Source organism: Drosophila takahashii, chromosome 3L (assembly GCF_030179915.1).
Source record: "Drosophila takahashii strain IR98-3 E-12201 chromosome 3L, DtakHiC1v2, whole genome shotgun sequence".
Classification (NCBI taxonomy): domain Eukaryota; kingdom Metazoa; phylum Arthropoda; class Insecta; order Diptera; family Drosophilidae; genus Drosophila; species Drosophila takahashii.
In genome coordinates this window covers 2,510,957-2,792,752 of record NC_091680.1, presented here as the reverse complement: position 1 = coordinate 2,792,752, position 281,796 = coordinate 2,510,957, and the positions used below count along the sequence as shown (strand labels likewise).

The window sequence follows — 281,796 nt, the reverse complement described above, 5'->3', positions numbered from 1 at the left end:
GAATTATTAAAAAAAAGTTAAAGCTGCTCATTTTGTTTACATCTTAAGGAACGTGAAAAATTACTCATTACATTTCTTGGAAATTATTCAATCTTATAGATTAATACTTGCTAAAAGAAAATATGTTAATAAAAATAAATGTTGAGTACTTCTGTAATATTATAAGTACCAAAAATAAATCAAATTTAAAATCCGAAGTGCCTAAACGGTCATCAAAAAATGATTCATCTCAGCAACTTCATAAGACATGGCCGAAACTTCTGGACAAAGAGATTACTCTGCAGACAGTTCAGTGCAAAAGTTTCGCATCTCAAATGAATGGCAAAAGTCGCTCGAGTTTAATCCAAATTTTTTCTCTTGATCAGCAAAACCACTTAGTGCGGCGGATGTTCGAGCACTTAAAGAGTGCACCTTGAAATGGCGTTTTGGCATGGCTGACCCGCTGCCATTTCGAATTGGGCGCCGCCATTTTGTCGGCCATTTTTTTTTTGTGTCGCGAAATGTGTGTAGGCGCCATGTCTATATGTGTCTGCAATTTTCTTTTGGCACTTTTGAAAGTCTGCCAAAAAGTGGACAATGCCAGAGAGGCGGAAAAAGTTTACTTTAGCTGCAGTTGGGCGAAATAACGATATAATTCGATATATTCCGATATAGTAATAAAATGACACGTGTGTTTGCGCTTGGCATCCGCGGAAATTATTGATTATGTGTTTTTGGGGGCGGGACAGGACGGCACACGGTTGATTGTCTGCGGTGACAGCTGTCAGCTGAGCATTTCGGCCGCCTTGACTTCTGGCATGCATAATTAATGCACATCGGTTGGGAAATGGGGACTACAAAAGTCAAAGGGTCGCCCTGGGATGGATGGATGGATGGATGTCCTGGCGAAGTGTGGCTAATGAAATTTTAATTAGTGCAAGACAAGCGATAAAAAGACGCAGCAACGAAATTACCATAAATGGCAAAGCCTGAGGAAAATCAATGATAAACAGGGCCGCCTGCTCACACACATATGGCCTGGGTTTCCGGGGCAATTACATGCATCAAAGATTCATATCTCCTAAATGCCGCACGGCGTCCTCATCGTCGTTTCGTCGTCGTCTTTCCCTTTTCATAATGCCATCATAATGACTTTATCTCTCAAGCAGGCAATAAATCTTGTGGGCCCCAAAGGAGAGAGCCCTAGATGTATAAAATCCGAAAAGAGGGAGGCTGAGGTTGCCATGGCCGGTATAATGAAATATTACGCATACGCACAGTAGGGCACTCATCTAACCCACTTTCTTTGGCCCACTTTGCTGTTCGCTGCTGCTGGCCTATCATAAAAGTTAATTAATACGGCTTGGTTAGCTGCTAAATACAGCGCAAAATATGCCCTATAACCCCCAACCCCCCGCTACTGACGTCATTTATCATTCTGCCCAGCCAGTGGCACATGGGGCGTATGCGTAATATGCGCTGACAGTTAGTTGACCACTGATTTTAAGCCTGCAGCATCTCATCCTCATCCGCTGGCGTTCGCCCCGGGTTGCTTTTGGTATCAGCCATCAGCTATCAGCGAATGGGAAATCATTGGAAATTGCACAAAACAAATTTGCATGTAAATTCCAATGGGCACATTGTCGACTCGGCGAGATTAAAATGGGGAATTGATAGAACACCAGATGACCAGTGCTGGACTTAAGGGAAATATTTCAAAAAATTAATAGAGTATTTAGATGTTTTAGTTTCTAGATTTATTATAGAAATTTTATTTTAATACAAGTGCATTCGTACACGAAGAATACTATTCTTTACTTACTGCATACTTTTAAGGATTCAAAAAATAAATAAATTTTATTTTTTTATTTTAACATTTCCTAAGTATCATCGGTACTTCCCATCATCTAATGATACTAAATGGTTTTATTTAAATGTAATAAAAATCCAAAAAACAATTGCTATATTTTCTGTGAAAATTTGTAGTCGCAGTTTATCTTCAATCGTTTTATTCATCCCTTCGATTGACTCGACATTCCCGCGATTACCCCTCAATAAGGTGGCTAAAAAATATGCAAACGAAGTGTAGTATCTATGTAAATGTTTGTTGGTCTACAGTCTGGCGCGGGTTTTACCTGCCATTTGGCATTGTGCGGAGCGGATCCTTTTTCCCCAGCCTTCCCAATTTGCATCTGCCCCTCACTTATTCGCCATACGTAAACGTATACTATATTATTTGAATCTCCGGGGGCCGGGCAAGAAAATATGTTTCGTTTTTAAACAAATCCAAATGAAATCTGTGCATAACAACAAAGTTGCTACCCGAAAAAAGTTTTCATCTGACGAAAACGGGGAAAAAAATAAAAAGAGACTTTTGGACTAAAGAAAGAAAAACTTTGGCTGTGCATTTTGTTTTCTGATAAATTTATCCAGATATTGAAATCTATTTGTAATATTTCTTTCTTTTCCTTTTTTGTTTTTTCTGCACTTTGATATGGAGCGGAATGCCTGATGAAATTCTGTACTGTATACACTTTTGATTGAATTTTCAGTTTGCCATTTTGCCTTTTCCATTTTTGTGCCTTCAGCCGGAGGCAAATTAGAGATTGTAATGGAAACTGGGGGGTTGAGTGGGAAAAATAGGTTCTGTAAGCATTTTCCGAGCAACAATCTTCAATTACAGACGGTAAATTGCTTGGGGCGAAGTTTTCGGTAAGGGAAAAAGTGGAGATGTCGAGATTTAATCACAATTAACGTCATTCGGGCAATCGGATAAAACCACAAAAGCCAATTAGTCGGCAACAAACTTCTGGGCTGAATGTATCACAAAATCACAAAATATGGGGGAAAATCTCTACTGAAAAGTATTAAATATCGCGATAATTGCGTCATAATGGCAAACAAGTGCATAAACAAAGATAAGGCTAAAATCATAAATAATGCTGAAATTATGCATGAAATCCCGGGGAACAAAAAAGTGCAGCTGTCAATTGAATTTATTATATAATTAAGTGCAATTTGTGTGCCGCTAATTGCAGGCGCTGTTTTTCGGGGTTCATTCGCGGCTAATTATTTAATGCCAAGTAAAAAATAATGCAAATTGGGCAACGTTAATTCACCGAGCATGATTTAAGGCTCATTAAAGTACGAAATTCACACAAGTCAATTAAATTTTAAATACACGAAATGGCCTTATCTGTGATTAAGCTTAATAGTTGCCAATTTCACGCTGATCAGTTAAAGGTTTTAAAATGCAAATCAATAAAGTAAAATTCTGATGAGCTTTGTTTGGTACATAAAAGCATATGTGACACCACAGGCATATAATTATATTTTAAGTACGGAAAAAAATGCAATCATTTTAAGAATGTTTTTGGTTAATATCTGACAAATAACAAACAATCCTCTTTTGAACTTTTACAAAAGCCTTTACACAATTTGAAGCATTTGTGTGATATTTCAGGATATTTCACATATATTTAATATCCTCAACCGCAACAATAGTTTTAATCCATGAATAATCATTTTGTTAAATATTCCCATTGAACATTTTCCCACACTTTCCCCTCACTTAGTTGCAACTGTTAGGTGCCACAGATTTTTAATTAATCAATGACAAATTGTGCAAAATACACGTGCGACCGCACTGTGTGTGCTCAATGGCTGATTAATTAAACAACAATAAATGCAGACAGCATGCAATGGCCGCGCCCCACTGATTTTTATATTAATTATCAAAATGTTGGCCGGCATTTTAATGTTATGTGCAAATTTGTATCGCTCTTTTGCTCGGCTCGGCTATTTGCAGGCTCATTAAAAACGGACAATGCCTGGCTGCATTTGCCGCCGTCCCGCTGTTTTCGTTACTCATTAAATGGCATTTTCATTAAAAAAAGCAAGAGCTGCGGAGAAATTAAATTGTTAACTTTGAAAGTTGGCTCTTGATTTTGAAACAGAAAAAAAGGAAAACTTTTTATGACATTTATTAAGCTGTCCTGGTGAGACAGGCAGAAGCAGCAGTGCAGCTTGTTATGAAATGCAAGTACGGCGTACAAAATGCGCTGCACACTTCCTGAATTATGAGTAGAACTGACGCAAGGACTTGCAGGAGTTGGAGGATCTCGGGGTGGAGGCAAGGCAACTCCACAAGACGCTGCGAAAAGTCGGGCTTTGTGCAGGCAGCGCTGATTCCAAAGGCAGTCAGCTCCTGTTACTCGGTTTGCCTTTGAAGCTTCTACACTTGAAGAAAATTAATGTGAATAAACGAAAAAATAATAAAAATAATAATAAATGAAAATCATCTTTTGGATCGAGCTCCTTATTAACAATATATTGGTGTCTACTTGTTAACACTTTTATGATTTAATTAAGCAGTCAAGTTATATCATTTGTTCCCTATATTTTTTCCATTTTATATTTTTAAAAATCTTAACGAAGGTGTCCGAAAGTATACAATACAAAATTTGCATCGACTTTTTCAATACATTTTAATATTTTGTTGCCTACTTTGAAGCACCTTTATAATTGTGTAAGGCAGTAATGTTATTTGTTTTCTACCGTTATTATTGCCTTATTATAATAATTCCCAGTGTATTACAACTGCACTTGTGCGGCATGCGGAAATGTTTTTGGTGTCCTTCGCATTGTGGCAAATGTTTATTTCATGTTTCTCAAGTCCGGGCACGTTGTTTGTTGTGTGGGTTGCGATTCGGGAAGTCTGAAGTTCGGGGGCTCTGAAGCTATCCCCCCACCCGCGTTGCCCCATCTCACTCATTTCGCACAGACACTGGACTCGAGTGGCCCCGCTTAATCTTATTTATTTATGGCTGCCCTCGCCGCTCCAACGGCTACCTGGCAACCCTGTTGTGCTTATGCTTACACAAGTACTTACAGTACTTTTCAGAGCTCTGTTTGCACATGAAATGCAACGCATATCGAATGCTACTTTAAGGCTTTATAGCTTTTCTTCCCTGCCCCTTCTGCCCATCGAGTGTAATTGAGGGCAGTCGATTGTTAAATGCACTTACCCTCTGTTTATCTAAGCAGCGAAGCGGATCAAGGTGTTAGACCCTCGTCATTCAAGTGAAAAGTTCAAGGACTTCACTTTATTTCTGGCTCCAGTAATAAAAAAAAATATATATGTAGCTTAAATGGATGGTGTTTAAAGTATTTTAGTCCATTTAGTATTCTTTGCAGACTTGATAAATAAAATAAAATATACATATATATTAATATTTTATATTTATTTATAGAACATAGATTACGGATGAAATAGTTTGCTTGATAAGTTGCCATTTTCATTCAATTAAATATGTTTATTTAAGAAAGTAAAATTGAATAGACATGCTGTATGATTTCAATGTTTTTGTAAAATATATATATTTCTTTGTTTCAGATTGTTTTTTTTTTGTTTGCATCCAAATATTTCCAAATGAGTACCGGATTTCAGCCTATAATTTATCATCATAACTCTTAGCACTTAGGAACTCGAATTTATTTTGTCTATCATGGCCGCTTTAGCCTTTTCCCCACCCCCACTATCGTATAGATTTCCCGATAGCCAAAATAAATTGGCGTTACAGTTGAGTAAACTTTTGGCCAGCATTTGCCATGTGCACTCGAGAGCATTTGCATACGTATTGGTGGCGGGTTCACCGTTTTTGGACGGGTTAAAGTTTTCGGGGGAGAGGTCGTCGGTCGGTGGGTCTGTCGACAGTTTTAAAACTTCCCAGGCAATCAAAGTGTTAACAGCTGGGCTATAAAACTTTGGCCAAAAGAAACTTTCGCACTCCATGGAAATTTAGAAATGTCTGGGTGTGTATAGGGTATAGATGTATGTATCTATGTGAAGTGTCTGTGTGTGATTAGGGATTCGTGATGCATGCACGTAGATGACCCACATTGGACAACTATTGAGAGAGCTCCCCTAATGAGTTCGGCATCTGGTGAATTGCTGCATGGCATTAACACCTTGAAAGCCAATAGCAGCAGCTGAATCAACGTCATTGGGACATCTGGTGGGGATCTTATCAACTTGCACCTGTTGAGTGGACGCATTGGCAGGTTTGTGAGCCACTAGACTGGAAATTGGGGTCACCAAATCCTCTCTGTGTTTAATTAGGTAAGATATCAGCTAAGCGGGTACTAAATGTGCCATGGAAATTGTGCAATAACTAGTTTTGGTCGGTTTATGGGTCACCAGACTGGAGATTGGGGTCACCAAATGCTATCTGTGATGAAGCTGGCAATACTATAGATAAGAGAGTACTAAAAATGAGAGGGGAATTTATCTTTGACTGCTTTTGTTTTGTCTCTGGGCTACAAGTCCGAAGATTGGGGTCACCAATTATGAAATAATGTGGTATAATTTGGTCTTCCCCGTTAAGGTGTCTAAAAGTATGCCACGAAAAGTACTTTAAGTCAGAAAGACGACATTTTCTTTTATTGCATACTTTTAGACACCTGCAAAAATTATTTTTGATTTTCGTGGCGCAGTCGAGTTTGTGCACTTGTATCGTACGGTCGTGTTAAGCTCCTAATTAGCAATCAGAGAGTGATCCTCAACTTCTTCTGTTGTGCTTATCAGCGCGTTATCTATTTTTAGACTCCGTTACGCCGGGGTCTTTACCGAGTCCGACTTATTTACCACCCGAGCATAGTGTAAGCGTTGTGTACGACTTTGCCCATTGGGCTCGGTCTTGTCTCTCGCTTGCGCTTGCACTGCCCAGCGAGAGATAAGAAGTAAAGACTTTTGAAGATTTTGAATTTGATTTCTATTATTTTCGTAATCGAAAATTATAGTAAATTAATAAATGGATGAGAACACACCTTCTTATCCGCCGCTCCCGAAAGAGCCACCCGGATTTGAGAAGATGAGGGAAATCGCTGGCCAATCACCAGCGGAACTTCGAACCAAGCTTGTAAAAGACTTGGCTCAACGGCAATTGGATGCCCTTCGACAACGAAATGCAGATGCTGTTAAGACCAGCTCAGCAACACCTGTAACTAACACCGTTACAGCTACGAGTGCCAGTTCTGGCACCACCACGTACACCGTTGCAGCTTCCTCATATACCAGCCCAGTTTCTACAGCAGGAACGTCTCTGTCTTTGGGAGCTAACAATCTCCCGATATTACCCGCTACCGGGTGCTCGTTTCAAGCACCTAGTACTACTCGTAGCAGGAAACGAAACCCTCCAAGCTGCGGTAATGAAAGAGACGACATAAAGAAGACAAAGGCAAATGTAAACAATGCCAAAATTGTCAATTTAAATCAGGCTTCGACCTCCAATGGACTTCGCAACAACCGCTTCGCACCTTTGGCTGAGGAATCGAACCCAATTGAGGAGATGGAGACAAATGAGGAGACGAATGATCCCATTGACCAAGCGCAAATTCCAAGCCAGAAACCTCCACCCATATGTGTTCCAAAGGTCACTGATATCCTCACTCTGGAACGAACCCTTGATGAAATCATTGCAGCAAGTAGTTATGAGATTCGTACATCTAAATTCGGAATTACTCGCATATACACTGACAGTGCAGAGTCATTCCGCAAAGTGGTTCGTAGCCTGACTGCTTTAAATTGCGAGTTTTGGCATCATCAACTCCGTGAGGACAAGCCATTTAAACTGGTGCTAAGGAACATACATTCCACAGTTCCAAAGGAGGAAATAGAACGTTGCTTCACGGACAAAGGTTTCAACGTAGTGAATATTTACTGTCCAAGAAAGCCTGGCACGCGCGGCACTACGGCCGACGTTAATGTTGACGATAGACAAAATCTGTTCTATGTCAATCTGAAGATGACTACGAATGTCGCCGAGTCGCTTAAAATCAAACAAATAGGAAGGCACCGAGTTACAGTGGAAAAGGCTACCCGAAATAAGGACCTCGTTCAATGTTACAAATGTCAAAATTTTGGCCACACTCAAAATTGTTGCTTCATAAAGCCTGTGTGTGGGAATTGTGCCGGAGATCATCCTACCAACTCAAAATCGTGCGAGTCAATCCTTAACAATCAATGTATGTGTGCAAACTGCGGAGAAAATCACCCTGCAGGTTTTAAAGGCTGCAAAGTCAGGATGGAACTAAGCAGGAAACACAAATCTGCAATAAGGCTAAGCAACTCAACGAACAGCAGGACCAACGAAAGCCGACACGGTCAACTATTCTCCATGTCAGCCACCAGAGATGGCGTCTCTTATGCAGACATGGCAAGGAATAACCTTCCGAGCACCAGCGCTACAGCTACACAGTCTTCTGCACATATACCTGGAGGCGACCGCAACCCCAACAAAAATTTGTCTACCTTGGAGAAGGCAATATTCGATATTAACACTAGGCTGGATCAACTCTTCAAACTAGTCATGGAAACGATTGAGTCGAACAAGGCTTTTCGCGATCTAGTTCAGGTTCTAATTTCTAGAAAATGACAGTCTCAACAATAAAAATCGGATTATGGAATGCAAGAGGTATAGTTCAGAAAAGTGAAGAACTTCGTCTTTTCCTTATTGATAACTCAATAGACATAATGCTCATTACCGAGACACACATGCGTCCCGGTCTTAATTTGTACCTTCCTGGTTATGATCAATACTTTGCCAATCACCCTAGCAACACCGCTAAAGGCGGCTCTGCTATCCTTATCAAGACCAGCATTATCCACACGCAGAGTGAGCCCACAACGCGAACAGACTTACAGCTAGCTTGCATTGAAATTCTAACAAATGGGGGTGTTGTTAAAATAGCTTCTCTGTATCTTCCTCCCAGCGAGCCTTGGACAAAAAACAATTTTGACCAGCTACTAGTCTCTCTAGGCCCAAAATTTTTGGCTGGAGGCGACTTTAATGCCAAGCATCAATGGTGGGGAAATTTAAGATCCTGCTGCCGGGGAAAGCGTCTTCAAGAGGCCATAGTTTCTAGCTCAAGCCAAGTTCTAGCTACTGGGGAACCTACCTTTTATTCCTCAAATACCAGGCTCACACCAACAGCTCTTGACTTCTTCATCGTAAATGGGGTACCACTCAACAAACTTTCGATCGAAACCAAATACGAACTATCCTCGGACCATCTGGCAATTGTCGCAACGCTAAGCCAAATACCGCAATGCAAGGCCAAAAGAAAATCTCTTCTACCGCCCGGCTCCTCTGTTGAAAAGTTTAAGGAATCCCTGGACAGAAGCATTAACCTCAACGCTGTCATCAACCATCCAGATGATCTTGAAGCTGCGGTAGCAGCCTTCATGGAAAATATATACACAGCTGCGACAGCTGCTAGCCCGAACCAAAGGCACCCTCCGAACCAAAGCAGAAGCAATCTGCTCCCACAAAATGCTCTAGTTCTCATACAGCTTAAAAGAAGAGTCCGCCGAGAATACACAAGAACAGGAGATATTCGCGTCTACAAGGTTTATAAAAGATTGTCAAATCGGCTAAGCAAAGTCTTGTCCATGAACAAGCAAGACCACATAGACCAGATGTTGGAGAATGCGAGCCCAGATGCATCGACCAACTACTCCTTGTGGAAACTCACAAGCCGATTCAAGAGACAGGTCACCCCAAAGGCTCCTCTCAGAAATCCCACTGGTGGTTGGTGTGGGTCAAGTCAGCAGAAGGCGGATATCTTTGCTGATAATCTAGAGAACAGATTTAAGCCGCTAGATCTTACTCCGATGGAAAATCGAATGCTTGTGGAAATGCAACTGGACAGACCTTTCCAAATGGCTCTTCCCTGTAAGCCTGTAACCCTGGAAGAAGTCAAGGCACAGATCGGAAAGCTCAAAAACAAAAAAGCACCAGGAGAGGACCTTCTAGACAATAAAACACTAAAAATTCTTCCCATCAAGGCACTACTATTTATAGTCCTGTTGTTTAACAGCGTCCTAAGGATGAGTCATTTCCCAAGTGCATGGAAGAATGCTATCATCACGATGATACCCAAGCCTGGAAAGCAACCCACTGAAGTAGATGCATACAGACCAATTAGCCTCTTACCTGCACTGGGCAAAATGATGGAAAGAGTCATACTGAATCGGATCCTTGGACAAGAAAGAGTAAGCAGAGCTATTCCAAAGTGGCAGTTTGGATTTCGAAAAAGTCATGGCACACCTGAACAGCTACATCGCGTGGTCAATTTCGCTCTGGAAGCCATGGAAAACAAAATGTACTCAGTTGCAGTGTTCATGGACATTCAACAAGCCTTTGATAGAGTATGGCACGACGGTCTTCTAAGCAAGCTGAAGAGCCTCCTTACGCCTCAGCTTTTTCTCCTCATTCAGAGCTTCTTAGCTGAAAGAAAATTCAGTGTGGTTGTCGATGGAGAAAAGTCGTCAAAACGCCCAATCTCAGCTGGTGTACCCCAAGGCAGTGTACTAGGTCCAACACTATACTCTCTATACACATCAGATATGCCAGATTCCTGGGTCTGTACCGAAGTCGACGATGATAATATGCTGATCGCAACTTACGCCGACGACACTGCTGTTATGGTCAGAAGTCCAAGCATGGAAATCGCAACCTTGGGCCTGCAAGAGTATGTGACACGTTTTGAAAAGTGGACAACAGAATGGAACATAGGCATCAACTGCAGCAAATGTGCTTGTGTCACATTCTCCACAAGGCCAAAAGACTGCCCAGGAATCTCCATGCTTGGTTCTGTACTACGTCACGAGGCCTATTACAAGTACCTTGGTGTGATTTTGGATAGAGGACTCACTTTTCAGAGACACACAACCATGATCAAGCAGGCTGTGCTTTCAAAGGCAGCAAGTATGTCCTGGCTTTTATCACCAAGAAATAAGCTCTCACTGTCCAATAAAGTGAGAATCTATAAATCTATTCTCAGCCCAATCTGGAAATATGCATTACAAATCTACGGCATAGCGTCAAAGTCAAATCTGAACAAAATAAGAGTAGCGCAAAGTAAGATTGTTAGATCGATTTGTAATGCCCCCTGGTTCATGAGAACTAGAGATATAGAAAGAGATCTCAAAATTCCAAAGATAGGCGATGTCATACGAATGCACGCAGAAAAGCACTATAATCGCCTTGGCTCTCATCCAAACTCCCTAGCGAGGAGACTAATATGGAGACCTACAAGAAGAAGATTGAAAAGATACCACCCACATGACCTTCCTTTAAGATCCATTTAACCGTTTAAAGCTTAAAATTTAAAATATAAATAATATAAAGTTAATGTATAAACATCTATACCCACATTTTGTTATTCCCTGTAATTTACAACCTGCTCAAGCTGCCACATAGGTAGCAGTATACCTGTTATTGTTGAATAAATATAAACCTTTTATAAAAAAAGATTTTCGTGGCTAAAGAAATGTCGTTTTTAATCTAAAGTTTTAAAAGTTTACTGAACTATATTGCTAAACTTTAAAGATAGCCCTTTAATGTAGGCACTACCCATAAATATTTCGATAAAATCCCATTTGTCTCTGGCTAAATCCCAATTGACTCCCGTGGTCGCATTCAATCTGTTTAAGTCGGGGCATTAATTTTGCGAAAACCAGGGCAAGGACACACCCACGCACAAGTCAAACAAAAAGCGACTTGTTAAGCTGATTTCTACGTGTTTAAGTTTTGTCTTTCGTTTGTGTTTACATGTGTTTGCCGAGAGATAGGGGAACTCCTCTCTACATACGCACAATGACCCCGAAGAACATTTATTTGGTTAACCCAAAGCCAGGAGTCCCTCCCTTCCATTCAAGACTTGTGAAACCCAACGCAGATTTATTTGGCCAGGTCCGAAATGGGCGTTCAGCCTTTGGGCCAAATCATGTCTAGACAAAAGAGCACATATTTAGTGGCCAGAAAAGGTGCCCGAAGGATTCCATCAGCAGCGGGATAATGGCCGCCAATTAGCGTTGTTAACGCAATGAGTTGGACAGCTTTAATTCAATTTACCGGATATCAAGTTACGCAGAAATGCCTGAAATATATATTTATTTAGTAGCTGGCAGCTGTCCAAACTATCAGAGTCGCCTGGGGATTATTCGTATATATTTTTCCAGCAATTATCGCACAATTTGCATTCCCAATTGGGTTTCGTTCACATTGCAAACAGAAATAGGAGCAGGATTTTATCAAATTCCCAGCAAACTACACACAAGTAAAATAAAATATGACTCGACAGAGATTTTTCTTATGGTCAATAAATCCAAACAAAAACTAATAAATTTCCTGGCATATCAAATAAATAAAAGCAATTTTAGTTGCAAATAATTTTGCAATCTAAGATATTGTTTGGCCATAAAGAATGTGCCACATTCAATCAAGAAATTGATATTCTGGTTTGGGCGAAATACATATATTTTGGGGAAATGGCTTTGAAAAATTGTGGGCTTTTTGGCTTAGACAGTGGCCACTTGGCTAACTGATTTACTCTGCTTCGAGAGTTAAGTTAACTTTTCAGCGAGGTAAGCGAGCGACGAAAGCAAAATGTAAACTTCATTAAAAACTTGCACAAGGAAAAATAAGGAGGAAAACGCGGGGAAAAGCGGGAAAAGCGGCGAACAGACACAAAATTATTAATGAAAGGCTGCTCGCAATTAAGCTCGTTACGACTCTTAACTGCTGCTCATTAAAAGCACTCGTAATTAGCAGACGTCGCTCATAAATAAACTCGGCACATAAATTAAATGCAACGCGGCCAAAAATCACAAACACACACTCACAAAATCACAGAATATAGGAGACAAATTTCGGAAATTTGTTTTTCGGCTTAAATAAATATGCGGAAAAATCGTTATTCGCTATTCGTTATTAAAAAAGTTATTCTCTTCACTTCTGAGCACCAAGGTCGTCCGTTTCACTCTGCTGATCCAGCAAACAAATAAAGGAAATAGGCAAATGGCCAGCAAGAAGTAAGAAAAAACCATACGATGGCCCATCGGCATGTGTGAGTACATTTATTAAACAACTTTCAGGGTCAACGACAGCTGGAGTGCTCCGAGATCAGCATGGAAATGGACGATGGGATGTTCCGTATGCTAATTCCCCATTGTTTTTCGGGGGGCGGAATGATAAAATCCAGGAAACATCCACAGGAAGTAGCCGTTTCTTGGGTTATTTATCAAGTTCAGGGTCACAAATCGACGGAGTGGTAGGAAGAAACTTATAAAACACATACTATATTACCAGGGATATACACAGAGAAAGTTAAGTATGCAGTATGAAAAGGATGTTGTCTTTCGGAATATTTAATTGCATACATTTAGACACGTTCAGGAGTGTTTTTAAAATGTTAGTTACTCTTTTGATAATATCAGGAACTTCAAGAGTACATTTAGCACAAAAAAATAAAAATATATAATTTTTAATATTATATGAAATAATTTATAATTTTAAAAAACTCCAAATATTATTTTTCCCTTCCTAGGCATATTAAATTCTCAATACCTAATTTCTCTGCAAGTGGATAAGCTATTCAAAGGCCATTTTTCTTCATTGTCCTACAGCCGAGTGATAAATGCCAGGAAGCAGCTGAAGGAAACACAAATTTCACCGGTTTTTATCTGGTTTAATCCAGTCGAAATAAATTCCCAGAACACATTTGGCAGGCATCTGTTGGCCAATTTCACACAACCATGTCGTCCTTCGCCTTTCGCCAACCAAATACCAAATACAACACTGTGTTAAGTGGCCCGGCCTAAAAGCATGCTAAACTTTTTTGCCGGAAATGACACTAGTTCCGATTCGAAGCATGGAAAACGCGCTAGACCGACCAAAGGCCGTGGAAAAGTCCAGTTCGGTCAGGGCTATATAATCATAGACCATAGAACCATAGACCAGTTGCAATAAAATCCAAAACACGGACAATAAGCAAAAGTGCTGAAAACACGGACAAACAGTGAGTTTCCTACTTCCTTTGCAGCTGGCAAATCGATCCGGATTTGTGCCATATGATTTGACTTCAATAACCGGCTGCATATTTAAACCAACATCACATCACAAGCTGCACAAATACATAACATAACATTCTTTTTTAATTAAAGCCATTCAAAATGCTTTTCAACGCAAATAAATTACATTTAAATCGGGCAAATACAAAGAGACTCTTGCAGATGACGTTCCATTTGATTCATTTAAATATATAATGCCTCCTTTTGTCTTCTCATTGCAGCTGCACAGTTTAGAAAGACAAATGCCAAATGCGGATGCACACTGGGCCAGAAAGTTAATTTTTTGGCCAAAAATCTGTAATTTCTTTCCTAGGACAGTTAGAAGGATGCTGTTTTTAGCGTTTTTTTCTTAAAAGATTGAACTTTCCAACGAACTAAAGTAAAATTTCTTGGAATTTTATATGATATAGATAATCCAGACCAAAGTCGGAAAATTTTACGTACTTTTCGGTTTTTTATTTTTAAAAAAATAACTAGAAGACGCACTTCTTCCATTTTCGAAAACAATAAAGTATGAGATAAAACAAACTAAAAAAAATTAACATCACTAAAAAATATTATGTCATTTAAGATTTATGAACCGTTAAAAAGTGCAACTTTCGGAGGCTCCCACATCAACGTTTATCAAACAATCGATTTAAAAAAAATTTCTATTTTTTTGTTCTTGTTACCTTTTAAGTTTTATATAATAAAATTATGTAAAAAAAATTGTTTAAAAATATTGTTTTTTGATTTGTTTAATGTTAATTTGACATATTCTGAAGTCATCACAAAAGTAAGCTACATTTTTATTTGCATAGTCCTGATTAAATAGATAGATATAGGTTTGGAAAATACCATAATCGATTAGTGTACGTAAAAAGTAGATTTTAGATTTTAGTCACACTAAAATCAAATTTTTGAGCGCAAAATGTTCACCAAAACCTGAAGAAATAAAGTATGGCATACTCTTGGGCTCTCTTAGCTAAGCTCTTCAAAATAGCTCGACTTCGAGTTAAGCCTTCAATTAAAACTTAAATTACCGAAAACTAAGGCAAAACCGCATCGAGTCGGTGGGCTACGCTTTTAGTAAATTGATCAACGAATTTTTTTTTGAAGGAATGAACTAATTTGGGGATGGCACTCGAAGGCACTCGAAAAGCAAAGTACTCATTTGCTGAAAAAAAGCGTAAAAATTAACAATTACATTTATTTTAGCAAACAAGTAAGACATACGAGCTATATTATATTTTTTACTTGTTGAAAATAATCCCTTCTGCAAGTTTCGGAAAGAAGTCGAACAGCAACATCAGCATCTTTGACTTCTAAATTTTTTTTCATTTCCATCAATATTTTATGAATTTTTCACTTTGAAAATATGGTAAAAGAAAACTACTTGCCCGAATTCTTTGAAACTTTGGCATAAATTAGTTTAATGTATTATAAAAAGGATCCCAAACTCAATTTGGTCATTTTCTTAAAAAAGAAAAACGTATTTTTGGCCAAAAATCTGATCGGCTGGCCCAGTGTGGGATGGCCAAAAGGAGAAAATTGCGTCAGGGCAATGACAAGCCAAACAAATGTCTTGTTAAATTTGTCTGTTTATATGGTGTGGACAAAGTTATGCAATCAATAAATAAAAGTGACAAAAGATGTGAAACGATTAAGGACAATGGGATTTTCTGGAGATTAAAATAAAAGCTATGATGCTTCTTTTTTGAGAGATATATAAATATTAATTTTTCTTATTGTCTGACAAGAGGTTTTTCCTAATTTTTCTTCCTTTGTTTGCAATTCTTAGCTGGAATATCTTTGGGTTCTCACCCACATAGTATTGTACTCAAAACCCCTTGACACAAAATCGCACACCCTTGTTTTTCTTTTGACTTTTTCCAATCTGTTTCCGCTGCTGTTGTTTCCATTATGCTCGACATTCCGACAATTCCGTTGACAAGAAAACAAAGAAAACGGATTTCATACAGTATTTCTGCTGCAATTAAATGCACATCAAAAAGTATGTGAAAAGTGTCAAAATGAGTCGTGTACTACATGGCGTATGACAGATACAGTTACAAGAGTCACACACAAATGTGTGGCTTAAACTTCATCTTAGCCTGTAAAAAAAACACAGAAAGTCTGCATGTGTGTGTTTGTGTAATTAAAAAAGTTTTATAATTTCGCACTGTGTCACACGGATTAAACAAAAACAGACAGACACACATTTTACACCTGAGCTGAGAGTTTTATGCAAATTATAATTGTTGCAAAGTTACGGCCACGTTTCAAATTATGTTTGCCCAACGTCGTGGCAATAATCAACTGAAATTACATCAACGCAGAAATTTTGTGAAGCGACACAAAAGCTTTAATTATGGCTAGAACAGAGATAAAACGTTTTTGTTAGAGGTGACAGCTAATGGCAGAATGGTTTCTGAATTATTGGATTTACAAAGAGTCAGGGGAATATTAAAAAAATATTTTAAGTTTAATGAAATATAATGAAATAATTAAAATGTAAGTATAAAAGTATTAAATTACAAATCGTGTTTTATTTCCCAGGAAAAACCTAGAACACCAGGAGTTCCCTTGGCACAAAGTTCCATTCCATCTAGGTGCGATCTTATTCCGTTTAAATGACACCAGCAGCGCAGCGTCTTAATCCTTTTGCCAGGACATGGCAGCCAAGTCCGGAGGACAATGCCCGGCCACGCGTTTTAATTAAATTCTTTTGTCGCATACAGGCGGCGAACATGCAAAAATCCAACACTCGAACGGGGAAAGCGGAAAAAGCACAAAGAGGGCGAGAAGAAAAGCGGCAGAGTCAGTAGCAGCTGTTCGGGGAAAGCGGAAAATTAATAAAAAGCGAGAGATATCCAGCTATGCTGCCAAAATGGGCAGCCAATCATATGTGGGCGTGGCATTTGCGAGGCGCCGGAATGTAATAAATGCTATGCGCTGTGCATTGTTAGATGAATTCCCTGTGACCCCCGTGGCATTGATTGCAATCCATTCAAAAGCCAGACAGAATCCCTCTTATTGAATCCATAACCACGCCACTCGGCTGTTCAATTTGCCATAGTCTAATTGAAGGCGTCTCTGCAAATACACAAACACAAGACCACAAGTCACACACAGCATTCAGCTATTGACGTTGCGGAGGCCGCAGCATTTGATGATGTGGCGACAATATTTGATTGCTTAATATTGAATTAATTTACCATATTTTGCGGCCATATGTGGCGACGACATGTGCGTGCTGAGGTTTATCCCCAAACCAGCGTTATTACAGAAACACTCTGCCAAATGCAGCCATTTAAAATGCAATTACAATATGTCGGAGGCAAAAGTTTTCCCTCTTCAGTATTGTAGTAGTACAAACATATCTTACTTTTCCTCTCGTTCCACTTGATGGCTTTCTTGTGCCAAGGGCAAGCAAATTTTATGGGTAATAACAAGTGAGTTTTCGAAACGCATTGACCTGTCCCAAAAGATGAAGAAGTGGGGCGGAAAGAGTCGGAAAATAAGGTAAAAGTTCAAAGAGAAAAGGAACAAGTTTTCAAATGCCCTAAAATCAAAGGGGTCTTTAGTTATGGAAATTGATCTGGAAATGATAGTAATTTAAAATTGAATATTATATGTTTAATACGAGAAAAAAAATATTTTTTAAAGAATAATTTAATAAATAAATAATATTGTTGAATATTACTTAGGAAGGTGTCTAAAAGTATGCAGCACAATTTTTTTCATTGAATACTTTTAGGCACTTTTTAATTTTATTGCTGAACTCTTTTTTTCAAAAGTATGCAGCAAAATATTTTATCACTGCATACTTTTAAACACCTTTTCTAAATTATATTTCCAATTTTATTGTTTAGGGTAATTTTTCCACAGCTATTTCTTAAAATCCTAGACAATAGTTGGCCTAAAAAGAATGATTTACAAAATTTGTTCTCAACAACATTCAGCCAAAGAAGTGAAGCGTGCCACAAAATTCCAATGGACAATGGAGAATGGACATCTTACAGCTTTCGCATTAGGCGCACACAGAGCCAAATTGAAGTCAGTAAAATGGCATTAAAGAAGGCAGAAAAACCCCGAGATTCCGACTTCCTCCAAAAGGGCCAACAATAATAACTTCGGGCTGTGTACATATTTTGCTTTTCGGGGAAGTCCCCGAAAGTCCAGACCCAAATTGTTTGACTATGCGTCCAAAGTGAAGCGCTCGGTAAATATTTTAGGCCAGTGACTGGACAGAACGTGTGCCGTGTTGAAGTTCCAGCTTTTTGTGAGCTGGGAAAATAGCAGCACATAACTGCAAATGAAATTTCGTAGATTTCGCTTCAAAGTAAATGAAGAAAAATGTGCAGAAGCAAAGGCAAAAGCAAATTGCCGAGCGAGCGGGAAAAGTGTAAGAAGAAAATTCCGAAACACTTTGGCTGGTAAGTAGAAAATATTTTCATTGTTGCTGACACCTCGGCAAACGCGAAGGATGCAAGATGAAGGCAGTACTGCTCTTACGGAGATGGAGCAACTTTTTAATTAAGAAATCTTGCGGAAATTGCTTAAATATTTCAACTGCACTTGCAACTGTTTGTGTCCTAATTGAGACGAGATGGAAGATGCAAACATTTTAAATGTCTGCCGCCCCCGAAAACCAAGTGAAAACTTTTATTTATGGCAATAAAATGCAATTACACAATAATATGCCATCGTTTCAACTCAATTTGGCAGCCGTTGAAGGGGAAGCAAACGAAGAAAATGGAGAAGAAAACCGAGGCTAAACTGTTGCCACTATTTATGGGTATTTTATTGGGCTTTATGGTCCATACAGGGGGGCGAAATCTACTAAACGGCAGATCGGTTGAGCGGTTTGATTGCGAATTATTGGGGCCAAGGACAAATCGAACTGCGAGCTTAGATTAATCAGCAAAAATATTCAAAATATTCTCGCTTGCTTGGTCTTTGGTTCACTCTCCTCCGCAATTGCTCCGTGTAAATATCATAAAGTGTCGCTGCGGGAATTGACGCCCCAAACACATTTGCATAGAGTTATATTCACACGAAGTCGTGTTTCCTAAGAGACTCACAGATGTGGTCAAGACAATAGAAATCAGTGAATGTTCTTTTCTAAGTATTAAATGGGAAAATCACATATCAAGACCTCGAACACTATTCTATTTAATGATTATTAAAAACTTATAAATTATTATTTCCTTCAGCAATCAATGAATTTAAAATATGAAGGCAACCAAAGTCATTAAGATTTGAAAAACATTTAAAAAGGTGCCAAAAAGTATGCAGAGAAAAGGTTTAATATGTTATTGCATACTTTTAGACACCTTATAACCAAGCTATGAAATTTTAATCATAAAAATATTATACATCATGCAACTACTGCTATCATTTTGACCACATCTGTATTTAAGCATATTTATCTGTGCGCCAGTGGGCAAGTTTCATTCTTGATGGTGGCAGTAGTTTCCTGCGGCGCACTCAAGTCGTAAAGCGTCTTGAACAGTATTTATGTTGGTTATTAAATGGATTCAGCACCAAAACGATTTCAATTGGATTTGTTCGCTGTGGAGCAAGTGAGCTTTATACCATCGAACAAGTAGCCGCATAAATGTTGATGGTCTGCCGGATGGCCATTCTAGGACCGAACACCTTTTAAATGGTTATGACCGCTTTTAGTTAAATTGCCGACAGTTGTTTTCTATGTAGGCCTAAAACACTAAAAACTTTTCCTCACCACAATAACTTGATATGCTCTGTAACACTTCAGCTTGGCCAACATTTGGAGTTGGAACTTTTGAAAGCTTTCGTAATCCTGGGCAAAAGGCCAGAAAACCAGGAAGACCTTCAACTTATTCAATTTGTCGTTGCTGCGGGAGAAGGGGGCACTAAAATGTGGTCGCTCATAATTGAATTATTGTGGTTAGGCTTTAGGGTTTTATCATTAGTTTGGGTTCGTAAAAGGTTTCCCCAGAAGTTCTAAGCCAGTAAACCTAAACCACTTATGATTACTTAGGTAGAAGCCTTTGACTATTGGAATTTAAGCGATAAAAAGCAGAAACATTATATGAATTTAACGGATACAAATCTGAAATATAATAGTAATCTAATGGATAAAAATCTGAAATACTTTAGGAATTTAATGTTTACAAAACTGATATCTTAAATAACTATTTTATTTCATATTCAAATAATGGCAGATAAAATTGCTGAAATATTAAAATTTCAATGGTGCTACCAGTACAAATTCGTACCATTTTTTAACAACCCCCTCATGGAATTTTTATACCCTTGTAGAGGGTATTATAATTTCAGTCAGATGTTTGCAACGCAGTGAAGGAGACGTTTCCGACCACATAAAGTATATATATTCTTGATCAGCACCAATAGCCGAGTCTATCTAGCCATGTCCGTCTGTCCGTCTGTCCGTCTGTCCGTCTGTCCGTCTGTCCGTTTCTATGCGAACTAGTCTCTCAGTTTTAAAGCTATCGCGATGAAACTTTCCCGAAGGTCTTCTTTCTATTGCAGGTAGTACATATGTCGTAGCGAGCCGGATCGGACCACTATATCTTAAGGCTCCCAAACAAATATAAGAAAATTCATTGTAACTTTGTAGGAAGTAGGCGTTTTGATTCTTGACTACTTAAAAACAAAATTGAAATAAATCGAAACGCTGAATCTGGAATCCCTGGAACTGCACCGAGTGAGTATTCTTTTATCTACAAGGGTATATAAGCTTCGGCTGGCCGAAGGTAGCTTCCTTTCTTGTTTCATTTCCATTTGTTAACCTCTTTTTTCATAGGCTCTATTTGCCTTTCTTTTTCACCCAGGAAATAAAAATTTCGCTGTTAATTTCTCTTTTAAGCAATGTCAGCACATGCACAACAAACATTTTAATTGGCCCATAAAAAATGGGTAAAAATGGGATTTTCCGTTCACTTCGCAAGCGAACAAATTTGGCCCCAATCAATCTCAATACAATTGCGATTAATTTGGCAAGCATTAAATAAGGCCAACGTCGGTTTGGCTTGATTGATGTCGAATTACGAAGTCGGCGGAAATATATTAATAACTTAAGCCGTCTGTCATTTACCTTTGCGGAAATCACCGACAACGTCTCTGACTTTTGGGGTATCTTTTCCGGCATTTTCCGGGAATTTCCCCGGTATTTCCCACCCTCTGGCAAAATTGAGGGGTCAGGAGGGGCATCTCCAATGATGCGTAATAATTAAGAACGCTTTTGCACCACTGCCCATTTATATTTACACATTGTATTGGCACTTTTGACCCAACATTTTCTCGGACTCGCAGTCCGAGACTCGAAAAGTTTCCTTTGTTTGCAGCGCTAATTAAGGCAGCCCCCAAAGGGTCCGAGTTCTTGCTCTTTTGTTTGGTTTTAGCCATCTCACAGAAAATTTCTCAACTGATTAGCCCCGGCTTGCATTGTCAAGGGGGCAGAACGACAGGGACATGGACGGGGTTTAGAGGGGGATGGGAATGGGGATCTCCCATTTTCCAAACAAACAAAAGGAAACTAACTCGTCTCACTCCCTCGTATTTACTTGGCTGCCCCTTTTGGTCCGATGATGCTTGGCCATTTAATTAAGCGTAACCCGCAGTCAAAGTTGCAGTTAAAGTTGCCTTTTTCAGCTCACTGCGGAATACTGAAATCCATTCAATCGCCAGCGGACATACTTTGTAATGAGTTCCTTACCACTGATGACTACCGATTGTCTGGGCAGGAAGAAGAAAATTGCGTTCTTTTGCTGGTTTATATTGCCAGTTTATCGTCTATTTGTAATGTACTTTTTTTGAAAGGATCAGGAAAATTAATTAGTTAAATAATGAATATTGTAAATATTATCTAAAAATTAAAGTAAAGTATTTTTCAAGTAACCAAATATTTAATATTTCTTTAAAAACTTTACTTATAAAAGTGAAACAAAACGAGCACTGCACCTTCCTCTTAAACACTTATTATTGCATTCTTTTATACACCATTATATGTAAAATAACCTTCATAGGTAAATAACCATACTAAAAACTATTGTATAAAGATTTTTTCTATAAATTTTTATGTACAGAACCATAAATAAATAAATAATCCGCTTTACGGCACTGTTAAAATATTAAAAAGTCATTCCCGAGCTTACTTTGATAGATGCGAAGTACTCGTAGGATAAAGGCACACATCCACCCGCCATGTTTTTATATGCCCCATGTTTTACAACTTAAAACTTAATGCGAGCACTGTGAGCAAATGATCCTGAAACGTGCTTAAAAGTGCTACCTTGGATTTCGTGGAACATTCGGTGGGGATGGGGATGGGGATGGTGATGAGGATGAGCTGCACTTTAAATGCACAACATGGCGGCACAGCTGGGCTAAAGCAACAACAACAAAAACAGAAACAGAAACAAAAACACCAAACAAGAGCAAATTCCGGACCGCAGGAGCAACAGCAACGCGATTGAAGCGGATACTGCAACAACAGCGCAGTCAAAATAAACAAAACAGGTGCGCATTTTTCAGGATTGAGATGGGGGATTGGGTTTCGGAACAGGAAGGATGGGGCGGAGTTCGGGGCGGAAAGCGGGTGAGATGGGTTATTGCTGCTACCGGCCTACATCGTTGGACAGAGTCTATACAAAAAGGGAAAAAATAAAAGACTAGCAGGTAGACCAGGCTCAGTCGGTGGCTAACGAGACGCAGTAATTCTGAATGTACATATTCCGAAACAGTCGACGACACACAGAAAAGTTCAATTTAATGCCAGGAATAATATATTTTGTTATTTACTTTACATAAAATATTTTACAATGTTTTGAAAGAAACAATTTTTTCTAACTGATTTCTTGGGACTATAGATTTTCTTATTAAACAATTCGGATGGTTCACCTTACTCACTTTTAATAATAAATAAATGCAAGCACAAAATAACGCGAATTCTTCAGAATTTTATATTTCCTTTTTTTTTTACAATCATTTTTATCTCAGCATTCCTTTTATCTAAAATCACCACATCTAGTTTTTAGACGACTTCAGACACATTCCAGCTGTCTGCTTCACTCGTCTCCAAAATTTACTATCCAAATTTTACAAAAAATAACAAAAAACAGCCACTCAAAAATTTAACAAAAAAAAGATTAGCAATTCCAATTCGCATCTAAAATGGCCAATTTATTTTCCAGTATGCTGCCCACGAATGTTTACCCCGAGTCGAGTGATATTCGCGATTCGAGCAGCAGCAATGGAGATTTGTTAATGCCGGACGTCGATCTGATCGCCTCGATGATGCCACATCTGTATCCTCTACCGAACATCCAAACTCATCGAAGACAGGATTCGACCCTATCAAATTTCGAAAGTTCTCCCCTCTCGGATGATGAAAAACGCGAGCGCATTCGTCTTCACGAAATGTTAAGTCAATATGGTGATCCCAACGACTTTTAAAATCTGGTTAACCGTAGAAATGACTATGAGCCACCGAGAGAATGATTGATTGAATCCGTAGCAGATAATGAATGGCTTCTTTCCATGATGTGAACTTTGAAATCAATGTTTCGATTTATTTTATTCAATAAATGTATAAGGTCAGGATATTTTAATGGATGAAAAATAATTAAATGTTTTACTTAAAATCTCTGTTCATTGGAACATACCTCAACCCGAATTCTTTAAAATTTTAATTTTTAAGTAAAAACAACGCGAATTCTTTAGCATTTTAATTCCTAAGAAATAACCCTAATGTTAATAGCTTTGAATACCTTTTAAAGTCTATTTATAAAGCCGTTCTTTTATGTATTCTATTTATGTGATCACTATTGTCCAAAAAACACATATTCAGTCTGAGTGTTGGTGTGTGTGTGCTTATGCTGCTTTGTTAGTACATTTTTCATAATTTACATGTTGTTTGTTTGTTTGTCTGTTGACTTTTTTATGTACAACCAGAGACTTGACTAAAAGCTGCAGCTTTTCCCCCCCTTTTCCCTCCTTCTCTCTGAGTGTGTGTGTGTCTTTTGAAACTGGTTCAATGCTTCGGCAGACATTCCACACACTCACTTATTCACAGTGTACCATGTACACACATATACCATTTTCAAGCGCCATTTTTTTTCCACGTTCGTTATTTAAATTTCTTTGGCGCTGGGCTTCATAAAAAAAATAAGCCTATTTATTTAATTGAAATGCCAAACAACAACAAAAACCACAAAAAGGAAGAGAGAAAGGGAGACTGAGGAAAAGCTTCCACTTTTTTCACACGCTGTGCGATAATTTTTCCACCAGCGGGAAAACTCACTTCCATTCCACACAAACACACCCATTGATGAGCGTCAATATTTGCCAGGGGCGCTCAACGAAATTCGCTGTAAAACGCAAACAATTAAGCATTTTGTGCAAATAATTACGAGAAAATTTTATAGCCCTGGTGTTGTTTGTTACATTCTGCGTGTAATTGAAAAAGATTTTGTAAATGATTGAGAGCAGCCGTGATACCTCGTGGATTTGAAATTTTGGATGTTTTTGTTAAATTTGTGGGAAATATTAATTTACTTAAAATATAAAAGCTAAAAAGCATAATAAATAGAGTAACCGCGCATTCTTTAGGTTTCGAAACTACCATTCTATCATTAAATTTGAAGATTGATTGGATAAACTAAAATAATAATAAACTAAATTCTAAAATGAATAAAACAGCATATAAAATTGGAAAATGTTATATAATCTTCAAAACGCGAATTCTTTACGTTTCAAAAATACGATTTTATCGAAAGATTAGATTGAGATAGGTTTTTGGGATGAAGTAAAATCTTTTAAATTGTAAAATCCCTAAAGAATGATTTACTATTAAAATCGCTTGGCAAATAGTCCTTCTGCTACCCTCTATCTGTGGAAAATGTGCTGCATAGCGACAGGCGCAGCCATTCAGAATTAACTTTTGTGTGGCCATAACTTTGCGGTGGACTTTGGCGAAACTTTGTTACATTTCTGTTGCAGTTCCTAAGCAGCTTACCAAGAAAAGTTGGTCGGAACGAGGGGGAGGCAGCACTGGCAAACAGACTGCTAATTTAATGCCTTCTAAAAAGAGAGTTGGAGGAATGAGAAAGAGAGGGGCTAGAAAGCCTCAACTTTGACCCCTGGAATATTATTTGCGTGTTCCGGCCGCCACACAATGGAGAGCCCGCATTTATGAAATCAAATTATAATTTACAATTTGAGTTTTCCCCAATTTGAAAATTGTTTTCCTCTCCAAGACTAATTTTTCTTTTTTTTCTTAGCATTTTATTGCTATTTATAACGACGTGCGAAATCTCACACATTGTTCGCATTGTGTTCTGTGCTGGTGTCTTTCATGTTTGGCAGTCATAAAAACGAAATGTTTCTGTTTCTGGCCAATTTTTTGTTGTATTTTTTTTGTCATGTTTTAGCCTGTTGGGGATTTGTGGCACGTCTAAAAATACAACAATAAAAGAGGCGAAGAAGAGCAGCAACCAAAAGGAGAATTGTTGCCAGCTGCTGCAAGGGCAATTAAAACATGCTACAAAACAAGACCAAAAATAAAAGCCAAAAAACCAAAAAGAAAAAATACATACAATACAGGCAAAAACAAGATAGCAAACACAAAGTTATTAAAGTGACATTTTTACAAGTGTGTGGAGGTGGAAGGAAAATCTCTAAAAAGAAGGAGACTAAGCAACAAAAAGCGATGTCAAAGCGAAACGCAAATCCAATTTTAAGCCGCCCCAAAGCCGCAGGCCAAACCAGAAAATAAACCAAAAAATAACAAACAAACAGAAAAAACTCAACGCAATAACAACACTAAAAACAATGGCTACTTAAGCCACAGGGATAAGGAGGGGATTTTTTAGGGGGCATCGCATCCACTGGCCATGAAGCGTTTGATATGCATGACAAAAAACCATAACGTAAATAAAGAAAAAACGCTAAACAACAACTTTGAATTGTGGCTTGAAATTAAACGTTTACAGGAAAATCATCAACAAAAAAAATGCAGAGCTGAAATATATAACGAATTCAAAATTCTCTTTTTAAATATTTATTTTTTTAAAAATTACAAACAAGTTTATTTTGATTTAAAAATATTTCAAAATTATTTTCAATTGATTTATAAAATTGTATTTAATTTCTTTAACCAGCAATTAAAAAATATTTTACTCATTAACATGTAATTGCATTAATAAATCATTTAAATTTAAATAAAATCAGATTTCAAAATTCTAAAAAAAAACCTTTCTGCTTCCAAAATTTAACTTTTTATAAAGTTCTAATTAGTTTACGTATCAAAAAGCCACCTAAGTTTTTTCTAATCCAATGAAACCCTTTTATCACAAAGCTAAATCAATTTAAAAGGCCATTTGAAAACACTTTGGCCAACAATATGAACTGTGCAAAATATTTTTCGGCCAACGCCCAAAACTTTCCAGTTAATCAAAGTGTTTTGAGCCCTGGCTAGTTCGTCTAACTAACCTCCGAACCAATTCAAACGCAAATTCGGGGCAAAAAAGTTATCCTCCCTGAACGCTCGTTTCACCATTTCACCATTCACAACTTTAAGGACAAAGTTATCATGCCCAAAACGCTCGTTTCCCCTGTTGTTCCTCTTGTTGTTGTTGTTTCTGTGAGCCGATGTGGCCGCCAGGCAGCTGCCAAACAACGTGCTCCTATTATGGCCAAGAGTCCAGGTAATTACGCCATGGACCAGGCCAGAACCCAGAACCCAGAGCCCCCCAGAAGCCAGAAGCCAAACGCATAGACAAACTATACGGCGGAAGGCAGCCACACGCGGAGACAAAAACCCAACTTGTCCGCCGGCGAATTTGTCAACATGAAAATGGCAGCAGAAACAGAAACGCAAACGCCAGCACCAACAACAATAAGCCATAAACTGCGCTCTCATTTGCACCAGTTAGTTAGTTGTTGGTGTTAGTTGCACTAAGAACAATTTATAAAAAATGAAGAACAATTCGAGCTTTTGGTTTATACATAAATCAAAAAATTTACTTGTTTCTTTCATTTTTAGGATTTAAATGGAGTTAAAAATTTGAATGAGAATTCAGGTTTTTAATTTAGGAATATTTTAAATCTCTTTTAAAGAAGCCTAAAAGTATATTTTGAATCAGATAGTCCGATAGATATTGGATCTTGGGTTTTTTATTGCATACTTTTAGACACCTTTATAAGTAGCTTTTTCAAATTTATTTATCCAATATGTTTGCATTCTGGAAAGTTTCAACTTATTTTTTAGTATATTTAGGGATATTTAATTTATTGATCTTTTTTAATTATTTTAAACTTTCAGTGCAAATTTAATTATGTGCTAATTTCTTCAAAATTTGATGAAGTTTTTTTGAAGTTTCCGTATGGTTCAAGAATTTAAGGCAAATAATATTTTTAGTTAAGGAAAATTTACAAAATATCCAAACTTAATATTGATGTTTTTCCGAGTGTTTATTTGTGGTTATGCAAAAAAGTTTGGTTTTAGGTAAAAACTGGTGAGCGGTGGGTGGTTTATGGGAAAGGGGACAGGGCGACTGGGGGAGCTAAGGTTAGACATGCCGCGACATTGCCGTTTGGGGAACGCTTTTGACGCTTTCCGCTAATTTTCCGGCTTGCCTGCTACACCTGTCTGCCTGGCAAAGAAAAAAATAAAACAGGGGAGGTGGAGGGGCACTTGCTTTTTTACGCCGCGCCACAGACGACGCCTTTGCCACGCCCCGTTTGACGGTGTTTTTGTGTGTCCTTAATCCCAAACGCTTTCATTGTGCATAAATTACGCCGCCTAAAAAGTTCGCCTCTCAACGCGGCCACGCCCACTCGACGACTGCCGCCCCCAAACGCATATATATGTACCTGTATATATAGAGAAAGCGGGAGCACTCAGCACTCCTGTACCTTTGCCGCGCCTTTTTAGACAAATTAAAAAACTCTTATCGAGCCTTGAAAAACTTTTCCGTTTTTCACTGCGGTTTCCCCCCTCCGATATGGAGAAACTCTCTGCCATATAAATTGTTGTGGCTCCGGTGGTTCTTGTCGCCTGTAATAGGACTTTAAAAACGTTTTTTGAGCGCACAATTTCTTCCAAAGGTTAAACGCGGCGAATGCGTGATATTCTCTGCGAAATTATTGCTCATACGCACAGATGTCCCAGCATTTAAAATGTCAGACGACAAATTGCAGTCAGACAGCAGACGAGTCATAAAATTCCAAGCTTTAGACGATGTGTTAAGAGATTAAAAAGGGCGAAAGGCTGAGAATGATTGAGAGTGATTGGAATTGGGAAATATTTCTTTAAATTGTTAGATACACAATCTTTGCAATACAAATAAATAAAAAAATAATGTAATTAAATTATTAAAACAACTATCGACAATTTCTATAATTGAAATAAATATTAGCACTCATTATATTTATGTTTTGATCTTGCAAAGTAAAAGCCTTAGGAGTTTTAAATCCTAAAAGTGAACTGTAAATAACCTCTGACCTTTAACTGATTGATTTTACAATTTGTTTGTTTGATTTTCCCCAAAACAAAAAGAGGTATCGGTAATCTCCACTCAAAATGCAGTTTGCCAAAGCCCCCGAACACAAAATGGATTATAGCCAGCTGTCTACCGGGTCTGTGGTTTCGGCTTTCCATTTCAGCTGGATTTTCAGGTGCCTGGCGCTTACCTGCAAGTCTGGTCTTATTTTTGGCATTTGCGGTAAGCCATTTTACGGCACTGCAGTTGAGAGTTGTGTGCTAGAATCTTTGATTGAATTTGCTGGCTGACATTCCCCCGGGCACAGAACACCCACAGCAAATGCTGTTTGGATCATTATGTTAAATGAGACGTGGCATGGCATGACAGCCATGAAACCTCATGATTTGCGGCGCAGGACTTAAATGTAATTATTAACTACACTATGCTAATTACTCCGAACGCAAACGGGAGGTGAGAAGAAGGTGGGCCCAAAACAAAGGCCTTTGGCTGCTGGCCAATTTGGTTACCTTGGCTACAATCTGCGCCTACTTGTCTTGGCTTCGGCTGCCTGTTGCTGGATTTCTTGATTACACTGAGGGGAAAAATATATTAATGAGGGAACATTGTTTTAAAAATAAACAATTTAAATGTAGCAATTAAAAATATAACACGTTGTCGGTTTTAAGTTTCTTACATTCAGAAACAGTAATACACCAATCCATTTTGAAACCTTAAAATATTTCGTTATAGAAGTAAAATAACACACAGAATATTTTTTAAGTAATAAATATTAATATAATATTGTATTTTAATATTATTTGTCCCACTACTTTGGTAGTATAACAATTGAGTAGGTACTTTAATTTAAAATATTAAAATATTAAATAAAAACCAAATATAAAAAATTATTAAAATTAATTAATATTAATATGATATTGTATTTTAAAATTATTTTTCTATAAATACCATAAATTCTACTGAATATCTATTTATTTCTTTGCTTTTACTTGTTTCTTTGTTATTTTCCAATATATATATAAAAAATCACATACCAAATTTCGTGTTACTTTCAGTGCAAGGAAGAGGGTTCCTCTTACATCTGCTGCTCCATTACGGTCACCCAGGACATTCAGGAGACGTGCTGGCGCCTTTTCGAGAGCCTTACCCCCTGCCAAGCCATTTCCTTTGGTAAGTCACTCATTCAGTTCAGTTAGTTGGCTGGCTGGTTGGATGGGCGAAGTGCTCAGTGCTCAGATGCTCAGATGCTCAGCTGCTCAGAGCTCAGCAACTCAGCAGCGTGTAAACATTTTCATTCGCTGCTCAGATCCTTGTTGTTGTCGCTGTCAAGTTCTGTTCCGTGTACATTCGAGTGTAAAATATTGAATTATGATGGCAGCTGTTTCTCAATAAAGGGAGCAACAAAAAAAAACAATAAAATAAAATAAGGGACAGGGAGCGAGAGCAAGAAGCATTAAATCTTTGCCACTGACAGCAACTTGAACTCATTCTTGTCATGCATGAGTGTCGAAATGCAGGACAACCAAAGAAATGTTCCACTTTGGTTTGTCCTTAAAAGGTTAGGAATACATAAGGAAATTTTAGTATTAATAGTTATGATTTCCTTTTCTCAATATTTTTTTTAGTATTTAAAATGCAAAGATAAATATTTTGTTTTTTCAATTCGTTTTAAAAAGGTGTCAAAAAGTATGCAGCAAAAAATTCAACGAACTTATGAAATTAAAATTTATTGCTGTATACTTTAAGGGCACTATATAAATGAATTAATTTCTAATTTTAAATATCCTTTAAACTTTTAAATAAAACAAATCAAAATGAGATTATTTTAATCAATCAAGTTTTTAATTTACCATAAAGACACAATCGATTACTTTGTTACTTTTTTTACAATCGTTTTCCCTTTGCTATCTCTACGTCAAAGTACCTTCTCTTTGAGCAGCGCAAAGAATGCTCCATTCATTTTAGCCAGAGGCATCGCATAAAGAAACGAACTCAAAGTGAGTGCAGGTCAAATCTTTGTATAAATTACACAATCAAAGGTAAAAGTTCGCCCCTCCGACAGCTAATGCAATTTGCCATGCACACGGCACCGGGACAGGATGCAGTTTGTCTGTCAATTTGGGGCAGCTGATATGGGATACATATACAGCTGGATGCTACAGAGCATAGAAGCTGCATCTGCTGGCGAATTGAATTATAAGCTGACAAGCGCGCGCTGAATGCACCACACGGCGTATGTGTAATCCATGCCGAAAACTACAAATTGAGCGCCGGCAAATGCTACCTGACTGAAACTACCAGAGAGAAACGAGGGATCGACGTAGTATTGGGGTATCATCATGCCGAAATCCCGATTCCGATTCCTCATCCTTCTACTGCCAAAAACTCTTGCCTCCTGCCGTGTTTGCTCTCTGCAGCTGGTTCGCTGGTTTGCTGGTTGGAAATCTAGGTTGAGTGGGCGGCAAAGTGATTGCGATTGTCATCAGTCAACGCTCTAAAAGCAATTGTCTACATTGTTTGGCTTGTTTGGATGGCCAAGATGCACACAAACATTCGTGGCAACACACACACACAGAGTCAGTCCGCCGAAATGCCTCCAATGCTTCCACTTCCACCTCCACATCCACATGCCACACGGATGATGCCGATGCCATGAGCATTGTCTTGGCAAGTCGCAAGTCCACGCCTTTGTTTGCATGCTCAGTGGGTCAGTTTCTGGTTGCGGCCCCAAATGGGTTACTCGATATGTTCTCCACGTGCCCCCCCCAAAAACCCACTCGCCATTTGTGCGATTGAGTGCCGCACTCAGTGACGGCAGCAAATTAAAGCTGATTAAGGAGCAGCTTTTTACTGAACTTCTCTACTACTTGGTACTTGGTACTGCATGCCTGGAAAAGTATGCTATAAAATGCAAGTTTCTCAATGGAATATATTCTTTTTACTTTAGACTTGTAAATATTTTTAAAAATTAGTTATTTTATGTAATGCTTTTGTAATTGTAATTTGTAGGCATTTTTAAAAGAACTTTTTAACTTCTTATTGAAAAATTCACAAATTTAAAAAGCAGCATTTAGATACAAATTATTGTTTTACAATAAATCACTACGATTTTTAAAGCACTTTTAAAGGTGTCTAAAAGTATGAAACAATATATTTTTTTCTTAAGTTGGGGAATCTGAATAAGACGTTGTTCTTTCACACCATACTTTTAGACGCTCTTATAAATGATTTCAAATGTTTATGTTATAAAATATTTACATACTTAGTGAAAAATACTATTAAATTTAAGCCATGAATTTTCTATTGATTAAATCCAATAAAACCCTTCTATTTCCTAAGCTTCACTAATGAGCATTCGAAACCCCAGTAGCAACCCTCGCCCCTCAGTACCTCCCGACATTTAAAGCATTTGCTCATTTAATGATTGGACTTTAACCACCACAGCAGCAGCAGCAGCACTTAAGTCTAATTAAAATGTTGCCCCCTAATTAATTAAACAATTTTGGGCCAAAAGGCAAATGACAACCGAGAAACAATATAAAGCCAAAAAAAGAAAAAAGGAAATCAGGCCTGCGTGTCATTATCAAAATTCTCGGCTCGATTTATGTTCCGCCCAAATAGAGATAGATAGACTGAAAGCGAGAGAGATGGGAAGAGAGAAGAATCCGGCCACTGCCAACATTTGCTAAGCGCATTAAAGCAAATTTATGTGCAAGAAAACAAGACCAAAAAAATGGAGCTCACAATTTTATCGCAAATATTGCAAGCGGCCCAGAAAAATGCCACGCCCACTCAGACTACTTTTCCATTTTTTTTATGAGCCCCCATTGCCTTTCACTCATTTTACTTTCACTGGGAGTACAAACATTTGTGGACTATTTTGATGCATAATTTAAAGCGGCCTCCGGAAAAGAGCAAGACAGAAAATTTAAATGCAAATTTAAAGTTTGCCACGAGGAATAAAAGTATGGAACTTAAAGTCAAAGCCTCAAGGTCCTTTGGTTTTTTTTCTCCTCTTTTTTTGGGTATGACAGGGGGTTGTGGGCGTGTCTCGATGTCAGAAATGCTGACCCTCATTAGTTTGTTCGACTTGTAGGATGAAACAGATAAATGTTATGTTATATCTGGCCAACATGTGCCAGTTAGCTAATCATATATGAAATTTGGCCAGGACGAAGGACAAGGGACCCTTTGACCATTTTTGTGCAGGCATTATGTGAGATTTACAAAAAGGCAAAAAGTAACGAAGTAAAGTTTGAAACGTTAAAAAAGGGGAAATCAGGGGAATCCCCTTTGGGTAGAAATAACCCACCACACTTTCGTCCAGTTTCCCCTGTGTGGTGGAGTTGAGTTTTCTTCAATTGCAAGCGCGGCAGCCTTAATTTATGCAAGTTATTATAAATTTACACGAAAAAACAACATTAAGAGAGGAGGCTTTTTGTTGGGGGAAATGGGGAGGCTATGCTCATAAAGGAAGCATTGCTTAAAATTTGTTTCGTACATTTTTGTGTGCTGCGGTCTTGATTTTACGATGCGCAACGGAAGGAAAAATAAAATTATAATAACTGCTGAAATTGAAATAAAAGGAAGGCATAAAATCATTAGCAGACTGAAACTGCATAAAGTCAGGGTTGGGTAAGTCAAGTCAGGGAGATCTTAACTCAATTGCACTAATGGAAGTGCCTGAAATGCTTGGAAAATCTCTAACTTAAATATATCCACACCAATTAAGGCAATTATTGCAATCAATCGAGATGAATTAATTTCATCGGCAATTAGGGATAAGAAAATATATTGAACAGTAAACAGTGAAATTCGAGACGAAAATTATTCAATTTGGAAGCCGAAGCCGAAGCCCTGGCTATCTGTAAATTAGCTTGCCTATGCTCGATTTCGTGCGGGTGCCGAGCGATTAAACTTTGATGTGCCCTCAACATTTAAAGCGCCAATCAAAGGCAGCGAGTGCAAACAATTAAAAAGCGTGATTCTTCATTGGCTTTTAATTGCGCCAGGACACGCCAGCACATGCCGCATGCAATAAGGACACAGGAAGAAAATGTACGGAATAAAATCTAGAAAATTGTATCTTCAAATTTTATCCTTAAAGATTTTTTTAATAATTGTTTCCTAGTTTAAATTATATTTAAATTTAAATTTGGCAATTTCTATAGTTTATAATAAGTGTCTAAAAGTATGTAACATATTTGTAACGTTATATTTTAGTTAATTTCAAAAGTCCACATAATTGTTTCACTGCCTACTTTTAGACACCTTTAAAAGTGATTCTAAAATATTATTTAAAACGAAACTAAAATGTATTTTTCATGAATATTTTCTATCTTAATTTAATTTAATATACATTATAATATTATTATTTTCTCTACCCAATTTTTCCTTCTGTGCAAAGTCATATAACCAAAGTTCAACTTCTGCTGAAGCGGTTGGCAATCATCCTTTAACCCCGGAATCCCTTCCAAAGAAAAGCCATTGCAAAACTGCACTCGACTCGAACCCAAACTCAACTCTCAACTCAAGCTCAGCTCGAAACTCGGAACTCGTCATTCGAAACTCGGAACTGTACGGAACAGAACAGAACTCGACGCGCCTCGGCTCAATCAGGCAGTCAATCAATCAAACAAATTGCACAACTTGCTTAACTATGCATATTGAATGCTGTCACAGACGTCTCAGTGCGGCTCCCAAACCGTTATAAACTGCATAATTTATGACGTTGTCTGTCAGGCAATTGCCTAAACCATCTATTGATACTATTTTTTCGCTTGCACACCATTTGCAATGGTAGTGTGTGCATTTTTCAGCAGAGTAAAGAAATAAAAGGGAAATTGCTAGAGATGATGAAAAAGCAGAATGGGGCAGACAAAGTTCGTTGCGTTGCGTTTCGGGGCAATCAATTTAAGTCTTTGACTCTTTTCTAAACGAAGTCTTGCGGTTAAGAGGGAAAAACCAATTTAAAATTTAACACAAGAATCGATGAAGCTAACCGCAAAACGGGTCGATGGAGTGCGGAGCCAAAGACAAAGAGATTTTTATGCAGGCTCACAGCAGAGGGCAAGTACCTATTATAAAAATTAATAGGTAATATCCTCTTAATTTCCTTTTTGTGTGAGTATAATGCACATTACTGGTGGATGAACTATCCATAAAAAGCGGTAAGACCCATTTTACGGGAAGTAAATTTTTAATAATTTAGAATTTATGCAATCAATTAAATCAATAATGAGATGCTTTAAACTTTAAACAATCGACTATACTGGCTCTACAATTTTTTTAAATAAAGAGTAGATTAGAAAGATAATTGTACTTAATTTTATATTTATTTATCTCTCAAAATATTCCTTATTCAAATTAAGAAGGTTTTTAAAATGTCTTTATTAAATAAATATAAATATATATATCACAAATAAAATTAATGAGCGAATAATTAAATTTAAAATGATAAATATAAAAATATTTCAATCTCCATTAAACCGTCAAACAAAGGAATTCCGTTTTTGTGTACTTTTAAGGACTTTAAATTCTTTAAGTTCCCGACTCGGGGTGTCAATTGCTCCGCCGAGTGCCAAGGAAACACGTAGTCGACCCTTAAATTGACATCCCTTTCCACTTTCGCACTCACACTCTTCCCCAAACCAAACCAGAAAAAAAGAACAAAAAGCGCCTTTTGGTTCCCTTCTTCCCTTTTGTGTGTGTCATTAAGGAGAACTTTCATCATATGTTGTCGCCGTCTTCGTTTTTGTCGTCGATTCCTGTGGGCAAGTTTTTGCGGTTAAGGATCCGAGGGTTGAGGAAAAAAGGAATTTGCACAATTAGCTTTTATGCGGTATTGTGGTGATTAAATGAGCTGCAAACTGTGTCAAGTGTATGACGATGATGCTGATGATGGCCAGGCTCAAAACGGCAGGAAAACGGCATGAAAGGCAGCCAAATGAAAGCGGCGAAAAACAGCACGACTGGGAGAGATAGATGGCTCAATAACAAATTGATGTATTAATCAATCAGACAGACTGAAGGCGAAGGCGAAGTTCGATCCAGATTCCAGATTCGGGGACATGCAGAGACACTCCAGCAGACAGCTACAATTTTTCAAAATAGGCGAGCGCGACTAACGAGATGAATCTTACAGCAAAAAGGAGCCACTCTACGTGCGCACTGAAAGAAATTAGTTACGAGTGTGAAATATACATGATAATTGTTTAAATCTCCCACTCAAATATTCAAGGAGTGGCACAAGAATCTATAGGGTTTTTAAATCGCTTCTTAAGATGTCTAAAAGTTTGAAGCAAAACATAAAACATCGGATTTCCAAACTGAAAATATTGCATTGCACACTTTTAGACGCTTTTACAAATGATTTTATAACTTTTTCTGTTTTTATGATTTATAAACCTATATGTAATATCAAAATCATTATTAAAATATTATTTTAAGATACCAAAAATATAAAATTACTTGTACGTAAACCAATATCTTCAATCTTTTTCTCTCCGTATGAGAATATGTGGCGAAAAGGTGGGGTAATGTGTAACGCCTTCAAGCTGCTTTTATGACGTGGCATAAAAACAGGCGCGTCCAAAGACAAAAAGCCATCATCAGCATTGGTCGCTAACAAGCGGCGTCTCTTCATATGCCCCACAAAATCCAACAACACATACCACACACTCACAAAAATGCCCACGACAGAACACAAACAAATGACCATGGTCAGATTCCCACTGCCAAAGAACGAAAAAAATGAGAGCAGGCATTAAATTTTATGACATTTTGAGGCCCACTAAACTTTAACAAGTTCCCCAAACCGAACAAAACGAAACGAACGCATTCAAAAGGCTCAATGGCAATTCTTCACATCAAAATTAAAGCCATTTCACGGCGCAATCGCATTTTTTGCGCCCACAGGCAACGCGGCGTATACGTGTTAATACCGCAACGTTCGGGACGTGCCAAGGATTTCGAATTTGTCGCAGGACAACAAGCAGCGGCGACAAGCAGCATTTAAGGTATTTTTATGTGAGATTTTATTAAAAAAAAATTAGCATATTTTATGGCATTTCGACCAGATATCAGATAAATTTCCCCTAATGCTTGCCCATCATTCGAAATGAAAGCTGGGGATAAACGGAGCTAGGAGAGTATTTTCATATATTTGTAGGTGTTTTTTCTTGGTATTTAACACTTTAATTGGATTTAATATTTTATTGCATATTTATAATTTTTTTGCGTAAATTTAACAATTTATTTAAATAACATTTTTAAATTCAAAATATTCCACTAAAATCTTAAAAATATGAAAAATATGAAATAACTTTGAAAATGTAGCTTTAATTTAAATTTAAAGTTTTTTTGTTCATTTAAGTATTTATTTAAAATATTTTTAAATATTTATATTCATCTAAAATCTATCTACAATGTTTAAGAAATTAAATTGGATAACTATAAATACTTTAACTACAATTTATAATTATGTAATATTTATTTATCAAAACCCTTTGATGTTTTCCATGTCATTTCTAATATTTTATAAAAGTACACTTTCTGTAGAAAGTGCAACAAACCCAATCGATGGCGACATTGACCTGTGGTAGAGATTTATGCTTGCAATGTCACCACCTGAGCACTTTTCCGGTGTCCGCATCCGCATCTCTATTCCAATCAGGCAGATTGCTATCCGAGTATCCGAGTACAAGTGACAAATCCATGTTTTCCCCGCTCAGTTTCAGATGCTATCCTTGGTAATCGGTTGCAGTAGCAGTACCTCCCCCAAAGACCCTTAGAGCTATCAGCATTCAAGAGGGATGCATTTAATATTTAATTTCAGCTGCAGCGGGAGAAAGAGTGCGCTACTTTTATTACCTTTGCACCGTTGACACAACGTTTAAATCCCACGCCATGTTCACTGACAATGCCGGCAGCAAAGGGATTCGGATCGGATCGGAGTAAACTATATATACAATATATATAGGGAGGGGTGAGGTGGTACCAGGGGGTCACAAGAGAGCAACTGCATGGCTACAGTTACACAGGGAACGCGGGATTGCCTCACAATGGAGTGCACTCCGTTTGCAATTTCGCATTTATTGTCAAGTGGTTTCAAAATACATTACACAAAAAGTTTTGTCCCGATTTTTTCTACTTTTTCTTCTACTTTTTTAACTGAACAACTGAAGCGGACAACGAACTTTAAGTTCATCAATCAAGGGAAAAGTCTGGTTTTGGGGTTTCCTTTTCGGTTTTTTTTTGTTAACTGCATTAAAACTGTGGGGCTGCTCAATCACTGACAAGATTGCTGATTTGATGGTTAAAATTCTATTCAATCATTTATGTTAAATTTGATTAGGAACGGAGAAGAATGGAGACTGGAACCCGGCTCATCAATATTTTCTTGGGATATATATAGCTTCCTGCTTGAACCTCACTCATCCTCATCCCCAAAATGTGTGTAATAAATTCGCTTATGGCTAACGCTGGCAGATTAAATGGCAGCTGATTTATTTGAGCCACCCTAACTTGACCACCCCAATCCCCCATCTTCACCACCTTGGAGGCCCGAAAGCACCGCAATACTTCGCTAAGCTCAAACAATTTTGTCAAATTGACCAAACTTAAGCTTATTTATTATGTTTGCGGCTTACACATTACACATTAAGTCCCAAAGTCCTGTCGACTAACTAAATTGGTTTCCCCCACAAATACACAACGAAATTTGAATTTATGGCCTACAAAATTCCCATCTCTCTGATATCTCCGCTGATAATGTTTTTTGGGCCAAGTCTGAAGTTATCGCAATGAAAAATTATCAGACACGGCCACATAATCTGAAAAGCATAACTTTGGCTACTTACTGGAAAACTATTTATCCACTGACAAATGATGCTGCTTGCGAAAGTTTCGAAAGCGCCACGCAAAAGGCAAAACAGTTTGTGCAACTTTTGAAATGATGGCGAGCACAAACGGCAAAAACGCAAAAAGTAACTAGCCAAAATATGGAGCGGAGTTGGTCAAAAAGGGAGATTGGCAACTAAAATGTTGTAAAATATATAGAAATATTTTTAAGAAATTTTAAATTTTCCTTTTTTTAGGTAGAGAGAAGTTTAAATTACTAGTTGGTTTTTTAACTATTTTTAAAGATGTTTTAAGTAACTATATTTGTATTTAATGATTAACTATTAAAGTGTTGTACAAAATATTAAAACATTTTTAAATAATTGTAAATTAAAATTTGTTGTATATTAAACTTATTTAAATGAATTTTTGATTTATAAACTATTTATAAAGAATTTTAAAATTACAAAACTTTAGTTACTTTTTGAATTGTTAGAATTTTGTAAACAGCTTTAAACTCTCAAAACAAATTTTTTAAGGTTTTAGTAACAGCAAAAAATTCCTTTTATTCACCAAAACTTTTATAGGCCCCTTTTATTCACTAAAACGCCCCTGACCTGGTCCAATTCTGAACGCTTCATGATAACTATTCAGCAACCAACAGTTTTTCTTTCCATTTCCCCCCTTCTTTTTTTTGCAGTCTTGAGCTTGGGTTTCAACTTTCGCTGCAATTACGCGTTCTGCAAGACAAAATCACTCAAACAAAATGGCGCGCGTGCGTTTCATTGAAATCCTGATGGTGGGGCGGAAGGCCAAGGGCGTTGGCATCGTTGCTGGTGGGTTCAAAGGGGGTGGCGGAAATAAATACAAAAAAGAAAAAATATAGAGCTGACTGCTGCCGGACCAAAAAGCAGAGCGAAGTGTGCACGAGTATTTTCCGCAAACTGATTTAATTTTTTATGGAGCCCCCGCCTTGTGAATTTTATATACACTTTTTCTCTGCTTCTTATTTTTCACTCGACGTTACAGCTTCTGAAGTCGTGTTGTTCTGCTTTTATGTTTGTTATTTTTGTTATTTTTACTACCGCATCTGCAGTCGAGCTGAACTTTAGTCCGTCTGTCTGTGCAAATATTTTCATTGCCTGTTCGGATATATATGTCATTTTGTTGCAGCGACAATTGAAACATTTTTTATGCTCTTTTATGGCTTATTTGCCCAACAACTTTCATCCTTCAGGCGGCAGGAGGCAATCGTCACTTGAGTAAAAATAAACAAAGCAAAATTGTTGAGCGGCATTCGGTGGTTCGATTCCGATGGTCACTTCCGGCTCGCCATTGTCTGGTTTTTGAGGCAAGTACACTGTGCAAAACAAAAGTATACCGGTTAAATAAATTATAAATTGAAAGAAATAATTATAAATTGGGAAATAAGAGAAATTAATTTTGAAAAGCAGCTATCTTTTTCATTGCATACTTTTAGACACCCCTTTAAAGTTTTTTAATACATAGGACTTTCTAAAAATTTCCCAAAACTAAAATAAGGCACATCACAATACAAACCAAAATTTCTGATATTAAATTTAAACTATGGTTTTAATTAATTTAAAATGATTTTATATAAAGACTTTAATTACAGGTTTAAAATAAATCCATATTTTTGAATATTTCTTTTGTTCCCTGTAGCTTTACAATTATCCATTACTCACCACGCAACCCCAACCGCAAATGTCCCAAACAGATATCACGCCGATAAATGGTTGACATTAAAGGTCGCAATTTAAATACAATTTCTCAGCGGCATAACTTGGTCATTGGCTTAGCGGGCAGTCGAGTGTTAAGGCTTCGATGCCGCTGACGATGCCACCTGCTGCCATTTGCCACCTTTTGCTCTTGCGGTTGACAATTCACGGGGCTGGGAGCTGCCAAAGTTTTGCCAAATGCATCTTGACTTGGCTCGAAACTTTTTTGGCCTGCTGCAGGCGGCAGGTAACAGCAGCAGCAGTAGCGAGTCGAGCGGAAAAGTTAATTCACCTGTGAGACTCGACAAACTTTGCCACATTTCCAACTCTGCGACTACAGTGAGCACTCACTAGCAGGGCCGAGAGCAGGCGAAATCAGCAAAGCGTTTAAAAACTGCAATAAAAGCCATTTATTTACTTGTTACAATGTCCTTCACCTGACACAGCAGCTGCAACTGCAACTCATCTCGCCCATGAGGAAACCCCTGAAAAACTATAAAGCCCAGCTGGAAAAACTTGCCTATGCGGAGTACTTACATATGTATGTATGTGAGGAAAATGTTGTCGACAGCAAATTGTGACATTGCAATCGTTAAGGGAATTGTGAGGAGCTAAGTGTGTCGAATGTGTGATGAAATCATTTTCATGGCCGGTAGCTATGCTTAAACAAGATGTCTAGGAATACTTAAGGTCCAAAGCAACTCGGGTAATTAATTGCATTTAATAATTGATTGACATTAATACTTTAAATTGCAATCAATTAAATTGGGATTGCAAAGTCGCTATAACATGGGGAATTATAAATTATTTACATATATTAGAAGAAGTTACAAATTTTTAATTAATAAGTAGAAATAACTAACCAATAATAATGTAAAACAAAAAATGTTCATTTAATAAAGTCAAATTCCACTTTAAAGGATAAAAAAGAAAAATTAAGAATGTAATTTATTACATTTATTTATTTAAATAAATCACTAGAGTTTTTAAATCACTTTTAAATTTCGAAATAGGTGTCTAAAAGTACGCAGCGAATAAAGGATTGCCGTCTTCCTGAATAAATTCATAACATTTTTAAGCTTAAAATATATTGTTGCATACTTTTAGACAAAAATTGTTACATGTAAAAGGTATAAAGCATAGATTTCTGTAGCACCCCTAATATTATTTCAGGAGCTAAACTAAATCATTAACATCTTAAAAAGCATACTTAAATTTGAAAATGAACAAGTTTAAATATTTCCTAGATGTATATCTCTTTATAACTTTCTTTAAATGGTTACCAGGTTTCTCAATTTAATAATTTTTTTAGGAAAGAGGAGAGTGAAATCATGGCTTCCTTCCTTTTTACCCATCGGCTAATTTGCAGTTTTCTGCGGTCTCAGCTCTCAGATGGTCGCACGTAATCGAAGTCCCAGTCAGCTGCCAGGAGCACCAATCAATCACTGGACTAGGAACTTGGCGAGGGTCCGGAAAATAGGACTGAAAGTTGAGAGACGAGGGAAGGTTTTCTTCTTCTCAGCAAGTGTGATAAGTATGCTAAACAAAATGTTATGTGAGCCAGGCCAAAAACTGAGCTAAACTGAGCCTCTGGCCGTGCCTGGCATGATAAATCGATGGCTGCGATGGATGCGACTTTAAATGCTAGTTGGATTTGCCACGCCAGATAAAGATCTGGACATGGATACATAGATATATAGATATATATCTATATAGATACCAGAAGTGCGACACGTGCGTATGAGTAATTTATATTTGATTGTAGCATTTCCCATCGTCTGTCTGTGCGTCATAAACAAATCCAAAAGGACACGACACGCGTATGTGCACACAGAACCTAAGATATACAGGATATATGTATGAGATAACCGGGGGGAATGTCGTCTCAACTGGTGTAATATTTTTACGCATGTTGACATTCAATTTGCCAATTTGTCAGCTCGGCTGGCAAAGTTTCCCTAGCTTCGATGGCCTTTGAACTTGCCGCTGAGTTTTGTGCCGAGTTTCATGAATTAGGTACTGATTTGCCGAACGCTTTGACAATTCCCATTCAATGTTGTGTTAATTTTTCCGCACATCCAAACCCCCTCCCACATTTGCTTATGTTTGTTTGATTAGTTAAATCAATTTTATGATTATGATTATGCGCATTTCCAGCGATAACAAGCCGTGACATTCATTCCCAGTCATGCACACGGCTGATAAAAAAGGAAAACTTTTATTTGCCCAGCGAGAAAAAAGTAGCTAAAAGAAAAACAAGCTCAAGTGAAACAGGGAAACTTTTCGCATGAATTCGAAAATGTGTTCAACGCACACAAAAGCACAGGCGACATTTTCCATGGGTTTTTTGGGCCAACTTACTGGGTGTGTGTGTGTTAGCTGGTTTGAGCACACATACTCACACACAGCGAAACTTAAACGGAGGGCAAACAAAAAGGGTTTCAAGTGTTGGCACAATTTGCTCAATAATAGAATTTCCTAGTAGCACAATAAATGACAGTCGAGGATGAAATTGAAGATGAAATGCTCAAATAATGTCTGAAGTTATTAGCCAATTTTGTCATCGATGACGGAAACATTCTTGAACATTTGGGGAGAGTGGAAAATAAAATTAATTCCTTCACTACACTTGATTAAATATTTAACAATCAGTCAATTCTCTCAATAGCTCTTAGCCAGTTTAACATTGATAAATGAGTAACATTTAAAGACGATTAAGAAATTTAAAACAAATTGATTAATTATGGGATAAGGTAGAAGGATTAAATCAATTAAAATATAATAATATTATTTTTTAAAACTCAAAAGTGCAATAAATATTTTTTCTGCACACTTTTGGACACCTTAGAATTTAAAAATCCATTTCACTTTAATTCTCAAATCCAATAAACATTTTTCCCTATTAAGAAACCCCATATAAATGCTTTCGTATAAAGCAGCTTCAATCTGCAGGAAATTTCCCTAATGCAAATGCCTTGCGAGTTGCATAATTCTATTGCCTGTTACATGCAATTACACAAAGTAAAACGACTCAAAGCGAGTGCTCTGCCTAGCCACGATTTGCATTTTGCATTTTCGAATTACAAGTATACTTGGGGGTTTTTCCACTTTTTCCTTTCCCTTTTACCAACTCCCCTTCCCTCTGGCAGTTGGCCAAAGATCATAAAGATTGCCATCTCTCAAGAACCTTTGCTTCGTCGCCAAGGCGCCAAATACGAAGAGGGGAGGTGGGATTGGGGTTGGAAAAATCGGGGAAAAAGGGGGTCTATGCATAGTCGATGCATGTCAAACGCAAGTGCAAAACAAAACCCAAACAAAACCGAAACAAAGCCCAAACACTCAACCTGACCACAAACGTTAGAGAACTAACCCTTGACCCCCCTTACCCGTCGTCCTTTTCCCTTTTAGCCTGCATCCAGAAGTGCGTGCCAAAAAAATATACACGAGCGTAGTTTCTTTCCGCCGTCTGTTGTTGCCCCTCGTTTAGTTTAGTTGGCTCGAAGGCGTGTCTTCAGCAGCCCGAATAGCTTCAAGAACTACTCTTTTTGCGCCACAGAAGGGGTTTGGATGCACTGCGAAAAATAAAGATGAAATCGATCAAATCTTTGGATATTTTTAGGATATTTGCTGAATGAAGAATAATTCGTATTTTATAATTAGGCTTTATTTCATTGGTTGGTCACTATTATTTATTAGTCATAAATTTTATTATATCTAAAAAATGTTAAATTTGAATTAATTTATATACGAAAAGAGTGCTAAGAAAATTTCTACATTTTTAAAATCTTTTATAAAGGTAACTAAAAGTATGCAACAATATATTTCGATTTAGGATCTTCAATAAAATCATCCTAAAAGACTGCATATTTTTGTATTGCATACTTTTGGACACCTTTATAACTATTTTGTGAAACCCTCAAACTTTTTTTAGTAGAAAAATTAAAATAAAAATATGAAATTCCAAATATTAAATGAAAAATATCCCAAATAATTTTTAACAGCACAAGATTTACCTATAGCACACAGACCCACAAGCAAACATTTAAATGCAGTTCGAGCAAACTTCCTTGGATAACCCCTCACCTTCGCCCTGCCACCTCCCAGCTGGCCACAAGGTCACACAATTTGTGTGTGTCTGATTACCGAAAAAACGAAGAGGAGCAGGCTTTTTGGAGTGAAAAGGAAGGGAAGGGCAGCGGCAGTCAGGACACCGGGAACGATGCAGTTCAAAATTGTGTTTCAGGAGTGCATCCTGTAATGGCCGAGTGCTGAGTGCTCTTAGTGGTGGAAAAAGGGCAATCGGTTGGGAGGGGAATGGGAAAACGCACTGCATGGAAAGTAACCAAAAAATTATGGCTCTTGTGGCCAAAAACTGTTTCAGAAGGGCAGGTCCTCCAGGTGTCCGTGTTTGTGTGTGCACCTGTTTACTGGAGTGTAAATGCCCAAAAGTGTGCTCCGAGTTTATTTATAATTCTATATCCATTCGGCTGTTGTGGTCGAAAGACCATTCAAACATTCAAACATGGCCCAGGCCACAAACATTTATGGCTAACAAATGCCAGCTTTCATGTTAACCGAAAAGTGCGCCACAAGTCCCAAAAAAATCATGCTTTACACGCCAATGGAGACCTAAAAGTATCCTGCTGCTGGGATGGGTCTACTACAATTGGCAAAAACTTTGCCAACAAATTGGAACTAGTTTTTATGGGTATTTTTTGGGAATTTGCGTTATTAAAAATTTTAAGTTAGTGAGACAATCTTAAATATATTTTTAATTTTTCCAAAGATCCATTTCTATCTAAAAGTAATATAAAAATAAAATAAATCCCACTTTATTAAAAAGTTTCTATAAAATATTTTAAAAAACCAGAATCAATTTTTTAATTTAAAAATCTTAGAGCATCTATAATTCGGTAATTAATTCCACAATTTCCCACTTTTCAATCGCTCTCTGCATACTGAAATTTTTATTTGGTCCCGCATAGTTTCGCTTGCCAGTTTTTGAATGCCAACTCTCAATCTCTTCGCTCGTTCGCAAACCGTGAAAAAAAACGTGCCAAAAAATAGCTGAATACGGGATGCGGTAGTTACGTTTGTACGTTCCGAACCGAAAAAAATCAATAGACCACGTTAGAAAGTCGAAAGTAGGCAAGCCGAGCGAATGATGAAAGTGAAGCCGATGCCGCAGGCGCAGCAAAACCAAAAGGAATCGCAAACTTTCTCATGCACAACAAACACGAACGAGATAGAAACGGAGAAGTGGCTACTAGACCGAAAAGCACCTACTTCCCTACTCGTACTCCCCGACCACGAATTGAAATTATGACTAAAGTTTTGCATGCAAATATTTTGCGAATTTCCACGTAGATGGCAGGAGACAGGCGACCCAGGCAGGAAAAGCGCCAGGTGAGCGAAAAGTTCGCAACTGCTCAACTGTGTGTGAGTGTCGGTGATGCGAAGGATATGGGATAACGTAATATAACGGGATCCTTAAGTTCTTTAAGACCTTTTACTTAAGATATACACAGTAGTACCCCATGGGTTACTATCTATTCTCTGCCGCTGCGCTGCCAGCACACGCAGTAAACTTTTTTGTATAATTCAGATTTAAATATAAAGATCTTGTAATTTCTAAAAATTTAAGGAAAACGTTTTAATGATATCCATATATTTTATTATTTTTATATTCTTTCAAATAAATTACTCACCTTAGGTTATACTTTATAGTACCTTTCTCATCTCTACCGAGTATATTGCAAGTGCTGAGTTTTATTTATTTTGCAAGTTACTTTGCCAGTGTGTCCATGTCGCAGCTGGGTCACTCGCAGATTTCAGATTCCACTGTTTGTTTGTATGCCAGTTCAGTTACGGATATTGAGCGTGGGTGCTTTTGAAGCTTTTGATTTTATTAGAAATTGTCAGAGAAGCCAGAAAGGAGCGACGTGACCTCAAATGCCTAGCACAGGCACCCGACAACAGCAGGTGGTATGGTACCCCCTGAACTACCTGTACTACCTGTGTATACTAAACACATATTTCGTAATAGAACAAAAGAAAGTTTCAAATAATGTGCAGGCAAACTTGACGGCAACGTGAAAGGCAATGAACCAGTTGAAGGCAGAATGGGGAGGTTAAACTGAAGGTTAAACTGAACTGAATACAAGTAGTGAAGAGCAAGCACGAATTTTCTCATTAATTTAATTACTATATTTTGCAGGCTTTAAGTTTTTAATTAGACAACCTTTTTTTAGTAATTCTACAAGCTAGATTTATTGTATTTCATTTTTCAAGAATTAAATATTTATAGTATTTTTATTACCTGTTAATTTATCCATAAATGTAACCCTCTCATAAATGCCTACAGTTTCAATTTACTATAATTTTCTTAATTGTGCAAAGAGCCTTCAAGTCCTTGATAAATTCTACAACATTGTTTCCATTTAATCCAATCACATGCTGTTTTGACTTGTTTCTGCTAATTAGATTACTTTTGTTCAGCACTGGGATCTTGGTTTCATTGACAATGCGACATATTCCATAGACAGTAATTGCGGACAATAACTAAAGCCCCATCTCGACTGCAAAACCATATCAGCATATCAGGCGGCCACACACACAATGGGCTAGACAATAATCTTTGGGCCAAATTATGCCTTTCCCTGGGACAATCTTGGCAAATTATCAACTGGACAAGATAAACCGACGTCAGGTGCGAAATGCTTACATCTGCATTAAGATGCACATTTACATTTTGCCCATTTGCCCAGGAGTTTGGCATCAGGAGCATCGTCATCAGGAAGGAGCATAAGGAGCCAATGCAGCCGGAGGCTAATGGGTTTGGTTACCACCGAACGCCCACCACTCGGAAACCCAATCCCTGGGGCGACATTTGCACAATTTGCATACACCAATATTAAAAAGAGAGCACTTAAATTGCTCTGTTTATGGTAAGTTTGATAATAAAATATTGTGAATTAAATATAATAATACCATAAGGTAGATATGATTAGGTACTATATGATCTTAAATATTTTCTAAGAAAATCTTGTCTACAAAATATGATCATTAATAAACCCTTATTGTTGTATTTCTTTTGACTTGGATGGCTTATATTTAATAAAATAAAATTATATTTATTATTTGGCTTTCACTCGAAAAGATCTCTTATCAAAAGATCTAGATAAAAAATAATGGGTTAAATAAATGTATTAAATAAAATTAAATAAGGTAGATAAAAATGTATTTTGCTTATCCTTAAAATATTTCGTTTTATTAATACTTAATTTTATTTAAAAGAAAAATAAATTAACAAAACCAAAAAATATATACTTTTAAAATTTAAAATTTAATATATGCAATTTGCACTTTAATTTTTTTCAGTGTTTTTTTCTAGGTAACTTACAGCCATCGATTGGCCTGCCAACACTCGCCGCCAGGAAAATAGAGATATCGGGGGGCGTAGAGCTGTGGAGCTTTGGAACTGTGGATCCTGGCAAGGCTCTGTCATGCAATATTCACATGAATGAATTACCTTTAATTGATGCAGCATATCCAGAACAGAGACAAACACAAAGGAGTCTCCTCTGGGCAGTTAGATAGAAATACCTGAACACATATTGGTATGTAAAACAAGAGAGTACACAACATAAATTGGCATTAAATATTGAGGGCTATTACCTAACTGAAAAGCCAGACAAACTGACCGTGTTAACTGGGACATGAAAGGGATTTCCCATCGCCCATTTCCCCTTTCGAATTGTTTGCTCACAGTTTGTTCTGCAATTCATTAGTTGTACAAAATATTTCAATAACAAATTGCCAAATGAAATTTGCATGGGCACGTTCATATTGGGTGCAAGAGAGGGATGGATGAGTAGAAGTGGGGATCCATGTTGCCATCTCTCTTTGTTTAAATAAAAACAAAAACCTTTTAAATAAAAAAACTTCATATTTCTAATAAAGTCTTAGGTTTTTTATTTCAATGTAAAAAATTCCATTTGATGAGTTAGACGGAACAATTTTTATAACCTCATCTGTACAAGTGCTCGTGTGTGAATTTGCATAGTTTCTGTGTGTGTGCCCCCATAATTAAGTTGTATTTGCCGTGTAAAAACATTGTCCAATGACAATATTGGAATAATATTGAATTGCACATAACTGCACCTGAGCAAACTGACTTTTCGGTGGAAAATCATATTGCCTTGCCGTCATAAAAACAAATGAAAGTCGAAAGCAAAGAAATATCACAAGAAAAACACTACCTTTTGTTTCCAGCGAACAAGAAAAGCCACTTAACCGCAAAAACCGTTGAAATTTAAACATAAACTTAAATTCAGACTCTTCACTTATGTATACACTACGATTGTGTTTTAATTATGTTTCATTTTCAATAGTATTTTATTCTTCTAGATCTTATAGTGAGCTGTATCTCTTAAAATGAAATGTTAACTTTTAAGAGTCGTATTAATTGTCAATTAAAGAAACAAAATATAATTCGTATTTCTAGCAAAAAATTTTAGCATGATTTTCTTTTTTCATAAGTGCTTTACTTGAATCTTAAAGTCGTTGGTTTAAAAATAATTTTCGGACAAGTGGATAATAAAATTCCTTGAGCACGTTCTATCGTTTATTGCCAGCAAGTGCATTTAATGCGAGATTTAATGAGCAAAAGAGTGCAAGGAGAAGGCAGGGTCACAGATTTTTCAAGGATGTGAAATGGAATTAAGTTTTCAGCTTATTTCAGCAATAATTCATAAGGTATGTTCCAGTTTTCACTTTCCAACAGATCGCTTAAATTAATTTTCATTTAATTTTTTATTTTTATTTGGAACTTAATCGTTAATCCACTAAACATTAATAGAATTCAAGGAATAATTTAAAGAACCAGAACCAATCTTATAAAATAATTACTCACCATATGTCAAGTTAATTTCCTAGGGCAAGAACAGGTAGAATAGCTCATACTTGGGTAAACTAGCATCTGTCGCTAATTTGCCAGATTTGAAGAGCTCCTACGCAGGCTTAAAAATATGCCGTTTAGGTAAAAATATTTCAGATCAGGCAACAAGCGAAAATCTACCTGCGGCACAGCTATGGAAACTCTAAGACATAGCCATTTAAATCAGCACAATAACGTCGCTTTTCCCTTTGCACATTTTCACAGATATATCAAACATTTTCAATATTGGGATTCATTTCTAGAAAAGTATTTAACATTTATATATATCATGCGGAACTTTTTCTTGATCTAAATGAAAATAAATTCCAAATAAATATTTAAAGTCCTATCAAACAAGTCGTAGTAAAGTCAGCCCATAAATGTATCCATCTCATACAAACAATTTTTAATTTTTAAACACTTTAATAAAGTAGCATAATTTGAAAATGTCTTAAGTTTAAAGTATTAAAGAATGCCAACGAAATAACAGTTTGGTTTTATTCCTTACAAAAAAGTACATTAAATTTCAAATTTAAAGACCATTTCATTATATTGGATTTTCGATATCCGAAGCTAACATTCAAATACAAGAACGCCAAAAGTCAAATTAATGAAATTCCATGGAAAATTCTCTCGTTTATATCTGGGCAAGTGCATTGAACGTTCGTTGCCATAAGGAATTGATTTTATTCGCCAGTGTTTCGCCTCCATCTTCTTGGCTCCCCACAATTCGACAGCTGCGACTTTCAGGAAGAAATCGAAAACGACAAGGATAGGGAGGTGGTCAGGGTGGCCAGTGGGCCATCCTGTGGCATGTTGGCTATTGGACTATTGGACTATTGGACACAGACGCGGACATGGCCTGTCCATTGCTCTCGGCCACTTATCAGCGCTCTGGCTGCAATTGTTTTCTTGTAAAAGTCAATTTTTGAAGTGCGCCAGCGGAAATCGGAAACGGCAGCCGAGAAACAGAGACTTGCTGTTGACCTCGTTCCCCTCCGCCTTCCACCTCCTGAGTCCTGAGTCCTGTGGATGTGGGATGCAGGACCTCGCCCAGCTGGCCAGCAACTGGTTGATAAGTGGTAGCATGCACTGCTAAAAATACTTGTTGAAAAAAATATAATAATAGTAAAAAATAGTGTTATAAATTTTCCTAGCAACTACTTACTTAATTTAAATTGTACCTATTAGATGTGTAAAGAAATGTATTATGTATTAAAATATTAATATTTATTAAACTATGTTTCTAAGCTTTAAACCATTTTCTTATTTTTTTAACTTAACTGTAATAACTTATTTGGAAAGTGTAAAAATAAAACAAGTTTTCTAATCAAAAGAAATTTTTTATTTTTTTATTTATTTAATTTTTTTATATTTTATAATCCTATTTAAGGAGTTCCAGGCCTTTCTCCTTGTGTCCTTTCTCCGGCATCCTTTCTCCATGCTAAGCAGCTATTGATAAATGAGTCGCATTTAAGCATGGTCAGCAGCTGGCCGGGAAAACATCAGGCTGTAGGAGTGGGCACGGGTTCGGGTCCCAGGGACCAACGCTAAATGAAATTCAAAGTCAATCCGTTCAAGTGGAAGTAAATTATGTTTTCTTTGCTCGCTTGCCATCGAATTCTGGGCATTAAGGGGGCGGAAAGGGGGCGGGGCGAAAGTGCAGGGTGCAAAGTGCATGAAACTGAAACGAATTGCAATCGGAAACGGAAACGGTCAATCGATATTGTCCATTTGGTGGCCGCCAGTTGGTAATGGCTGCCAAAGGTTAAATGCGAATAGAATTCTCCCATACACACACACATACACCCATTTGTACCATTTGTTTGTTTTTCAACATTGTTCCAGCATTTTTCGAGTCATTTTCACAGCTGAGCAAACACTCGAGAGCAAGCTGTTTGAATATGCGAATCCCTATTCTCCATTAACAATTGACCAGGCGTGCGATAACCAAGTGTCACATTGTGAAAAACCATGATTAATTTCGGTTTTATTTTGCAATTATGTGCAGATTTTAATGCATTTTACGGAGCTTTAAGTAATAACCATTTACAAAATTACAAGAAACTATCAACCCTTTTATCATATTTCAAAAATTTATTCGCAATAATTTGACTTCATATTTAGAACTTATTTATTTATTGTAAATATTTTTGTTTTTAAAAATGTGATATTAAATATCAATATAAAATATACAAATATTTGATCTGTATATAAAATACATTTTTATGAATTTTAATTAAATATTTACATTATATTAATTAAAATCTCCCAAATGAATAGGTAATTTAAAAGTTTAAAACAAAGCCTCAAAACTTTGCACTTAATGGGAGGAAATGCCTCGGAATAAAGCCGCAGGCAATGGGAAATCAACGGAAATCGCAATTTGAGTAATTCCCATACATATTTGCCAGCAGCCGAACGGAAGTCGCAACAAATTAAACCCTAAGGTTAATGCCGCTCAACAAAAGGCGAAAGCAACAAAAGCCCCCAACAAAATGTTCAAGATAAATGCTGTTTATAAATGGTGTGAGCGAAAGAGATGGGGGCTTTGCGTTGGAAAGAGATAGAGAGAGAGAGAAATCTTCTTCTCCGTTCAAAGGAGCAATGAACAGTAAGCGGAAGTGACGCCCTCTGCATACTTTATGGGGTGTCTCCCCGTCTCTTTCGCTCCGCTCGCTTCCCGTCTCTTTCTGCCGTCCTGCTCGTGCATGCGTGTGCCTGTAATTTCGATTTAGATGCAAAGTGCCAAACGAATCGTGTTAGCTGAGATGTCACCGGGATAATAATCCTTTTCTGTTAACGCCTCCACGAGTTATAAAATGTGCCACCGAATAAAGTATATATTTAAATAATGGAAATGATAATAAAATCGTAGAATATAAAAGACATGTCGTAGGCAAAATTCTCGAGACAAAAGAGCCTAGCAGGGATTTTATTGGGAAATGCAAATATGAGCATCTCAAGACCTTGTTCTAATCAAAAATATTTAAATGAAGGATTTAAGCAAACAAAAATCCTGGTTAGCGACAATGTCAAAATGATGCTTGAATTTGTATTAATAAATTCGGAAATTTTTGCTAAATTTCAATTTATCTTTTCTAGGATGTTGTATAATAATAAGTTCCTTTTGTGGATGACTAAAAAGTCTTCATAGTAGTAGGAGTAGGAGTAAAAAGCAATTTAATTGCACTTCCTTGCCCTATCAGACTGATTTCCTTTGTTGCATGTCCTGTTCGTCCTTTTCTGCCCCTCGTCCTGAATTTTTCACCCCACACTCTCCGCCTTTTCCCCTCGTTGTTCGTTGTGTGTTCCATGCAAAACTGTGTCAAATTTAACGCCTTCGGTAATGAATTTGTAACAACATTTTATTGTTGTGCTTTTGCAACATGGAGACATTGCAGCAGCTGCAGTACCCAACCCCCTTTTCCCTCACCCCACTCCATTTTTTCGCCATTTCCCCCCTTTGCTTGGCCGTGTTTTTGTTATGCCACAATAAGAAGAAAATAAAAACAACAAACCTTCACAGAGACACACACACACACACGTGCAAACAAAAGCACAAAACTGTGTTAACAAGGCAACAAAAGAAAGAAAATAAAAATAAGGAGCAGGCTGAAGGAGCAGAAAGCGCAGAGAATAAGGACATTGAGAAGGAGCTGGTAATGGAATGCCCTGAATGGGTTGAGATGTCTCCTGGCGCACAATGCGTTTTGCATTTTAGCAACAATTTGACACAAATTAAAATGTGCAAAAAAAAAGCACAAGGGTTTTGAGATTGTGGTGTGTGTGTGCGGGGAGGAAGTTGGGGATCTGGAGGTGGAAGGACATGTGGGAGCCATAGATCTCCAACCACAACACGCACATCCTGGTACGCGTGTCCTGGCACATGTCTGGCATATTTTAGCCTACTCCTTCGCGTTGCGACACTGCCTTATACACTGGGAAAAATCATTTACAAAAAGTATAAAAAAGAAGTCTAATATATATTTATTTATTCTATTAATAAACGATTTTCAACAAGTCTTTAAAAAATATTATATATTTTTTTATTTACTATATTTTTATATAGAACGGTTTGTGCTTACTGTAAGAATATTTGTTAAAAGTTTAGACGTTGTAGTTTTAAAAGTTTGGGCTCAGTTTAAAACCCCTCCATTTTAAAGGGCAGTTTTATATACATTCAGATTATAAGATAAAAACCCTTTTAGTTTTTAATCAAATATAATTTTAAATTAAATTTCATATTTAATACGATTTTTCCCAGTGTATCTGCTTCTTGTTTCATCGCACCTTCGCACATGTGTCAAATATTTGTCGTTAGTGCGAGCGCTGAGCCGTGTATCCAATGCTTCCGTCCGTCTTCATTGCCGGCCTTCTATTCCTCCCATTTTTCAACCTACCTGCTGTTCACCTGAATGAGTCCCCAGGTGTTGTTTTTTTGGATCAGAAACCCCGGCTACGGCTAGAACTCGGCCCATCTCGCCTCGCGGCTGTCTCTTCATTTGACTCTGTTAGTTCCAATGAAGTGGAAATATGTCAACAGGCAACGGAAGTTGGCTCGGGCTATGAAAACGAGTAAGAGAGAAAAAAAGGAGGCGAGAACAACAGCGAAAATGTTCGCAAATTTTTCTTCCATTTTTTTTTCGAGCGGCACCTCACATATCAGGTAATGCCGTTAGTAGGGGGTGGGTATTTCCAGGGCTTGGGTTCGGATGAAACTGGTGCCGCCGCTCAAGGCGAAATAAAACAAGAGAGAACGCTATAGTCGGGTGCCCCGACTATCAGATACCCGTTACTCAGCTAAAGGGAGTGCGAAGTGGATGAAGATAAAAACTTTGATCCGCCGTAACTTTTTAACGAATGGACCGATTTAAAAAATTTCTTCTACATTTCGTTAGGTATTGATAAACACAATAAAACTGCATTTTTACTTTTCCGAAATATTGAAATTTTTAAAATCGTATATAAGCGATTGTGGGCGTTAGAGGGGGCGTGGCACCCTTTTGAAACAAACTTGCGCTGCGTAGGAACTCCTAGAATCTGCATGCAAAATGTCAATCTTATAGCTTTTATAACCTCCGAGATCTCAGCGTTCATACAGACAGACAGACGGACAGACAGACGGACAGACGGACAGACGGACAGACGGACATGGCTAGATCGACTCGGCTAGTGATCCTGATCAAGAATATATATAGTTTATAGGGTCGGAAACGCTTCCTTCTACCTGTTACATACTTTTGCACGAATCTAATATACCCTTTTACTCTACGAGTAACGGGTATAACTAGTTGACACACTTTACGGCGGATTGAGGGTATGCGGGGTTATTCGGATTACGCCATTACGAATCTGTCTGGCATTTTATTTGGATATAAGCGAAAAGGAAGTGGAGAACTGAAATAGCCTCGGGTCATAATTATTTATTCATTTGCGCTTTTTCATTTGCAATTTTAAGTGGGATATTACCCGGGGTGTATTTGTGTTGAAAACATAGTTTTATGACCTATATTAAAATGTATGAAAACTTATATTTATTACTTGTTAATTGGAAAAATCTGAAAAAAATGTTGCTTACAGCAAAGCATTGATTAAATATTGGTATAGATCTTTAAAGATTTATTTAAAATTTCTTTGCGATTAACTAATTTTTTAATAACTAATGAATTCTTTTTTAAACTATTGATTTTAGACTTAAATAAATATTTAAATATTTTATTATACTAACTTATCTATTTTTAAAACCAATTAATTCTAGTTTTATTTTAGGGTAACCAGTTTAATGCTATTTTTCTAAACCTATTTCCACCCTCGTCGTATTTGTTTTTCTTCTTTTAGTTTTTCCTCTTTGATATACTTATGTTTGTCGTATTTAGTTTGGAGATTCACGATAATGAGAGCACGTCGAGGACGCGGGGATTTTAGCAGCTAGCAGCAATTGCAGTGCCTGGCTTGTTTCCGGATTGTCCAGATTCTGCTCCGGCTTCCGGGTGGCCCTCCTCACCCGAATCCTATCCCCATCCCAATTCCGATCCTTGTTTCCATATCTCCGGCTGCTGCGTCTGTTGTCGTTGTCGCACTTCCGTTGCGCGCTGTTTAACTTTTTGTGTGCAGTGACATGAGCGCACATAAATCCGGGCCCTCTAACTGAAGGGGGGCTAAAGGGGGATAGAAGGGGATTCGGAATCCTGGCTAGATTTGTTATGGTTCCTGTGTGTGTGAACCCACATCCCATTCCCTTGGCCGGTTGACCTTCCTGCTTGGTTATACTTGTGTTGGCATTTGGAATTCGCCATTTATCTTTGGCTTTATGCCAAATAAAACTACAAAAAATAACTACAGTCGGGCTCTTTCGAGGCTGGTCATAAGGAAATGCTTATTTGTTAAGGCGAGTGGAGACAAATAGGGGGCGAAATGCTGGAGATTCCTCATAGATATAGGCGAGGATTTGACCTGCAATAAAATACCCGAGTTTATCATGGGCCATTTGGACAATTTGCCCCACCAAATAACTCACTACACTTCATTGAGTGTCGTAACGAATTTTCCATTTTCCCCTGGCGCCCCTGCCGCTAAAATGAAAACCACGTTTTCCCCACCAAAACAGAATTTAAATTTTTCAGTCCATTGCTAACCGCAAAATGGAAAAACAATTACACATTATTCAATTAATGTGCACATTTATAGGCAAATCAAACCAATAGATATTTCACATTTTATTTCTATTTGTTTAAACCAATTTTGGTACTTTAGCACGTACGCGGAAAATATCTTTAAAGAATCTAAATAAAAGTCTACCCGTTACCCGTTAGTTTAAATATATGTAGGCGGTTTAAAAAAACACGTTCGAGCCCATAAATATTAAATAAAACAAAGTATCATGCAGTTGTTAAATTTGTATTTAATTTTGTGCTGCTGCGGATCTATAATTTTGTTGTGGGGGAGAAATTCGAAAAAAAAATTTTGTTTCAAACTTTGTAATGCGCGGTGATCTAACACCTATATCGCCCCCCGTAATAATTTGGCTCTGGCCTTGGGTTTGGCTTTATCATCATTTTACAAGACTTCAGACAATTCTGACGTCCCCACCAAATACCATCATTTAAATTATTCTTCTCATTTTTATATACTCCAGTCAAGCAACAGTTACTAAAAGAAAACAATAAAAAATGCAAATTTGGTACAAATAAATAAAAATATAAAAATCAAGTAAGAGAAGCTATCCTCGGGCAGCCGAAGCTTATATACCTTGCAGATCATTACAAATTACAAACTACAAAATGTTACATTTGTTTGACATTAATTTTTGTATCTTTCCTATGGCAGCTTTATAATTTGTTTCCTGCTGTTTTCCCATTAAAATTCCGATCGTAGTAGTCCGATTTGTATAAAATTAAATTTGAAATTCCGAAGAAAGAAAAAAATGTTATTTCCAAGCATAGGAGATTATATGCTAGGAATCACCCAAGATATAAGTTTTTAAAAATTTTGTTCCGGATTATTCCTTTTGAAGATATAAGATATAGTTATCCGATTCGACTGGTTCCGACTTATATACTACCCGCAAAAGAAAGAAGACTTTTGGGAAAGTTTCAGCCCCATAACTTTAAAACTGAGAGACTAGTTTGCGTAGAAACGGACAGACAGACATGGCTAGATCGACTCGTCTAGTGATGCTGATCAAGGTCGGAAACGTCTCCCTAACTTCTAACTGAAATCATTAAACCGTTTGCAAGGGTATAAAAATATAAAAAAAAATAGCTAGCTTTAAAATTTTAAAATTTGCTCACCTGTGATTTATGTCGTCAGGCCACCACCAGACTCCATTTGGGTTTCTTTTCGCTCCTGGTTCCCCCTTTTCATTGCGGTCAAAGTAGATGAACGAAACTCTACAGTTCTCGTGATTGCGTAAAGCATCGCCAGCGTTTCCGGAATAACTTCCTAGATATTTTATAGCGTATCCCTCCGTTTCGCTTCCAACAACAAAGCCATTATATTCTGCGTACGTTTTCTTACTATTAAAATCCTCAAGTTCAATGCGTAATGTATAACTGCGAATTTTTGTTAAGCGATGCAATACTTGAAACCCAATAAAAAACTCGTTGTTCAAAGTGCCAATACCAAACTCATTACCCGCGTAATTTGTAAACTCGTTGTCCATTGTGCCAATACCAAACTCATTAAGCGTGTAAGCTGTATTAAAGGTAAGACTCCCATCAAAACGATAAAGAATGACCATCCAACTATTTCTTGGGTAAGGATCATTCTCATACTCAGCCAATATGGAGATGAAACTGCCTTTGTTTTCAGTTCCTCTAATCTTTGAGGTGGTATTCGATAGTCTGTGAAATTTTCCTTGAACATTAGTAGCATGAATTTTAGCATGTGATTCTAGTTCTAGAATTCGACATCTTAGTTCGTCTTCGTCAGGCTTGGTTTGGGATTTTAAAATTTGCAGTTCATTTTTATTTTCTACCAACTTTGATTTTAAATCAGTTATTTCCGAATTTAATTTCGATATTTTTTCATCAGTTCCTTTAACATTATTAGCATATATTTTAGCATTTGATTCTAGTTCAAGAATTCGAGATCTTAGTTGGTCTTCGTCAGCCCTGTAATGGATTTTTGACATTTCCAGTTTGTTTTCCATTTCCACCTGCTTTGATTTTAAATCAATTATTTCCAAGTCCAATTTCGATACTGTTTCAGTATTTCGCGATTGACTTTCCTCAAATTTTTTCTGCAGAGTCAGAAAATCTTCATATTTAATCATCATATTGTTGGAGTCAGCAGACTTTGAAGGATTGGAATTTAATCCTGCCGGACTTGGGTTTTCATTAAATATCATGGTACCTTTCTTTAGCTCATCGCCATTTTGCAGGGCTAGATTCTGAATCTGCAAAATGCTCAATTCCTTTGTTTCTTTCATTAAATCGATTGTCGTATTTAGCGATTTTATTAAGTCGTTCTTATCTTTTAATGAATCCTCATAGTGTTTGATCGTTTGACTTGTTTGATTTTTCTCAAAATCTGCTAATTTTTTCTCCAGGTCGTTGACTGTGTTTCTCAAACTTTGGACCAATTTCATATCAGTTGTTTTATCTAAGTCTTTATCATCGCTACTGACCTGTAGCATGCACTTTAATTTATTAGAAATATCTTTGAGAACGCAAAATTGCCTTGTACTTACCGAGGATTCCTCCGATGATGAAGATTCACCCAGATCTTCCGATTTCTTGTATAAGTTTTCCTTTCTCATTTTCAAATGCACTCTATTTTTAACAAGATTGCTCTGTGAAGATGTGCAAGCGTATAGCGTCGTAATTTTACTGATTTAAATGGGGTATGTCTCACACTTTATATAGCTGTGATGTAGGTAGATATTCGCAGATCTGAAATTAAACATATTTTTACCTAAACGGCATATTTTTAAGCCTATGCAGATGTTCTTCAGGCCTTGAATCATTAAAATCTGGAAAATGAGAGGCAGATGCAGAGTAACCCAAATATTTACTATTCTACCTGAGAAATGGTAATGTAAGAATATTTATTTTCCCTTAAACTATCGAATTAATATGTCAAGCAATTAATGAATTTAACATAACCTGCTATGGTTTTCAGGCAATCAGCGAAGAAACTATTCCTCTGAACAACCATTTTGTAAATTCAATTTAATTTGAATTTGAAATTATTAATAGATAGTTTCCATTAGCCGGAATATGAGCTTGTTTAACCCACTGACACACAAACGGGGGCTAATGAATTACACATGTAGTAGGCGGACAATTAAATATATATAATGCGAATGTAAATAAGTTATCGGCGATGGCCGGATTAAAGTTTATGAGCCAAGTGCTCTTTATTCAAAGTATAAAACAGCATTGTCTTAAAATCTAAGCTATGCTTAGAAGGACCGCCCCTATAAGCGAGGCCAAACTTACAATAAAGTTTTTTAAGATGATGCCTATTTTATTAGGCTTGTTGTAAGTGTTTTAATATTATTTATTATAATAATTATAATTATTGTTGTTATTTTTTGGACCTGTCTTCTGTTGTTAATTTATCCTATACAAATGCTAATATGTTACATTTTTTGTACTGAATGTTCCATTTAAATGCTAAACTATTAAGTTAAAAGCAAAACAGCCAGCTATTAAGGGCTAGGAGTAAAGAATTCCGCTTGTCAAAATGGTGAGAAAAAATGTGCCGAGCGAGATGTCCCAAGTGAATGAGTTTGAAAATGCATAACAAAAAAATGAAAAAAATAAAACCAAAACCATCACAGCGACAAGATTGGACAACATTCTAAAAAAAATCGCATTAAAATATTCCATCAGAATTCGCTACGATCTGGGGTTGAATGAACTTACGAAAAAACCACTATTTTTGTCCCGAGCGAATTCGGTAGTTTTTTAACGATATATTGAAAACTTAAAGTGGTACCAAATCAAGATTTTTACACAAAATAGTGCTTAAAATGTGTAAATGTCCCGAGCGACAATATGGAAGTACTTTGGCACGTACGCGGAAAATATCTTTAAAGAACCTAAATAAAAGTCTGCCCCTTACCCGTTAGCTTAAATAATTGTTTTTAATTTTGTGTTTCTATTAAACTTATTATTTTGCCCTTATCATCATTTTACAGGCCTGAAAATTATAATCGAACCACCAAATGCCATCTTCGGTATTTTTCTTTCCGTTTTTATATACACCAGTCAAGCAACAGGTACTAAAATGAAATAATAAAATAAAATAAAGAAAATTTTATATAAAAAAATTACAAAATATAAAAACCAAAAAAAATTTCAGCACTAAAATGTAAATATTTTCTCACCTTTCCTTTATGTTGTCAGTCCACCACCAGACTCCGTTTGGGTTTCTTTCCGCTCTTTGTTCCCTCTTTTTAATGGGGTTAAAGTTCTTAAAGCTGGCTCTACATTTTTCGTGATTGCGTAAAGCATCGCCAGCGCTTCCGGAATAGGATCCCAGAGATTTTAAAGCGAATCCTTCCGATCGACTTCCAACAACAAAGTTATCATATCGTACGAAAGTTTTTGCATTATTAAAACCCACAAGTTCAATGTATAATTCATGCCTGCAACTGCTTGTTATGAGATGCAATGTTTCAAACCCAATAAAATACTCGTTGTCTATTGTGCCAATACCAAACTCATTAAATATGTTAGCTGAATTAAATGTAAGACTCCCATCGAAACGCCGAAGAATGACCAACCAATCAGCTTCTTCGAAAGTAATACTCTCAGGTTCGGCCAATGAATTTTGAGTTACTCTAATAGTTGACGGGGTAATCGATAGTCTGTTATCTTTTCCTTTAACATTATTAGCATTTGATTCCATTTCTGTAATTCGAGATTGAATTTTTGTCTGCTTATTTTTCATTTCCTCCATCTTTGATTTTAAATCCATTATTTCCGAATCCAATTTAGATATTTTATCAGCGAGCGTAGCATTTAGTGACTGACTTTCTTTTAATACTTTCAGCAGAGTATGAAAATCTTCACATTTAATTATCCTATCACTGGAGTTAGCAGACTCTGAAAACGTGGTATCCATAAATATGCTATTTTGCTGGGCTGATTGCTTAAGCTTAAGCTTCATTAAATCGATGGTGGACTTTATTAGGTCGTTGTTTTGCTTCAATACATTCTCCAGATTTTGGATTAAAATCATTTCAGTTGTATTATTTGTGTTTTTGACATCGCTAGTGGGCTAAAATATTAATTTGTATTTATTAAAAATATCTTTGAGGACAAACAATTGATTTTTATACATACCTTTAGTTTATTCTCTCTCATCCTAATTATGATATATATTATAATAATAATAGAAATTATAATTAACATTTTCGCTATATTTTCACTTGGATTGGTCCGTAAAGAAGCCGCAACGTAGAGTGAAGTGATTGTACTGATTTAGATGGCCATGTTTCAGAGATTTTATAGCAATCACAGGTATACAATTTCCTTGTCCCCTTTACAGTCCTAAAATTAAGGGTACTTTACCCTAAGAGTTATATGTATAATCCTAAACAGATGTGCTTCAGATCTTAAATCGGTAATAAACGGAAAATGAGCAACTGATTCAGAACTACCCAAATTAACTATTCTACCTGGCTATTGGCATCGCCCCAAAAAATAATGGTTTTTATGATTAATATATTAAGCGTGCATTAAAGAATACTTATTTTCTCTTAATTAGCTTTACCTGCTGCTCTGACCAACCATTTTGTAAATTCAATTTAATTTGAATTGGAATTATTTACAGATAGTTTCCATTAGCCGGAATATGAGCTTGTTTAACCCACTGACACACAAACGGGAGGAACTAATGAATTACACATGTAGTAGGCGGATTTAGCAGAGTTTTTGGGTTAAAGGCAATAAAATATAAATATGCGCACATATGGAGAGTAATATGCGCTTTTGCCCATTCCGGCCGATGCCAAATGGTATGACAATGTTTTTTGGCTAATTAGTGGCCAGTGGTTGATCCCACATATGCGAGTGTGTTTTGCAATTTACAAGCGAAAAGATTGCGAAATGGAAAATGGGGAGAAAATCGATTTGAACCAGGCACAGAAAGGCCATTAACATTTGCACTAACCATAATTATTAATGGCCTTGTATTGGGGGTAGAGTGTATGAGCATTATGTGTGCCATTTGTCTGATGCCATTGTCAACTGCCTTGGCCCTCGATTCTCTGTAACTGAAACTGAAAACGAAAAACTGGGTCTCTAAGCCGGGCTCTACAGTCGCCATCTCCTTGCCGTTCTTGTTGGCTAACAAATGGTGAGCAATGCGCACAATTGCAGGCAATTCATCTTGGCCGCCATCTAGCAATTGTTCGCTCAATCGGCGACAAAAACGCAGCCCACAATGGCGAGGGGTCGGTGTCGGTGGAAAACTCAAGCCCGGGAATCGCATTTATCGATTGAGCTTCATCAGCCGCGCAAATACACAGTTGAAGGTCCCGAAGCACTAAAAACAAATACAAAATTAAACTCAAATTTTATTAAAATCATATTTACAAATATTTAATTAGGAAACATTAGAAAAAATATTTCAAGAACATTTTAAATGCCTTTTTAAACAAAAAAAAATTAAAAAGAATAAATTGTTGTAAGGTAAAATAGTTTCTTAATTTTTCCTCAATTGAAAAATTTAATCAATCTATAAATAGTTTTTAAATAAAGTACGTTTTATATAAAATATGTTGTAAAATGCAGGGTTTTCTATTTTTGGAAATTAATCTCTAGATTTTCTTTTAATAATGAAAATAACGAATAAGTTAGAACAATTTTTAAATATGGTTTCTCATTTTATAAGATTTTTAATTTTCATTTTGAATTAGGTAATCTTCTAGGGAATACATCTATAAGATTTATTAAAAATAATTCATGAAACTACCATACCCTTTAATTGCTTTGATTTCGGTAAAACTAATAAAAAGTATGAACTAAAATTAGAATTATTGGTAATATTATATTTTTAAGCACACAAATTTGGAAATGCTATTTATCATTACCTATTAAAAGTTAAAGTATAATTAAAATCTAATAAAAAGGGTATACATTTTATTTATATGATTAGATTAATTATAATAATATTTGTCATAAAATCCGTCAATTTAAAAAGCTCACTTGCAATTTCTTTGAGTGCGAGCCCGCTGCTTCTTTCTTTTTTCTTCCCTTCTGTGAAATTCTCAGCTCGCCGCAGTCGCGCAGCCATTGAGTTATGGCAAACATGCGGCATAAATTATGGCTCCAAGAGGGGAGGAGTGAATCGAGAACGTCTGGTTGAAGGTTGGCTGCTGCGGGCCGAGGGTTTGGCCAGGAAGCAGAGCATTGACATGCCAAGTGCGAGCTCAGCAAGCTCATGACAGTTGCTCATCGTCAGCGGGGAATCTCTCTATACATATATATATATAAATTTAGATACGGAAGGGGGCATGTTCCTCGCCATGATGATGTTTGTTTGCCGGCTGATGAAGACGATAACTGTCAGTGGCTGTCAGTTGAGCACTTGACGGTGCAGGGACCAAAAACTAATTCACCCCAACGCACACAAATTAGTTGCAGGAAATGTGAAGGCACACACCCAATTAGGGTGGAATATAGAAATTATTTCACTACGACCTCCCAAGCGACGAACCCAAGGTCATTTTGCCTTGTCTCCTTCTAATCAATGATTGATTTCATCCATCCTTTAAAAACCCCGCCCTTGGGCATTTGGCAGCAGAACAGCAAAACTCAAGTGCCCAATAAAGCCAACCGTGTGCGGACCACATGGCGTATGATTATTGCGTATACGCAATGGGGTCACTTAAACATTATGAATTATGCATAACATGGGGCATTCATAATCATTTCTGCGGTGCGGCTACCCTTATCATTCCCGTTATTCATCCCTTCTCCACCTTCTATCCCTATTAAAATCTGCGCTTTGGCTGCTCATAAATGTTTAACGCACCTGCAACGGCTGAGGTCCCAAAAACAAAAAAAAATCTGACGGGACAGCTGGTCGTCCGTGTTAAGGACACACATAAAAATAATTTTCTTAGCATTTAAAAAATTAAATAGGTTTTAATTTAATAAAATAATGAATAATTTTACAATAATAAACAAATGAATAATGAATATTATTTTGTTTCAAAATGTTTAAAAATTATTAATACATATTCCTTTATTTAATTCTTATTTAAATGTATTTTTCCAAGTGCTTTTCAGCAGTGGGTGGAGAATTCCAGGGAACATGTGGCATACATAAGAGTGATCCCTTTTTTGCCAGACAGCTTTTCATGCCTGTTATTTGCGGCCAATGTGTGAAAGTGGCCCAAGTTTGGGAAGGAGGTCCGGGCCTCTCAGGTACACGAGTTCGTATTAGCCAACAATCAATGAACAGGGTCCCTGGAGAAAGGCCAACGAAAGGCTCACCCCTTTGCCCCCATATGATTATTATAGTTCCATGCATTGAGAACATAAATCACATGCCCACAGTTGAGACACGTCGCTAGCTGTGTCGTCACCCATCCATCCATCCATCCAAACAACCAACCAACCAACCATTCATTCATTCATCCATTCCTTCATTCATTCGTTCGTTATTTATTCATAGCAAATGCTGTTACCACCCCCTTCGGTTACTACCCTGCTCCCGCGTCCTTGCTGTCTGGCTGCATGAAATGTACAAAATGTTTGGGCTTAAATAAATACAGAAAACCTCAGTGCGAAAACCGAACCGAAAAGCCCCGGCCGCAGTAACAATGCGTCGCTTGTCGCTATTGTTGCCAATGCTCTGCAGCTTCCCCCGAATCCACAGAGAACGGGGTCTGCTCTCGAAACGTATGCACTTAGAAAAACTGCTTATACTAAATTTAAAATAAATACCTTTCAGAACCGGAAAGAAGGTTGAAGTCCCTAAAAAGGGTGTTTAGAAGAATGCAACAAAATCTTTTGAATGTTTTACTGCATATTTTTATGCACCTTTAAAGATATTTCAAAACGTTATTGATTTCCATGGTTTAAAATATCAAAAATAGAACAAAAATCGAATTATTCAATAAATTATATAAATATTAATTAATTAATTAATATATAATTTTAAAGACATTAATTCAAAGTCATAATTTCTAATTTAAGGGGATGAAAAAAATATATCTAAAAATCTTTTTTTGCATTTTCCGATTTTTTTATTTAATGGCAGTTACCTTAATTTTTTTTGAGTGCATCGCGCAGCATCCTGCCATCCTCCCATCTCATCTTGTTGTTCTAGGTACGTGTGTGTTTAGCGTAGCGTAAAATAAATCATTTTGCTGCGGTAAACACACACAGACGCGGTAAGAGAGCAAAGCTGAAGATGCTTGGGTGCATAGAGATAGAGATGTTGCGATAGCTGGTACAAATTGCCAGAAGCCAGATGATGACTCCTCTGTAAGCCCTAAAAAAATTAGTCGAATGAATAAAAATGAGTCATTTGTTTTGGGGGCAGGGGAGCTAGGAGAGAATTCTTGGCAATTTAAGCAGTTAAAATCGCTAGAAAACTTCCGTGGGCGTGGGTTTGTTTTTCGTTTTTTGGGGGCGTATGCGGGGATATGTGTGATAAGCCGACTTAGCTGCTCTCAAAATCTGGCTAATAAACGTGGCTGACAACGCACAAGATTGTGCGGAAAATTAACTGGGGATAAGAGCAACACGAGCTCCCCGAAATGCTGAAGAGTAAGTTGAGCTCAAAGATGGCAGCTAAAAAAATATATAAAAAATAGTTGAAGGCTCTGCATTAGGGCGGGTCGATTTGTATGGGGCCGAAAAAAGTGATGAATCGTATAGGGGGAACGTAATCTTTAAATGATTCTAAGCGATATTGGGGAACATACTTATGGTCTAAAATGACGTTTGACCCCCCCCCAAACGCGAATGAAAAATACTGATTTTTTGAGGAAAATATCATAGTAGTCAGCTCAGATGTATTTCTAAATTTGAAATAAAAATTTGAAATTGATATTCAGTAATATATCTGTGCTGACTACTATGATATTTTTCTCAAAAAATCAGTATTTTTCATTCGCGTTTGGGGGGGGGTCAAACGTCATTTTAGACCATAAGTATGTTCGCCAATATGGCTTAGAATCCTTAAAAGATTACGTTCCCCCTATACGATTTTTGGGGTCCCAAATCGACCCACCCTACTCTGCATAATGTATGCTAAGTGTAAGGGCAAAAGTTATCCAACTCAAGCCCAAAAACTTTTTTATAATTTCCATGTAGGTAAGCCAACAGAGTTTTCAGGGTAATTTTAGCTTCCCAAAGTAAATACATGGATAGAAAAAATGGTTAATAACTCGTTACAACTTTGTGTGCACAAATCAATTTATAATGGACACAAATCAATAACCTAATCAAATATTTAGGCTAAGCTTTTTACGATTATGAGCGTTTTATTGGACGTTTTTATGCGACTCGATTAATGAAAAATAAACGTCAAAATAGCCCTCGGCATATTGAACTGAAATAATCGAGTGCATTTTGGTTTTTCCTTTTCCATAATATTATTTTAAACCGAAATGAATGCCAAACCTGCGGTTCTCTGTCAAGCGGAAAACGGAAACAAACCAAAAGCTTAGCCGCACATAAATACATTCCGACTGACAAACTGCAAACAATTAAAATGTATTTAAATCAAATAGATGAAACAAAGTAAAGTAATGTCCAAAAAATGTGTCTGAGTTTATAAGCTTTTAGTAAATCCGTTTAAACGTTTTACAAATTAACAAGAGAATGTTACGAATATTAAACAAAGAAATTTAGAAAATAATAGAGTCATTAATGAAATTGTTAAATAAATATGTACAAACCTTCAAAAAGATAAGAGGAGAACTAAATCCAACATCAAAAAAAATTGAGGGGCTGCAAAATTAAGTTTTTCATTGCCAATTTATTCATGGCTTTCTCTAATTAACTTTTACGCATTTGGACTAGACTGAAAAGCGATATAAAGTCCCAGGCTGGGGGCATGTGTACCGACTTCTACCTGGGAATTGTGCGTAATTCAATTGCGCCGAACCCCCGGATTCAACTGACCGGAAGCACTAAAAGCTGACTGCCTGCCTGCACAAATATAATTAAAATGCTCTACAACTAGAAGAGGGGGAAATGTATAAAAACAGAGAAATAAATAAGAGTAAAACTTGTCATTTAATGTGCTCCGCTTCGTCAAAGGAAAAAAGGATCTAAGTAGAATTGATGAGGGGACCCTCTAAGAGAAAAAATAAATTGAAGTTCTAAGTCGAGGGGAGGGTTCTCATTTTGACTTAAGTCCCCCGATTCGTTGGCCAAATTTAAGAGCCAGTCATTTTTTGGCTTACTTGCAACTTGTTCAATTTCTCGCACTCCAAGATCTTTGGGTTTCTTCCGAATTTTTCCAGCCATTTCCTGCTGCATTTCTGCACCCTTTTCTCCCGGCTGCAGTTTGTTGTTTTGTTGTTGCCAATTTCAAATACACGAATGTTGTGTTATTTCCGTCAAAAGAGTAATTAAACGTACAAAGCAAACGACATTTCAACACATTTCAGGGACGCAAGTAGAAGGCACCAGACAGAAGCGAGGGTCGCTAAAAATATATAAAAAATTAATAATTGAGTAAAAAATAAATAAATTTAAAATAAAAAAAAAAATAATTTTGAGAAATTAATATTTTTTTATATTTATTATACAATTTTAAAATTTATAACAAAAGACAAAATAAAATATTGGAATCAGTAGTTTGCCATTTTTACAATAATGTTTAGAAAATAACTTATTGTTAAAAAATAATATTTCTTAAAGTGTTTCTAAAGAAATCATTTAATTTTTAATGAAAAGTGAAAGTGATATCAATCAAAGGAAAAACATACAAAATTAATTAAAATAGCAAGATTGGTTGATAATGACAGTTTTATAAATATAGAACAACAATTAAAAGGTAACCCTAGTTAACTAATATTTACAATCACTAAACTGTAGTTTAAAATATTTTTTAATCATATCTCTTTGAGCACCCCTCGCCCTGGCATCCAGGCGTTTGTCCATTTGGCTTCTCTCTGGCTTCTTAGGGCCGGCGGTCATTGCGGCTCAGTCCGGCTCTCTGTGGCCTTCATACGAGCCAAAGACAGCCAAAGAGGTCCTGTGAAAGGGAGGAGTGGGGTGTTGAGGTCGAGGAAGGATGCAGGATGCAGGAAGCAGGACAGGGTTGTCAGTAACCTGTGAGCAAAACATTGTAAATAAAATGCAGCTGAATTCCGGAAGGGGGAGGTAGTTGAGTTCTGTGTCTGGCTTGCTGACCTGCGGCGCTTTTGTGTTAATTGCGGTTGCATTTAATTACAGTTCGTTGCAACTGGCCAGCTTTTCTCGGCTGCATTGCATTTTCCCCATTCCCCATTTTTCCCCACTTTCCCGCACATTTTCCTCGAAACCAAGCCAAGAACTGTGTTGCTAAGCTTTTAATTAAAATTAAAAATATTTGGTCTACTTTGGCAGCTTGACTTTGGCCAGAGTTTTGCCATGCAGGCCATAAACCAACATTGTTTATTTGCCAGCCAATCGCTATAAATCACAATTGCACATTATCAAAGGTAAATTAGACCAAGTTTATTGAACCAACTGAAATTCGAAGTTTATTTGTAAACCGCAATGATATCCACAATGCTCACATAGGTGCCCACAACTCCGCCAAAAACTCCAAAGCTCAAGAGCAACAGATTGATGATTAACTTTATCCGGAACGGTCCATAGCCCTCGGTATATTGGACACAGATCTGAAGTAAGGCGGGAAAGATTAGGCCCAGGATCGACAGGCAAAAGGATCCCACCAAGGAGAGGAAGACCGATAGATCAGGAATGGCAACAGCACAGCCAACTAAAAAAAGGAAGAGATATACATTTATTCATTAGAAATCACAAGACTTTTGGAATCTTTTATAAATGTGTCTAAAAGTAGGGACAAAAATATTTTGGTGCATACTTTTTGACACCTTTATAAATATTTAGAATGGCTTTAAAATAACTATAATAATACTAAATAAATATAGGTATCACTTACAAGTGAGCAGCACAATAATAGCCCTGAAGATCAGTTCATATATCGACTGTCTGCTTTCCTTAAAGCGCTTGGCCAAGTATTTATCCCACAGAATATGGGCAGTTACATAGCCTTGCAGGGCATAAGAAATCCAGGTGGTGATTGCAAAGAATACCTTTACCACCTGAGCGGGTCTGAAAAGAAATATTACACAATAATACCAAACCGAAAGGTAAAAACTTAAATAACATTAAGCAACTCACATTTCAGACTGTGGAATATTAAGTGTAATACTGCCCTGACTCTCGTCGCCATATTTCCAGTAACCAAAAAATCCAAGAAGTACATATAAACCCAGAACTATGGACATGCCACCATTCAAAATGCCACAGGGGCCTACGAAGGACCTGGGCGTGGCCATATTTTCCTCTATGGCTAAAATCTTAAGTGGGGAAAAGAACATTTTTAATTAGGTTTTTCAAAATTAAAATAATACATGTAACCTACCACACCAACAGCTTCCAATGCAAATAGGACCGTGCCAAAGAAAGTAGGCAACTTTGAGGCGGCCACAAAGGGTTCTCTTTCACTTAAAGGAGGCAGCTCCTCAAATATATAATACAAAATAATGCCAAAACCTGTGAAAAAATGATTTAAATCAATTTCAAACTTTGCTAAATAAAATAAATAATTTTTTGTAAAATAAAACTCACCCACTAGCAGCAGAAGATTTGCTGCACTGGAAAAAGGTGCCAGTAATTTTAAATTCTTGATGCTGTAAATCAGCAAAAGTGGCACTATTATTATGCACATGTGTATTCGGACATCCCACACCACAAGATACTCATCCACCAACTGCTTTATGCTCTCAGCTATGAAAACCACATAGACGCAGCAGATACCAAAGTGATAAAAGGCCAGGAAGCCATCAACAAAGGGTCTGTAGGGAAAATATTTTTTAAAATTAGTTCTTTAAATCTTTTTAAAAATATAGCAGATCCTAAAAAGAATATAAATAAATGTACAAATCATATTTGTGGCTGACAACATTTTGAAATCATTATCATAATAATAAACTTAGTTCAATAAGATTGTTGTATTGTGTACCTCAAATGAATGGGTAAATTAATAACAAGTTATGTGACCTCTTCAAATAATATTGATAAGGTATACTCTATCAAAACACAATTTAAATCGATACAAAACATTCCTATAATAAATAAAGCTATTTCTTTTTTTTGTTACAAGGTATGCTACTCGTAATTGAAATCTACTGATTAAAAATAAGATAAGATTGGAATCACCCACAAAGTTAGTCATTAAAAAGCACTTAGAAAGATAATCAATGCAGCGTGCAGATTGCAAAATATTAGGAATTTTTATATATAACACCGAAGATTGTTTTGCTAAATAACTTTACTTACACGGAAATGGGGGCTAAGCAACGCAGCCAGGGTGGACCTTGTTTGAGGCCCAGATTCATGGCCTGTGAGAAGCTGACATAGGGAACTCGTTGTCGTTTGCACAAAATGTACATGCATTTGATCTAAAAAATTAGAATTAAAAATTATATGTTAAAAATAAAATAAATTAAGAACCCACCAAAATATGCAGGCAATAGAGGGCCAGGGATCCAATGATCAGTGTGAGAATGGTGCCATTTATATAACCCGCATGGGCAAAAGCACTGGGCATGGCCAAAACCCCAGTGCCCACAGAGGCCTTCAGGAAATGGGCAAAAGTCTGCCAGTTACTGGGGAAAACAAAGAAATAAACTAGAAAAATATTCCATAAATCCTTCATCGTGGAAAATCTCTGCTTACGTCGTGGGATTCTTCACCTCGCGGTGCTGATGAGGATCATAATCATCGTTACTGCCATTCGCCGGTTTTGTTGGGGTCGTTAATTCCAATGTTGTTGGGTAAACCGTCACAGTTTTTATATCGTCGCTGTTAAGCAATTAAGATTTGTTTTTTTGAGGTGAATTGATTGATTGATAAATGGTATTATGGGTAGTAAAAACAATAAAACCCCAAGGAGGTTATATTTTTCAACAAAAATTAAAAGTCATAAAAAATACCATTTTTTAACCGGGATTTAGTTAGGACAAATGTGGTGTCATTTATTGTATTTGCTCATCAGTTAGCTAATTTCTTTACAATCTTAAAACGAAACGAAACCAGAATAACACGAAGACGACTCACTTCATGACGATAAAGTAGCGACCGAGTATTTGATAAAGCTACTTGGGCTCTCGGCTCTATAAATCTTTTATCACACGCAATTAAGCAGCCCGAGGAGACAAGATCCGTGTTTTTTTGCGATTGCGAATTCCTGATTTAAACAGATTTTTAGGGGCAATGGGAATTCAACCGAATGCCTGGCCCAACGGACGGATACTAAATTTGAGATCCCGGTCGAAGCCGCTCAACACCTCTCGTTCGTAAACCGTGCTGATAATCTCAAAAAAGATAATTGTACGATTATAACCAGCGGTATCAAAATTTCTCGCAGGGGTTGCGGGTAAACAAAACGCAGCAAAACCAAAAATATATTGTGTGCACTTTTATTGTAAACAAAGACGGGGTAAAAAAAAAGAATTAAACGCGAATAAAGGCCTTAACCAGTTTGGTGATCATTTTTGAACCTCTCGAGAAGTTCAACAATTAATAAATATCAAACTCTTTACCTAATATATTTAAGCTTAGACTGGACTGAAACCAACCTTTTTAAGTTAGTCAATACTCCAACAATATTTCGTTGGAAGCTTTTTCTGGTTTTCCGTTTTACTTTCTACATCATCTTGCACAGTGGGTCGTTTTGGTTAATTTCTAAGAAAAGCTTTAAGGATCTTAATCTATAGACACCACAGTTTTTATTAACATCCCACAAAGTAACCTTTGATAATACCTTAACCTGTTATAATCAATCAATAAATACTTTCAAAAATACAAATATTAGGAAAAAATGCTCTCGAAAATGTCAAAAACACCATTTCGACCATTATTCCAAGCCGTAGTTCTTCGTCATCTTTGCGATAAAGCAAAGCTGAGCAGCAAACCCTCGAACACCCCACACCCACCAAAGGATCCGCCAGATGAGGGCTACCAACCGACCAGTGTGGATCATAATGCCATGGATGTGCCCGGATTCGTGAGTCCCTCCTCATTTCGCCAGTTCAGTGGACCCGATGAAAAGTTGGGACCCGGGGCTGGAAAAGCTCTGGCCTACAAGAATCCCCATTATTTCGGTTATCATCGGTTCTCGTTTATGGAACTGCTAAACACGGCTACGGAACTACGCGACGAACGACGTTTGGATGGAGGTCTTCAGGCATCCATAGAAGTCGATGAAGAAACCATTAGTGACGAGTCCCAACTGGAGACCATGAAAAAACTGGAAGGAGAGTGCGATGAAATTTTGGCAAATCAGGCCAAGCAAATTGAGAAAGAGAAATCTTCGCCCAAGGAGAAGAATCTGCAGGATATGAGCGATGAGGAGTTGAAAGATTGGTGCAAGAAGAAAGAAGAGGACATCAAAAAGAAGGAGCAGCTGAAGAAAGATGGCGGAAAGCCCCCAAAAAAGCTCGAGGATATGAGTGAAGAAGAGTTGAATGCCTGGTGCCAGAAGAAAGAAGCTGATATTAAAGCAAAAGAAAAGAAGAGACTGGCTGAGGAGAAAGCTAAATGTGAGGCAGAAGAGAAAAAGAAGAGCAATGAGGCCAAAAAGAAGTACGAAGAGGACGCAAAAATGAAGAAAGCAGCGGAAACTAAGAAGAAGAGCGAGGAAGTAGAGAAGAAAAAGAATGAAGAAGCTAATAGGAAGTGCGAGGAAGAGAAGCTCAAGAAAGAAGCAGAGGCTAAGAAAAAGTGTGAGGAGGAAGAGAAGAAGAAAAAGTGTGAGGAAGCGGAAATGAAGAAAAAGTGTGAGGAGGAAAAGAAGAAAAAGTGCGAGGAAGCGGTTATGAAGAAAAAGTGTGAGGAGGAAGAAAAGAAGAAAAAATGTGAGGAGGAAGCAAAGAAAAAACCATCTGAAAAGGAGCAGAAAAAGGACGAAAAATGCGCAGCAGGAGAGATGAAAGCTAAAACCGATGAAGAGAATTCGATCCTTCGTACATTTTCAGACTTTAAGAAAAAGTGCATGGATGCTTTGGAAAAAAAGGAATGTGAAGAGAAACAAAAGAAAGAAGCAGAAGAGAAGGCAAAATGTGATGCTGATAAGAACAAAAATGATGACAAATAAATCATTACCTTAATAAATAAATAAATAAGGCATATAATAAAATAAATAAATCAAAAAAAATCATATACTTTTGAACATAATTCTTAATGGATATTTTTTTAAGATTATTATTTATAATAATTATAAAATCAATATAAAAATCTAACTAAACCGTTCTTTAGTTCTACATTTAAGCTATATTTCGGTGCAGTATTTTTAAAACGATAAACTTTAGCAAAGCTTTTATTTGAAAAACTGGTATATCATGGCGGCTCCACCAGTGGTCACACTTTCCGAACCGCTCTCCCAACCGAAATAGAATCAGTTGTTCGGTGTGCGTGTGTGGAAAAAGTTCGAATCGACCGAGAGAAACGAGACATTCCGAAATCGGAAATACGTATTTTGAGTCATTCTACCGAGTGTCTATGCAAATTAAAGTGCGGCTCTCCCAAATCATCCAAAAGCCAACAGGTCGCCATCCGACTGAAAATAAAATAAAAACACACACGATAATCGGCAAATGAAACGGGCACAATAAAAACAAAAGCAGCTGGGGAACGCTTAACCGGTTTCAAATTTTCCATCATCGCACCGTTTTCTTGCCCATATATTTAAATTGCAGTGGATCAAAATATTTACACTCACAGGCGCATATATACGAATTCGCTAGAAATATATATGTCGATTGTGTGAGTTTTTGTTTGTGGTTGGCGGGTAAAAAAAAATTGTAGTTTCGGCCAAGGAAATTAAACAAATAAAAACAAAGCCAGACAGGCAGACATAACTGTGAAAATAAACCAACCAGACAGCCATGGGTTATTCCATTAAGGTAAGTGCCAAAATCGACCAAATCAAAGAGAAGAGAGAGCCCACGGGGCGTATGTGTGTTGCGATCTGTAAACCAGTTTTCGGACTTTTACCCATCTTGGTGCGTTTCGGGAATTCGACATATCTACATATATAAAAACAAAAAAAGAGACGGGATCAGTGAGATTTTTCGGTTCTTTTCGGGGCTTGTAATTAAGGTGCTATAAAACGCCGGGCCAAATTGAAATAAAACGCAATCTCAGTTAATTACACTATGGCACTAAGCCATCTGTGACTATACTAAGCCGGAAAACAGAACGCAATAGGCGAATTCATAAACCCAAAATATAGTGTAGATTATCTAGTCACATTGATTAACTGGCCTTGCGTTTTTTTTCGTTCATAATGCTTATCTGTCATTACAGTCTTTTGTCGGGTGGCTAAAAGGCTTACATACACATTTCGTTGACATTAGGCAACTTGGTCAATAATAGACGTCATCAAAAATATGGGTCCTCAAAATACAGACATTTACCTAAATTAACACTGAGAAAATTAAGAACTTAAAAGTCAAAAAAGGATTATAAAAATGTTTAAGTAAATTGTCACACATTTAAGGTTTTTATCAGGTGCATTTACAAATATTATATTTATATATTATATTATATTTATTATATCAAATAACGATTTACTTATCTTTTTTGCTGTGTATAGGAAATTTATTTTAATTAGTATATTTGATTACATCTTGAAATACCTCCCTACCGAAACCAAACCCTTGAGAACCACATTCTTAATAATATTTTTCATGTGTTTATATGTCCAAATAACCCTCAACTGACCACCCAGTGGGTGTGTAAATATATATTTGTATGTTCCTATATTTAATCAGTCTGAAAGTGAACCGGCAATCTTAACTCAAGTGGGAGTAGCCAACTTATCATGCTACCTTGTACACTTCATACTCATCAAAAGCTTTCTATCTATACTTCAATTTAATATTCTCACCGTAGTCATAAAATATTTTTTTTTGGCCTGCACGTCATTTTGGTAGTATTTTTCCCAGAATTTCCTGTAAACAAAGTGGGCAGATCTCTATCTAATTTCGAAGACTTAAATTTGCATTTAAATATAAGGTAATTAAGCCTCATCAAAAGTAATGGGGAGGAGCTCACTCGTTGTGCTTTTGTATATATTTGTACTTTTTATAATGGGTTTTAGAACTGGCTTTAGAAATGGTGTAATATATTTTTAATACACTTCTGTTTCAAATATTTTTTTTATTTTAATTGTTCTATTAAATTTTATATATTAAATTGCCTTCGTAATCTCGGAAATTTATTACCAACAAGTTGTCAATCTTTAAAATGCCATTGAAATCTCTCTACAAAATAGTTTCGATTTTCTCCAATAACTCAATTTATTCGATCACTAACAGAGAGATCATCAATTCAGCCTCATCAGTTTGTATTATATTTATTCTGATCAAATCACATTTGACACGCAAACCGGTCAAAGCTTATGCAACTCAGTAGTTATTAATGCCAAAAGGCTAAAAAATTCAGTGAAAAACAGTCTGTAATTGCATGTGCAATTTACAATTTTCTGCTGTCCATAAGCCTTAATTGTACATTAATAGACGTAGCGGCTGTCGGAGATAAGTAACCTCCAGATTCCCCGCCGCTATTACTTTATTTCTATATTCCTATATAGTAACGATAAGGCGGAGGCGGCGTCTGTCGATTAGTCCGACTTCCAACCGAAAGTGATAACTAATCATTGTTGACTTTTTCGCTGTTCTGCTGGCTTTCGTTAATATTTTTTTGGAGTGCCTAGAGTTAGTAGAAAAGAAACCATGCTGGTGGTAAGAAGTCGGGTGCATAGTGCAGATAATCTCTCAGGTGTCGCAGGTGATTCATTACTCATACGCCCCATACGGCTGTCCGATCTCGCGATCTTATCAGAAGAGCTGTACGTGCTTCTATTTTCGGGATATATACAAAAACATTTCCACGGGCGCTTTGTTTTTGCGCTCGTAAAATAAACCGCCGATAACATTTCATAAACAATACAAAAAAATAGCGGGGGAATTAAAAATTAAGAGAGAAGTTCTCTTAAAAACTATATTTATAGAGATATTTGTACCATCTATAGGGAAAATTGTTAGTTCTTCACTGCTTATAAATCATTTTCGGGATTTTAGCCATAGATCTGTAAAATATAGTTCCAAAACAGTTAATCAGCTTTCGTCTATTTAGGCTCCATAAATCTGACTTGCAAATGTTGAGGCCCATAAATAAACACCAAAATCGCGATCACGCCACCGTAGAATGTCGCCCGGCTCTCTTCCGTTCTCTTTCACAATTCTCTTATCACCCTACATTATCTGTTTTCGATCCAATCTCCTCCAGAACTGCGAAACGGGTGAGTTGGAGTACTTCTACACAGACACCGTGCGAGTGAAGAAACCCGCCTACGATGAGGAAACCGGTGAGCCGATTCACGATCAGATCATGAAGGTGCACTTCCGAAAACACACCAATTTCCATGTACCCAAGCACTTCCTCCGGGGCACAATGTGCGACGAGATGGACGATGTGATGGCCAATACGGTGAGACATGGATTAGCCACTGCACATCATCAAAAGGCTCCCAAGAAGGCGACGCCAGGTTATGAACGGGAGGATTACTGTAAAATGGATGGCGTGAGCAGCGTAAGTATTATACAAATATTTTCTTATAGCTAGGTATATATATTATTTCCTTCCTTTCTTGTATTTAATTGTATGTAGGGATCCCTTCTAGAATTTTTAATAGTTTTAAGTAATTGAAATTTAAATTAAAAAGGAATACTTTGATACTTGATCTTTAATCTTATTAAGATCTATATCAGAAACATTTGTAATATATTTTATATCTTTAAAATTACTTTTAAGAGATCTCCATTAACCTTAAATCCTCTTGAGTTCTTAAGCAGATTCTCTGAAAATTATATATTTTAGTATAAATAAGAAGACTATTTCCTAAACTATTATATTATTTTAAAAAGGTATTAGAAAATAGTTTTATCTTAAATACAGTACTTTCATTAATATATTGATTTTAAATATATTAAATAGCTTTAAAATAACTTTGAAAATATCTCCTTAAATCTTAAATCCTTTTGATTTCTTAAGCAGATCCTCTGAAATTGATATATTTTAATAGAAATAAGAAGATTATTTCAAAAAATTTTAGATTTTAAATTGTATAAGGAAATATTTTAACCCTAACCTTATATTTATAAATAAATATATAGAAAATTTCTAATAGGTTTTGTTATTGTCATAAATCCTGTGATATTAAATTTAAAATCGTTATGCCTTTACAGAACATCATATTGGGCTACACCCGCAACCAGTACCTGCTGTTCCTGGTGCCCACGCTCTTCTGCTACAACTTCTTCATCGGTGCCGCGCTGGCCGTCATCGAGATCTTCCTGCACATGATGTCGCACCACAAGAACAGCCTCACCATGCAGAAGGGTCTGTACTTCCGGAGTCCCCTCCACGTGCTCTCCTCGCAATTCTGCGCCATTTGTCGCACGGAATGCGACAGCAAGTACAATCGCATCTTCGACATCCTCAACAAGCAGATGCGCAATGCACATCGCTCGGAGGCTCTCAAGGATATGGCCAAGGCCATTGGTTAAGCTAGGAGACATTATCTTCGACATGGTCAACGTATATTTTAACAACAGAAATGTTTTGTGTCACTCGATCAACAACAAAAATAAATGCACTCGTTTATCACTCAAGTTAAGGTATTGCAGCTTCTCTGGGCATCATTTAAGTTCCTCAAACTGGAATCTGTCCCATCGTCTTGACATTCGGGGACACTGTGAACTTGGCTCCCGTGCTGGCGATGATGTCGTCCACGGTGTAACCCTCGGCCACCTCGATTAGTGTGAGTCCCACGCCCTTTTCCACCTCGAAAACGGCCTTCTCGGAGATGATCAGATCGATCACACCCTTGCCCGTCAGCGGCAGGGAGCAGGTCTCCAGGATTTTCGGGGAACCATCGCGGGCATTGTGCTCCATTGTGATGATCACCTTGGTGCCGGGAGCAGCCACCAAATCCATGGCGCCACCCATGCCCTTAACTAGTTTTCCCTTTAATTAAAAGGAATTTTAATATGAAATCAAAGAAGAATCGGCGTGTGCCCAATGTAAAATGTACTTACAGGAATCATCCAGTTGGCCAGATCGCCGGTGGCCGATACCTCCATGGCGCCCAGAATGGTGATATCCACATGGCCACCGCGAATCATGGCGAAGCTGTCATCAGAGCCAAAGTAGGAGGCTCCGGGAACCACAGTAACGCTCTCCTTGCCGGCATTTATCAAATCCGGATCCACTTGGTCCTTGGTGGGGAAGGGTCCCAGACCCAGGATGCCGTTCTCCGACTGCAGCATCACGCTCATGCCCTGCGGGATGTAGTTGGAGGAGAGGACGGGGATGCCGATGCCCAAATTGGCGTACATCCCATCCTGGAACTCCAGGGCCACTCGGCGGGCTATCCGCTCACGCAGAGCCTGGGCGGGATTGGGAGGAGGAGCGGGTTTACTAGGATCCTTGGGCTCGGTGATCCTCAGACGCTCCACGCGCTTATTGTAGTCGCTGCCCTTGAAAATACGATTGATGTAGATGCCGGGCACGTGGATCTCATCGGGGGAAAGAGCTCCAATGGGCACTATTTCCTCCACCTCGGCCACGGTGATCTTGGCGGCCCGGCACATGGGTGCATTGAAGTTCCTGGCCGCCTTGTTGAACACCAGATTGCCTAGGGGATCGGCCTTTTGGGCCTTGACGAAGGCAAAATCCGCAAAGATGGACTCCTCCATCACGTAGTTCTGGCCGTTGAACTCCTTCACCGGCTTCTTTTCGCTGGAAATCTCCACTTTGCCATCCTTCGAGTATTTAATGGGTGCTCCGCCTTCCTGGACGAGAGTGGCGTAGCCAGTGGGCGTGTAGAAGGCGGGAATGCCGGCTCCTCCGGCGCGAATCTTCTCGGCCAGCGTTCCCTGGGGAGTCAGCTCCACGGCCAGTTCTCCTTCCAGATATTGACGCACCAGCTCCGTGTTCTCGCCCACATAGGAGCCAATCACCTTGGACACCTGCTTCTGCTTGATCAGGACGCCCAGACCAGTGTCGTCCACTCCTGGAAAAGATTAGGATTTTAAAAGGAAAATTTCGTAAAAGGAATTGAAAACTTAAAGTGTAAAGGTAACTCAAGAACTTTCCATTATTTTGGGATTTTAAGTACTTGATAGATCTTAAAAATTCAATGAGTGTACAATTTTCAGAAATGTTTTTCCATTATTTTAAAGGTGTTTAATTTGTTACATGATTGTATAAGAATCCAAATCGCTTTTATTTTTTTATCAATACTATTTCTTTAAAACTTTTTGATAAACTTTTCATCCACTTTTAAATCAAATGGAAATCTTTAATTTAAATATTTTTATACAACTTTTTAAGAAGAAACTTGTTATTCATACATTTTTAGAGATCCTTACTGTCTTATATCTTCAAAACTTTTTTTTAATCCCAGAAACCATTTGTTTTCCCAAATTTAGGTTGAAATACTATTTTAAAAACCTTTTATACGATATTATTTTCATTATTGGAAACCCTGGCGATATTCTTGAAAAATTTCCAAAAAAAACGTTATTGTTTTAAATAAAGATACATCTTTAGAGATCCTAACTATCTTATTTCTTCACAACTTTTTTTAATTCCAAAAACCAGTTGTAATCCCAGATTTAGATTCAAATACCATTTTAAAGATCTTTTATACGATCTTACCTCCATTATTGGAAACCCCGGTGATATTCTTGACTCCCTTCTGCTTCAAAGCGTTGATCATCTTCTCCGGAATGCCGCAGATGCCGAATCCTCCGAAGAGGATCTTGGACCCATCCTTAACATCGGCCACTGCATCTATGGCCGACTCGTAGATCTTTCCCTTTCGCTGTTTTCCCGACGTGGAGTAGCACGCAATAGCCTGAAAAATATCAGATTATTAGCATAAAAAGCGGTTTGTCCATGATAATATGATAGAGGTTCTCGCTCTCTGTATAAGTGAGCGTTCGTGAGGGGCTTGTTTGTGCAAAATCGTTACGTAAGTTTGCCTATTTTTAAGTCCAATGGACTGTTCCAGGGGGGTAAAATGGTAATCAGTGGGGTGATCTTTAAGTGGATTGCTCGCGTGGTTCCATCAAAATAATGCCTTATCTCAATTGGTAACAGAACGCCAAATCAAAACAATACATTTACACAAAATTACTCTATTTCTGGAACTATTTTTTATAACACCTGTTGATATGTTTTGGCTGGAGAACCTGTTTGTCACCTTTTGGATCACATGCTTAATTAATTATTTGCTCTGGCCAGAGATAGCCGAGATAAATAAGTCAATAAATCTTTTTCTGGAATATATTTCCAGTAAAATCTTTGGAAAATGTAGGCGTAGTCCAGGTTTACCTTGATAGAGGCCGAATATCGGGCGCTCAGATTGCCATTTCCCACTAGTCTGCAGAGCATTTTAACTTAAGTTTATTTAAAATATAAAAACGGATTAAAACTAAGGCAAACTGTTCGCGAAATCAACAGAAACCAGAATGAAAACAGCTGAGGAGCGCAACAGGTATCCGCGAGCTAGTTCATTTTTAAATATCGTTAAATTAGCATGGTCACACTGCATTTAGGGAGGCCATACTTTGGATTATCGATAGTGCCATCGCGTTTTGTCATCAGCTGATTGCAAAAACAACAACAATTCTGTTTATTTCGCAGAAAACAATAGAATCACCCACACACACACATTCGCATCGAATATCAACAAAAACAAAATTGCTAAAATTATTAAAAATAATAATAAACAAAATAGGATAGCAAAACAAGCCGTGAAAACAAAATGTCGTGCTAAAATAACTTATTGGCTGCCCCACGAAATTGGCAATTTTCTTCGGTGAGTTTTTGTACGGTTAATAAATTATACATTTTACACTTGGTAAATCCCAAATACTAGATGCGGCGAATAGGCGATGAATAATGAAAATCGGTGCTGCGCAGTTGATAAATAGAAGTTGGTTGGAAGTCGGTTCAAGTGTTAAATACTCTATATGTAAGGTAATTGCATTTTCCGCTACTGATAAGATGCCAAAGAAGATGGTCTCCTCCTCCTGATTTATATAGTTTCGAGCTTATCTCGGATCCACTGGCCGTTACAGACACGCTCCATCGCCAGCTGTTTACTCGGATGGAGCTCCACTGGACAGCCGAACCCACCGAACCACTTAACCCATCCCATCGTAACCCCCTCCACCATCATTTTACCGGCTTGGCAACCCACCGAATGCAATGCCACCGATCCGATCCGAACCGATCCGCTATAAATAGCAATCTTAATAGTTTTCCCGCAACAACAACCAAAGTTTCCACTCCACTCTGCACCGAATTATCAACATCACCGGCCGACTGCCTCTGGGCAAATAAGTAATCATCGTGGCCTCTTCCTCTTCCTCTGCCTCCCACTCCCCACCCCACTCCACCTCCTCATTCTCCTCCTCCTGATCACTCCACGTAATCTCACGCACAAAAGAGTTGCAGTCAGGCCTCCATAAGAGGAACTTACATATATATTACTATCCAAGTTTTGGTCTTAACCGAAAGTCTGGTCTTAAATATTCAGAGGTTCCATCTTTTAAGCATGCTATCATATCATATTTAAAACTTAATATAGAATATAATATTTCTAATCTTTTTCGGGCCTTTATATTCTTAAACTCTTATTGAAATTTTAAACTGTACCTTGTATTTATTTATTATCATAAAATAATATTATAGCAACTAATTATTTTATTTTCTTACTCCCATGTTTTAAATATTATTTTTATAATTTACAATTAAATTTTAGCAAAATAATAATTTACCATAATAATTTGTATTCCTGATGATTACGTACATATATCCAAATTTATATTTATTTTCAATCTGTATTTATTTATTATTATTTTTATAATTTACAATTAAAATAATAATTTACCATAATAATTTGTATTCCTGATGATACGTATATCCCAATTTATATAGGTATATCTTCAATCTGTATTTATTTATTATTATTTTTATAATTTACAATTAAATTATTTAAATATTATTTTTATAATTAACAATTAAATTATTTCAATAATATTTTTATAATTTACAATTAAATTTTAACAAATTTAGAAATCAAAATTTTTTGAATTCTCCTCCACATGAAACTATTTGTAAGAAAGACAACCTGTTCAATTACAAAAGTACCACTGTATTTACTGACTTTGGATTGTAATTACAGCTGGCGTTCTCCTTCGATCGCCGCGTTCAGTTTGGTCTCATCGCTCCAAGCGTCCACAGCGTTACGTTGCCCGATGCCCGAGGATTTGCTGGCCAGCCGGAGATCAGACTCTTCGACGTGCCCGCTGGGAGGCGACTGTGACTGTGATTATCTGTGATTCTCCATGGCCGGAATGGAGGTGAAGAAGGCGGAGAAGGAGCAGCAGCTGCTACTGGATACCCTGATCGGACTGTGGAGCCAATATCTCCAGGCCTCGGAGCTCGAAGATGCGAGTGTCAAGGTTTGATATTCGCCAGGTCTTATCGCTGTTTGCACTTCTCATTTGCCCATTCACAGGACCACTGGCTCTGGCTGTTGCTATATAACTTTCAGTTTCTGGACGATAAGACCTTGGAAGATGCCTGGCTAAATAGGTAAAGTTGTCTAAAAATAATTATGAAATATTATTATTAAATGATCTATCTTTTCTAGCCACTTCAACCTGATGCCCGAGGAGCTTTGCTCCTATTTGTTGGAACAGGTCTACCAAATCATCAGCGAGGCAAAGAGATCTCAAAACAGCAGTTTGGAGGAGGAACCGGAGCAGCAGGACAAGTGCATCAAGCAGCTGCGCAAGCAGCACAATCTAGCCCAGGTTTGGTCTAGTGAATACCCAGTATTTCCAGTTTGGTATACCAAGTTTATTCCTATTCCCACAGCTAATACTCAGCACTCCCAGTGATTGCAACAAGATTCTTGCCCTGCGAACATTTCTCACCGATAAGTTGGGCCATCACTTGTTGGCCTTTCTGCTGCGCGTGGATATCAAGGCAAGTTGAAGAAGATTTATTTGAGTACCTAATATGGGTTCGATTAATGTAGAAAGTTATCATATACCCATTACTCATAGTAGAAGAAGGAGTTTCCAATCCTTAAGAAGATCATATAGTAGATCCTATCTTAGGGGCTGTCCATATATTACGTAATCACCTAGGGGGGGGAGGGGGTCATTGAAATGATTATGTTTGATTACATGGGGAGGGGGGGGGTCTTGCACAATGATTACGTAATCATTTTATATACATTTTTAGATTTAAAGAATTTATTTAAAAACTTTTTTCCTTTAATTATATCTATAAACTTAGATAGGAAAGCAGAAAAAAAATTTTTAGTGGCTGGACGGCGAAAAAGAGAATGTTCAATCACACGAAGGACGCGAAGACCTGGAATGGCTTGACGAAGATAATTTTAGCGTAGACGAACCGAATGTGTCATACCAAACTTCATTTATAAACAATATTAAAGATTGGGTTGCATCTCCGTTTGAATCCACAGATTAAAACAAAAAAAAATTTATTCTTGGGATTACGTAATCATTGGGGGGGGGGGGGGTTTTTTTGAATGATTACGTTTGATCACCAGGGGGGGGAGGGGGTCAAAAATCACCAAAAACGTGATTACGTAATATATGGACAGCCCCTTATATAATCTTGATCGGAATCACTTGAAAACTCTAAAAGCTAAAAAGTTGGGATTAAGGATGCACATTTCCCACTGATACAACTAGTAAATGAATAAACTCACATTTATATAATCGATCAAAAGGTATAATCACTGTAAATTTAAAAAAATTTAAATAATCCTCATAAGATAACAGGATCTTATGTACAAATTTGCTAAACCACATTCCATCATATTTGCATCACAAGATAAGAGCCAAGAATAAGAATATTTAGCGAGCTGAAGCACAGATTTTCTGACCCCGATCCTTTTTTGGGTCGATCGTCTTTGGGAATTCTGCATGGACAACCAATAGATTCATTCTCACGACACCTTATACATAAATACTTTTCAGTGTAGCGATTGGGAAGAATGATTTGACAACCGACTTCGGGTGACCAAACGCATATATATTCATAGGATCCATCTTTAGCTGTTAGAAAAGATTTGAATAAAAACAATAGTAAATAAAAACAGGAATAAATCTGAGTACCATCAATAGTCATGTTGGTGGGAATGCAAACGCCAAAGTCACTGGTTAGCTTAGGTATTCCACGATCCCCATCCGAAAAATCTGTCACCTCGACATGATCTGCATATGGGAACATATCTCTGGTTACAGCAATATATCCGCTGCGATTATCAATTATGCACTTCTCCTTGTTAATAATACTGCAGTCTCCGCACTTGTGAAGCTCCTCTTTAAATGTGGCACACATGGTAAAAAGTCCTGAAGCTAAAATTATAAAACCAAATGTGATGTTAATATACATTTTTTGAAGAAATCTTTGAGTGACAGAATCACTGAGATACGATTAATTCAAGGAGTGCTGTGTTTCAAAAATTTTTTCATGTGAAAACATGCCCATGAAATAACTGAGATCTCGGAAATTTAAAAGCTAAAAGTTACTTACATTTTCGACTGATAATTATAATAAATATAATTAAATATTATAATTATTGTAATTTTAAATAAATGATTCTGATATGATAACGGGGTCCATTACATTTGCATCACCATATAAGTGCCAAAAATAAGAATGTTCAGCGATCTGAAACTGAGTTTTTCTGACCCATTTCCTTTGAGTCTACATGGACAACCAATTTTTTTGACACGACAATCATAACAGTGAGTGGAGTGATTCCTGTGATTAATAATTTGACAACCAAGATTGCGCGACCAAACGCATACATGATGAAAGTCTTCAACATTAGCTGTTAGGAAAAATGAATTGATTAAATCAATAGGTATTACCGGGCATTCGCACTTTGAGTACCATCAAAATTCATGCTCTGTGGAACGCATACGCCAAAGTCATTGGTTAATTCAGGCTCTGCTTGATAATATTCTTGACCAAGCCCAATTTTTTGATCCCGAGTCAAGCCATGTTCTTTGTACATTTCATGTGTTACAGCAATATATCCTGGTTCATCATCAATTAAGCATTTTTTCTTTGCTTTCGAGCAGTCTGCACAACGGAAATTTTTCTTTTCAATCGTGGCACATATGCCAAAAAGTCCTGATGCGATAATTATTAAACCAAGGATGAAGTTAGTGCACATGTTTCAAAGAATAAAATTTAGATGTCAATATCAATGAGATAAATATTGGATACTATTTCAAGGTGTGCTGTGTTTCCAAAACTCTCGCATTCATGCCAGAAAAATCCTTCCCAAAAGTAAACTGAGATCTCGGAAGCTATAGAAGCTAGAATGTTGTGATTAAGGATACACATTTCCCACTGATACAAACCGTAAACCAATAAACGCACATATATATTTTCGGTTCGTTATTTATTTAACATTAAAATTACTTTCAATTTAAAAAAATAAATAAATAATATTTATTTAAAATAAATAAATAATATTTTTAAAATAAATAAACAATATTTATTTATAATTTTAAATGCTTTAAATTTTGAATAAATAATTCTCATGGGGTCCATTAAATTTGCATCACAAGATAAGTGCCAAGAATAAGAATACTCAGCGATCTGAAGCATAGTCTTTCTGACCCCGATTTAGTGGTTTTAGGTTGTTTGGTACCGGTACTGGTAGTCTTGCATGGACAACCGTAAGTTTTATCTACTTGACAAGTAAAACAGGAGACTTCAGTCGATTCCTTTGGAACAATAATTTGACAACCAAGTTTGCGCGACCAAACGCATATGCCATCAAAGGGGCCATCTTTAGCTGTAAGGAAAAAGGATTTGATTAAATCAATAGGTATTACTCCCACTCCGCGTACCATCAATAGTCAAGTTCTTGGGAGCGCATACGCCAAAATCATCGGTAAAGTCAGGAGTTCCTTTTAAATACTCATCACCAAGCTCCGCTGCTTGGGCAAAGGCAACAGCCTCCAATGACTCATCGCCTTCCATACCGGTATATAGAACAACATATCCTGGTTCACTATCAATTTGGCATTTATCCCTAACCTTACGGCAGTCTCCACACTTGTTAAGTTTATTTTTAACCGGTTCGCTCATGGTAAAAAGTCCTGAAGTGAGAATTATTAAACCAAGAATGAAGTAAGTGCACATTTTTCAAAGAAAAACTTTAAATGTCAGTATCAATGAGGAAAATATTGGGAACTATTTCAAGGTGTGCTGTATTTCGAAAATTCTTGTATTCACGCTAACAAAATCCTTCTCAAAATAAAACCATTTCATTTAAAAACTTGGACCGAAAAAAATATAAAATAATATTTGTTTGAAGTCCTTTTCTATAAATGAGGAATAATAAAAATTATATTATCCAAAGAATATTGACTGTAAAACCCTATTTCATAATTATCAAAATTTAAAAACTTTACACACCCAGATTTATTTTAAAAATTTCTTGAAATTTAGGTACATTAAAAAATAAATGATATCACTATTTCCAATATTTTTTTACATACTTAACTAAAATTGTATTTCTAATTTCAATTTCTAAAAAGAATACTTAGATTTTCCTACTTATCTGACTTCTTATTTTCCATAACTCTTTTATGGGTTATATTTACATAGCCAGTCTTTTTATAAATTTCTTGCAAAGTACTTCTAAAAAATAAATGAGATCAAAATTTCCAATACAAATTTCCAGTACAGTAACTGAGATTGTATTTTAATTTTTAAAAATAATATTTAGATTTTCCTACTAATTTTCCATAACCTTATCCCAAAAAATTGAGCCACCTAAAACATATTATTTAATTTAATTAAATGAATTACCTTTTCCTCTATCTTCGCAGCACATTGCTTCCCAGAAGAGCCTCTGCCAGCTGTGCATCAACCTGTTCCCCAACTGCAAGTGGAGCCCGTCCAACGAGCCCCTGGCTGCCCTGACCAGCATTTCCCAGTTCATCGGCAGTTTCTACCTCAATTCGCAGAGCAAGAAGCTGCGGCGTCAGCTGCCAAAGAGTCAATTACCCAATCGCATATCATCCAAGGCAATCGCATCGAGATTCGAGGAGTTCCAGGGGACAAAGAGGAGCAGCGATGAGCTGGCCCTGCTGCTCATCCAGCTGCTCACCAGGTGCGTGGATGCCGAGCAGGAATCCCAGTTGAGTGTGACGGTTCACAACTTTGCCCTGGGACACTTGTGCGCCAGCTTGGAGGAGCAGGATGAATCCTCATCCAGTGACAACGATGAGATCATCAAGTTCGAGCTCCTTCAGCTGATAGCCCGCTGTGTGAATAACTTCTACATGCTGGAGCAACAGCAGCCGAATGTCCATGATTTCAACAGCAACTTTGGTCAGCTCCTCTACGCTTTGACCGCCAATCGCAGGAGTCCTCTGCTGGCCCATGGAGTGCTGTACATCATGTTTGGAACCCTCCACAATCTGGTGGATAATGGGGTAAGGGAACTGAATCAAATTGATGTGCGGAACTTTGATGCCTGCTTTGAGGTTCTCCACGAGGCCTCGAAATCCACGAACTTCTCCACCGCCATTTTCCTGCACATCTACAAGATGCTCCTGCGACTCACCGATAATCTCTCGCGGCAGGAACAGCATTTGCAAAGTCTCATGGAGAGCAGTGCATCCACTGCGTTGCCGAAGCATCAGCAGCTGCAACATCCGCGACACAAAAGACAGCGGAGCAGTCAACTTCACTGCTCGGGATCGAGTTCTTTGAGCTGCTATTTCCAGGGAAAACTCTACCATCTGCTGCCCAGTTTGGAGGCGGAGCTCCAGGAGCACAGCGTGAGGAGCTTACTCCGAACTGGAAGCTGTTGCTGCCACTACAATGCCAGGAACTACTCAACTTGCCTGCAATTAGCTACCCAACTATCGAGTGGCTATCAAAAGTGCGCCTACAAGTTTCTGCATTATAATGTTTTACATACCATCTTTGTAAAGAGGAATCCACAGGGTTGTCCAGGCTGCGAGGATAAGCTAAAGTCGGCTGTATTCCACATGGATCTGCTGAATATCTATAGGGAAAACTATAAACCCTTGCTGAAAACACCCGCCATGTTGCTGTTCCTTAAGCACTTGAAACATATCGCCTATTTGCTACCCTACGATTTGGCTTCTGGTATTCTAGCAGAGGTAGCCTTGCCCATTTTTAGGCAGTATAAAGAATTAATAGAAACTAAGGATAACCTCAGGAGTAATAGCAAGGTGACTCCTTTACAGCTGCCAAGCAAATTGGAGAACTACCGAGCTCTTCACGAATGTCTGAGCATATTTGTGATGTACTTGAGTGATATCCGCCTGGTAAAAGCCTTCTACAACGAGGAGAACATACGTTATATGCAGGATTTACTCAGCATACCCGAACTCCAGCGGGGAGTATGTGATCTTATTAAGGTTGGAATAGATAACATAGCCTTTCTGGGCGAGAATAGCCAGGAGCAGATTACTTTAAGCCGACGACTCATCCAATTACAACTCAATAGCAGCGATCGGGCATCCCAGCTCTTTCAGGCCCTCCTCCACAAATGTTCCAAGAACTCACGCAGCAAATTCTGGCTGGATGAGACCACTAATCCTGTGAAGCTCGAGGGACACAAGCCAGCGGATATACTCTACATCACAGCCCTGCAATGGACCCTCAACTTTGAGCTGCTCAAAACAAGTCAGTTGTTCTACAATGAATTTGCCAAAATCTACTCGATACCCGTGGAAATGCTGGACAACGAGGATGACGATGAGGTGGAGTCGCCAATGGGTGAGGGGATTCCAGAGGAGAAGAAGCTGCGGCATGGGGACAAGAACATAGTTGACATCTTGAAGCTGAACTACAATGCTCTGGGTTGTTTCCTCATGCTACCCAAGACCACAATGGGAGCAACCACAACCACACCTACAACACCTGGAATTTGCGGCTCAAGTTCATTGGAAACTTTGGTATCCCAGCTGCCAATCGGTGATCCAATCGCTGGTGGATCAGTCTCGGTCACAACGGCCGGCAGTTCGGACTACGCGGATTCTCATATGGATTACGCCTCGGTGATTGATAACTACGATAGCTACACACCTTCATTCCTCCAGCAACTCCAGTTTAGTGAACCAGATGAGAGCATAGTGCTCTTCGACATTCGTGGAAATGATTGTCCTGCTCCTGGCACCTCCCTAATCCTTTCAAGCGAAGAGGAAGTGGCAGCTGCCAATGGCATAATCAACAAACTATTCAACATTGTGGGCTCCCTTTTTGGAGGCGGAAGTCCCGGAGGCGGCGGCGGAGGTGTTGACACTCCCACAAGTGCTAATATTGATGCGGATTTGTTCTGCCTCTACGAACCCAACGGCGATTGCAAGAAACTCTTGCTCAAACTCTTCGAGGCGACCATGGCCATCTGCATCAAGGGTTTCCAAAACGAAGAAGGTAAGTGTCAGAGATTGTTCAGTTGAGTGGCTTTTATGAAAGCGAATGGGGTATATTAATAATGGGAATTGATGTGTATGATTTTGGTTTGAGCAAAGAATATTCTTGAAAACCAACTAAATATACGATATTTGTAATGAGTAATTATTTATTCAAATATATATATTTATCCTGTTTTAATATTATGAGAAATGATTTTTTAAATCATAACTATATTATTTTAATTGTCAATAAATACTATTTATTTTCTATTAACACGAACACCTTTTAGGAAACAAATATAAAATCATTAAACATTTTCATAAGAAATAATATGATTTAGATATATTTTATTTTTATTAGAGGGGTTTTTAACTTCATTCTCTAAACCTTAGTAAATTAATTTTTCTATTTCAATTAATTTTTCAAAAACCTTTAAAAAGTCCATTATGAAATCAGTTTTCATTCATAGGAAATAATATTATATTTCATAATTTAAAAAAAAAATCATAGATAGTTTTCTTTTTAATAGGAGGGTTATTTTCTTCATTCTTAAAATCTTAATTTGGTTAATTAATTTTTCTAATTTTCTAATTTTTCATTAAACATTTTCATAAGATAATATCATTTACATAATTTTCTTTTTAATAGAGTGGTTCTTTTCTTCATTCTTAAAACCTTAATTTATTTAACTAAAACATTTGAATAGATTATATTAAAGAAGGGTATAGAAAGGGTCATAATGACCCATCTGGTGGGTTCCTCTGCATTCCGTTTTTAATGCGTTGCCAATAGGCAATAGTCAATAGACAACAAACAACAGTCGACCACTGAACACTGGGCTCTCAAAGAGGAAGCCCTAGAAGTGGGACAAGAACAAGGCACCCACATTCACCTCCAATCCAGCGCTAGATTCTATATTCTACATGCTAGATTCTAGACTCTGGCTAATAACGGGGCGTTGTGGTTGTGATTGTGGCGAGCGGACTAGGAGAGTTAATTATAAGCCAGCTAGGCAGACAGTTAGTGAGTATAATACGCGGCATTTACAAGGCATTCTGCCTGCTGCCTGGCGGGATTGAATTTCTGGATACACAAGTTACAACATCGCAGATACAGATACAGAAAACAGATAGAGATAGAAAAAACACAGAGATAGAGAAACGAGATACATTCCAGTCTAGAAAAGACGACACTTTTGCTTTGGCGCTCGTCCAGCGCTGACGGCTTGCTCCAGTTTTACGGAAGATATAGCAGGGGTTATCAGTCAGTCATCTTCCCTCTAATCTTGCTAATCTCCGGCTTATCTACCTTTCTTCACAGTGGAGAAGATGCAGAAGCATCTGCGCAAGCTGCGTGCGATTATTCTGAACCATGCCACGGATAATTGGTCGGATCATGGGGAACAGCATGCCAGGGATAATGCGGTGATTCAGACCCTGCAAACCTTGCTAAAGATTGCAGAGTTATCCAGTGGCAGCCATCAGGAACCGGCGGGCGTGGTCAGCAGTCCATCGGGGGATTCCCAGCAGCCAAGACCACGTGCTAGATCTTTTAACAGCGGCAGCGTGGAGCTCCCCCGATTGCAGCCCGTCAAGTTGCCCGCAAAGAACTCTTTAGCTACTCCTCCCACTCCCAGGAGAAGACCCAATTCCAGTGAGGTAAATGGAGGAGTGGATGCGGATTACTTCTCCACCCGCGCCTCCTTGAGCTGTGCCGCCGACAGCGAACTGGAGCTCAGCGAGAACGAGCACGAGTTTTACCTGACCGCCGACGAGGGTTACGAGGCGGATGGCGAGATTGCGGATCTCAGCGAATCCGAGTGTGAGCTGAATGGTGGTGTCATGGCAGCCAATGAATCCTGGACTCCGTTTCAACCATCCTCAAGATATAGAACACATATCATGCACCAAGGTCTCAGCCAGTTGGTGGTCCAAATGCTGGCGGAATTGTCGCTGCTCTGCATTAAGCAGCCAAATGGTTGGACCGAGAGTCTAACCCAATTGGCCAATCGGCTGTTTGTCATCCGGGATTATCTGGGCGGACCTCTGTGCCTGCTCAAGGGATTTGCGCCGATCCTAAGCTGCAGCGATCCGAGATTGAGGGGTGAGTTGAGAAAGTTTTACACAAAAAAAGAAAAATGAGTCAAGATCGATTTAATCTAAAGTTCTTAAAATCAAGGCGAAGTGTTCTCTAATCAAGAAGAAATTATCATCTGTATTTGAAGATATCTTCATGTACTATCACCTAGTCAAGAAAAAACCCATTAATCTCTATTAAAAGATCGCTATGTGCTGAAAAAAATAATTGAGAGAAATTTCGCCTTGATTTCAAGAAATAATTTGCGATTTAAGAACAATTGGATGAAAATAATAATTGAGAGAAATTTCTTCTTGATTTCAAGAAAGAATGCTCTATTTAAGAACAATTGATTGAAAATAATAATTGAGAGAAATTTCGTCTTGATTTCGAGAAAGAATTCTCAAAAGCTGTATTAATAATATTCATAACCTAATGATGATCTCTTCCAGAACTCCAACAATCCATCCTGGAGTTGGTTACCCACCTTAACACACCAGAGGTCCTGCAATGCTACTACTCCATCTTGGCCTCCAGACAGCCTCCCGTGGACCTGCTAATGCGCCACATGCACCACATCTGCTCGGGTTCCCTTCGCAAGGCTCAGCCCTGCATGGAGCTGGACTTTCCCATTACCACGGATGGCAAGATAGTGATCACCTCGGAGCCGCTGGTCAGTGAGCAGATCGAAAGGGTGCGACTGCATCACCAGCAGTGCCAGACGAGTACGCTCTTCACCCGGGCTGCCTGCATTTTTCCGGTGACCCAAACGCGTCTCTGGCAGCCAGATGGATTGACCTTGTCTCTCTGGTTGGAGCTCAGGGGTCAGCAGATGCATCGCAGCTCCATGCAGTTCAACGATGATGAGACGCGCTATTCAGGAGAGGATCTAACTGTAGGTTATACACTAAACCACTAAGATATCTTTAACTTAATTCCTTTCTTCTCTAGAAACTCCACCTGCTCTCTTTGGGAACCAACCAAGCCATGATCTCCATTTACATCAGTCACAACATGCAGCTCATCTTCGAGTTGGTCAAACCCAATGAGCAACTGGCTCCGTTGCGAGTGGAGGAGCACATGGAGGCCAACGCAGATACGGCTTCGGTGATTTCGGCCAACACACAGGCTGCTGCCAATGGAGGAACCATTCGACAGGCCCTCAAACAGACCAAGCTGGCACTACTCAACAGCTTCGGGCAGATGCACTTGCTCAATGGCCACCAAACGTCGCCGGATTCCTCAGGTGGTTACTACGAAGGATCCGCCGTGCAGCTGCAGCATTTGCGGCTACCCCGGCACAAGTGGATGCACTTGGTCTTTGGACTGCAGCAGCAAGGAGACCACGTAGAGATTAGCATTTATCTGGATGGCCTGGAGCAGCACACCATGCGTTTGCCCTTCCACAATCTTCGCCAGCTTACCAGAGTTCATAGCTTCCAGTTGCTTGCTTTGGGCGAAGGACAACCTACTAGGAGTCCTGGAGGTAGCAGCTCCTCCTCGAGATCCACTCTAGATGGCTCTGCTCCTCGATATGCCCTCTCGAATGTGATTCTCTTCCGGCGTCGTCTGGTGGATCCCCAGCTGATGATGAATCTCACGGCCATGGGACCGGATTTCACCGAGTTTACCCAGTGCCAGGTGGCCAACTGGAAGCCCAATTATGGTTTTGTTAGCCTGTGCAAGCTGGCATCCTCGAATTTCGGCAACCATTTGGACTGCATGCGGCAATTAAGACAGGCTAGAGTCCTGGTCTACACGGCACAGCAGCCGGATCTGGTGATGAGCTACGATGCCAGCCAGGAACTGGACATGGCCTGCTATGGACAGCCATTTGGGCATATGTTGTATGGAGAATTGCAGCAGCATCAACCGCAGACCCTGCAATCCGCCACTTGCCTGAGCGGAGGACTCTCCACGCTGCTTTATCTCTTTGCCAGGGTGGGTTTTATGAATTATTTTGAATTTTTTGTTTTATATGATTGAATTAATTAGAATTTTGAGTTTAATAGAATTGAATGAATTTGAATTTTGAGTTTAATAGAATTGAATGAATGAATGGCATGAATTCCAAAATAATTCAAACGACAATTTCTTTTGAAGAAGGCCGCTAATTTTGTGATTAAATCTGCCTGCATTTTATTTACTAAGCAGTTAACATTGATTTGTAAAAAATTTTTCACTTTTTGTTCTTAAAAGATTTTTTTTTTTAACTCATATAATTTTACATTGATCAGCCAAATTAATGGCTATAAAGTTCTCAAAAAAAAGCAAAAAAAAAAACTGGCAAATTCAAAAAATTTATAAAAATGTTTCATTCATTCGTTCAATTCGAAACAGATTAGAAAACATTCAATTTATTTCACATAGAATGGCATACTATTATAAAACAAAAATTGAATGATTCAGGCAGGGCTCTAGTGGGTTTACCTTAAATTCTCTTGAGTATTCTTTTTCTAATCTCTTTTTCATTATAGATTGTAGAACTCACTGGGAATGCCAATACCCAGGCTTTATCCCTGGATCTCCTCCTCCAAGTGGCCCATTCGGATGCCCAGCTGTACACGGAATTCCAGCGACAGGATTATTTGGCCCTGATAGGCTATGTGATTAAATCGGAAAAGTGCTGCAAGGATGTCCAGCTACTCCGGAGCATTGTGAACAATGCCTGCTCCCAGCCGTTGATTAGCAGGAAGGGGGATTCCCTGAATGTGAATGATAACACGATGGCCACCCTCGTCTATCCCCATCTCCTCTTAGCCGTTCTGCAACGCTACTCCGATTGGCATCGTTCCGGAGCAACCCACTCGGATGTGCTGGACATGCTCTTCCGCTGCATCCTCGCGCTCACCCGGGACAAGCATCCGCAGAGGGATTTCAACATGGAACAGCTGCAGAAATCCGGTTTACTGGGAGCCCTACTCAATCTCTGCAAGGTCTATGTGATCGAATCACCCAGTCCGGTGCAGATTTCACCCTATGCCGCCGAGTGCTTCGTCCAGATACTCGCAGTCTTTGCGGGATCCCCTCCCGATTCCTCGATGCTGGACGAGATCATGAAGCTTCTCCTGCTGCTCCACAAGCCCAGCGACTGTTATGTGACCCACGATCGGTTGCACTTCTACTTTCTCCTCACCGCTCAGCAACCGGCGAAGGAGAGATCCCTGGTGGCAGCGAATCTCAGTAGGGTGACCACTTCGCTGCGCAGGCAATTACATCCTGCTCAGAATCCCCAGCAGGAATTGGATCCCGAGAGGGCGGAGCGAATCAAGAAATTGAGAAGACTTCATGCCAGCTCTTCTGGCTATCGAAAGGCAGTCAACGAATTCGAGGAGCAACTGGAGCAGATGGCCGACTGCTCGAATCTCAACAAGACCGCTTTGAGGTTGCTCAGTCCCGTGGAGGCCACTCGTTGGCGCCTGAAGTTCAAGCGGCGTCATCCTAGCAGTCCAAAGAGGAGTAGTCCCTTGAAAATTGCCCGCAGGCGCATCCATCCGCACTTGCATCTGGGAAAGATCTGGCAGCCTTCGGGTCATAGCACTCCCAGTTCGGGTCAATCATCGCTGCCGAACAGGAAGACGGACTTTTACGATCAGCAGGGAATCATTCGACTGCAGCAACGTTTGCTCATCCTCCTCAAGGACTTCCTTTGCCTCCTTCCCGACTCCTCGGTGGATGTGGTCACGCGACACTATGTTAAGCTGGAACTCCTCCTGGTTCTGGCCAACCAACGCAGCTGCGCCGTTCGCCAGGCCATCATCCAGCTGCTCGATGTGCTCACCAAGCGTCTGGCCAGTGGTGAACTTAATGTTGCTACCAAGTTGATGTATCCTTTGCACCTGGCCAACCAGTTGACCATCCATGCGTGTGATACGGGCATGTTTGAGGCCTGCCTGGCTTGGATTAGTGGCATCCATGGCAGTCTGATGGATGTCTTGGGTTCAGAGGCTCCTCTGAGGATTCGCCAGCGCTTTGGTCTGCAATCTTTGCTGGCCATTGCCGAGGGAGCAGAGCCCCAGAGGGTCTTTAAGGCTCTATTACGTCTGTATCTTCAGGTGAAAAGATAAATATATTATTCTATATATTTTTGTAATATTTATATAATCTTTTCCAACCAGAATCCCGATGATCAGACCTCTTTGATTGAGGCGGGACTGCTGCAGTGCTCGGTGAAGGCGCTCTACAAGATCTACTCCTTGCGCCTGGGTCAATCCAATGCGGATGAGTCCATTCTGGAACTGCTGGCGAATATTGGAGAGAGGGCTCTACGTTCAGTGGGGCAGATAAATGTGGGTAGTTGAGGAATTAATTAAAAGGGAATTTATTTTAATCTATGTACCTCCTTTTCCAGCTCGTTTGGGACATCCTCAACCTGCTATCCTTCTACCAGGACAAGCAACCCCAGCTAATTATGCGCAGCTTCCGCACCGCCCAAGCTCAACTCCAGCTGGAGTGGCTGACCAAGTTCTTTGAGCCCAATAGTTTCCGCATTGCAGTGACCAATGATTCCCCACTCAGTCCCACGGAACTTCGCACGCGGATGGAGCTGCTCATCGATCGCTGCACCCAGTTCTTCACCGTGCAAGTGGGTCAGACCAACGGAGCCACCTATGTGGCCAGTTCCCAGGAGCTGGCTCTCTTCCAGCTGCTGGTCTCCTATGGAATCTCCAGCAATCAGCGATGCAACAACTTTATCGCCTGGGGATTACAACCTTCGAGGCCAAGGGATCTGCGTTCCTATATTGTGGATGCCTTGTGGCGATCTCAACAGGATGAATTCCAAAGGGCCATCATCTGCGATGCCAAGATGATCAAGGCGTTACTATGGTTGTCTTTGCTAGAGGATATGGTGGAGCCCATTGAGAATCTCCAGCGACTTTGTGAGGCTCTGGGCATCAAGGAGAATGACTCCTCTTGGAATCTGGTTCATGAGCTCGATCGCCTCGATCAGAATCGAAATAATATGGCAGCCAAACAGAAGACTCTGCTGGAGAAGACTGTCTACCGTTTTGAACCTCTAGTGCAGCATTGCGTGGAGTCCTCCATGGTGACCACGAGGAAGGTGGCGGAACTGCAGGTTAGTAAGGAATACTGGAGATTTATGATAATTCAATTCTAGGTGAAACAATATGAGTGTTTTTCTAAATCATTTAGATTTTTTATGAATTTTTTAAATTTGACAGAATTTTGTTGTTTCTTTCATTTCTTTCGAGAACAAAAAGAGGACAATTTTTAACAAATCAATATTAACTGCATAGTAAATAAAATTCAGGCAGATTTAAACACAAAATTATGGCCCTTTCTTCTTAAAAAAAAAAGGGTTTGGATTATTTCAGAATTCATTCGTTAGATTAAACTCAAAAGACAAATTCATTCAATTCTATTAAATTTAAAATTATAACTAATTCATTCATATAAAACAAAAAAATTGGAAATAATTCAGTGAATCCATTCATGCAGGGCTCTATTATGGATATGGTCCTTTAATAGTTGTTCTTCTTTTAAAGAATTCGCGCCTATTGTTCTAAAGAATTCGCGGTCTCATATTGTTAAAGAGTTAATCTATGGTCTTAGGTGGATAAGACTTACAATTGTGATATCTTGATCTATATTGGTTCCTTTTGTTCGGACAAAAATTTTGATTAATACAAAAACACGAGTCCTAATAGGTACTAATATTACCCTTTTTAATACCCCCCAGAATGCCGAACGCAAGGCTCTGATGTGCCACATGAAGGTGTACGATGATACCTATACCTACACCAAGTGGCTGGAGATCATACGTCGCATGACCCACGAAGGAGCTCCCTGGCACTCGGCGGAAAGAGCTGAATGGTAAGGGAACCTAAAGGAATCTCTTAAAGACCCTAGCTAACCCATAACCTTTTTAATAGCTCCTGGGAACTGGACGACACCGAAGGACCCTCCCGAGTTCACACTCGTCTACGTCGCTGCCATTTAGACATTGATCGCCGCTTCTTTATGAACGAATATAGACCAGGACAGGGACAACGCGAGGATCTGGAGCCCTATGTGCGACCTCTCGACTACCTGATAGCCAGCTACGATCAGCAGTTGAACATATCGCTAAACTCCCAAATCCTCTACAACTTTGCGGCCAAATTCCTGCCCGTGGATGGGGAAATCGAGGGCGAGATCATCATCACCGATCACAAACTCTATTTCCTGGCCACCTACCGCTGTCGTTACTTCAACGTGAACTGTGATATCGCCAACATAACCGAGATCTGGCTGAAGCGCTACCAGCACCAGGAGACGGCCTTCGAGATTCTGCTGGACACGAACAAGTCGCTGTTCTTCTCGCTGCCAAATGCCGACGACTGGAAGATCATGCGCGAGGTATTCTGTGATAAAATCGTGGCCACGCCGGATCAGGCCAAGGTCCTGGCCATCACGCAGCAGTGGCGCGAGGGTCTCCTGACCAACTGGGAGTACCTGATGACCCTGAATCAAATAGCCGGAAGGACGTACAACGATCTCATGCAGTATCCAGTGTTTCCCTGGGTGCTGGCCAACTACAACTCAGAGATTTTGGATCTCCGGGAGGAGCAAAACTTCAGGCGACTATGCAAACCCATTGCCGTGCAGCTGGAGGAGAACGAGAAGCACTACATTAGTAACTATACGGTAATAGATTATCACTCAGAAAAAAAACCGATATGAAATAGGGTTATTTCTACCTCATTTCATATCAATAATATATGACTAATGTCAAATTTAAGATTCAAACATATCAACATGACATTTTATCATATCATAAAAAACACCAAAATAATCTTTATTTATATCAAAATGATATGAATAACTTAATCTTAAAAAAATATCAAATTGACCATTAACATTTGTTTTTCTAAACCTTTGAAAACCTTCTTACATTTTCTTATCCTTTGCAGTACATTGATAGTACGAACACCACGATGGGCTCTTTGATCTTGAAACCATATCACTATAGCTCCCATTACTCGAACTCCGGCACAGTACTCCACTTCCTGGTGAGGGTTCCTCCGTTTACCAGCTACTTTCTGCGCTACCAGGACAACGATTTCGATCTACCGGATCGCACATTCCATGCCTTGAACACCACCTGGTTGCTGGCCAGTCGGGATAGTCCCACGGATGTCAAGGAGCTGATACCCGAGTTCTTCTGCCTGCCGGAAATGTTCGAGAATTTCGAGAGGTTCAAGTTCGGTTGTCGACAGAATGGCGAACGGGTGGAGGATGTCTCACTGCCGCCCTGGTGTCAGCGGGACTCTCGGCTCTTTGTGCTCATCCATCGACAGGCTTTGGAATCGGAACTGGTGCGGAATCAGATACACAACTGGATAGATTTGATATATGGGTATAAACAGAGCGGGGAGAGCGCCGTGGAGGCCATCAATGTGTTCCATCCAGCGGTAAGATATCAGGGTATACATATAAAACTGGCCTTAAGTTTTTTGAAGGTTTAAAGCAGAGCCCAAACTACTAAGGCTACCGAGTTCATACTTGTTCCCAATGTCCTAACTATACACAGCAAAAAAATTAACAAAATATCATATTGATATGATATGATATGACATTATATGATATGATGATATTTAAAGCAGAGCCCAAACTACTAAAGATACAAAGTTCATATTTTTCCCAATGTTTTACCAGAAAAAATAATAACAAAAGATCATATTGATATGAGCTGGTCAATTTTATAAATTTAAAGATCAAGTTTTTCATATCATTTTGATATGAATAAAGATTATTTTTGCTATTTTACATTTTTTTTTTTAAATCCTACATTTGGTATTTTATATGACATGATAAAATATCATGTTGATAAGTTTAAATCATAGATTTGATATGAAATAATGTAGAATTGTCCCTATTTCAAATAGAATTTTGTGTAAAATAGGTTATAGTAAATATCATATTTTTATCCCCAGACGTACGCCGTCTTCCTGGACTCCGAGATCAGCGATCCCATAGAAAGGGAGGCGGTAAAGACCATGGTCAAGACTTATGGTCAGATGCCCAGGCAGCTCTTCAAGTCACCACATCCGGCGACCAAGGCGCTGGACTACTCCCTTGTGGACAAACCCATAGTGTCCACGGTGAGAGGTCTCCGTTGGGGTGTCTACGTAGGATCACCGCAGCTGAAGCCTCCCTCCTGGGCGAACATCCACAAGATACCCGGCACCGAGCACCTGGTGAGCTTCAGCAACACCAATGTGGTTTATGCTTTGCCCGGAAAAGCGAGTGTGATGCAGGGAGCCGAACCGGATACGTACAACGTGATCTCCTGGGGCTACGACGATCGCATCGTGAGGATCCAACCGCTGAATAAGCCACAGGCGAAGCCCAAGAACCTGCTCCACAATGGAACCTTCGACGACATCACCGCCTGTGGCTGCGATGTCAACTCGAATCAGCTTTGGTTTGGCCACAAATCCGGGAGGGTGAGTGTGTACAAGTGCACGGGAGGATTGGACTCCCAGCAGCGAGCTTCGGCGAAGAGCAGGCAGAGCTATGCGCGTGGGTTTAGTCTGTCCTACAACTCGGCCTTCCGGAAGATGACCAGCAGCAGCAAGGGAATGGGCGGGGGAGCTTCCGAAAGGAACGACGAAGCGGGCAATCTTACAAATTCCGCCACCTCGGTAAACTCCTCCATCAATTCTTCAAGTAGTGATGCCTTCCAGCGGGACGGAGCCGATCTTAGCTGGCTGGGACCCACGTTGCTGGTGCGGCACACCGACGAGATCACCTGCATCACGCTCTCCGTGGAGTTTAAGATTGCGGTGACGGCGGGACGCGATGGAATAGCTGTTATCTGGGATCTAAATGAGTAAGTAATGGTTGGAATATTTTTTAAAATATTTACTTAGTTTATTTTATTTATATTACCCTTAGTTGGAGCTACGTTAGAACAATTGCCCGACCGGCGGAGATCCACCAGTCGCCCATCACCCATGTGGCCATCAGTCCCACGCTGGGCGACATAGTCACCGTGCACACCTTGCCCCAATCCTCGCCAGATGTCAAGAATTCCACAGCAACTGCAACCAGACCGAATTCCCTCAACATTGCCGATGAATGTTTCGAGGTGACCGAAGAGAACCTCGATGACTTTGTCAATGTGAATGTGAATCCCAATGGCAAGTCCATTTTGAGACTCCACTCAGTAAACGCGCGATATGTGCAGCATTTGGTGCACGAGGATCGCATCCTGGCCATTTGTTATTCATATATAAAGGAAGGCGTGGGAGTAAATGTAATAGCCACCGCAGTGGAGGGAGGATTCGTGCGCTTCTGGTCCAGCTGGAACCTGAGCTTTGTCAGCGAACTGACCACGGGCACTTCGCCTATTAGGAGGTGAGTTAAAAGTAGCTTAAGATCTATATAAAATAATATAAAATTCTTTTTAAACCTTATCCTTAGCATCTGCTACTCCACACATCAGCATTTGGTGGTGCTAACGCGAGAGTCCCACATTCAAGTTTGGGAATCCGATGGTCTCTACGGGAATGCCCCCAAGTTCCCGCAAATCGTCTACAAATGATGACATACTCAATAAACTCAACTCAAAGCATATCAATGACAGATCACTTAAAAAGCAGCTGAATCAAAGAATAAATTGTGCGTCTGGTCAACTAGTTAATGTTTCCTTCTAAAAGATGACAAACATTTGCTAACGACCGGCACAAAATCGATATATATATCAGAAAGACTATAAGATTCCTAGGCTTAGGTCTCATAGAGCTGTAAACTACACACCTTTTGTACCAAAACTTTTTACTATTATTTAACTTTCGTATTTTGTTTTGCCCCGCGCTGCCTTCAATTGTTGATATTATCAAATAAACAATCGTATTTTGCAAAATAACTAGAGTATTTACTTTTAGAAAATTACAATATAGATTGTAGTTAATGCTTATTGAACTATGGTTATTATTAATTACAATACTACTTATTGGGAGCTTCTCTGCGTGTCAGCACTTCCAAGGAGGAGGTTTACTTCCACTCTTTGGTTTCGCCTGCTTGCTGGCTGCTCCCTGCTTGGATGTCATGGCCAGGATCTCGTCCAGCTTGTCGAAATCACCGGGCGACTTGCTCAGGAGCAGCTCAATGTAGGCCTGCAGCTTGTCCATGGGCGAAGGTGGATCCCGTTTGCCCACCACATCCAGGTTGTTCTTCTCCGTGCTGTTGCTGCGCTGCGATTTGCTCGTCTTGGGAGTTTCTGGATACATGCGGGCATTGTTTAGCTCCGGGGACTCGCCCTCAGTGTCGCTGGCCTGCAGCAGGGAGTTCTGATTGGGCGTGGTGAGAATGGCCAAAGCCTGCTGCCACTGGGCCTCCATTACGCCATGCAGCTTCTCCGCAATATCGGCACTATGAATACAAATATCTATTTAAAATACTGGAATACTAAATTATTCTAATAACTCACCGCTTGGTCTTGTAACAACTAAGCTTCAGATCCATTTCATCTATCTTTTTAGAGGCATTTGCCAGTTGGAGACGATACAGCTCCACCTCTTCGTGGTGCTTCTCCTGAATGAGATTCAGTTCCTGGTTGTTTTTCTCGTTGATCATCTCCAGCTGTTTGACGGCTCGCTCGGCAATCAGTCTTTCCCGCTCACGGGCTTCATTCTTTAGATGCTCCTCATTTTTATCCAGCTGATCCTGGAATTCCTGCATCTTTTTGGCCACCACATTTTCCATTTGCTGTTGGTAATACTGCTTCAGGGATTTATGCTGTACATCCAGCTTTTTCTTGAGGTTTGTTTCAGTCTCGGTCAGATTGGCCAGCGTTTCTTGAAGGGATTTGCGCTGGGCCTCCAGGGAATCCGCTCTGGCCTTCTGCTTTTGATGATACTCCTGCAGCATTTCCTTTTGGTGGTTCAGGGTGTTTTTGTCCTTTTCCAGCTCCTCAATGCGGGCTTTTAGCTTAGGGAATAAAGTAGAGAAATTAAAAAGCTGGGTTTGGAAATTGACACACATGTTAAAAACATGGAAAATTGTATTTTACAGTGTGAAAAAAATTGTTTGCATTGTTTTTACACAATGTGTTATTAACACGACGTATTTTTTACACACTGTGCTTTTAATACTAATGAAAATTACATTTTTTTGACACTAACGAGTCGAAGGGAAAATGAAAAACCAATATGGACCATGATATCTTATATATATATTAGTTTTAGCCATTTCAAAGCATATATGATTTCTTATACTCTAGAAAACTGTGCATTTTCCAGTTCAACATATAATTCTGACACTTTAGTAGAGTTTTTCACTCTTTTGCGTTAAACACACGCTGTGTAAAAAACACGTAGTGTAAATAACACAAATGACATGTGTGTGTTATTTATGTTTCTAACATATGTAAGATAAAATTTTTTACACACAAGTCAATAACTTTTTTTGTACCTATCACTTTGACATTTAACATGTTTTTACAGTGTTTGTTATTTTCCGAACCCTGTTAAAAAGGATAAACTTTCGAAGGTATAAAGCCAACTTACCTTCTCCTGCTGGTAATCTGACTTGGCAAACTTATCCCTCAGCTTGTTGAGCTCGCCATGGGACAGTTCCTCCGCTCTTTTGCTGCTATTCAGCTGCATTTCCAGCTGCTCAAGTCTTTCCTCCCAATCCTTGGCCTCCTGCCTGCGCTGTTCGAGTTCCCCCTCCAGTTTGTCGTTCTTCTCCTGGAACTTGGTGGCCAGGCTGACCGCCTGCGACAATTCGTGCTGCAGCGCGTCCACTTTCCCCTGAGATTCGCTCCTGTCCGCCTCCAGCCGGTGGAGGGCGTCCCGCAGTTGCTGAACCTCGTAGTTGAGACTCTGGGCCGTCTGCTCCGCCTCGTTGAGAGCGGCATCCTTAGAGCGATCCACCTCGATGGCCACGGAGATGCGCTGCTGATACTCCAGCATTTGGGATTGCAGGTTCTGGACTGTTTTCTCCAGATGCTGTCGCCGCAGTTGCTCCTCTTTGAGGGAGGGACTGCAGGTGGCCAGTCGATTGGGGGAGTTCTGATCCAGAACAGTGCGCGCCAAGCTGCTCTTGCCCCACAAATCGCTCAGGCTGATCAACTTATTCTCGTTTAGGCTGCTCCGGGCGTTTCTGGTTGGTTCTACCGAAGCAGAGGAGCTGGTGGACGCCAGTCGCAGGCTGGGCAGCGAGTTGGTTGCCGGATGAGGCTCCTGCATCCTTAGATGATCCTCGCTGTGGTGCCGCTGCTGCCAACGGGGAGCACTATTCTCGTCTAGGTAGTGATCAATCTCGGAGAGAATGTTGTCCTGGCGCAGCGGCTCCATGGAGCCGCCGCTCTTGGGCGTGGAGTGCACCATGCCACGCAGCTCCCTGTTGATATTCCTCACTGTATTCGTGGATATGGTGGATATATCCGAGGGAAGCTCCTCATCTCCAACCAATCCTATGTTCTGCAGCCGGGCATTTATGTGATTCAGCTCCGATTTCTTGTGGGGATGCAGAAACTGATAGGCGGCACTTGTGGGCGCCGGGGGCGGGGGCATGGCCAGTGCATCCTGGCCAGAGCTCATCTTGCCCCTCTCCTCCTCCGCACAGAAATGTGGTGGTATGAGCAGCAAGAGATCGGTGTCGTCGGTGTCGGTATCGCTCATTCCTCGCACATGGTAGGGAATCCGCTCCAGGAACTCTGAATTTAAACCTAATTGTTTGGAAAAACCGCAAAACAGATGCCAACAACAAAAATCCTTAGTTGCTATAGAGATGACACGACGCGTAAACATTGCAGCAGGGTTGTCGAGTCTCTCGAGTATCGCCTAGAAAAACTATCGAATAAATGCACTGATATTGCAATCGTTATCGATATTTCTCCTGTAGACCTTTTCCCGCAATTTAGAATGCTTTGTTTTCAATTTCTATAATTCGCCTGTTCAAAACATACCCCCATTTCCGCTTGGCGCGCTCCGCGATGGCAGATGTAAGCTTGATTGTGGAGGGACTGCCGGCGGTGCTCCTGAAACCGGATACAATCTACCGCATTGGAAGAAAGAAGGGCCTGGAAATCAGCATTGCCGATGAGGTTGGTTTTTCTCTTTCTGGTTTAAATAACTATAATTAAGTATAAATTTACAGTCCATGGAGCTGGCCCATGCCACCGCCTGCATCCTGCGAAGGGGAGTGGTGCGTCTGGCCGCCCTGGTGGGCAGGATGTTCGTCAACGAGCAGGAGAAGACCATTGTGGACGTGGGAAAAGAGGATGCACTGGGCGGCCAGGTGATGTTGAGATTCGGGAATGTGCAGGCCAGGTTGGAGATCAAGGAGGACAGCGATGAGGTAAACCTATCTCCTTAAAAGCTATGATATATAATACATATAATATAATATTCCTAGGCCCACGATAGCAGTGGTTTTGGGGAGTGCCTGAAGAACAGGTCCATTAATTCCACCCTGGACAGCTTGGATATCCCGGAAACACAGCCTCCTTCGGCCAACACAACAGCTAACACCACGGCAGATAGCTTCTTTATACCCGAAACCCAGGCATTTTTAGCCCCGCAAAGACCTTCGATTTCCAGCGGTGCAAGAGTGTCGCTGGGCGATGACTTTATGATACCCGAAACGCAGGATCTGCTGGCGGAACTTCCGCCACCTGCGGAGCAACCAAAATCTGTAATAAATCTCCAAGATTTCACGCTTGCCAGCGATGGCGAGTCCTCGCAGGGCAGCATGATACGCATGTGCACCCAGGATTACAACGAAGATGCCATCGATGATTTTGATTCGTCTCAAGTCCTCTGCGATGCTTTGTTACCTCTGCCGCCGCCTGCGAAACCCAGGGAAACGCTGGAGAGGAAGGAAACTAAGCAGGGTAAGGGGAGAATCTGTAGAACCATATATTTTATAATAATATATTAATCATACCTAGATCATTTGGACGCCACCGACTTGGAAATGAGTGCTTTAAATTGGTCTGCCAGCAATTCCAAGTGCTGTGCCCTGAGTAGCACCAAAGCGGAGGAAGTGCTGCCGCCTGGAGATGCCTGCATTACTCCCGAATTATCTGCTCCCTCTGGGGATCGTAATATTTGCACTCCCGATCTATTCGATTTGATTTTGGGCCGGGAGAACCGAGCTGATTCTGCTAGTCCAGATCCTTTTGTTCGGCCTGCAAATAGAGAGAAAACCACCACACCGCAGTTTGGCGGAATCAAACAGCTGGTTGTGGCCACCATTGAGACCCCCACTGCCACTCCTGACCAAGAAAAAGCATCGAACAGCCAGGACATGATCGCCACTCAACGATTTCCAGGCAACAAATTGTTTGAAAGTGACGGCGAGGATAATGAGCCAACTAATCAAGATTTCGTGGCCACTCAGGCGTTTAATTTGGCTCCAAAATCACCAAAAGATAAGGAAACCAATCAGGATTTCATAGCAACTCAGGCATTTAACCTAAGGCGACCTCAAGCACAGACAGCTAATGAGACTTCCAATCAAGATTTTATTGCAACTCAGGTGTTTAACTTGGAACAAAAGAACAATGAGACTTTGAACCAAGATTTAATAGCCACCCAAGCCTTTCCCGGCAGGATTAATAGCTCTCGTTGCCAGGACTTTATAGCCACACAACCCTTTCATGTGGTTAAACAGCATTCCTTGAATTTGGGCAACAAAGAAAATATTCAACAGAATGTCAGTGGCAAAAAGAAACCTATTAAAGGTTCAAAAACTTCTAAAAAGCCTTGTAATGAGATAGATTCTGTGCTAGATGAAATGCTCTCAGGAACTGTGGTTACTTCGCCTGTAAATCCCAACGAAGAGGCCATCAAGTTCTTTAAACCATGCGTGATTAAGGATAAGAATCACTACCAAAAGGTATTTTTAAGATCAAGATCCAAAATATGTATTTATATTTATTTTTACCTTGCAGATTTGCCAAATCGAAGGTGTTTTCAGTGACGTGAGCAACAAAAGTCGTTGGCGAACTGAGGAAGGCAGTCGCAAACGTTGCGCCAAATCGGAATCACCTCCAACTACGCGTAAGTTAAGAAATAATTAAATCATAATTCAAATTATATAAATAGAATGAACTTCACAGCCAGCCGAAAGAATCGACGAATTTCGGAGGGATCTCAGCGTTTTGAAAGTAATTTCAGAAAACGACGAGCAAACTCAGAGGATAAAAACTCAGAACGTAAGTTTTTTGCAAAGAATCCAAGAAATCTTTATTAATATTTTAATTTTTGTAGCATTTAGCAAATCTATTTGCCAGGAACAGGAAATCCCAACAATTTCAGAAGAGAAAACAAAAGAGGATAAAGGAAACACTGCGTTTAAAAAGGAGGAAAGCTCTTTAAAAAATAATAAAGTAATCACCGAGTTGGAGGAAAAATCTAACGAAGAGCCACCGGCGAAGAAAAAGCGCGGCAGAAAAGCCAAGAATGCAGAGACAAGCCAGGCAGAAACATCGAAGGATATTCTCAAGCCAACTATCCGAACCAGGCGCAAAACCGGCGATGAAGATGCTGTTACGTCTGGTAAAGAAAAACCAACAAAAGCCAAGATTGCAGAGAAAAACAAGGCCGATATATCTAAGGACATTCCCAAACCAATGGCTAGAACCACACGGCAAACCAGCATTGAAGAGGTGGAGCTGCCTGTAAAGAAAGAAAGTGGAAGGAAGGCCAAGAAGGCAGACACATCCAAGGATATTCCAAAGCCAACTATACGAACCAGGCGACAAACTAGCGAGGAAGATGCAGCGACTACTGGAGCAGAAAAGGATGGAAAGGATATTCCCAAACTAATGCCTAGAACCAGGCGCAAAGCTAGCGAAGATGATTCTGTAATGCCTAAGGTAGAAAACCCTGTTAAAGCGAAAAGGGGAAGGAAGCCCAAGGTGGAGGCATTGGAGGATAAAGCACCACTAAAAACCAGTAAGGCGGAGGCACCCGAGGATAAAGCTCCATTAAGAACCAGGCGTAAAACTGTCGTCGAAGATCGCGACACTCTCCCTGAAGAAAAACCCATTAACACATCAATTAAACGTGCAGTTGTTCGTTTATCCAGGACAACCATTGATCAAAAAGAGACTTCATCTAGCTCTGTCACGCCTTCCATCGAAGAGCCATCATCTAGCTCCACTGCTGTAGCTTCGCGAGCTCCAAGAGCAACTCGACTAGCTAAGTCGCGTTCCACAACACCAGTTATCAATGATACCAAAGGTCCTAAGAAGCTTCCCTCGCGTGAAGAGCCATCATCCAGTTCTGTTGATTCTAAGAAAATAAAAACTGCAGCTGAAGAGGAAGCTATAAAGAATAGATCAGGAGCCAGTAAGTTGGATCTACATTTAATTAAATATTTGATATTATATTTATTTATCTTCAATAGCCACCACTCGATTTAGTCAGCCGGTTGCAGATCCCCTAAAAGGTAAGTTTCCTCTCTTCAAAAAGTAATTTATTATTTACTTGAAATGCCTTCCTTTTTTTAGTCTTCAATCAATATGTGAGGAAGGCCAAAACGAGTGGAAAAATAAAGATAGCCTTCACCATGTGCAATCGTGTGGCTTTAGAATCCGTCTTAAAAGCATTGAAGCGTAAGAAAATGCAGGCTTATAAACGAAACAACTTCTAATTTGATTTCTTCCATTTCTAGATGTGGTGGAGACCACAGAGGATCCCCTACAGTGCGACCTGCTCATCATGGACAAGGGCGAGCGCACCTTCAAGTTCCTCGCGGTGATTGCCTCCAACAAACCTGTACTCTCCAGCAATTGGCTGCATTCCGTAAAGAAAACCAGAAGCATCGACATAAAGGCAGATCATCTGTTTAGCGATGCCAAGTTCGAGGAGTCCTTTAAATTTAAACCGCTGTCTGTAATGGAACATCCCCGTTTGCTGTACGGCTTGCACTTTATGCTCGGCGAAGACATCATACCCAAGGCCAGCGAAATGAAAGTCATTATCCAAAGTGCCGGCGGCAAGGTCCACGCTCAACCGCCTTCGCTGGCCATCAGTGTGGAGCTGTATGTGGTGACCACCAGCAAAGACACGAAATCCAAGAGGCGCCTGAGCAACCACGAGAATGTGCACTACATCAAAACCGAGGCCATTATGCAGGCGCTCGTTCAACACAACAGGGAGCTGCTAGACGAGTTCAAGCTGAAACTTTAAGGATATACTTATTACATTTCTTGTTTAGTGTTTTTTCGAATTTCCATTGATATTGTTAACTTCTTTCTATAAAGCTTTAAATTTAGGTTTCTTTGTATTATATATTAATTTTTGTTTAATGTTTTCTGGGGCCATATTCATATTCGTATTCCAACGACCTGTCAAATACATCACACTGCTTACAACTACTCCATCTTCTTGCGCTTCGAACCCGTGGGCTTGTCAAACTGCTGCCTCATGCCGCCGGCGCGTTCGTTGTGGAACTTGATGTTGCTCGAGGATTCGGCGTACCAGGGCGAATCGAACTTGGTGGTGTCCTGATCGACTAAATGCGTGTACTTGGTGCGGCCGCAGCGGCCGAAATTCTTCACCTGCATCACCTTGGGCAGGATGGTCTTGTCGAAGTGATCCTCCAGCGTGGCCTGGGCAAAGTCTCGCTTCAGCACATCGTTCTCCTCGTCCAGGTAGAAGGCGCCGCGATGGTAGTACTTCTGCAGGAACTTGTACTTGCCCTTGGTGGCCTTGTTGGTCACCGTTTTGGGGTTCTGGCGCAGCTCCTGGCGCCGCTCCTCCTCGGTCATGTTGCGCATGCGATCGATGTCCAGCTTTTCGCGTTCAGTGCTGGAAAATAAGGAACATTTAAACCAGGGTTCGGAAAATATCATATTGTTAAGTTCAAAAAAAGTTATTGACTTGTGTGTAAAAAAATTGTATCCTACATGTGTTAGAAACATAAAAAACACACACATGTCATTTGTGTTACTTACACGACGTGTTTCTTACACAATGAGTTTTTGACATTAAAGTGTCAGAAAAATGCACGGTTTTCTAGATATATATATTTCATATATCCTTTGAAATGGTTAAAACTAACATATAAGATATCATGGCCCAAATTGGTTTTTCATTTTCCCTTCGACTCGTTAATATCAGTGCAATGTAATATTCATTTGTGATAAAAACACAGTGTGTAAAAAACACGACGTGTTAATAACACATTGTGTAAATAACACAAGTGATTTTAACACTTTTGTATTTGACACACATGTCAAAAATTTTGCTCACACTGTAAAATACAATTTTTCATGTTTTTAACATGTGTGTCAATTTTTGAACCCTGATTTCGAACAGAATTTATTAGAAGTATATTGATTTCGACTCACTTATCTCGCTCCTCGCGATCCCGCTTCATCCGCTTGAGCTCGCGCAGCTTCCAGGCCTCGTACTCCACCTCGTCGTTCTCGTCATCCGTGCACACATCCTCGATGCACGCCTCGTTGCTCTCCGGCTTGGTCTTCTCCAGATCCTTCTTCACGCTCTCCTCGACCATTCGCAGCGTGGCCCTGCGCCGCTCCTTGGCCGCCCGCTTGGCCTCCGCCTCCAGCTGCTTCTGCTTCTGGGCCTCGCGCTCCTTCTCCTGGATGGTGGCCCTATCTCGTTTGCGCACAAAGAGCGGTTTCAGGCGCGGCTCGTTGTCCTCCTCGCTCTCCGTCTCCTCCTCGTACTCGGAGCTCTCGGATTCGGAGGACTCTGACTGCTTCTCGTCCTCCTTCTGCAGCACCTCCTCCTCGCGCTGCTGCTGCAGCATCCGGGAACGTAGCTTGGTGCGCCGGCTCTCCAGCTCCGCGTCGCTGAGCTCCGCATCCGTGTCCGATTCGGAGGCCAGTGTGATCTTGTTGGTGCCGCGCTCAATGGCTCGCTGCGGCGGCTCCTCCTCCTCCTCGTCCTCGCTGTCGCTCTCCATGATCTCCGGCTCGTGGATGTGTCGGTGGCGTTCGCGTCGCTCGCGTTCCATGTCCTCCATGTCCACGGGTCGCTGGCGCAATCTGCGCAGCCGGGGATCGTCCACCTCGGCCTCGTCCTCCTCGGCATTATCGCCCGCCGCCCGCTCCTCCCCCTCGGCGCTGCCCGCGCGGCGGGAGAGCTCCAGTTTGTGCCGCTCCGCCTTGTGGCGCTCCAGCCGCTTCCTGGTGTCAATGAAGTCATCCTCGTCGCTCTCCTCCGAACTGGAGTCCGCCTGGGCGTAGTCGGGCCGCTTGCCGGATATGTAGCGCTGCACCTTCACCTTCTGCATGGACAATTCACCTGAGGAAAGGGGTTTAACAACCATATATAAACAATTTCTGGCCGAGATTGGGGTCTCTTTGTTTACCCTTCTCATTGCGCATGGGAATGGCGCCCGCTGTGCTCTGAATCCCAGACGCGGCGGCGGCGGCACTCATCTTGATTTCAGCCTAGTTTTCAACGCTTTAAATTACAAATTCCTAATTTTCTAATACAAAATAATAATGTAAATATTTGTGGTCCAAACTGAGAAGTTAATCGATAGAGATGGATAGTTGGCTATAGCTATTGATTGTCCGCAATTACTGGCGATCGGCGGGATTTTATCGATTCAATTTAATATTTTTTATGCTTTCAGTATATACCGCCACTGTCCTACCTGCATAACAAATATCAGGGGTATTCCCCAAACTGTTGAAAATTCAACAGAAAATTTCAGCAATTGAAGGAACAACCCAAAATGGTTCTTGTTGAATTTTCAAACAGCTGTTATTTGTTGAAAAGTTTCACGGAAATCAAACATGTAAAATTTGATTTATTATTGCTAGTTACTGTCTAAAATTGTTACCAAGGTACCACAAATATTCTTTCTAAGTTGGTTTTGAAATAAATAATGCTTACTGGTGATACTAAAATGTTACAAAGTTGCATTGACTTTTAATAAAATTTTCAACAGTCCCGAGGCTGTTGAATTGCTAAAATTTTTGAAAGTTGACTATGTATGGAACAGCTGTTCAAAATTCAACAATTCAGCAAGTCAACAGTTTAGGGAATACCATAAACATTTTTAGCAAGGAATACCCTGAATATTTTTTATACTTTCAGTATATACCGAAAATCCCTGCAAAACTGCGAGACAAAATTGTCTAAAACCCGATAACTTGTTCGATGCATCACTTTTGAGGTCGTTATCGCTTCATATTTATTTTTTTTGAAAGAAGCAAGACGTCTACAGGAGCTATTCTATTTTAATTGCTCCAAGTTTCGCACCCGATCCTCAAACGACCGCAGGCCCTCGCACCACTCTTTTGCTTTTGATCTTGAGATCAAAGCCTTTTCACAAAATAGTGGTTATGATGTTATGTAAACTATATAGATAGGACTTTTGTAATGGTCCCGCTTATTGTTTTCCCAATGATAACAAGCATACGCCACTCGTTGTTATTAAAATTTTCATTACGTAGGCACTAAATGAACATTTCATCGGTTATTAATAATAACTTATTATACTAAAAGGATATTAAAAACTTTCCAGGTTCTTGTAAAACTGTACGCGCCCGTTGTTAAGTAAGAACAAGTGATCATGCTGATGTAGTCAGGATAAGAAATTTTTTTTTAAATTTAAATATATATCGGCCAGCAATTTGCTGCCCACATAGGCTAGACTGCAAGCCTGCTTGAAGGAGTCCAGAGTTAGACGATCTGTGTAAATGTAATTGAGCAATGCTTCAAAAGTCTATTGCTCAACTTCAGGTACATGAACTGGGTCAGGCTGGTCCCTATCGCCGTAAAGCATGTCTCCGAATTCCGGAGAGGCCATTGCTAGGATGAGCTTGTGGCCTAGGATGACCCGCTGGCTCGGCGACGAGTAATGTACAAAATTCCGTAATGTTCTGTTGTGAGTCTCCACCTCTTCCTGTGTTTCGTCAAGAACAAAAATGGGTGTAAAAATTGAAAATTACTCATATGATACGTAAAACAGATCGTCCTTGGTCGAAAGAAACTCTTCTCCGATTGTAAGAAGTGCTTGAAAATGCATTTTTAAATTGTTATCCGATTGGGGACCACCCTAGCGTAGAAGCTTTTGATCTAAAATGGAATAGAATTTTGTTATTTTTTAACTACCTGGACCGATAAGCAATGAGCAAAATTGAAGTTTATATAAACTTGCAGTTAAAATAAATACCTACCGCATAATTAACCTTCTTTGAGAGCTTCAAAGGCTCTATCTCGATGGGTCCCGTTTCGGGTACATCAGATGTATTATTGCTTCAAGTACTCTGTCTTTCGTGACCGAGATTCTGGTGCTCCCTCGATCGGTGCCGTTCCAGGGATATCCGAGATATTATTGCCTTCACTTCAACCATCTCTGAGAGAGTGCCGAGTCCTACCTGCTAAGACTACGGGTCAGGATATTTGCACATTCAAGTGCGTGCTCTTCGGCAATAGCGACACCGGAATGAAAGCCTTTACGGGTCCTTATTTGCGACGCATTTCAAGAGTATTAGGTAGCAAAGGCTACCACGACTGACCGCAATTTACTAAAATTGGCAATGCCCGCGTAATGATTTTTTTAATTACTCCATATTTTGCACCCGATCCTCAAACGACCTCAGGCCCTCGCACCGCTCTCTTGCTTTTGATCTCGAGATCAAAGCCTCTTTACAAATTAGTGGTTATGTCCAGCTCCTCACTGACTAGTGTCTGGGTGCTGGTCGTCCATGATGTCTGTTATTATCGCGATCATAGGGTTTATAGCGTCGGCCGCGTTGCTCTCGATCCCCCGCCACGTCCAGATCTCTTAAATTCCTTGCAGCGGGACGCAAGGCATGTTAAAATAAGTTTGCTGCCCACATAAGTTAAACTGCAAGCCTGGTTGAAGGAGTCCAAAGTTAACTGATCCGTGTATATGTAAGTTGGCATAGCTTCAAAAGCCTCTGGCTCAACTTCAGGGACAAGAACTGGGTCCGGCTGGTCCCTATCGCCGTATAACATGTCACCGAATACCGGCGAGGCCATTGCTAGGATGAGCTTGTGGCCTAGGATGACCCGCTGGCTCGGCGACGAGTAATGTACAAAATTCCGTAATGTTCTGTTGTGAGTCTCAACCTCTTCCTGTGTTTCGTCAAGGACAAAAATGTGTGTGAAAATTAATCATATGATACGTAAAACAGATCGTCCTTGGTCGAAAGAAACTCTTCTCCGATTGTAAGAAGTACTTGAAAATGCATTTTTAAATTGTTATCCGATTGGGGACCACCCTAGCTTAAAAGCTTTTGATCTAAAATGGAATAGAATTTGGTTATTTGTAAACCCTTAACCATGATATAAAAGAGAAGACCTACAACATTTGGTTGGTAATTCTAAAAAAAAAAATTGTTCTGATAAAAACATATATTTGAGGCGAAAAGAATATAACAAGCAAAAAAAAATTATAGTAACGCAATTTCACATAATATACGTGGTATGGAAAACCCAAATAACGCTTGTTATGCGAACTCTGCTTTTATAAATATAAAATTTATAAAGGAATCAGTATTAAACCGAGCTCGTAAAAAAAGGTCTCGTTGTGCTTGTTGTCAGAAAAAAAACCCCACATACTGACCCCATACGAAGCTGTCAGAGACCCTAAAATTTCGATTGCCTTATAGTCTAGTCACACTATGTGGGTAACCTATCGAGTAAGCCAATAACCCGATTACTCCAAAAAAGTGTTTCCACTGGGTTAACTCCAAATAATAGTAATGACATCTAGTGTTTGTTGTTTGTTGTTTGTTTCTGCCACTCTTTGTTCTCAATTCTGTAATGACTTCTGACTGCAAGGGAATAAAAATATCACTTATTTTGAGCAACCATTGACATAGTTGCGGTTTTTCGTATTTTATTGCTCATATAAATAGTTTACTGTATAATTTTTCTAGCCTCAAGATTAAATGCGGATAAGGGAAATTTTGGCGTATGCGGGATATCAGCTGGATTATGTTGGGTCCCAAGGGAGTTTTTGATAAATTCTATAAGATTTACTTGTTATCAAAGCCCTTGAAAGCCAATGGTTGAGATTAATTTTTGGGGACTTAGAATAAAGGGGCTTAGTTTTACAGGCAAAGACTCAGTTGACTAAAAGTGTTTCGTGCTGAAAGTTTCTACATAAAAATGTATATGTGCGCTATAATTTTAATTCCAACTATTATTGGGATTTCAACGGCTGATATTCCCAAATGTGACTACTTCGATACCGTTGATATTTCGTATTTAAAAAGACTCAACGATACTTACATATATCAGGGCCTCGAGATTCCTTCTAACCTTATTGCGGAGTATAATTATAGGGAGTTAAGAGATGGAACCAAAGAGCCTGTGAAAACTCACCTCAGAGCCTGTGTCTGTGAAGTGAAGCCGTGTGTCCGAATCTGCTGCCCCCGAAAAAATATGTTAGCAAACGGAACATGTAACGGTGGATTTAATAAAGAGATTACTCTGCAAATGGCAGACGTTACGTTAGGGGACATAGAGTCACACAATATCCAGAACTTAGGATGGATTACCAATTATTTTAGGTTAACGAGTGAGTTTGAAGCGTGCGATGATATACTCAGACTTAATGCGGATGATTACGTAATGTTAAAGGTTTGCCATGCGATCTGAAAACAGGTTAGAAGTTTCTAATATATGTTATTTAGAACGGATCGATAAAAATATTCAACACTAATGAAATCTGGGCAAAAGAAGATTACTGTCTGTATCCGCAGTTTAGTTCGGATTTTTCCAATTCCATTTGGGCTTTTAAACACAATTGTGTGGAATATTTGCTGCCAGCGACCATGGAGAGTAATAAAATACATTAATTTATGACTTTCGCTGTAACCATAATTTCTCTATTTCTGTACTTGCAGTCAGGGTGATATCCGCAATTTTCTACATCCTCACATTGTTTGTGTATCTTTACGTTAGGAAGCTTCGAAATGTCCTCGGCAAGTGTATTATTTCTTCCATATTCAGCTTGCTCATTTCGGATCTTTTTGACATACTGAACACATTTAATGTATTAAGCCGCATTTGCCTATTAGCAGGTTAGTTGTTAATATTGAATTCAGATTGGATTTTAATAACACCAGTTTACAAAATATTGTGTAATAGGACAAACTACTAACATTCGTGGTTTTTCGTCAGCTTACAGTGAATACTTGTTCGAGTTAGCCATCAATTTTTGGTATTCTTTGATCAGCTTCCATTTGTGGAAATTATTGACGAATAGAAGTGAGCATTCATCGTTTCTTAAATACAGTGTCTTCGCTTGGGGCATGGCTGCAATTCCAACAGGAGTTATTTATTTAGTGAATATATTTTGGGAGGAGGATCTCCATAAATGGAAGTGGTTGCCCTTAGTTGGCTATTCTAAATGCTGGCTGCAAGGTTTGAATTAAAGAAAAATGTATCTAAGGGTTTACAATATATTTCATTTCGTCTACAGTTCGGGGGCCCTCCTTTTGGATATTCTATCATGGACCAGTACTGACTCTAACCCTTTTTAATGTGATTATGTTTATTCTTACGGTCACTCACATTTGGAAAGTTAAGAGCGAACTGAGAAAGTTTAAACGAGATGAAGAGAGGACTATACAATGCTTCACTTTTGACACTGAGGCGTAAGAACTAATCATTTTTCAGAGTTTGGTAAGCAGTCTAATATATGTACATTTTAAATTTCCTTCTTAGATATCTAGTGTTTTTGAGGCTCTCTGTTATCACGGGCGCGTGTTGGATCATAGATTTGTTGTATTTGTTACATGACTACAGATATATTCAGCAGGTCTTGAATTTTGTCATCTATATAGATAGAAGTTTGGGAATTATCTATTTTATTCTGCTTATCTTTAAGCGCAGCACCCTAAAACTGCTCATGGAGAGGTAAGTTCGCTATGCATTCAGATATATTTTCGAATAACCAGCTCCCTGTTCCAGCAGAATTCGGGAAAGATGAATGAAATGGTATCCAGACGGTGTTATTTTTAGCTCTTAAAAAACAAATAGAAATTGTTCCATTCATAAACGTTTCAACAACTTTGTAAATTATTTGATTAAAACCCATTAGCATGGTCATTTTTAACGTCGCATATCACTCATTCAGGCACCGGACCGACGGTTGCCATTTTTTTCGAATTATTCTTAAAAATTAACATGGTCGCAATAAAATAAACACAGGGCCAGCCGAGGCACGAACCATACCCTGTGTGAATTTTAGTGGGACCATATGCCCATGGGTTGTGTCTCTTCAAAAACTTAATGGCAACTCTAGCGTAGTAAGCGGGAAATTTGAAAATTATTAACCAAACGGTTTTTTATAATTATTTTTTTTGGCTAACGTAAAATGTTTATTGTTGATTTTAAGGAAAAATGACGGAAGTGTTATGACTTTGCAGCTTCCAAATTAAAACCACCAACTAATTGAGACAATTAACGATATGAATACACCAAGTACTCTTATGTGCCACTGAGAAACCATTTTCCAAATAATTTAAAATGGTTTTATATACAGATTGAGAATAAGAGGTGTTTATAATCAAAAATAAACCTAATACTAAATATAAAATAGGATTTTAAATTATCAAAAAATATTTAGTGCCAGTTTTTACATATATAATAAACTTTTATGGATTTTAAAATTTATTATCTTAATTTCCCAGATATTTGCACACATTTTTCACTCAGTGCCAGTACTATTGATAAGTATTTTAGCAATGTCAACGCCCACTCTCATTAGTGCATTAATTGACTACTACGCTTTCTCCTATTCCGAATCCAATTTCATAAATATGAATGGGCGGTCGTCTCCAGACGATGATCTTGTGTAATGCCGGAATCGACAGAATCCGACAAATTCTTTTATTGATATTGCGTATATTTCAAGATTCCATTACGACAGCACGCACCCAGCACGTGTGTAGATCATGTAAATGTTTGGAGAACGTTCTGATTATGATATGAAATGGGGGGTTCGAGATACCGACCGACCCAACCGGACCAAAGTCCGAAAGAACAACTTGCCGGTCGAGAGGCTCGACCAGTTTTGTGACGTGTTGGGCTCACTTGCATCCGAGAAATAGAGTTTCAGGTGGATGGGGATTGGGGATGGGGATCGTTTCGGGCCTAAACACACCGAGTCGCATTTGCCGAACTGCTTTTAACTGCTTTTCGTCGGCTAAAGTAGTTGAATGGCCAAGATTTACATGAGACTGTTAGTTAACGACATGGCGGGCATATTTAATTAATGCAACACGCTTCATGCTTAAATGCATATCTGCCCAGTTAACTCACTGACCTTTACTAAGGTGTTGATTTGGAGACTTTCCGCTTATGGGGAAGTACCTCTTCAGAAATTTTAAATTTTAGATTAGTATTTGGGATGCATAAGATCGAAACACGTGCATCTCCCATTTCTTTGGCCCCAATGCAAATTTATTGTGATTGAAACTCTCTTTGAACCGGGCCGGCGCCGTTTCAATTCTCATTTAAATTCAAATTCCAAATACATTTCAATTAAAATTAAACACTTAAGCACTCACAATTGTAAACAAATAATTTTCTATTAGCTGGAGAAAGAGTGTCATGCCTGATCAAAATCGTACCAGATCGAACTCGTTATCGTTATCCAAGTAAGACATAACATAACCACCCAGGCAATTGAGGCGAGGCGATGAATACAATATTGTACAAAATACAAATAAAAAATAACAGAAAAAAAAGAAAGATAAAATCGTTTTCATTATTAATTGGCGCACTTTTTTCCTTTGTGACTCGGGGCTCGAGTTACTTAAAAAGTAATAAAGGGTGAGGAGCCAAATGGAAACATTTACACATCACGCAAACCGAAACTGGCTAAGAACCAGCAGTTAAATTTTTCTGTTTTGTTTACAACGCATTTCATTTGGATCCCTACTCGTCGCCACCCAGACAATTAACGATCTCGAGATCGAGAGATCTGCAAAGGAGTTGGAAAATACCGGATATTTTCCGACTTTCGACGAGGAGGAGACTTCTCCAGAATTGGAATGATTCTTCGCACATGAATCAGAACGTTGCAATTCTCAAATTAATTGGCAGCAATTCACTTGAACCTTTTCTTTTTTAGGTGGTTTGGCAAACATTTTTCATCGAATTTAGCTCCCTGCATCGAATCCGGAATTTATTGTGTGCGGATTACTTAACCCCATCAGATTGTTTCAATTAAATATTGAAAGCTTCCTTTTTGCAAAATAATTGGGGATGGCAAATTATTGATTTAATTCCAAATCAATTTATGGGATTATTTTTTAGAATTAATTTATTACTGACATTTAATAATAACTTGCTAAAGAAAATCTACCTATAATTCTAGTGATTATTATGTAGGAATTTCTTTTTTGCCTAACTTATTAGTTTTAATTTGGAATGAATCTTTAGCATTCCATTAATTTAATTATAAGTACATTTTATTTAAATTTATGTTCAAAAAGAGTTAATCTTTTTTTTAATAATTATAAGGTCAACGATAAAATAATTTTTTTTGTATTAAAAAAGTAGTTTTGAAAAAGGTTATAATATCTTCGAAAATATCTTCTATCTAATACTTAAAGTATTTTATTTTATAATTTTTATATAATTGACAATAGCCTATAAAAATGTTGCAAATGGTATCTTAGAAATTATGTAAGTTAAATTAAATAATGTCTTATGAAAGAACGGTCAACATATCAAAGAATTTATATATTTTTATAATAATCGTAGGAAATTTGTTTATTTGTTTAGTTATCTTAGGAAATGATTATCTTTAATTCCAGATTAAGCGTTTAAAATAAGTTGCCTATATCTTAGCACCGCCACACGACTATTGGCTACCAATTTAGTTTTCTCTCCACGAAGATCGGCGATCGCATATCCGGCGTCGATTTGCCTGCTCTTCGTTCGATTTTCGCTCTTTCTTCGCTTTTCAAGAGATCTCGATTTGTGGGGTTCCCGAAGCTGGGAGCCCGAGATTTTGCCGCCTTGGATGTCGTATAAAATAGCGTAACGGCCGCTTGCAAAACTCATTCATTTCAAAATTGTCAATCCGTTCGAACAGCGATAACAGCGAGCAGGAAATCGAAGAAAATAAAAATAGTGCTCAAAGTGAAGGATAAAGTTCACAAAGGACACAAAGCTTTAAAAGGACCCTCCAAAGGATTATAATTTAAAGTGATAAATTAGTTTTGTGTATAGAATAAAAAAAAACCGTTAATGAAATACAGAAATAATCGTGGCACAATTTTGCAAATACAGTTCAGAACATTTCTAAAAAACGGTTTTCCATGTTTAATTCCATTTGAGAGCTAAACGAAAAAGCGACAGTCGAAGGATTTTGAACTTAACGAATTGGAAAATAATCAACCAAGGTGAGGAAGTTAATATGTGAAAGCAACTCAAGTGTTTAATTGTGAACATATGCAAATTAGATATTTTGATTTTTTTTACACTAGTTGTCATTGATAAACTGCCGACTAGTGTAAACAGCCAAGACAGTTTAATTTATAGGTGCAAAATATACTAGCCCAGAAAAATTAATTAAGAGAAATTGCTTAAATTATTTATGACTAAGTAAAAAAAGTAAGTAAAAAAGTAACGAGGGGAAAAAAACAGTTTGTGGAAATGCATTTGTCGAACAAGCTAATAAAGCTCAACTCTCATTCTGAAAGTATTTAAAGTTAAAATATTCTCGTGAATAGCTTAACTTTGGTATTAGGTAATATTTGCAGCTGTCAGGGGGAAAAAATGTGGAAAATTGCTTTGATTGTTGTGAGGCACCCACTTTGCGATCGGTATCTTTGGCCAACAGTCTGTGCCACAAATCATATTGTTTAAATTAATAATAATAAAATAAAAGAGATGGGGTGTTCGCCAGACAAGATTAAAACCAGCCAGGAAAAGCAACACAAAGCACGCATATCAATTGGCTGCGAAGATGATGATGATGCCATTTAATGGGAACGAAGGGCTTTTTGTAATGGAATGGAATGGGTTGAGGGAAAAGTCCGCCAATTAAGCTACAAGCGTGCCTCCGACCAGAACTCAAAACTCATACGACCTGTGGGTTCTTACTATACCATGAAAAACGAGTTTCACCCACCGACCCTTAAGAAAACAAACAAAAGAACGTAATATCAGTTGTAGAATATTTAAATTAATTTATGTAATTTATTTAAAAGCTTAAGATGCAAATTTTTAGTTAAGTAACTATCATATATTAGAGAAATATTTGAATAGTTTAGGTAAGGTTACATTATAACACATTGATAGTAATTTAAAACTATTTTACAAAACTTTTTTAAAATTTATAGAAAAAATAGAAAAATATAAAACGGAAAAATATAATAAAACTAGTCATGGTAAAATAACAAATATATTTAAATTTTGAAAATATTTAATTTATACAAATATTTAAAATTTGAAAATCTTAAGGTCCAAAAAAGGTTAAACTACGCATTTAAAATGTAAAAAAAATATAAGAAACCTAACTGATATTTTCTCTCTGTGTATCTGGCCAATTTGACCATCGCTCTCTTCTCACTGGGCCTTTTGCTCTTAGTTTCTGGCCTTGTCTTTGGAGACTGGGATGCTGTTGCTCTTCGAAGATTCCCCTAGCGATGGCGAATTTCTGGCCCAAACCGGCGCAATCCGGCTCAGTCCAATGGCCACCGATCTAAACCAGTTGAATTCGCTTAAATCTCGATTGGCCCGCTCAAACTTTGTATTTTGTAGCCCTATTTGTTAGCTATATGTGTGATATATCTGTGTACAGGAGCAGCTTTTCTTTAATGGTTTGATTGGCCCGGAAAAGTGGGATGGGGAAGGAGGAGGAGGAGGCGGGAGAAGGAGGCGCCAGGGGTTCTAGTTTCATCAAAAATAATTGTCGAGTGTTTGGGATCAATTGAATGGGAAGTGATTGCCATCGTTTATCAGTTGCAAACTGTGTATTTTATGATTTAACAATTAAGAAAAGACACAAGGAATGTGTAATAAATTTAAGTTACTCAAAGACAAGTCTTGTGTAATGAATAAAAAAACTGAAAATTAAAAGAAAATTTACTCAAAATAATGTAGATTACAAAAAAGTTATGAAACTAGTCATCATATTTAAAAAAGATTTATTACATAATTTTTAATAAAAATAAAAAAAGCTATATATATTTTATTTAATAAGGTTAGTATAACTAAAGTTAATTAATCTATAACTATAATTAATCTATAATAACTTTAGTTATAAAATAGGAAATCCTAGAGTTTTCCATAATCCTTAAAGCTTAAACATATTGCGTCTTAAAATTTCCTTTAGATTAGCCGAAACATAATGCTAGATTACCCTACCAAATTCCTAACCTTCAACATCATCCATGCGATTTCTTTTGGCCAGAAATAACCAGTTTGAGCGCCTAACAACCAGTTAAAAGCAGCTTTCTGCTTGGGCCCAAATCTTTTGCAGCCCATCTACTTGTAACTCTTACAGAGCCAATAACTCTGGAAGAAGAAATATATTTCCCAAAAAAAGAAAAGAACGTTGCCTTGACTGCGGCCCCAGCGAAGAAAACATATTAATCATAAAGCAATTACGCTCAAATGGAATTGTTTGTATAAGGAAATAATATATTTGTACTTGAGCTGGGGGCGCTGGTCCAATGGCCTCCCCCTACTCGAGATTCCGATACAGATACTTTTACAGATCGAGATCTTTCGGTTAATTAATTAATAGCACCCAAAGTGACACCCACGGTGTTTGAATTTCTTTGTCTTTGCCGCCTCGTTGCAATTTCTCTTTTTTGCGAACCTTGATCTTGCAATGATCTAAGTCTAAATCGTTTCCGAACTTTTCTCGTTTCAGTTTGCACTCAAGTCGCCGGGCGGAAAGTCGTCGACTGGAGAAGGTAACTTCTCCCGGAAATCGTAGTAACATACCTCATCCTTGATAAGGAGGACTTAACCAGGACTCAGGATGTTCGCCACTCAGGATACCATTCTAAAGTTGCTGACACTGTGCGCCCTGGCACATTCTATAAACGGATTGGCACTTTCGGAAAAATCCCCATCAGGATCTGGACCTTTAGATCCCAGTCACAAGTACTTGATTGTGCGGGGTGAAGCCCCCAGTTCCAGTTCCCAGGAGCATGTGGAGTTCGATAATGCGGCCACCCTTCTACTGAGAGCCTTTAAGAACCAGCAGATACCGGGAACTCCGAATGATCTGGAGGAATGCAGTGCTCCCAGTCACAAGGCCACCTTTTCGGGTTACGATTATGTGATTCTTTTGGGCATGCTGATCATCTCGCTGGGGATTGGCATCTTTTATGGGTTCTTCCAGAAGGGCGGCAGCTCCTCCAATGAGTTTCTCCTCGGTTCTGAAATGAGCATTTTCCCCGTGACCCTCAGTTTAACGACCAGTTTTATTACGGCCATTGAGCTGCTGGGCAATCCCTCTGAGATGTACTTCCAAGGCACTCAATTTGTGCTTATAGTAATCCCCATGGTCTTGGTTATACCGGTGGCAGTAAAAATATTCTATCCCATTTACTTTAAAATGGAACTCACCAGCTGCTATGAATATCTGGGGATACGTTTTGGCAAGGAAATCAGGATACTGGGTGCAGTGCTCTATGTCATTCAGGTGAGGTTTAGGGACTTTTATTTTAAGATTTATTAATTTATTTTATAATTTTTTATTTATTTTTCAGATGTGCTTCTATACAGCTGTGGCTGTTTTGGCCCCGGCAATTGCTCTTTCGAAGGCCACTGGCTTGGACACCAAAATAGCCGTGGTTTTGATCTATGTGGTCTGTGTTTTTTACTCTTCCCAAGGAGGAATGAAGGCTGTGGTCATTGCGGATTCCTTTCAGGTGGGTTTCTTAAAAAAACTGGTTTTAAAACTCTTACGATTTTTTTTTTTTAATGTATTATAATCCTTAGGCTGCTGTCTTGGCTGTATCCTTGGTTTTGATAGTGGGTTTGGGCAGCTTCTACAGTGGCAATCCCATTCAGGTCTTTCAAAAGGCTGCCGAACACAATCGCCTGGAGTTCTTCAAGTGAGCTAAAAATATAAATATTTCCAGATCCTTACTAATCCTTGATCCTTTAGCTTGGATCCCAGTCCCACCACTCGTCATACAGTTTGGTCTGTGGTCATTGGAGGCTTCTTCTACTGGACCTCGCTTTTCTGCACCAATCAGGCCTCCGTTCAGAAGTGCATGTCCTTAAAGTCCTTGAGGCTGGCCAAGATTGCCCTCGGCTTTGCCATCATAGGCTTGATTGCTGTGTTTCTTCTGAACTTTTACACTGGCCTGATGGTTTTCACCCACTATGCGGACTGTGATCCTTTGACTGCAGGAAGGATTTCGGCCACAGATCAATTGTTGCCCTATTATGTGATCAATACCTATGAGCATATTTACTCTGTGGCAGGAATCTTTGTGGCTGGCATTTTTGCAGCCAGTTTGGGGTACGTTTTAACACTCTAGAAAATTATAAAAAATATATTTAATAATTTATTTCCATTACCAAAACAGAACTGTAGCCTCTGCCTTGAACTCTTTATCCGCTGTGACCTGCGAGGATCTTTTGGTCAACGGAATGAACATTAAAATCTCCCCCGAAAAGGGAGCCACCTATGCCAAGTGGATGTCCTTGGGCTTTGGCATCGCCTCCTTTGGCTTGGTTTTCATCGTCGAGCATTTGGGTGGGGTCCTGCAGGCCACCTTGACCCTAAATGGACTGATTGGCGGTGTCACCTTGGGTCTCTTCGTCCTGGGAATCGCCTGCAAACAGGCTAACACTAAAGGAGCTTTCTACGGAGGACTTTTATCCCTGGCCCTGGTTATTTTCGTGGGTGTGGTGGCCCAGATAGTCAGTGTGGAGCAGCCCGCGTTGCCCACTTCCATCGAAAACTGCGATTGTCATGTGAATTTGACGAATATCATTGGAAATCTGCTGACAGAACCTGTGCAAATCGTTGAGGAGGGAGGATTCACGTAAGTTTTAATTTTAAGTAGATAAAAAGAAAATTAATCTTAAAAATATATTATTTTGGTCAAACAAATTCTACAAAATTATTTTAAGATTAAAATATATATTTTTAAGCTAGAAAATTTCCCCATTTACTCATATTTAAGTGGAAAGCTCAATTAATACCCGTTTATAATTTTCTATATTTTTTTTTGCAGATCTTGGCCAATTTTCCGGCTGAGCTATATGTGGTACAGCATGATCGGCTGTCTGCTCACAGTTTTCCTGGGCTGGCTAATTTCCCTAATCATCGACTTTGTCCAGCGACGAAATGTACTGAAGATCACCGGCAAGGGCATCGATAATCCTGCCGTTTCCGAGGAGATCTTCAAGAGCGACTCCCAGGTGCAGTACACCACCACAACGGTGATTCCCACCGATCCCCGAGAGACTACAAGTGCCGAGGGCCATGTGAACCATGCCATTCGCATCGACGACGAATAGAACTCGAATCCAAAAAAAGTATCGAATTCTGGAGGGGATCGTCGATTCCCACCGGTTTATTCCTTGTGTAACCTGTAACCTCCATGTACAAAGACCAGTCGCAAATCTGTTAACTGTCCTAGTTTAGTCGAAAGAGTGATTTCTAGTTCTTAAGTCCAAAAGCCGAGGTTGTTGGCTCAGTATTCTGTATACACACACACTTACTAATGTTACTACGAAATGAATTTACCTATAGTTTGTTTTAAGTTTTAAGGCATCAAATAAAACCTATATATTCCTGATCAGCTTTTGAGGCTGAAATGTCAAGCAAAGTATTTTAATACTACGGATTCATTTCAGGGATTTTTCAAGGCTTAAAAGGGTTATTTTGGTTTAATTTCCAATTGAAACTGTTTTCCCAGAAAATCAATAAATTTTTTTAATCATTTTTATGTCTCGTTTGTGGTTTTTTTTAGTTTAACAAATATTTTCTCAAAAAGTTTATTAAATTAATAAATGCAATATTTAAACATAAATATTCGAATTAAAAACTCATTATATTTTTCTAAAAGATAATTTTTATTAGAAATTTTAATTCGAAAAATGTTTTAACCGATTATAAATTTAAATAATTTTTTCCTTAAAAACCTTATAAAATATTTTTAATTAAAGAAAGCTTTTTCGTTCAGAAATATAAATTTCAGAAAAGTAAATAAATAAATAAAAATTCCAATTAACAAGCTCTTTAGATTTTTCAAAGAAGTTTATTTCGTTTGGGAATTTAAATTCGAAAAAATATTATACACATATTAAATACAGTAATTAGAATGCATCAATAAATTTACAATTAAAACATATATGTACAAGGTGCCTTTTCCATTTTCACTTCTACTCCCAGTCACTGTTGCAGTCACAGTTGCAGTCACGAATCACGTCACGCTGATCTCCTCGTCACTATCCGAATTGGAGTCATCGTAGTCATCATAGTAGAGCTTCATGAACTCGGCGCTCTGTGGATGTTGCTGCTGTTGCTGATGTTGCTGCTGCGCATGTTGCTGTTGCTGCTGCTGTTGTTGCTGCTGATGATGATGATGCAGTTGCGCAGCTGCAGCAGCGGCGGCCAGTTCCACCTCCCTCATGGCACTGAAATGCGGCGAGTGATGCAATTGCTGCTGCAGTTGCTCGAACCGCCGCTGTTTGGCCTCCTGAATGCTGTTTTCCAGCTTGAATTTCAAATCGGCAGCCACCAGTTGCTTCTGCATTTCGGCATTGATCTTGGCCTGAAATTCAGAGGCACTTACTCCCGGCGGCGAGGAGGCGGCGGATGAAACTGTCGCTCCCGACTGACCAGGAGTGGGCGTGGCTCCTCCTCCCGATTGATCGCCCATTTTGAGGCTGGTGAGGAGTGGAGGAGGTGAGCTCATCTGGAGGCCATAACCCACCGAAGGGGAACTCCTGCTGCTGGCGGATTGACTGGGTGACTTGGGGGTAACCGCCGCCGCTGGTGACTCATCCTTGGCCACCGCCCCTTGAGGAGGCGGGGGCGTGGCACTGCCATTGGGTGAGAGCAAAGAAGGCGAAAGGGGCGTCAGTGGACGATCGCACTTGGCATCACTTAAATCCGGATTGGGATTATTTTTATTGGGCAGCGTTTGGTCGCGGGATCCTCCACTGGCTAGAAGTTCCCTTTCCTTGGAGTTGCGCCACTTCATCCGCCTGTTTTGAAACCAAATTTTCACCTGAAAATGAAAGGGATAAATGGGTTTAGAAAAAATTCGAGCTTTTGCATTGAAATGGGTAAAATGAGACTGTCCAGCAGATGGAAAGCTGTCGGGAACAGGAAAATGGAAAATGAGGATGGCATTGGGGGTATAGTATAGTTTCAAAACTTTTCATGGCCAACGGGGCGTATGAGTGGTGTGGGTATCAAATTCCGCTTTTGGGAAAAAACAAACTTCTGGCTATCCGGCTATCCGACAACAAACTTTTCTGTGGCAAATTGAATCTCGCGTAAAATCCATTCAGAAATCCACCCACAATCCAAAGCAACCCTATTGAGGGGGCGGGTCGTGTGTGTGGGCGTGGCCATGGACCGGGCAGAAGTTTGAACTGCACTGACATCGCCAGACGACGGGCATATCCATAATAAATGCAAATTAGAGACATTTACCCAAAGCGGCTACAAATTGATTAGAGGCCGCACAGTGGGAAAAACTTAGAAGAAGTGGAGAAATTATGCGAGCTTTAGGAGGAACTTAATTTTTAAAAACAGTTTACATTAAGACAAAACCAGTTTTTAAATATTTTAAGCGAAAGATGTATAGCTAAAGTCATAACAAAATGTTGTTGCCTTATTTTTATCGTATCCATTTTATTTTTAAACAATTATCTGAGAATAAAAATTTTGTTTTTCAAAACACATAAATGTTTTTAAAATACTATAATGTAAGTTATGAAAAATTCTCTCAAAACATAATAGTTTAGAAAGATTTTTTTGAACTTCTTATATGATTTAAAAGAAATTATTATGGTGGAAAAAAGTCCTTCGAACTTCAGTATTAGACAAATTTATTTGGGACCTAACAAATATTCTTCTTTAAGTGCTATTAAAAAAGTATTTTTTTTTGAGATTCCTATTAAAAAAGCTGTATATATATTTAATAAATTTATTTTAAATGTATATTTAATTTTAAATTCTTACTCCTAAATGATCCCAAAATTTGTTGTCCTCTTCCATAATCTACTTGCTATATTTATTTATGTATTCTCCTCTCACGGTGCAGGCTGCAAAGTTGGTCCAGCAAAAATGCTGTAAGTCCTGTATCTCACTTCCTGGTATCCTTTTCGCAGAGGGCTTAGAGCTCCCTGCATTTGACAGGCTAGCTGAGACACTTGAAGCAGATTGCAGGACTCGCCGGGTCATGGATCCAGGATCCTTGGCCCACCTCTCCATGAGCTGTTTTTGAGTTATTGTGCAGGCTGCTGCTCCTCCTGCTCCTTCTGCGCCCTGCATGATGTCAGTGACACAGCAGGACATTCGCACTTTGTAGCCAAGCCCAACAATTTGCAACAAATTTATGGGAGACCCACACCCCGTCGGTAATTAGATTGTGACTTGATGTGAAATTTAAAGCAAAGTGATGCGTGAAATTGGGGTGGAGTTACACCCCCTCAATTAAATTTAAGCTCTGGCATTTATAAATAAGTAAGTGAATGAGTAAACAACGACCACAAAAAGCCGCTGACATGTTGAACATCCGATTAACCGCAGAGATTCCAGCTCCCAATGGCACGTGCCTGATTTTCGGGCTTTTCTTCTTTATTCGGTTTGCTGTTTCGCTTACTTCCGGTCATTGAGTTTTCCAGCCAGATTTTCCCATTTTCCACCCCAACCCAACTTCCCAAGCAATTGAAATAATAAGCTCAGGCGGCGATAAGATTAATGATTATGGGTCCAGCCCGAAAGTCAGTCGAATAATAAGGAATCAGGGGGAAGAATGGTACGGAGAACTTTGGTACCCAAAAACCCACCGTCGTCAGCTCGTCATCGTCTGTTTCTGATGGAAATTAATTATAAAGCGTGCAATTTAGTGTGCCAAGGAAAGAGGCGTCGTCTGGACATTTTCCTGTTTTCTATTCCAAGAGCATTGTTTAATGAACTAACTGCTTATTTTATATAGAAAAACCTGTTCTAGTTTAAAACAAACAACTAACGGACATTTCTCGATAAACAACCAGACGCTTTGGAAATTATAGAATTATGAACTGCACTCGATAGACCCCGAAAACGAGTCGAGTCGAGTTTAGTTGTGTTAGTCCGGCTTGTTAACAAATATTGGCCATGTAACGAGTGTTCTATCCCTCTCCACACGAGGTAAACCTATAATTATTGTCTAACAGAAAAATATTCGTTTTATTTTTCGCCTCTCATATAATAATTTAATTTATGCAAATATTTGCGGGCATCGGCGACAAAAACTAAAATTCAATTGTTGTGAATAGTAATTAGCGGATTCGCGTAAATTGCTTTGTTCGGCGGAAAAGAGGGTGTGAATTTAATGGAGTATTAAATTGTTATGGAATAATCAGGGATAATATTGGCATGTCAACATTTTAGTGGGTCTAATCAAATTGATAACAAATTAATTTCAAATTAGGCAGACAAATTTTGAGTAAAATAATAGCGTTTTAAAATAAATTAAAAATGTGCCTAAAAATATGCATTGAAAATAGGAAAGAACTGCTTTTAAAATGATTTTATCAGGCACTCGGAGTCGAAATTTTGTTTTGCATACTTTAGGCAAAGGACAAACTATGCAGCTAGTTTAAAAAAATTCTGATTTGAAATCATTTAAATCAGTGACAAAATTATGCAATGAAAATAAGAAATTCGCTGAAAGAAGATTGCACCCTTTGATTATTTTTGTTGCATAGTTTTCGACACCTTAATAAATTATTTTTAATCCCTTGTGATTTAGCAATTTTTTTCCCTTACTTGATAGATTTTTTTATATTATTTTCTCAGCTTTAACCCCCTTCCAAACCTCCTTTGGTCAAAACTTTATCCCATCTTCTCGAAATGAAGTTCTTAAGCACTCTCATCTTGAATTCCGGCTAAACGTTTTGCCACTTTGTTAAAGACCCAATCCAACCGCTCTGAATAACTCTCCTCCCCAAAGAAGTAGATCCCATTCCAATGACAGTAAGCCAAAACGATAAGTAACATATTTTTCTGACACGCTGCCAGCATAACGCGCATAGAATTTGTTTGAAGTTTTTATAAACCACCCAGAAGAGTCGGGTGGAAAGTGGGCTACAAATTGCTCCCCTCTTCAGAATGCTTCTCCCTGCCCTTTCTCTATTTTTTTTTTGCCGAAAATTGACTTTGGGCAATGAGCACAAGCTGTTGTTTTTGTGGGGGAGAATGGGAAAAACGGGAGATGGAGTCCCGAATCCTGACTTTGGCAACATATGTTAACTAATGAGGCTGGATGTCGGGGGTGGACTATATACATATATATATCCTTCCCATGGGCAGCCTGTCAACCCATTTCGAGACCCTGGGATGTCATTCGATATGCTGCGTAATAGCGTATTAAATAGTCTGCTACTATTTGTGAAAGTCATTCCGACCGGCAGTTGGCAGTGCGTTTTGGGTTACTGACCATGGTCCATTCGGAGTCCTCCCCCTGTTTTTCTGTGGTTATTGTTCGAGGAGCAGGAGGCCAAGTGCTTGCAAAATACTTTGGCTTGTGGCCGGCGACCGTTTATTTAGCAATTTGTCAACAATTTATATTGTAACCAAAGCTGCAAATGATGGTTTTTAATGTTCGAGGGGGGTTGCAAATTGGCAAATTGATATGAAATTTGAGCTATGAAAATTTTCGGTTGAACTTAAGTGTTCTTTGATTTAAGGGAAGTACGAGTTATTGATTGAGTTGGGTATATAAAGTTATTAAACAGAAAATATTGGATCAACTATTGAAATCGCTTAAAAAGGTGCCTAAAGGTGCAGTGAAAATAAGTTTATATATTATTGCATACTTTTAGAAACCTTTGGAATTTATTTTAAAATTCTTTATGATCTTTATCATTATATAAATATAAAAAAAATCTTAATTTTTATAATATGTTAACTGAATATGGCCTAAATAGAATACTAAACATTTTATCTTAAATCTAATCCAGTTCCCTTTGATATTCCACCACAAAACGGTCCTTAAGGGATAACAAGACAAACATAAAAAGCAATGCAAACAACGTAAAAGACCAACCCATATCGAGGGTTAAATACTCTCGATTCCCATTCAGGGATTATTTATCGTACAATTTGATTTAAAGCCCCTGGCTTCTGTCGCCACCGCGAAAAAGAAATCGAAATTGCAAACCAAATAAAACAGCAAAATCCTGCACGCGTCTGCTGTGGGAATCCCCCCCAAAATAAATCCCTGAAAAAAACACACACACAAAAGACAATCCAGACGAAATGGAAAATAAAAATATTTATAACGTGAAAATGCCAAAAGGAGAGTGAGAGATATATGGGGAAATGGGTGGAAATTCCACAGTTGATTGCCAAGCGTTGGCGGGAATTTCCTTTATTCGAGCTGCCGCTTTTCTCCCCCATTTTTCGACAAATCAAAAACAGACGAATTTGTTTTGGACACGACACTTAAAAAGTTGCTCTGTGCGAAAGAGAGGGTCGCAAGCCAGACACGTGTGTGCGGGGGTTGAAAATACTCGTATTATATATATATCACCGATTCCTTGAGCCTTTGTGTATTGATTTAAAAATGCAAATCACTTTTGGCCTCAAGATGTTTTCATTTCCGCTGCGTGATTTTGGCAGCCGCCTGCGGATAACTTTGAGCTTATTTCCCCCTTTTCCTCGCTTTTCCTCGTCTTTCCCACCGCCTTTGTCTTCGAGTGTCATTAATGGCAATTAAATTTATAGCTAGCGGATTATGAGGCTGGTAACTGTCACTTGCAGTTTTCTTTGAAGAGGGCGTGACTGATTGAAGGAGTGTGCCTGATGGGCTTTATTTTTAGGAATTATACAGAGTTCGTTAGACAGTCATAGAACTTGCATTTATATGGTTGAAACGAATTTTATACGACTTTTTTGCAATGCAAATAATTGTCTATCGTTAAATGCAGTGCTTAAAAATAATATAATCAGTTCTCTGATATATATTTTCTTTTTTTTAGAAATTCACTGAGTCATTTCTGTTCTCTGTTTGATTTGGAATGTATTTATCTATTATGTAGACAAAAAAAATTATTTTATATGATTTAAATAATATTTAATAATAATAGTTATTTTATATTAATAAATATAATAATAAAATAATTATTATATTTCCCAATACCATGTGTATTTATTAATTAAACCAGAGTTTACAAATATTCTCCCTTATCTGTTTTCTTTTAGAATTTAAGTAGTGTACATGACTAAGTTAGTAATAAAATCTTTATTCACATGATTTCATTTTGCTAAAGAGTTTTTAAATGCAAATTTAACAAAAATTAATTTAGTACCCTAACCTGCTAACTCATAATGCATTCTAGAAAATTCCATACTGATAAAAACAATTAGTTAATTATTTCCGAAACGTGACTTGCATTGCAAACCAAAGACGAAAAAAAAACGCACCAAAGCCGCCCATAAATCGCGCTGGTGCAATAAACGCTAGCGGTTTTGGGGCTGCCAGCGATTTTTCTCGAGTGCGTTTGTAAAAATCGCAATAAACGTTGCAATGAACAACACTCGAAATGATGAATCACCTGGCCGGGCATCATCAATGCAGCGTTTGGTTTGGCAAACCACAAGGCACGCGACACTGGACAATGAAATGCCCCAGTCTACTCTCTCTTCAAATTGCAGGCCAGTGCAGTGTGTGTCCTGATATTTATGGCTGGCACTGTGCAGCAAAGTGAACAACAAACGGGCTGCAAAAAGTGCAGCAAAAGCAAGGATGTGGAGGCTCTTAAATCATGCTGCATACAACTAGGCGCAGTGCAATGCACTCACACTCGAACAGCAAGGACTCACAAGGACTCACACCCACTCAACCTGTGTCACTCGAGTGTGAATATCCGCACTCGTTCATCACCCCCTCCATATGGGAAAATGGAACCTCAATCCCCAAACCAAAAGTCTCTATCGTTAGCCGTCGTTAATGGAGCTCCCATCGCCGCCGGCTGGCCAACACTTTGTGTGTCCTTTGTCCCTTATCCCTGGATGTCCTCATACCAATTCCCTCTCCTGAAATCCGGCATCCTGTGTCCAGAATTTTCCTCGTCCAGCCACCGCAAGCTGGACACCCGCTGCGATTTGATTGCGAATTTTTCTGACATTTTTCCACATTTTCCTTTAGTTTTTTTTCTTCACTGGGTTTTTTCCTGCCTCTGCCTTTTGTTTTTACCCATTTTCTTTACTCTCCATTTTCACACTTTGACAAACTGCACTTGATATATGTTTTCAAATATCCCAACTAAAGATTTATAACCGAAGTAAGGGCAATAATCATCAAATAATAGTTAAAACTTTTAAGGGAATAAACTTGAACTTAAAGTTTAAGTGTGGGAAAGGTTTTTTAAAAATATTACAGAAAAGTAGCTTTAAATTATAGTTGAAAATTCTTAAGAAATTTAAATGATTAACTTGTAAAATAAATAGTAATATGTTTTATAAATACATTTTTTTTACGATGAAAATTAATAATTTTACATCATTATCATAACTCCTATTTTAAAGTAAGCCATTAAATAGATTTTTAAAGTTTAACCTTTTTTTCATCGGGTTTTTCCATTAAGGTATAACAAAGTTAGTTTATAACTCAGGCGGGTTTTCTGATCTATATAGAATTCAGTGAACTCCATAAATCTAAAGCAACCTATTTAGTTAGCTAAAGCGAGTAGGTGCTTAATTAATCATTGTAAAAATGTCCATTGTTTAACGTTCGTAGTTACCTATAGGGTATTATGCAATTTCCAACTCTCGTTGAGTAACATTCTAACAAATGAAATACTGTCGCATTTTAGTAGACGATCTTTTTCCAGATGCGGAAATTATAAGATCATTAGGGTGTAAGTGATCGATCGAGCAATTGGGTTCCGAAAAGGGGCGTTACCTCTGCAATGAGTTGATGAATTCCTTCGTGAATATCCTGCAAACTGGACACGCTTATTGTTCAATTATGAAATTTTTATGAATCATATGCCAGTGAAAAGCTGCGAAAAGAACAAAAAAGAGCTGCACTAATTTGGCGTGACATTGTCAGTCATCAGCACAGCAGCCTCATCATCATCATCATCGGCCTTTTAGGGATGACTTTCCACTGTGATTGAGTTGTGATCGATTACATTGTGACAAGACCGAATTGGCCACGCAAATTTTTCGCAGCCATGTGAGAAAAAAAAGGCTCCCTTTTCTCTTTACAAAAATTAATTTAATTATTGAAGCCCGTTTGGGAAAGTCGGCAATCAATGAAATCTGCCCGCCGTCTCAGCCGACATGAATTTCTTATAGCTCGTTATAATTTCATTATACTTCCACCTCGACCTCGGGGCTCTCTCTCTATATATATAAATCGGTTTGTATATATCTGGGATATGTATAAGAAAGCGACTGCGCATTTCAAGGAGCGTCGACTGACGGGGGGAAAAACCCCTCCCACTTTCCGGTTTTCTGCCATTTTCCCGTGCGCAGCCATTGCCGTCGAGCTTCCAGGGCGGAGTTTTATCCACTTTTGTTCGCTTTTTGTTTCGGCTTTTTCGGGGGCACTTTATATTTATATTTATATTACTCGCCCGTCGCCTTTTGTTGTCTGCTTATTAAAGCTGATTCGAAAAGTTCGCTAAGCGCACATTTTCATAAGCGGTTAAATATAATTTTATAATGGCATAATTCTGTGCTCATTATGCTTATTGATTTTTCTGCTTTGTTGTCGGGAGTGGATTGTTTATGGATTGCTTACACCAAATTTACAGAGTTTAGTGGGTAAAGTTTTTGCTTTGTAGACAAATGGTTTTAGAAATGCTAATTGGGTGTTGTTTGGGGGCACTTTTGAGAAATTAGGGTGAGCAAACTTTAAACTAGGTTTTTGACTTAAAGACTTATTTATTAAAATATTTTTAATTTGGTAAATATTTTTGTGTTAATTTTTTATTATTTATAAGTGGTAAAAAATAATGTATTTGCGATTTCTTTGTTCGCCTATACAAGAGTAACAAAAAATATTGCCGACTTTTAGGCATTTCTTATTTTGTTGACAACAACTCTACCTAGAGTCAAAAACAAAATGATTTTATTTATATAAAAAATGATGCAATAATTTTACAAATTAAAAAAGACAGCAATTAAGTACTGGCTCAAGATGAAATGCTGATATTAATCTTAAGAAATATAACTTGAAAAGCTTATATTATAATCATAATAAAGTAAATGTTTTTAAATTAAATAAAATATGTTTTAACAAAAATTAAAAAAGGGGGCACCCGGATTCGAACCAGATCCCTGTCGAGCTGCAACCGAATGCTCTACCTCTGAGCTATACCCCCAGTTGAAATACTTGCATCCGAGTAACAACTTAAAGGCAATATGTTTCGCCAAGAAACTTATATAATAGCTTGATTTTTATTGTTCGTGAACAGCGATGAATCGTTGAGGTATTTAACAAAATAAAATATAAACCACATCCCAATATTGAATTAAAAGAAAAAAAAGCTGAAGACTTTATCTCTGATTAAAATTATAGTACCGAAAATCAAACATAAGCGCTACTTAAAAAGGTAAGAATGTCATAAGGATTTCACCCTTAAAACAACAAAAGGTCAGATGTATCCTTTTCTAACAACTAAATAAATTTACTTTCTAAAATTATCTCTTCATCGCCAAAATATTTTATATTTTTATGCTGCTGCGTACTGTAGGTGCTCTTCGTTGCTATTTGCAGGTCCCACACAACTAAATAAAATAGTTATAATCAAAAATATAACTAGGGGACACCCGGATTTGAACCAGGGACCTGTCGATCTGCAGTCGAACGTTCTACCCCTGAGCTATGCCCCCAGATGAGTTAAACACAACTAAATTGTCTATATCATTAAATCTCGCCAAGCTTACTTAAATAAAATCGTGATCGAATCACGAATCAAAAATTTAATTTATCTCACCTGAGAATCCTTTAATCCCAATCTCTCAGCCAGCTTCTTGCGATCCGGCTTGCTGATGTATTTCTGCTGTTGAAACCGCTTCTCCAGACCCTTCCTCTGGGAATCTGCAAGAAGGGGTAGCAATTAATTGAATCCCTTATGAACTGAGAATGGGTTCCCCCATCTACGCACCTGAGAAGACGGCACGTCGCATCATCCCACGGCGAGGCTTCCCACGTGTCGAATGGGCCCAGGGGAATCCCTGGCCAGGAGGCAGGGGAAACACTTGGGCGCCAACTGCAATTGTTGCAACGGGAGAGAGAGAGAGGAAATAGGAAATGCATTAGACCAAAACACTTGTTAATGGGCACAACAGGGGGTGACCATTGGATCTGGTTGGGGATGTGTCACAGTTGGACTGCAATTAGGGGACCTTACACTCGAAAATTAAATCTTGGACTTTAAAAAATATATTTCTATTTTAAAAAGCTTAAAAAAAGACATTATTGTTAAAGTGATAAAAAATTCTGCCATTTTGTAATAATTTTTAAAATTATTTACTTTAATGTAGAAGATAAAACTTCATTTTATCTACATATCAAAATTAGGCTTTTGATTTCTAACTTTTTAAAGACATGGTGATAGTATTAGTATTAGTTTTAAGACACTCTTTAAAAATCTTTAAAGATTCTTAGAAAAATTAACGAGATTTTCCAAGTTCCAGTATAAACGATTAATATTTTTCGAAGTATACATAGAAGGGTCAAAACTCTTACCACTCATGTAGGGATTGCGGCAGTGCGCCAGCAGCGAGTGGAGGTGCGGGTGGTTGAGGGTGTGCGGCAGGAAGGGCGTGGGACGGCTGGGCATGGGCTTGGCAATCACCGGCGGAGGAGGCGGTGGCGGCGGCGTCGGATGGCCATGGCCACCACCTCCTCCTCCTCCTGATCCTCCTCCTCCTTGCAGCTGCTTGTCTTGCGTTAATCTTCGACTGGCATTGTCCTCGTCGGGATTGGAATTCGCCAGGTCGTGCGGTCGACCATCCTGGCCAGCACTGCCATTCCCATTGGCACTCGATCCTCCTCCGTGATTGTTGTCGCTATCACTAATTGTGCTGCCAGGTGACGACGACGAGGATGCGGTTTGCGGTTGACAACTATTGCCGGGATGCTGCTGATGTTGCTGCTGTGCATGTTGCTGCTGCTGCTGCTGTTGGTGTTGCTGATGCGGCGGCAGTTGATGCGTTAGAAATGCGGGATGCGGAAAGTGGGCGTGCCCCGCCCCCGGATGCGGATGGTGATGATGATGGTGATGCGGATGAGGATGGGGATGTCCTGGCACTGGCAACGTTTGGTGTTGCTGGTGGGGATTCGAATGCTGCTGCTGCTGCTGATGGTGTTGCTGATACTGATGCGAGTGCTGCTGCATGAAGTTTTGCTGTAGATAAGGCCATATATGCTGCGGTTGCATGAATTCTGTGGAGGAAGAGTGGTCGAGGCCATTAGTGGTGAATGAGTCACTAAAGCGCGGAGACAGATTGTCTGTCGTTGTGCCCGAAAGTATGCTTTAATTTAATACAAAAATTTCTTTTGTAGTTGACTACCGTGCTAACCCTGCAGGAAAAATGCGAACTAGTCTGAAAAACAACTAGTTAAATAACTAATATAAAGCAACCGGAATTTGTCTGAATGCATTTGGACTACACAGAATCTAGCAAATTTGTGCTAGTCGAAAAAATGATTAATACAAAACTAGTAAAAAATAAACTTGTCTCGGACTAGTACCTTTCTGACAAAAAAAACCTTAAAAATATTTAACTGGTAGAACAAATACATGTTAGGGTCTAGTTAAAAGGCAACTGGAATTTAACTAGTTGCAAATGAAACACATATGATCCAAAAATATAGCCTAGAGGGTAAATGTCTTGGGAAATTTAACAATAAACAAATCAAACACTCGAGGTCCTCGGTTCAATCCCCAGTCTCTGTACATTTTTTTTTGTTTTTTGTTTGCTAGGTTATGCTTTAGTTTTATTTTAAACTTTGTTTAATCTGTCCGAGGCAATATATATGTGAAAAATCACTGTTTATGAATTATGTCACACTAAAATTCATAAACCTTTTTAGGGCATTACAAAATGTGATGCGTGTATGGCTCAATCAGTTAGTGTGCCTACAAATCCAAAGGTCCCGGGTTCAAGTCCTAGAGAGGGCGACTTGCCTCAAAAAAAGTAAGTTTGTTTTAATTCCATTTAATTATAATTTACTGTATTTGATTACATAATAATTATCAGAAATTCTCTAAGGACCGCGCCTATTGATTGGATACTAAATTAGGAGAGCGTCAAGTTAGGCATCGTCAAGTACTAGTGAAATTCAATCACTTGATGGTTTAGAGATGATTTTTAATTTTTTCGTGAAAATATTTTTTTGAGTGTAGTTTAACAGCTGTAACTATAAATTGGTTAACAGTCACTAGTGCAAAACTAGTAGCAAATGGACTAGTTGTTTCCGACGACAAGCATATGAAAAATGAACCACTTCGTTACAAGGAAATGGACATAACTTGAACTAGTTAACCTTCTTGACCCAACTAGTATTTTAATAGTCCAAAACTGATTCCGTTTCCTGCAGGGAATTTTAATTTTATGTATTTATTTTGAAATCAAAGTAAGAAGAAGCAATTAAACCTTTTCATAGAAACGAATTTATAAATTATAATTATGAAAAGTTATATAAAAATACAAGTTAACAATGTTAGAACAAATAAATTAATCTACGGAGTTTGCTATTGAACACCATCAAATCAAATCTTTTAATTGAATTTGTTGCGTAGGAGCTATCATTACATTATTTATCAAATTTTAGATTTTTAAAAATAAAATATTAATATAAAATATTTTATTTGTATAATATAATTGACTTTAATCTTTTTCCCAATCCCAAAACCACTTTGAAGTGTCAGATTGTCAGCCTTGAAAGCCATCTGCCAATGCCTCAAGACGTGGCTCATTCTCAAGGAACCGTTGAAGCGTGTTATGTGCTGTCTTGCCAATTTCCAGACAGGCGCCATAGCCTCCAAAAACACCCCCACCCCACCACTCTCTTTCGCAGACAATGGAAAATGAAATCTGCTTTGAAGTGTCAGTGTGAAGTTGGCATAATTAAAGCAAACACAAACTCGGGGGATAAAGGACTTCACACACAAGCAGCACACACCTTGAGAGCAAAGTTTGGCGCCTTTGATTCAGCAGAAGGATGTGCTATATACAGGATATCGGGGGATGGAAGCCCCCAGATTTTGGAGTCCTGTGTGTGTCTGCATTTCATTTTCTAATTAAACACCCCCAAAAAGGCAGCCGCTTTCCCCCGCCTTTTCATCCTGACAGACTGGCAGTTGCTGCAGGATATCCAGGATATGATTTTAATTCGATTAGAGAGCTGAAACAATTAACGAATTAACGCCTCTTTAGTTTTTGGTTTGCCAAATGTGTGTGCGCGTTCAATTTGATGCTTTTCGACTTTTGTGGCCAACAGCTTTTTGCTTTTAGCCCCGAAAATTGCCATTTCTATATGGAAGGATACCAATTATCCTTGTGTGTAGGAGTGTGTGTGAATGTATGGCACACATGTGTGCCTAATGAGCGCACAAATTAAGTTATAATTGTTCGCTTTTGTTTGTTTTGTTCGTCGGCGGTTTACCGACTTTTCTGTATCTGCATCTGTGCTGCGAAAATGTGGCAAGTTTTTGGCCTTATTGGTTTATGGCCCTGGCAAAAAAGTTCATTTGTGGCTTACTCGAAGGGAAAATGCCATTTACATTTTGGGGGAAACATTTGGCAAGTCAAATCCAATCATTGATTGGAATACGATGGCAATTAGTTGGATTATTGGGGAGGGGGACAATGCATAGAGAAAGCTATCAAGTGGATTAGGGAATATTAAAGAAAACTTTGAAAATAGTTTGCGTTGGATATTAAGACGTTAAAATTTATTTTGATATTATTTAATTAAATTATTTCTCTTATTAAAAGCAAATTAAAGACTTATAAAAAATCATACAATATTTTTGATGAGGAATTTTGATTTGAGGAAATATTCAAAGAAGAACAAAAAATAATACATTTTTGAAAAAGTTCAATAAAATCGAACTCATTTAATAACAATTAATTTATAATCATATCGCATCAAAATAATTCCTATAAACTCATTGGCCTAATATTATCTCTAAACTAAAATAAAATATGTTATACCTATTAAATAAATTAAGTGAAATCAAACCCATTTGATAACAACTATTAATTTGTAAACATATCGCATTGACGTAATAATATATCATTAAATTCAGAAAATTAGCAACCTTTTTTGCCACGCGTTTGCCATAAAGAACAGCACGATTTAACCCCAAAAGATCGCCAATAAAATGTCATAAAAAATAGTCATAAAATACGGGAAATCAGAAGGTCCGGCCCACTCATTAATATGGAAAAGTAAACCGCGATGCCATAATCACATGACAATTAAATCCCACAAATCCCAGAGACTAAAACAGAGATAATAGTAAAAAACGGCCAAGGCAAAAGGCTGTTACATTGACTGATGGCCAATTGGTTCCGCCTACTTTTTCAGACCCACACGCAGGACCTTTTCCAGATCTGTTCCATAATCCATAGAGAGATTCGATTCTCATCCCCCGTTGTAAGCAGCACGCGGCAGAGGATCTCTCCCATTCAGATCCTCAACGGAAGTGAGGATGTGAATGTGCCGAACTGGTTATGCGGCTATGTTTCATAGAGGGTCTATCTCTCTGGCTCAATAATTTAAACATGATTAGGTCTGGTTGTGTTTTTACAGCCTGCCAGCTCAGCGGCGAAACGCCCCGAGGGCTTAGAGGCCAAAAACCCAACACACAATAAAATCACGGCGTAAAAACTAAGGCAACTGCGAAGTACCAGGACTTTTGGACAGGACTCACTCCCCTTTGAGAGGAAAGGAGATTCGTCGGGAAACTTTCGTATAGATTTGTTATTCTTTTGGCTTTTCATATTGCAATTGTATTCTGTATTTTGTTTTCGTTCAGCATTAGCCACGGCAAATTAATTGCCAAGCCTTTTTATGGCATTCTCTCAAGCAGCCCGCGGCGGGAACCTAATTGGAGGAAACTATCTCAGGGACTTAGGACCACTTCAGAGTTAGAATGTACAGATGAGGTAATTAAAAAATATTATCTTTGTTGCAGAAAAGGGTTTCGAATGAAGAAAAAAAAGATTAAAAGACTTTATATCGCTTCAACGGACCTTCTATTATTCCAAGTTGAAATAAATCATTTATCCATTATGATTTTAAAATAAAAAAAATTAGCTATATAAAAAATATAAAAATTAGATATTACTTTTAAATTAATAGATTTAATCGAAAAAAAGAATTTTCAAAATAAAATTTTTTAAATCATTCAAATGTAAAATAGAAAATATGTTTTTCAATAAGAAGTTATGGTCTAAAAAAAGAAAACTTTAAACGGGGCTATATTTTTTTTATCTACGGTAATAAGTTCGAGAATTTATTTTATAGTATGCTTAGCATTATAATTCCATCGGCATATTCAATTCCGTCTTAGATGTTATTTAAATAGCTCATAAATCAATCAGTTGAATGGGGCTTTATTATTATTAATTTAATCATTCATCACACCATTAGACGAGGTATTATTAAAGACTAATTATAATATGAAGCTGGAAATATTAATAATTTTTAATCGCCGTGTAGAGATCTTTTTAAAAAAGCTTAAAAGAATTTTAAAAAATGATTACATTTATAAGCAAAAAATAAGAATGAAAATTTTAATATACAACCTAAATAAATCCCGCAATTTTTATAATAACTTACCATTCCTAACGCGGACTCCTTCCCGGGTGTCGCCAAGGATCGCGCTGACACTGAACTTGAGGATGGGCTTGCTGTTCGTATCCTTGAGGATGGTGTTGCCCACCGCCGGCAGGCTGGTCTCCTTGGGCTCCACCTTGGGCAATTTGATTGCCACCGGTTCGTCCACCTCGGCCAGCTCGTCCTCCAGTCCATCCTCATCCAGGTCCATAGGCGGCTCCTCGCCCTCGACACTGCCAATATCGGCCACGATTTCATCCGCCGACGAGGAGCCATCGTCCTCGTCCATCTCCATCTCGATGCTGTCCACACTCTCGGCACGAAGGATTTCGCGGCACTTATCACACTTGTAGCCGCGCAACTTGGAGCAGCCGCAGGACTCGGCGGAGGGCTGTTCCGCAGGATCCACCACAGGATCCCCGCCACCCGAACGACGCGACAGGAGCATCTCGCTCAGGCTAGACTTCAGCTGAAGCTGGCTTTCCGTGTAGGTCTGCTGGGCGTGCAGGAGACTGTCCACGAGAAAGGCCGTAGACATAACTTCAAGGAGCTGATTGCTCTATATTTATTTTCCGTAAATTTTATATTTATCCGTTTGATATTTCGATTATTTTATTCCCGCCAGTGGTCGCGTTCGCGTCGAGTGCTCAAATCGAACTGAATGCGGTGGCAAAATATCCTGGCAGGCGCAGGATGCAGCATCCCAGGATTTTCGATTTCAGGGGTTGCTCGCCGTTGGTTGGTTGGTTTCTCCTGCCCAGTAAAAGTGCCTTCTGCGTGGCACGTGATTCTTCCTCCTTATGTATATCCTGCTCTCTCTCTTTTCCTCACTCTTTCTCCTCAGGAGAGCGCGTGTTTGTGTGTTTGTGTGTTTGTGAGTGTCCTGTTTAGCCTTTGCCTGCTCGTTATTGTTGTACGCTTTTTATTTGATTTTATTTGTGTGAAAACAATAAAAATTTAATTTTCTTGTTTTGTTGCCTGCGCCACTCGCTGCCTTGAACTGAATTTCCCTCGATCTTATTAGATTTGTGCTGCTATTCCACGGTGCGGCACAGTGGGGCAAATCGGTCAGTTGGTTTTACAATTTTTTCATCTTTTTAAGTAAATTTGGAAAAATAATTAAAAATTTGTAAGTGCACTTCAAAAAAATTTCAACAATTTTAAGTGATTTTCGAAACATACATATGTTTTTTTAACGATATATATGTAATTTTTTAACGATGTCAATTACATTTAATTTTTTGTATTGATTGTAAGTAATGTAAGTTTTATCTGACTAATTTTCTTTAGATAAGTACTTAATTTATTATTTTAAGTGACCTAAATATATTATATTATTATAAAGTTAAAACATATTTTTTTAAATATTTGGTGATATAAATGTTTATTGATATAAAAATGTAAAGCTAACTGCCTTTTCAACGATATTTTTTCCAACTGGTTAGTTGGTAAAAGCCCATTTTTGCAATAAATATTAAAATCTTATAAAAGTTGTATTTCGATGAAAATAAATATTATTGTAATCCAAAGAAATAATCGCAAATAGTTTATTAACAAATAAAGTAAATCAGTTCATAAAAACAATCGGAACTGGACTTCTCCATCCATAAACTTTTGAATTTACGCAAGCAATTTGTTGCAGGCACCGTCGGCGTGGACAAAAAGAAATGAATTCCCCGGCAAGCGGCCAAGGAGTCAGTAGATTAACTTTTATTATGACCGCAAATTAGTTGTCCTCGTTGATGACGACAATCGAGTTTATCGACAATGATGACTTATTTACTTTGGCTCGAAAGCGTAGTAAATGCGAAAATGGCTGAGCATCGCCTGGCATCGGTTATGTAAGCTTAGGAGCTAGATAAAGGCAGGATGTGTATGTCCTTTTGGCCTCTATTGTGTGTGCACACTACAACGAGAAAGAGAGAGAGCACAGAACAGAGCAACCCTTGTGGCTGGGAAAAGTGTTTCGGGGATTTCGAAGGAGGAGAAGGACCTCCCCGCTGAAGAGGGCGTGGCCTCACTCGAATTGGAAACCCATCAGGCGATGAAAGGAGGAGAAGTGCCCTCGACAATAGGAAGAAGTACAAGGATAACAAAGGCCCCAGCTCAGATTGTTTTGCGCTGCCATTTGTGGCTTTTTGCTTTCATATGGAGCACGCCTCAAAGGATTACCCCCGTATCCTTACGTATCCGTATCGCCAGGACCTCGACTTCTTCCTTTCTGCTGGCAGCGAGTACATAAAACATGCTCATATAAGCGTATAAATATGTGATAATAATGATTAAAAGTTCTCATCATGCCATCATCATTTATGCAAAGGATTTCGCTGGCGTGTGTGTGGATGTAGCTATGCTGTGCTGTGTGTGCTGAAGAGTCCTTACATTTTTATTTGCCACCGACACATGGAGCAGAATATTTTCCATTTTCTACAATTTATCCCGGGCTCCTCTCTCTTAGTCGCTATCTCCATCTCTTTTTGTAGTCGCCATAATATGAGGACAATTATTTGATAAGTGGGCTGAATGTGCAGTAGTCGTTCTGAACTGAATTTCGGATACGGATTCCATCTGCCATTGTCATGGCAGAAAGCTGCTTTTTGACAAATGAAAGGGGTCACCGAAACACAGACTTTTGTCGAAAGCCCCCCTCAAAAAAAATATATATCCTTATATCTCCTCCTTTCTGTTTTTTGGGGGGAAAGGGGAAGGTGTTGAAGACAAACTTTTAATTGTTTTTCAGAGTGTTGCCATGGCCCGAGTTTATTTTCATTTTTATTTTTTTAATTTGTTTGCTGAATTGGAAATATGTAAATGATGTTGTTGGGTCTCTGCATTGGGGATTATTGTGCTGTTAACGTTTGGCTTTTTGGCTGGGCTTTGTGGGTTTATTGTTGGGCTACAGTACATTATGGCTGATGAATGTAGAGGAATTGTTGGAAATGTCATAGATAAAATAGTAGACATTTATTTTTGGGATTAAGTAACAATTAAAATATTGTCGAATATATCTAAAGTTATGAAATCACTTATAAAAGTGACTAAAAGTATGCAGCAAAAAAGGAACATCCTCTCCGCCATTCAAAAATATTGTTGCATACTTTTTGACAGCTTTATAATTGATTTAAAAACGTTATTGATTTTAGATAGCTTTGAGGATCAAAGGCAACTAATTCCCCGAACTTCATTGATCTAAACAAATCGATCTCTTTTCTCTGATACATTTAACGCACAATCTCTTTTAAGAAAAGATAAGAAAAAAATAAGAAAGGATACAATAAGACATCTCACACACAGAAGAAGATATGACTCTCCATCATAATGATAAAATCAAAGCTTATTATTACACATCTCCAACTGCTTTATCCACAGCCTGAAGCCTCTGACAACTCAACTTGCTTCCTTTTTGAACTTACTTTACCCAATCTGCGCGAAAATACCCTTGCAGGTAAAATTAGTTGGCCAAATTCAAAGACTTCTTTCTGTCAACGCTGCCACATGCCACTCCAGAGCGAATAAACAACTTCATGGTTCTTTTTTTGGGGGGGAAATACTCGCATTCGTGGAATCGAATGCCGTTGACAGCCGCATCATTATATGGATATCATTATCGTGTATCGTCTGCAGTCGGAGCGGAGGAAAAAAAAAAGGTAAAATGTCACAAGATGCTGCCAAAGATTGGGTTGGGGTATAAATATGGGTGGTTGAGTGGTTCTGGTTGGGAATTCTGGTTTGGGGGCGTGGTTGGGCAATATAATAAAGCGCAAACATTTATACACGACACTCGATGCGAAGGACGATATAGAAAAAGCATTCCAGCCAAGTTAACTGTCGATATCAGCTGCTGCCATGGCCATGTCCCCACCACGCCCATTCCACCCATTCCGCCCACTCACCCCATCGAAATGAATGCGAATTCTGTTTGCCATCGATTTTCAGCACAACGTTTATTATTTTTATTATATTCGCAGCGAGTAGCAGCTAGAGCACAGAATGCTCTTGGGGTGGCTGCGAAATTATGGGCTTTTCATAACGTTAACAGTCGCATAAATACGCTCTTTGTGTCAGCCAAGTAGAAAAAATGCGATAAAAGATTATAAAGTGTGTGTTGTCGTTGGCTTTTGCTGCCCAGTGGTTGGAGGTCCTTTCAGAATATTCCGGGGTTCGGAGTTCGTTCTCGTTTCGTTCTCGTCCTGCCCGGCGACATCTGTTTCCGACATCTTTTAATAAAATTTTCATCTTTATTACAAAACGATTGTTTTATGCGCCACGCCCCCTCATCCTTATCCGCCTCCTTTCTGCATTCCTGCTAAAATCCCCGAACTTCAACTTGAACTTGGACTAGACGACGTGTCCTGCTGGCGGAAGTCCTTCAGCGGAGTCGCGAAAGGAAGTAATTAGAATGAAGCGATTTTTAGTTGCCAAGTTTTTCGCTCCCTTATCGCTTTTTATTATTTTTTATTTTTATTCACCGAAAAAGTTTTCATGGCCCACCCGCCGCCGCCCAAACAGTTTATGAAAATATTTTCCATTCTTTATTTTATTACTTTATTTCACTTAATTTGATTGCACACGGTGTGTGTGTGTGTGTTTTTTAACCCATTCGAGATTGTATGGAAATAATTGCCAACTTTATTGGTTAATTTATGAAATTTACACAATTAAAGGGGGTTTGAGTGTGTGGTTTGTTGGTAGTGTTGTGGTTTTGCGGTGGCTCGCATTTATTTATTTGTGTTTTTGGACCATGTGGTTGGAAAGTGGCGTTCAGTTGAGTGGCTGTTAAGTGGGCCTAGTTAGGTGTGTAATTACGTGAGAAAAGCTAATTTAAGTGGGCGTCTCAAATTGTTAAGTTTGGTATATTAATATAAATTTGTGTATTATTTTGATAAATTAATCTATTAAATATTTTTTAAAATATTCTTTAAAGGTTTCCTTTAGGTTTTGTCATTTTTATTAAACATTTTATAGCAATAATTAATTTCCATCTTTTTCTTTGCAGTTCATGACCTCTGATGAAGTACTCTTTTTACCATCAAAACCAAGAGAAACACTTTTTTGCCGTATTATTTTTTACAATTTTTTTCCAGCTGAACTTGGTTGATTTTTGATATACGCATGAGGGCGCTGATTAAGCCAACTGGAAAATTCGCGTATCCTCTGCTCAACCCACGCCCCAGAATTGCAACAGCAAAAAATAAATAAACAAAGCTTTAAAAAATCAAAGCGAGTGACCGGGAGTTGAGTTGCATAATTTTTACCAAGAGAAGAGAAGAGAGCTCGGCAATTAATATTTTTTATTGCATACAAATTGCATAATTAGTCAAAACTAAATGACAGGACACACAAGGCGGCACACAGACCCAGAAACTCAAAAGGATAATAACAATAATAAAGGAGCAAAAGGGTAGCAGCAGACAACAAATGTGTTGTTGTGATTAATAAAATTACACGAAAGGAGACGCAGAGATGGAGGGATAAAGGATAGCAGGAAACAACGAAATTTGACAGCTCGAAACAATAATAACAGAAGCAAGCCCACAGGACTCGAAAGGGGGTTGAAAAATCCTAGATTTCCTCGGCAGTAAAAAGGCTCATCACTTGACGCTGCGGCCAAGAAGGTAAAATGGAAAAAAGGAAGAGATTCGCTACAACGTGTGAAAGCAGCAAAAGGACATTCGGCGGCTACTTGACTTGAGTCGTCCTTCGAGATCCTTGCAAGGAGAACTTTAATTAATTTTCATGTCTCACTGAGTTATGTGACTCTCTGTGGGCAACGAATTCAGCAACTCAGCCAAATGGAAGTAAAATGGCAATTTATGCCGCATTGTAGTTGTCACATTAGATCGCAGCAACGGGAGTAATTAGTCAAACAAATTTACACGAAAATTTATTGATGTCAAGGAGAAGAGTTAGGGAGTTAGCTGTGAGTTGATTCTCAAGGGAATTGCTTCTTAAAGTGAATACTAAGAAAGATCAATAATGAATCGAATGCATGATGAAAGTAATTATAATCCTCTGCTTTTAACTTCTAAGGAAAGGAATATATTATAATACTGAAGAAAGAAGATCTAAAGATATTGTCTTTATCGTATTGTTATTTTATTAATATCTTAAGTTATTATGTCTTTTATTAGAGGTTAGACCTTATATATATATTTTTTATTTAATTATCACCTATTTCTGACGATTATTCTTTTATTTCAGCTTAAGAGCCATCTATCATGGCTTGTATTTTATTTATAAAAATTTCAGAATTTCTCCTTTCTAAAACCCTGATAAATCTTCTCCCCTCAGAAGATAATCCTATAATATGAATTACTTCATCACCGGCCAAACTCTCACCCAAAACTACTTTTATTTTATTTCATTTCTAATCTGATGGATCGCCCTTCGCAGTCAGTGTCACCCAATTGGCAAGTGCCGGAGTCCTCAATTCGCGTGATCTCATAACAAGTTGTCAGGGCTAATTAGAGAGTTTTGCCAGCTGACGCCAACGAATGCCACCCCCTCTATACCCTCTATAAGACCTATTCCCAAACCCTCGGCAGAATAGCATCAATGTAACGCCTAGTTAGGCAACAGATTGCGCTGAAATGTATGCAAAGGTTGGAAAATCAAACCACCACCGCCGCAAGGAAAAAGGACAAAGGGATGCCCGGTAATTTAGACACGCTGCTAAATTAGCGAAAGGGTGACCCTGTTTTATACAGATCGAGCCAGATATATGGGGTATTTATATGGGGGGATTAGCCGCGGGGAATGCAATTGGATAATGAAAATAAAATTAGTTTTGGTCACGTGCTTAGGGAAATATAAAATGATGCTTTATGATTATTTATAAAGGAAAGAAATAAAAGACCATTTCTAACTGGCGAAGAGACCCGGGGAAATAATCACAAAAACCGTAAGCCAATTCAATTAACTTGGCTGCCAGTGCATTTGAAGCCGATGAGTGAAGGCCTGCGGCCGGAGGCGCCACATTTTTAATTAATCCAGAGTCCATAGACCAGAGTTCCTCTGCCTCTTTGGCCGTGAGATCCTGCTACTTTTTAGCAAATCCATTGGATGCATTTCTGATGGACATTTGGCTTCTGTTTCTGACCAGGCCAACAACACACAGCTAACAGCTAGCAATTTCTGCATTTGCCAGGCTTTGGCATTTTTGGTTTTTGCTCACTCGTCACAGGTTTTTGATTGCACAATTTAATTTTCATTTTTTCTGCCTTTGTTTGCCTTGGGTTGAAATTATTATTTACATTTATGCAAAATAAATGCGGAATGCATTTTTGTATATTTTTATTTGCCTCCAGTTGATTGACATTTGCAGCCTGGCGGTAACATTGAAGGGTTGAAGTTGCCGTAATTAAGGAATCATATTTTTTTGTTTGTTTGTTTAGTTTGCGGTAGGTTGGGAAATTCTGAGAATTATAACAGTGAAAGGGCCTTGCGGCTAACCCATCTTATAAGTCAGGAGAAATGTCTAGTTTTAAAAAAGGAAACAATATTAGGGTAAAATAAATTTGTAAGATTTTAGACATTTTTTAGTTTATTTAATTAATTTAATTCTTCTGAATAAATATTCTTTGTATCTTAAAAGAAGTACAGTGAAGTACATTTTAAAGATAAAAATGGTGAAGATTTCAAAAGAACAATATTTATAGTTTACCTTATTAAAAATCATGACTTGTTAATTTTTCAGGGTTAATTTTCTTTGCTTCTTTATGACTCTTATAATTTTTTTCATCGGACTCTACGCACAGTATGAAAACTATGTCTGAATGTCTGGTATGCTTCTATATGTACTGTCATACGCATGCCAACAGGTCAATCGCACAGTTCAATTAAGACTTGTTAAATATGCTTCAAAAGTCAAGAGCGCAGCAGCGGTTTTAAAGGCCTGAAAAGGGCGCATAATTATTTATTATTAAGTTTTTATTTTTTTTATGAGAATATTATTAAAACATGTATTTTATTATGCTTTATCATTTAAAATAAATACATTAAGAATTTATTTTTTATTTACAGACCCCCAAACCGCTCCTGATTTTGCAAAAAGAAATCTGAAATTGAGTAAACTAAGGGCCACAGCCTCTCTCCACATTTCTCAGGCCATTTAGTCGATTTCGAGGCTTTGTGCGTAGACATTCAGATAATATAATAACTGAAAATATATAAGAAATTAAAATATACAATTAAGATACACCAGGAAAAGGTTATTCACATAAAATTAATTAACTGCAGTGACTGACTCCGCAGAACATCGAAAAGTACAAAAAATACACAGAAATAATAAAAAACTATTGCATAATAATTAAGCGAAAATTGCGGCATAATTAAACAGCAGGCAATGAGCCAGTTAATCATTGTAATTGCAGGTCCTTTGCCAGGGGTAAGTGAAGTGCAAACATATATCGATCAAACTGAATGACAATTGATTGAGTACAGAACAGCGAATATAAAAAAGTGCAATAAATTCCACGCGCTTTGCCGCAATTTGTTGACCCTTAACCGAGATTGTAAGTGAACCGAGGTTAAAAGACCCAGGGACCTGAAGTTATATTGCTCTACTATAGTATTTGGTGCCTGTCTGGTTGCTCGCTCACTGCAATCACTACCTTAATGCGTGACGTCATATAAAACCCGTTTTAATAAACGTAAATGTTTTATTTTAAGACCATTTGTAGTTAGTTTACAGTTGGGATCAATTAAACTGTAAATGAAGACGAACTTTCCGCAATGCGATCGTAGTAAAAAAGGGGGGTTTTACTACGATACTATATTATTATTATTCCAATAGTCGGTGCAAGATTAGTAGCCTTGACAGTAATTGATAATTGCAATGGAAATCTTGTTGGAAATTAATGGGGAGGCAAATAAAAGGTGGGGCAATCGAGGGAAGCCTTGTTTTGCTTTGTAGATCATCTAACAGGTAACGCCCTAGTCTATAAAGAGGCGGCATTTCGATGGAAAAAAATAACAGCTTGTTACATTGATAAAAAATTGATTCTTATTACAAGATTGATAGCTATCAATAATAATTATAATTATAATAATAATAATAATTATAATTATTATTTTTGGATATGAAAAAATATTATTTATTTTATTTCTAAATCTTCCTAAAAGTATGCAGACTTTTATTGTAATGTTAACATAATCTCATTATGCGACTAGCAGAGTTATGTTAACTTTCTGTTGCTTGAAGAAATATTGTTTTAAGTTTAATATCAAACAAAATACATTTTAGAAATATTTTATCCCATCCATAAATTAAAATATAATAAAATAAATATATATTTTTTCGACCTTACCTTACAGCAATTACTTTTCCCTTTAACGGATTTTTTTGCCTTACGATTTCCAATTCAGCCGCAATTAATCCAAACCCAAACCACATGAACTCAAATGAAAATTCATCAAAGATACGCAGCATTTTCCACAAATTAAAACATTAAGTCTGCGGGTAATTATTTCCATTTCAACGCCTCCAACACAGCAAGACGAAAACTTTTGCATTTTCTTGGGGGAATCATAAAGAGATTTGTCTGCTTCTGCTGCCGGGGGCTGACTTTCCATGGTTTTTGAGCCATGATTGCGCAGAACCCTGCTGCAGGGTTGTCCTTCAAGCGGTAATTGAATGATAAAAAAAAGAAGAAGTACAGAAAAAAGTTGGCCAATTGGCTAGATGGGTTTAGGCTCCTAGGCCAGTCGTCTGTGAATTATGGCCCTTGGAAGGCAGTGCGTTTTGCAAGCCTTTTTAACCGGCTGCCCAGTGAGTAATTGAATAAATGGATATGTAAAAATTTCTGCACTTCACGTCATCTTTTTGGCAATAAGTTTATAGTCATAACGAGACTATATTGCGCAGGTAAATCTTATATTGCTTTAGCTAGGTCATCCAGAGGCATATTTCAGGGGTATGGCTCGTGCTGTCTGATTTCCGATTCGCTTGGCAATGAGATGCCGTCTGATCTTCTCAATCTTTCTGGCTGGGTTTTTGGGCTGGGGACTTGTAGTAACCTCTCTAGCGACACTTGAGACCTGTTTTCGTTTTCGTTCAGGTGAATCAACTTTCAATGTGAAGGATGGTGTCTCGTTCTGGTCACACCCTCTTCAAAAGCGAAATACTATTCAGTATGATCAAAATATATCACAGGTTCAAAGTTCGTATTATTTTGAGACGTACTTTGTTGATCATTGAGTGTCATATCCATATAAATCCAAGCCCTTGCCCCTGTTTGACCAACAGTTAAAACCGAGTGTCTGACAAACAAATTAAAAAGTTTGCTAAAATTATATGGGAAAGGGTCTATCCAATATTAAGGCTTGGCCAGTTCGAAGTGCCGGTAACTACAGTTTAATATTAGCTCATTAACTATTTGGTGAGAATGGACTTTTATCATTTTAAGAAAGCAAATCCAGACGTAGAAAATTCCAGCTAGCAAACATTAGCCCCAGATTTTTCTCTAACCACCTAACATCAGTTTAGTGTTAGGGGTAGAAACCTTTAGAAACCGGACCTTTATGATTAGCAAGCTATAAAATGGGTTATTACGAACATAAAAACCATTAAAACTAAGGCTTTTATTGGATATGACTTACACTCAGAAAATGAATCGCCCTGAATTTTAGAAAATCGCCTATGGATTTGCTTCACTGGCGATTTTTTTCTTTAAAATAAAAAAATTTTCTACTGGTAAAGAAAATTTTCTTCCAATTAATCAAAATTCATTAAATTCAAGAAATATTCCAGAAATATAGAAAAAAATCGCCAGTAAAGCAAATCCATAGGCGATTTTCTAAAATTTTTTTTTGAGTGTAGGTTCTGAGACTATTTAAATATCAATATTGGAACCTAAATATTTCACACATTTCCACACCTTTAATAAATCGAAGTACCTAAAAAGTCACTCAGAAGAAATATTAAAAAATTTTTTAAAGCACATAAGAAAGTTATTAAAAATGAAAAAAGAATATTTTCAAATATGACACATTTTTTGTTTGAAGGTTCTACTTTTTTGAGGGAATTCCCAGAAGTCTCATTTCTTATAATATCCATAATACCTTAAACATTAATTTACAGAACATTTAAATCAGATAATATTTATTCTTTCAAAAGTGATTTTTTGTTTGAAGGTTCTACTTTTTCGAGGGAATTCCCAGAAGTCTCATTTCTCATAATATCCATAATACCTTAAACATAAATTTACAGAACATTTAAATCAGATAATATTTATTCTTTCAAAAGTGATTTCACACATTAAGTAAACAAACTGAATTTTTGTTGGCACTTGCTCATTTATGTTTGCCCAAAACCACCTTTTTTTTGGCACTTTTGCGTTTTGATCTCGGTACCAAGTACCGAACATGATCATGCAGTTAAGATCTTTGTCGCAGGGCACTTAAATCGAACGTGCCGTTAACTAATCACCCATTTAAACGCCGGACTACGTCAAACTTGAACTTGCGATGAGTGGACATTATACTGGCCTCTGTAAAAAAGTCATTCGAAAAAGGTAAATTCCTCTTGCCATTCAAGTGGAGCGTCTGCCGAGGCAGTTTGAATATTTTTTAATGTCTCCCGTGGCCTTTTCCGCAAAATGCTGGCAATTATAATTATAAACAATATAAATTAAAATTTTTCGGTTGTCCAAAAACCAGCAAAAACTTGTCCCCATACCCATAACATGTTGTCAAATGTAAAAAACATTTTATTTGTGCTTTAGTTTTCAAGTTTCTGTTTCACAACTGCAATTAAGTCGTTCTTGTCAACAAGCAACCTTCAGGGTAACTTGTGTATATATTAGATTAAGGTCTTTTGGTCCAAGAAATAACTGCAGTGGCATCCTTGGCCGTTTAACTGGGTAACTGTGTCATTTGTAATCCGCGCGAATTTCAGTTATTTCCGACTACCAAGTTTACCGAGCACTTGAACATTTTCGAGTGTTTTTCGGTTTTGACCCTTTTGAACTGCGGGAAAACTTCCTTTGTGGCGGCAAATTGTTCTACAAAAGACCTGTTTCCGGTTCGGTCGGTCATGCTGTTTAATGTGCTGAAATCTAATGTAAGCAATAGTGCTGTCTATCATCATCAATCATCACTACCGACGAAGTAGCCGAAGCTATCCCAATGCAATATGTAGTTTTACTAGTAATATTCCATGCTTATTATTCTAAGGTATTTTACACTAAAGTTATGATCGACTTAGCTAGTTGATGTCCTTCATTCGATAGGGGAATTAATCAAATGCATTAAATTTATGACCAAGTTCTTGGCCGTAAAAGCAACAGGTATCTCTAATTGAAGAGTTCAGATCCCGTCAGGTGAGATCAACAAAAGGTAATAGTAATATCACTATATCTCTGACGTCAGTGCGTCTGCGATCACAACAGTTCTGTATTTTTGTTAAATTAGTCTGAATACGGAGGGGGAATTGGAATTAGCCGTCTGGCGAGGGCAGTCAAGCCCCCGATTTGATCTGTTTACTCTGCGGGCAGTTTAGCTTAGACACATAAAAACAATTGCGATGTGATGGAGGAAAATTTTCCACTTCGCTTTATGGCAAATGGGGAGTTTTTCACAACCATTGCCTTCAAGGTGGATAATTCGGGTTTATTATTGGTAATTGATAAGGCATGGTTTTGGAGATGATCTCTTTAAAATTAGCCTTGGTTTTATCGTTACATTTAGTTTTAATTTCAATTCAAAAATTTTAAACGCATAAGAAATTTTAAAATATTATTAATTTAATATGTATTATTATAATTACCTTCTGTATTTGCTAAATATTTTTTCAATTTAAGTTTATCCTCAAACAAAAATGTATACTATTAATTTCCTTAAAAAATATATTTTAAGGACTCCCTTTTTCTCTGTGCACTTGCAATCCCTTGAGTAAAAGTCATCTCTTTCCAAGCCGTCGCCTCGCATATCCCTCAGAAAAACCCCAAAAGTCGGAAATACTAAGGAAGCTATAAAACGGCGTCAAGTTCACTTAACTAGAACCACCAACTGCGATAAAAAGCAAGAAAATAATAAGTAAACAACAAGAGAAGTAACCCAAAGTACAGGTGACTCAGCATAAAAGCGAAAAATCCCCACCGCCTATCAGGCCAATTACCTGCTGAGGAAAGGAAAAATTCAACTCAGGGGAGAAACTCACCTCACCTGAGCAAGCATTTTGTTTATAGCCAATTGCCAAATTTCTGTAAGCCTCGGCTTCTGTTACCTTAAATCTAAACAGCGGCTAGGATTGCAGCACTCTGGTTAGTACGAGAGTATCTCACAGATACACAGATACAGAGATACGAGCAAGCACAAAACTGAACGATCGGCTCTGTTTAAAAAGCACTCGTACTTAGTCGGCGAGGCGATCGCAGCCGAAGTCGTCTCAAAATCTTGGGGTTTTAAACAAAAACGTCTTGCCCAGACGACGGTCCATTCATGCGAGTTTTTCATTCCGACGCGTCAACTTAAAACGACACATGCTCTCTCGCCAGCGATCGTGGCGAACGTCAGTAAATGCGGTTAAATAAATCCACAGAGTTCGAATTCGACGAGTGTCTGTGCGAAGGATAATGCGATTATGAGTTCGTAAATATCAAACGTTAAAAAAACCTTTCCTAATTGGCACAAAATCAATTAGTTTCGCGGCAGTGAATATGCAAAAAGGTTACATTTGACCCAAATAATCGAAAACCAATTGAGAATTCCTCGTATTTCCCCGTTGCGAAAGACAAACTTTGGATTAGCCGTGCAGCTTCAAGAGAATTATCGAAACGTAAGTGTCAAACGGGGCGTATGAGTTATGATATGAGGGCGTATGTGCAACATTCTGTGAGTGGGAAAAATAATAAATATTAAGTGTGGTTCCATTAATTATATTTACCGTGTCAAGTACGGAATTTTTATTAATGTGCTTCTGTTAAAGGTTTCGCGGGTTTACTGTAATGTTTTCATTAAGTGCCAAAGAATAAATGATCGTCCATTAATTTAGCTTGGTTAATTATAAAGCTGTGACTTTAAATTGAGCTAACCAATTTTAATTAACAAAAAAAAAAGGAATAATATTATTGAATATTGAATCTAAAGGTTTATTGATAATACAAAATATTAACTAAGCTCAAATAAAAAAAATAATTATGTCAATAAATAATTTAAAAATCTAAAGTAAATTATGCCTTAAGTTTGGTTGTGCATAAGGCATTTTAATAATTTATTTTTACATTTTTAATGCAGTTTTCATAAATACCGTCAGCATTAATTAAATTAATTTCATTCAATTTATTTATCGACTTTAATTTATTGGAAGCATATGAAATGCTAATTTATTTATTCACCGAGCATTCAAATAAATTCTTTTTAATCACGAATGAACTACTTTAAGATTTATCTACTTGTTTGTTTGAATTAGATTATTTCTTTTGACAATAATTAATTCTAGTACCTACCTACCTATTATTTAAGCAGAAATATAATTTCTCACGAGGTGGTTTAATTAATTTGCATTAAAAAGTATAGAAATGTCAATTCAATTTTAAATTATTTGACTTCAGCTGTGAAAATAAATAAATAAAATCGAAAGCAATGCCATTGTCTTAAAATAATCTTTCTGTCAACAAATAATATTTCTTTTTGTTTAATTATTAACTTATCAATGTAATCAGCGGTATGCACTTATATAAATTCAAATAGGCAAGCCCCTGCACCTTTTTAATCGAAATGCGGTTCAATGTGCGCATTTAATTGGATTATAAACATTAACGGAGCTGTCAAAAATATCATTTTATTCGCCAGACGAGAGCAAATCAATTAAGCTGATTGCAAAAAATATTTGATTTGCCGGACAGCCTTATCAATAAGATGTCAAGAAATGAACAGAAAATCTAGACTTCAGAAGAGCCCTTACCCAACGACTCTTGGGTTGTTTGCTTTAATTTATAAACAGTTTTGTATGTGAGTTTTTTTTCGCTTTTTGGCTCTTTTTTGCAGTCTGCAATTAAGTGTAAACATTTTGCAAGTTATGCAAAATAACGGCAATGTGGTTATGAGCGGTCATTTCTCGTGTGTTTGTCTCTCTTGGCCAAATGCATATATTTTTGGAGTCTGTCGATCTGTTTTTTTGGGGATTTCGCAAGTATGCAACCGCAGACACGTACCAAAAAATTAAAAATTAAAAACCCCATATTATGATGCGTTTTTCCCCACCCCTGATTAAATTTGACCCAGATGTTCGGGTCAATGTTAAGGTGAAATTGATAGAGTAACACAGACAAGGTCAACTTGCCCTTCAAGGGAATAGAAACTGAGCTAAGCTTACACACGTAGATCTTTCTAGTTTATCCGTCAAATATCGCTATTGATTATTGACCAATACGTCCGTTTTTTTCGAGTTCCGTTGCCATTTGCGCAGATCTTGCCAAATACTAAGTTTATGACCCCAGCCACAGATAAATAGAGACACTTGAAGGAAATAAAAGTAATAAAAATTGAGACATTTCGTATGTGAAATGGTGTGAAATTTAGGGGTCAGCGCAAACAGTTAACGTAGAATTGAAAATGCCAACTAAACTGGCGAGTTTCGAAGGTCGGATGAGTGGGGTGATGACCTAAAAACAAATAATTTGTGACGACATTTTTGGGACTTTTCGTGAAAGAAAAATTTGTTGCGAATGTATATTGTATATTTTATTTAATAATTAAATTGAATATAATTTAATAAATAAAATATAAAATATTTTATAAATTTTGGCAATCATTAACTTCTCAATATTATATCAATAGCTAAACAGCTTTTTAAAATTTAAATCTTTAAAAAAATTATTTAAAAACGTTTGTCGTAAGATTTATAACTTTTAATAAATTATATGGATAAAACAATGTTTAAGAAATATTGCTGGGAATATATATGCTTCTTTTTTAAATTTTGATGGGAATGCAGGTCTTTCAACTTCTTCAAACCCCCCGCTCTTTAAGCCCTATTTAATCACGCCACTTTTTCGCTTAGCCCCAATCAGTTTCACTTTCAAGCGAACCGCAGACAGCAATTTAAGCGAAATTCCCAACGCTGTCTGCACCTTCTGCACAGCACTTAGTGGGGTCTAGTCACTCATCCCCAGCACACCAGCCCACCAATCCATCCATCCATCCATCCATTTGTCCGCCCACCAATTGGCCAGACTTAAAAGTGGACACAGAAGTTGTCTTAAATTAACCGCAAGCAAAAAAGAAATACCTCTAAGAGCAATAGACGTCACACAAAAGGCTGCTTTTGTTGCGTTAGTTTGCCGTTTTCCTAACCGTTAAATTGAAATATTGACACAAGTTTTTTTGAGTGAGTATGTGAGTATCTGATTTTCTGATTCATTTGGCCGGCAAAAAATTGCCCAGGGCAGGCACACTTGCTAATAACGCGAACATACAATATCTGGCAGATAGGTTTACATAATGAGCCATGCTCTTTAATAACCCAGTGATTGGAACCCCCTGATAAGAGCGAGAAATTGGCAAATTGCCTTTTTGGCCATTTGGCGGCTTAAAGTGCGAGAAAGCCATCAATCGCTAATTTTTTGGCCGCAGGCGAGACAAGCGAATCGCTAGCTATATAACTTACATAGCTTTATAGTGACTTAGGTCAGGATTGAAGTTGCCGGTTCAGGCCCACACACACACTCTGGCACGACCTTGCCGGCTTTATTTCTTTATTTCACTGACAACCAGATCGAACCCTTCTCAAAAAGCCAGCGAAATTGATTCATGACTCGCATAAAATAACAAAACATAACAGGCCGAAAAGGGCTTTTTTGATTTAATGGAAATTCTCGGCCGTAATTGGAGCATTTCGCGAATGGTTTCGTTTTGCCAAAATAAAAAGAAAACCAACAATATGGCCCATAAAATGTTCCCAAAAATAGACAGCGGGAGAGTGTGTGTACGTATAAATTACAACACTCGACGCAGCTGCTGCCGAGTATTGGAAAATATTTGCCAATAATTTCTGTTTTTTTTTGCCTGTTGATGGAGCGGCCGGCAACGCTTCAGTGATTGGCCACGGTTTTAGCCAAGTCTGCGACTTTGCTTTGGGAACTGCAACTGCTGCGTCCAGACTCCATGACGTTTGAAACAACAATCTTGATAATGTTTTTGCCGCTGCTCTCGAGTTTGGGGTGAACGCGTGTCAAATGCCGAGGCAACTAATCAAGTGATTTTGAAGATGAGAGCTCAATTAGGGCCACTCAATTGAAAAGGCAGTTATCGAACTACTGGCAAATAGGTTTCTATGGGGTTTTTTGTGGGAAATTTTAAGAGACTGCAAAAATAAAAGAGGCAGAAATATATTTATTAAGGTTTATTGCAAATGTTAAAATTATCAGACGCATTTTTTCTACCAAGAACCCAACTGTCGTTAGTACCAAACCACAATGTCAAGTTCGTAGCCTAAGTCTTTCGTTTCATCTACAATTATTTAATTTTCCTGCTAAGCTTGCACCATTTTTTCAATTCCTCAAAGCAACAATTATTATAACATGAAGTTTAATGTTAATGTTGAATTACTTAATGCCATTTAAATTGTTTACATCGCTCCTGGAGTGTTTGTTGCTGTTGTTGTTGTACCATTTATAGAATGATTTGTTGCGCTTGGCCTGGCTAGCTGAGCTATGAATGTACAGACATGTAAATATACCCATCGCTTTCGCTCTCGATGCGTTGTATCTTAATTGAGCTGAACAAAACGATGGCATAATATAAAATAATAAGAGCACGAGGGAGTAGATTCCCCGCCAAGGAAAGTGTGGCGCTACCAAGCGGAAAACTCTCACACAGAAAGAAAATTAAGATTATATTTTATTGAGTATAAAATAAATAAAATGTTTCATTACATTTGAAAATGCTTCAATAAAGAACAAAGAAAAAAAATATGATTTCAAAATATTTTTATATTAAATTAATTCAGAAAAAAATTTATGAATATATACATTTTCTTGCTCCCTCAATTATTAAAAATCCTTTCAAAAAGAACCTTAAAATTAATTATAATAATTAGAGCTTTAATATCACTCTCAAGTATTTTTCCCCGTGCACTTGGCCGTTATGCTGCTGCTGGGGGCATGGCCAAATAAATGGCCTGGCCCATGTGTAAGCTGCAATTAGAGCTAAATGAGAGAGCACTTCCAGTTCGAACGGAGACTTCCGTAAAGATTTTTTATGTTTATCTCAATGTCAACAGCGGGAAAAGATGAACGAACCTTTCGCCTGTGAAATCGAATCGATTCGAACAGAAAGAGGCAACCCACAGTTTCAATAATTGCATACAATTTGCCAATCAACGCGTTCCCAACGATGCCAATTATGAAATATGCCGGGCCCTTGTGTCCATGTGCTGGCCCTTTTTTTGTGCATTTTTGTGGGCGCAGCCTTTTGGCCATGGCTTATGAAGCCATTCAAGTGCCCAGCGGCCAAAAGGAGGAAAAGGAAGCTGCAGCTGATGATTTCAAAAAATTGATATTTTATATATGTAATAAAAACGCAAGAAAAAAATACAGAAAGAAAGAAAAAAATAATAAGGACCATAAAATTATAAAGCGTTGGCTGCCAAAAATTAAGCAGAAATTTATTAAAAATGCATAAAACAGGCCGAAATCTCGCACTCCAGCTGGAAAAAAGGCAAACTGGATTTGAGGATGGTGAATTGTGAATGCGGGAAAGAGAAAAGTGGCGCGTGACCTTCGCACTACTGAGCAAAAAAGTCCACAGCAACCTGAAACTGAAACTGCGGCTGTGTGAAATTATTAAATCAGCAGCAGCAGCGGCGGCGGCAGTCACAACTGCAGTGCCAAGAAACCAAAACAAACAAGTGCAACAAGAGACATCGGAGACACAAGAGACAGCCAGGCGGAGATGGAGAAGGAGGAGGAGAAACAGCCACTCCAGCTGGTTGGTGGCTACTGTTTGGCAAGAGGCAACATCACATCACATCACTGCGCCGAATGAGTCAAGGAAAGCAGCGAACTTGAGATACACTCGACAGCACTTAGGGGGAAAATATTTGGTAATATGTGAGGAGTCAAATAAAGCTTACATGTGTAGGACTGGGAAAATAAAACTCAGGGAAATGTTAAAAGCTATTCAGTACTCTTCTAAAAATTATGATTATTTTATATATAAAATTTTTTACCTTTAAAAGCTAGGAAGTGCATTTAAATTTTATTATTTTAAAGTTAAGTATTTTTCGTTTCCTTTTCTTATTTAATTAGATAAAAAAAAACAACAAACCAAATATGAATTTGCTAAACTAAAATAAATGCAAATTTTCTCTAATGATAAATGGATATCTTTTTTTATTAATTTAAATTAAATTTATAAATTTTCATTGTCGTCTAAATATTTAAATTAATAGTTAAAATTATATGGAAATTAATTTAAAAATCTTAGCAACATAACTAATTAAAATGTAAACAAAAAAAAGGAAAACAGCTATACATTGTCATTCATTCAATTTGACAACTGGTTATCCCAGAATCTCCGCGCCAAATGCCAGCGATTGCTTAATTGTTTACCCATTTAAAGTTCACGAAGCCATAGCTAAATGTGGGTTTTTCCCAAATTGATATCCTCCCAGTGAATTTATCACAATACCCCCGGTTAGCCAGGCGCCAAAGAAGGCGCAGCTCTTGACTCACACTTTGAAATGCACGCGATTAGCAGCAGCAGCAACATTTACAACAGCAACATGAACGGCAGCAACATGCAGCAGGTGCGCGCGGGAAGGTAGATTTTTCGGCAAATGCCAACGAACGCTTTAGACCGAGTGGCTCAGTGGTTTAGTGGCCTGCTGGCCAAGCAACCTACTTCTGCCGCCACTTTTGCTGCTTTTGCAGCCACAACTGCAACTGCAATCGAAAGTGAGGCTGAGAGACTGAGAAACTGAGCGACTGGACATGGATATACACATAGATATTGCTGTGGAATCGGGTTGGGTATCGTCGTCGTCAGCTGTTAGAAAGCTTCGCTGGACATGGACATGGTGCTCCAGTGCGGTGGCTCAAAGTGGCATGTGGCAGTTGCAACACATCCCATATATATAAAACCCCATAGTCTGGTCTGGTTGGGGATATATGGCTATTATAAAACCGTATTTAGGTCAATCAAATTTCGCATTTGGCATTTTGAAATTTCTTTACGCAAATGCTTGTGCTATTTTTTAATGATTTTCTAACCAAGCCAATCCAGTCCAGAGTTTCAGAGTCTCTTAGTCTCTGGTGTCTCATTTTCGGATTGCATAATGCTGGCTGCTTATGGCCAAAAGAAGCCAGGTGACCAACGGCGTGGCCAATAAGCACAATTTAGCTTAAAATTGTAAAAAACGTGTTTTACTTTTTTTCTGCATTTTTTTCTCTCCCCAATTTTTACCACTTTATTTTCTGTTGGGCACATCTTAATGGATTGGCTCGGCCTGTTGAGGCGTGAATTGTGGCAAAAGAGTGTGCAACAAGGGGTTAATGGCGAAGGAGGAGTGTCGCACATCCAGATGATAAATAATAGCCACTTCCGACTGCCTGAATGCTGAATGCTGATTGCAGGAACTTCGAATAAAGTCGTTATCCAGAACCAGAAACTCCAACCTTTTGTTTCCGCATCCTTTCCCTTTGGGAAAAAAGCAATACCCTTGGGAAGTTGGCAAATTAAATGCGGCTGCGGCCTTAATTATTTTATGCTCATTAAGCGTACAGCTAAATATTTGCCCTGGCAAAATGCCACAAATTAAGGCAGCAGCGTCTCTTGGCCCAAAGCAGTTTACAATCTGGCTTTAATTACAGCAAGAGATACGAAAAAAAACAAAGTACAAAATATAAATGTCATTAATTGGGTTTAAATATTTTTCTTTATTTTTTTCTTTAGTATTTCTGTTTTGTAAGACGGATACACAACTTTGTTCATAAACCAAAATCGCTCAATTGTGACAGCAGTTTAACTAACATTTCAGTTATGTCAGAAGTCAATTAAATATAATTTGCCCTCACTTCAGATGAGCGGCGGCGGCTTAAATGAAAATCTTGGTAAATGACCAAATGGGCTATGAGCTCACACGCGGAGCGACAAAAAAAGTAAAGTCCAAGCATAAGTCCAGATATGCAAAGTTCGTTGCCTCAGTCATTTGTTTTGGTTTCTGTACTTTGCATGGAAATTTTCTGTTTTCCGCTTTTGCACTATAAAAATCCAAGTGTCATTGTCTCATGAAAACTTGATTATTGATCATGTGCAATTCACTTGAGTTCGCCCATAATTTCCATTTTATTATTTTATTTACTAGCATTTATTAGCATTTTTCTAATGAAAAATATTTATAAGGGATTAACAAGACACATAAAAACAATTAGTGGAATACATTTAGAATGAAGCAATTTACTAAATGGATTTATGGAGCCCTATTTTAAATTTAGTACTTAATAAAAATTAATATAAACGGAAGAACAATTTAAATATTTAGTTAGAAATGTATTTTCTATTTATTAAACTTATTTTTATTTTTTCAAATTAAAATATAAGAGATTAGTAAGAGACACAAAAACAGTTAATTGTATTAAATATTTTAATTTAATATAAAAATGTATGGGCCCTCTTTTAAAATTTATTACTTATTAAAAAGTAATTTAAATGGAAAAAAAAGCAAGTAACATAAATTTTAAAATATGATCTGATTTCGATTGAATTTTAATTGATCACGTGCCTCGACCTGAGTTTGATTCCGCTTCGCCTGATTAATACACTGAGATTCCACTGCGATCTTCACGTTTTTCCTGGACCCACCGATAAATTCCATTTTATTTGCTGCATTTTCAATTAGTAAGCAAATGAAACTGTGCCGGTGGCCGGTAGCCCGTTGGTTGGTGGCCAATTAGCATATTGTCTGTGGCCTAAGGTAACGACCTGCCGAGGGGAGAGGCTTCCCCCGGCATCTCACGTACCGAGTGACAAATGTATTTACGCCATGGAGCATTTATCAGCCACCGGGCTAATAAAAACATGTATTATTATACTGTTGTAACTGAATTTATGGACACGATTCATTGCGGTTTTTTCTGTAGGTCCGCATGCAAAAATGCAGCTAATCACAGCCAAATCTTTGAGGAGAACTAAGTAGATAGTATGCCAAGGTAATGTGATGTTCTAGAAATTCTCCATTTTTTGAGAGTGAAATTCACCCCAGGAAGTACTTGACCGACACGGCAGGCTAATTAAATTTTAATTGCTCTCCATAAATATGTTGTTGTCCCCTATTTTTGCTGTTGAACTAATCCACCTCAACCGCTTTTATTGCCACTATCTCCGATAGACTTGAATTATGGGCTTGGAGAAACATTACCTGCGATATGGACGCACCGCTAGAGATCACCTCCTTGACTGGGCCACCTGTGGGCGTGGTCGACGGCAGCAGCAACCGCAGCAGCAACAACAGCAACATCAGCAACTGCAACAGCAACAGCAATCGCAATCGCAGCAACATCCCCAGCAGCAACAGCAACAACAAGCACAGCCATCACAGGGGCGGAGGTCACGCCCCCATGTGACACACAGGGGAACGCCACTCTCCATGCTGATATCAAATGGAGTTAGGATTAGCAATAGTAAGTACAACACACTTAATTATACCGGTAAAAATATGCCAGTCATCCGAGCAGAATATTTCAATTCTATTTCTAATGAATAAACCAATAATGATGTATTAACGAGGAGGTTTTAAAAGCTAGAGCAGCCAAAACAATTAGCAGATCAATTTTAGCATGAAGCAAGACTTCAATTACATTGATGGAAAATTTAGGAAAAAATTAGGAAATGTTATAAAAAAATTATAACTTATTTAGTTTATTAAAACACTTATGGGAAATAAACGAAAAATTAGAAAATGTGTTATTAAAATTCATAACTTATTCAATTTATTTAAACACTAATGGAAAACATATGAATAATGAGATAATATATTACAAAAATGCAGTATTTATTTAATTTAACAAAAATACATTAGAAATCTAATTTTAGCATGCATCCAAAATTAATATAAAATTAAAAATTTCTTTTGGAACTTAAATTGCGATTAAAATATTCTTTTAACGCATAGTTCTGAAACATATTTTGGCAAGCTTTCCCATAAAAGGAAATGCCTTGACTGACAGCTCCTCAAGTTCTTATCACCTTCGACAATCGACAAGAAAATTGAATTAAGGAAAAATGTTATTAAATACTCAATTAGCTAACTAAAAGTCAATATCAACTGCCAAATTGGTCGGAGTCTTGTTAAGTTGTCTGAAAAGCCAAAGCGAAAAGCACAATACCGAAACTAACAGTCGATTGACAGCTTGGTTGAAAATACCGCAAAATGTTGTATACAAAACTGGTCATCCAAGAACTGCAACCGAAAAATTGAAAAACGAGTCTTTGGCTGAAAGGAAAAACCAAGTGGCAATCAAAAAAAATACCCGAAAAATAAAAAACAATTTGAAGTTGAAAACAGCTAAACTAAGCAGCCAACTAAGCGCAGATGTAAATCAAGGAAACACACAGACACGAAACTCGAATTCGAATACGAATTCAAACAGAGACTGTAAACTGTAGACTGTAGCGTTCTTTGCAATGGCCGACATTGCGTATACGCCGAGTGAGCCAAGCCAAGCCAAGCTAAGTTAGTCGAAGGCAGCCAAGTGTGCAAACAGCCAGCGAAAAGCTGGCAAATAGTAATACTAGTAACCATGGCCAAGAACATTCGCCAGAGAGAGACGGACAGCTAACTAACTGAACTTGGCTTAGACTGCGAACTCAGGCTCCGTTTGTTTACGTTTCGCTTTTCTCTCTGTTTTTTTCTGTATTTTCTGGTTTCGGTTTCATTTCGTTTTTGAAGGCATTTTCGACTGTTTTTCGATTGTCGCTTATATAGAATTATATTTTAAGCGTTTTGCACTTGACTATTGGCCTGGCTTTATTGCCATGTTGGCCAAGTGCCTTGCTATTGGACTTCTAGGGGATGCTGTTTGTGGCTGTGGCTCTGACCAGGGGCAATTATGGGTACTTCTGTGGGACGTGATCATTGCCGAAGGATTTATCTCAGATTAATGCGCGAGATTTTTAAGGCCACAAAGAGTCGAATTTTAATTACTGGTAATTTTTGAGATAATCTCTAATTGAGGAAGCTATATTTAGCTGATCTATCTTGGATTTTTCACCACTGCCTGCTGCTTGGGCAATTCTATTGCAATGTTCGGGCTTTGAACATAACAAACAACGGCAGTAGGCAAACAACAAGCAGCATTAAAAACAGAAAATTCGCAATTGAAAACTCTGTGGCCAGCACTACTAGCCACTAGCCACTATTAACTGCCAAATACTCGGACTTGTGAAGACCAATACCAGCAAATGGCCACGAGCTCATTCAAAGCAAATATGAAAATGTTGCCAAATCAATAGGCCAGGCTTTAAGTGTGGGGATAGGGGTAGAAATGGTAACACTAAAAGAAATTAAACTTGGTATTACAACTAAAAGCGAAAAATAATAAAAATTGTTGTTACAAGCTATGGGCATTTTAGGAATATATTTTCCATTAAATTATATAATTATTAATAGAATTTTGAAAAACTTCTACTTACCTAAATAAAATATTAAATATTTTTAATTGTTAGGTAGTCTCTATTAAAAAAAAAGAATATAAAATGTATTTTTAAACAATATTTTTAAATATTTCTATATAACAAATATTTAAAACATTTTCTAAACCCCCAAGTATTTTTCCTTGTGTAAGTGAAGCTGCAAAACGGTGAATGAGTGCCGAAAATGAGTGAACGAGTGGGTTCCGAGTGGATTCGGTGGCTTCAAGGGGCCAGTGATAGCGACAGTGAGTGGAGTGCGAAATCAAGTAGCCGCCGTGAATGCCGATGGCGAATCGAGAGAGTGAGCATGAATTAACACATGCTGGTTGCCTTTGACCAATTCTATTTCCAAAGTAGAGGCTCTGTAGGCGGGTTAGGGGGGCTTTTGGTCATTTGTTTGGCTGGCTCAAATAGAAACAGGCGCGGGGCTCAAGTGGTGCAGCTCGGCTGAAGAAGAAGAGTTCCCGACTGCAGTGGACTCTTTGGCAACACAAAAACACCAACTCACGTCTCTGTGAGTGTGCTTTGCGATTATATAACAAGATGCTGGCATTAAGGCCTGGCCAAAATCGTGCCTCAGCTTTGGTTACTCTGCGAAGGAATTTACAAGCTATTGACACAGAATTCAGCCAACCAGAAGCCAAAAATAAATATTCAGTTTGGGAAACGTTTAAATATTTTAAGAGAGTATTAAATCTTTAAAGATTGTAAATGTATACAGAATTTTTTTCTTTGATAAAAAAATCTATAAATATTATAAAGCTACGGAAAAGTATAGGTACTTCAATAAATATTTCAAGTATAAATACCATTTATTTATTTACATTTATTTATTTAGCACTCACAAAATAATAAATTAACGTCATTACAACTTTACATTACAAGCTATTAAAAGGCATTTCCGCAAAGAATTCCAATCTTGCTAAATAAATCTAAATAGGGTCATCAATTACATTCCTTTCCTTTCCGATCTTGGCTGACTCAACGGAGTAAAAATCCCAGTTCACTTTCCATTATGGGTTTCTCCCCAGGATTTCCGTTACGAGCCTTTGCAAACTTTCCAGATCCAGTTCCTAACCTTCGGCCGGCGCTTCTCTTTAAACGCATACCCTCTTTTCGGGTCCTTATCCCCAGCGAGAATCTGATGTAAATGCTTTAATTAAGGGCCGAAATGCGATAACTTAAATGCAAAACTGCCGCGAAGGCACGTCTCGGTGACCAGAAACAGGTTTTCTTCTTTTATTTTCTTTTTTTCGTTGGGCTAATTGGGCTGAACCACTAAGGGATCGCACATATAAAAGATACGTATTCCAGATCTCCGAAGATCTGCAGTCACGTGATGCAAATTGTAAGGCGTACAAGGAAGTGAACTCGGACCGCCAGGAATTGCCATTATTATTTGCTTAAACAAAAGTGTTTACATGGCTATAAAGATTTTTTCTTTTTAGTGCAAAGGGGAGGGGCAGCCGGATCAGGTCTTGGATTATTATTATTACACCGGCACGTTCTTGGTCGAAATCTCAGCTCGATTGTTTCCTCGTAGAATTGCAACTGTTTAGCTGCTCTATTGTTAATGAATATAGCAAAGTATAGTATAGAAACTGTCTATTGAAATGGTATGTGGATATGACCAGCACGCTTTGTTGCCTTTTGGCCGACGCTTTTTTGTTGGCCAAGAGCTGCGAAGCAGCTGCAGCTTTACGGCCGGTAATTGTGAGCGTTAATTTTAACAGGCAATTGGGAAACTTACGTTTATTCTTTTTCGTTTGTTATTTTTGGGGCCAAGCTTCAACAGAAACGAAAAAACAAAAATAAAATGCAAAAAACCAGGTTGGATAGACCTCCCAGGCCAACAAATGTTTCACTTAAACCCTCGCAGCTAATATTACTGACCATTTAAATTGTTTCATTTTGAACAATTTCAAAGTCTACGGCAATTGCAGCGCTCTAAAGTTTTTCTCGCTTCTCGGTGATTGGGGGTTTATATCTTTTTTTTCGTTTTTAATCTTTGTGCGTGGTTTTTGGATAGCTGTCGAGTCTAGAAGCTCAGAAATATTAGTATCGCGTGCTCAGCTGTAATTCTCAAAAGAAACGAGCATATGACACCAGTGGCCAAATCCAATTGAAGCAGGGGCGAAGAGAAAAGGGATGGGTTATAAAATAAAAGATTTACTTTTATCAATTACTAACCAAAATATATTTTATTTGATTTTTTATATATATAGATTTCAGTTTATGTAATTCATATAAATTTAATAAATTTCTTTTCCTAAAAATATAATTTTAAAAACTTTTAACTTTAGACTTTTATTTCTTATATTAAAATGGTTTTAAATATGTGGTAAAATAAATTTTTAGTAAATATTAGATTTTAAAACCCATGAATCTTGCATTATACCTATTTTTAAAAATTACCTTTTAAAATAAAAATATTACTAAAAAATCTTTTTTTTTAATTTCCTTTACAAAGTATAAATATCTTTAAGTTTTTACATTTTTATTCTTCTAGTAAGTAAATAATCTTTAATTTATTTCTTCATTTATCTTTTCAAAGCTTTAGTTGTTTGTATACTGAATATTCCCCTTTTAGCGCCGCTTCTGCTTTTGTTGTAACAGAACACTTTACTGCCCGTATAAACGAGTAAACGAAAATAAGAAAAAACCCATTGAAAAAACATAGCGCAAAACAGAAATATTAAAGTAGGTATGTAAGTATTTTTCACTGGGATCAGCATAATTGTCAACAGTCGTCAGTCATCGGTTGCTGACGTATCAATTGTGTGCCAAATGTTTAGTGACCATATCGCTACGGCTATATGGTCATACGCTAAATCTTCCCATCTCGCTCTGAAACCCGATTTGCAATCGCCGTTCGATTGCAGTAACGTTATAGCTTAGGAAAACTGAACAACCGAATAAAGCCTTCCGTTGAGGCGCTGTCTTCCCTTGACCTTGGGCTCTCAAAAAAAAAAATGTTATGTACCTCGTTTTATGACACTTGTTGTCGCTTTTTGGGCTCTTTTTTTGGTTTTTTCTTCACTCTCCTTTTTTTTGCGTAACTTTCTCTGGGACAGAGTTTATGGTCGTCGGGCTCTTCAGGGTCACTGGAACACACACACGATAAAGAAGCCGCCTGAACTTTGGCAGGCAAAAAATGATACAATGCACAACTCATATAATCCGGCTATATTTTGACAGCAATTATCGCGCCCAGTTTCAATATGGGCTTAATGAATTCCACGCTGATTTATGGCAGTCACTGTGGATTTTTATTTTACACTTATAGTTGGTTTTATATTCTTAGTTGGGTATTAAATAATATTAAAATATTTTTTGAAAGCTTAAAATAAATTCCAAATTAGTAGTTCTAAATATAAAAATTCAGAATAAACATAATTTCTTCTGAAATGTCGATAATATTAATATCACATTTTTTAATCTCAAAATGAAAAACTATAAAAAAAGTTAAGTAAAAGTATTATCTGGTTAAATATTTAAAATCAAATGAAAATAAAGTGCATTTACAGATTCGCTTTTTCCCAGTTGATTTCCTTCCTACTTTACTTTATATTCGACCTTATCGCTGACGTCGCAGCTTTTGACTTAGTGACCTGCAAAAATCGAAGCAGCGCCATAATGCATTTTATAAGATAATAAATAATAAATAAAAATTGAAATTTATGTTGTTTCAAAACGCTTCACCTTGCACTTTTTTCGGGGCGGCGGCATTTCGGCATTTCGGTGAAACTTGATAGCGAAAACAGTTTTTCTTGATCGAAGCGGCGTGGCGATCAGTTCGTTGACTGATCGCCACAAGTACACCGAAAAACCCGTGAAAAAATATATTCAGAACTCGTTGGCATTGTATGCCCATCATCATCATCATCATCAGCATCGTAATCATAATCATCAGCCGAGATGCTGCTGGCCACGCCCACCGCCTCAAAATGCCAGCAAGGTGATGTGGATGTTGATTTTTCATTTCTGATGTTGCGGACGAACGTCCAACGTCCAGATTTCCAGAGGCTAAGTGCATGGGCCAATTAACATTGCATCGCTTGAGAGATTAAGTTTCAATTAGTGATAACAGAGGGTCGTAAATTTTGGCAGCTGTCATACGAATGAATATGTATGTCCATTTTGGCGATAAGTCGGCCAAGATCGCGATTGAATGCCCACGAGAGATCTCGAGTGTTGACCATTGTAATTGCATGTGACATCCGTGAAATTGCACCGTGAAATTCGCAAATAATTTCATTTTATTTACCTTACGAAATTGCTTAAAAAAAGCAGGCATTAAAAAGGAATATGAAAAGCTGCATTTCAGGGGGTAATTTTTCGTCACTGAATAAAATTGTGTTGCATAATTTATATATATTTCTACGCTTTCTAAGATTATCCTCTCAGCGTTAAATAATAGCTATAAGTTTTACTAAGTTGCCTAATATCATAATCATTTTTAGTAAACTGTATATATTTAAATACTAATTTGTTTACCATATTTCTTTATTTTTCAGATAGACTAGCTGTGATAATTATTGGAATAATTACTTTAATCTTAGGCATTATTTTATCATCCATGCCCTGGCTGGATTATTTTATACTAAAGGTGGGCTTTTCTCATATATATTTGCTCTTAAAATTATAATAATATTTTTTGTTATTTCCTACAGAACTTAAGGCTGTGGAATGATACATTGAGCTATCATTATTGGCAAAGGCCTGGCGTCATTCGATTGACCAAGCTCTACATCTACAATGTAACCAATCCAGATGGTTTTCTGCGAGGTGAAAAACCCCATTTGCAAGAAGTTGGTCCTTTTGTCTACAGGTAAGACTTGCAGTTATTTTTGGTCATAAATCGCGGCAATTGAAAAATTCGTTACGCCTTTTCTGACACCTCAGGTTGTGTGGAAAACCTTTTGTGCATAGACAAATTTCCACGGTGGCTTTGGCACAGCACTCCGATTGGTCATGGTTTGCTGGGAAGTTGATGGCTTAATACCTGTAATTAGAATCGCAAATCGCAAGTGGCTAAATGCAATTCAAGTGGCTAAAAAATATTAGCTACGGAAACGGTCAATGGTTAACTTATTGAACTTCTAGAAGGGATAATTAGTGGCCTAGGAAGTGATATCTGATTTCAGAATTTCACTGCTAACCGGTGGATAATTATGGTGCAGAAATTGTTATAAACTATAGAAAATTAATACTTTGTAGCTTAGTATAACCAATGTCTTTATTAAGAAATTATTTGCAGTTTGAGTGGGTGTAAAATATTTAACAGTAACAGAAATACATTTGTTTGGATCTTATCTCCATAAAAATACTAATATTTTCTTTTTAATCACTTATCAAAATCAGATAAGCAAATGTCCAATTTTTATAATATTTTTACAAGCTTAATTAGGTGTAAAATATTTAACAATAGCCCAAAAAAATCCTTTTCTTACTTATTAGATATATTAATTCAATCTCCAAATATTTTCCCATTAATCACTTACACTGTGCAACATTTTTAGGGTTATAAAATGTAACCGCAATTTTGATTTCATGGGCGGAAAGAACTCATCGAAATAAGCTAAAACCCATTTGGGTTTCTCTGGCTTAGCTCGCGTTTACCTATTATAGCGAGTTAAAGTTTTACATACAAAATTTATTTGTAACGGCCATATCTTGTGAACCGATTAAAATTTCACTATCAAGTCTTCAGTGATTATGTAGCTATGAAGCCATGGAACTAAATTGACAAATGGCTCTTGCGAAGACGTAAACCTAGCGCGTTAAAAATCGAAAAATTAGGTAAATTTGTTTTTTAACGCGCTAGGTGCACTAGGTACTAAGTGCGAAAGAGTCATTTGACAATTTAGTTCCTTGGGTTCATAGCAACATAATCACTGAAGACTTGGTAGTGAAATTTTAATCGGTTCAAAAGATATGGCCGTTACAAATAAATTTTGTATGTAAAACTTTAACTCGCTATAAAAGGTAAACGCGAGCTAAGCCAGAGAAACCCAAATGGGTTTTAGCTTATTTCGATGAGTTCTTTCCGCCCATGAAATCAGAATTGCGGTTACATTTTTCATGTTGCACTGTGTTATCAAAATCAGATTAAACTAAGCTTGAACATAAGCCGATGCAAAGTGCAAACAATTGAATTATCTCTTCGGATATTTTAACACCCAATCAAACTGGCCAACAGCCGTGAGCCGGAGCCGCCGTGCAATTAGTTGGCCAATTAAACCATGAGCTCACAGCTCTTGAAGGCGAGTTTCCGTCGATTGAGATTACAACATCTAGAGCTCGTGCAAATGTAATGCAATGTTTAATAATAGGCCTTTAAATATAGAGACTAAAGTGAACCCGTTTAAATGAAGGATAACCTGAGAGGGTTCGGTTCAAAGTGATCAATCATCGTATCACTAGGCTAAAGATTAATTCACAAGTACATACGAGGAATCTTGGATAGCGATGAGATGTTAAAAATGTAACCATAATGACAAATCGAGGCCCAAAGTGCCCGTCATCCGCTGTTACTTTTTATGTTGGCTTCAACTTGTTTTGTATTTTTTTGCTTTTTCTGTTTTCTCTCGAACGAAACTGAACTTGACATTCAATTGCTTTGGCTTTTTGTGTTGGCCGCCCCTGACTTTGGACCACGAAACCGAGTCCGAGTGCGCAGCACGTGCCGATTAATGATAAGATATTATATTTTCCGCTCTTTCTCCGCTTTTTACAGGGAAGACATGCAGAAGGTGAATGTCAAGTTTCACGAGAATAACTACACCGTGTCATATCAGCATAAGAAGATACTGCAATTTGTTCCTGAACTGAGTATTGATAAGGACACGCCTATAACGACGCCCAATATTCCATTGCTGGTGAGGATTTTTAGCTAAAATTAATTGAATTATGCTTAAAAATTAATTTAATATTTAAAAACTTATGTTTAATATACATTTTTTACTTTATCAAATTCTCTATTATAACATTTTTGTTTAGTAATTAAATTTAAAAAACTCAATGTGCTCTATATCATTCTTAGAATCTAAGTTTAAATAATTTCTTAATTTCGGTTCTAATTTTTAAATTTCATTTTTGGCATTATTTTATGGTTTTAGATTATTTCTACTATCATACATTACATATTTTGCAAAAATTAATATATATTTTTAAAATTAATAAAACTATACATTTTAAAAACCCCCTTTTCCAATAGACCCTCACCAGTCTCAGCCCGAAGCTGGGATATCTTCTGTCAAAAACCATATCCGTGGTGGTGACGGCTGCTCAATTCAAGCCCTTTATCAAGGTTACTGCCGAGCAGTTGGCTTTTGGCTACGACGATGCGTTAGTTAGTTTGGCCCATAGGTTCTATCCAAAGCACATGAGACCCATGGAGAGGATGGGTCTGCTCCTGGGTCGTAACGGAACCCTCACTGAGGTTTCATCCGTTAAGACGGGCATGGATAGCATGGATCAGTTTGGTTATATAGACCAGCTGAATGGATTGGATCATCTGCCTCACTGGAGCGAGCCACCATGCACAAGTTTAGCTGGATCAGAAGGATCCTTCTTTCCGCCGCGGGAACTTACAAAATCGGAAATGGTTCATATCTACGATAAGGATCTTTGCCGGATTATTCCACTGAAATATGTGGAGAGCCTGGAAAAGGATGGCATAGCAGCGGATCTGTTCAGGTTGCCCAATAATTCTTATGGAGACTCCGCCCACAATCCCGAGAACAAGTGCTATGATTCCAGCGATTATGAGCCAATACTGGGTCTCCAGAACATCAGCCCCTGCCAATATGGCGCCCCCGTTTACATCTCAAATCCGCATTTCTTTGAATCCCACCCAGATCTTCTCGATTCCGTGGAGGGATTAAAGCCAGAACGCGAGAAGCATGAAACGTACTTCAAAATACAACCGGTGAGTTAAGGGAGCCCATTTCTTAAAAATATATTCCATTTATAGAACCCAAAAGTTTTTAAATTATGCTTTTTTTTCTAATGTTCTTAAAGTTTTTTTATGTGTAATGTCAGGAAGCTCAATTAGATTAAAAATTTATATAATAATGAACAATTTTAAGAAAAAATGCATATTAAATATTCTGGTTAACTAAGAAAAATACTTTTAGATTCCTACACGGTTTCAGTTTTATTTTATTTGGCATTCTTACGTATATCAAGAACTTAATTACTTTGTTTTTTTCCGCCACGCAGTTCTAATTTGTTTTCGTTTTTCTCTTAGAAACTTGGAGTACCGCTGGAGGGTAAAGTGCGGATACAGCTGAATCTAAAGGTGACGCGTGCCAAGGACGTCTATCCAGTGCGTGATTTTCGAGACTTTATCTTTCCGGTCATGTGGCTGGAAGAGGTGAGATATTAAGAACTAGAAAACCACTTAGAGAATCCATAAAAATCTGTAAATTTCAGGGCATCTCTGAGCTGACACCCGCCATCAAGCGGTGGATTTATTTGGGCACAGTTATAGCGCCGAGTGCCGTGCCCATCGGATCCTACCTGATGATCCTGGGCGGCGCCTTTGCCATTATCTTCAGCTTTGTGCGAGCCTATCAGAACTTCGTATTTGCCCGGGACCCCACGCTGGAGATCCTTGAGATGGGCAGGAGGTCCTTGAGGAGGGGAAGCAGTTTTATAGCCCATCAGCAGCACAGATTACTCATCCATCATCGGGATAGCTACTCCTTGCTAAGACATGGGCCCATGGCCACCTGTTTGGGCGAGGGAAATCGGGAGGAGGATTCGGAACCCATTATCGATGGAAGCCTCAGTGCAGGAATCAGTCAGGAGTCATAGTTGCAGATATAGGATAGTTATAGAACTCTAGATCCTTAAGGTGTGATTCTGTGTGCGAGAGAGTGTGTGTGTGTGCTTGGAATATTTAATTTTAGTTTCGTTCTGGCCAAAATCGTGGCATATACCTGACGTTCTTGCCACTACATAAGCATTATTATTATCCATTACTCAGTTTCCACATCGAAGGCAATCAATCATTATCAATCATCTTGCTGCTATCAACGCCAAAACGGGTTTGCTAGTTGCTAGTAACTTGTAACTTGTATCTTGTAGATAGACGTATGAATTTGTATACATTTTTGTCACAGGAATGCTACAAATAATTCACTAGTCAATGATTACAATGTGAAAAATGCAAGCACTCATTTCTAGTTTTGTTAGCCGTAAATCTTAGTTAGATCTTAGATGTAAACTATATTTTTTATGTATTTGTTAAATAATGTTTAGGCTGAGGATGTACGAAATTTTGTAATATAAATGTGAATTTTGAAATTTTATGGAAGATTTTACTATTTTTACTGGCTTAAATGGTTTTGGATTATCAAAATAATTCTTTCAACAATTTTTAAAATTAGTTCTTTGGTTCAACAATTTTAAAATGAGTCCCCATAATTCTTAAAATTTTCTTTAGACCCCATAAATCCAAGCCAAAAGCATAAATCTGCTTGTTAACAGCAGATTCTCCATCTCCGAAGCTTTGGCAGTTCCCAGAACAATTCCTGGCTCTTATAAATCAAAAGTAAATAAAAAAAGCAGGACTCTAGAAAAATGCACTAGAAAATAAACAAGGGATCTGGCTTTTCGTTCCCTTGAAGTTTTTGTTGATTGACGCACTTTTGACGTTTCCACAATTCCACAACTCACACAGCCAAGCATTTTTCGCCTTTCCCCTCTAAAAGAAAAAAATCTGAAAATACCCACACGCACACGGGTCGTATGAGCAATAAATTATACACAAGTTCTAGGAAAAAAATAGTGGCCTGAGTGGGGTGGTTGGCTAGTTTAGACCACTTGGGCTGGGCTTTTGTTTCGGAAATAAAAAACAGGCACAAGAAATATGATGTTTTGCAATGTTTGCACACGGAGGGGAAAATGGAAAAGAGGGAAACCGAATCAAAAGAATGAAATTTCATGGCAGGCAGGAGGCAAGCGGCAAACGGAAAACGGCACAAGTCGTAAGAAAAGCGTTTTCATTTCATTTGGCAAAAATGTTTATACAAAACCAATTTTACAATTTTCGATTCAATTTCTGTTGCTGACATTTCACTTAAACGAAAACCTTAAAGGCGCAATTCATTTCGCCGGCTTTTGTGAAATGGAAAGGGGGTTTCTTCTGCGTTCCTGAGATTTTTGCCCCCGAGGCAGATTGTAACGAAATGCGGCAGCAAAAGGGCGTGGCCAGCTATATAGCATACCCAATATTATAACCAATATCCACGAATAGACCATGAAAAAGTTGTTATGCCTCTCTAATTTGCCTCAGCCACTTGGAAATCCATAAAATGGCGAGTGATAAACTAATATTCGCAGGCAACATGTGCTGCCAAAAGCGCCATAAATGTAAGCCACACACATCCACCCTGATAGAAATCCCCAAAACCCCCCTCCTAAATCCTACAATATTCCCAATGAAATGGCCGCTAAACCTCAAGGACAACAAAAGTTAAAAATTCGTTTATGGCGCACCATAAAATCGAATAAAAACAATTGGCACATCAAAATCCACACCGAAATGCCCGAGATCTTCATTGCTTTTGTAGATGGTATGGGGAAATGGGGGTGGGTTTCCTTCTGGGGTGACCTGGAAATGCGTGAGTACAATTGGAAAAATTCTGGCCATATGTTGCAGGCGGCAAAAAGATGGCGAAAGAAATGGCTCAAGTAAATAAAAACAATCAAAGTCAGGAAGTTAGGAGCAAGTCGCAGTTTTAGATGCTCTGAAAAATTTTTCGTTTGCCTAAAAGCAGACTATTAGAATTGTTATAGTAATTTTTAAAAAATTTCTATTGCGTTGATTTCAAATCGCTTTTTCCTTAATTCTGTATTAAAAATATAAAATGTTTTAAATATTTCCCGTAAATATTTTTTTAGTATTAGGGAATTTTAGAATAAGAAATTAATCTAAGGTTTTAGATGAAGAAGATTTTTGAAACATCTTTTTAAATATATAAATTACTTTCCAAACTTTAAAATACATTTTTCAAAAATTAACATTGTTTTTACTTTATAACTGAAATTTTTGGCTTAAGCATCATCAAAATATATTCAACCCCCTAAAGAGTATCCCCCGAAGTCAAGTGAAATCCCGTCCCGGGGTGGATTCCCTGTCGAATCTGGAGCGATTTGCTCGGCGTCAGCTGGTTGGCCACTTAGGCCCGTGATGGAATTGCTTATGAATTATACAAGAATATTAAAACGTGCCCCGAAGGAGAGCCACTTGCACTTGCCACGGATCTTTTCTGGCCCGGGATATTTCAATTGCCTCCCACTGGATTCGATTCCCTTCTTTTCCTCGAAATACTTTATTGGAAAAGTATGTGCCAAATGGTTATTGAAAAAGGAACGGGGCCCAGGACCAAATCCAGATTAAGGACAAACAAATTGGGCGCTAAGTTGTCCGTTATGGGTTTTTATGTGTGGGTGGGATGGTCGTCATAATTTGATTTTGCCTAGTCCAAAATTCGGCTGACCTTGATGATGATGATGGCATAATTGGGGCGGCCATTTGTGGTCGAAATAAACATTGATTTTATGTTTAATATTTGTACATGTTTATTGTTTATGGGTATATAATTTACAGGCAGAGCTTTAGAGTAGCCCTTTTATTATTTTTTAACTTAATCGAATCATACATTTAGGCACAAGCTATTCACACGAAATGTTATTAAATTAAAGTTTTTAAAATCCAAGCTTACAACTACAAGTTGGCATTCAGTCGGGCAAAGTGGCATATACAAAATCATTCACTCTTCTCTGACTTGCACTCACAAAAAAACACACACATTTCTTCATAATTCCAGCTTAAAATCGTTTAAATTATAACTCCGAAAACTTTAGGAAAAACTTTAAGCCGAGTTTCACCCCTGGTTGTTGCACGAACTAAGCTTGATTGGTTGCTGTCTTGGCTGTTTGAAGGTTTTTCCTCAGTGATAACGAGAAAATTGCGATATACTATCTTCATTTGGGGGAGCCACCAGCAAAATGGGTTGCAAATTCAGGCCAGTAATCCGAGGATTCGATTTCCTCGAACCCGCCAAACTAATGGCATCTGTGAGATATGCATTGTTGATTTCACCTGAGGGAAATAAATCAGAAATAAATTATCTTTTCAGGGGAAAAATAGTTTTAAACCCACCTTTGTAAAGCGAGTTCTGATAAATCGGGTCTGGCTGCAGGCGCACGTGCCTCGTGGCCAAGATAAACGCCAAGGTGGCCAAGACCACACCATCTATGCAACCGATTATGGCCAGCGGATAAGCCCATCGAATACCGCAGAGACCCAACTCAAAGCGATTCGCTTCCGGGCCACAGATCTTACGGAAATCATCCGAGTTCCAGCCAAAGGGAAAAGCAGCACAGGCCACAATCATACAAAGAGCTAAAATAAATAAATAATCATTTTTTCAAAAAAAATACAACGCGTAATAAAACAAATCAAATAATCAACATAAGAAAACACCAAAAAACATTGTCTACACAAGAACGTGATGTTTTCGATATGGTTAACAAAGAGATATAGTGGGAGATAGGTCACTCTACACATACCTGATATAATTTGCATCCAACCGCAAAGGTGGAAAACACGCGTCGACTTCATAAACAGCAAGCAAACCAAGAAAAATATGGTCAACAAGGCCAGAGCGATGGCGCCCAGCATGAAGAATGTGGCCAACTGAAAATGGGTAAATAAAAATAGAAAATATGGTCAAATGAGAACTTGTCGAGTAATCATAAATGGGTATTTTGTAGGTTGGGGGTTTCATATTATTTTAAATTTAAGAAAGTTTTTAAATAATTTGCTTAAGTTAATCAAGTTAAGTTATTCACTGAATTTAAAGTCTTCTAATATACATAATAAAATTGTTAATTGCTTTTATTGTCCAAATTTAAATAAACAAACTCATATTTGTATTTTTACTATAATACTATTATTTTTGAAGCTTTTCAGATTATTGTCTTTGTGTGGTATTTTTAATGGTGTTAAAACAACATAACGAACTAAATTATTATGTTTATTAAGCTTCATCTTCTTAGTTATATTCTTTAAATAGCCAAAAAAAATATTTTTAATTTCTAATTATTAATAATTATAATTTACGCTACTTATTTTACCTGAAATGAGAATGTGGGCACTTCGAAGATGCTCTCCCACCTTCTTCGGCAGTTGTCGAAGATCTCGTCCCGCTGGCACTGCTGCCAAAGACCCAAACGACCTGCTCCATCGTTATCCGGATCTCCAATCCACTCTAAAAAATATAGAAAAACAAATCATTTATAGGACTCTTTGCAATAAATAAACCTCAATTAGTAAACCCACCTGGCGTCACGAATGCCACGATGCCAATAATCGCATAGCAGATGGTGAAGATGGCCCACAGCACGCCGATCGCCTTGGAATTGCGGATGTACTTGGAGGCGTACAGATGCGTGGTGTCCACGTACTCGATCTTCGTTCCCATTTTTTAGAGAGTGGGGAATGCTGCTTTGTTAGCCTGTGAATGGAATAAAATGGAATCGAGCGTGGTTAAGTGCTTGGCGACCAACATTTCGTGGGTAATAATTGGAAGATGGAACCAAAGCAACCAAAGCAGCTCCAACAATTGCGTTTCTGTTGGTCATAAACCGATTTTTGTGGGTACTTCTTTCTTCTTTATATAAGCTGATTAAATTGGCCAGCTTTTTGGTTTGATGACCTCGCGCGGAAGAGTTATGCTTTCGAGTCAGGGAACTCTGAGATGCTGATGCAATCGCCTCTTTCCAAAATAACTGGCAAATAATAACTTTCCATCAATCTGCATGTGTCGTGTCCACTCAAGAAACACATTTTCAAATCATTAAACAAGATTTTTTATGAGGTTTTCCCCTTCACTTCAATCAAAACACACATTTGTTCATTCGAATGCGAATGATAATCTCGAAAAATGAAAAAGAGGAATATTTGGCTGGGGGCTACACTTTTTAGCTTTTGCTTATGTAAATCGGCAATTATTTGGCCCAACAAAAACTAACGACTCTTTCGAATATATTGCCTCATATCTGCCACTAATTCTATGTCAAAGGGAGAGAGCCATTATGCAAAATGTTTTACGTGTGTCTTGACTGCCTAATTTTAGCCATGATTCATGGCTCATGGCTCAAACTGGCTGGCGATCAATAAACTTGTTTGCGATTCGGTCAAAAATTTTATTCAAAGCAAAATGCAATTTCATTAGGTTTTTTCTGGTTGGCTTCCATCAAGATTTCCCAGCCTTAAATTTATTATATTTATTTTAAAGTTGGAACCGAGGAAACTGTAACACAAAGGTGAGAACTACCACAAAGGGAACTTGGTCAAGATTGGTTCATTAAGTTGAATTAAAGCCATGGCAAACAAAGCGAATAAGACTCAATTATGGGAGCTGGAAGTTGGACTTCAGTTCAAGGCAAAAGTGGAATCGATTAACACAACAATGCTAAGCAACAAAAGAGAGAGTCGGAACCGAAGAACAAACAAGTAAACATCGAACAACGAGCCCAACCCAGTAACATATAGAAAACTTTCCTGCCGGCACGTGATGATAACTTCGGCTAAAACACAAATCGAATTGTTGGAAAATCTTGTCCGTGACTCATGGACTCATGGAGCCTGAAAAGCGAGTCTCTCGGGAAAATTGCACTCGTCTGGTCGAGACAAACCGCAGACGATGTCTAATAACTTCCTTTATCTCCGTTGGAGTTTGTAGATTGTAGTTTGAAGTTTTCTGTGGTGTAATTCGTAATTTGCAGTTGCTTTTTACTGTGTTTTCTTGGGTTGGGCGTGTAAAACTTAACTGCATTGCTGGTTTTTCGGATTCGAACGTGACCAAAAAGAAAGTGACCACTGGAGAGCCTTCTTCCAAGCGTTCGTATGACGCAGCAAAATCGGTGGAGTCGAAGTCGGAGTCTCGCCCGACTTGGGTTACATCCGCTCACCGGCCGGCGGCCAAGTGTTCCAACATTTTGGACGAGTTTCACTTGCACAGCAAGAAATATGAGGGAAATATTACAAAATTGTAATTTACAAAAAGAATCTAGATGAAAGATCTAAAGAAATTAAACATCTTTTAAGATCCTTATGAATTTTATCATAAAATTTTCACCTTTAAAATAAAAATTTTAAAATCGGTTAAACATAAAAATTAAACAAAAATATTAATCTTGCAATAATTATTTTTTATAATGGTCGAGATTATTTAAGATTGCCGATTATAAAGTATTATTAAGTATTAAGTAAGTATTATTAAGTAGCTTACCAACAAGTTTCATAATAAACCTCACTTTATTATTCATTTAATTCCACAAATATTTTATATCAAAAGATTTGAATGAAATATCTTTAAATATAAAATACCACATAATGAAACCTCATTAGCCCTTTTGATTGTTTACAAAATCACCAATGAAAATTGTAATTTTAATAGATATAACATAACAATTATATCTTACTTTAAGATCATCTGATTTCATTTGACCTATAAATATTGATTTTAATTTTGAAATAGCTACACTTGGGTTTGGTATTCCAACAACAACGAAGAATAGAAATAAGATCAGTTTGACCTGCATATCAAATCATGGTTGTTTTGTTTCCTGTGCAATACAATAAAAACCCAAAACAAAAACTCGCTGAAATTAACAGCTTTGGGTGAATTGCAATCTCAGCAATTACGTTGACTTTTTCAGCTGAGACTGCAGACTGCACATACGTCGAATGAGCGACGAAATAAGGTCAGTTGGGTAATGGTAATACCTTAAACGTGGCTAGCGGCTAACTGTGAAAAATGCTACTGCGATTGCAGTGGCAGTTGCGAAAACTGCACTCCAAAACGGCGATTGGCTTTCTTTTCTCTTTGGTCATTCCACATACTATATCCATCTCCCTGAGCCTCAGATGACTTTCTACTTTATAAACATAAATTGCACATTAGGCACACAGACGACAGAGGACAGACGTCCGAAGAGGTGAGTTACCCGTGTCTGGGGCGGCTTTTGGCTTTGAAATGGGGGTTCCCTCACCTCGTTAGACCCCGAAACAGGAAAATAAACTACCAAAAACACCGACCAATTGGCCACACACTTGTAATTAATTTTCACATTTTCCACTTTTCACCGGCTAAGCTAAGGGGAAAATCTCTCATTGTTCCGCTTGGCGATTAGGGAAGCACTATGTAACTACTTGTATGGCTTGTTATGGTTTTTGTTTTGGCCAACAAAGTGGAACCTAAAGACTCGTGTTGGTGCCAGTGGCTTGATTAACACGTTCGTAGTTTCTCAAAAAAAAGTTGCTAAATTTCAACCACCACCATTCGAAACTGGTTCCTACATTTCAGAATTATGCGGAAATGGCGTTTTAAGCGGGGCTCTTGTTCCATGTTTTTATTTCGCCCATTTCTTTCGGGTTCGAGGTATTTTTTATTTTTGGTGCGATGATCGTTTCTGCATATATTTTGTTCGGAACAGACGATTTCTTTTTTTCCAGGGAGAACCAGAAAACGGAACGCTATGGAAGACACCTGGAGAACCGGCAAAAAACTATACTTTTTTTCTTTTTGCGGTCAGTTACTCAATGTATATTGACAGCCTTTTTACAGCTGCCATCCATCTTGGGAGAAGCCCGCTTTTTTAGCGAGTTTACTTTTTGCGAAAGTTGGTGGCATCCACATCCACAGCCACACGGCCCCTTTGAAGAGTCTCCAATCCAAATCCAAAAGCATCCAAAGCTGGTCCGCTCACTCACTCGTGGGCCTGTGTGGTATGTGTCTCTGTTTTTCTACGTTTTTTATTAGATCACGATTTGGATGTTAGCAAACATTCGCGCATACCAAGCTCCAAAGCACGATGAACGGGGCTCCCAAACTACAACTACAATGGGGGTCTCTCTATACATAATAGTAACTCACAGCGAGATTCTTCACTCTACCAAAAATCAGGAGCGGATGAAGGTTCTTTGGCAATATCATTAGAAAGATATCGTTTTAAAAGAGTCCTGAAGATCTTAGTTTTGGAAATAAAAGTATAATTTTAAAACAGTCCTGAAGATCTTATTTTAAGGCCTTAAACAAAATCTTAAACAGTTTTAGGAATGCCTCAACTTATTCCTTTCAAACTAAAAACTAATCCCATGCAATAGCAAGGAAATTATTATAACAGCGCTTAAACAATTTCCTGTTATAATAAAAACATACTATCAATCTAAGTTTTAACCCCTTTTTTAACCCCAAATGTCAATGAATTTTTCCCAACTAGAGTCTCCGAAATAATACCATAAATCCACCAAAGTTCGGCAGTAAATTTCCCTTTTTTTCAGCCTTTTCCAAGCGCCCTATTTCCATGCCCTTCACCACGAAGGCCGCCACCGCGCAGCCGCAGAAGTTTCAGTCGAGATGCTCGTTTGCCTCAAAAAAAGAAGGAAAATATAAAAACAAAACCCAACAGAAAAACAAAAAAAAAAACTGTGCCTCTTTCTGGTTTTTCACGTTACTCGGGCGCGCGGTTTCTGTTGTTGTTGCAGTTGCAGTTGCAGCAGTTGTAGCTGTTGCAGTTTCAATACGCACGTCTTCACATTGCCAAGATATATGGGTATGTGTGTCTGGCACACCGAAAAAAAATGTCCCTTTAATTTACATAAATTTCAGATACGATGCAATATAATTTTCCGTGACTAACATTTTAATTTTTTGAGTTTTAAAATATATGTAATATTTTAAACTGATCCTAAAAATGTAAATTTAATTTTCTAAGCTGTCAAAAATTTCTTTACAATTGTTGTATAACAGTAACATTTGTTTTAAATTTTCTGTATTTTTTTAAAACTTCTATAACTATTTTTCCAAGTGTGCAGATGCATGTGTGCGAATGTGAATGTGATTCTGCACTTTGCAATATTGTTGCTTTTCTGTCTAATGTTGCATGTATATATATTAATTATTTGTAGGTTTTCACGTTTTTATGTTGCTTGAACTTTGCTGTTTCAGTTGTTATTGTTGTAACTGCGATTTGGTTGTTTATGGCTGGCTTTATAGTCGTTTTCCGACTTTTTAAATGGCAAAAACGGGGCGCAGTTTTGGTCGGCTGACATTTACTTTTGCCGTTAAGATCGTATTGAATTTGAGAATTTGCAAACTCTAGCTTTTCCATGCGTTATTTGGTATTTGGTTAGCTTACGTTGGATTGAGAACAGGTTTCGGTGTCGATTATTGTTGTTATTTTAATTTACTACTATTGTTCGCGAGTTTGCATTAATTATTAAGCGAAAAATCGCGGGCAGAGAATTCGAATTCGATCCGCTTCTTCGGAAGAAACCGCTAAAACTGAACCGTCGCGTTCGGCGCTGAGAAACGAACTGAATATTTCTTGGCATTGGGAGTCCAAGATACAGTCTCACATAGATACTCACATTCACCTGTAGCTCACCTAAGAGTGTGTTTGTATAAGTGGGAGAAAGAGAGAAAAAGGTAGAGAGTCCAGGTGAGAGTTCCCGATCTTGGCCCGCCTTTGATAAGTGCAACGAAAATTGTTGGCATTTCTTTTCAATCATTTTGCTCGATAAATAATGCAGCAATGAATGGAGTGTGAGTGTCTTTCCCTCGAAGAATTGCTGAGATTTCTCCACTTATCGTTTAGATAGCATTGAGATCTTGAGGAAAAGAGCCTGGGGAAATGGTGAAAATTCGGGGGAGGTTTTCCATTGCTACCTGCAGGATGTTTGCCGAATTCCTTGAAGCGATTTCTTTGTGCAAGAAAATGGGAATACAAATGTTTGGTTTGGGAATAGCTAGCCAGCATGTGTGAAAGATTACAGCTCTGACATAAAGGTGGAAAAATAAAAGGAACAAAGAGAATTTATTAAAAGAAAGGAAATGTCATAGTCATAAAAATGTTTAATATATTCTTTAAGTTCAGTTTAATGTAACTAATTTCCTGTTGCTTTAAATATTTATTTTTAAGTCAATGTACAAAAATATCCTAAATATTAACAGACTAATTATGTTAAAAATGGATTTTAATATTGTATATGTATTTATAGCAACATAAATTTAATGAAATATTTAAAAATATTATATAAATACTACGTACATTTACTTACTTTTTATTTTGAATGCTTAAAGTTTTTACATTTTTTTATACCCTTGCAGAGGGTATTATAATTTTGGTCAGAAGTTTGTAACGCAGTGAAGGAGACGTTTCCGACCCCATAAAGTATATATATTCTTGATCAGGATCAATAGGGGAATCGATATAGCCATGTCCGTCTGTCCGTCTGTCCGTCTGTCCGTCTGTCCGTCTGTCCGTCTGTATGTCTGTTTCAATACCGTTTGCGAGCTCAGTTTAAAAGCTAGCGCCTTGAAACTTTCACAGTCGTCCTAAAACATGTGTACGCAGATCAAGTTTGAAAGCCGACCCGATCGGACGTCTATATCCTATAGCTCCCATAGGAACAATCGGATATAGCTTTCACAATAATGAAGATATTTCGCTCAGTGTAAGAGCTATTGGCGTACCTTGATTAGGGTAAAAGCGCGTGCCGATCGGACGTCTATATCTTATAGCTCCCATAGGAACAATAGGGTGAAATCGGTCAAAATTTGACGTTTTTCAGGATATTTCGCGCAAAATATTAGCTATTCCCATGAAACTTTCCAAATCGTATTTTTTTGTGCGTACCTTCATTAGGGTAAACGCGCGTGCCGATCGGGCGTCTATATCCTATAGCTCCCATAGGAACAATAGGGTGAAAAATTTTAAAATTTTATTTTTTCAATTATAAAATATTTTGTTGTTTATTAATTCATGTTGCTAGTCTAGTCAAGTTTTAATTCGTAAAATCTGCAAGGGTATTAAAACTTCGGCTTGCCGAAGTTAGCTTCCGTCCTCGTTTGTTAATGTGTTTAACATGTTTTAAATTAAATTTGGGGTTGATTAATTCTTTTTAAATAGAACACACTACTAATATATATATATAAATTTCATCCAGAAATTTGTATTTTTTTATTTCTTTTTATTTTTATATCACACTTGAATTTCCTTATCCACCTCAAATCGAGCGCCCAGCGAATTCAACACGCTCGTTCATCTCATAAAGTATAAAGTGTCTCCCATCTATAGCAACCACCTCCCCCGATAGCAGCTGACTTATCAGCTGTTCCCTTCCACCAATCCGCAGTTGGGCACGCACTCACGTAGTTCTGAAATCTCAACGAAAACCTCTGTAAAAATTCCCTTACACTTAAGAAGACTGAAAGCAACCGGGAAAACGAAAGAAAGATGAGCCCAATCAGTGCGGAAGACAAACTAAACTATGTAAAGTCCAAGATTGGCGAGTATCCCAACTTCCCCAAGGAGGGCATTCTGTTCCGGTGGGTTATTGCTCTATCAGCAGACGAGGTTATCTGCACTAATGATGTTTATGCACACAAAGAAAAAACTTGGTAAAATCAACTGTAATAATTGTCAAACAGGCCCCAACCAGCAAAATTGTCAATTCTACTAAGTAAATTGTCATTTCACAACAACAAAATACACACAATTAGCAAAGACACAAACCCAAAGCAAAAACAAAATACGCGTAACTATTTTAATAGTAACGTAACTATCTTTGTTGGTCAATTTTACCAAGCAAATTTTTTTGTGTGTGGGCAAACAAATGGGGCTCTTATCAGGTTGTTAATGTGTGGAACCCTCTGTTTTTCATGTAAAACATTAGCGATATTTTTGGTGCCCTAACCGATCCCAAGGCCTGTGTTTACTTGAGGGATTTGCTGGTGGAACACATCAGGGAAAGCGTTCCCGAGGCGGAGATCATCGTGGGTCTGGACTCCCGGGGCTTCCTCTTCAATCTCCTTATAGCCACCGAGTTGGGTGTGGGATGTGCCCCCATTCGCAAGAAGGGAAAACTGGCTGGAGAGGTGGTTTCCGTGGAATACAAACTGGAGTACGGCAGTGTGAGTATCTTAAAATATGGTAAATATATAAAATATAGCTAAATATAGTCCTAAAGTTCTATTTATAATATCAAGATCACTTCTCCCATTTTAGGACACCTTCGAGCTGCAGCGTTCTGCCATTCAGCCAGGCCAGAAAGTCGTAATCGTAGATGATCTACTAGCCACAGGTGGTTCCCTATTCGCTGCCTCCGAACTTGTCCGCAAAGTGGGCGGCATTGTGGTGGAAAGCCTGGTCGTTATAGAACTAGTTGGCCTGGAGGGTCGCAAAAAACTGGATGGAAAAGTGCATTCCCTCATTAAGTACTGAGAGTTAATCAGTAATCAGAGTTCATGACAAATACCTTCCACATTTGCATTTACCTATTACCTCTCTCGATGGGACTTTTCAGCTAGCGAATTTTTATAAAAACTTTGAAATGTTATTATTTTACGAAACAGAGGCATATTTTTATAACAGAATATATTTGGAATTGAAAACGGAAGTTTTTAATCTATTGATGGAATTTGTAAATTAGCTCAGTTTGGAATTGACTAAGAACTGATAAGGTGGGTGAATATATAGCTATGTATTAAATTAATTATACAAAACCATGTGCTTCGGCATAAACTGATGTGAATATTAAGAAAATAATCGCATGCTATTTTTGGATATTTTTTAAAATTAATTAAATTAGATGAATGCTTTCTTGGATTTTGCTATCATCAATCATCTGTCAGGGAATTTATTTATTAACAAGAGCTGACGGAGAAATATTTTGAATGTACATTTATTTATAAATTTGACATACTTAAAAGAAAATAAATTGACGGTTATATTCAGCTCATTAAATGTTAATTTCCATGTATGTAAGCAAGACCTGTGACTATTTATTCTTAATATATTTTAATTTATTTATTACTTTATTAAAATTGATATTAAAATTTAAAGCAAAACCCCTGAAAGTATGCTACATATTTCAATTTTGTGAATTAAAGAAAAACGTATATTTATTTATATTTAGAAAGTATTCAACTAATAAATGAATAAGGCTTTAGAATTCTGTTCTATTTTTAGATCGAAAACTTTAGAGTCCACCCACGCAACCCTGTCCGCAAACCTTTTGCATGCCGCTCTCTCACTGCGCACTCACTGCACTCTCTCTCTGGACTTTCTGTCTCCCAACACTCTCCCATTTACCGTTACCGGCGCTTTTTGCTCAGCAATAAACAAAAATTGTTGTGCTGCGTTAACCCAGAATTCCGAGGAATTTCCACCCCCCTCTCGCCACAGCCGCCCGTTGATAAACAAATCAGAGGTTACCACCCACCAAAGCAACCACCCCCAAAAGAAGCCACCCAAAAATAGCAACAAACACACGGGTAAACAAGGCTCAAGGAAGAATCAAGGAATCAAGGAGCTGAGGAATGGCAAGCAAAAAAAAAGAAGAAGAGAGGAGAGAATAAAAACTGGCGAAATGAAACCGAAAACTGAAACTGCGCTGCTGCTGCGCTGCCGGCGTCGCTGCTTTTAGCCTGTGCTCATTTCGCATTTGATTTTGATTTCACTCGTGAAATGTGCGTTGTGCGGTGATGACGCTAACGGTTAGTGTTTGTTGTTCTCTATAAAACACCTCCCCCCACCCTCTAAAAAATAAAAAAATATTATAATCAAAGCACGCCTGGCGAATTGATATTGATTGCGCGCTTTTCTTCAATTGGCAAACAATTGAATACAAAAAACTACTAAAAAAAGTCGCCCTCCATTAATGGAGGCTCATCTTCCCCCTTGTGTTTGTTGTTGTTTATTGTTGTGAAAAGAGAGAGGGAAAGAGACGAGAAGGGCGAAGAGAAGAGAGAGGGCACATAAAGCAAGGCAATTGACAGCACGTTACGTATACGCCTCTTACGCCCCGCATTTTGCATTTGTTTGCCAAGTTTGCTGTTTGCTCGAGTGTGCCTACAAATTATTAATAAACAATTAGATGCAAGTGAAGAAACATTGCTTAAGAATAAATAAGATGGCTCTAAATGCAAAAAACATTAAAAGAAACAGATAAAGTGAATATAAACAAAGCCAAACCATTTAAAAACAAATAAAAATAATTAAATAAAATAGTATTTTTCATATCTACATATCCCAAAGTGATTTTTTTACTGAGTAAAACTAAAGCCTACAATATATTATATATTATCCATAAAGCTAATATCCAAAATAAATAATAATAAAACGCCTTCAAGCTAAATACAAAAATCCAAAAATATATAGAAAGTGCTTTAACACAAACCATTTATTTATAAAGAGTTTAAGGTCAGCAGAAAAGCGGTGAAAAAAATACAAATAAAAAAACCCGAGCAAATTGAAAAGCTTGCAAAAAATGAAAACGAAGTGCCATGACTTTATAAACATAAACAGACAAAAAGAAGAGCAGTGAATATAGGGGGTGTTTTTGTGACTTTACAAGGCCTACAAACGGAGTTTGAAGTGGGAAAAAAAACAATCAATAATAAAATAAATAACAAAAGGAAAGTCAACAGTTTGCTGTAAGTGTAAATAGAATATTTTATGATCTTAAAACTTGAAAATTAAAATAAAGACTGACAAGAGTAAAAGGCAGAAAATTAAAAGAAACACGAGACAATGAAATGAAAACAAAAGAGAAATTGTAGACTGAAGTGCAAAGAGTTGGCAGGCAGACAAAACGAAGAGCCAAGAAGTAATTTATGTAGGGGTGTTTTTCCCACACAAACTCCACACGAAATACCTCAAGTTGCACTGCCGAGAAATGGAGTTTTGAAGTGAGCAGAAAATCAATAAACGACTTCCTTTTATGCAGCCGAAAAATGTATTATATAGAAGGCACCCAAAAACAAAGCACCCCCGACAAATATGAAATAAAAAACTGAACAAAAGCGGAAGCGAATCAATTGTTTGGCCCGAAACTTTTAGCCCCCGACTGCAGTGACACAATTTTTGGTCGAAAGCCACTCGACCATAAAGCAAAAACAAAAAACTGTCATCCGCGACGCTCACTCAATATATTTTTGGTTTCCGCTCTTTTTTTTGCTTTTTATTTGTTTTTGGTTAAGAACATTTAGCACAGCAAACTAAATTTAGCCAGCACGACGTCGACATCGAAAACGATGAGAACTTACAAAATCTGTCGCCAACTGCAGGCAAACTTTGCGGACGCGTAGCAGCGAAACGGGAAATGTCCCACGACTATCAATAGCCGACACGCGCCTTCTATCCAAAATCAATTCCGAATCAAATACCAAACCACCAACAACCCATAAAAAGCAGGAAGCGAAGAGCCGAAGAACCGAAGAGGAGAATCCGCATCAGTTCCTATGTGGAAGATAGAGCCGAGTTTAAATGAAATTGAGCAAGAGCCTGGCAAACTGTCGCGCCATCCGGCGCTATTTGCTCATCTTCACGGCCGTCTCCCTGCTGCTCCTGCCCCTCTCGCTGGTCTACCTGGTGTGGAACGAGCAGCTGCAGAAGATCCGAGGATTCGAGGTGAGTGGAGGCTCCTTTTGTGCCGATTGCCGAGTGCCGAGTACCTTGGCCACTGGGAGTGGCAGTGGGCTTCTGGGTGGTGGTGCTCCTGCTCGAGGTGACTAGGTAGCATGCCCACCGTAGTAGCAGTAGTGGTTCCCCAATCCCGCCCTCTCCCATTGAGCCCTTTGAGTGCCGGGCAAACATCTGCTGAACAAATCGCTTATAGAAGTGCACTGAGAGAAATGAGGTGGGAAATTGGGTCGATCGATCAAAAGGCCTTAAAATAAAGTTATATCAAATGGTTATTGAAATAAATTAGTTCATATATAAAAAATCCAACATAAATCGCTGAAACTTTGAAATCACTTGTTAAGGTGACTAAAAGTATGCAACAAAATATTTAAAAAATTTACTGCATACTTTTGGACACCTGAAATTTAAAAAGTATGCAACAAATTATCTAAAAATTGTACTGCATACTGTATATGTGATTTAAGAACATATATTTTTTGTGATTTTTTGAAAAAATACTGCCACATTTTAGGGTTTTTCAATATTTGTAATCTTTAAAAATATGTTCATAGTTTAACAAACCATGACCCAGAATTTTAAATGAATATATTTTATAAAATACACACTGTGTTAAGCAGTTTAGTATTCATTTATAAAGTCCCACAAATTTATTGGATAAAAATTAAATAAAATTTCTCTTCAATATCGATAACTATTTGTTGCCACCATTTAATATAATTTGATTAAAGATTTAATATTTTAAATAAATAAAAAATCGTTTTATTACCCTGAGCACCGTGGTTTCTCTCTCTGTACTTGGCTGTAGATATACTCGCTTGTAGTTGCCGCCCGCCCGCCTGCCCCGCCCACCCCTCATCGCCTGACAACAAACAAATTGCAGGCCATCGATTTGCCCGACTCTGTTTCAGTTTCAGGCCATCGGAGGAGGCAGCTATGGCTAAAAAAAAGAACACAAACCAAACAGCAAACCAGAAACGAACACAAAAAAAGCAATTAAAATGAATTACCATAAAATGCCAGGCGAATCAACAATCTTATCAGCCGGCAATCTTAAAACAATCATCTAATTCTATAAAATTATAGTATAAACAAATTGTGTGAAGGGCATTTGGGAACGAGCCGAGAATAAAAATCTTACACGCAAATTAGCAGAGATCACCTATAAATACACGATAAATAGCTGCGATCGAAAGCATCTCATCTTGCTGCTATTTATTTGTTTATCCAAGTTGTTTAGTGATTTTAGCATACTTCTTTGTTTTGCCTTTCGCACTTGGGAATTGCACGTTTATCGCCTTAATTCTCACCGGGGAATCGGTGAACTGAACCTGCAATCCAATATATTTGAACTGGCTTTCTGGGTATTATGTGTTTGCTTGATTGGGTGCAAATTAATTCGAAATTAGCGGCGGGCTTTTGCTGGCTTTATCGCCTATTTGTGCTTGAAATTGAGCAAATGCCATATAAAGTGGGAATATTCCAACGTCACACAGACACACAGACTTTTAGACATGTGGACGTACGGAAAGCGTTCTTGGCTTATAATCACATAAGCTGGCCGACCGCCCCCAGGCCACGCCCCTTTTGGCCCGGACAACCCTTTGGTTTTGCCTAAGCCGATTACACAACTAGAAAAATTACAAACTTTGCGGTTTCAAGATTTATTTAAGATTTCGAGTGGTTGACTAAACAAATCTAACAGGAATCTTAATAATCAAATTATTCCTAAAAAAGGGTTAAATATTATTTATAATTGTGCCTAAAATTATGCAATAAACAAATTTTAAAATGAAGTAATGGGAGTTCTGCCCTGAAAAAATATTGTTGCCTACTTTTAGACACTTGAGAAAGTGATTTTAAATCCCTTTATATTTAATTTCGTGCCAAAAAGTTATATCAATATTAGAAGTATCATATTTTCAAGTGTCGACTGCTTGCAAAACGCTGTTGCGTGGTCGCCAGAGACTCTTGGGCGCCCGTCCATCGGCCTTGGCCAAATGGCTGGCGAAAAAGGAAAAACTTTCGCACAAATTACACTTAATTGCGTGTGGCATCATGAAAAAGTCATCAACGGGGGGCCGAAGAATATCGATTCACTGGGCGGCTGGCAGCCCAATCAATATGCGCTTGCCCACTGCTAATTTGCATTACATTACCCAAATGACACATGCTTATTCGGAGCCAAAAAAAATAAGAATGAAATAAAAGCACGCATACGCCGTGTTGTGTTCCAGTTAAACTGTTGTATTTTTTGTTTGCTTGTTTCGGCCGGCACACACGCATAATTAAGCACAGGCGAATCACAAACACCCTCGGATACCCACACACTCATATAGCGACGCCCCTTGTGCATTTGGTCCACCCTAATATAGCCTACAGTACCACCATCCTAAAACCCCACAATTACAAACTATCCCGCACAGTTCACTTCATTCTCATAGCGCCACTTTAGATGGAAATTAGTCGAGATCAGTAGAAATTTTACAATATGACCATATTAAATACTCTTGCTGCTCCGATTTTAATTGTTAAAAATAATTTGTAGTGGAATTTATATAATGTAATAAATAAATTAATTAATAAAGAACTTTTATTTGCTGAAATTAAAGAAGAATTTTTCTTTAAAAAATTATACTATACATATCAACTCTAAATGATTATTTATATTTTTTAAAGTACGTTTAATAATATATTTTATTTTATTTTGAAAATGATACAAGCTAAATGAATGATAAATTAAAGAAAAGAATTAAATGCAAAATAAAAGATATATCTTTAATCGAAGTAAAATGTTAGGCCAAAAAACCTCATTAAAATAGTTTACTACAAAAATATTTTATTTTACCTCAGCACCTAAACATTAATTTTACTACCTTAATCATTATAAATATACATTTATAATAATACTCACACTTTAAAAGAATTTTGCTGTTTAATAGTCTCTCCTTACTTCTTGAACTAAAGCAAATTGATTACATTTTAAATGTGACAAAACAATTAAGCTAAAAGCATCAAAATGTTTAGACATGTCATCAAGAGGGCCCGAAAACATTTGCAGAAGTATCACATTCTTTATTCAGACCGAGTGCCCAAGCGCACGACCATTAATCAATCTTATCTGAACGAGGCATTCTATGTACCAGTACCAGTGAATTATTTCCGACCCTCGAACCCCTCGAACCCCTCGAAGGGCATATAATATATACCCCATATATAGTGTGTCATGTAGGGCAGTCGTTTGCCAAGTGGAAACGCGAGTCAAATGCAAAGTGCCTGCCACGATGACGCCAACTTATCCGCAGAGTAGCCGCAGCCACTTGATTCGTGTGGCCATTTTCCCAGATGACAGTTGACACTGGCGTCTGGGGGTTTTAATTGGGATTCCGAGTGAGATTGAGATTCACCATGTGGAATATGAAGAATGTGTGGGGGCAGCGCGACCTTGGACCTTGACCGACTGCTTGTAAATTGCGCATACGCCACGTCATTCCCGCCTTTGCCTCTGCCTTTCGTTAACCCAAATAGAAACCCTTATCCACCAAACAAAAACGCAACTGCAACTGATTTTCTAGGCCTTTAATGTGCAACAGCAGCTATCGCCGCAGCAGCAGCAACAGCAGCAGCAATCGCAGCAGCAGCAGCAGGATTCGCAACAGCAGCAATCGCAGCAACATGGCCAACAGTTTCCGTATCCGGTGGTCCGGTATCCGGTGCTGCTGCTGAACAAGAACAAGAACAAGGACCTCACTGTCGTGGCAACGGGCAAGACCAAGAACAAGTGGCGCTATGTTGATAAAGTAAATATGTAACCCGCACAGAAAACAACACACACAAAAACCACACACACTTCATACTACACACAAAAACAAACACTTGAATTCACAGGCTCGTATAATTAATGATGTAAACAGAGCCTAAAGGCTAAATAAAATTCATAGATGGCCAAATTGATTGGCATTTGTGGGCATTGGGCATTTTTTGGGCACCCACTCCCATTCTCCACCCATAATCCCATTCCCATCGAGAGAAACTACCGTTCTGGATTTAACCAAGGCTCACATTTCCCGTGTTTATCCTTCGAACCAAACAGGACAGCAACCAGACGCTCCTGCCCCTCATTCCCGAGTATGCCGTGCAGACACTCACGCCGCAGGAAATGCTCCAGGTGGAGCAGAGAATGGACCAGCGAAGGGAGCGGCTGAGGGACAAGTGCTCCGCCTACGGCCTGGATGTCCTAGGTGGGTCCTTCGATTGGCCCTAGGCCCATATCCCTATCTCTACAAACCAAATCTTACTTACAGGTCACGACTCGTGGCACACCCCCAACACGTGGGAGTTTTTGGTCAACAAAAAGTATCACATTATCTGGTGGGTGTGAACTTTAGTCACTTTTCAATGATTTTAAGTTAGTTGGTCATTTTTGGATTTGGAAAGTGAAATCTTGTGTAAAAATTATATTTTTTAATTCAATACTTTATATTTTTTATTTAAAATAAAATAAAACGGATTTAAAATGAAGCATAAATAAATAAATTGTTTTATAAATGTTTCTTTTTAATTTCATGATTTGTAAAATATAATTTTAAGGTAAATTAATTTATTAAATTTTGATTTTAATTTATTGTTTAGTCACTTAAAGATTTCTTAACTAACATCATTTCTTTTCTAAGGCAAACATCAAATTGAAGGGGAAACACAATTTACTTAAAATTAAATTTAACATATAATATTTTTATATTTTAAAATTATTTTTGTTAGTATTTTGCCTAATATTATCTAAAATTATTAAATTATTTAACATTTATTTTCAACTATTTATTTTCTCTATAGGTGCAATGTCTTCAAGGCAGCCTCCTCGTCCTGGATGTTCAACTTTAACGTCCTGGCCGGCTACTCACCCAGTTATTTGCGCAAGACCAAAAAGATTCTCCTCAATCTGGCCAGGGAGCGCTATCCCCGGGTGACCCTCGACGAGGTGGGTGGTGATTGCTTACACTTACCCCATCCAATTACAAATTAATTTGTTTGGTTTTATTTCGGGGGCACCAGCTGCGTGAGGCGCAGAACTACTCGCTGACCTTCATCATCGCACGCGATCCCTTCGAACGGCTGTTGAGTGCCTATCGGGACAAGATGGTGTTTGCCCTGCCCTACTCCTTCCACGACAAGTTGGGACGCAGCATTGTGCGCAATTATCGCAAGAAGGTATGGTAACCCATTGCGTATACTTGATATTATTGCCCATCGAATTTCTTGGCAGTAATAACAAGCAAACGCCATGGATAACTGAAGAGTTTAACCATAATAATACTATAATTCCTATTGGTAATTAAATTAAATATTAATAAAATTAATTATTATTTTAAATTTTTGTTTAACTAATTGATATACTTATATTTTCCTCAATAGCCATCGCTGGCAGCCCGTGCGGCCAACACAAAGTTCCCATCATTCCCGGAATTTGTGCACTGGCTGCTCGACCAGGTGAAGCGCGGCAGCTTCATCGACATGCACTTCGTGGCGGCCACCTCCTTCTGCACACCCTGCCTCATCCGGTTCGACATGATACTGAAGTTCGAGTCGCTGGCGGAGGATCAATTATATCTAATCGAAAAGACTGGCCTGAAGCGGGTGATAGCGCCCGTGTGGCGAAATATGGGCAAGGGCCGCAAGACGCACGAACTGCAGCAGCAATTTTACGCCCAACTGACGCGGCAGGAGATGCTGGAGCTTTACGAGTATTACAAGTAGGTTATCTATTACAAATTAATTAAGATGAAATCCTAAAGAATTCGCGAAAATATATTTTTAAAAGTAATTTTCAAACTATATTGATTAAAATATATTTGAAATACATTTATAAAATATTATATCCCCACAGATACGACTTTGAGCTGTTCGACTACGACATCCAGGAGTATCTCCAGGTGGCCCGGCCGGATGAGGCTGAAAGTCCGGCGGCGGGTGCAAAGAATTAACCCGGCCCCGGAACTCTTAGACTTTGCTAAACAAAATACCAATGAATCAAGTTCAACGAACTCACATATTAGCCGTCGCAGTACGTAATTGCAAATGTTGATAATACTGAAGGAAAACAATAATAAACTTAACTATATTTAAACGAAACGTTTCTTCTGAATCTCTGGATGGGCTTTTATTTATTTAAGGAGTTACATAGGGTTGTTGCTCTGTCTTCGAATGATATTTTCAGCTTACATAATTTTGTACATTTTACGTTAGTATTTGCTTGGTAATTAAACTTTTCACATGACAGAACTAGTGGTTTAATAGCTTTATTTACATGTAAGATAAGAAACTTATTTTTGAATAAGGCGCCATCTCAGCTTTCTCTTCCATAACGGTTTGTGTCCCTGCTAGATTTGACATTGAGTTGTGGCGTCCCTGGAAGCATCTGGTTGTGGTTCTAAACCATTTCAACACTGAAACATCGTCGAAAAAACATCGATGACCTTTAATTTCAACACTGACGCCTGCTCGATATTTAGACATAGTGTGACTGCCTATGAGGCAATCGAAATTTTAGGGTCTCTGACAGCTTCGTATGTGGTCAGTATGTGAGGGTTTTTTCTGACAACAAGCACAATGAGACCTTTTTTTTACGAGCTCTGTTTAATACTGATTCCCTATCAATCTTATATTAAATAGGTATTGAAAAGCAGAGTTCGCATAACAAGCATTATTAGGGTTTTCCATATCACGTGTATATTATGTGAAATTGCGTTACTATAATTTTTTTTTTTTTTGCTTGTTATATTCTTTTTTAATACAGTCGGCTCAATGATTGCTGCTCTTTGCCCCCTTAAATATATGTTTTTATCAGAACAATTTATATTTTTTTTAGAATTACCAACCAAATGTTTTAGATCTTTTCTATAATTACTCCTTAATCGCACCCGCCGGTCGATAATTTCTTCGACCTCGAAGTTTTCTTTATCACCATTCGAACCCTTGCTTTTTGATTTTTTACCAGCTGGCTTTTTGGACTTGCGATTTCCCGGTTTACTGGTTAAAATGTGCTTTTTGTTCTTTCTTATTGTCCTTTCAATGTTGCCATCATTGTTTAAATTTAATACGACGGAGTTTTTAATAATTGTTACTGGCCGCATTTTTCCTTTCACTTTATTCTTTCTTTCCGCTATTTCCCGTGAATTGTGGTGCGACCTAAAAACCAGGGCCCTGGCTTTCCGCTTGGGCGGCGTGCGAGGTCGGCTCCCTTGTTCTCCTCGGCCTCCGCCAGTGGTACCGTAACCTCCGGTGGTATGGGTCCGGGAGGTACGGTACCCCGTTCTGGCCCAAGCATTTGTGCCCATTGAGGCCGTTCTTGCCGACGAATGGACAATTTGTGCACGGGAAGCTCCTGTACTCCTCGATGCAATGGTGGCCTTTGGCACTGCACTGGAACGGCTTGGTCACCCAAAGCCGCCCCTGTGCATCTGCGTGCTGGACGCACCTCCTTGTTACTATTACATTTTTGAAAGGCGCACGCCACTCGCTGCCACTGCTCCGGTTGCTGTTGCCGGTGCTGCTGTGGCTGCTGTTCCGGTTGCTGTTGCCGGTGCTGATTCTACTGCGGCTCCTTGCCGCGACCTGAAATGGTCGGACGGGACGGCGCCCCTCCTCTCCCTCTCCCTCTGAAAAAAAAAAATAAAATATTTAAAGGTAGTTTAAACTATATATTATTTTCTATCGAGGCAGAATGTTCTTTTAAGTTCACACTAATATTTTTGATTGTAATGACAATAAATAACTCGATTTTCAAAATTAAAGTTAATATTTTAGGCGCTCATTTGAAAAAAAAAACACATTTTTAATTTATAAGCACAAGATTACCAGTGTATAGCTGCCATAGGAACGATTGAAAAATAATGGGAAAATAATAGGAAATAAATTATCAAATAAAAACACCTCTTAACGAGGTAAAAAACTAGTGACGATCGCACCTTGAACATACAAAAGTTCTGATATCAACATTTGTGATGAAAAATTATTACACTCGTCATTAAATAGACTTTCTAATATTTTCTCATTTGGCACGCCCTAGTAAACTATTCCAGCCTTTTTCCCTTCACAGGCATTTTCTTTTGCAGCGAGCGATATGACCCCTCATATTAAGCGCATTTTCAGTAGCAATACAACTAACGTAGTCCGCAGGGCAAATTATCCCCACCGGCCCCAACAGATCCAAATTTCTAAATTTTCACTTTTACACTTTCACCGCTCTTTCTCCCAAACCAATTGATTTTCTTGAGGTCTTGGTATGCAATACTTTGCTATAAAGCTTCCATAGGAAGGATAGAAAAAATATTGTCAAAGTAATACAAAAACACTTACGAAGTAAGTAAACTAAGAGCTGAGCTCGCAAAAGAAAAATTTAAATCCCAGCAAATCCGTCACTCAGGCCCTCCGGCCAAGGAGCCAGAGCGGGTGGCCGTGTTCGAGGCGCAGGGGACCGGCTAGGCAGAGCTGGTCTCCCTGCGCGTCGAGCCTGCGGTAACCAAAAGATATAAACAGAATAAAACAAATTACCAGCCACAAAGATACTTTTGCATGAGGAAAGGCCAAAGTTAGGCGTTTAATTCAAAATATTTGACATACAAATGCAATAAAAGAAAATTTAATAAAGGAGAAGAAGAACATTCCAGTCCTAGTGGCAAAGCAGCCTCACCGAGGGGCAGGACGGTGGGCAGCACCTGCTGCGCTCGGGAAAGTGGGCCGCTTCCAGGTGGGGCTGGACTCCTCGCCGAGCCAGCGGATCATTCTTGCCCACAAGTTAGTCCTGGCAATGGCATCGCCAGTATTTGAAGGAATGTTATTCGGCGATAGGGACCAGTCGTACCCAGTTCTTGTCCCTGAAGTTGAGCCAGCGACTTTTCAAGCTATGCTAACATACATATACACGGATCAGCTAACTCTGGACTCCTTCAACCAGGCTTGCAGTCTAGCCTATGTGGGCACTAAATTAATGCTGCCATGTCTTGTCTCCCGCTGCAAGGAACATATGATACCTGCACGTGGGCAAGGGGATCGAGAGCAACGCGGCCACCGCTATTAGCCCTATGATCGCGATAATAATAGACACTAGTCATAAACTAGTCAGTGAGGAGCTGGACATAACCACTATTTTGTGAAGAAGCTTTGATCTCAAGATCAAAAGCAAGAGAGTGGTGGCCTGAGGGCGTTTGAGGATGGGGTGCGAAACTTGGAGCAATTAAAAAAATCATTACGCGGGCATTGCCGATTTCAGTGACGACCAGTCATAGTAGAATAGCTCCTCCAGACGTCTTGCTTCTCTCAAAAGAGTTGTCACCTTATTTTACTAAGTCATGGCAACTCTGCACCATTTTAATATCATCAGCTCGCAATATTTACTTTAAAATCTATTTAGAAGGGTATTAGTTGTTACCTTTCTAACAATTTTAGACAGTAGCTAACAATAAAAAAAACTAATTTCACATGTTAAAGTTCTGTGAAACTCTTCAACAAATAACAGCTGTTTGAAAATCAAACAGTAACCATTTTGGGTTGTTCCCTTAATTGCTGAAATTTTATATTGAATTTTCAACAATTCAACAGTTTACGGAATACCCTTATTCAATATAATGAATTGCTGGTATACTTGGATATAAATGGTATTTTAGTGTGGCAGCACATTGAGACCTTTTTTAATGCATTTCAACACGCTGACGCCTGCTCTTCTTCTTCCACTCGTCGCGCCGCGCAATTTTTTTTATCCGGCGGAATTCGCAAATGCAATTACTGAATTACTGATTTTTGGAGCCGTTCGAACGGAACTAGACCGCAATTACTTTTGTTAGCTCGACGGCAAGATGTCGAGCTTTGTGCTGGACAAGGAGGCGTTCGTGCGCCGCGTGAAGCGCCTGTACACGGAATGGAGGGTGAGTCCGGTCGGCGATCGCCAATCTTTTGGGGTTCTAAAATGCCCAGGGGCTCCGCGGGAAGACCATGTGGAGCCTCGAGATAATGGGGCATTGAGAGATGTGGTGAAATGGCACTAAACCCCCACTTCTTTGTCCAACCAAAAGGCTCCCAGCATCGGACACGATGACGCCCTCAGCAATCTGGACTGCATCATGAGCGTCGTGGGCGTCGAGGAGGATGTGCTGTACTCCAAATCGATGGCCCTGCAGCTGTGGCTCCTGGGCTACGAGCTCACCGACACCATTTCCGTGTTCGCCTCGGATGCCATCTACTTCCTGACCAGCAAAAAGAAGATAGAGTTCCTCAAACAAACACAAAACATCACCGAAGAGGGTTTGCCCGAGATCAAGTTGTTAGTGAGGGATAGGGTGAGTATCTAGTCAATAAACGAGTCAAAAAACCCTATTAATCGCCTCCTAATCCCCCAAAAGACCGACAAGGATCAGGGCAACTTCGAGAAGCTCATCAAAGCCCTACAAAACTCGAAGAAGGGCAAACGTTTGGGCGTCTTCACCAAGGATGCCTTTCCCGGCGAGTTCAGCGAGGCCTGGAAAAAGTCCCTCACCGCCTCCAAGTTCGAGCATGTGGACATCAGCACCATTATAGCCTATCTAATGTGCCCCAAGGACGAGTCGGAGATCAACAACATTCGCAAGGCATCGCTGGTGTCCATGGACATTTTCAACAAGTACTTGAAAGACGAAATCATGGACATTATAGACTCGGATAGGGTGGGTTCCGTTTTTATAGTATATAGAGCCCAGCATGAATGGTTTCAATGAATTATTTTGAATTTTTTGTTTTAATTAGAATGAATCAATTAATTAGAATTTTGAGTTTAATAGAATTGAATGTATGAATGGCTTGAATTCCGAAATAATTCAAACGAAAATTTCTTAAATCTGTCTGAATTGTATTTACTAAGCAGTTAACATTGATTTGTTTTAAATTTGTTCATTTTTTGTTTTTAAAAGAAAGCACAAAAAAAGTGTAACAAATTCAAAAAATTCATTAAAATTATTCATTCCTACATACAATTCGAAATGAATTAGGAAAACATCCAATTTTTTTCACATAGAATTGAATTACTATGATAAAACAAAAATTGAATGATTCCCGCAGGGCTCTTCTCACTTACTTAATTCCCTATATTTATGAAATATTTGTAAACCTCCTATAGAAAGTCAAGCACAACAAGCTCTCCGATGGCTGCGAGACGGCCATTGGCGAGAAGAAGTACACCAGTGGGCTGGATCCCAGACTTCTGGACATGGCCTATCCACCCATCATCCAATCGGGCGGCGTCTACAGCTTGAAGTTCTCTGCCGTTGCGGACAAGAATCCTTTGCACTTCGGCGTGATTGTTTGCTCGCTGGGCGCCCGCTACAAATCGTACTGCTCGAATATATCGCGCACTTTCCTCGTCAATCCCACCGAGGCCATGCAGGAGAACTACACGTTTCTGGTGAGCGTGCAGGAGGAGATACTCAAGCTGCTGGTGCCGGGCACCAAGCTGTGCGATGTCTACGAGAAAACGCTCGACTTTGTGAAGAAGGAGAAGCCCAAGATGGTGGACAATCTGCCCAAGAGCTTTGGCTTTGCCATGGGCCTGGAGTTCCGGGAGAACTCGATTGTCATCGGACCCAAATGCCAGGCGCTGCTGAAGAAGAATATGGTGTTTAATCTGCACGTGGGCATCTCGAACCTCACCAATCCCGATGCCACCGACAAGGAGGGCAAGAACTATGCCCTCTTCATCGGCGACACTGTTTTGGTGGGCGAGCAAGCGCCGGCCAGTGTGATGACTCCTTCTAAAAAGAAGATTAAGAACGTGGGCATCTTCATCAAGGACGACAGCGATGAGGAGGATGTGGATGACAAGAAGGCCGCGAAGGAAGATCAAGGCACTGAGATCCTGGGGCGCAGCAAACGGAATGCCGTGCTCGAGTCCAAGCTGCGTAACGAGATCAACACGGAGGAGAAGCGCAAGGAGCATCAGCGGGAGCTCGCCCAGCAGCTCAACGAGCGCGCCAAGGATCGGCTGGCCAAGCAGGGCAACTCCAAGGAGGTGGAGAAGGTGCGCAAGAACACGGTGTCCTACAAGTCCATCAGCCAGATGCCGCGCGAGCCGGAGGTCAAGGAGCTGAAGCTGTATGTGGACAAGAAGTACGAGACCGTCATTATGCCAGTGTTTGGCATCCAGGTGCCCTTCCACATATCGACGATCAAGAACATTTCGCAGTCGGTGGAGGGGGAGTACACGTATCTGCGCATCAACTTTTTCCATCCCGGCGCCACAATGGGTCGCAATGAGGGCGGTCTCTATCCGCAGCCGGAAGCCACGTTCGTCAAGGAAGTGTGGGTTTTAAAATTATGAGATATTTGTTAATAGAAAATCAACTAATTATAACCTTTTAATCTTATAGCACCTACCGCAGCTCGAATGTCAAGGAACACGGCGAGGTGGGCGCCCCATCTGCGAATCTAAACAACGCCTTTCGTCTGATTAAAGAAGTGCAAAAGCGCTTCAAAACACGCGAGGCGGAGGAACGCGAGAAGGAGGATCTCGTCAAGCAAGACACGCTGATACTCTCCCAAAATAAGGGCAATCCGAAGCTCAAGGATCTGTACATTCGCCCGAATATCGTGACCAAGCGCATGACCGGCAGTTTGGAGGCGCACACCAATGGCTTTCGCTACATCTCGGTGCGCGGCGACAAGGTGGACATTCTGTACAACAACATCAAGAGCGCCTTCTTCCAGCCCTGCGACGGCGAGATGATCATCCTGCTGCACTTCCACCTCAAGTACGCCATTATGTTTGGCAAAAAGAAGCACGTGGATGTGCAGTTCTACACGGAGGTGGGCGAGATCACCACCGATCTGGGCAAGCATCAGCATATGCACGATCGCGACGATTTGGCCGCCGAGCAGGCGGAACGCGAGCTGCGCCACAAACTCAAGACGGCTTTTAAGAGCTTCTGTGAGAAGGTGGAGACCATGACCAAGTCGATAGTGGAGTTTGACACCCCCTTCCGTGAGCTGGGCTTCCCTGGAGCTCCGTTCCGCAGCACAGTGACACTGCAACCCACCTCCGGTTCGCTGGTGAATCTCACCGAGTGGCCGCCGTTCGTCATCACGCTCGATGACGTGGAGCTGGTGCACTTTGAGCGCGTTCAGTTCCATTTGCGCAACTTTGACATGATCTTTGTGTTCAAGGAGTACAACAAGAAGGTGGCCATGGTGAACGCCATTCCCATGAACATGCTGGATCACGTGAAGGAGTGGTTAAAGTGGGTTTAATTTTGAGTTCTTAGATGTTATATTTATTAATCTAAAACCTATAATCTGTAGCTCCTGCGACATTCGCTATTCGGAGGGCGTTCAGTCCCTCAACTGGCAAAAGATCATGAAGACCATCACCGACGATCCCGAGGGCTTCTTCGACCAAGGCGGCTGGACTTTCTTGGACCCCGAATCGGGCAGCGAGGGCGAGAACGAAACGGCCGAGTCCGAGGAGGATGAGGCCTACAATCCCACAGATGCCGAAACGGATGAGGAGTCCGAGGAGGATTCTGAGTACTCAGAGGCCTCCGAAGACAGCGAAGATAGCGAGGGTACAAAGAAATCTGTCAAATTTCAAATTTCTCCTTGCTTATAATACTTTATTTGTTAATTTTCTCAGACGACCTTGGCTCTGATGAGGAATCCGGCAAGGATTGGTCTGATTTGGAGCGCGAGGCCGCCGAGGAGGATCGCAACCATGATTACGCCACCGACGACAAGCCACGCAATGGAAAATTCGAGTCCAAGAAGAGTTCTGGCAAAAGTTCAAAGCACAGGTATAAATTCTCCACTTAAGAAGTGTTTTTTCTATAAAAGATTTCTGCTCTGTGGAATTATCTATATCAATATTACCCCATTTTACACCCAACACAGTCGCCGCGACCGCGAGGAGGCTCGATCGTCGTCGCACAGTAAAAAGCACAAGTCGAACTCCTCCTCCTCCTCTTCGCATTTAAAATCCTCCAGCTCCAAACATGGCAGCTCATCTAGGTTTGTTATCGAAAGCCCCCGAAAAACACTTAATACCCAACCATAAGGCCTAACGCAAGTGCATTTCACACAATCATTTCACTTTTGTCGATCATTTCCAGTCAATTTCATTTAACTTCTGGTCTAAATTGGTTTTTATAAGATTTTTAAATATTATTTTTTATTTTTGGTTTTGGTTACGAAAAATTCTAATATTTTTTAATGGATTCTCTTTTTTTTTTGACTTTTCAAATTATTTTTATGATTTTTGCTTCAGGTTTTGGTTACAAAAAATTCTAAAAAAAAATGTTTATTTTATTTTTCAATGGATCCTCTGTCTTTTTTGGCTTTCCAAATTATTTTTCATGATTTTTATCTCAGCTTTTGGTTACTAAAAATTCTAAAAAAAATTTTTTTTTATTTTTGCAATGGATCCTCTGTCTTTTTTGGCTTTCCAAATTATTGTTGATGATTTTTCAGGCTCAAATTTATTAGCATCCACACGATTGCTTGCTCAAAATTTTGTTACCACACATCTATATTTTCCCTCAACTTTCACTAAAACTCTCCGCAACTCCTGTCTTTCTTGTAGCCCCTCGAAATCGTCCAAGGATAAGTACCACAGCCGGGACAAGCATCATTCCTCCTCGTCGTCGGGACACAAGAGCAGCAGCAAGGACAAGGATCGCAAGCGCTCGCGGGAAGACAGTCGCGACAATGGCCACAAGTCGAAGAAGTCGCGTCATTAAAAGGGAGTTGTGCTCTCCACACTCCGATCGTAATTTAAACTCTCTCCTGTTATCCATTTTCTATCTGTTATCTGTCCGATGATCCCTATTCCGCCGATCCCCCCACTCATCTTTTCACACTTCAAAAGTTGTATTACAAATTAAATATAATACGATACATTTATGTAATAAACTAATGTAAGAACTACATTACTACTACTTGTTCCAGCTGCCGAGGAGGTGTCGATAGGCGTGCACCTCCTCCTCGCCGCTGTCGCGTCGTCGCCTTCGTCGTCCATGGTGCTCCTGGTGAGGATTATGAGGATTCGCTTGCTGACGGGGACTTCCGGCGGCGGCCACACTGCCCCTTCTCTTATGAGCATCGAACATATTGCGCGTCTTGTTGATCGGATAGCGCATCTTGTTCTTCAGCCAGGTGGTGAAGGCCCTCTCGTTGTCCTGCATCTTCTTCAGCTCCTGTTCGTTTCTATTGATGGTCTGCTCCATGGAGAAGCGCTGCTTCCTTCTCAGCTGCTGATCCCTGCGCTGCAATTGCTGGGCAGTCAGTCCATATTCGGACATGTAGCCCGTGTACCTGGGCAGCTTGCCCTGCAGCGAATGGCGATGCTCGCAGCAGATCTTGTAGTTCATCCGAATGGCGGGAGGTGAAGTCGTGGAGGCGGCGGAGGAAGGAGTGGGCGTGGGTTTGGCCCGTCGCCGAAAGCTGAAGCTGCGCGAGGTGAAGAAGGTCTTGGCCGTGGACTTGGGACACGCGGAGCAGGCTTCCTTGACGTCATCCTCCTCCTTCTTGTAGTAAATGCTCTGCTCGTTGAGCTCGAAATCATCGGGAATATAGCTGGCCACGATGATGGACAGGTCATCCTCCTCATCGGCGGCGGTGACAGCTTTTAGTGGAGCAACTACAGGCGGCTCCGGCAAGGGAACTTCACTCTCAGCTCCCGTCAACCTGTCGATGGTGGCCTGCTGCTTGGGATCCAGCGTTTTATAGAGATTCTTGTAGGCATCCCTTAGCTTCTGACGAGCCTCGTTCAAGGTGCGTTCCTCCTCCTCGCAATCGGATTCGGTTAGCAGATTGGTGAGGCTCTTCTGGTCGGAGTCATCCTGGTCAAAGGTGTTCTGCCTTAAAGAAGCGGGAATGGAGGAGTCTTTTGCCGGCGAATCATCATCAAGATCTGCCTCATCCACGCCGGAAAAGTCGTCTTCATCATCTTCTATGGGAATGGCTTCCTGGACAACAGGCTGTTGAGGAGGAACCTCACTCAATTCCACGATTTCCTCGCATATCTCCTCCTCCACCTCCTCTACTTCTGGTTCTTCAGCCGGAGGAGGTTCCTCCTTGGACACCTCTGGAACTGATGGCTCCTCCTCTGCAATGGGTTTTAGTTTAAGCTGCGTCAACTGCTGCAGCAGTTCATCCGGCGGACTGGGACTCTGATCCTTCTGCTCCGTGGGTTCGTAATCCTCCAGATTCAAAGCAAACTTCACCTTGGTCACCTTGCCATTCCCATTGGAGGCCTCCTCATCCAGCGCGAAGAGCTCCTTGTTGGCCTCCTTGATCCTGTCCACAATGTTGTACTCGTTGACCGGCTTTAGGACTGCGGAATAATCCATAAGTAGGGACATTCTTGAGCTATCCACTTACACAGTTCCGTTCTCGACTTACAATAGACCTCGCAGTCCTCGTCCGACTCCGGCTCGCGTTCGCCCATCTCTGCCAGCTGCGGGCACATCGATTGCCTTCGAGTGCCGGGATATTTTTAGAGACCCTCCTCAGCTCTCTTTTTTTTCGCACTGCGATTTACGACGATTCACCAGCGGGAAACTTGGCCAAAACTTTCCATTTCGTGTCGAGCAGCTTTCCGCACCCATCCAAGACTAATGAACTTGGATGTGCACTCCAGACATTAGCGGCTCCACTCCTCCGCTCCCTGCGGTTACAACCTCCCATCCTGGTTTCAATGGCGCCCGTTGCCAGGCCACTGGGATGTCCCGTGTTTGATCGATGCCCGGTTGACAAATTGTCTCTGTGGGAATGCAGCGATGGTACAAAACTTGGGATTCCTATGTAGGATTCTAGCTAAAATGTACCTTAGTTTTTAGAGTATTTTATAAATTAATTTTAGAATTACTACTAGGTCCATTTAAAATTTAAATACCTTGGAGAAAGGCTCTAAAATTCCTAATTTTTTCAGACCCGATCTATGATTTTTCAGAACTTAAAAAAAAAATATTTTTGTAATGAATTTATATTGTAAAATATCTATTAAAATATGAAATAAAATTTAATAGGTATGTAGTTTACCTTAAAAATTCATATTTTAACTGAATTGATCTAGGAAATTATAGAACTTATTTCAAAATATAGTTTTTAACAAGTTAAATCTCGTTTTCTTACCTATTAAAATATAAAATGGATAAATGATTGCCAATAATAAGGTAGCAAATATACAAAAGTTCGGCTATATTTTTTCAGAAAATTTCCAAATTATGGCCAGACATATTTTAAAATTGTAGTTCTTAAGGGGTTTTTACTGTGTAAGGTGACCTACCTACGCAAATATAATTAAAAAACCATGTAAATTGGATAAATGATAACGGATAAGATAAAGTAAAAGGTGTGAAATATGTATGTACCTCAAAAGATAAGCAAATGGTACCGGTACAAGCCCCCGAAATTAGTATACTTTCCACCTCTGCCAGGTGCAAAAAACCTTTTTCGGAGGGGTAGTAAATCAAGAAACATTGTTTGGCGTTTAATTTCCATGCACTTTATTCCATATTCCATTTCCACACTTACTTCGCTAAGCACATTTAAAGCTTAATCATCAACAGTCGAACCGAGGCGAAACAAATCGGTTCAAATCGAATCGAATGGAGTCGAGGCAACAATCATTTCAATATAAATACAAATACAATTCAAATAAGTTCGAAAGCTACAAAAATAATCGATTCGGAGAGGCGCACAACACCAATATAATTAACCTATTAGAGCCGTCGTTAACTTCGTATATTGAGCAAGTATCAAGTATCTATCCTATATATTCCATTGCCGATTTGATTGTTTCAAACATTTCGCTTCATCTCAAACTCATTTGCATTGCCATTAGCCGAATCCATTAAACCAAGAGGAGTTTTTTCGGGGGATTGGTTGAGAGTTGGAGCGGGCCGACAGTGCGTTTCGTGACTGTAGGTCAAGTGCCCCTATAATTGCGGGGTTATCAACGAATTAATAGGGTAAGGTCAGCTAGAAAACGGAAATGCTATAAAGCGTAATCGCAACGCATAAACTTATAGATGGCATTTAAATGGGGACATCAACAAGTTAATAATACATTTTAATAAAAATTAATTTTAATATAGAATAATCTCAAAAAAGCCAGAACTTCCGTCTGGCATAATCACACCCCTATCCTTTTTATCTTACAGCTTTGAAACGCACTGTACAGTTGTTGTGGGTGAACTTGATAATGATGGATTCTGATACAGTTCAATGGGCATGCCGCAAAAGAAAGATAAAATTTATCGCCCATTTTCAGCTGCGTAAAGAAACGAAATCAATTCCCAGAAGAGAGTGCTAAAAAAAGTAGTGAAATAAAAAGAAGAAAAGATTAATCACGTTCATAAATTATAAAAAATTATATCATACTTATAGATTGTACAAAAAATCCCCCTTTATTAAAAACCAACTAAAATCTTCAAAAATAATATGTTTAATTCGAATAAAAACCAACATTCAATGGGAAAATACATACAATAGTCACAAAGTTACAGCTAAAATTTAGGTGTTGTGTATAATTTGGAAAAAGAAGAATTCCTGTATTAGCCATAAATCGTATTTATGTGTTTTAGGTAATTTTATTCGTTTTTTTTTTGGGTTTTTTGCTTGTAATAATTATTTTTGTTTTAATACAACCATATTCAGCATTTCTTAAAAAAGAAATTATACGACATTAACAACTAAACGGCAGATGAGGTGTGTGGTGATTGATTGGTTTTATCTTTAGAAATGTGAATGACTGTGAGAAGTAATTTCATTAGAGGACGGGGTTAAAGGTCAGCGGAAAAGAGACGCGTCATCACTATAATAGCTATAAAAGAACGTATTGCAATATCGGCGCATCGTCTTACATCACTAGTAGCTTGGTATTATCATGGTTTGCTCGCTGCAATCGATTAGGTTTAAACGTTTAAACATAATCATATAATTCGACGTTGACTAAAGTCTAGATCTAGTTCTTTAAGGCGCATCCCTGGACAGACGCTCACTAATCATATACATAGATTCGTGGGTGTACGGTTAAATCTTTTCTTTTCTTTTGTTTTCTTGAGTGTTGGTTTTGAAAATCGTAAAACATTTTCGTACGCTTGCCAGCGTTTTTGGTGCAATTAAATTTCAATAAATTACAATTACAATTATATATAGTATACATTATAACTCTAGCGCTTCCTCAACATGTTAGCATCATATACAAAGTCTTTCGTTTGTTTTTTTCTCTTTTGTTTAAATAAATTTCGAGTGTACGTATGAATGTTTTCTGGGGGTATACCGAAAAACACACTTTTTTTTACCGAGTACATAATAGAAAATATTGTAAAATATATAATCTATATATATTGCTAGATTTCGATTCGGGTTTTTAGGTTTTCAGGGGGAAAAAAGGGGACGGGGGCCTTGTCTAAACGAAATTTTTGCCGCTAAACACAAAAAGGACGTTACACAAACCGAGTTTCGGGTTAATTACGATTAGGAAATAGAAAATAAGTTGTTTATACAAATATAAACAAACACATTGCGTTATATTTATAGATCCTGCTCTGTCCACTGTCCTTGGATCAACCAGTCGAATGAGTCCAGGTGTTCCAGCTGCTTATGTGAACAGCGGCAGGTGATAGAAGTCGAACCCTCGGTATCCCTTGGCCGCCAGCCAGATGTAGACGACGTGGTAGGCTCCGGGTATGAAGCAGATGAGTCCGGCCACAAAGAACACGACTCCCTGCGACGTGTTCTGCGGATCGGCGATGGCGAAGGTGCCCATCACAAAGAGTCCTGTGCCCACGACGAGCAGCGTAAAGGCTGCCAGTACGGTGCGCCAATTTTCACGGACCTTCGGGTGCCGCCAGCAGTATGTGTTGGTCTCCTCCGTGGGCAGGTTTCCGTACTCCTGGATGAGCGAATCGCTGTCCCGGGAGGTTGTGTCCTCGGCATACTTGTTGTAGCCCCTGCGGGAGATGAAACAAGAAGAAGATGGGCGGGCAGTTGAAAGGAAGAGCGTTTTGATAGCCTTGGGGGCTGTGTATAATTAAAGCCGGTTTTCGACGACGCCGATTTGTTGACCCACTTTTTTAGGAAAAGGGTTTCTGTTGAAACTGCCTTTACAGCTTTCAATTTTCATGGATAAACCTTTTTCTCGTGTCTTAATTGTAAGGGAGTCACTATTAGGTTCAATTCTACCTTATTTCATATCAAATTGATGATTCAAACATATCAATTTGATATTTTATTTTGAACAAATAATGTAAAATAAGATAAAAGTTATCCTTAGTCATATCAAAATGATCTTTAAAATGTATAAAATTGACCAGCACATATCAATCTGATCTTTTGTCAATTTTTTTTCTGTGTAGATCTAAAATTTAGGATATAAAGCGAATAAATGATAAAAATATAAAATATAAATTGATATGCATCTCTAAAAATCACCCATGCTTAAAATAGCATATTCTATTCATTAGTTTACAAACATTTCAAAACAATGACACTGAATCATCAACAGAAACATGCAGAAAACAAACCATTAAATCAACAAAAATAAATCCCTAAGCTTCTGATCATCATCAAAAAGATAAGACGAAATTATCACATCATTTTTGAATAAACTAAATACAAATTAATGGTAAACCGACTTGAATCCACGTTTTCCGACAGCTTAACAGATGATCTTTCGTTTTGCCTTCTGAATACCCTAATTATTTGGCCTCTTCCGAAACAGGTTTCTTTGGTTTATCGCGGTATTATGATGATTTCGGCTAGATTTGGTCATATTAGAGCCCAGTTATAAGCCAAAAAAGTGACTTGGGCCATTCCACTTTGCGGAATATGGACTTTAGGACCCTTATCAACCGATTGGAGGGGTTATCGCGGGGTTGGATTGCCGCCAAATGCGAAACGCAATCAGTTTTGCAACAGAGAAGCCCGACAAGTGCGCTAACTGGTTCCAGCTGACCGCAGGCGAAGGCCACCTCCTCCTTCTTTACCTCCGCCTGCCCCTAATCCCCTCGAGAGACGAAACCCTTATGACGAAATTTATGCGCAATGATTTTTACAATTGAATGCCAAATTAGGCTGGACGTCTGCATTTATAATCCCCATAATTACAAGTCGTTTCTGTACTTGCGACACGCCATGCATGGCTAATGTAGAGAAGATGTAGGGGCTATCCATCCATCACGCACGCGCCGCTTGGCTAACTTATTCAGGTGCCGCTTCCGGCGGGAATAAGGAAGTGGCCAGTGGAAACCCCACATCATAGATAGAACACCAGATGTATAAACAATAACCGGAATCTTTGGCGCTCCTTGTTTGGCACAAAAGCTGTTAAAATGGTGCCAGTATTCAACGGAAAACCTGTTCTCTGCCCACTCACTTGGGATCCTGAATCCGTATGGAGACGTCTTCGGTGGAGCGACCTTGCGTGGATATCACCGTGGATCCATAGACGCGTATCGCCTCGTCGGTTTCCTCCTCGAAGGCGTCGTGTATGGAGAAGCCCCGCGCTCCGTTGTTGTACATCCTGATTCTGGCTGGGATTAGGGTCTCTGTTATATGTTTCCGCTTCCCTTTCCCTTCTGTTTCTATCCCTTGTTTAATAATAAACGACTGGCGATCGAGATTCAGCGATTCGAAATTTGGGTTGCCAACGTTGGCTACGAAATACGGCGGTAATCGGGGTGGTTGCGGCTCCGATTTAGTGCTGCCCCGCCTGCATGGTCGCGCACTCCGAATTCGCACTGTTTTGCACTCTTTTTCGCTGCCCGTTATCGTTGCAAAAGTGTTTTTCTTTTCACATTAAAACGCGACACAAAAGACACAAAAAAACGTTCGGGGGCAGAATTAGAGTGACCGTTCGGTGGGGGTGGGTAAAATGCCAAGCGGGGTGGCTCTTTGTGGTATTTACTTTGATAGGCTGTTCTGACTAAGTCGCATCATGGATGTTTAAGGCTTTTCACACTGTCGGGAGATTAATCGATAAAAAATAGGTGATTTTTTATTTATTTTTTTTTATATTGGTTGTAAATTACACAAAATTACGAAAAACAAACCATTAAATTATACAACAAATTACCAATTACTCGTCGCATTTTAAAGTACTGAAATAAATCCAGTTTTTATAAATAAGTCTCTTAATATCAAATGTGTATTTCCACTGGATCTCCAACATATGTTTTAAATATTAGTTATTTATAAACGTTTATTTCAATTCGATTCAGAAAACTAAAAAGATTTGTTTTCAGTGTCAAACTCATATGGTCGCTTCTCCACTAGTTAAAATATCGATGTCAGCAATCGACTACTTTAGTTGCCTAGTGTGAATACCTTAAAATATCAAGCAAAATACCAACCTACAAAACACGGGTCACACCTGCAGGCACCTCAAAATACAATAATTTTGATGAAATTCTGACCTTTCCTCGTAAATTGTGAAATTCAGCGGCCTGCAAGATGTCGCGGCACAGGATAGTGCGCACCATGGACTACAACGACGAGTACGACGGGTGCGTAACTGTTCTACTTTTACTTTCGCCCACTTAACACCTCGAATCTTGAATCAAACTTTCAGATACGATGATATTTACGGCCACTCGGTGGAGGATGACCACCTGAGCATCTCGCCCACGGACGCCCAGCAGTGGCTCTACGATCGGGCTCGTGGCCAGCAGAGCATCTCGGCGTTCATCAGCAAGAACAAGGACATCCAGGAGGAGGAGGACGACGAGGAGGATGAGGATGCGGCCTTCCAGAAGGCCCGCCGCGACTCCGAGAGCTTCCAGATGCCGCAGCTGGACGAGATCGAGCAGGCCAAGCTGAGCTCCTGCGTGGACGAGGTGCGCAGCGTGGTGGGCGACGCCGTCTCCGAGCGGCGCATCGTGGAGACCTCCATGAAGTTCGACTACGACATGCAGAAGATCCTGGACGAGATCTTGAACGAGGAGACCAAGTCTGCGAAGCCAGCTGCTAATAGGATCAAAGTTCCCGCTGCTTCTGTGCTGCCCAAATCCTCCAGCAAAACGGCGCCCACTCCACCACCCAAGATCAGCCTAAAAGAGCCAAGAAGAGGCTTTGAAATAGCCTCGCCCAAGGTGCCCTCCTCCCCCGTGGTCTCGGGAAGAAATACCCCAGTGGACATGACTCCGGATGACATCTCGCGCAGCTCGGCGTCCCTCTTCAAGGTCTCCAAGGAGCAGGCGCTGCGCAATGCCCGCCAGCTGTACGAGAAGGAGCGCGCGGACCAAAAGAGCCACATTCACATGATTGTCATCGGTCATGTGGACGCCGGGAAGAGCACCCTTATGGGCCACCTCCTCTACGACACCGGGAACGTCTCGCAGCGCGTGATGCACAAGCACGAGCAGGAGTCCAAGAAGCTGGGCAAGCAGAGCTTCATGTACGCCTGGGTGCTGGACGAGACGGGCGAGGAGCGGGCCCGTGGCATCACCATGGACGTGGGCCAGTCGCGCATTGAGACAAAGACAAAGATCGTTACTCTGCTGGATGCTCCGGGGCACAAGGATTTTATTCCAAACATGATTTCCGGGGCCACGCAGGCGGATGTGGCTCTCCTCGTGGTGGATGCCACGCGGGGAGAGTTTGAATCCGGCTTTGAGCTTGGCGGGCAGACCAGGGAACATGCCATTCTTGTGCGCTCCTTAGGAGTCAATCAACTAGGCGTAATTATCAACAAACTGGACACCGTTGGCTGGTCGCAGGAGCGCTTCAACGAAATCGTGACCAAGCTAAAGTCCTTCCTCAAGCAGGCTGGTTTCAAGGAATCCGATGTGAGTTTCACGCCCTGCTCCGGCCTGACCGGCGAGAATCTCACCAAGCAGGCCCAGGAATCGGCCCTGACCAGCTGGTACAGTGGTCCGCATTTGCTCGATGTCATCGAGAACTTCAAGATCCCCGAGAGAGCCATCGACAGACCGCTTCGCATGTCCGTTTCGGATATTTACAAGGGCACCGGCTCGGGTTTCTGCATTTCTGGACGCGTGGAGACGGGCGTGCTGTGCCTGAACGATAAGGTTTTGGTCGGTGCCAGCCGGGAGCAGGCGCAGGTCAAGTCGCTGGCCATGAATGACTTCCCGCAGACCAGTGTCTTCGCCGGCGATCAGGTGTCCGTCACCCTGCCCGCCTTGGACATCAACAACGTGACCGTGGGCTGCATCATCTGCGATCCACAGACTCCGATTCCCGTGACCACGCGATTCCAGGCCAGGATTATCGTGTTCAACGTCAAGGTGCCTATAACCATGGGTTTTCCCGTGCTGCTGCATCATCAGTCGCTGATTGAGCCCGCTGTGGTCTGCAAACTGACCGCCTCGATCCACAAGAGCACCGGCGAGGTGGTCAAGAAGAAGCCACGTTGCCTGGGCAACAACTCGTGTGCTCTGGTGGAACTGGAGACCAGCAGACCCATCTGCATCGAGCGGTACGCCGACTTCAAGGAGCTGGGAAGGGTGATGCTAAGGGTGGCGGGCGTCACCATTGCCGCTGGGATGGTCACCAAGATCCGCTGATTACAACCCGTGCCGTGCTGAATTTTATACGAAATTTTAGTTAGATATTCACTTTTGTTGTTTTGCTAAATATACACACATAGTTTATATGAATTGATTAAATCGAAAAAAGACGTTGAGGCAGTGGAATTGGAGTCTGATTAATGTAGGGGTAGTTTTAAGGGGAAATCTGAAGAGTTTTGAGTTTTTCGACATTTTTTCAAATTTATCATCGAATGAATCATTTTAAAAAATTTCAAGCAATTTTCGAGTCATAAAAAATATTATTCCACCAATAAAGATAATAATATTTTTATGTTTTTTACATTCCGAATCATTTAGAAAAATAGGAATCTGATGATTCATATCTAAATCTCTGAAATGGGAAGGAGAGTAATCACAGTAATTCGGCTTACTAACTAAATTATACCGTTGAATCATGCAGTTTTAACATTCCAATATTTTATACATTATATTCTAAAGAGAATGAAAAACTTCTCTAGACTGAATATAAAAAAAATTTATTTCTTATATACAATGGTTTTAAATTAACCAAATGTGACTGATATTTAAAAGTTAATTAGCTTTAGCTTGTTTATTTTCACTCAATCGAATGCTTACTGTACCTTTTGGAGTTCCACTCCTTGTTTTTGTGGTCGAACTATCGATAAATATCGTACAAATTGCAAGTGTATATTATTTTTTTAATAAATATTTATTTATTAACAGCATTATTTAACTTAAAAAAATAAAACAAAACAAAAAAATTAATAATAATTTTTTATTTATATTTTCCATCTCTACACTATCGATAGTCGCCAGTACATCGATAGCCCACCATCGGCCTACAGCTATCGCACTTAGTCTGTGAGTGTTCGCTGCGCGAAAAAATAAAGAAATAGAGTAACAAAGGCGTTCTAAATAAAAAGTGCAGCGATTCGCGAGCGGCGACAGGTGAAGCGGTCAGCGGTCCCCAAGGAAAACGCAGTTAGCGGCAGCGAGTGGAAAACACAGGTAAAACTCCACTCCGCCCAGAGTTGCCCTGCCGCCCGCATGCGGGTGGTGCATTTGCGTGGTCAAGTTGCACTCGCACACGCCACACGGTGATATACATACAGACATTCCGATCCCCGCACCAAGTGTGTGTGACAAAAAAGTGAACTTTAATTGAGGAGCGCAGTGAAATGAAAGCGAAATTGCCGTTTAAGGCGTTGCATTGCGTTGCCCCGGCGGCCTGGCAACCCTGAAAATGAATCATAAGAGCGAGAACGAGAACTAGAGAGAGTTTCGGAGAAGAAGAAGAAGAAAAGAGGGAGTGCATACCAAAAAAAAAAGAAGCAAAAACCAAAAAACACTCGCAGCGAATTTAGAGTTTAATAAGTGTCTAAAGAGCCGCCTTTCTTTTCTACTCCCCCTTTTACAGTGTGCCCTCGGTAGCAGTGACGGCGGTCCCAAAACGAAAACAGTGAAGCCAGGAGATTTCCGCTCAAAAAAGCAACAATTGAACGCACGCAACTCGGCGGAAGGAGCGAGCGAGAGAGGGAGAGGCACAAACACCAGCACGCACTCACACTCCCACACACGCAGACACCTACACGGCACAAAGGTTATCAACAGCAAAAGCAACAAGAACAACAACAACAAAAAACTTACTTTAAAAATATATATTAACTACAAAAAAATCTAAAAACAACTGAGAAACAAACTGCAACCGACAAGCAATCGCCGAACAACGCCTAAAAAAAAAAACTAGTGACTAGAACAGAAAACCCACCTACCTGCATTTTGGGTCGCCTCTTCTCAAGAATTTAGCACAAATCCTAGGATCCTAAGCTTCATAAAGGATATCCAACATGCGTGAGTACAAAATCGTGGTTCTCGGCAGCGGCGGCGTGGGAAAATCCGCGCTGACGGTCCAGTTTGTCCAGTGCATCTTCGTGGAGAAGTACGACCCGACCATCGAGGACAGCTACCGGAAGCAGGTGGAGGTGGACGGGCAGCAGTGCATGCTGGAGATCCTGGACACGGCGGGCACGGAGCAGTTCACCGCGATGCGGGATCTGTACATGAAGAACGGCCAGGGATTCGTGCTGGTCTACTCGATTACGGCGCAATCGACGTTCAACGATCTGCAGGATCTGAGGGAGCAGATATTGCGCGTGAAGGATACGGACGATGTGCCCATGGTGCTGGTGGGCAACAAGTGCGACCTCGAGGAGGAGCGCGTCGTTGGGAAGGAGCTGGGCAAGAACCTGGCCACCCAGTTCAACTGCGCCTTCATGGAGACCTCAGCCAAAGCCAAAGTGAATGTGAACGATATTTTCTACGACCTGGTCCGGCAGATCAACAAGAAGTCGCCCGAGAAGAAACAGAAGAAGCCGAAAAAGTCCCTATGTGTTCTGCTATAAGACTTCCAAAAAATCAGAAAAGAAAATCCATAAAAAAAGAGAGAAAATAATTCAGAGAAAGTATATAGAGGAGGGATTTAGAGAAGTGTAAGCGTAAAGTAAAGAATTTTCAATTTTTTTTCCGTTCTCGTTTCGTTTTTGGATCCGATGGCAATTGTCGAAAAATTGAAATAACCAATCTACTATATATACAAAGCAACAAAACAACAAAACTTAAACTGACAAATGTTTTTAACTGTTTCAAGTTTTTGTAATGTAATTATTACCATTTACTACTATTATGATTGTACTATTTTTCGCTGATTAACCATTAATGCATATGGGGAATTATTATATATATATCTACATATTTAAATATATTTGTCGTTCGTTTTTGAGCCGTTTTTTAAATTATGCAACAACGTGAAACATTCGTAAACTAAAAACATTCGTATTTATTGATTCTTTTCGATTGTACTCTACACATCTACTACTTATACACGAGAAAACCCAACCAACAACAACAACAAGTACATATATCTTTAAATAGAACCGAGAAAAGCCACAAGCAACATTCAAAATCAAATTAAGCTAAACTAAATTGTACGCCTAAAAAAAAGATAAAAAATTCCACGAAAGAAATGAGCAAATAAATCGAGAAAGGAAATGAATCATGAATAAGGAACATATTTTATAAAAATATTGTATGCAAATGATGTCAAAATGTTGCAAACAACCAGAAGTAATGAGCCCATTTAGTAATTAGTTTAAAACAAATTTACAAGTAATTGTTTAACATGATCAATTGCATCCAAAATTTATAACACTCCCCCCCACACACACACACACATACCAGCCACATCCCACACACACACATTCACAGCGCCACACACACACATTGACACATTTCCGATGCTCTCAGAGAGCGAAAAAAAAACAGAAAAAAAATCAAGAAGGAAGCGGAAATGAGGCTCATTTCCGCTTCCTGGTAAAAAACAACAACAACATCAAGCACAGAGACAGCCACAAATTCTAGTATATTTAATACTTAAGAAACGGTTTAACATTTAAACAAAAACTGTCGTGTCAATCCCAAAATGAAAAATGAAAAGAAACCTAAAAACGAAGTAATTTACAAATATTTCATAATAAACATTGCATAAACTTCGCGTACGAGTAGTAACCAATATGCCCTTAAATCAAAGTCTAAACACAGCCAACCAACATTAAAAACTAAATAAAAACATAATAAGAACCCAAGCCCAAGCGTATATATTAAAGATATATGATAAAGATACAAATCATTTTTGAACATAATAAACAAAACCAACCGTTACAATAACATAATGTAATAATGAGCGTGTGAAAAATGTAATTGAAAAACCATTTTTTCGAACTTGTTACCCTACTGGTCGCGCTTTTCCGGTTATCTGGTTAGATCCTGAATTCGCGGCTCAGTAGGTCGACAGGATCGATCATCTTTTAATTATTAATAAATGTATTATGTTTATAAAAAATTAAAAAGGAAATGCAAAAACAAAATAAAAATTAAATAAATTCATTTGAGGAGAGTGTTCATTTGGTAATCGATAAAATCGATTAAAGGATCGAAAATAATCGATTTATTAATAACAGGGTTTTCCAAAATTCTTCCCATAAAAAGAACTCTTTATTGAGATTTTGAAATATCTGTATTTGATACTTGGAATAGTTATATAAGTTTGTTATTCAAATATTTATACATATACAATTACAATCGAATAGCCGCTCTTTATAATTATAATATTTCGCTAGTTTATAGCACGCATATTAGTCCACTGTAAGATCTGCGATAGGATCGATTCGGAGTTGAGATTGGGGGTGTAGTAAAACTGCATTGTATCCACAGCTGATATGGTATGCAAGTTCCGAGAGATTCGCTGGGTATACAATAATAATAATCATGCATTCTTTGTAGAATTCGGCGAAGCGCTGGCCAGCAGAAAATTTAAGACTGGGATTACGTGGTAGTTGCGCTCGTTATATGACTAGGTTTTTTGGGCTAAGCAAAGTGCTCTACTTCCGATGTTCTTGGTGTTCAGTGTGATGCTGGGTTAATCAGTCGAACGTGTGTGTGTGTTTCCTTAGTTTCGATTACAAATAATGGATAAAAACTTAACTACGCTAATTTGGCAACAACGAAAGGGGTAAACAAAACGTATATAAACAAATAGTTGGGAATATTGCACTTGGGTAGGGTTAAAAAATTGCACTTAGGGTTAAAACTAGGGTAATACCATCGCATCTTTGTGTTGAGATTGTGGGTTGATAGGAGATTTTTCGTTCTTGCCTGGAGATTACTGGGTTTCTGTTTTTTTGTTTTTCTGTGGGTAGAGATTATGGCCGTTGAGATAAGATAACCGCTTCACTTGCGCAGCTGCAACTGCCCCTGCTGCTGCTGGCTGGACTGCTGCTGCTGCTGCTGGTTGGCCTGATCCCTGTGATCCCGGTGATCCTCATCGTCGCTCGGCTCCTCGCGCAGCGGCAGCGAGTCTATCTGCTTGGCCGTGGTCACCTTCTTGTTGCGCTGCCAGGTGAAGACGCGTGCCATCTGCAGGAACTTCTTGCGCGACATCTTGCCCATGTTCTTGAGCCGCTCCTGGAAGGGTGCATCATCCTCGCCCTTGGCCTTGCCGCTCTGCTCCTTCTCCAAGGCATTCATGAAGTCCTGGTTCCAGCGCAGCTGGTTCATGAACTCCTCGTTCTGCAGCATCAGGGCGAACTGTTCGTCGGGCAGCTCGAAGTCCTGCTGCCCGGGAGCCGGAGTAATCCTTAGGAAGCCCGCGGGCAGAGGGCCCAAAATGGGCGGATTCCAGCGGCGACTGCGCGACTTGGTGGGCGTGTTCTGCTGGCTGCTAATCTTCGCGGATCCCAGGGGACGCTGCTTCGGGGAGGCACCCGTATTCTGGTGATTCGGCGAGGCGCCTGCTGTGGGCAGCAGGGATCCTGCAGCGCCGGGTGCTCCGCCGCCATCCGTGGTGTCCACCAGCTGCAGGTCCTTGGCCGAATCGTTCAGGTTGATGAGGCTCTGCTGGGGCGAGACATTAGCATCCAGTTCATTGCGCAGTTTCTCGTTCTGCGTTCGTTAGTGGGTTAGTTTCGTATAGCGACGTTAGTATACACAGGTTGGTGTACCTGCATCTCTCTACTCACCTGGTTGTCAATCGACATCGCCAGCAGGGCGTCGATGGTCTGGTCCACGGCTCCTAGGTTCGCCCTCAGGATGGCCTCGATCACCTCGCGGTCGATGTCCGGAAACATCTTCTTGAAGTCGGTCATTGCCTGGGAAAATTCCAGCTGGAGCGTCGACATGATTATGTTCTTATTTTTATTTTCGCCCCCAATTGTACCTATCGGTACACCTCTTCTTCTTCGATTTCAAAAATTTCGCATTTGTCCAAACCTATCGGTACACATCTGGTTCGTGTCCCTGCTAACAATGGGTACATTTTAGTGTGACCCTGCTAATTTATCGGGTTTCTTGAATATTTTTAAAAATGGGTAAAAGGCAACAATGCGTATGATTGATAAGCGACGTTAAAAACGACCATTCAAATGGGGTTTTATTAAATTAAGTTAATAATAATAATTTAATTTAATTTCAAGGGCACAAATAACATCATCTAAATACTATTTAACTCATCTTTGCCGAATTCTGCTGGAACAGGGAACTGGTTATTCGAAAATTTATCTGAAAGCAGAGCGAACTTACCTCTCCTTGAGCAGTTTTAGGGTGCTGCTCTTCAGGATAAGCAGTATAAAAACGATAATTGCTAGACTGTTTTCAATATAGAGGATAAAAATATAGACGTGCCGAAAAAAGCTGAAGTCTTGCAACAAATACAAAAAATCCAACATCCAAAATGTGCCCATGATAACAGAGAGCCGCAAAAACATTAGATAACTGAACAGGAAATTTGTAATGAGTATTAGACTGCCTACCAAATTCTGAAAAGGATATTTCTTACGTCTCAGTGTCCAAATTGAAGCATTGTATAGTCCTCTCTTCATCTCGCTTAAACTTTCTCAGTTCGCTCTTAACTTTCCAAATGTGAGTGACCGTAAGAATAAACATAATCACATTAAAAAGGGTTAAAATCAGCATTGGTCCTTTTAAAAATATCCAATGAGAGGGCCCCTGAACTGTAGACGAAATTAAATATATGGTAATGGCGTAGATACATTTTCATCTTTAATTCAAACCTTCCAGCCTGCATGCAGAGTAGCCAACTAAGGGCATCCAGTTCCATTTATGGAGATCCTTCTCCCAAATTAGATTCAATACATAAATAACTCCTGTTGGAATAGCAGCCATGCTCCAAGCGAAGGCACTGTAGGTGACAAATGAAGAATCCTCAAATCTATTCGTCAATAATTTCCACAAATGGAAGCTAATAACAGAGAACCACAAATAGTTGGCTATGCCGAAGAAGTACCTACTGTAACCTGAAGAAAAAACACAAATGGTATTAGTTTGTCCTATTATGGAGCTCCTATATAAACAAGTTACCTGCTAACAGGCAAATTCGGTTAAATAAATTCAATATCTCCGGTATGGCCATAAAATTCCAAATGAGCAAGCTAAATATGATAGAAATAATGCACTTTCCGAGCACATTCTGAAGCTTCTCAACGTAAAGATACACAATTAATGTGAGGATGTAGAATATTGTGGATATCGCCTTTACTGCAAGTACAGAAACAGAGAAATTTAGGTAACAGCAGAAGTCATAAATGAATACATTTCATTACTCTCGATGGACGCTGGCATCAAATATGCAGTCTTATTGTGTTTAACAACCCAAATGGAAAAGGGATTGTACGAATTAGACTGGGGATACAGGCAGTAATCTTCTTTTGGCCAGATTTGCTTAAAGGTGCGTAAAATTAGGGATCCGTCCTAAAAGGCTTGTATTAGAAATGTCTAGCCTGTTTTCAGAACGCATGACAAACCTTCAACATAACGTAATCATCCGCATTAAGTCTGACCATCTCATCGGTCATTTCAAACTGATCCCTCAACCTGAAATACTCGGAAATCCACTCCACTTCCTTGGTAGTGACCCCTAGTAATACGTCTGCCAAATTCAGAGTAATCTCTTCATTGAAGCCATCGTTACATGTTCCGTTTGCTAACATATCTTTTTTGGGGCAGCAGATTCGGACACAGGGCTCCACCTTACAGACACAGGCTCTGAGGTGGGCTTTTACAGGTTCTCTGGATTCATATCTTATCTTCCTATAATTATATTCCGCAATAAGGTTAGAAGGAATTTCGAGGTCCTGATATATGTAAGTATCGTTGACTTTTTCCAACTCCAAAATATCAACGGTATCGAAATAGTCACAGTTGGGAATATCAGCCGCTGAATTCCCAACTATTGTTAAAATTACAATCGTAACGAACAATTTAAAGTACAGAGACATTTTTATAAAAAACACTTTTTAGCACAAAAAGGTAAACCCGACTGAGTCCCGAAATGCAAGGCTTGCAGCTTTTAAAGCCTTGCCTCGAAAACTAATTACTCTAGCAGTTTTTAGAAGTCGCCAAAAACACAGTCTTAATCATGCCCATGGTAATAATAAAAATTAACAAATTTAAGATTTGTCAAAAACTAAAAGTGCCCTTGGGACCCAAATCTTGTCGAAATAATGTGGTTTTCTTAAAAAAGGCACGATATCAACAAAATACTTAGTTTCTTAAGAAATATTATCCACAAGGGTTTAAAATTGAGACTGAAAAGAGTACATTTTTTCAACCACTAATTATTTAATGACTTCAGCGTATTTCAAATAAAATAAAATAAAATAAAATACCATCGGTTTGCGATGGTGTTGAAATATTATAAAATATTATTATTTAGAAATCGCCTGAAAGTATGAAGTAAAAAATACCGTAAAATATAATAAAATAAAATTATGACATTCTTTTAGATTGTCTAATACATAGGTTTGAAAAACCTCAAAACCTCCTTAAAGGTAAGAAAGGTGCATTTTGGGCAAAAAGTATAGATTACATGATTTTAATTTCCTACCGAGTGTTGAAAATCGGTTATTCCCAGCTTTGGCGGCAATTTTAACTGGATCTGGGCGACTGTGACTTTGTCAACAATTAAGTGCATAACGGATATTTGAGAATAATTCTCCATCAGATGACTCAATAGTCATCCAACAATAAATGCGATGGCCCGATGAAAGTCACGTGATGTCCTCAACTGATAATAATAAATGGCACGTGCTTTTCGCTTTGGTTCCGGCACGCAGTGTCAATTCTGTCGGTCGCGTTTTAATAAGTGTCAATTAGCACTGATATGATTGCCTTTCGATTCGCTATCAGCGATTGGAGGTTTCCAAAAAAAACCGCTTATCAATATCAGACGGACAAGTGATGAGCGCGACTCCCCCGCCGGATTTGGATTTGGGTTCAGAATAGGGGTGATGTAACCATAAATTTCAATTTAATCACAAAGGAGCGTGGGCTATATGTACCTTTCTATATTTTTGAAAGTCCAAAAAATCTAATTTTAGACTAGACTAGACTGTAGAATTAATTTCCGTCTACTGAGACTTCGTTCGAGACGCATTAAAATTAGGAAATAACTTGGGGGATATTCTGTATAGGCGAATTATAATCTTAATAATACGTAGAAATTTAAATTCAAAGATTTCTGTGTCACGACACCCCCAATTAATTTGGGTCTCTGTGTGACTTAATTCCCGGACGGTATTGCGTCACTTTTTTATTCTTTTTAGGAACTAGATTTGCCGTGATACGCGGATAATTAAGTAAGCATAAAAGATAAGATCGGAGTCTAGTTATCTTTGCGATGGACATGTGTAAATTTCCATGCTATTTTTGTATGAACTCTGGTAACTGCGAATTTATTTTTAACCCTCTTGTTTGCCTAACAATTCTTGTTGATGTCTTATTAAAAAAGTATTTTATTTAGATTTGTGACGGGTTCACCCTACAAGGGGTTTCTATTTACAGGAACTTAAATCTTGTTGATTTTCAGATTCACCCTACAATGGGTTCTATTTACAGGAACCCAAAATGTGTAAGAAACACCGAATCATGTGATAATTTCAGTTGAATTCCATGAGTTTGCATTAAGCGTTGGTAATTTCAGCATCCGCTGTTGAAAAACTGCAAATCGACATTGACCCAATTAACATTTGAAATATTCCAGCTAAATCATGACGAGTTTAATGACCTACAGTGAAAACTAAAGGTTCATGTGGGAACTTTTTTAAAGCCCCAGCCTATTATTATCAGACCCAATAGCTAGATTATTTAAAACCTTGGTTAAATCACCTTGGAAAGTCAATGAACCAGGCGAGGGAGTAAACCGCTAGATAGTAAAGTATTCTCGGGTCAGAGATCAAAATGGAACATAATTCAAGTGATTTAATTTGCTGACATAAGCGCACCCATATGACCCATACGCCGTGTTGTACCGCATCGCCTACTAACTATATAGCACACTGATCATAAATCTTGGCTTTATCGGTCGATTTGTCAAAAGCGTGGCACGACCGAAAAAGCACGAAGATTTTTGGGGGGCCGAAGGCTTCAACAACCGACTTGAGTCGGTTCGGTGGAGATCCGTTGAGTTAGTTCGCCGCCAAACCAGAAAGCGTTTAGTAAGAATCCGAGATTGTGCTTAAATTAGCTGAGCAGAAATAAAATTACAAAAAGTTTTCAAGTACTCGAGCACCGGGTGTTTCATCCCCCTCCCTCGAAAACCTGAGCCGAAGTGGGCGGAAATCCACCTCCCCGAAACCACCCCCCAAAACGCCCACACGAACATTAGACTTCTGTCACCTACGAAGTGGAAGAGTCGTCGTCGTCGTCGGTTATTTATTTGTACCTGTTGAATTACCCTTTTTTCCGCGGCGTCGGTCTTCGAGCGCCTATATAAACAAATGCTCCCAACGGATTTGCGTTTATTCTGCATTGTCACACCTAACGGTTAAGATTCGCCAGGCGGAGCAAAAATTGCAAAATATAAAGCTGAAATCAGTGATATAGTTGGAGTATAGCTGAGAAATATTTGAAATATATTTCTGGAACAGTTCATTCATTCAGTAAAAAAGTACAGTTACAGTAAAAAGTACAGTTACAGTGGAAAGTGTTAACCGGAATTAAATAAACTTTGAGATCAAGTGTCAAGAACTAGACTGATCTTGTATAAAAGTTCTATATAAATCGCAGTGATTTTGGAAAAAGGTGAGCTATTATACAACTTATAAGAAAAATATATTTATTTATATTTATTATAATATATTTATAGTTCAGATTAACCATAAAGATTTCTATAATCATTGCATATTAATAGAATTAAATCGAATCATTGAGTTTCAGCTAAATGGCGCCAAGAAAATTACTTTTGCCGCCTTGATAATGATTATTTATATATATTTAATTATTTATACATTATCAGCAGAGATTTTCAGAACTGTCATTGCGGGATTTTCGTTTTTAATTACGTTCCACTCGTATAGAAAATAATTGTAGCCGTCTTATCAGGGCTGAAAATGAAAGGCGAAGTGGAAAAAAGTCTCGTGAATCCGAAAGTATTGCGTAGTTTTTTTTATACCCCGGAGGAGGGGGATTCCAACTTAGATTCAGATAGAGATAACTTTTGTTTACACAGCTCGGGAAGCGAGGAAGAAAAAAGAGGGCGTGTCAGTAGATTTGAACTTATTGTTCTTGATAAGAACGAGCTCCTAGCTCTCCATGTTGCTTGTGGTCCGATACTTTATGACGCTCCCGATGACGCACTTTATGGCGGGCAAATAAAAGAACGAAACCCAACGATTTTATTATTATATATTCCCAGTTTGATGATACGATTTGGGTCATCGAAGTTGAGACCCCCAGCCTAGTTTGTATTTAAATATGTTGCGATTGAATTATTTGGAATTTTTAGCATAGATTAGGCTTTCAATTGCGAACGAAATTAATGATGTTCTAGAATATTTTGAAAGTCATTGGGGAATACTGTTCCGGTTATATCTCCTTTTAGCTAAACAAAACCAATCATTAGCAGTTATTTTAAATATTTTATTATAGGTTAATTTATTTATAATTTTACAATATATCAATTTCATTTATTAAGTAGTATTAATATAACTATATTATATATTCAACAAAAAAGTAAAAATATCTATAATTATGAACTCAGTTGTTCATATTTCTTGCCTGCATAATTAGCAATTTGGTAAGGCCTATTGTGCTACACCTTGTCATCTTGTTATCGCTTATCGCACCGTTCAGTTTCAGTTTTTAATAACTAATAACCCGCCACGTTCGTCATGGGAAACTGTCAAATAAATTGGACAGGTGCCTACCTGAAAATGTACTAAATATTTATGGTAGTTTAGCACTATGTTTATGGGGGGGAAAAGACCCACCCCAGGGTTCAATGGAACCTCTACGCGCGAGGCCTTGACTCCAATACCAAAATAGAGATGACTTTTGGCGATCCCCAGCAAATTGGCCACGACACCAGTGCATTATCAGCATTTCTTAATTTTTTTTGCTTTTATAGGGCCATTAAAATGCGTTTGGCCAGCGATTACTCGACGACATAAATTTCCGATCGAGATGAAAAAGCCGCTGACACGATCGCCAAAGTTTATCGCTTGCACAGGCTTTAAAAGTGGTACAAAAAAATGGAAGAAAATCTGGCTCGGTCGGCAACAACAAATAATGGAAATAAAAAGTACTTTTTCGTTTGTTTTTGATCATAAAGTGGCAATAAATGAAAAATATGCTGGGCAGTAAAAATATAAAGAATGATATGTAGGGAAAAAGAGTGAGATAAAAATGCTACTAAAAAGGTAGATAAGATGTAATCTAAATTTCTTTATAACTTCCAATAAACGTTGATATGTACAAAGAAAGAATCATATAAGTATAATTTTATCATAATAAAACTTATTATGTTGTATAATTCCCATAATTACATTTTTAAGTTTATTCTTTTAATTAGTTTCCCAGCTCGTTTTAAACTCCTTCTTTTAGTTTAAATAAATTTACCTCCTGCTCATGAATGAGCCACCCATTTGTTAAACCATTCATTCGTTTGCTAACCACCTCAAATGACTTGTAATTTTTAAAAGTCATGGACTATCCTCCCCGAAACCGAAATGAACCCACACTCCTTATTTGATAATGAGCTCGCTGGTCACCTTTAGCCTTCCTTTCCGCTTATTCGCGACGTCAAAGCTTGAGCTTAATTAGGCATTAATATTTCATAAATGTCAATTACGAGGGGCATATCCTCTTCCCCTCTTCCCATTCAAAACCCACTGATGACCCGTGTCCGCAGCATATCAAGTGATGATATTGCAATGTGACCTGAATCCGTGAACTCGAATCAAAAGAAGCCCATCGTCGGCTGTATTTAGAACAAGCTTAAGAAAGCCAAAACTTTTAACTGGAACACGGCCAACTTGTTGGCCAACTGCAACGTGACTTATTTGAAGTACCCAACACCTCGAGTGGGCCGAAACCCTTGGAACCCCTTGAAATATTTACGCATTTTTCTACTCAGCCTCTGCCACAATTCGTTTGGTTTTTGTTTTTGCCAACTTGTGTTGTTTGTAATAGGAAACCCTTTGCGTAAGCATTGAAGAAGGGTTCTGGAAGGTCCTAGAAATGGAGAGGGATGGAAGGGGGTGGCAGGGTCATGTGTTTCGGGGGTGGACGCCCGTGCATTCCTGCCTAATTATTCCAGGCAAAATGTTGTTTACACTTTAAACTCATTGTTTTTGATAAATAAAATTCCGTTTAAATTTTTAAAATATGAGATACTTTTTTATGAAGGATTTTTTGGTTAATTTATAATAGGTATTTTGCTTGATTATTTTGTCCCTATACATACGTATTTACCAAGTTACTTTAATTTTTTTCATTTTATTAAAATAATAAATACCCATTTTAACTCTAAAATAATTATAATTATTTTTAAAAAATATTACTCCATTTAGTCCACTTATCCATTTAGTCTCTAAAAATATGTATATACCAAGATCCTTTTGAATATAAATAAATTTAAAATTTAATAAAAATACCATAGATCAATAATAATGTTTCGATTTCTTTTTAATTCTCCGCAGTTCAAGATGTCAGCCGTGTCGTCGCCCACCACATGTGGTTGCTCGCCTGTCCAGTGGGCATTCATTGTCATTGTGCTCCTGTCAATGGCGATTGGACCGGGAAATGCCATGCCCCGTTCACCCAGGAATACGCAGTTGTTGTTCAGTGAGCTTCTGGGTGGCGGAAATGAGGACAACAACTATTATGGCGAGCAGTTGGTAAGAGCAGGCCCCCCATTTATATCAAAACTAAAGAAAACTAAGCCACATTATTCTACTTTTAACTTCCAGAAGTACCAACAACAGCAGCAACAGGAGCAGAAACAGCAGCGATTGCCTTCCTTTGCCAGGAAATGGCCTTCGCTGAGGGATCTCCTTTTAACAGCCGACTACGATGACTTTGGAGTTACCCAGGAAAGTGAGGAGCAGGATTCGCCGAATTCCCGTCTGCTGGCCCGACTCCACAAGCTCGGAGATAATGGAGGTGGCGATGAACTGCGCTATAATGTCGTCAACGATCTGACCAATATGCCCAGCAAGAAGGTTGTGCCAGGACATTCGCTCAAGGAACACAACACCAAGAAGAATGTTCAATGTGAGTACTTAATATAAATATTTATTAAAGGGGAATTGCGATAATTAAGATTAATTAAGATTTTTATAGAATGCCCAGAAAAAAGCATTTTTATAGATTTTAAGAAACATTTAAAAATAATTGTAATCATAAAAAGTACTCTTATTTAATCAAAATTATAATAAAATATTCTGCTATTTCAAGGCAGTTATTATCATAATAATTAATATTATTCATTACAAAATTTGTAAATTAATTTAAAAATTTGTAACTTTATTTTTGGGTATTTAAAAAAATCTGGTAAACTTTTCTTTAAGTCTTTCAAAATTTCATAAAAATCAATTTATATAAATGTGGCATGATTAACTAATTTATGTTTTCGGTTTGTCTTATTTTCATGTGTTTATTTTCCGATCCCAAAATTAGTTCGTAAACAATGTAAGTGTTGCATGAAACCGTGAGTCTAAAACCTGGAAAAAGTATATTAAAGATTTGTTTTTCCCTCAGATATGTCGCCTTGCCACTTCAAGATCTGCAACATGGGACGCAAACGCAACGCCGGCTTCAACCCTTACTGAAGAGAAATAATGCTAGAAAATCCGAGAAGCAAAATGCCATACCAAAGTAAAATAAACCCTTTCAAAGAAAAATAAGAATTTGCATTGTCACAAAATCTGTTGAACGAATGTTCAAATGCCAAGTATTGTCTACAGATCTAATTTTAATTAGAAAAATTCACGCAGAATTTAATTAGAAACTATGATTACATTGTATTTATAAAATATGTCTCGACTTACACACACACACCTCTGCTCTCTGCAAATTGACACACACACACACACACACCTACACATGCACATGTCCACACCAAAGTATTTCCATATTAGTTATAAATATAATTATTATCTATGATTCTTGTTGTATTCGAAATACATTAAATAATAATAACCAACACAATGTTGTTAGATATTAAGCCAAAAATTACATATTACAAAGAATATTTATTGAAAAGCAAAAAACAAAAGAAAAACAAGAATGATATGTGGCCAAGTTTCTTGAATAAATGTTATATGATTATAGTATTCAAGGACCCGAAAAGGTGGTCCACTAAATGTTTTTGAGCCCAATTAAGTATTCAAATGTTTGTGGGACTAAAAAGCTTTCACGGAAAAATATAGAGCATGTTTTTAGGCTTTGGTGAATTATTTTTTTACACCGCGGGGTAACTTTGAATTTTACAGATTTGTAAAAATAAGGAGACATATTAATTAGAAAGTATTCGCTTTTAACCAGTGGCGGATCCAGGATTTATTTGTAGTTTTCAGCAAATTTTGTGGCATACTTTTTGAATACCACATTGCCTTTAATTTTTCACTTGAGTGGAGGATGCTTTTAAACTTTATTTCTATAGATTTTTTGTATCAATATGGATATATTTATTTATTTATTTTAGTAACTTAATTTAATTTATTTTATTTATGCATTGCTATTAATTTTTCCATTCATTGCTTACCGGACTTTGATTCTAACAGAGGTAGGTATTGATTATTCTTGGTTAATTGATCTGCAACATTTTTATTGGCACTTTGAGCAAATCACAGACACCGATAAAAAGTTAATTAAAGTGTGTGATTACTTGTATTTAAACGACTTGATTGTTTTTTTCGTGGTTAGCCCCTTTGACGCTAATTATATATTGATTTACATATTGACTTGGTACGAGATCAGATCAGTCTTGAGAATGAAGATATCTCTATGGATCTAGGTAGAAAAGTCTCGAAATTTTATGAATGGCTCATTCCAACCATACAGAACTTGTTATTAACTCTTATAAAATCACGCAGCCAGCTCTGTTCGCAAATCCAGCATGTGTTTATGGTTCGCCCGACCTCCAGGTGGCGATTGCAAAGGCCAAGTGCCACTGCAATTTGTTGAAAAGTCAGAAGCCGAAACAAAATCTGCAATCCAAAATTCGATTCTGGTGGGTGTAGGTAGACGGAACCCCAATACGGAACCCCGTCAGGATATGAAATATATAGAAGTCGATCGCGTTTATAGTTGGCTACGGCCACTTAATGTCATGGCGGCGCCGTTGGCCATTAAAAATCAGCGTTGAAATAAAGCCAACTGGCAGTAGTAAACGCCCAAACGCGTTCGCTGGCTGTGGGAAAAATCTGAAAAAAATCTAAATCCGCAGTTACTATAGTTTTTTGTACTATTACAATTTCAATTTCAATGGATTTGTTCTGCTGACGTAGCAGACCACTCGCGACCTTCGGCTGTGCCTCACATTTAGTCTATATTTACAGATATATATTTGCTCTTTAACACGTTTACACGAAATGCATTTCGATTTATTCGCAATTACCGAGCAAGCGGCATTCGCTTTCAAGTGATTCATGCCCAGCCATAACGATATATATCTATATCTATGGGTAGTTCTATGTTCTATTCGAATGCAAATTCTATTGTAATTAAACGTGCTACAATCGCTCGACAAATTGCTTGTGTCTACTGATCTCCGGAATTATGAATGCAACATTTCAATATAGAGATCTCGGCTAATCGGTAGTTGGCGTGTAAATATATTTACAACTTATTTAAAAGCTTCCCACGAAGATGAGTGAAAATTGAGTGGCATCTGATGACTGGGTGGAGTAATCAACGTGGAATTCTAGGAGATTATAGATTGCGACGTTATTTAAAAAATTTTAAACCAAACCGAATAATGTTTCTTTAATTCTTAAGATACTTGTTTGGTAATTAATATAAGTTGTTAATAAAATGGTTTAAAATGTACACAAAAATTTACAAATTATGGGAAATTATTAAAAAGTATTCAAAATTACTAAAACTGAATAAAATCAAAAATTTTCAAAGTGGAAACAAGAAAACACAAAAATTCAGGTCATTATAAAGTTTAAGTGAATTCAAATGCAATTTTCCAATCATTTTTAAAGTTATAATTAATTAGTAATTATTGCCAAAAAATTATTAGGAATTATTTGAACCAAATCTAAATTTTTAAATATAACCAATTTTCGAATCATTTCGATAGTTTTCCGAGCACCATTAATCATGATCTGCTTAGCATGCTGGCTGTTTTCCTTGGCCCCTAACTAATTTACCGTCTGCATAAAGCTCGCAGCTCCCCGTCGGGAAATCTGAGATAATTAAGCGCTAAACTGTTTAAGAGGTTTACGAGTCTCAAAAAAATTTCAGGGTCAGCCCAATTGATCAGCGAACCAGAGAGCCAAGCTGACGAAAGTAAAAGTAAACAAAATAGACACTTAATTAAGTTAATTCAGTTGTTAAAGTCGCGTGTTAATTGAACTTTCAAAAGCACCAGAAAAATCACCTGACTTCAAAAAGTTGGGCACTTCAGAACCAAATTGAAATCGTAACATTAATTGCCGGGGGTTCAAGTGGATGGGTGGGGATCGTGGCATTTCTCACACGCTAAAACCATAAAGCTCCATACTCCATACTCGAAAAACTGAATCCGAAAAAACTGACTCAATCGTGTGAGAAAATTGTGGCTGCAACTGTGAAGTTGCAACTGCAAGACAATCGCAATTGTTTATACGTACTGGGTGCTGCACCAGATATGCGCGGCGGGTTTTATTATTATTGTTCCTCCGAAACGGCATTGACAAGGCCACACTTTTCGACGATGATGAAGTGGCTATGGTCTCGGCCTCTGGTATGAGGCGCTCATGGGGCTCATGTGAATGCCCCGGGCGAAATGTGTAATTTATATTGCCGGATTCCTAAATGCAATGAAGCCATAAAGTTTTCGGGCAACGGGCTACCGAATTCCGCTTGAAAATGACTGAAGAAAACTACAATTAGTGGTGAATTAACCTGAAAATAATCCATAATTTAACAATCGTAACGATTTTGGGCAAATAATTTTATTAATGCATTTAAAAAATCAAAACAAATTATATATCGAAATCATTCGAATTAATATCGATCACAAATTATTAGGAACGATTTGATATTTACAGGTTTTATTCATTAATTAAAAAAAATTCGTTTTAAAAAGTATTTTAAATTGTTAAAACTATGAAAAACAATTGTGAAATTCCTTTTTTTACAAAATAAAATTAGGGAAATCAGTTTATTGGGATTGTACATTTATTTCAAGATATTTTTTCAAGAGAAGTCTTATAAAAAGCGAGCATTAAAATTCAATAAAGCTAATGAATGACAAGATAATGAGACATTTTAGTTTATTAATACATTTTTAATTTAAATATTATTTAGTTTTTAATAACTAAATAATATTTTGCAGTAATCTCTTTTTTATTGTGTCCAATAAGCACGTGCCACAAATACTTTACCAAATCATTGAATTGCCGTCCGAAATTTTCATTCATTCATTGGCAACAGAATCGTGCGTAAACGCACAACTCGTTTGGCCTTAATGTCAACCCAGATGGCCAAGAGACGGCGAGGAAAATCCATAAAAAAGGCACATAAATTTGCAGCAATTGAAAGCTGGCCAAAGCGAGTTTCCTCATGAGACGTGGAAATTCAAATCTCCGCTTCGGCGGCTCTGAACTTGACACAAATTCGCAGCCATCGTTGAGCAAATGAACTATTTGCGAGCCGCAACATTGCAAAAGTGACACAATTAAGGCAGAGATACATAGCCTATGGCTAATTACAGCGATTGCCACAATTGTGGGCCATTAGAGAGACCATCCCATACAATACCATTACCATATGGGGGTACCATTAATCATCAATCGCGAACGGGGAGTTGCATTCGCGTTTCTCACACACAAATCAACAGGCGAAGTGGCGGAAAAAATGAATTGCCTTTTAATATCGAAACCGAAAGTGAGCTGAGATTATGAGCTAAGAACGAACAGTCGATCAATTTTGGTCAAGATTTTGTCTATAATTTATTTATTATGATTTGTGTCTGCACGAAATTGAAATGGTATACGAGGTGTGTTGGCTTGCGTGGCTATTGTTTTTCCATATAATTAATGATCTATTAGGTGGGGGGTACCAAAAAAAGCAATTTAAATTAGGGTCTTCAGCTTCCGCATTTTTGCTTCTAATGATGATTTGGTCTGACTTTTTTCAGGCAAGCTCACACAAGATGTCAACTCAATTTGGCCTGGCAACCCATCAACGCAAAAGATTTAATTATCATCTCGGCCTGTCGTCTGCAATCCCAGTGAATTGTGAATTGGAGTGGCGTGAATTTCGGAGTCTCTGGGGATTTCTTCGGTTTTTTTCACTCGTTTTTGCTTGTTGCCGGCATCAAAATGATGGCTAATTGTTATTTTTGCATATGCAGGCAGGCGGCTGCTTGCATGTCGTTTGATTAGACACCAAAGGGGGGTGACAGGGGGTGAGGCAGAGTGAGAGTGGGCCTTACATAATAATCTAGTTAACAAATTGTGTCATGTGGCGCTATGTAGCTATGTGGAGCTAGCCGAGTAACCGAGTAACCGACTCTCAACTGTCTCAGTTTGCGGCCTGCATCCAGCAGCTGCAACTTTCGAAAGCGTTTTGCCGCTTAGTCTCGAGTGAGAGAGAACAGAAACCGCCTTACATAATCCCAAAGGGGCGAGGGTGTTGGCCTACGACTCTACGGAATAAAAAAAAAATCATTAAAATATTTAAAAATAAATAATCCTCGGCCAGCAATCTAAACTTCAAACTATGCATAATAAAACCTCACGAATTCAGCCACCCACTGTCCCTGTTCGGGCGCCATCACTCCTCCCGCGTCCCTGCTCGGGCGCCATCTCACCAAATGGTCAGCAACCATTCCTTTAGCCCAAATATGATAGATCTTCCGCAATCATGTCGTTCGGCTGGCTGGGTGCTGGGTGTGTCCAGTTGAAATGGAAAACTGACTGGAGGAAAAACTGAACCAGGGGAAAATCTTTAAGTCCGCCGGCAATTGTGGGTTAATGGGTGAATGTGAATGGGCTGTTTGAACTACATTACAATGGTTAATCCGTTACTGCCGAGGAGTGTGCAGAGTCTGGGCAAGTGGCAAAATATTTGTAATGCAAAACTAAACAAAAGACTTGAGCAACAAACTTGCCCAGGCTGCTAAAAATTGTGGCAGGAAATTATAGGAAATTTGCAGGCAGAAAACGTGGCAATAAAAGTTAATGGCATTGTTTTTACTTCTTTTATTTTTAGAAATTTCAGCACATTGTTTTGAGGCCTAGAGACAATCCTTTATCATTGTTCTTGAGAGTTTTTTTATAATAAATATTCTGGCTTGGAATCTTTACATTTTTTTAAAGACAAGCCTGTTTGTAAACCTTATACTGCCTCCTTCAGAGTTTGAACAACTGGACTGTCATGTTAGTGGACATGGATACAAGGCGTCGACACCCACGCAATGCAGACTGGAAAATAACTAAAAGCCGGGGGTTCAAAGGGAGTTGATGTAGACCGTAGACCGAGTTCAATCTTTGATTACAGGGCAGCGGCAGCCACACTTCATCGCCGTTGTGCAAGAAGCGATTGCCAACAATTGTGCTGTGGTTAACCCAGTCGTGGGGTTTAAGATGGGGGTGCATGGATCATAAGATGAGACATCTCTGTCTTGTGGTTTGCCACTCGATTGTGTTGCAAGCGTGGCACAAAAATGTGAAATATATATAGAGGAACAATTCTAAACCGGATATGGTGAATAATGCCATAAGCAACAAAAATGACAATGGACAGACAATTACAAAAGCAAAAGCATATAGAAACCAATTCGATACGAGAAACCCAAAGCGGAAATTTTGTAAAGTGCCACGCCCCCTGTGGACAGCAGTCTGTAGTCCACAGTGAATGCATTGCGAAAAGCTGAAAGAGCTGAGTGCAGACCGAAATTCAAGCGAGGATTGGTTACCCAGGTTTTCTTGGATAGAAGGGGGGTCCATTCTAAGCCCCGACTGGTCTGCATTGGTCTGGGCCACCGCCTGAAGGTCGATCTGCTCTCCGATCCACGGAACAATAGCGAGCTGATCTATGTAAATTTCGAGCGACATAATTGCACGGATTAAGCTGTTGTCTGTTTACCAACCCACCGCTTCTCCTCCTCCCTCTAAAATTTTCTGTAATTGGACGGCTGATAAGCCAAACGCCCACCGTAAAAGTTTTGGCATTAAACTGTCAGAAAATTGAAACTTTGATTCGAGATCTTAAAATTACAATTTGTAAGGGAAAAGCTTAGACAATCAAATTGAAATCACTGTTGCTTTGACCTTGGGTTTACTTTACCTCTGCGGAGGACAGGAAAAAACAGATTTTCTTTGCTTTATCAACGGATTTTAAGTGAAATCCGTAGATGACAAGCATTATATATGCCCCTGCGATTTTATTAATCAATTACCCATTTTTTCTGAACTCTTTTGTTTATTGATTGCAGTTTGATTTCCAATAAATTCCATTCGGTGGCTTTGGTCAAGGTCACTGGTTTCTTCAATTACTGCAGTTGCTATTGTTATTTTGTTCCCCTATTTATTTTGTGGTTTTTTCTACCACAAAGCGTAGTAGCCGCTGGTCGAAAATGATCAAAGCAAATCATGAGTAAATGTTAATTGCCGTGTTGCCGTTTTGGCTTTAGTTCAATATGTTAATTGCAATACAGTTTTGCATAATTAATTTAAATTATAACCTACGCTTTGCATTCTCCGTTGACTTGTGAACTCACCATCCACCGGGCAGTGAGTAGTATTTCGCAAGACATCTGACAGAACGAAACTCAAAATCAAACGAATGACTTGGGCAACGAACTTGTTTCGCATATTGCGCACACACACGACAAAACCCGAAAAAAACAACAATGTGAAGAAAAGCTGCAAACATTTGCCACTCAATCAGCAGCCGAACAGCTAGTGCAACTGAGGCAACGCACACAAATTGCTTTAATTACAACAAATTTGTTTGAATATATATCAACTTGAGGTATTTCAGCTGAGTTTGAGCACCAGCACTGCGAGAAATTAGTTGGGGTTAAAACAGAAAAATAAAAAACTTTGTAAATTCGTAAAGAACGTAGGGGAGTGTAGGGTAATTTGACGAGTAGGGTAATGTGACGAACTCGTCGAATCTCATATATGACGTCACGACAAAAATTTCAAATAAATGTAGTCGTCTCCCCTTATCGTGTCGACAATGTATTTACAGTAATATTAATAAGAAGTCCCGTAATTTGTTCGTGAGGTAATTTTCGCTAAAAATGTGGTGCGCAAACTAGCAAACCCATTCAATTTACTTGTGTTTCAGCAGTGCCAGAGCAAAGATGAGTGTAAAATAAAATCAGGCAAATATATGCACGTATACATGAGATCTTTATCAACAGTTTTTGGTACCTCGCGTTTTTTTCTTTTGCGCCGTTTGAGAGTGACACCGTTTTTGCTCCAAGTCTACCTTGTAGGGTATCGTGACGAACTTTTTGTAGGGTATTGTGACGAACTTTTTTTATTCAAGAATTTTAACTGTTATCGTTGATTATTTGTAAAAAAAATATAATAATACCAGATAACATTTACTGCTGCAGTTTTATTGTTGTTTTTAATAGTGACGTCAGTTTAATTTAATTTAAAAAAAAATTTGCACTTTGACCATTTTTTTTTTTTGTAAGTTTGGGTATTATCTTATTACTTTTTTCTTTTCCGTATCGAAAAAACCCTTTCCGTAAATAATATATAAAAAAATGTATTTTTTTTTTTGTAAAAAGGATGGTTTACACCAAACGCTGTGGGATTTGGCTACGTTGAAATTTCGAATCCAAATTTTTTTAGAAATATGCTCAGTAAATGTAAGCAACTTTCTGCTTTTACACTTTTAAAAAATATTGATTTTTGGAGAAGTTACATTAAAGAACAAATCGTTCGTCACATTACCCTACAACTTTTGAAAGTGCAAAAAAGTAGGGTTCACGCCAAACGCTGTGGGATTTAGCTGCATTGGAATTTCGAATTTCGAATTTTACAGGGATATGCTCAGTAGATGTAAGCAACTTTCTGCGTTTACACTTTTAAAAAATATTGATTGTTACAAAAGTTACATTCAAAAAACGAATCGTTCGTCACCTTACCCTACACTCCCCTAAATTTAAGATTAAGGAGTGCGATTAACAATAAAAAATATTCTTTGATATTAAAAAAAATTCTAAAACATTAGATTTTGTTTAAATTATAATAGAAGTCTAAAATGTAGATATTTTAATTGTAACATTTATAAAGTAGAATGTTAGACTATATTACAAACGTATTAAAATACTAAAATTATGGATTTCTAAAGGAAACATTTCCATGTAAACTCTTAAAAATTTAATAAAATTTGTAACATAACATAATATAAAATTGTATTACAAAGAAGAATTACATCTAAAAATTCTTGTATTCAAAAGAAATCTAAGATAAATTATTTATAGATGGAAAATTTCTTAATAATTTAAATATTTTACTCTAAAATATTCTTTAAAAAAGTTTCTTAATATTTTTCTCAGTTTAGTTCAGGCAAATGCTCTCTGACTTTTCAGCCGACACCTCGAAATCACGACGACCGTTCACGTCATGCACCCGCAGCTAGAAAAATATGGCCAGATCTGCAGCTCAACTTAACTCGAGTGGCCAGAGACTCGGATCTTGGAACTCGGATCTTGGCCCGCTGACATGACGAGCCAAGATCGGGCTAAGATTATGTGCTGTAACTGCTGCAGGCCACTTGGGCGTTGCGATTCTGTGCGATTCTGCGAATCCGGCTGCCGACTTGGACTGGGTGGTCTCTAAAAACTCCTCGCCTGACTCATAACTGTTAAGATATACATAGATATAATATGCATTTGGAGGCATGTGGAGCGGATTTGAAATCCAACTGAAATCCAACGGAAGGGGTGAATAATTAAATCGAAAAGGAAACGCGCAATATGACCAAAGAGTTTCGCATTCACGAATTTGTAATTGTCATTGTTGGGTTAAGTCTGGTCTAGTCTCGTATGTTTTAACTGGACTTGGTTGGTTCTGTGATACGGCTCTGAGTGGCTTATGATTGTTCAAGGAATTTCCACACATTTAACTAACGGGTTGGTGCCTAGTGCTTACCTAGGAAACGAAACCTCTTATCAAGGAAGTGGAGAGAACCGGTTTCATATCTCATAGTTAGTCAGCAGTTGTAATGAAAGTTTTAGGAAAATAAACTAATATTCTAACGAACAATAGAAACCAATCTTTAGCCCTACCTCTTCCCAAATATGGCTCAATCATCCATCAAAACCCAATCAATTACTGCATTTTTGCTCGAATCCAATCGAAACCTACTTTTTCAATATCTCGACTGCAAAAATTCAATTAATTGGCCACGCTGGTGCGTCATTTTCCGTAAACAAAGGACGTAATCAGATCGTGCTCTAATTCAGGCAGCCTAAGCTGAACTCGGAGATTTAGAGTTTCGATCTTCAGGGGTATGACCAAAAGGGGGTTGAAAAATCATTAAATAAATTAATATAAAATAAAATAAATACAAACTTGTAAACAACATTTTTAAGAGGGCTTAGTAAAGTTTTAAATGCTGTAAGAATTTTTTTTTGTTTTTATGAGGCTACTTCTTGCTGGTTTGTTAATATCAAGTATCAATAATTTCTATTAAATATTCTAGATAATTTTGTGGATGAGTATAACCCCTTTTAAGGCTTTGGACTACGCTCCTGTTGCGATTACAACTGTTAGTGATCCGTTACACGTCGTTTGCCGTTCGTCGTCGCTGTGTCGTGCTAACCTTGAGATGATTACTTCAATTTTTTTTTAGTTCGCGATGGCCAACTAGGCGTAGAGGGGGTTCAAAGGGGAAGGGGATGTCAGAGCCGAGCTTACTAATTCGAGACAATTTATTAAATGAGGCAAAACAGGGCAAGTACGTAGCATAAGCCCAGCAAATATGCCATAAAACAAAGCAAAGTAAGGCAGCCCCCAAAAAATATGACAAAACAAAACGCTTTGGTTTTTTATTTTTTATCTCTCGCAGTTTTGGCCTGGTAATGAGTTGGGGCTGCACTGGCGTATATTTTTGGGCATAATGATGTGGCGCCACACTGAGCCCCACTTCTACCGGCGTTTCTACAGCGTCTTCGGGTGGTGGCCTCCCTATCTCAACAGCACACTCCTCTTGCCCTCCCATTTGCGCAAGATTGCGCAAAACGGCCTACATGGCAATTATAAAAAATGGCAGTAGGAACAGCAGCTAAATGCACTAAAAACTATATAAAGATTTTAGGCATTTACTTCAATAAAAAATTGCAATATAAATGATAAAGAAACATTTTTATGGTTTCGCATTTTTTTAAGGTTTTTAAGTTAAAAGATTTAGTCACATTTAGTCACAAATGTTATAAATGCAGATTTTTATTTACTTAAAAAATATATTTATTCTTTTCCTTATATTTGTGTTAGTAAAAAACATATTTATTGCTGGTATAAATATTTCATTTCGCTTTGTTTTAATTTTAATTCCTTTAGTAAATAAGTGATTTAATTTGCATATATTTTTTGTTCAGTGTACCATTGACTGAAAGATTTGATAGACGACGCCCGCTGCAAGCAGAAAATAAAAAGAAAACATAGAACATAGAAAACATCGTCTTGGAAACCCACGAAACAGACGAGCGAACAAATTGCAACATGCTAAAGAAAAATCCTAGGTTGATGAGAAAGGGGGGTTTGGGGGGCTAGCAACACCTCCGCCCACCGAAATGCAATTTTAACTTATTTCAGCCATTGTCTTATTTTATTCATAAATATTTGTGTTTACGGCTAATTCTATTCGTGCTCAAAAAATTGTTTTTTTTGCGAGGGAGCTTAGTAGAGAGGCCATTTCAATTAAATCGTGATGGGAGATGAAAATACATAGATAACTAACCTTTTTTCTTTTGATCATGATTTCATAATTAATATGCCTTAATAATGGCCAATTTGATATGTTAATATTTGTTTTTAGCCAATAGAATATCGAATGTCGACAAGGTATTAGGTATTATCCAATTTGATGTTTTCCCTTCCATTTCACAATTATTTCGATTGCGATTTCGATTTACATACATTGCAAGTTATCTCACAAATCAGACAATTTCCAAAGACAAACCACAAATAGTCGCTCCACATTTGAACTGAACTTCACTCTCGTTTTTTTTTCGCTTTTTTCCAAAAGCATTAAATAATTGTGGATTGTTTGAAGGGGGTGGAGGGGGACTTTGTAGGGGCGTTACGGGGGCCTCAACTTCTTGGGCTTCGCTCCGCAAAGCTTGGCTTTAGCCAGGTATTTTATTGTATATTTTTTGTTGCTATTATGCCGCTGCTGACCGACTCGCATTCGGCTTTTTGTGGCTCGGTTCGTGTTCAGTTGGCCCGCTCGGGCGTTGTCTTGTATATAAAAGCGGCTTCCTTCTTGGTTCTAGTTATCAGTTGAATCCAGCTCAACGTACAGCACACACTCGCGTCTGCAACAGAAAATCTAACAAAAATCCCAAAACAATGGCATTCTTCAAAGTGAGTGAACAGGATAATAGCCCTGTTATAACCAAAAGTGCTTTGTGAATAAATAATAAATATCCCCCACTCCCATCCCCTTTGTGATCTAGTCCCTGATCTGCCTGGCCGTCCTGAGCGCCGCCTCCGCCGGAGTCCTCCACGGACATGGTGCTGGTCTCTACGCCGCCGCCCCGGCCATTTATGCCGGCCATGGTCATCATGACGAGGGAATCGATTACCATGTAAGTAGTCAAGTAACCACTAAGGGAACCCCCTGAAGGATCCCTAAGCTCAAAGGGAAATTATTAAGAATTTCAAACCTCATTAAGTCCTAAAACCAAAAAGAGATTTATTTAAATCATTAAATATAATAATTTATAGAGAAGTTTTATACAAATATTTCAAGTGGCTGTTTGAGGCCTTACATTTTATAATTTAATTTTTTTTGACTTTTTGTTTATCCATAAACCATTGTTTTTAAAAGTTACCAGCTTTTTTTAAATTCTATCCTCTTCTAGAAATATTGTTTATGCAACCAATCTGATTTAAATTTATTATTTTCTTAAAATCAAATTGCAAAAAAAAACATATTGCAAAGTATTTTTTAAAACTTTGTATTAATTTATAAATCAAAAAATCTAGCAATTAAAATCAAAGATGCATGCTTACAGTAAAATTGCTTATACGACCTGTAATCCTTAACCACAAAAATTACTCATCCGACTAGTTGGCTTACTTAAAACTTTACACCCAATAGTCAGGCCATCATAAAATTATGTTTATTAAGCCCTCAAACACCACCATCAATTTGTAATGGTAAAATAGTAAAATCTGCACAGCCTTTCAATCTCTTTACTCCCCTGGCACCCAACACTTTTGCTGTGGATGCTGTGTTGGTCCAGGGTCATTGTGGCTTTTGACATTTCGTGATTTTCCCACGCCAACTCCATTAGCATAGTCAAAGTTTTTATTTCTGGCTTTGAGTGGCGTGTGGCATGCACATTAAATTAGCACCCAATGCGAGCACTCTTCTCATGGAACTATTATTATTTTTTCGTAATCCCCAGGCCTACCCCAAGTACCACTACAACTACGGAGTGGCCGACTCCCACACCGGAGATGTGAAGTCGCAGCATGAGGTGCGCGATGGCGATGTGGTGAAGGGATCCTACTCCCTGGTGGAGCCCGATGGATCGGTGCGCACCGTCGAGTACACCGCCGATGATCACAATGGCTTCAACGCCGTCGTCCACAAGACCGGACCCACTGTCCATCATGCTGCTCCCGCCGTGGTGGCCCACTCCGCTCCTGCCCTGGTGGCCCATGCTGCTCCCCAGGTGGCCTATGCCCCGGCTGTTGCCCACCATGTGGCCGCCGCTCCTGCCGTTCCCTATGCCGGATCCCTGGCGCATCATGCCGCCGCCGTCCCCGCTTACGGTTATGCCACCCACAACGCCCACGCGCATGTGGCCCACTATTAAGGAGTCTGGAGGGTGAAGGATTATAACCAGGATGCACTGCCACCACCTGAAGCACCTCTGAATGCACCATCTCCACTACTACTCTTCTGTAATTTATTAAGCACGTTGACGACCTCACAAAAAAGGAAGATGATCTGTTTGATCCACTGACGAAGCCTGCTAAAATACTCAGTTACCCAGTCATGTCCATTCATGTCCTGCAGGGGAATCCCCCCCGCCGGCATCTCTCTCCCTCACACACACACACATTGCCGTCTCTGTCTCAGCTTTCGCGCAATTCTCTCTTTTGTTTGTTATCCAAACTTCTCTTTTATATGTATTGTAAATAACGAAATCGAGTGAAGAACAAACACGCCCATCATGCCAACCAACCTGAACAAAAAAGATGAAGAAAAACGAACAAAATGTAAAAAAAATAATAAAAAAACACATGTATTATAATAACTTTGTGTATACTTTAAGTTTGAAGCTGATACTGCTGACAATGCTATAAATACAAAATGTAGAGAATTATAAAAATTCAAACATCATGGTTTTTATTGAGGGGGAAACGAAAATAATACATATTAATAATTAAATAAATATTGTAAATTTTTAGAAAGCTAAAAAAATATTTGAATTTAAATTTGTGTGAAAGTAGATTTTAAACTTAAAAATATGCAAACCCCATAAAAAAAATAAATATTTAAAACTGTATTTTAGGGCTAGGTTTTTAAGACGTTAATAATAAAATGTCTCTTAAACACAATGTATACTTGTCTTGATTTTCTATGAATCATATTAAAAAGCTGTTTACTGCTTCTGATCAAGAACACATTCACTTTCAATCAGCAATCAATTCTACAGTAAGAACTAATTATGATTGCCGTTGATTATGAAAGTTATGGAAATTGATGGGTAGAGCACCACTTGATTGACAATTATCGAGCTGGCTAATTTGTGGGCGTGAGTGGAAAAGGTGAAGGTAAGCATTCTCAATTGATTAGCATTAGATCAGCCAATAACCAGTTGGTGTTTAATAACTTATTATTTATCAGTTGAAGAACTCTGACATCTGTACACTCGAAACACGTGCATTTTCATCTTAAGATGGGCTCTGATTTGCCTTGACATCGATTGGGGATTTGCAGATTGGTTTGTTGATTGTTTTAATAAATAAGTTTTAAATTGGACTTTTCATATTTTAACTGAAAAAAATTATAAAAATTTTAAGTTTGTCATACCCTAATAAAATAAACTAATAAAACAATTAAAATATTATAGATATTAAATCGAACCAAATTATCGTTTATTTATCTTAAAAGTATGAAATCATACTCTTTGAAAGGGAATCGCATAGGAAAAGAAATTCAAGGATTCTTAGTGAGTTTTACTTCCTATCTACCGACTAACTACTCCATGAATACTCTTTTTTTTGTTGAGATCTTTTGGGCCGGGTTTTTCTTGGAAACTTTAAGCTCAGCTTTGAACTTGTTTTTTTAGAAAAATATTTGATTTAATTGTGTGCTTTTTGGCGGCTTTCAAACAGATCAAAAATCGTAGACTATTTTGTAGCTTTGTTAAAAAAAAAACTATAAATTGTTAAGTCTTTATATTAAAGTATTTTTATACATTTGGTATAGTATTTATAAGTGCATAAGATTATAAGGACCTGTTTAATAATTGGTTTAGATTTCAGAAGAATGGAAATCAGGAAAAGTTGCTCCAATTAAAAACTCAAACTTAAAAAGAAAGTATGTCTTTAATTTAATGGAACAGAATACCCTTCAAATATTTAATATCATTTCCAATATTATAAAAACCAAATCAAATAAAAAATAATATTTTAAATCCCTTGATGATTTCCTTTTCAATACTTTCATTGTCAATAACAAATTGACATCTATTGACAAGTTCAATGTGTGCCAGTTGGAAAACCGCAATTTTCCTATCCACTTACGCACTTTTACTTTTATGCCCTGCTGAAAGGGAAGCCACCACAGAAAGGTGCCTCCGGAGGTGCTGCCCTCCAGTGCGGTCACAAGTTCGGGGGCGTCTCCTCAGCAAAAAGACAATAAACAAATAAAGCATAAGTTAAAACATTTAAGTCACAAGAGATGAGTGTTCGGAGGCTTCCGCATGCAACAAATCTTCGCATTTCCGTCACTTTTAACGTGCGAACAAAATGAAACAAAGCCAAATATTGATCTCTTAATGGGCACAACGTGGCTTTTGGCTTTTGGCTAAGACAAATGCTCAGCTATCAAAACAGAGACGTTCGAGAAAATGGTGCAAAAATGCTCGAAGTGGGTAAAAAGAATTTATCAGAGATCTGTGATCAGCGGAGCGTTTAAATGTGCGCATTTCAAACAAAAGGGTGAATCTCTCATACGTGGGCTCCATTAATTTAGCTGATACGAAAAATAAGACCGGACAGGTGCCGCCTTTGGGGGACGGATTCGGATTCACCGGCAGTTAAGGTCAAAAGGTGGGAAATGCCGGAAGGAAGTTTCCGCTGGCTAACTAGATCTCAAGTTTAAGTCAGGTGTACTACATATGCAGTACGAATACCTCTTCTATTTTCGTTTGCCAAAATCTCAATGTCGAATAGAATGTAAACTTGTATTTGCTGCTCCAATAACCTTTACTTAGCCAGCAACTTCTTCATAGATAAATGACAGTTACTAAAGTCTCGGCTTTATGTTTCTCTTACTGTTTTGCACTCCGACTAGTTGACATTCAAGACGACTGCCTCAATAAACTGTCGCCAACACGTGCTCTCTATATGGCATCGATTGCACTTATTGTATCTGGTATCTTAGTATCTCGGTATCCGAGTATCTGGTAGTCTCAATGTGGCGGCAACATTAAGATGCAACCTCTGAGATATGCATCTATTGCTGCTGATACAATTTATAGATAATAAAATACCTCCACTATTGGCTACTGGTTTTGGGTGATGAGCAAAGGGGATAAGAGATGGCTTGTCGAATGATTTTTTTGTTGCACAGTGTCAAGTGATGGCAATTACATTTGTAATAAATTTGTTAAGCTTGCACAATTTGCCAAAAAAAAACCAACGAAATCTGTATAGGCAAAATAAAGGAAGACAAATAGTTTTGGGTAACAATAAATCTTGATTTAGAAATAAAATGTAAAATGCAAAATAAATGCCACAATTGTTAAATATTCAGTCAAATATACTAGAGACATATGTATAGACCATAGAATATATTGTGTATTAAAATTTTCAAATAATATTTACAATTTTATAATGACGTTTATGTAATAAAACCATATTAAAATATTCTGAATAAAAATGAGCTCAGAAGATATACTTTTAATAAAATAAAAGAGGTCCCAGAAGATTTTGTTTTTATCATTTTAATTGCTTAAACAAAAGTTTAAAAAACATATCACGCATACGCAGTGTTTTTCATCCAACCCACCCGAACCACTGTTAAATGTTAAATGTCGTCCGACAGTCTGCGTAATTGAAAAATGCCATTAAACGTTGATTAATGTTGGACAACTGATCGGAGATAATTGAACAGAAGTAAAGTAGAAGCGGGCATAAATAATACACAAGTCAGAAAACCCATCTGCCGCAGACAGCAGTGCATAATCAGGCCCGTTGACTGTCAGAGTCAATTATATAACCATGTTAACTGGATTAGTTGGGCCGTTAATTGCAAATGGCAAACAGCCACAGCAAATAGTCTGCAGCAAATTGGCCGCCGAGGTGCGAAATTTATAGTGAAGGAAGAGAGGGCCGCCGAACAACCAGAGGCAGTCATTCATTTGCATTTTATGGCCCGCATTTTCCACGGGTCATTCTGTAACAGACTGGAGAGTCTGGTCTGCCTAACAATGGTCACTCAATTGGAGATGCGGCTGTTGAGTTGGAGTCACTGGACCATGGCCAACTAAGGGCGACAACAATGACAGAGAAACAAGTCCAAACAACCGCCCCCGACTTGCAACACTCCATCTCATACCATCCCATCTTTATTCCCTTCCCCATGTTGCAAGTCAGTCGACTGTCGAGTGTCGAGTGCTCCATTGTCAAATTAGTCGGTCGACGGTGTGCAAACAAGACGAAATTAGGTGACCAAAGGCAAAACCAAAGTCAAAGTCACCAGCCTCGTTTCCAGCTTATGACTCGTCTCTGGATTTGCTTAAAACCTAAAAACTGCGCCCTCATGGTAATTGCATTGCCAATTCCCCGCAGACTAAAGCACTTTGTGCAGAATGATCTTGCCAATGATGAGCTATTCAAATTTATGCAATGGGAATTAAACAGATTCAAGGGAGCAAAGGGATATAATGTACTCTGAACTTCAGAGAGGGAGAAGCTCCCCAGGAATCCAATTTAAACCTATTTTGTAGAAATGCACAGAAAGAAATGGTAACATAAAAAAAAATAGTGGAAAAATTATAAAATTTGAAAATTATAATAGAAAAAAAATTTTAAATAAAATTAATATTAATCCTTTTAATAATAATATTTCAAAATATTACTTATAAATATTCTGTTATTTATCATTTGTTATACTTACCTATATACAACATAAATTTTAATCACTAAGAATATTTTACTTCCTTCTTCAAAATTCTCAATTCCCATCCCACATAAACTTGCCCCTTGAAATGCCACGAGTCAGAACATCCCGTTTATGAATTTTCCTAATGCTTTGTTTTTTTTCATAGGTTAAATATATTTAAGTTAATTGCCAGAAGGCAGCAAAAACAATGCCCAGCCACGCACATGTGTCTGTCAAGATGACGGCTTGGCTTACTCGGCAGAAAAAAAACAAGAACGCAATGGAAAAAATCAGCGACTGCGACTGCATATATGGAAAACCTTCGGAAAACGCCGACAATCGCTGGCTGAATTTTCCCAAGTCTAGGTAGCAAAATGCTGCTTTTTGGCTTTCTGGCTGTTTGGCGGCATGCAAATTGACTTAATCTAGTATTTAGTTTTACAAAAACCGCAGAATCGCAGAAGAGAGACAATTGTTTCCAAGCCAAAGTCGAAGGTTGGTTTTTCTTGCTGGGGGATTACTTCTGAAGCTCTCCTCTCGTTTCCCCGTTTAATTAGAGTCTTTAGCGCGCCCCTCGCAGTGGTTAATTGTGTGAAAATCAAAATGAAAATGAAACTGCCCAAGAAATGCCGACCTGGACATTAAACTAGCCCACCTTATTAGCCACACAAAAAGCAGCTCAGCTGAAACTAACTAACTAACAGTTAGGGCTTCTGCGGTCTGACAATAATTTGGATTAGTTTGTAGGCTGCCAGACAGACCGCAATTGGCACGTTCTCGTCTTTTCTCAAGGGTGTGCAATTGCCATAAATTAAAGATTGAAAATCTGTCATTTGAACGCTTTTGTTGGGGCTAAAAATCAACTGAAAAGATGAGAGCAATTTGCATGTTTGCTTTGATAGAGGTGAACTATTTAAAAATTTGTCAAAAGCTGCTTAATTAAGCGGTTTTCTTTGTGGAACATACTTATCGTTTAAGATTTTTTTGTTTTTTATATTTTACATTTTAATAATTTACTTATTGTATAGCAAAAATGCTTTACGTAAATATACTATAAGTTTTTGTTCCGTTTACTTTATGTAAATATTATTTTAATTTTAAACTTTGTAATTTATTTTATTTATTTATTTCTTGACTCCTTAAAATGTATAAAATTATTTTATGTATATAGGATTTGCACTACGCAGTATTTTGGATTTAATTAATTCGAATTTATAATATTATTATTAGCTAGTGAGCTTCACTAGTTGCTATAAAGTACCATAAATGTTAAGTCAATAATACAAAACTGGAACTATTAAAGTTGATAAGTAATAAATAATATTTTATTGAATTTTTCCATGCGTCTAATCTACATAATATTTTTTTCAGTTAACCTGCTTTTAAATGGCTTCAATTCTTCGTCTAAATAAACGCTGAAGAATTGAAGACATCTATATTTTTCCAGTTATACTAATTGTAAGTGCTAAATTAAAGGTCAGATTGGCCATAGTTGAGAAATAGCATTTATTTGGCATCATAAATTGTCCTGCTTCGGAGACTTTTGCTTTCATTTCGGCCCAGAATGGAAGCCAACTTTGAAGTGTAGTTTAATGCGCTTGACCTTCAGATTGAAACGCTGCTGAGACAAAAGACCTAAGCGGGGTCCAGTTGCCATACTACATAGTATCTGGTACTACCACTAGTACTACTTGTTACTAGTTTCAACCACTGTCATTGAAGTAGATCACTGAGAATTTCGCATGTGCCGAATAAATCTAGGGCCTTATTGTGCTGGTGCTGTGCAATTGCAACTTGACCTGATTTGTATTTGATTTACATTTTTTCGGTTCTTGTCAGCGATTTATTTCGATTTCTAGTGGCCAACATTAAGTTGTTAGTTAAATTGGCCACAATCATTTCTTGCAGAAATCAAGGAAATTAATGATTAACTCGAATGATTAATCTCGCATAATTCTGGGTGCCTGAAAAGAAGTGATTGTTCCCGATGACTTCATTGACAATGGCTCTGTGGGGGATTGGCAACAGATTTGAGAAATGTGTCGCAGATCGGAAAAAAAAACTAGAGACAACGCCACCCCATTCAGCGGATTTGAATCAGTGGAAAACCCGGCTGCGTTTTTGCAACATCCCATGGATCCATGCTGCAACTCCATTCACATGGTGGATAGTATGGTATATGGTATGGTATGGGATCTTGCCTGGCGAAGAGCAGTTCACCCGACTGGATCACCATTCGCCACAGCCGAGTGACTGAGAAACCAAGAGTCTTGGCATTGTGGCCGCTCTCTGCCGACTTTGCTGCCCACGACGACGACGACTTCGCTGCCCGCGACTTTCGCACATTTCGCGCTTATTTAATGGAAACTTGCTTTTAGAATCGCCACAGTATTCCGGGCAGCTTTGCGGTGTTTGTATCTAGTGCCGTTGAAATACTACAAGTAAATTGGAATTAATATTAAAAAAATATTAATAAAAACCAAAAATATTTCTAAATCAGTGCAGTGTTTTCTAAAGGATACGAAATTTTGTGTTTATTTTTAGCAAATATTTCCCCCGTTTCAACCAAAAAATATATATAACCCAAATATATAAAATGGCAAACTTCGTGTGCTTCGTTATCCTTTCGTTGGCTCTCTTCGCCAGTGTTGCTGTGGCCAAACCGGGATATGCCCTGGATTATTATGTGAGTTTTGATGTGGATACTGAAACAGGATTACCAAAATGGACTAGCCAATAAATTATTAAAAATAATAAAAAAATGTCCTGTGGTGATTGAACAATCTTCATAATTTTTGAATGTGAACTTAAATATATAATGAAATAAAGCCTAATAATTTATTTTGCCTAACTAAAATCTGATAAAATAGATCCTTTGTTTTTGCTTGGTCAGAATAAATATAGAACATTTATAAATGGTTTTAAACATTGTCCACAAACTCTTCTTTGATCGCAAGAAAAATATTAGAAGGCAGAAAGATTTATACGAATATTTGAATTTAATCATAAATTAATTATTATTTTAGAAATGTTTGCTATAAGTCAAATAGAATATATTTCATTAAAAGACAGAAATGGCCGAAATATATTTTTGATACGTTTTTATATTTTCTTCCACTAAATTCATTTCTCAGGACCATCCAAAATATGCCTTTAACTATGGAGTGGCCGATCACAGCACAGGAGATGTGAAGTCGCAGCATGAGACGCGAGATGGCGATGTGGTCAAGGGTAAGATACGAAACACTGAGACAAAATCTTTGTATTTCTATGATATCTTCTTCAGGACAATACTCTCTGGTTGAGCCCGATGGTTCCATTCGCACTGTGGACTATACAGCGGACTCTATTCACGGTTTCAATGCCGTGGTGACCAAGTCAGGACCCACTGTTCATGCCCAGGCGGTGGTGGCCAATCCCATTGTGGCCCACAAGCCCATTTTGGCCCACTACGAACCGCAGGTGGTGAAGCACGTGGCTCCAGTGGCACACGCTCCCCTGGTGGTGGCCTCCCCGGCGCCTTATGGTGAGTTAAAAAAATTCAAGGGGGTTTTAAGTTTACAAGATTTAATAGAACGGTTTAGCAGCACCTTATAGTTGGCCTTCACCTTTGGTGGCACTTCTTCTCACCCCCTTTCCTGCGTATTTCCCCCTCTCATTGTGGTTCCGCCCACCCATTTCCACGTGTTCTCTGCTCGCTCTTTCACAGGCATGAACACATATCGCATGCTAAAGCTGTTCAGGCGGCATGCCAACTATCTGAACAATCAGTATCGCAAATTGCGCCCAGACGAAGACGACAGCTATAACGATGATGATGATCTTGGTTTTGACGCTGATTACTATGCAGCCTACTGAATCTGTCTGAATAACTTACCATAAACTCATTGTAATCCTCATATCATCTCATTTCTAGCTTGGGTGGCAGTTGTTGTTGCATTGGCAATTTCATTCAATAAATTGCAATTATAGTCTCACATTTGTGTAGCCAGTCAGGCGGCTAAGCAGCTGAATCATGGGTATCGAGAAAAACTGGGCCGGCAAATGTGTAACATCATATGGTTGACTAATCCGCCGACACGCCTCTTTTTTCAGTGGGTTACCTCACCACCTTTTGCTCCGAGAGATCGAAGCCAAAGATCTAGCTTTGTTTATGCACTTTCGGTCTCGAATTTCCCACACAGATTATGTCAGGTGCATCATCTCTAGAAAAAACTGAAAACAGAAACAAACAGCCACCGCAGCATATTTTTCACGAAAAATTGCCGCTCTTCTTCGCCCATTTCCCTTCTCCCTTTCGGTTTCTCCTCACACTTTAGCATAATTTTCTCAATGTCGCAACGCTTTTGGGCCTGGGAAATGAATACATGGTTGGTTTGTAAGAAAACTCATGTGAAAACTCATAATTGTTGTGGGTGCTGCGGTGTAATTTTAATTGAGAATTATCAGCAAAACGCACAGCCAAAGAAATCAGCAGCGAAAAAACAAAAGACTTAGGCAACGAACTTGCTTGCATACAAAACGGCCAAGAAAAAATAAAAGTAAAAATGAAAAGAAAAAGAAAAAGAAAAAGCAAAGCAAAAACAACACCTGTGACCAATTGACTGACAAATTCGTGCACAAATAAAATTATTTGCAAGGGGCCAAAGAAATTGGCCAAAGAAAATGCCTTTGTCATTGAATTGAAAACTTCATTTATTTATTTTGCTTTGCCAGTTTGAGCTACTTACCAACAATGGCAAAACGGTTAACAGCTGTTACAGCAGTTTAGTTTGTTTTTTTTTGTCGGTCATTATTACAACAGAGCGAAAATAAATTTAAGTCACTGCAACCCCTGGCAAAAAAATAGCTAAAGTCTCTATACATTTATTCGATCTTCAAGTGGCCAAGCACTATGCTCCGGCGGCAGCTGCTCCCATCCACTACGACTATGATGATGGCTACTACAACCAGGGACAGCAGTACGAGTACATTCCCCAGTACGATCAGTACAACTACGGTCACTACGCGAGTCCCTATGCGGGTCACTACTGAGATGGCACTAAGGAACTCCGATTCGTAGATGTTTAAGCCCACTTAGTTGTACGCCACCACCACCAGCATCACCCGGAAATTCATTGGATTCTCTCAGTGTAGCTTGCAAAAAGGAACTTTGAAATCTACGCGAAGCAATCGAACAAAAGGGGAAACATCAAGGTTAATCTTACTTAAGTTATGTAACAAATTTGTAAAATAAAGATTCGAAAACAAAAATTTAAGGTGAAATACAAGAATTAATAGTGTTTTATTTGGTACTTAAACTAAAAAACTTTATTAAAAAGGTAAAAACTATTTTCTTATATTTTTAATGACAAAGAAAAGTTGTTGGCCATAGTGGTTTTACTTCTTCTAATTATCTTTAAACTTTAAAGGCAGTATAATAACTTGTAAATAAAACATTAATAAAGGCACTAAAATGACGATCAAATAAAAAATATATTAAAATTGTATATGATGCGACATTTTACATTTCTGTATTTTCCATCTTTTTCTTACTTTTTTATTAATTTTAAATCATAAAAAAATGTTTTGTGAATATTTGAATTAGGTTATTGGCGTTACAAAGGTATCAAATACAATTAAATTCTAAAATAAATTAACTTAAAATTCTTTTAAATTTTATTTGATTTTAAAATACAATAAAAGTTGGTAATGGTTCTCCCCTTTTTCTATTAATGATTTCAAATTCAACTCAGTAATTTCTAATGAGCAGATGGCTTAAAATAATTAAAATGCAGCTATCAGATTTAGATTCCGCCTTCCATGTTGGCGTTACAATTTACACTTAGCAACCCATTAATTCAGTTTGCACTACCCATTTGGGAGAAGCTTTAATCGATGTGTCTCATGGCCAATTGAACGCTCCAAAAGCTTTGCATTTCATTAGCTCAAAAATATTGCCATTCAATATTCAAAGTGGTTAGTTTCCGCTAGAGTTTTCTTTTCACAAAAAGTAAGACTTTTTCACGGTCTGCCAATTTCTGAGTCCAACTTACATAAGCCTTTTTTTGGGGTCATTTTCGTTGTTTGTTTAGATGGCCCATTCCGCTGACTTAATTGGGGGTCTCAACACTTTTCTTCCGGTGGCTTTAGCTGACCCGCCAAATGGTCAAAGTGGCAACAGCTGAATGAGATAAAAAAGCTTTTTATTAAAGTTTAAAGCTGGGCTTGAACACGTTTAATTAAGCCACAGGTTTTGAAATTCACTAAAATGTTTCTTGTAAATTATATAAATTTCATTGCCTACTTTAAGGGATTTCTTTTTCCAAAACTATAACCAACTTTTGCTTGCAAACTAAATTTATATTCACTACACTCATAACTGAATTTAAGATGCAATTTAATGCCATTTTTATGTGATTTTCTATTAGTCAGCTGTGAACACATATTGTAACACCGCAACGTATACTTAATATTTCAGCGAAATATCACTCATACGATACATACAGCATATCTAAGCTGTAATCTCTTGATGGCTGCTAATCTGCGTACACGAGAGACACCATAGAATTAGCCAATCGTTTAATTAACAAATAAATTGAATTCGGATTCGATCTTAATAACTGTTAATGGTTCTGGCGACTTGTAATTGCCCTGCACCACTGGACAGCTGTCTAGAACCACGCAATGATTTTAATACCCGTTACTTGTAGAGAAAAAGGGTATATTGTTTTCGAGGAAAAGTATGTTTATTATTGGATGGTATTTTCATTATTAAGGAAATTAAATGAAATGTAAGAAAACATTTTAGAATTTTTCCATTTTCATGTGTTTATAATTGAAATGTATGGAAATGAAATGTAAAAGAAAATTTAAATATTTATTTAAAGCTTATGAGCAAATAATGCATTTTCCGCTAGATGGCGGCACTTTCAAGCGACTGTTTGCTTTGCTGCTTGCATATCTTAATCTGTCTCAGTCCGTTCAACTGAGTAACAGGTACTTTATAGTCGAGATACTCGCCTATAGCGTTCTTTCTTGTTTTTCTACCTCTGGGCAATTACACAACGGATGTGGATATCTCCACTGGTCGACTGGAAGCGTCTTCTTAGCTTCGTATTTGTGGCTCAAGGTTATGGTCCAAGAACTGGTCTCGCAGCAAACATTTCTCGTTGCCAAGTTGCTTTGCATAAAACGTAGATTAACTATAAGTTATGAGTTGCATTTGCTTTACAAAGTATTTATCTATCTATAATTTGTTCCAGTGTGATGATTGCATCAGTGGCGAGCTAGCTTACCCAATGCGAGAAATGATTTGGGCGCATTAGGATTGAATTAAAATTGCTGGGATTGTGCGGGCTCCAATGAAAGTGACAATTAACCGAAAAACCAAAAACTGAAGCTGTTAAATACGAACAAAAATTGTTTTTTGCCCCGGACAAGCCGTCGTCGCCTGAATTTCCTCGAGAGGTCCGAGAGGCTGAGGCCCCGGAGCAAAAGTCTGAACCCAACCCGGCGTCGAGACGTCAAACCTCAATTATAGCCAACGCCAGCAGCAGCCTAACTGCAGACTCCTATATATAAAACATATGGCCATATATATATACCTATATGGGTAGTACTGGCAGTACATATGTGCCCGACTCACAGGTTGCCAAAGTGGACAATTTAATGTGGCTGTCATGTTAAATGCCAAGCCAATAATTTAAGCCTCATTTTTCGTGGCTAAGAAATGCTTCAGCTGGGTGGCAAACAGTCAAAGGAAATCATGGAAAAGTTACCAATCGTATCGGGAAAATTCTGGGCTGCTAGTGGAAATAATAAGAAATTGGTTGATATTTCCTTACCACTTTAAAATAATTAAGATTGTTGGCATTTTTTATCTATTAAATTCTTTTTTGCCCACGGGTCTCAATAAAAATAAGGAAGAAGTACGCTAAGCCGTAAACCTAGTTTCCAATTTTAATCTTCCATCGAGTCTAATAAATCTTTCGGGCAAAGTCCAATTGCATTTCATTAACAGCCAATTTAAAATAATCGACCATGATTACTTCCGTCTAGTGGCAAAGGCAAAACAAACTAACTTATTAATTGAGCCCAACCACGTGCCCAACTCCCAGTTGATCGGCATCGATCAGACTTCGTCTATTCGGTTTTCTCATCGATTTGTGCAACCACAAATAAATCTATTTTTGCAAACCCTCTTGAACCCCGTTTTGCAAACCGCAAATAATGTTTTCAATAAACAATGTATTTTTTTTGCTGAAATTGAGTCATAAAAGTTTGCCGAGTTGTGAGCATCCGAGAAAACGAGAAACCGGCTAAACTGAAAGCTCTGTGGCATCTATTATTGACTTTAGAGGCTGTTTAGTCGTCAGTTGCCACTTGAATAGTTGCCAAATTTAGCATTCAAGCATTACAAAACTCCCAAAGTAAGATATAATAGTAAAACAACTTTTTTAGGGTTGGATTCTATTGATGCCCAAGATGTTACTGTGCTGGCCGTAAAGATGCAAAACCACACGACCCTTTCGAAGTGATTGTTGTCGCTGGGACACGTTTTTAGTGTGTTTTTCGAAAAATATTGCAAAATGAGTTATAAACATGTGTTTGTGTGCATGTAAGTGTTTGTGTCATTGACTCATGGAGGAGCAATTCAGAACATTAGTTGTAAGGGGTACACGAGGTAATACTCATCACAGAAAATATTATCAACCAAATATTCAAGTAAATAAAAATATTAGATACGATTTTATAGCTCTGCACATTTGCATGCATCATCATTAAAAACAAGTATTTTACTTACTTTGATTTGAAAGTTATATAACGCATGCAAAATGTTATTTATTTTGAAAAAAATATTAGTGTTAATATTGCCACGCTAGTTATTTTTTAAAGCAGTAGCAATTTGGTTTTACCATAAAATTTAATCACATTCAATTAGTTAACCAGAAGTGAAGTTATAAAGTAAGTGATAATTTTAAAGCTAATAGCGTAGTAAATATTTATATTAGTGTTTTTCATATTTTGGGATAATAAATAATTTCAAAGAGACCTAATAAACCACATAATATAATAATATAATTAACTTTAATAAGTATTAAAAAAAATGTATTTACATTTTCAAAAAGTTAGTATCTATTAATAGATATTTAAATTTATTAATTTTTTTATTTTTCAAATATAAATTTTAAATGACAAGATAATTTAGAGCTTATCATATTGGGTCATAAAAAAAATTTCATAAACCGTTTAAGTTAGGATTAAATTGATCGTCATATTAAGAATCTGTAATTATCATTTTCGTGCCATAAAGTCATTCTGAATCGTGTACAGTAAACACCCCATCTACTCTCTAATTACATCCAAGCTCAGGCCAGGCAGCTCCATTTGATGCGTCACTTTTACTATCAGCACTGAAAAATCTTCGCAGCAACCGAAAAGTAATAATACAGAATAAAGGCGAGCATCGTTTGTCGATTTTTTCCAGCCAACCCGAGTTATATAGAAGGGGTTATAGAGGGATATAGAGGGGGTTATGGTTATTATTGCAATGGATTTTCGGAACGGATTTTGCAAGGCTGCGGCTGCCGATCGCTGATGCAGTTTTGTAGCCTGTTTTTTTTAGTGTTTTGTGTGATGTTTGAAACTAATTTGCGGTTACAAGCTCGTTTTTGTGTGTGTTGTTTTGTGTGGAGTTGGATGCCGGGTGCACAAAGTGCGGCATCATGCCCTTTTGTTCGCCTGGGTTTACTTTGGCTTTATTGAATCCAATTCAGGGAACTCTGCTCGCAAAAGTTAATTAAATCACACACAAACCAGAAACCAGGGGAAGAATTGCAAAAGAGAATGATCTAATAGCTGGGCATGCAGATAGATAGATATAAATTTATTTATGCACACACGGAGGGGTATAATTATAGAGCACCACGATTTTCGTGCGCAGGAGAATCTAAGCCAGTTGACAATCTAAAATCCCAGACACAACTCATCTCATCTCCCATCTTCCATCTGCCGCCTGCTGTCGTAAATAAAAAAGCCAAGAGCACTCCACTCCAAAAACACTCCAAACTTCAGAGCAAGCGTGGCAGCCCAGCAAAGTGGTTCAGTTTTCAAGTGTTTGCCATTGATATTACGGCCCACACATAGCAACTAACTTGCAACTAGCAACGTGCAACTAGCAACTTGCAACACCGAAAAGTAAGTGGCTCTCTGTGGAAGGAAGTCAGTCGTTTGATTATTTTTTTCTCGAGGGTAGATAGACCTCCTTAATTTCGGGACTTTCATTTCTCAACAAAACATTCAAAAACAAAATGATGAAAAATCTTATTAAAACAAGCCCAGAAATCTGTTACAATTACTCAGGGTTTTTTCAATTTGCATAAAGCATAAAAAGCAAGGTTCAATAACAAAAAATTGCCAGCCATCAATATCGATTTTTAGATTCGCTTTTCAACGTTGAGCTACCTACTATTTCCCCTTCGAATGGTTAAGGAAACTGCGAGGAAACTTTCATATGCACATTTTCGGTTTTCCATGAACTTAGCATTGCATTTAGATTTTTTCCTATTTTATTTTTTGGTTTTCGGCAACTTTGGCCTTTTTCCGCAATTGTCACATGCAATTGTCATTGCCATTGCTTTTTTCTCATTTTGTGACTCGAGATTTATATTTGCCCGCTGCCCATTTGGAGCACATTATGTAAATTCGGTGCATTTTAAAACGGGTTTCAATTTTGTCGGTTTATTCGCCGAAATCGCCGAAACATTTCTGCGATTCGTATCGCACATCTGAGTGCTTTTCGGCCCGCTTTTTAGCTGTCCTAGCCATGCATTTTAATTGGGAAGTGCAGCGGCAGCAGCAACAACACGACTCTCGGCCAGGAAAGACCATAAAAGGCCTTGTTTTTTTTTCGAGACTTGGGAACTTGGTAACTTGGAGTCTAAAAAGTGGCAACGGAATGGAAAGAAAGGCTTAGTCCCAAACCCAGGCAAGTGTGGTCACGAGTGCGGCCTTGAAAGCGGTCTTCTTCTGTGTCTACCCATGACATTATGCAATCCCCCGATGGAGATTGAGATCTCGCGATCTCGTAGAAGGGGAAGTGAGTGAACCAGGTCGCTGAATGTGGCCAACATCGAGGCTTAAATTGCGGAAGATGAAAAGCGTAAGATTATGAGTTCGTAATTGTCGTAGAATGTCTGGCTTTAATGCGTCTCTCCTAAACGGAAACACACCAGCGAGCAGACAAGATCATAAAAGTTTATTCAACTCGCCAACTATTCGCACGGGGTGGTAGGGATGTTCACACGATGTTTGATCATTAAAAGAGCGGCTAATCTTTTTAAGTTCAACACGTTTCGGGGTACTTTATAGGTTTTTATAAAACACGAGGTGCTTGTAATACCTCTAAACAGCTCATCATTAGGAGACTTTACTTTAAGAAGATATAATTTAACGTGTATTTTTCTAATTTTTTGGAATTTTATTTTTAGACAACTCTTTTATATATTTCTGTCTTCAAAATTTCTGTGAGGTTTTTGATCGATATTTTTAAAAAAGATTTTAAATAAAAATTCCAAAAGAAAAGTTCGTGATACATTATATGTTATGAAAACGGATTTATATTATATTTTTATTTATAAAACAATATTTTGTTTTTTACGAAGTTTTTTACGAAGACATTTTTTACGAAGACATTTATGAACCTATGATTATAAAGACATGTTAGCTATACTTTTTGGGGGGAGTCTCTGTTTGTCACATGCTTAAAAAATCAAAAGAAATTTATAATTTTTCTTTAAGCCTCACAATTGAACTCCTTTCTAAATGAAGCAATTTTTGACAAGTTTTATTATTAACGATTTCAACTGCTTTCTCTGCCATCTTTTGCGCCCCTTTTTTTATACATTTCTCCCGCCTCGACTGTCATTTCTTTTTCATCTTACCCCATGGCAATTAAACGTAGTTCGTGGCGGACTACAAAGTTACAGAGTTATAACTTCCACAGTTTAAAAACCTAACGGCAGCTTAGCGCAACATTGGCGGCGACATTGGCTATGATGCTGCAAATGCGAATGCGAATCCGAATGCGAATGCGGCAGCCCCCGGCGATTGCTATAAAGATAACAACAAATAGCATTGACTAAGGTTATATTTCTGGGCACGACGACGACGATGAAGCTGACGACGAATGAAGCTGGGGATATATATTCGATATAGCCTACGATCTCGAGTGTCTCGTGTCGATTGAGCAATGTTATGTGCGACTGGCACCCGCATAACTAAAGTTGGAGCTGGAAAAATGGTCAGTGGGGTGGGGTATGAAGTATGGGGTATGGGGTATCCAGGGGTCCAGTGGCAGTTCATTATGTAAACAAAGCAAGGAAAACAAGAAATCTGGCCACAAATCAATAGAAAAACGCAAGTGTTTTTATTTTTTTTTTTGTTTTCATTTCGCATCCGACTAGCCGACTAACAAACTGACAAAGCGACTGACTGACCGAGTCTCTGGATCTCTGAATCTGGATCTCCATCTGGGAAACCCGAATCCCAATACGAAAGCCCCAACTCGGTCCAGTTATGAATAAACATTCGCCTGCTCGCATGTTTGTCGGGCCTAATGGAGCGCGTGTGTTTCTTCGCAGGAGGCTTTTTTCTTTTCACTTAAAGTTAAAGAAACGAAAATGAAATGGCAAATGGAAAATGCTTTGTCGTCCGATATTTCTCTTTCATTTCGCCATTTCATTTTCATTTTATTACATTGCAATTAGCAAGTCAAACGAAACAAGTTGTCCTGGTTCAGCCTGTTTTTTGGTTACAGTACAGCAAGTTACATAGATTTTGCCCCAGTGCATTTGGCATTTTCAACTGGGAGATGGTCCTCAAAAAAACGTGCCCTGACCCAACGTAGATTATCGGTTCGATTCTGTGAATTATGGAAGTCAGTCGCCCAGTCGACCCCGCAATTAACGACAGTTTGGAATGGGCGCCAGTTTGGGCGCCAAAACTTGTGGCCCAGAGGGATCCAGCATCCCAACTTTTAAGTCCGAAGCAAAACAGCCAGACTAATCTAGTTAGCTTCGATTGCGCAAGCCAATGGGGCGTATGCGTAGTCCAGCCCATGGCCAATCGAAAGTTTGAGCAGCTGAGTAGCGGGATAATTAGACAATTTCTTTATTACCAACAGAGAATTTAAAGATGCACGGAAAAAGAAAATTTTAGAAAAATAATAAATAAACTAATGGTTGTCATTAAGAAATTAGTATTATAGATATCATACTTGAAACTATCTTTTGTAACCCACATAAAATTACAGGTTTTTAAAGATTTATAGGAAACACAATTTATAAATGTCTTTGGAGGTTTGGTAAATTCTAGTTTTAAATTTGTTAATTCACTTAACTGATTGATTAATTGATTTCTTAAACTAAGGTTATTCACCAAACATGATTAAGTGAAAATAGATATATGATTGCATAGGTAATCAATAAACAAGATTTCCAGTAAAATAAAATATTCGCGTGGGCCACACAAAACGCTTACCGTTGAATTTTGGTAGGTTTTTTATGTGCATCAGTATAAATCTGTTGTTTTAAAAAGAACACAATTAAAAATGTTGTATTATTTTAAAAATTTGTTTACATATTATTCACGCGAAATTCAATGCTATAAAAGCAATATAAGAGTTAAACAAAAATAAAAAAATAATTTTTTTTGCTTTTAAAAATATTAAACTTAAAAATTATAAAATCTAGAAAAAGGAAGCAGGAAGAAATTCTTCTCGGGTCTTTTTGGTATAATTTTTTGTCGGTGATTGGAGTCCAAGTGTTCAAAGCCTTTCACAAAGACCCGCGGGGCAATTACAGCTGTAACCAATCAAAAGGGCATTCGATTTTATGAACTGTCGAGCATCTGTTGAGTGGGAAGACCTGGAAACTGGGAGACCAAACTGGGCAGAGGCTAAGACCAAGGCGATTTCGATGGCGTCACCTGCTGTTCAAATCTTTGCATTGCCAGCGAAACGTGCCTCAAAAAATGCCAGGGAAAAAGGAGAAAAAAATCGAAGTTAGCCATCATGATGCAAGAGAGAAAGAAAGTTGCCACTCGGGGCTCATAAACGGCAATCTCCTCGAAGACCGAAGCCGAGCCCATGGGTTGAAATTAAGGTGGTTAAAACACAACAAAAAAAGGGTCCAGGTGACTGCTCTGGGTCAGGCCAATCCAATCCAGATACACCAATCCACCAGTCACGTTAGGGCATGTTAGCCAACCGTCAAAAGATCGCAAAGATCCATAATGTAATGCATATTGCCGAGGGTTTAGGGGGTTCGGGGTTTCACTCTTTATCGACTGCTCGCTTTTTGACACTAAATTGCCTTGACTAAGTTTAAAACTCTGCGGCGGCCCCTAACGAAGTGTTAAAGATGCTGGTCTTTGATTCGCTTTGATTGCCCAACTTGTGGCATGCACGTCCACCCCAGACCACCGTTCAATCCACACCAGCTTTACTATTTTTTTCTGATTTTTTTTTTTTTGGGCTGCTGTGCACCGTGAAGATGTAGTTAACAACGTGACTATGTAATCAGCATCGCTGCTGCAGCCGCTAGGAAGTGGCTAGGCTCCAAGCTTTCAACTGCTGCCGTAACCGCAACTGCAAAGTGCAAATGATTTTCACCCCGGCCACTCCTACTCCTCCTTCTTCTTTCGGGGGGCCAATCTCCGGTCACCAATGGACTCCTAACTCCTACTCCTAACTCCCACTTCGTTATGTTTCTAATCAAATTAATTTCGGCAGCACTTCATGCCCACGTGTCCGGTCAGCATGGCATATGGATGGGGATTCGTGATCCTCTGGCTGCTGCTGCTGTTACAGATTGCGCATACGCAGCGTGGCCCCGTCGAGCACATCGAGTTTTACAACGATTACGGCAAAAATCATGACGAGGAAAGGGTGAGTCCGGCAGCTGTGCACACTACATTGTAACCGACAAGCATTATTGGAAACTAATAGCTTTGGTCCATATTTCTCGAAAAAAAGTTTTGTGTTAAATTATAAGTTGATTAAAATGTTTAACTTGATGTAAGTAACATTTAAACATTTAATTATATAATTTTAAAATTGTTGGTACACATGTACAAATGTATATATTATGTCTTTTAGAATATCATTTCCATTATTTGATTTATTGGTTGATTTATTTTACCAACGGCTCTACTGTTTATCTACCCACATTACTAAATTGAATATAAATATTTATCCCATAAAAACAATAATAGGTTGTAGTCAAATTTGGTTTTTGGTATACCCAAAAAAAAATCCGAAAGTTTACAGTTAATACGCGTTGTATTAAAAGTATACTACAGCTAGTATCAAACTGTCAGTATTAATTTAAAACTAAATAATGTAAGGAGCAGACTCAATAGTGTTAAGTTAAGACTAAATAGTGTTAAGTTTATGTCCTGAGTTTAATTTCTATACCGAAGTTTTCGGTTTTCGTTCCTGGTGTGAAGCCAGGATGCTCTGGTTTGGAACCTGGACATTTCGAACAGAAAAAGTGTTACCGCTTTTTAATGCTATTCGGACGCGTTAGTATTTTAAGGGTTTTACATTAGTGTATTTTGTAAACGACGCTGCGGTCTGTTTAAGGTTTGTTTGTGAAAATTACTTGTGAAAATTTTAATATTTGCTTATTTTGGGCTTATTTGAAATGTAAGTACATTTAAGTTGTGTCTTAGTCCATAACTAATGAGTGAATTCTTTTCCTTTTAATTGACACCACCTTGAATTGCGCTCCAGATGCCGGGAAACTAAGGATCTTGCTATTGGCTTGCATTTTTTCTGACCGCGGCCAGCGCAATGTTTACTTCAATATCAGCGTCCCCGACCAAACTCCGGTGTTCAACTGGACGGCGACCACTCTGGAGATGATCAGCGACATAAGCGGTAAAACGGCTGCATTTGCCCAAATATGCATACACACGTACATATTTTGTACATGTATTGTATTTATGTTTATTTGTTAAATTAAAAATTACCTTCAGTAATTTATAAAAATGTAAAAAATATTTGTAATAATATATGAAAAGTACAGAACAACATTTTTTGAATTTTGTCTCTTTTATACGGGGTATAATATTTATACTGGCATTATACTAAATAGTATACAAAATAAACTAGCACCCTAAATTTCAGTACACTGAGTGAGTATAAACTGTACACTCGTTAGTTTAAACTTGACAACTTCGAAAGTTTCATTTTTATACTTTCGAAGTCCATTAGTTTAATACTCAGAGTATCGAGAAATTTTTGACACTCAATAGTTTACTTTTAATGTAGAAATAGTTTAGTTTCTATGATCATTTTTTTTTGGGTGTACTAAAATATAATTTGTTTTAAAAAATGATGTTTACTGATAAAATATTTTAAAATCTGTGTTTAATCTATCTACCTAAATATAAATCACTTTTTTAGTCTATTTGCTTTGTTATTGCCCTCAAAATATTTTATTTGCTTATATCTAGCACCTCGTCAGACCTGCTAAAGATACTAATTGGTATAACAAATATAAATTTTCTGTATTATAAATAACATTTATTTTAACAAAAACAAAAAGTTGACACACTTTGGTGATGATGCTAATACTAATAAAATAAAACGTTACATTTCTTGCAATTATTATTTTCTGTAATGTTTGTATTAGTACAAACACAGAGTTACAAAAACATTATAAATTATATTTCCCAAACAATTTTCCTTCCTCTCCACAGCTCCACTACTCGCATCAGTACCACATTTCCGATTCGGACAGTCAGGTGCACATCCTGCACCGGGAGCAGCGGCAGGGTGACCATGTCTCCGGGTCCTACTCCCACCTGGAGCCCAACGGGAACATCCGCAGCGTGCACTACGAGGTGCGGGGACCCCAGCGGGGATTCAGGGCCGTCGTAGAGCAGCGAACCGGGAACAGTCGGGTGCATCAGGCGCTGGAATTCCGGAGCAGGCAGCCGATCCGGGCTCTGGCCCTCGCCGAGCCTGTGGCATTTGTGATTTAAGGCGTCCAGCGGCGTGAAACCGGCCAGTAAAATAACAAAACACCGAAAACAAATAACAGCAAACGACAAGCGAATTATTTGTCTTGTTTTACGCAGCCGTAAATTGCAAAATGTTTAATTGTCTTTCAATGACTTCGCTGACTTGTTAAGTGGATTTCTAATTTGAAATTTAAATTGATTTCGGGTGTAGGCCCGTAAAATGTAAACGGACAATTTTATTAAACTTAAAATGTAAATATTTTCGCCGCTATAATTCAAGTGAAGCGCGGAATTAATGAATAAAATTATTTACCTTTTGTTTTGGCGGGACAACAAAAGCAAGTCACAAATAACTAGATTTCGATTGTTATCTTTTTGGGCTGCTTTTGTAGAAAAGAAATTTATGGCTACCTTTAGCATCCAGATTATCTGCAAGCCATGCCTTTTAGCTTGAGTAATTGTTTGAGCCACCGAAAAAAAAAAAACAGTAAAGCAATATATCAAACACTTTCAGTACAATCAGCTACTACTGAAGTTAGCTCACTTTTCAGGCGTCGGCATATGAATTTCGAGCTTAATTACAATAAATTAAAGCCCCTCCGAATGCTGTTGACGTATTTTTGCGCTACTAAACCCGTTGACAAACCGAAAAACTCGGTTAACTCGGTTAACGACACCTTAACAAAAACAGTCAAAAGGAGCCAAGCATAAATCAAATATTTTTTGGGTCTAAAGAAAAAGAATGATTGTACTTTTGTTAGCATTTCGTGTTAATTATATTGTTTCCATTGCTGACGTCTCGTGGTCAGGGTCTTAAGACGCCGCTCTGTGATCACCGATCACCGTTCAGGCTTAAATGATGGCCCAGAAGCCGCCGCCGCAGCCGCCGTTCAACGACACCGCTAATTGTCCCGGCTAATTGCCGTATGTTTTTGTGGCCAGTTTTGTGGGCCTGCGGCGATAAAAAGTCGTTCAAGAGAGTGCCAATCAGCGGTGGGTCCGTTATTCGTTATTCCGTTTGACAGCTCACCTTGTCCGGCTTGCCCTTTGGTTGACCTCCCCCCGCCGGAGGGCAATTAAAAGCTAATTTAGGCGCCATCTTCTTCGTCGGTGGAGGGAGATTAACCTCTAGTAATTTCTCTGCTTTTCCTTTCATTTCTTTTCTCCAAGTTATCTCATTGTCTCTGAAACTGTCAAGTTCGTGGCCTAAGTCTTTTGTTTAGAGTGGCTTTTGTTACCCAATTAGTCTTAAGTTTGTCGCCTAAGTCATTTGTTTTTAACACTAATATATACTCTTAATATCTCTATTTGCTTCTAATTAAATTGCATAGAATTAAAAATGAAATAGAAAAAATAAAATTTTGCATATTGAAATCGAAGATTTCTCATAATTAAGTTGGATAAAAAAAACGTAATAATAAAAAAAAATATATAAAATTGCCTGAATTAATTATAAAGTATTATAATCAAGGTCGGAAATATTATATTCGATGTTAGCCATATTTACATATTTACGTTATTAAATAAAGAATTTAATATTTAAATCAAAGTTTAAAATATTTAAATTAACTATAATTGGTAATATTTTTATATTTAAAATTAATAAAAACCGCAGGCGAAGAAAAACATCGCGAAAAATATTAAAATTGAATTATATATTTGGATTAATTACGTTTTTATCTGTGTACATTTCTTTTAAATACCCCTAAATAAATCTATAGTTTGGTTTCCAAGTCATTTGAATTATTTTCAACGAATAAAAGTATTTAGGTGATGCTTACCTACATTTAATTACATACATTTCACCCTAACAGTTGCCTTTTCCCACCATTTTATTTATTAAAAAAAAACGAACTCACCTTTTTTTAATTACTCCAAATGCCTCATTTGCGTTCCCTACATTAATTTCAATTAGGTTTTATGATTCCTATCTCAAGTTAGTTGCCAAATACCTTTAAATAGTGCTATCTTTTATTATTCCCCCTTTTTTCCGCAGCAGTATTTACTTTTATTACCCCTTTTTCTGGGCTTACCATGCCAATTGAAGCCCATATAAAGTTCGTTGCCTGAGTCTTTTGTTCCTTAATTTCAATTACTTTGTTTACAACACACAACCAATGCCCAGGCAAGTTCCTTAATTTCGATTAGGTTTTATTATGGGATGTTTAATTTTATTAATAGTTATTTACAACATTGTGGGCAAGTCTTAAAGTTAATGTTCGCTTAAATGTTTTCTTGTTTTTTGTTTTTCTGTTTCTTTCAGCTGGCGGCTGTTTTGGATCGCTCAACTGGTCTGCAACGAGTTTTGCTCCTGCTGCAGCTTCTTCATCGCCATCTTCTCCTGCTCCATGTGCAGCTGTAGGAGCTTCTTCTGCTTGTTGAGCTTCTTCAGATGGGCGCTCTTCTCGTGTGCCAGCTTGTAATTGGCAATTGTTGTGGGTTGCTGCGTGCTCGTAGATGTTGCTGTTGTCGTCGATGTGGCAGTTGTGGTGCTGTCTGCGGATGGAGGTGGAGTGGAGGTTGAGGTGCTGGTAGTGCTTGAAGTTGAAGTGCTGGAAGTGGAGGAACTCTGCGTCTGCAAGCGAGCCTGCTCCTCGTCGAGCCGCTTCTCGAGCTCCGCCTGCCATTCCAAGGCCTTCTCCTCCACCGGCAACTGCTGCAACTGCAACGAGATGATGCATGCGATTATGACATGGACATGGATGTGGATGTGGCTGTGAATGTTTTTTTCTGAATGTGGCAAGATGATTGTGAAAGGGAGAGTGAGCGGTGTGTTTGCGATGCGGGGGAGGGTGTTTGTCTGGTTTTTTCTTGATCTAGCTGAAAGGCATTTACAATCTACAGAGTGTCAAAAAGCGGGGGATTCGTGTGTCTCTGAGGTGTCTGGCTTTAATCTCTTTAAACAATTTCTAGTTCTAAATGCATATCAGATATCAGGTATCGCCTATCCAATATTCAGTAGCGCACATAACGCCTGCGACTCTCGTATTGCCTTACATAGTTCCAGGGGTACGCGTACTTGGCCTTCTCGTAGGCCTTGTACTTCTTGGTCTTCGCATTGTATTTGCCCTGCAGCTTGTCGCCCATCACAATCGCCGTGTACTTGATGCCCTGGCCAGGCACATACTGGGCCGCCAGTCCGGGCACGGAGGTCACTCCGCCGCTGTAGGAAGTGCTGGGCACCAGCTGACCGTAGTTGTTGCCCTTGGGCGGCTGGTTGTTGTAGTTGGGCGGCGCATAGGGTCCGGCGGGAATCGCCCAGGTCCTGGGTCGCGAGGGAGGTGGCAGGACGTAGCTGATGTGGAAAAACAATACATTTTTAAATTAGTTGATAAAATGTGATTTTAGTTAGGTAGACAGTTTAGTTTATTTTTTGGGAAATTTCTTGTAAATTTTAAATAAAAATATTTCATAAATCTTAATATTATGTTTATTACTTATTAATTTCTCTTAACATGTTGTTCATCTCTTTTTTCAGGTATTTCTTTTTTCGTTACAGGTAATCAAAATTATAAGCATTTTAGATACTTTCTATTTATTTATAAAAATTAGAAAAGGAAAGAATAGTCACGGTCAACATTTTATGTTTTGCCTATTTAAAATGAAATAGATAACGACGAAAAATTAGTGATTGAATTAAAAATTAAAATACTAAAAAAATCTAAGATTAAATTCATTACCAATTTAAGCATTTCCAATAATTTAAAGTTTGCATACTAACTTATACATTTTATATGGAATTTAAATGGCACTTAAAATCATAAAAATTGGCAAAGGCCATTCAACTAAGTAATGTTAATTCATTTTCTCTATATCCTCGGGCTGCCAGCGAAAATCCGAAAATACCAGATATACAATTTATGTATTGTATATAAATAATTTATATAAATCGACGACTGAGACGACTGAGTGACCCTTGCAGCTAGTTTTTCTGGTTACAGGTAAGGTATCGTCGGCGAAACCCGTTTGCACTTACACATAGGGATTGGGGTTGGGTATGTCATCGCTCTGGTCCTCCCAGACGGGCGCTGGATCCCGATAAGGCTTCCTCGGCGGCTGGGGGGTGGTGCGGGGCGGAGGCGGCTGTATCGGTCCTGTGTTCGTGCCCCAGTCCACCCGGATGGCCTGAGCCTCCAGGCAGAAACTGGCAACTGTGGCGACTAGCAGCAGGCAAGGAGTGAGCTGGAAAACGAGTTTTAATTTTATTTAATTTTATTTTATAAATATGAGAATCCTCGGAAGGAGGTGCTTTGCATTGTGTCGTGTTTTAGCAAATTACTACAAGATAAAACGCCCCCGATTTTTAGATCAAGATTAAGCGTTTCGAGATTGGAGATTTGAGATTCGAAAAACAAATGTCATAAAACCCGCTTCGCCTTATCAAAGCAACCTCGACTCGGTACTCGAATGCCCGATGATCAATTAAAATCGCTTTATTTAGTCGCCTGGCAAATTGGACACAGTCACAGCCAAATCAATTTTAATTTCGATTTCAATTTCCAGGCAAACAAACACTTTGGACTTGAACTCGATTCGAGAGTGTGTATAACTCGAATGTAATAACAATAATTACATAAAAAAAATCTCTTGTTAATAAAACAATGTCAAGTGTTAAATTGTTGCAGCTGCTTGAGTTTGACTTTAAAAAAAATCGCTCCATAATATTCAAAGAAATTATTTACTTTATTGTTCGATCGCCTCTTGCCTTGCACTTTGCTCAGATGTTTTGGCCTATGAATCGCAATTGCCCATAAATATTTATGACGACTGTTTGTTGGGTTAATTGAATTACCCACTCCAATAATAGATTTATTGTTGATTAATTACATTCAGTTCAAGTTTTTCACTACAATTCACTAAGTCGTTTGACACTTTTTATGCGATTATTCGATTCTCAAATCGATTACAATGGGCCAACAGTGCAGAATGTGACATTATTTATGGTATATTTATGGTCGATTGTGGAGTGTTTGCCTAACTAATGAACCTTGAGGAAGTGTGTGCTTTAGTGGTTTAAACCCCGCCGCAAAACGCACCCAATTGGAAAAAAATAGCACTTGCAAAAATAATACGGGGCTCTAAACCTTTGCGGCCTAATATGGTCATTAGTTACGTCACGGCATAGAGTTATGGCCCGGCTGGGATGATAGGCATCTGGCTACAAATTTGTCAGCACAGTTGAATGCCAAAAATGGTATCGATAACGCTGATGTATGGATACCATCTGTTGGCTTGGCTTAGTGTCCTAAGCTCGAGGTTTATTTTTATTGACCAATTTCGAGGGGCTGGGATTCTTTTTGGCGACTACAAATCGATCTATTTCGTTTACTATTTTTCTCATGTTCGACAATCCAATTGATTAATTGTGCACTAATTTTTGAGAAAAAAAGGTACACAGAGAAAATCATATGATCGTTAAAGGGAGGTATAAAATAAAATTATAATTATAATTATAATCATAATAGTAATTTATTCACATATTTGTATTAGGAAACCTCGTTAATTATGTTATTTTTATATATTTAATATGATTAAAAAAAATATATGACTTCATATCAAAACTCCCTTTATTTTATTTTTATTTATTTAATATTCTTTTTAAGCCCAAATATGACATTATATCAAATTGCCGGTCCATTTGTTATGCAATTCTTTTTCGGTTCCATAAATTAAATGTTTGACAACAACATAACCCCAATGTGGGATCGTGAGGTGGCTAATACCAGCAATTATGTACAACACTTGCCCCGAAGAGGCAGCGGTTAAACTGTCAGCGGGCTCGGCTATCCCCCATTTTGGCTAATTGATTGACAATTTTGCATTGACAAGCATTTATTTGCTATGCACAATGCATATTGGCATAGAGCCGCCGGTTGCAGCTCTCTGTACCGATCGGCACTGTCATCGCTTTTTGTGCAATCATAAAAACACGCAGAAATCAAGGCCAGCATTAACGATCGATGCACAGTACATGCCAAGTTTTTTTATCTGTCTGCCGGCTATCCTAAATCCATGGTGGAGGTTGTCATAAAAATAAGGTGAAGCCGAAACGAGTCCAGAAAGCAAATGACAGGTATCTCATTTATGTAAGAAGAGATTGTTGATATAAAAAACTTTCAGTTTCAGACGGATTTTAATTGCTTGAACTACTTCACTTGTAACTTATATAGAAAAAAATATTAAAACACCAATTTAAATTATTCATAACAAATCATTCTTAGTAAGCTCCAATAAACTATTCTCGAATTTTGGATTTTGATTTCAGAATTGTATGTGATCCTCTAAAAATAGTAGCCTCACTTTTTTATATTTTTTAAAAAACCAATTTAAACTTTTTTTAAAAAATCTTTCGTAGTTTGCTCCTCTGAATTATTCTTGAATTTCGGTTTTAGATTTTAAATTTTTATATGATACCATTTTTGATTTACTTTAAACCTCTAATAAAAAGTAACCTCACTATTATTGCTATAATTAGATTATGACCAAGTTCTATGATCTCATCTTAAAATTCTACTAATAATATAGAATAAATCCTCATAAAACATTTATCTGGCGACATTTACGTCTTATTTTGATCATTATTTTTCGGCGTGTGCTCGATCGTTGGTGTTCAAAGGCATAATTCCGTGGCAAAAATCAAAGCGGCGCGGACAACTATTCCGATTCAGCGAGATCTCAACACGTTTTGCTCCGTTTTGAAAACCTTTTAATGGCTCCAGTTTTGACAAGACCTGTTATTAAGCGGCATGAGAAGCCATAAACTCGGATTTGTGTAACAATGGACGCCCTGCTGGCAGTGTCACTTCCGACAGACAAAATAGCGTTGACCCTGAACTTGAGTGGTTGTAGATGGTGTATAAGTAGTAAGTCTGCTCAGCAAACAGAGATTTTGATTTTTTTCGTTTTGTATTTTTATTCTTAACTTAACCACTTAATGGCTTCAGAACTGCGCAGTCGGTTGAACGAACCCGACGAGTAATGTGAAACTCTCCCTTGGTTTTTAGGTCGTAATACCGAAATACCTGGCACTCCTCTCTGCGAACCAAAACGATCTTGATCTGGTAATCTCTGGTAATGGTAATGAGCGGCAGCCGCCCGCGGGCGTACCGAAAATTCTGCTCACTAATTAAAAACAATCAATAAAAAGACTAAGTAAACGCCGCTCCACACGGGTCGGCATTACACCGCATTATCATTATCTATGATTAACGCAGTTTAGACCGAAAATAATCATTTATTATCAAGCTGACTCTGCAGGCTGCAGTTTAGGTTTTCTGTGCAGCTTTACCAGCTTTGTTTCAATCTGAAATTAAGTGCTTAGACAAAATATTTTTGCGAAATTTTGCACAGCCAAAAAACAAAAAAAAACTGAGACTGAAAACCAGCTCGTGCTTATGATTTTCTTTTTTGGGTCAAGCTTAGATTAGAAAGCCTCCTTAGCCAGTTGGTTATTTCTTGGCTTTTGCTGGTGTGGTGTGGTTATAGCCAACTGGATAAATCGCCTGAGATCTGTGATCTCTTGGTCTCTGTTTCTTATAGTTATTGTAAATCTCTTTTATTACACAACATTATCGAATAGGCGAAACAAAGTTTAGCGCGTTCAAATTGTAATTCGATAATAAGTATGCCATAATCATTTTTTAAACGCCTTAATTGAAATAATTTATATTGGCTTATGGGGGTGCCCCTACCCCTCATAAAAAGTTGGATATGCCTGTTTTTTTGGTTGATCGTGCGGGCAGCAAAAACTGCAGTTTAATTATGAATATGGGGCATATATTTTTCAGTTACCATTTGTGAATTGCACTTTTTGCAATGCGGGTAAAGGCGAAAACCCCAAATAGAAAACCCCGATAATGATAAATGGTTATTCCCTTAGCTCTAAAAATCGTGTCAAGAGTGGGTGATGAAAGTAAGTCAATGATATATAACTGAAATCCGATTAATGAAAGTCAAGAAAAGAGATGCGAAAACACAGATCATTCATCAATCAAAGTGATTTCAACAAAATTCAATGGGTGATAGGCGGCAGATAATGAACTGTCTTCGAAAAGAAAGAAATCACGAGGGGATTACTCCAGTTATGGCGTTGTTATTAAATCCCACAATCTATTATTATGCTCTTTGGCCTTATATTTAGCCTTTGAAAAGGTCATGAGAAGATAATCAAGCGATCACGATTGGAAATGGATTAACGAAATAAGATGATAATTTATTACAAAACGATAAACCCAAAGACTCGATCGAAATAAATTGATTAGCATAAAAAGATGTAAAACGAAACAAACAGATCATTAAAGATTATTAAGAGAAGACGTTTAAAATATTCCATTTTTCTTCCTTTTTATTTATTTATGTCAAATACAATAACCAAATATTTTAGGGGTTTTTTTCCATAGAGAAATAATAATTATAATTGTAATTATTCTCTATGAAATATGAAAACAAGATCATAAAATAAACTGAGAAACTTTTCTCTTTAGGAAATCATAAGATCAATCTTAACACATAAACAACCCCCTACTTAAATAATAATAATAATAATACTAACTATTCGCTATAAATAATGAAAATAAGATAGTAATAAAATAAACTGAGTAACTTTCCTCTTTAGGAAATCAAAAGATCAATCTTAACACATTTACAGCCCATACTTAAATGACTTGCTTAACTAATTGCTCATCGTAAAAGCTATTCTTCGTGGAGGATTTTCCAAGCATAAACTTAGCTTAGTCATAGCGACTAAGTAAGTAACATCCGCTTGAAGCACTTACTACCCCCAGCAAGCTGGAAATGCGAGAATGCAGATCAGATCTGAGCCGCCGTAATGGTTCGGTGCTTTATCAATTGTAGCTATAAGGTGGGTGTTAGGATCTGCCCCAACGTAAGCGTGAAAATATCATCCATAAATCTGGCTGCCAGTTAGAGCGCCGTAGGTGATCATTAAATTTACATCTTAATGGCTTCTGGTGCAGAACGAGTAAAAGAAGGAGAAGACATCCGGCAGATCACTGAACTGGGTCCAACTATGGTGGCCAACTGACCTTCGCTTCAAGTCGAGAATCATAAATAAAGGGTTTAAGAATGACTTCATCTGCCCGATGTCGGACAGCCGAAGCGTGTCACGTAATTAGCTTTGGATTTTTTTTTACTTTTTTACAACACGCTTCTAATTTGCATATAAAGCACGGGCCTAGCCTCCGATTCAGGTTCGGAATGAGATTCAGTTTCAGTTTCAGTTTGAGTGCAAGTTGTCGTTCTTCCAGTTCAGCAACAGCAACAGAAACACATATCCATCTTCATCAGTTTTCAGTTTATAGAGGAGAGGTTCAAGGCCCCGCAAATTGTCGCTCGTTCAATGCAATGGCAGCCGCTAACCATCCATCAATTAAGCAAAGCAACCTTGATAAATCGCAGAACAAACAACAGCCCCCTGAAACACCCCCCAATAACCAAAAAACAAAAAAAAGCGCATTAAGGGGCTAGCTAGCGTTAAATTTGAACATGGCTCTTTGACGCCAAATCATTATTTCGTGGCTGTAGTTTCGTTTTTCCTTTTTTTTTTATTTGTCACAAAGCCCCGCAAACTTGTTTCCATTTTTATGTTTTCTGCCAGCTTAAAGCTAAAGGCATTTGTTCGAGTTATTTTGTCTGGCTGCCATTAGATTCGGTTTTCAGTGCATTGCTACACAGTGCCCACAATGTAGCCGGGTGTGCAGAAACCAAATAGAGGTGAAGTACCGAAAACAATATTGGTGTTAAGCTTCCTCATCAGTCTGATGGCTGCACAGCGAGAAAAGATTTTATTGGTTTTGGAATTTATTTTAAATAATATCTTGCTTGTTCCTTGAAATTGTTTTTCAACTTCTGTAATTTATTTGTTTTATAGATTTCTAAACCACTTAAAAAAAGTTGGTAATAATGTAAGTTTGATTTTTAGGTAATTAGTTTAAAATTCTTTTCTTTTTTTACAATCCATACTCCTTCTATAGATTCTTAAAAAAATCGTTCAGAATGCTTGTGATTAAATATGATAATATTTTGGTTTAATTTATAAAAATCAAAGAAATATTTTTAAATAGTTATTTTAAAATTTCTTTTCTTTTCAAAATCCTTATTCATTATATAAATTCTTAAAAATAAATTTAGGACAGTTAGAAATTAAAATTGATATTATTTTTTTTATTATTTAACAATTTACAAATTTCAAAATTCCTCTAAATAAAATATTAACTAGTAATCTAATTGTTTCCTGTGTGCATTTCAACCGATATTTCGGCATAACCTTGTGCTGGGAGATCGGCACTCCAGCCGTTTTGATCTGTCGCTTCGGTGGCAGATGTGTCTTGAGTTATGATAGGTGATTGGCGGCGATTTGTCTTGGTTTTTGGTTTCTGGTGAAGGTGCCTGCCAGGCTGACGCATTATCGATCGGTTTATGAGAGGCTACCCCAAGTGTTTCTAGTGTTTCGAAATTTAGAATGTCTTGTATCGTTTTACAAATTGAAGAGCTTAAGTGATTTGTACATTTTTTAAACGGCACCAAAGAGCTCTTAAGTATTGACATCTTGCAAGCTGATATGCAAAAAAGAATCTATATCTGTTTAGCTTTCTCTCGCCCCACTAACATCACGTTTCCCATGCCAAAAACAAATACTTCTCATTAATGAAATCTTTGAATTTGCATACTTTCCCAGGCAAACGAATAGAAAAGCAGTATGATTATGCACTTTGATTAATTGCCACACTGTTCCCATGCTATTTCGGATTTCTGATTTCTGAGAGAGAAGTTCAGCCCAAGTCAAGTCCATATCCATAACAAAAGAATAATAAACAATAATCGATGGCCAAAAAAGTGATTTGCAAATCGCAAAACCAACCGAAAAAAATTATAAGCAAACCAGACGTGGGAGTCAATCAGTCGCACAAACAAAAAAGAAACAAAAAATTGCCAGAATAAAAAGAAATCAGAAAAAATTAATAAATAAGTAGACATCATGTTGATTTCAATTACGCTGCCAAAATGCGCATTTATTTTGCTGCTCAATGGGGTTAATGAAATTTCAAATCTTTTCAAAAGCAAATTTCTTGTTTTTCTCTACATACTATTATTATGACTCTGCGTAGATCTCATGGTGAGTAGGTGGATTCTATTTCTATGGAGGGCATTGTTCAGCCATCGAAATTGTTCCCAGGGCAAACTTGACCTTTTTGCAGTACTCACTACTTAAATACTGAGATGCTGAGTCTGTTGAATCTGCTAAAATTGCTGATTTCACTCGCTCGGACACAACATGCAAGGGGCGTGGTCGGCTTTTAATTAACACGAAAAATTGGCAAATTAAATACTTGTACTTTGCTCGCGAGCAAACTCGATAAACTAAATGACTCGAGACGGTTACAGAAGCTAAAGGCAGCATCTCGACAGTTGCGCAATACAGATTCAGATAAACTCGGCTTCTGGACTAGATTCTAAGTTTTTCAAGGGGATAACTGAATGATTTCTCATATGTAGTATAACAATTTTAATTGGATTTTTATTACATCTAAAAAAAAAAAATATCTTGTTTACCTTTGCTTAAAGTTACTCATTATTATATAGATATATTTAAATTCTTTGTTTTGATTTGACAATTCTAAATGATTAAAATAAATTCTGAATTTTTCAAACATTTTAATATTAAAATTTTTTATTTTGTTGCAAACGATTTATTGTTTTAAAATTAATAATATAAATTAATTTTTAAAAAAATGTTCCTTCCAAAGAATTACCGACTTGTAATAATTTCATTATTTTCATTAACGGTTTCCCACAATTTTCTGTTCTTTTTTGTAATATATTTTTGCGACCCAAAAGAATGTTAAAGTTCGCTCAACTCCAAAGTGTAACCAATTGTGACAATGGTATCTCGGGGAGATCTCCCCGAAAACGTTTCGGCAAAGTCATTCATTCTGTACATTCCAAAGGGGCTGCCAGTTTTTTTTCTGGGCTGGAGATCTACATCACCATAAATATGTCCCAGGGAAGGCTTGAGGGCACCAAAGTGTTTGCCAGTTGGGCATTTCTGGTTTTTATTCAGTTGGCAAACTGGCCAGTTGATTGACTCCATCTCGATAGCAGAGGCTCATTGAATTTCTGGCATTTTGGGCGTTTGAGTTTCGCAAAGAAAAATGGAAAATAACGTAAAGAGCGGGGCGAAAAAACCTTCGAGACGTAATAACTTGCATTTTGAGTAGGGCACTTAATGCGTCTCTCGGTTTTTTTTTCAGCTTAAGTTAAGACCGACTAACCTGGGCGCTAATCATAAATCTCAACGCAACTGCAAGTCAAGACGCCTAATCAACGGTTACGGACCCAAAAGTTAATGCCTGTCAGGCAGTTAAGTGTCTTGAACTTTTAGCCAGGAATGTTGTGAAAATGAAAATGGGAAAAATAAATAAATCGAAACGAATCAAACAGCGAATCGAGTTAAATCAATTCCAGCCCAAACAATGGTAGCCCAAATGCTATGGTCAAGACAATGGTTTTGACTGTGTTTTTGATTTTTTTTATTTTTTGTTAAGAGGTCAATGTGCTACCGTTAGCGTTGAAAATGATTTCGGAGCGTGGCCAAAGTTGCATTTGATTGTTTTGTAAACAAACCGAAATCGGCCGTTAATTTGTATAATTTTGCTTTGTTTCTTTCTGCATAAAATCAGCATTAATTCATGGATGTAATGTATGATTTGTCAATTTTGTTGGACCCATAATTTGAATAATAATAGAAAAACTCCAGCTGATAAATTGCAGGCCCTAAACAGTTGTTGAAAGAAAAACCTAATATAATATTGAAACTTAAAACCAAATGATTAAAGCATCTCCATTTCGTTTCGAGGAAGTCATTTAAATTAACAAATTGCATATTAATATGATTATGCTTAAGCTGCGGGCTCTTTGTCTTTTTGCGGCAAATCGCCAAAAACAAAATTATAAAAATAATCGAACACGTTAATTACTTAAATGATGTTGCACAAATATTTTTGTTGTTTTTGCTGACTGGCTGGCGTATTTTGACAATTAATGAAGCTGATTTCTCTCAGGCCAGCACAGAGTATTTTCATTTCCGGTGAGACATCCACTCGGCAGCTAAACAAAATGTACAAATAAGAGCCGGAAAAAAACAAACTTGGCACAGAACAATGCGTACGAAATAAATAAGAAAAAGAATCATACATAAGAATTGACATCCAACCGCACTCACATGGCAAATTGTGGGTCAATGCCTTTGTCAATTGCAATTTCTGTGTGTTTTTTATGAAGAAAGAGTGGTTTTTATGTGGTTTGCCCTTGGCGGTGCAGCAGAGATTATGGGAATCCGCCATGTATCCGATAACATTGTGTGGTTTATTAATATTAAACAAATATGATGTAAAAGGTGGAAATGAGCTAGGAAAAGCGCTGGAATAAATTTCTAATGAAGTTGCATAAGTTTCTAAATCGGAGTTGCCTAACAACATCTAAAAGCCTCTAGTTATTTTTTGTAGATTTAAATGATCTTATGATTTATGATTATTTTGATCTGTTTTTTTTTTAAACTTTAAAGTCTTTAGAATCTAACAAGTTATTCTTATTTATTGTTTATTATTTACAGAACAAACAGATTATAGATTCTCAGAAAATTATAAGCTAGTTTAGAGTAAATCCCTACCTTTTCGAGAACCCTAATTAATTTTTGATAAATCGGTTTTTATTATATTCATAATTTTCTAAGAATTTGTTTATGCCTCATAATATGTATAAAGCTTTTGGAATGTTGTGAATAAATTCTAATTTATTTTAAAGAAAGCCACATTTTATTATATATATAAATAAAATAATTTTATTTTCTTCCCATCTTAAAAGGCAAAGGGGGTCCAATGACACGAATGCCTGGGATTGCTCATGCGTTGATGCGAAATTTATGCAGTTGCTAAGAGTGTGTGTCAATTGTCGTTGAGGATGATCGTGCTGGCGATTTAATTATACCAAAAATTATGTGAGAGCAAACACAGAATCGAGAAATGCATAAATACGTGCATTGATTACCCTCAAAACACAAAACACGAGGCAATCGAATCACCACGTATTTGAACTCAATTACGGTACGGAAATCATCAAAAAAAATTACAAGAATAAATAAATAATAATCAATGCGAAATACTTACCATTTTGTGGCGATTTGATGTGGTCAAATGAAACCCGAAACTTCTAAGTCGTTTAACTGGAAAAATATTAGTTGGATTATTGAAAGTTAATATTTGATTTTTTACTACAATCACTTTTTAATTTGTTGCACTTGAAGTTTTTGCATAACACAGAAAGTTGTTCAACTGTCCTCTAGAAAAAATCTATTTGTTATTGATTAAAACCGATCAACTGGTCAGCCTCAAATGGAAAATCAGAAATCAGAAGTCACTTCCATTAACAATCAGGTAGAGCGTATAGCCTATATACACCTCGGGGTTTACATATATATAGAGTAATTGTAGACGACTCTGGCATATCGGATGACGTGTGTGGGACTCTGACAATATCAAATCAGATTTAAGGTAAATATCAAATGGAATGGTCCGCTCATTATGCAACCCCCTTACTTAGTTGGACCCTAGTGAATGGTTACTTTTGGCGGTGATTGTGTCGGCGGCGAGCGTGATGACGATGACTTTTGGCGTCTGCGTCTCAATTGCCAAGTGTCCATGGCAGCATTTTGGCTTTGTGGCGCTGCGATCGAGATCGAGATTCGTTCCACACATGGGCAGCCTGATAAAAGGGTTTATAGTCTACGAATCTGCGATACGAAGGGGGTGTAGCTCACGAACTGCCGCGCATGCGTAAGCAATGGAACCAATTTAAATGACCATTTACCATTTTTTCGCGAAAATCTTAGGTACGGTTAATTTTCAATTGCCTTTGGCGTGGCTTTTCGGTCTTTTCGCTCTGTTTTTGGCCACATAGTGTCGCAAAGTTTTCAGCCAAATGCGAGCCACATGCCACGCATTTTAAGTCCAGCTATTTGCCATCGTAAATATCCGAGGAAGAAGGCGTGCCTAAAAACAAATAGAAGCCGGCCCATGTCACGGCTAACAGTTGGAACGTGACTATGTTTAGACGGACTCTCAGATTTTAGGCGTCAAAACTGGAGGTCACCCCCTCGAAACCCCCACTTTACCAAGTAGAATCTCGAAAACCCGTTTCCTAAGCCTGTAATCGTAAAGCCCGCAGATCAGGTGACCTTAAATGTTTCAGCCAATTTAAGGAACCATGATATGTGCATAAATTAAGCATTTAACTTTTATAGAGCCGACAAACTAGTCGGGGAAGAAGACGCTCTCAAGACCAGAGACAAGTGACAGAATGCGAAACCAATTTGCGCAAATTAACAAGGTTTTATAATCATTGGCAACACCCAGCTGCAAGTACCCCCAATTATCTGAGCGAACATTTCCGGCACATTAAACGGAAAAAACTATGCGAGAGTTGGCTGCCCATGATAATAATAATAATATAATATGCGGCCTGTTCAAAAACTCATTTCCAAGTTGTTGCATTTAAAGAGGCCATAAGCGTTTTTTCCCTTCCTTTTTTATTTTATTTTTTCGGTTAAGAGAGAGAAAAGTCATGGGCGAGGTTTAATTTATGGCAGCTCGGGAAACAGATTTTTCTCTAGATTGGTTATGCATATTATTTGTTGTACTTTTTTGGTTATTTTGACAAATGCCTTAAAGTGTTTGGTGCGTGCAAAACGGCGGAACGCCTTCAATTTTATTTATCTTCGCTGGAATTGATTTATTTATTTGCATAAATTTAACACGCCTGCGACAGCAGCTGCGCAGCCTGCAGGCTATAAATTGTCTGCATTGCAGCACGCAAGTTCGTTGCCTGAGTCTTTTGTTTTTTAACGATCCTTTTTTTATGTTTATTTTTATTTTCATGTTTATTTTCGTATCTTTCTTGCACTTAACAAAGAACTTCACAACACACGTAGATGGTAATTTATTTTAGCATGTTTGCCTCATCAATTGACACTGCACATACTTTGCTGCTGCTGACTGCTGGATCTCTGGAGGATATATATGATATGGTATATAGGGATATCTCGAACCGCTGTGTTTTTGCGCTAAAGCGTGACAAAACTCATTGAAGACACGGGCCACACTGAAAGCAGCGAATGTGGTAGCATCAGCACAAAGTCTCCGTCTCCCGATTTGTCGGCCTCATCAGCTGGTTTTTGCGAGTCAGCTCCGAACCAGGCCCGAACCCCAAAAGCCGAGCCAAGTCCGAACTCCAACTCGGCTTTGTTTTCTATATTTTCAGCGGTAGCGGTGTTTTTCTCGCCTTTTTTCACCAGCCAGCCAGTCGGCCAACTTGGGGGCTAGGGCTTGTTTCCGGCTTTTGGATTCTTGAGGGGATACATGTCGAATACTCGATATTAATGAGTGCATTTAACTTGGAAATACCTAAGTATTACATGAGGTCTACTAATTCTATTTTTACGACCTATGTTTTTCTTTAAATTTAATTGAATTCTTGAAATTCCTAATGATTCCTAGTGATTATTGAGTCAATAAAACTAAGTACCCGCATTTAACTTATAAAACTTTTTATTAAATTGACCAGATTGCTCAATTGCTTTAAGCTTAGAAAATCTTTTAAGAGTAAAATAAGTAAATTTCAAATAAAAATAGCATAGTTGCCTTGGGATTTTTTCAATCATCTAAATAAATATATTTTTTGATTTCATCATAAACATTGATTAAGTTCATTCCAATTTTAATTATAAAACATTTGTCTTCTTCAATCAAAAATAATTAAATATTCCGACATATGTTTAATAAATCCAAGCTAATTTATATCGTTTCCGTTTTTCATTTTAATGACCCAACATTGTGTTTGTTTTTCGAACGGGCTTACAATCCAGAACTGAACAAATATTTTGCTGTACCTAATTATTCATTAATAATTTATTAATGATTTGTTTAACTTAGAAATATTCAATGAATTAAGCAAATGGCTTTAATGCGTTTACTAATGGTTATTGAAGTAATTCAATTATAATGAATAAATATAATAAATGTATTTTTATAAATACAGGGAAAATGCATTATTTATATAAATGTTAATTAATTAGCATTTATTTGAAAGGCTTTTATGAGTTATTTGTTGACAGAAATAACTTAATTCTGTTCTCTATAATATGTAAACTTTCGGTTTCGTTGGGAATCGGGTTTTTACTAGTAGGCCTACGTGGAGGTTGGGCATCCCTGACCTCTTTCAACAAATCACTCGC

General features: G+C 38.4%; 26 protein-coding genes, 4 long non-coding RNA genes and 1 other non-coding gene across 46 annotated transcripts; 18 read left to right on the top strand and 13 right to left on the bottom strand.

Moving 5' to 3' along the window:
* Nucleotides 1-29,453: 29,453 nt before the first annotated feature.
* LOC138913186 (uncharacterized) lies at nt 29,454-47,601 on the top strand. Of its 2 annotated transcripts, none has more exons than XR_011418838.1 (4): nt 29,454-29,556; nt 46,507-46,674; nt 46,733-46,912; nt 47,359-47,601. It is a non-coding gene; the product is annotated as an uncharacterized lncRNA (long non-coding RNA). The 2 variants fall into 2 exon arrangements; XR_011418837.1 differs by having other exon boundaries at nt 47,346-47,601.
* A 20,453-nt stretch (nt 47,602-68,054) lies between these two features.
* acs (arcus) lies at nt 68,055-70,857 on the bottom strand. The gene is made up of 9 exons (XM_017140890.3): nt 70,683-70,857; nt 70,302-70,427; nt 70,081-70,231; nt 69,903-70,024; nt 69,192-69,418; nt 68,986-69,116; nt 68,742-68,920; nt 68,500-68,672; nt 68,055-68,316 (listed from the first exon to the last, which is right to left on the bottom strand). The coding sequence occupies exons 1-9, from the start codon at nt 70,685-70,687 to the stop codon at nt 68,075-68,077; spliced, it is 1,356 nt and encodes a 451-aa protein (XP_016996379.2). The 5' UTR covers nt 70,688-70,857; the 3' UTR covers nt 68,055-68,074.
* A 531-nt stretch (nt 70,858-71,388) lies between these two features.
* On the top strand, nt 71,389-72,780 carry LOC108056858 (axoneme-associated protein mst101(1)). Its single transcript, XM_017140879.3, has one exon. The coding sequence runs from the start codon at nt 71,446-71,448 to the stop codon at nt 72,718-72,720; it is 1,275 nt and encodes a 424-aa protein (XP_016996368.2). The 5' UTR covers nt 71,389-71,445; the 3' UTR covers nt 72,721-72,780.
* Nucleotides 72,781-73,014: 234 nt separating this feature from the next.
* Nucleotides 73,015-77,302, top strand: LOC108056890 (uncharacterized). The gene is made up of 3 exons (XM_017140918.3): nt 73,015-73,528; nt 75,918-76,220; nt 76,877-77,302. The coding sequence occupies exons 1-3, from the start codon at nt 73,511-73,513 to the stop codon at nt 77,195-77,197; spliced, it is 642 nt and encodes a 213-aa protein (XP_016996407.2). The 5' UTR covers nt 73,015-73,510; the 3' UTR covers nt 77,198-77,302.
* A 40-nt stretch (nt 77,303-77,342) lies between these two features.
* Nucleotides 77,343-80,169, bottom strand: SCOT (Succinyl-CoA:3-ketoacid CoA transferase). Its single transcript, XM_017140916.3, has 4 exons — nt 80,031-80,169; nt 79,353-79,551; nt 77,729-78,705; nt 77,343-77,657 (listed from the first exon to the last, which is right to left on the bottom strand). Exons 1-4 carry the CDS (start codon nt 80,088-80,090, stop codon nt 77,343-77,345), a joined length of 1,551 nt encoding a protein of 516 aa, XP_016996405.2. The 5' UTR covers nt 80,091-80,169.
* Nucleotides 80,170-81,887: 1,718 nt separating this feature from the next.
* Nucleotides 81,888-84,985, bottom strand: LOC108056892 (uncharacterized). 3 transcript variants are annotated; one of them, XR_011418423.1, is made up of 6 exons: nt 84,645-84,985; nt 84,282-84,582; nt 83,861-84,103; nt 83,452-83,800; nt 82,370-82,725; nt 81,888-82,311 (listed from the first exon to the last, which is right to left on the bottom strand). It is a non-coding gene; the product is annotated as an uncharacterized lncRNA (long non-coding RNA). The 3 variants fall into 3 exon arrangements; XR_011418425.1 differs by lacking the exons at nt 81,888-82,311; nt 82,370-82,725 and adding an exon at nt 83,366-83,380 and having other exon boundaries at nt 84,645-84,979; XR_011418424.1 differs by lacking the exons at nt 81,888-82,311; nt 82,370-82,725 and adding an exon at nt 83,373-83,387 and having other exon boundaries at nt 84,645-84,979.
* On the top strand, nt 82,028-101,074 carry mv (lysosomal-trafficking regulator mauve). Its single transcript, XM_044394604.2, has 17 exons — nt 82,028-82,168; nt 82,225-82,301; nt 82,360-82,522; nt 82,587-82,697; nt 86,603-89,186; nt 90,489-91,271; nt 91,697-92,139; nt 92,196-93,185; nt 93,722-95,299; nt 95,363-95,533; nt 95,596-96,321; nt 96,946-97,079; nt 97,139-97,892; nt 98,159-98,659; nt 99,182-100,080; nt 100,146-100,607; nt 100,674-101,074. The coding sequence occupies exons 1-17, from the start codon at nt 82,052-82,054 to the stop codon at nt 100,792-100,794; spliced, it is 10,614 nt and encodes a 3,537-aa protein (XP_044250539.1). The 5' UTR covers nt 82,028-82,051; the 3' UTR covers nt 100,795-101,074.
* On the bottom strand, nt 85,143-86,008 carry LOC138912867 (uncharacterized). Its single transcript, XR_011418426.1, has 2 exons — nt 85,616-86,008; nt 85,143-85,560 (listed from the first exon to the last, which is right to left on the bottom strand). It is a non-coding gene; the product is annotated as an uncharacterized lncRNA (long non-coding RNA).
* A 38-nt stretch (nt 101,075-101,112) lies between the features above and the next one.
* Nucleotides 101,113-104,006, bottom strand: Cnb (centriole duplication and spindle assembly protein centrobin). Its single transcript, XM_017140915.3, has 3 exons — nt 102,761-104,006; nt 101,683-102,182; nt 101,113-101,624 (listed from the first exon to the last, which is right to left on the bottom strand). Exons 1-3 carry the CDS (start codon nt 103,877-103,879, stop codon nt 101,225-101,227), a joined length of 2,019 nt encoding a protein of 672 aa, XP_016996404.2. The 5' UTR covers nt 103,880-104,006; the 3' UTR covers nt 101,113-101,224.
* Nucleotides 104,007-104,093: 87 nt separating this feature from the next.
* mu2 (mutator 2) lies at nt 104,094-108,502 on the top strand. The gene is made up of 10 exons (XM_070214597.1): nt 104,094-104,304; nt 104,358-104,558; nt 104,616-105,093; nt 105,151-106,100; nt 106,156-106,264; nt 106,324-106,419; nt 106,475-107,557; nt 107,616-107,657; nt 107,719-107,823; nt 107,883-108,502. Exons 1-10 carry the CDS (start codon nt 104,194-104,196, stop codon nt 108,398-108,400), a joined length of 3,693 nt encoding a protein of 1,230 aa, XP_070070698.1. The 5' UTR covers nt 104,094-104,193; the 3' UTR covers nt 108,401-108,502.
* Nucleotides 108,451-110,746, bottom strand: Mfap1 (Microfibril-associated protein 1). The gene is made up of 3 exons (XM_017140917.3): nt 110,553-110,746; nt 109,564-110,485; nt 108,451-109,021 (listed from the first exon to the last, which is right to left on the bottom strand). Exons 1-3 carry the CDS (start codon nt 110,620-110,622, stop codon nt 108,586-108,588), a joined length of 1,428 nt encoding a protein of 475 aa, XP_016996406.2. The 5' UTR covers nt 110,623-110,746; the 3' UTR covers nt 108,451-108,585.
* An 8,691-nt stretch (nt 110,747-119,437) lies between these two features.
* Nucleotides 119,438-119,533, top strand: LOC138913040 (uncharacterized). The gene has a single exon (XM_070215277.1). The coding sequence runs from the start codon at nt 119,438-119,440 to the stop codon at nt 119,531-119,533; it is 96 nt and encodes a 31-aa protein (XP_070071378.1).
* A 2,650-nt stretch (nt 119,534-122,183) lies between these two features.
* Nucleotides 122,184-124,998, top strand: LOC108056908 (sodium-coupled monocarboxylate transporter 1). Its single transcript, XM_017140946.3, has 6 exons — nt 122,184-122,852; nt 122,920-123,081; nt 123,152-123,267; nt 123,321-123,680; nt 123,748-124,209; nt 124,402-124,998. Exons 1-6 carry the CDS (start codon nt 122,184-122,186, stop codon nt 124,685-124,687), a joined length of 2,055 nt encoding a protein of 684 aa, XP_016996435.2. The 3' UTR covers nt 124,688-124,998.
* A 448-nt stretch (nt 124,999-125,446) lies between these two features.
* Dbx (homeobox protein Dbx) lies at nt 125,447-141,840 on the bottom strand. The gene is made up of 5 exons (XM_017140884.3): nt 141,208-141,840; nt 136,099-136,797; nt 135,515-135,619; nt 135,344-135,447; nt 125,447-126,405 (listed from the first exon to the last, which is right to left on the bottom strand). The coding sequence occupies exons 1-5, from the start codon at nt 141,740-141,742 to the stop codon at nt 125,596-125,598; spliced, it is 2,253 nt and encodes a 750-aa protein (XP_016996373.2). The 5' UTR covers nt 141,743-141,840; the 3' UTR covers nt 125,447-125,595.
* Nucleotides 135,168-135,239, bottom strand: TRNAC-GCA (transfer RNA cysteine (anticodon GCA)). The gene has a single exon. It is a non-coding gene; the product is annotated as a tRNA-Cys (tRNA).
* A 12,586-nt stretch (nt 141,841-154,426) lies between the features above and the next one.
* dsb (debris buster) lies at nt 154,427-175,174 on the top strand. 3 transcript variants are annotated; one of them, XM_017140955.3, is made up of 8 exons: nt 154,427-154,981; nt 163,535-163,826; nt 170,355-170,446; nt 170,511-170,668; nt 172,577-172,718; nt 173,057-173,770; nt 174,092-174,217; nt 174,277-175,174. In XM_017140955.3, exons 2-8 carry the CDS (start codon nt 163,544-163,546, stop codon nt 174,658-174,660), a joined length of 1,899 nt encoding a protein of 632 aa, XP_016996444.2. In that variant the 5' UTR covers nt 154,427-154,981; nt 163,535-163,543; the 3' UTR covers nt 174,661-175,174. The 3 variants fall into 3 exon arrangements, with proteins under 3 accessions (XP_016996444.2, XP_070071620.1, XP_070071621.1); XM_070215519.1 differs by lacking the exons at nt 154,427-154,981; nt 163,535-163,826 and adding an exon at nt 169,638-169,795; XM_070215520.1 differs by lacking the exons at nt 154,427-154,981; nt 163,535-163,826; nt 170,355-170,446; nt 170,511-170,668 and adding an exon at nt 170,779-170,844.
* Nucleotides 175,175-177,421: 2,247 nt separating this feature from the next.
* On the bottom strand, nt 177,422-184,225 carry Tmhs (Tetraspan membrane protein in hair cell stereocilia). Its single transcript, XM_017140953.3, has 6 exons — nt 184,063-184,225; nt 179,198-179,372; nt 178,993-179,126; nt 178,426-178,552; nt 178,016-178,258; nt 177,422-177,955 (listed from the first exon to the last, which is right to left on the bottom strand). The coding sequence occupies exons 2-6, from the start codon at nt 179,337-179,339 to the stop codon at nt 177,804-177,806; spliced, it is 798 nt and encodes a 265-aa protein (XP_016996442.1). The 5' UTR covers nt 179,340-179,372; nt 184,063-184,225; the 3' UTR covers nt 177,422-177,803.
* LOC138913005 (uncharacterized) lies at nt 182,108-182,841 on the top strand. The gene is made up of 3 exons (XR_011418568.1): nt 182,108-182,157; nt 182,229-182,303; nt 182,378-182,841. It is a non-coding gene; the product is annotated as an uncharacterized lncRNA (long non-coding RNA).
* A 1,813-nt stretch (nt 184,226-186,038) lies between the features above and the next one.
* Aprt (adenine phosphoribosyltransferase) lies at nt 186,039-187,324 on the top strand. The gene is made up of 3 exons (XM_017140885.2): nt 186,039-186,254; nt 186,602-186,839; nt 186,934-187,324. The coding sequence occupies exons 1-3, from the start codon at nt 186,163-186,165 to the stop codon at nt 187,147-187,149; spliced, it is 546 nt and encodes a 181-aa protein (XP_016996374.1). The 5' UTR covers nt 186,039-186,162; the 3' UTR covers nt 187,150-187,324.
* A 1,046-nt stretch (nt 187,325-188,370) lies between these two features.
* LOC108056903 (carbohydrate sulfotransferase 11) lies at nt 188,371-196,473 on the top strand. 6 transcript variants are annotated; one of them, XM_017140940.3, is made up of 9 exons: nt 188,371-188,423; nt 189,996-190,338; nt 193,926-194,150; nt 194,444-194,591; nt 194,655-194,721; nt 195,184-195,328; nt 195,403-195,558; nt 195,763-196,100; nt 196,235-196,473. In XM_017140940.3, exons 2-9 carry the CDS (start codon nt 190,195-190,197, stop codon nt 196,329-196,331), a joined length of 1,320 nt encoding a protein of 439 aa, XP_016996429.2. In that variant the 5' UTR covers nt 188,371-188,423; nt 189,996-190,194; the 3' UTR covers nt 196,332-196,473. The 6 variants fall into 6 exon arrangements, with proteins under 6 accessions (XP_016996429.2, XP_016996431.2, XP_016996426.2 ...); XM_017140942.3 differs by having other exon boundaries at nt 188,374-188,423; nt 189,909-190,338; nt 193,947-194,150; XM_017140937.3 differs by having other exon boundaries at nt 188,374-188,423; nt 189,909-190,338.
* Nucleotides 196,474-200,053: 3,580 nt separating this feature from the next.
* On the top strand, nt 200,054-205,286 carry dre4 (SPT16 homolog, facilitates chromatin remodeling subunit dre4). 2 transcript variants are annotated; one of them, XM_017140926.3, is made up of 9 exons: nt 200,054-200,270; nt 200,418-200,681; nt 200,745-201,044; nt 201,494-202,671; nt 202,740-203,606; nt 203,668-203,930; nt 203,999-204,155; nt 204,253-204,369; nt 204,941-205,286. In XM_017140926.3, exons 1-9 carry the CDS (start codon nt 200,202-200,204, stop codon nt 205,095-205,097), a joined length of 3,372 nt encoding a protein of 1,123 aa, XP_016996415.1. In that variant the 5' UTR covers nt 200,054-200,201; the 3' UTR covers nt 205,098-205,286. The 2 variants fall into 2 exon arrangements, with proteins under 2 accessions (XP_016996415.1, XP_016996416.1); XM_017140927.3 differs by lacking the exon at nt 204,253-204,369 and having other exon boundaries at nt 200,055-200,270.
* Nucleotides 205,287-205,292: 6 nt separating this feature from the next.
* Nucleotides 205,293-206,957, bottom strand: LOC108056897 (uncharacterized). The gene is made up of 2 exons (XM_017140928.3): nt 206,761-206,957; nt 205,293-206,692 (listed from the first exon to the last, which is right to left on the bottom strand). The coding sequence occupies exons 1-2, from the start codon at nt 206,825-206,827 to the stop codon at nt 205,293-205,295; spliced, it is 1,467 nt and encodes a 488-aa protein (XP_016996417.2). The 5' UTR covers nt 206,828-206,957.
* A 1,834-nt stretch (nt 206,958-208,791) lies between these two features.
* LOC108056902 (transmembrane protein 134) lies at nt 208,792-212,229 on the bottom strand. 2 transcript variants are annotated; one of them, XM_017140935.3, is made up of 2 exons: nt 211,742-212,216; nt 208,792-210,317 (listed from the first exon to the last, which is right to left on the bottom strand). In XM_017140935.3, the coding sequence occupies exons 1-2, from the start codon at nt 211,885-211,887 to the stop codon at nt 209,966-209,968; spliced, it is 498 nt and encodes a 165-aa protein (XP_016996424.2). In that variant the 5' UTR covers nt 211,888-212,216; the 3' UTR covers nt 208,792-209,965. The 2 variants fall into 2 exon arrangements, with proteins under 2 accessions (XP_016996424.2, XP_070070587.1); XM_070214486.1 differs by lacking the exon at nt 208,792-210,317 and adding an exon at nt 210,324-211,689 and having other exon boundaries at nt 211,742-212,229.
* A 423-nt stretch (nt 212,230-212,652) lies between these two features.
* Nucleotides 212,653-215,018, top strand: HBS1 (translation elongation factor EF-1alpha (GTPase) HBS1). The gene is made up of 2 exons (XM_017140949.3): nt 212,653-212,870; nt 212,936-215,018. Exons 1-2 carry the CDS (start codon nt 212,818-212,820, stop codon nt 214,887-214,889), a joined length of 2,007 nt encoding a protein of 668 aa, XP_016996438.2. The 5' UTR covers nt 212,653-212,817; the 3' UTR covers nt 214,890-215,018.
* Nucleotides 215,019-215,687: 669 nt separating this feature from the next.
* On the top strand, nt 215,688-218,816 carry Rap1 (RAS oncogene family member Rap1). Its single transcript, XM_017140925.3, has 2 exons — nt 215,688-215,882; nt 216,292-218,816. Exon 2 carries the CDS (start codon nt 216,722-216,724, stop codon nt 217,274-217,276), a length of 555 nt encoding a protein of 184 aa, XP_016996414.1. The 5' UTR covers nt 215,688-215,882; nt 216,292-216,721; the 3' UTR covers nt 217,277-218,816.
* Nucleotides 218,817-218,923: 107 nt separating this feature from the next.
* LOC108056894 (CUE domain-containing protein 1) lies at nt 218,924-220,673 on the bottom strand. Of its 3 annotated transcripts, none has more exons than XM_017140922.3 (2): nt 220,448-220,673; nt 218,924-220,325 (listed from the first exon to the last, which is right to left on the bottom strand). In XM_017140922.3, exons 1-2 carry the CDS (start codon nt 220,604-220,606, stop codon nt 219,660-219,662), a joined length of 825 nt encoding a protein of 274 aa, XP_016996411.2. In that variant the 5' UTR covers nt 220,607-220,673; the 3' UTR covers nt 218,924-219,659. The 3 variants fall into 3 exon arrangements, with proteins under 3 accessions (XP_016996411.2, XP_016996410.2, XP_016996412.2); XM_017140921.3 differs by having other exon boundaries at nt 218,924-220,370; nt 220,448-220,672; XM_017140923.3 differs by having other exon boundaries at nt 218,924-220,322; nt 220,448-220,672.
* Nucleotides 220,674-225,093: 4,420 nt separating this feature from the next.
* CNMa (CNMamide) lies at nt 225,094-230,029 on the top strand. The gene is made up of 4 exons (XM_070215461.1): nt 225,094-225,524; nt 228,422-228,619; nt 228,692-228,995; nt 229,482-230,029. Exons 2-4 carry the CDS (start codon nt 228,428-228,430, stop codon nt 229,550-229,552), a joined length of 567 nt encoding a protein of 188 aa, XP_070071562.1. The 5' UTR covers nt 225,094-225,524; nt 228,422-228,427; the 3' UTR covers nt 229,553-230,029.
* An 11,392-nt stretch (nt 230,030-241,421) lies between these two features.
* Nucleotides 241,422-243,483, top strand: Cpr62Bc (Cuticular protein 62Bc). The gene is made up of 3 exons (XM_017140882.2): nt 241,422-241,495; nt 241,588-241,719; nt 242,545-243,483. The coding sequence occupies exons 1-3, from the start codon at nt 241,481-241,483 to the stop codon at nt 242,956-242,958; spliced, it is 561 nt and encodes a 186-aa protein (XP_016996371.2). The 5' UTR covers nt 241,422-241,480; the 3' UTR covers nt 242,959-243,483.
* Nucleotides 243,484-249,881: 6,398 nt separating this feature from the next.
* Nucleotides 249,882-252,754, top strand: Cpr62Bb (Cuticular protein 62Bb). The gene is made up of 5 exons (XM_017140883.3): nt 249,882-249,922; nt 250,026-250,167; nt 250,616-250,712; nt 250,768-251,007; nt 252,364-252,754. The coding sequence occupies exons 2-5, from the start codon at nt 250,078-250,080 to the stop codon at nt 252,513-252,515; spliced, it is 579 nt and encodes a 192-aa protein (XP_016996372.1). The 5' UTR covers nt 249,882-249,922; nt 250,026-250,077; the 3' UTR covers nt 252,516-252,754.
* Nucleotides 252,755-262,281: 9,527 nt separating this feature from the next.
* Nucleotides 262,282-264,643, top strand: Cpr62Ba (Cuticular protein 62Ba). 2 transcript variants are annotated; one of them, XR_011418677.1, is made up of 3 exons: nt 262,779-263,169; nt 263,257-263,403; nt 264,228-264,337. XR_011418677.1 is itself a non-coding variant. In XM_017140902.3 (2 exons), the coding sequence occupies exons 1-2, from the start codon at nt 262,282-262,284 to the stop codon at nt 264,510-264,512; spliced, it is 414 nt and encodes a 137-aa protein (XP_016996391.2). In that variant the 3' UTR covers nt 264,513-264,643. The 2 variants fall into 2 exon arrangements, 1 of the variants encoding a protein (XP_016996391.2); XM_017140902.3 differs by lacking the exons at nt 262,779-263,169; nt 263,257-263,403 and adding an exon at nt 262,282-262,410 and having other exon boundaries at nt 264,228-264,643.
* Nucleotides 264,644-266,625: 1,982 nt separating this feature from the next.
* GV1 lies at nt 266,626-280,684 on the bottom strand. The gene is made up of 5 exons (XM_017140944.2): nt 280,545-280,684; nt 278,675-278,730; nt 268,468-268,673; nt 267,489-267,786; nt 266,626-267,153 (listed from the first exon to the last, which is right to left on the bottom strand). Exons 2-5 carry the CDS (start codon nt 278,675-278,677, stop codon nt 266,776-266,778), a joined length of 885 nt encoding a protein of 294 aa, XP_016996433.2. The 5' UTR covers nt 278,678-278,730; nt 280,545-280,684; the 3' UTR covers nt 266,626-266,775.
* Between the last annotated feature and the right edge of the window lie 1,112 nt (nt 280,685-281,796).

What these genes read in the sequence shown, in the direction of transcription:
- LOC108056858 (XM_017140879.3), top strand. Translation starts at nt 71,446, where the DNA reads ATGCTCTCGAAAATGTCAAAAACACCATTTCGACCATTATTCCAAGCC.
- LOC108056894 (XM_017140921.3), bottom strand. Translation starts at nt 220,606, where the DNA reads ATGTCGACGCTCCAGCTGGAATTTTCCCAGGCAATGACCGACTTCAAG. An exon ending in CGATGTCGATTGACAACCAG is followed by an intron (nt 220,371 to 220,447) that starts GTGAGTAGAGAG and finishes TAACGAACGCAG; the next exon opens with AACGAGAAACTGCGCAATGA.
- mu2 (XM_070214597.1), top strand. Translation starts at nt 104,194, where the DNA reads ATGGCAGATGTAAGCTTGATTGTGGAGGGACTGCCGGCGGTGCTCCTG. An exon ending in AGAGGATAAAAACTCAGAAC is followed by an intron (nt 106,420 to 106,474) that starts GTAAGTTTTTTG and finishes TAATTTTTGTAG; the next exon opens with CATTTAGCAAATCTATTTGC. An exon ending in AAAGAATAGATCAGGAGCCA is followed by an intron (nt 107,558 to 107,615) that starts GTAAGTTGGATC and finishes TATCTTCAATAG; the next exon opens with CCACCACTCGATTTAGTCAG.
- mv (XM_044394604.2), top strand. Translation starts at nt 82,052, where the DNA reads ATGGCCGGAATGGAGGTGAAGAAGGCGGAGAAGGAGCAGCAGCTGCTA. An exon ending in GTTCAGTGGGGCAGATAAAT is followed by an intron (nt 95,534 to 95,595) that starts GTGGGTAGTTGA and finishes CTCCTTTTCCAG; the next exon opens with CTCGTTTGGGACATCCTCAA. An exon ending in GGCACTTCGCCTATTAGGAG is followed by an intron (nt 100,608 to 100,673) that starts GTGAGTTAAAAG and finishes CCTTATCCTTAG; the next exon opens with CATCTGCTACTCCACACATC.
- CNMa (XM_070215461.1), top strand. Translation starts at nt 228,428, where the DNA reads ATGTCAGCCGTGTCGTCGCCCACCACATGTGGTTGCTCGCCTGTCCAG. An exon ending in ACTATTATGGCGAGCAGTTG is followed by an intron (nt 228,620 to 228,691) that starts GTAAGAGCAGGC and finishes TTTAACTTCCAG; the next exon opens with AAGTACCAACAACAGCAGCA. An exon ending in CACCAAGAAGAATGTTCAAT is followed by an intron (nt 228,996 to 229,481) that starts GTGAGTACTTAA and finishes TTTTTCCCTCAG; the next exon opens with ATATGTCGCCTTGCCACTTC.
- Dbx (XM_017140884.3), bottom strand. Translation starts at nt 141,742, where the DNA reads ATGTCTACGGCCTTTCTCGTGGACAGTCTCCTGCACGCCCAGCAGACC. An exon ending in GCGACGTGCCGTCTTCTCAG is followed by an intron (nt 135,448 to 135,514) that starts GTGCGTAGATGG and finishes CCCTTCTTGCAG; the next exon opens with ATTCCCAGAGGAAGGGTCTG. An exon ending in TGGGATTAAAGGATTCTCAG is followed by an intron (nt 126,406 to 135,343) that starts GTGAGATAAATT and finishes TTTCATTTTCAG; the next exon opens with GTGAAAATTTGGTTTCAAAA.
- Aprt (XM_017140885.2), top strand. Translation starts at nt 186,163, where the DNA reads ATGAGCCCAATCAGTGCGGAAGACAAACTAAACTATGTAAAGTCCAAG. An exon ending in AAGGAGGGCATTCTGTTCCG is followed by an intron (nt 186,255 to 186,601) that starts GTGGGTTATTGC and finishes GTAAAACATTAG; the next exon opens with CGATATTTTTGGTGCCCTAA. An exon ending in ACAAACTGGAGTACGGCAGT is followed by an intron (nt 186,840 to 186,933) that starts GTGAGTATCTTA and finishes CTCCCATTTTAG; the next exon opens with GACACCTTCGAGCTGCAGCG.
- LOC138913040 (XM_070215277.1), top strand. Translation starts at nt 119,438, where the DNA reads ATGAAATACAGAAATAATCGTGGCACAATTTTGCAAATACAGTTCAGA.
- LOC108056902 (XM_017140935.3), bottom strand. Translation starts at nt 211,887, where the DNA reads ATGTACAACAACGGAGCGCGGGGCTTCTCCATACACGACGCCTTCGAG. An exon ending in ATACGGATTCAGGATCCCAA is followed by an intron (nt 210,318 to 211,741) that starts GTGAGTGGGCAG and finishes CATCTCCCGCAG; the next exon opens with GGGCTACAACAAGTATGCCG.
- HBS1 (XM_017140949.3), top strand. Translation starts at nt 212,818, where the DNA reads ATGTCGCGGCACAGGATAGTGCGCACCATGGACTACAACGACGAGTAC. An exon ending in TACAACGACGAGTACGACGG is followed by an intron (nt 212,871 to 212,935) that starts GTGCGTAACTGT and finishes TCAAACTTTCAG; the next exon opens with ATACGATGATATTTACGGCC.
- LOC108056897 (XM_017140928.3), bottom strand. Translation starts at nt 206,827, where the DNA reads ATGTGCCCGCAGCTGGCAGAGATGGGCGAACGCGAGCCGGAGTCGGAC. An exon ending in CGAGGACTGCGAGGTCTATT is followed by an intron (nt 206,693 to 206,760) that starts GTAAGTCGAGAA and finishes ATTATTCCGCAG; the next exon opens with TCCTAAAGCCGGTCAACGAG.
- acs (XM_017140890.3), bottom strand. An exon ending in TCTATTGCCTGCATATTTTG is followed by an intron (nt 70,025 to 70,080) that starts GTGGGTTCTTAA and finishes CTAATTTTTTAG; the next exon opens with ATCAAATGCATGTACATTTT. An exon ending in TATTATTGTGCTGCTCACTT is followed by an intron (nt 68,317 to 68,499) that starts GTAAGTGATACC and finishes TCCTTTTTTTAG; the next exon opens with TTGGCTGTGCTGTTGCCATT.
- GV1 (XM_017140944.2), bottom strand. An exon ending in CCCAACCCCAATCCCTATGT is followed by an intron (nt 267,787 to 268,467) that starts GTAAGTGCAAAC and finishes TTTCCACATCAG; the next exon opens with CTACGTCCTGCCACCTCCCT. An exon ending in ACGCGTACCCCTGGAACTAT is followed by an intron (nt 267,154 to 267,488) that starts GTAAGGCAATAC and finishes ATCTCGTTGCAG; the next exon opens with TTGCAGCAGTTGCCGGTGGA.
- Mfap1 (XM_017140917.3), bottom strand. Translation starts at nt 110,622, where the DNA reads ATGAGTGCCGCCGCCGCCGCGTCTGGGATTCAGAGCACAGCGGGCGCC. An exon ending in TCCCATGCGCAATGAGAAGG is followed by an intron (nt 110,486 to 110,552) that starts GTAAACAAAGAG and finishes CCCTTTCCTCAG; the next exon opens with GTGAATTGTCCATGCAGAAG. An exon ending in GATCGCGAGGAGCGAGATAA is followed by an intron (nt 109,022 to 109,563) that starts GTGAGTCGAAAT and finishes CTTATTTTCCAG; the next exon opens with CACTGAACGCGAAAAGCTGG.
- Cnb (XM_017140915.3), bottom strand. Translation starts at nt 103,879, where the DNA reads ATGAGCGATACCGACACCGACGACACCGATCTCTTGCTGCTCATACCA. An exon ending in CAGATTACCAGCAGGAGAAG is followed by an intron (nt 102,183 to 102,760) that starts GTAAGTTGGCTT and finishes TTATTCCCTAAG; the next exon opens with CTAAAAGCCCGCATTGAGGA. An exon ending in AGTTGTTACAAGACCAAGCG is followed by an intron (nt 101,625 to 101,682) that starts GTGAGTTATTAG and finishes TTGTATTCATAG; the next exon opens with TGCCGATATTGCGGAGAAGC.
- Cpr62Bc (XM_017140882.2), top strand. An exon ending in ACGAGGGAATCGATTACCAT is followed by an intron (nt 241,720 to 242,544) that starts GTAAGTAGTCAA and finishes CGTAATCCCCAG; the next exon opens with GCCTACCCCAAGTACCACTA.
- Rap1 (XM_017140925.3), top strand. Translation starts at nt 216,722, where the DNA reads ATGCGTGAGTACAAAATCGTGGTTCTCGGCAGCGGCGGCGTGGGAAAA.
- Tmhs (XM_017140953.3), bottom strand. Translation starts at nt 179,339, where the DNA reads ATGGGAACGAAGATCGAGTACGTGGACACCACGCATCTGTACGCCTCC. An exon ending in CGTGGCATTCGTGACGCCAG is followed by an intron (nt 179,127 to 179,197) that starts GTGGGTTTACTA and finishes TATATTTTTTAG; the next exon opens with AGTGGATTGGAGATCCGGAT. An exon ending in TTGGATGCAAATTATATCAG is followed by an intron (nt 178,259 to 178,425) that starts GTATGTGTAGAG and finishes TATTTATTTTAG; the next exon opens with CTCTTTGTATGATTGTGGCC.
- LOC108056908 (XM_017140946.3), top strand. Translation starts at nt 122,184, where the DNA reads ATGTTCGCCACTCAGGATACCATTCTAAAGTTGCTGACACTGTGCGCC. An exon ending in CAGTGCTCTATGTCATTCAG is followed by an intron (nt 122,853 to 122,919) that starts GTGAGGTTTAGG and finishes TTTATTTTTCAG; the next exon opens with ATGTGCTTCTATACAGCTGT. An exon ending in AATCGCCTGGAGTTCTTCAA is followed by an intron (nt 123,268 to 123,320) that starts GTGAGCTAAAAA and finishes TTGATCCTTTAG; the next exon opens with CTTGGATCCCAGTCCCACCA.
- dsb (XM_017140955.3), top strand. Translation starts at nt 163,544, where the DNA reads ATGGGCTTGGAGAAACATTACCTGCGATATGGACGCACCGCTAGAGAT. An exon ending in TGGAGTTAGGATTAGCAATA is followed by an intron (nt 163,827 to 170,354) that starts GTAAGTACAACA and finishes TTTATTTTTCAG; the next exon opens with ATAGACTAGCTGTGATAATT. An exon ending in TGGATTATTTTATACTAAAG is followed by an intron (nt 170,447 to 170,510) that starts GTGGGCTTTTCT and finishes TATTTCCTACAG; the next exon opens with AACTTAAGGCTGTGGAATGA.
- dre4 (XM_017140926.3), top strand. Translation starts at nt 200,202, where the DNA reads ATGTCGAGCTTTGTGCTGGACAAGGAGGCGTTCGTGCGCCGCGTGAAG. An exon ending in ACATTATAGACTCGGATAGG is followed by an intron (nt 201,045 to 201,493) that starts GTGGGTTCCGTT and finishes AACCTCCTATAG; the next exon opens with AAAGTCAAGCACAACAAGCT. An exon ending in GGCAAAAGTTCAAAGCACAG is followed by an intron (nt 204,156 to 204,252) that starts GTATAAATTCTC and finishes CACCCAACACAG; the next exon opens with TCGCCGCGACCGCGAGGAGG.
- LOC108056890 (XM_017140918.3), top strand. An exon ending in AAATGGATGGCGTGAGCAGC is followed by an intron (nt 76,221 to 76,876) that starts GTAAGTATTATA and finishes ATGCCTTTACAG; the next exon opens with AACATCATATTGGGCTACAC.
- LOC108056903 (XM_017140940.3), top strand. Translation starts at nt 190,195, where the DNA reads ATGAAATTGAGCAAGAGCCTGGCAAACTGTCGCGCCATCCGGCGCTAT. An exon ending in AGAAGATCCGAGGATTCGAG is followed by an intron (nt 190,339 to 193,925) that starts GTGAGTGGAGGC and finishes CTGATTTTCTAG; the next exon opens with GCCTTTAATGTGCAACAGCA. An exon ending in AAAAAGTATCACATTATCTG is followed by an intron (nt 194,722 to 195,183) that starts GTGGGTGTGAAC and finishes TTTTCTCTATAG; the next exon opens with GTGCAATGTCTTCAAGGCAG.
- Cpr62Bb (XM_017140883.3), top strand. Translation starts at nt 250,078, where the DNA reads ATGGCAAACTTCGTGTGCTTCGTTATCCTTTCGTTGGCTCTCTTCGCC. An exon ending in AGATGGCGATGTGGTCAAGG is followed by an intron (nt 250,713 to 250,767) that starts GTAAGATACGAA and finishes TATCTTCTTCAG; the next exon opens with GACAATACTCTCTGGTTGAG. An exon ending in GGCCTCCCCGGCGCCTTATG is followed by an intron (nt 251,008 to 252,363) that starts GTGAGTTAAAAA and finishes TCGATCTTCAAG; the next exon opens with TGGCCAAGCACTATGCTCCG.
- Cpr62Ba (XM_017140902.3), top strand. Translation starts at nt 262,282, where the DNA reads ATGGCATATGGATGGGGATTCGTGATCCTCTGGCTGCTGCTGCTGTTA. An exon ending in AAAATCATGACGAGGAAAGG is followed by an intron (nt 262,411 to 264,227) that starts GTGAGTCCGGCA and finishes TCCTCTCCACAG; the next exon opens with CTCCACTACTCGCATCAGTA.
- SCOT (XM_017140916.3), bottom strand. Translation starts at nt 80,090, where the DNA reads ATGCTCTGCAGACTAGTGGGAAATGGCAATCTGAGCGCCCGATATTCG. An exon ending in CGGGGTTTCCAATAATGGAG is followed by an intron (nt 78,706 to 79,352) that starts GTAAGATCGTAT and finishes AATCTTTTCCAG; the next exon opens with GAGTGGACGACACTGGTCTG. An exon ending in TGGCCAACTGGATGATTCCT is followed by an intron (nt 77,658 to 77,728) that starts GTAAGTACATTT and finishes TTTTAATTAAAG; the next exon opens with GGAAAACTAGTTAAGGGCAT.